This window comes from Pongo pygmaeus, chromosome 22 (assembly GCF_028885625.2).
Source record: "Pongo pygmaeus isolate AG05252 chromosome 22, NHGRI_mPonPyg2-v2.0_pri, whole genome shotgun sequence".
In the NCBI taxonomy this organism is placed as follows: Eukaryota; Metazoa; Chordata; class Mammalia; order Primates; family Hominidae; genus Pongo; species Pongo pygmaeus.
Window position 1 is genome coordinate 51,806,764 of NC_072395.2, and position 220,572 is coordinate 52,027,335.

At 46.4% G+C, this 220,572-nt stretch overlaps 2 protein-coding genes across 5 annotated transcripts; one reads left to right on the forward strand and one right to left on the reverse strand.

The window, feature by feature from the left end:
• Positions 1 to 98,142: 98,142 nt before the first annotated feature.
• On the reverse strand, positions 98,143 to 216,522 carry LOC129022577 (uncharacterized). 4 transcript variants are annotated; one of them, XM_063659883.1, is made up of 8 exons: positions 216,343 to 216,522; positions 208,069 to 208,258; positions 203,563 to 203,698; positions 116,604 to 116,800; positions 114,871 to 115,336; positions 103,795 to 104,156; positions 99,433 to 99,501; positions 98,143 to 99,008 (listed from the first exon to the last, which is right to left on the reverse strand). In XM_063659883.1, the coding sequence occupies exons 5-8, from the start codon at positions 115,291 to 115,293 to the stop codon at positions 98,990 to 98,992; spliced, it is 873 nt and encodes a 290-aa protein (XP_063515953.1). In that variant the 5' UTR covers positions 115,294 to 115,336; positions 116,604 to 116,800; positions 203,563 to 203,698; positions 208,069 to 208,258; positions 216,343 to 216,522; the 3' UTR covers positions 98,143 to 98,989. The 4 variants fall into 4 exon arrangements, with proteins under 4 accessions (XP_063515953.1, XP_063515950.1, XP_063515952.1 ...); XM_063659880.1 differs by lacking the exons at positions 203,563 to 203,698; positions 208,069 to 208,258; positions 216,343 to 216,522 and adding exons at positions 149,199 to 149,273; positions 150,215 to 150,382 and having other exon boundaries at positions 98,143 to 99,501; XM_063659882.1 differs by lacking the exons at positions 203,563 to 203,698; positions 208,069 to 208,258; positions 216,343 to 216,522 and adding an exon at positions 150,215 to 150,382 and having other exon boundaries at positions 98,143 to 99,501.
• A 2,086-nt stretch (positions 216,523 to 218,608) lies between these two features.
• LOC129022431 (large ribosomal subunit protein uL23-like) lies at positions 218,609 to 219,604 on the forward strand. Its single transcript, XM_063659672.1, has 2 exons — positions 218,609 to 218,712; positions 219,107 to 219,604. The coding sequence occupies exons 1-2, from the start codon at positions 218,609 to 218,611 to the stop codon at positions 219,594 to 219,596; spliced, it is 594 nt and encodes a 197-aa protein (XP_063515742.1). The 3' UTR covers positions 219,597 to 219,604.
• Positions 219,605 to 220,572: the final 968 nt, after the last annotated feature.

Below are 220,572 nucleotides of genomic sequence, written 5' to 3' on the forward strand. Positions count from 1 at the left end.
CAAAACTGGGATCTGGGAGTTGTTCTCCCAGGCGACCACATTCCCTTCAGGGGTTGTGCAGAAAAACTGAACTAGAATGTGGATAAAGATGCAGAAAATTGAGACTCTAAACTGAATTGCATGAATGGCGGCTGGAACCTTTACTTCGTGCCTCAGTAACACAGGTCTCCTGTCTACACTGGTCCCATTTAAGGTCTCCTTGCCAACTCATGACAAATAAGAACGGTTTGCTTGTAAAATCACAGTTCAGCAACAGTCCATAGGAGGACCAAATAATTCATTGAAAGAAAGAAGTGAAAACTCTTCATTAGAAATGTGAGGATGGGCGCTCAAATTGGCTTCTTTAAAATATCAGCGAGAACGAAAATGATGACACTTAAGCACCGAGGCTACTACAATGTTTTGATAAGGGGTGAAAGGAGCCTTCTCCCTTTTATCAAAAAGTTCCCTATCTGTCGGCCCTGCAGAGGATCATGCTGATGGGAAATGGGCCACTAAGAAGGACCTGAAAGTGAATGTCGTCCTAAGTTCCAAATCAAACCACCAACAATAAATAACAAGTAATCATAACAATTACTATTGATTTAGCCTTGTTGAGACTCAGAAACCAATACCCCAAAATAGAGGGTTTTAACATGTTGAGTTGAGGAAGGCTCAAGGTCTCTCTGACCTTCCCCTATACACACCATCTTTCCCAAAGAAGCTGAAGTTTCTTTATCTGCCTAAGATCCAGACCTTCCAAGGAGAGCAATTATTCTTTCTTCCCCTTCCCACTTATCTTCTTATCTATGGCAGAAAAGAAGACCAAGGTGTGACCGGACCCGAGAAGACTCCAAGGATCATCTGAATTCCAAAGAAAGCTACTTACAAGGTTATTTCTGTTCTCCCATCCATTCTCCCTAGCAATCATTTATTGCCCCTCAATCGAATTCCTCTTCTTCCCGTTCCCATAACCTGTTTTACCAGAATCCGAGTCCCCATACATTCTGTAACCCCAAAATGGTACATAAGTTTCTGTAACTCATTGGGAAGTCGGGGCTTCATTCTGAAGGCTCCTGTGCATACACGTTAAATAAGTTTTATGCCTTTTCTCCCATTAATCAATCTGCCTTATGCCTCTCAGCAAAACTTTAGGGGTCAAGAGCCTGTGGCCCCCACAGCCTTAACCCACTAAAATGTAAGCACTCAGAAGGCAGGGACTCTGTCTTGTTCCCAAAGGGATCTCTAGCCCAAGACAGGCCTTGGCGCGTGGCAGCTCAATGCATGTTTTGAACAGGCGAGTGCTTGCATGATGTTGTTCTGCCAGACACTGTATTTCACACTATGTGTCATCATTAAGTCTTTTACGCCCCATGAAACAGATGTGATTCCTATTTTATAGATGCAGAAAGGGAGGCTTGGGGAGGTTAGGAAACTTGTCCAAGGGTTCTCAGCTGTATAGTGGGAGCGCTTGGCTAGGCAGCATGGCCAGTCTGCTTCCAGAGCTTATGCAATTAACCATGGCATCAACCTCCCCTCCCTACATGCTACCATGTTCAGCCTAGGTCTCTGGACAGGTCCATGGGTCCCTAAGTCCTCTCTTTGATTGGGAACAGGATCCCAGCATCCCTGGAATTGCATGCACAATGGCATGTGTCTGGGCTTATGGAGGCTGTGCTGGAGAGAGGGCCCATGGCCTTCAGATTTTCAGAGAAACGTGGGATCAAAAAAAGTTTAAGAATCACTGTCCTGGTTTCAGCACTGAAAATCCCACATCCTGGGATGCCTGCTGTTGGTACCAGACAGCATAGAGTCCCCAGAGGAGGAGAAGATTGAGTTTACATTCCTGGCGGTTCTCCTGTCTCAGCAGGAGGGAAAAAGCTATGGGAGGTGGGAACAGGTTACAAAGCTCAGAAATGGACCGGGGGAAGGCTGAGGAGGAAGTCCTGGGACAGAATGCAGTGATTGTGACAGCAGCGCTTCAACGTTCTGGGCAGAGGTTCCAACGCCAGATTCCTGCAGAAGGCACCTGCCTTCCCGCTTTCTCTTTAGTTGACGCCACTGTTTCTGGGACAAGTTGAGGAAGGAGCACCAGGCAGTAGAGGTTTCTGAGGAGTGAAAGGGTGTTCAGGAAGACCCCCTCACCCAAAATTCTGTGCTGAAGTCTGTTTAGGCGAGTACCTAGGTCACGCGGGGTGATGACCTCTGACATTGTGCTGGCATCGTCCATAGTTCATGAGCAATTCTCCCTCTCTCAACCGCTGGGTGGTCCCTGGGGTGGGGATCCCCAGGAACCCCCAAGAACAGGCCCCCTTGCAGACCAGCAGTTCTGGACAGGTCAGACTCTGAGGCCTACAGTGAGTAGCTTGCAAGAACATCCTGGAAGTGTCCCAAAGCCAATAGAGTGTCCCAAAGCCAACAGAGTCAGGAACATGAACTGTGTGTTTCATGCCCATGGGAACTGCGTTCTGAGCGAGATATCTGGAGTGTGCTCCGGGGCCAAGTTCTCCAATGACAGATGAGGGGATGGGGCTCTGAGATCACCCAGGCCGCTGCTACAACTCCAGTGAGGCCCGTGTCTGGCAACTGGAATTGATCAGCATTTACAGCTAGCTCCGGCCTGCTAAATCAAGAAAGGGAGGAAGGGCTGGCCTGACACATTTCCTTCACGGGCTCAACAATGGCTAGAACCTCCCAGGAGAGCCTGGGCTTCCTTGAGCCATATACTGTGGCAGCCCTATGGCCGGCACAGACGTGTGTCAGTTTTTGAGATTACAAGGGGGTTGCTGGATGCTTCCTCCTCCACCTGTCTTTTGTTTCCTAAATTCAGGGTGCTTTTGTCCGTGAAGCCCTTTGGAATGTGCAGCTCCAGCTTCCCCAGTTGCTTTTCACCCTAAGGACCAGGCAGCCGCAGACTTCCAGAGACAACAGCAGGGAATTATAGGTGTGAGTCCTTCAAGAGGCAGTTCTCCCAAAGCCAGCCCCACTTCCTAAAAGCAGCCACACTTGTCGCTCAAGCAAGGCAGGGAGGAGCATGGACAATGGTGTCAGAGCCACTCCCTTTTGAACATTTGCCTCTACAGAACCTGGCCAGGGCCATGGGATGCCCTGTTTGGCTACCTGAGGCCTGAATCCATCGGGATCTGTAAGAAGTGACCACTGACATTGAGAATGACACCAGCCATCTCCAGAAGGGGCAGGTCATCTGACTCACTGGCCACACACTTCGCCTGCGGAAGAAAGCCCAAGGCTACCTGGATGAAGAAAGAGGCATTTGTGCTAAATTAGGCAGTTTACAGACCTAACACCAAAAAGCAGCCACAGGGCTCCCTTCTCTCCTCTCAAAATTCTTAAGGTGCCAAAGACACCCCCACCCACCAGCCTCTTCAATTCCAGGCAGAACCCAGCCCTGTGCCTGGCTGTCATCAAGGGCACCAGGCTGGTGTTTTGGCAACAAACCAGCTTTCAAAGTGACATCAAATTGCTGTGAATCACCCGATCTGATTCAAATGAGGGCTTAGGTGGATTTAGAGATAGCTGATTGCCTCAGATGAATGCACAATTGCCTCAGAAAGTAATTTACCTCTGGGAGTTTCAGGTACTAAACATTTAGAGTTTGCATTTAAACTCTAAACTGGGGCAGGGGCAGCCATTCTTTTGCTGGCAGGACCCCGTGAAGGCTGACCCCAGGTACCTACGACTCTTCTGTGATTGGTCCTTCCCTACCTCCCTGCCCCACCCCATCTAAGCACAATTCATTTTATTTCAAAGATGAAAAGGACCCTCGAAGTCGTGACTTGGTCTCCCCAGTCACGCCCCTAATGAGTGGAGCCCTGTGTCTGTCTGTGTTCTTCACCAGGAGTTTTTTTCCATTTCCTGTGACTTTTGTTGCTGTGAAGTTCTTCCTGGTCCTGGGTCACAATTGATCACCTTCCAGCCCCAGTCACCCTGCAGGTCCCCATGGTGGAAGTCAACTCCCCTTCTCATACCATGTTCCTTCACAGATGTGAACAGCATTCTCTGTCTTATCTTTTAAAGACCCAAACCCTGAGCCCCTCCTACTACCAAACCATGATTCTGGAGCTCTTCATGTCTTATCCATCCTCCCCTCTGGCTTTTCCTGTTGGGGGCCTCCTTCTCAGAGTGTAGCAGCTACATACACCAGGGTTGGACTCAACAATGTCACCTCCCTTGTTTCAGCCAGTAGACCTCTATTGATTTAATCTGAAGTCACATTGGCCTTTTGGCAGCCTGTCCCAATGGTGACTCATAAGGAGATTCATTTAGAGTCAACCAAAACCCTTATAAAGGACACTGCCTGGACACATCCAACAAAGCAGGTAGCTGTTTTGTTGAACTTTGGAGCAAAATGTCCGACTTTTACATTTGTCCCTGTTAAATTTCTCCATTTTAATCTGCCTCATCATTCCTTCCCTGTCATTCCTATAGTTTTCTGTCATCTGGGAACCTGTTGCAAGTGCCTTCTGTCGATTGATCCAGATGATTGTTTACAGAGCAATTTCGTTATGGAATCACCTAACCATGTCAACCTACGGCTTGCTTTCTTTCCTCTGCCTTGTTCAGAAAGGTCCCAGAAGGCTGCTTGTTCACTGCTTTGCTGAAACATCTTAAAGTGTTGGGCCAGGAGAAGTGTTAGAGACCATCCGCTTCAAGCCCTTCATTTTTCAGATGAAGAAACTGAGGCCAGGTGAGGTAAAGGGGCTGCTAAAAGATCACACAGTGACCTGGTCTGCAGCAGAGCCAAAGATCAGGACTCAGAGATTCCCGTACCCAGGGACCCTCTGGTTATTTGCCCAGCAAGGAAACCACTGGTATACTCCATCAAGTCTGCTGGAAGATTCCAAAACAGTGGACAACAGAACCCCTGCCCTTGGGAAGAAAGGCTAAGTGGGCCCTGAAAAGCAAGTAATCAACTGATGACTAGAGAAACAGAATGTGGTCCAGACATACAATGAAATACAGTCCAGCCATGGAAAGGAATGAAGCGCTGACGCATGCTACAACATGGGTGAATCTTGAAAAATTACAGTCAGTAAAAGAAGCCAGTGGCAGAAGACCACATATTGTATGATTCCATTTAGAGGATCTGCCACAATAGGAAGATCCCTCGAAACAGAGAAAGCACCTTCGTGGGTGCCAGGGGGCTAGGGGGTGGGGGGAAATGGGGAGTGACTGCTAATGGGTACAAGATTTCTTTTTGGAGTGACAGAAATGTTCTGGAATTAGACCATGCTGATGGTTGCCCAACAATGTACTGCACTCAAAACCACTGAACTGTGCACCTTAAAATGGTTAAAATGGTGAATTTTATGGCATGTGAATTATACCTTCATTTGCAACAAGAGCATCAGCCTGTCTTCCTGCTCACCCGTGGACAGTGCAGAAGGAAAGGAAAGGAAGGAGGTCAAGAACAAACCCTTTCCTCCTCTCCCAGCTGAAGAGCTTTGCAAACGGCGGAGAGGGCCTGGAGGGGCCGCTCTCTGGGCAGCTGAGGGTTGCTTTTCCACCTAAAGGGCCTGTCTGCCATGTCCTTCCCAGCACATCCTGAGTGTCCCCTGGGCTGCGGTCCTGGGACCTCCCCCACTCTTCTGCCCTTCACCTGGAGCCGCGATGGAAACTGGGCCTCCCTGGGCTGCTGCTCTGCCTTGGAAGGAAATGGGGGACACTTGCTTGGCTCTTCAGCACCCACCCCGTGTTTCCGCGTTTGTGTGAAGGGCAAAGGTTTTAGCAATCTCCTGCCAGGCTCAGATCCGCTCCTCTACACGGCACGCCTTGCTCTGGCCAAGGCTCCATTCGGAGGAATTCGGGTGCGGCACAGCGTCAGGGTCCAGTGACAGCAACAGCAGGAGTCACCTGGGGGGACCCCAGCTGGCCTCAGAGCACGGGCAGGAAGAGGAGCCAGAAACTGGACAGCGGTGGGGAGGGGGTTCGGATAAAGTATGCAGAAATCACCGTGGAGAAGAGAAGCAACTGGGGCTGTTTCAGAAAGAAAAAAAAAAATTAAATCCTCTGCCAGTTTGGAAGCGCATTGCTTTCATGTCGGCCTGGCTGACTCCCGCGTGGGCGTGCGGCTCTGGCTCTGGCGGCCTGCCGGGGAGCGTGGGTGGCGTTCCCAGAACAAAAGTTCAGGCTGCGCAGGAGTCACCTGCCGGAGAGCCCTGTCCCCTCCCACCAGGGACCGCTCCGCCCACCGCCCAGGGCAGTGAGCACCGCAGCCAGGTAGCCCTGCTGCCAGGGAGGGAGGGCGAACATGCACTGCGCACAACACACAACACATGCACACAACAGACAACAGACAACACACACAACACATACAACACAAACACAACAGACAACACAAACAACATACAACACATACACACAACACACACAACAGACCACACACAATATACAACACACACTACAAACAACACACAATATACTACACACAATACACAACACATATACAACACACAATACACACAACACACACTACAGACAACACAACATACACACCCCACATAACATACAATATACAACACAACACACACAAACCACGCACACCACAAAACACAACATACAACACACAAACCATACACTACACAACATACACCACATACAACACATGACATACACCACACACAACACACAACACACACAACACACACAACATACAACACACAAATACCACATACCACACACACAAACACATACCACACAAACCACACACCACATACACAACACACACAACAGACCACACACAATATACAACACACAAGCCATACACAACACACCTCACACACAACATACAACAAACACAATAGACCACATACAGTATACATCCACACAACACATACAACACACACAACAGACCACACACAACATACAACACACAAGCCACACACAACAGACAACACACACAACAGCTCACACACAACACACAACACAATATACACCACACAAGCCACACAACACAGACTACACACAATACACAACACACACTACAGACAACAGACAACACACACAACAGACCACACACAAGCCACACAACACACACACAGCATACACCATATACAACCCATAACACACACAACACACAACAAATACAACAGACAACACATTACACATACCACACAACACACACAGTATGCCACACAAACATACCACACACACCATGTATAACACATAACACAACACATACATACAACAACACACAGATAAACCACAACACATACAACAGACCACATAAAATATACACCACACAAGCCACACAACACACAAACACACATCATACCATAGACAACACACAACACACACCATATACAACACATAACACACAACACATACACACGACACACTATAGACAACACACAATATACAACACATAACACAACACGTACAACACACACTATACAACACACAATATACACACTACAGACAACACAACATACCACACAACACACAATATACAACATACACAACAAACCACACACAACACAAACCACATACAACATACAACAGACATCACAACTACACAATATACACCACATACAACACACAATATACACAACACACACCACATACCACACACAACATGCAACACATACCACACACAACACATACAAATGCATACCACATACCACACAAACCACACAGACAGCACACACCACATACACAACACACAACACAAACCACACACTGCACACACCGCACACACCACACAAACACATTACACAAACCACACACTACACAAAACACATCACACACATCACACACAACACATGCACCACATATACACCCACATACACACCACACACACCACACTTCACACACATCCCACAAACCCCTCTCTCTCTCCTTCCCTGTCTCCCTCTCTCTGTCTCTCTCTCTCTCTCCCTCTCTGTCTCTCCTCGTGCCTTCTCGCCCATGGAGAATGCAAGTGAGAGGAGCTATTTACGTCATCCATAAAGAAGAAGAGAGGAGGGACCACAGAAACCCACTCTCTACCAGAAGGGCTAGAGCTCAGGGAGCGCCATTGTCAGCAAGATGGGAACCAGCTTTTACGGAGCACTTTGTGTCTTTAAAGAACTTCACCAACATTGACTCATTAAGCCACCCACACCTCTGAGGCAGCTGGGGCAGCTTGGTTCTCCCTGTCAGAGAGGAGAGAGGTCAACGCTCACCCCAGGGCACAGGGCAAATTCAAGAGAGGGCGAGGGCCAGTGTGTCCCAGATGACCCAGCCAAGGAACCTGCTTCTGTGTCAGGAAGGGGTCAAGTGAGGTTGGAAGTCAAGGACCAGCTCTCTGGGTGCTGAAGGGTTAAGGAAGGAGGAAGAAAGGGTGGCCGGTGGCTGGTGGCATCATGTTACCTTCTGCCTGTCACCCAGAGAGCCAAGCTGAACAGGCAGCAGGGTGCCTGTGAGGAGGGGTGGGCCCAGCCTTCCTGGGGCAGCAGCCCCTCCACCCTCTTTTCCTCTGCTGACAGAGAAGGGAGAAGAGGTCTCAGAGAGGCTCTTGGACTGAGTTCCTTTGTTCCTCCCTTCTAGGAGTGGTGCATTTTTGCAATATCAACAGTCCTCACTCCCAGACAAGATCTCTGTAATGCATCACACGGATGAATCCTTCTATATCTCAAAGTTCACACACAGTATGAACTTACCAGCCAACAGGGAGCTGGTTTTTATGCTAATGGAATGGCAAAGGGAAAGTTCTTCCCAAATGAAAGAGCTTTGATGTCCTGTATTTCTATATGTGTATGTATGTGTGTACACATATATATACACACGAATATATATGTATATATAATACATATATACATATATATCCTCCAAAAAGGAAATGGCTGGTCCGGAGCTGAATCTCTTTCCCCCTCAAACCCCTATTTGGAAGCAGGCATTCCTCCCATCGTGAAAGGACTCACATACAGCACAACCTGGTTTCTGAAAGCTTGGCCTTTGGAGCTAGAAAGATTTGTTTCACTCATTGTCTGGATGTGGAGAAGAACCTGACTCTTAGAGGCAGCTTTCTCTGATCCCATCGCTGCCTGGGATCCCAACACCTAGGAAGAGGTTTAAAAGAGAAACTGTCCAACCCCAAACCAAGGGCAACACAAACCAGCCTGGCTTCTTCACTCATAGCTTGAGCAAGCTGCGTGTCTCGGTGATTATTTGGACACATGCTACAAAGCACAGAGACATACACTCACCTTTTGTTTTCAGGGATTAAAGAGATTTTAAAAATCTGAAGCCAAAAAGACACGGAGCAACAGAAACAGCTGTAAGAAACACACCCTCAGAAGGGAACAACTTCAGAAGAGAGAACGAGCAGGACCCTCAACTTTGTCCTGAGCCCTTCATTGGAAAGTTTATCCATCTTCATTTTTCCTAAAACTGGGATTTGTAACTAAAACCATTTCCTAAATGCTACTATGGACATTGTAGTACCAGGCACAAACTCAGGGTAGATGTGTCATTTTCAAGGACAGTTTAACTGGGTGCATTGTATTTAGGTCAAGTGACTTAAAATGCTAGGTTGGACGACTTAGATGAACTCTTTATTGGCACAGTGTAAATGCATATTTTGCACAGCCAAGTCAATCTTGCATTCTTGTTAGAAGGTGTGAATTGGTATTTTGAATCAGTGGCAGCTGACTGTAGTATCAAGAGCCCAGGAGTTCAAATCTGCTTCTGTCATCTACCCACCAAAGGACCTCAGGCTGATTAACCCCTTCTAGACTCATGTCCCCACCTCTAAACAAACAATAGTAATGGCACCTCCCTGGTAGGTTTGCTGTAAAGATTAAATGAGATGTTGCCACAAAACACTGAGCCACGGTAGGCATTCTCTTTGCCCTTGGATTTGTTTTTCCACAATACAATTCTATGTACCTTAGAAAAATCAAATGATGATCTGGTTACTTATTGAGCTAATTGAAGGGATGCCTATAAGGTTATTGAAATTTATGCATTTTTGTTTGTTTTATTGGTCTTTTAGTTAGAAATAAGGATTGATGAAAGAAAAAAAGGGGGAAGAGAGGGATGGAAGGAGAGAGGGAGAAGGAAGAGAAAAAGGAAGGAAGGGAGGGAGGGAAGGGAGGGGAGAGAAAGGAAGGAAGAAAAGGAAGGAGGGAAGGAAGGAAGAGAAGGAAGGAGGGAAGGAAGGGAGGGAGGGAGGGAAGGAAGGAAGGAAAGGAGGGAGGGAGGGAAGGAACTTAGCCTATTTTAACCAAACACAAACAACTTAGAATGGAGCTAACTTTATCTCTTCCACATCTGTATATGAAAATCTGAAAGAAACAAATGTCCTCCTGTGTTTTTTTGCTTCTTTATCAGAGGTGCTTGCAAGCCTCCGCCTGGGCAGGCTGTGGCCTGTTGCACCTACTTGTGAAGACCTTCCTTTTCTTGAAACAATACACTGAATAAATACCCCTGGAGTTAGAAATCTGGCAAAGCAACTGAAAAGGGGTGGGGGGGTGCAAAAACTATGAGAAAAAAAGGCATTACACACAGTAAGAGCTTGCTCAGTCAATATTTGTTGAATGAATGAATTCTAGCTTCTGATTATACCTTTGAGCTTTAATGTCTCTTGGCTGCAGAACTGATCCCCCGTTTCAGCTTTCTGTGTTCATGCTGCCATTGCATAGACTAGAACGGCCATTTCATGTCACCTGTTTTACAAGATTGAGAGCCCATTCTCAGACCACCTGCATCACAGTCATCTGCTAAAAAGGCATATTCCAGGCCTTTCCAAATGCCAAAGACCAGGGATTCTGAAGATCCGTAGTCCAGTATTTGACTGGCCCTAAACTGGCTTCTTTAGGTGAGGGGAGAGAGGGGAAGCGTCTGGCTTCTACAGAGGGGAGAAGGGAGAGTTGACCCGGAGCCCCAGCCAGCCTGCACCCTGGGGGTGGAGGAGAGTTGGGGGGCAGGGGCACTAACAGTATTCTCTTTTTTTTTTTTTGAGACGGAGTTTCGCTCTTGTTGCCCAGGCTGGAGTGCAGTGGTGAGATCTCAGCTCACCGCAACCTCTGCCTCCCAGGTTCAAGCGATTCTCCTGCCTCAGCCTCCTGAGTAGCTGGGATTATAGGCATGCGCCACCATGCCCAGCTAATTTTGTACTAATTTTTAGTAGAGACAGGGTTTCTCCATGTTGGTCAGGCTGGTCTCAAACTCCTGACCTCAGGTCATCCACCCATCTCGGCCTCCCAAAGTGCTGAGATTACAGGCGTGAGCCACTGCACCCAGCCTAACGTTATTCTCTTTCAATCTGAGGGTCTAAGAGACACTGTTTAAGAAGCTTCAAATAAAGGCTTGTTATTTAAACTTATAAAACAGCCCCCTAAGAGACCAAAATAGCAATAGCCTAAGCACTATATTAGCAGGAGGGAGGAGGGAACAAATCTTCGTTTCTCATGGGCGAAATCTACCGATAATGCCAAAAATGGGTATTTTTGAAGCAGTATACGTACATTACTTAGCAACCTGGGGTGGATTGCCATCAGAACTAAGAGCAGAAATAGTTACAAGATTTAATTTAAAATGGTGATTTCTGTGAAGCTAGCCTGGGGTGGGGTGGCCAGGGCAGGTAACTCTTGTTTTCCACAATAAAATATTTCTATACTGGTTGATTTTTTTTCCCAGCCATGTCTAAATCACAAAAGAAAGTTAGACTTTGTATTTGAAAAGCATTTGGGCTGGTTGAGTCAGTCTCTGGGGTTGGGGGTGGTGGCCCATGAAGGTGACTCCAAAAGCTCCCAAATGAGTCTCTGAGCTGCTGCTGAACCTGGCACCAGGTAACTTTGTGAAGTGAATGAACCAATGAATAAATAATGAAAGAAGAATCAGAGAAGTCAACGCTGGCTGTCTGATATGCACACGGATATGCCAGTCTTGCCCAGGGACCGAAATCCAACCTAAATTGAAAGGCAAAACTGAATGTGGCTTCATCTCAAGGCGCCTCTTCCTCTCCTGCACCCCTTTATTTTTTTAACCAATTCTAATTTCACAATTAGGAAATAATACAAGTATTGAAAGTTACATCATACATAAACCATTTCCCCAAATGTCCTTGGCTGGCGCCATCACCCAGGAGCTCCCCAGGGTGGCTGGTGATCACAGAAGACTCCATTTAGACCACTCAGCGGGGTACACCAAGGACAGTCCTCTCAACCTGCAGAACTTTCTGGTTTAAAAAAAACAACAAAACAAACAAACAAAAAAAACCACTGCTTTTAAGACTTAAATCAAGGTCTTCAACTGAAAAACCAGAGACAAACAAAAACAAACAAACTGATTCTGGTTTTCCACCAAGCTCAAAGAGCCTTTGTCAAAGTAAATCAAAGCACTCCAGCAGCCAGCTTATTAGGTTTAATCATCAACTGTGCTTATCAGATCCTTCATTTGTAAGTCCCTTGAAGAAAAAAAAGTGCAAAATGATTCCTTTTGTGCTTTGGAGATTGATATCAAAGCAGGCCTTGAGGTCAACTACAGAGGTGCTTTAAGTGGAAATTATAAGCAGGAAACAAAATGCACTCATTCCATTTCTTCAAGTTGAGCAGAGACCTCCTGGATGCCACGTGTCAGCTTTACCTGCTAGAAATACACGCTCACCTCGCTGTCCAAGACCCTGGAAAGGGGAACCCCTTGAATTGGTTGGGTTTTGCTCCCCTTGGCCAATTCTTCACTATGGTTTAGAGATTTGCGGTCTTCCAGTGGCATTCTACTCAACCAAGGTGAAGAGCCATCTGTTGAACTGTCTCTTCCAACCTGATATACCCAAGTGTTGTGGTTCCAATTTCAATATTCCCTCCTAGGGATAGCAAATGAGAAGATCTATGGGTGAATAATACAAGAATATGGTAAATGGTTGACAATATTACCCACAAACCTGCACTAAGTCAGGTTGGTTCTCTGGCACCCTGAAGCCAGCCATGGCATAGTATCTGATTCAAAATCCAAACACACAGCAGCCAAAGAGGAAAGCAAAGGGCAAATTAAGCCACCACTGAAGGTGCTCAGACAGGCCAGAGGAAGATTCCATCCCACATCCAGCTCAACTTCTTCCCACCTTTCTTCTTTGTCTTTCTCTCTGCATCTGACATTTCAGTTCTCACAATCTTCTCTCCAAACAAATTCTGCCACATTCTCCAGGGACACCCTCTTGCTTTCTCTCTCTCTCTTGATGCAACAGTAGTTCTCAAACCTTCCCATGGAAAATCCCACCAGTTTCTTCCTTCCTGGGACCCTCTCTCCTTTCCTTTCCCTATACCAAAAGATCAAGACCTAGCTGGGATTACAGAAAGGGGGCACCCTGAGAGTGGAGTAGGAAACAGAGGCTGGGGTTATTGGTGCACAAAATATGTGGTCCCTGGAACACTATTAATATTGTATTGATGGCCTACAGTGTGTTGGCCACCATATTAAATTGCCGAATTTAACAGGTGTCTAAATTGGGCTTTTCTAAGTGCGTTCTGAGGACACTGTTCCAGGGAGATGCTTCTTACTAAGAGCATTTGATGGTTAAATACATTTGGAAAATGTGTCATCTCTTATTCATCCCCTGGAGACTCCCAGTACACATTACATTTTTGGTAATTCCTGCAATAGATATACTTATTTGCCATTGGTTAGCCCAGTATTTCCCTGTTTTTTTTTCTTTGTTTCTTTCTTTTTTTTTTTTATTTTGTTTTTTGAGACAGGGTCTTACTCTAGCAGCCAGGCTGGAGTGCAGTGGCGCAATCTCAGCTCACTGCAACCTCTGCTTCTTGGGTTCAAGTGATCCTCCTGCCTCAGCCTCCCAAGTAACTGGGACTACAGGTACATGCCACCACACCTGGCTAATTTTTGTATTATTTGTAGTAACGGGGTCTCACTATGTTGCCCAGGCTCCTAACTTATTTGATCACCAAACCCACTTGATCGTGGAAAAAGAAGCAGCTAATGTTAGCATCACTCTTGGCCCATGTAGATCTTCAAGATGGAAGTCACCAAAGTACAAATGTTCCGTGTGTGTAGGCTTTGGAGCCCTGGGTGGGCGTTCACCTGATTTACTAGAGTGTTTGTGGTAGTGTAGCCATGGGCATGATGATTCTTGACGAGGAGGTTTTGTTCCCCAGGAACAGGGGCTGCAAAAAGATGAGCTAGGGAGACAATTCAGGCATGGATAGTTGAGTAAACACAGAACGTTTAAAAAGAAAAATCAGAATTACCTTGGTGCTCCTGTGTGGGATTCCTTTCCAAAATATAGTCGTGGCTTTTAAAAATCTCAAAGATTCTTTGGTTTTCTTTCTCATGCTCCCATTCCCCAGAACCCCCACCCCTTCCTTAGCATCATGGTTTCTTAAATGGAATGATCTTCTCATGGTCCACAGACCTAAGAGAGGAATGGAGACCCCTTCAGCTCAGAGCCAGCCACAGACGTCTGACACCAGGGCTGCTATTTTGAAGGGTGCTTCGAGATCTGCAGCTCCAGGCATTTTGTTATTTTGCTATTTGCTTTTGGAACTTCTTAAAACGAACCTCAAAGACGAGAAAACTCCTGTTTGAAATGAATTCCTTTTAGAATCCAAGAAATGACTCATAGAAGCTGTTTTGGCATTTATGTTCCCTGTTAAGATGATTAGGCTCATAAATTCTATTTTTGAAATGCAGTCTTTGTACCCCGAATATTTTTCCAGAACAGCAACAACAAAAAAAAAAACCTGAGGTGGAGGAGTAGGGGAGGAATGATATCCCTATTTACATGTTTGCTATGATTTAAATACATGCTGTTGCCTACTTATTTTTGTATATTATCATCTATTTTTCCCCACACTATTAAAGAGGTTGGGCAATTTTCTTCAGTGAAGTTGCTTAAAATGCTCTTATTCTAAAGAAGAAACTGACTTTTTAAAATATTACTAGCTTATGTGAACAAACTCATGTCTTGTTCATGTATGAGCTAGTAAGATAAAAAGTTCTGTTTTCACCCAAATGCCCAATGACTGATGAATGAATAACAAAAATGTGGAATAGTATTCAGCCTTAAAAAGGAATAAAATTCTGATACTTGTTCCAAGTAGGAATATATCTTGAGGACTCTGGGAGCACACTTTTAGAAACACCAGTGGCCTGGGGCTTCTTCCCCCGCCTGGTTTTGATCTTACCAACACTGCTGCTCCCGAAACAGCCTAGTTACTCATTCTTCAAAACTAATGCTTGGCTGGACCCAAGCCCTACTTTAATCACAAAACTGGTACTGTTCCAACTGAGTTAGGTGGTTTTCTTAGGGCCATGCAACGGACTGTCTTGGCAGGGGGCAGGTGCAGCCTTCCTTCTTGGGAAAAAAGTCTCAACTGTAGAAATGTGATGGCCCCTGAGATTTGTTTTAAGTTATTGTAGTTGTTACCTAAGTTTTACGCACCGACGCCTTTGTTCTTGTGTAATAAACTGTCAACTGCAGCATGTTCAAAGTAGCTCAACCCTCTGTTTGGTCATAAAATTAATCCTAATCTAAAAACCACTCTTTCATTTTTAATTGAGTGGCAAGCCCAAGTTTTTAAGGAGCGTTTTGTTGTTCGGTACTTTTGATAACACCTGTGAAGCCATGCTGGTCATGAGAAAAGACTTCGTGTGTGCCTCTTCAAGAACAATGAACTGCACTAAACTCTTTTTTTTTTTAACTTTAAGTTCAGTGGTACATGTGCTGGTTTGTTATATAGGTAAACTTGTGCTACGAATGTTTATTGTACAGATTGTTTCATCACCCAGGTATTAAGCCTAGTACCCATTAGTTATTTTTTCTGATCCTCTCCTTCCTCCCACCGTCTACCCTCAAGTAGGCCCCAGTGTGTGTTGTTCCTCTCTATGTGTCCAAGTGTTCTCATTATTTAACTCCCAGTATAAGTGAGAACATGCAGTTATTTGGTTTTTTGTTCCTGTATTAGTTTGCTAAGGATAATGGCTTCATCTACGTGCCTGCAAATAATATGATCTCATTCTTTTTTATGGCTGCATAGTATTCCATGGTGTATGTGTATCACATTTTTTATCCAGTCAATTACCGATGAGCATTTAGGTTGATTCCATATCTTTGATATTGTGAATAGTGCTGCAATGAACATACATGTGCATATGTCTTTATGACAGAACGATTTATATTTCTTTGGGTATATATCTGGTATTGGGATTGCTGGGTTAAATGGTAGTTCTGTTTTTAGCTCTTTGAGGAATCACCACACTGCTTTCCACAGTGGCTGGCCCAATTTACACTCCCACCAACAGTGTAGAAGCATTCCTTTCTCTCCATAAACTCACCAGCATCTGTTATTTTTTGACTTTTTAGTAATAGCCATTCTGACTGATGTGAGATGGTATCTCATTGTGGTTTTGATGGGCATTTCTCTAATAATTAGTGATGTGTAGCTTTTTTTTCATATGTTTGTTGGCCACGTATATGTATTCTTTTGAAAAGGAATTGCCTAAACTCAAACCTCAAAAGAAGTATTCTACTGTTTGAGTTTCAAATGAAAAATAAAGCATCAAGAATAAAGATCTTCAAGAATGTCATTTTTGAGAGTGTCTGGCATGACTAAAGAGGTCATGAATGCCCATCTCATGTGTCTCTTCATGTTCTCCCTAAGGCACAGGCCATGTTTCTGAATCACATATCAAGAGATATACACAGTCGAGGAAGTGACCAGCCATTACATTCCAAAAATAATCCCTGTGAAGTAATTATAATCTGTTTACCTTGATTTGTCCAGAACAACTTGGTCATCAAGCATCTCGCTTTATGATGCACCTGCATGGATTTTGGTAAAGTAGAGATTGTGGAGGACTGAATGTATCAAATATAGACAAAATTGTCAGATAAGTTTTACAAATAAGTTTGCCACATTTTTTCAGGTGTAGGCAATTCTCGCTGCCTTTACCAGGGCTGATCTGGAGTGATGTTAACTTACCCCAGTGAGCTTTGTCCTCTCAGCTTCGGGCTTCTGGGCCACTCCCAGTTGATGTCCTGGGGCACAAGAGGTGGGGGAGATGGATAAGAACACAGTTCCCATCAGTTTCCAGGATGCCTCATTAGGAAGCTCTCTTTTTGGCCAGACCTGGGGGAGACACCATATAACACAATGCACATCAGAGGAAAGGCAGTGAAGTTCAGCAGGGCTGAGCCACCCCCACTTGAGATACGAGGCTGGGCACCATATTACACCAGTGATGACACCTCTAATGGGGTGGAAAGGTCACTTAGGCATGGCTATCTTCAACTCCACTACTGACCTTCCCCACCTCCACTCCTTTTCTGCCCTCCCTCTATAGTCTGGGCAGAAAGAAAGAAGAGATTTCTTCCGGAGGTCCTAAGATAAGCCACAGAAGAGCTTCTCTCCACAAAGCCCCCATTTGTGGTCATGGAAGACAGGCAAAGGTTGGTGCCCTTGGATGAGTGTCTGTTGCTCTGGAATGGAGGGCGGGGGCTGGTGCTAGCATTTCCCTCACCTTTGGAAACTCCCTTGGCTGTAAAGAGCAAGATGAGGCCGGGCGCAGTGGCTCACACCTGTAATCCCAGCACTTTGGGAGGCCGAGGCGGGTGGATCACGAGGTCAGGAGATGGAGACCATCCTGGCTAACATGGTGAAACCCCATCTCTACTAAAAATACAAAAAAATTAGCCAGGCTTGGTGGCGGCGCCTGTAGTCCCAGCTACTCGGGAGGCTGAGGCAGGAGAATGGCGTGAACCCAGGAGGCAGAGCTTGCAGTGAGCCGAGATTGTGCCACTGCACTCCAGCCTGGGCAACAGAGCGAGACTCTGTCTCAAAAAAAAAAAAAAAAAAAAAAAGAGCAAGATGAGAGGACACAGGCAGGGGCGGCCCTAGTGAAGCTGCCAGCTGGAGCCTCCATATCCCCTCCCCAGCCTTCCTGCAGATCCACTGCTGATGGTGTCGCCCAGCCCCTTGCCTGCAGCCAAGGCCCGCTCCCCTCTCAGATGGCGCTCCACCAATCCCAAGAAACGGGCGATGAGTCCCAAGAATGTCTGCCTTTTAATGGGAGCCAGTCTGGGCCCAAAGGGTTGTGGGAGAAACAATGGGCTGAAAGGGGCCCTTCTGATCTTTGGACTCACATCCTTCAGGGGGACTACAGGCTGCATCATTCATTCCTTCACTCATTCAATAACTGTTCATTGAGTTTCTGCTCTGTGTCCTCAAGGTTGGGAATTGGCAGCAAACAAGACAAACAGACTCTGCTTTCATGGTTTTGAGGACTTTGAGACCTACAGCCCCAAGCCAAGAAACTCAGCTTTCCCATCACAGCACAGGGTGCTATAAAGAACATCAGGTGGGTCATGGGCTGCAGAGCAACTGAATCCCCCCCGTTCAGGGAATGCCAAGCTAAGGCCTCAGTGAGGAAAAGGAGCCAGGTAAGTGAAAATACAGGGGGAAAGCTTTGTGTGGGGAAAACGTGCAAAGGCCCTGGGGTAGGTGGTCTGGAGTATTCAAGGAGCAGCCGGTGTTTTGCAGCTGCGGGGGAAGGAAGGAGGGATGTGCAGAGATCTCAGTGGAGCCCTTCACACAGAGCATCATGGGGGAGGCATGAAGACGGTCCCAACTGTCTTCTGAGGACACTCTTTGGTCTCATCTGGAGCCCCAAGCATGGGCTTCTAAGCCACTCAAGGGACCGATGGAAAAACGTGTGATTCAAAACCCAGTGAAGAAGCCAGGAGTGTTGGCATGCACCTGTAGTGCCAGCTACTTAGGAGGCTAAGATGGGAGGATGGCTCAAGCCCAGGAGTTCAAAGCCAGCCTGGGCAAAGTAGAGTCCCTGTCTGTCACAAAAGAGTAAAATTAAATAAATAAAATCAACCATGCACCGCTGTCCTCCTTGCACACCACTGAAGAGTCTCCTGCCTTCTTTGGCAGTCCCTCCATTCACATCCAGCATCATAAGATGTCAGGCACACATCTCAGCCTGCTGTATTGCCAGCAGAGGAGGCAGAGCCAGGACACCAGCCCATTCTTCCTAACTAATCTGTTTCCTCTTCTGTTTAATTAGACCAGTTCTTCTCAACAGCGGGGTGCTGTTTCCCCCAAGGGACACTGGCAATTTCTGGAGGCATTTTTGGTTGGCATGAATGGGGCAGGGGTGCTGCTGGCATCTGGCTGGTAGGGGGGACAGGGGTGCTGGTAACATCTTGCAGCACTGGTGACAGTCCCCCACACCAGAAAACCATCCCATCCAAAATGCCAACCCATAGATCAGAAGGAAGATGAGCCTGGGGAGAAAACTAGAGAGGATTTTGCTCCAGAAAAAAATGACCCACAATAAAGCTGGCTCAGCTCCTTTCAAAATTAAATACCTTCCTTCTTTGTCACACACTGGAAAATGAGCGAGTTTCTATTTCAGGCTGTGGGGTGGGTTAGCGTCGGCTTGGCCGGCTGTCTGGCAGAGGCTCCGATTCATCAATGACAGCTAAGTGTGGTTTGCTGTGTGTCAGGAGAAGGTCCAGGATGGGCTGGGGCAGGGAGTGTGGGGGGCAGACCACCCTCATCTCTGGGGCTGCTGGAGCTTCCGGAGGCTGGAGCACACCCAGCCTGCTCCTCCTTGTGAGAAGTGATTAAATGTGAAGCTTAAAGCTGTAAGGACTTCCTGGCATCACGGGTTTTACTTCTGAACTTGTTCCCTCCTCTTTTTACCTGCCCTCTGAAGCTCCCAAATTTAGGGCCAGGCACAGTGGCTCATGCCTATAATCCCAGCACTTTGGGAGGCCAAGGCAGGTGGATTGCTTGAGGCCAGGAGTTGGAGACCAGCCTGGGCCATATAGCAAGACTCCATCTCTATAAAATAAATTAATTAAGCTCTCAAATCGAAAGCAGAGATGTGTGTAGAAATATCCTTAAATAGATATGACAGTGATGTCATTGTACAACATAGCTGTCAGGGTGGAAGTGTGTCTCCCAAAATTGATATGTTGAAGCCTCAACTCATGGTAGCTCAGAATGTGACTGTTTGGACCTGGGGTCTTCAGAGGGGTAACTAAGGTAAAGTAACGCTATTTGGGTGAAGCCCTAATCCAGTCTGACTGGTGTCCTCATAAGAAGAGGAGACAGAAACATACACAGAGGGATGACCCTGTGAGGACACAGGGAGAGGACGGCATCTATGAGTCGAGGAGAGAGACCTCAGGAGAAATCTACCAGTCAGGAGAAACCAACCCTGCCACACGTTGATCTTGGACTCCAGCCTCCAGAACTGGGAGACAATAAATTTCTGCTGTTTAAGACACCCAGTCTGTGGTTCTTTGTTATGGCAGCCTTGGCAAACTAATCCCACATCCTTAGAGCTACGAGGGGTTCAGATATTCTCCTGTGCAACCTGCCCCGCAGGGTGACCATCTCTTTTATGGACACACTCTGAGAAGCCATCAGTCACTGTTGGGGATGGAGACCTCACTACGTCTCAAAGAAATTGTTTAGCATGGTATATTAGCTTTCTCTTGCTGCTGTAACAAATTATTTTAATCTTGGGTGTTTAAGGAAATAGCAATTTATCCTCTCATGGTTCTGGAAGCCAGAAATCCAAAACCAGATTCCCTGGGCCAGCTCCCTCCAAGGGCTGTGGGGGAGAATCTGTATTCTAGAGCTACATTCCTTGCATTTCTGGGCTCTTGGTCCCTTCCTTCCTCCATCTTCAAAGCCTGTAGTGTAGCATCTTGCTTCCTCAACCAGATGGCCCTCTTCTGTCTATGTAAAATCTCCTTCTGCCCATCTCTTATAAGAACACTAGAGAGTGCATGTAGGGCCCTTCTGGATGATCCAGGACAAACTCCCATCCCAGATCCTTAATTTAATCACATTTGCAAAGTCTCTGCCCTATAAAGTGATGTATTCACGGGTTCCAGAGATTAGAATGTGGGTATCTTTGCCGGGAGGGGGGATTCTTCAGCCTCACACACATTGGCCTCCTCTCCGGGGCTGAAAGTCACCTCTCCATAGCTTCCAACCCATAACTCCTTGTGGTGAACTCTACAGCAGATAACCCACGTCTAACTCTTCCTACTTGAGATCTTCCTCCAGCTTTCTGAGAACAGCTCAGGTGCACCTTCAAGAGTGCCTATTTCCAGACTGGCTGCCCCATGATTTCCCTCCTTCCTCATGGGCTATGGCTTCCCAAGGCCTCCACAGCCTGTTTCCTCTCCAACAGACTTGAGTTGGTCAATATCTCTCAAAAAATGTGGCAACAAGAATGGGTGAGATGCTCCAAGGTGACTCCACAGCCCAGAGAATAGCAGGTGCCTGCCCTTTAGTGCTGTAGGCTATGGGCCACAGGCCATGGAGCTTGCTTCAGTTTCAGTATCTGCATTTCACCTGAAAGGCACTGAGGCCCCATCACTGAAAAACCACAAGAGCAGAAATCTTCCACCTTGTCTACCACAGAGTTCCAGTTCCTAGGACACTGGCCTACTCCTAACTGGGGCTCAAAAAGTACCTGTTGATGAAACAAATGTAGCATTAATTCTACTTGCCAAGTCTATGAGTAGATATTTATCTTTAATCTTCCAGGATTTCAACTTTGCCATGAATACAACATTTTTTGTCTCATATAAACAATGGTTTCCAGAAAAACAAAAAAGGCTTTTCGATAAACAGAGAGAGCCCAGCCAGAGAAGCTTCGATGCTTTAAGATTCTAAGTGACTAGTTCACGGTTAATTCAAGTAACTACTTTGCAGATTGGGAGCGTGAAAAGAAGTGACAAAGACCCCTCTTCCTCTCACTTCAGTTACAGGGTAGGAGAGAGAGAGAGAAAGAGAGAGAGGGGAACATTTATCAGACAATGGAAAGTCCAAAAGGAAATAAAAAAATTTCCCACGTCAAAACTGGCAGAGTCCAAAGAATAAAAGTCTGATGAGGCCCGAATATCATCAGCTGTTATAGAAGAATGAGTTTGATTTAATTGTAGCAGCTACACTTGTATACATTTGAGATGGAGAAAAAACTGGACCTCCCGACACAGTCATGTTTTCATGTGAACAGGAAAGATTCTACTGCAGCAGGCCAGGGGCCAGCCTAGACGGCTGTCTGCAGCCAGCACCTGCTGTGTGTACTTAGCTCTTCACTGGTGGCCTCACCTTCCCTGCACCCCACATCCTTAATGGGGGTGATGCTGTTTCCAAAGGGCAGAAAATTGGTTCTTACAGGGTCAACAAATCTTAGACATCATAATGGTTTGTGGCCCTTTAAATTTTCATCCTCTACAGCACATTCTTACTCTTTAGTATTGAATTTCCTTTGTTGTGAGGAAATTAAGTTTAAATTGATTAGTTTTTCTTTCTGGGGGGGTGATAAGGATGGAAAGCTTGTACAACACGGCCCCAACCCACCCTGGCACCAGCAGCCCTGTCCACCGAGGAGAGTCTGAAGCTCACTCACACTTGGGCCTAAGTGTTGGACTGGGATGTCTGATGGATGGAACCTTTCCCACCAGCTGCCAGCCATGCTGCACAGAGGTGTGAGCATGTATGGAGGAACCAATGCAGTGGGCCAGGGGTATCATCTTCACTGCTCCTCAAAGATGGTGGCTCTTTTCTCTGTTGCTGTGACATATGGCTTCTGCTAGTCACAGGCCTGTGGCCACATAGCTCCCACATCTGGCTTCCTCTTGCAGCATGCTGCTTTGCCCTTGCCAGTTCTTGGTTAGTCTTTTCCTCATGCTTCCCAAGAGGGTGACAGGGTGGGTTGATCAGTCATTATCTAGTTTCCAATATCCTTTGTGTTAGTTTCCTTGGAGCTGCTGTAATAAATTACCATAGACTTAGTGGCTTTAAAAACACAAAATTTGGGGGCCATAAAGAAGGAAAAAACATCTACTCTCACCCTCCTAGGTTCCCCAGCTATAGCCCTGTAAATGAGACTAATTGCTAATGGTTTGAATGTCTCTCTTCCAAAACTCATGTTGAAACTTAATTGCCAATGTGATGTAATACAATGTATCAGGAGGTGGGGCCTTGAAGAAGTGATTAATAGATTAATGTCATTATTATGGGATTAGGTTAGTTATTGCAGAAGTGGGATCCTGATGAAAAGAATGAGTTCAGCCTAATTTCCTCTGCCTGTCTCACATGTTCACTTCTGCCTTCTGCCATGGGCCCACCTTGGCCAGATGCAAGTGCCAAGCACTTGGACTTCCCAGCCTCCAGAACTGTGAGCTAAATCAATCTCTCTTTTTTGAAATAAATTATCTTGTCTGTGGCATTCTGTTATAGCAGCAGAAGATGGACTAAGGCATTGAGGAAGGACAGATTAACAAGAGAAAAGCAGACAGAAGTTTACTAATGTGTGCATCTTAACTATGCATGAGGAGCACTCAGGGATGAGTAACTCAGAGGGGTGGATAGAACTTGGGTTTACATAGAATTTTAACAAAAGAACAATCAATTTTGTAGAGAAGTGACAAGACAAGAGAAAAGGACTTTGAGTTTCAAGGGAGAGGACACATTGTGGGAAGACAAATATATGGAAAAACTAATGGTAGATAAGGGCTAGTTAATAAGGTTTGTTGATTCCTCTGGTGCCGTCACAGGCTGATAAGGGTCTAGAGCTGTCTCTGATGATTAACATTTGCCCTTCCTGGTAGAGAAAGGAGGGGGATACCTTTACAAATTTATGTTCCGCTTTTAGACAAACAGGGGGAAGGCAGGGAGCTTTTCTTACATCTACTTCTCAATTGCCTTCAGCTTAAAATAATCCTGTTACCAACGTGGCGTATATTGGGGAGGCATATTATTCTGCTATGTTTCAGGGCCCACTCAGATAATCCAGTATAATTTCCCATCACAAGATACCTTATTTATCACATCAGCTGTGTAGAGTAACATATTCACAAGGATTCGGACACAGGCTTTTTTGGGGGAAGAGAGGGGGCATTGTTCAGGCTACCTCATGCCTTAAGACAGAGTTCTTCTGCCAGGACACTTTGCTGACTGACAGCCTGCCTGGAGGGCAGGCCTTATCAGTGGTGGATAGAGCAGTTAAATCACAGAATGCAACTCAACTTGGCAACCTGTGGATCAGGGGGCACCCCAAGAAACTGGGTTGTTGTAGATGCTCTGTTGGGCCATGCCTGCAAGGCCTGCCCTGATATTTTCCTAAGACTATTTATATTTTTGAAGACAGCTTTGGATTAAACAGTTAAAAGTCAAATGGCAAGGGGAGGGGGGGCATTGGGGATAAAGCCTTTGCCTTGAGACAGCAGTCACCCACTCTATTAAAGGAAACAGACAAGCAATGTTCAAGCAGCCAGAAACTCAGAAAACTCCAGATGGAGCAATATCCCCCAGACTGACCCCACTCCTCCTTCTGAAGTTGTGCAAGATGTTGCCTGGGGGAAGTGAGGTCACCCGCTTCACCATCACTTTGGCCAAAGTGCAGCAGTGTGCAATATACAAAGTGTTTGTGGAGGTTTGGATTCGTTCATATTCTTTCTCCAACAGCAGATTTTTCCCCCTAAACGCATGCTCTTAAAGGAATGGCCCGCAGCTAGTCACAAGGAACTCGAATACTAACAAACACATCATTAAACATATATGACTTCCTTTCAGTACATTCCGTCCAGATGCAGGAGACAGTTACCACATTGATTTTCAGACCACCCTCATTATTGCTCCCACCCATCTCTCATTAAATTGCCTTCAAGCAAAAAAAAAAAAAAAAAAAGTCATTAAGATCTAACTTCTGCTTCTCCTTTTTCTTTATTCCATTCTGTGAAGTTAAATAGGCAATAGTTGGTTCAAACAACCTACGATATTTCCTCATTTTCTCTATTTTGCAGGTCCTGAAAAGCTGCCATTACCTCTCAAGGGTTTGAGAGTCCAGCCAGTTTCTCCAGAGTGAAGTCCCCCTCCTCGGAGGAACAAATGCTTTCTGAGAAACAAATGCTTTCTGAGAAACTCGCCACTGGGCAGATCCTGCCGCCCACCCGCCTGCCGCTGCAGAGCAGAGCCTGCTCAAAGAGCCATCATCATTCCTGGCACTGCTACATAAATGCTGAGTGTGGTGGCTTGAATTGTGTCCCCTGAAAAGATATGCTACCGTCTCAATCCCTGGTACTTGGGAATGTGACTTTATTTGGAAAGAGGGTCTTTGTAAATATAAGAAGATGGGGTCACGCTGGAGTAGGGTGTGCTTTAAATCCAAAGGCTGTGTCCTCCTAAGAGGGAAATGTGGACACAGGCACAGAGGTAAGATGATGTAAAGACACGCAGGGAGGAGGCCACGGGATAGGAGGCATTTGCTGCAAGCCCTGGAACCCCAGGGATCCTTGACAACCACCAGAAACCAGGAAGAGGCAAGAAGGATTCTTCCTCCGAGCCCCCAAGAAGGAACCAACTGATTACAGACTTCCGGCCTCCAAGACTGTGAGAGAATACATTTCTGTTTTCTTTTTGGTTTGTTTTTTTCTTTTCTTTTTGAGACAGGGTCTCATTCTGTCACCCAAGCTGAAATGCAGTGGTGTGATCACAGCTCACTGCAGCCTGGACCTACCTGCTAGACTCAAGCAGTCCTCCCACCACCTCTGTCTCCTGAGAAACTGGGATTACAGGCATGCACTGCCACCACGCCCAACTAATTTTTGTATTTTCTGTTGAGATGGGGTTTCTCTATGTTGGCCAGGCTGGTCTCAAACTCCTGAGCTCAAGCAATCCACCTGCCTTGGCCTCCCGAAGTGCTGGGATTACAGGCATGAGCCACTGTGCTCAGCCCCATTTCTGTTGTTTGAAGCCACCGAGTTTGTGGCTGTTTGTTACAGCAGCTCCAGGAAACTCACATACAGTTCCACCCTAAAATGCCCCTTTAGGTCACTCTAACTCAAAGTCGCTGCCTATCTCTATTTTTATTTTTTTTAATTTTTTTTTTATTATTATTATTTTTTTCTGAGACAGAGTCTCACTCTGTCACCCAGGCCGGAGTGCAGAGGCATGATCTCAGCTCACTGCAACCTCTGCCTCCTGGGTTCAAGCGATTCTCCTGCCTCATCCTCTCAAGTAGCTGGAATTACAGGCACACGCCACCATGCCAAGCTAATTTTTTTGTATTTTTTTAGTAGACATGGGTTTCACCATGTTGGCCAGGTTGGTCTCAAACTCCTGACCTCAAGTGATACGCCCACCTCACCCTCCCAAAGTGCTGGGATTTGAGCCACCATGCCCGGCTTTATCTCTATTCTTAATATATCCCTTCTGCTGCTTCTGTCTGCTTCTGAGGTTTCAACCTAAGCCCAATTTGGGCTGCAAATCCAAGTAGGAACCACCAAGGCCCTCTGGGAATTTGACTAGTTCCAAAAGGGGTCCGGGGAAATGAGTTGTGTCCTCCCCAACCTTCCCTCCTTCCAAGTTCTCTTAAAGTAGGATGGCCCATGCCGAAGGATGCAAAATAAAAGCAAAATAATGCCATACCCGTTGCCTACAAGGGGCAGGGCCCAGGAAGGAAGGAAAGAAGATGCTGTTAGGTCTCTAGTCACGCCTGGCTCTCTGCTGTGAGTGTCCCATAGAATGTCTCCTTCTCACCATCCTAAGGTCAGGGCCAAGGTCCCCATCCTATAGGTGCAGGGCATCTGGGCTGGGATCCAAGCCAAGTATCTTTGTTCCGAAGATCACATAAAGATTCACCCCAAGACCTGGTGTTACAGCAGCCTTCTATATCCACGGTCTGTGCAGGGCCACTCCGTTTAAGTTCAGTTCAACATAATTACAGTTTAAGTTCAGTTCAACATAATTACAGCTGCAGTTCTCAAACTTTCGGGGGCATCAGAATCACCTGAAGGGCTGGGTGCAACACCCGTTGTTCCTCGCCCCACAGTTTCTGATTCTGTGGGTCTGGGTAGGGCCTGGGATTCTGCATTGTTAACACATTTCCAGGCAATGGTGAGAGGTCAGTCCAGGCTCCACAGTTTGAGACCCATCACTTCGTGTAAACATGAGATGGTATCAGGTATGAGCCAACTCCTGGTGTCTACGCCCTCAACTGATGGATGGAAAAGACCAGGAGATGGAGGGGCCCTCCTTCCTCAGCCCCCCTCCACCCACACACACATGGCTTTCATGACCTCCCCTTTGCTAGCTGCCTCTGCCAGGTGGTGGCCTGAGTGCTGCTGTCACCACACCCTCCATCCTTCCTGTGCCCAGAGTCCATTTCTCCACTTCCCTCTGTTCACAGTTAATTCATGTGGAGGGAACGTCCCTGAGCTTGTGTTCACATGAGCAGACACACCCACAGGGGCCGCCATTTCTTTTCCCACCTTTCCCTGTTTACCTTGTCCTTCCCTTTTGGATTTGTTTTGCTACACATTGTGTTATGAGCTGGGCTGTGTTCCCCTCAAAACTCATCTCTTGGCCTAGCACAGTGGCTCACGCCTATAATCCCAGCACTTTGGGAGGCCGAGGCAGGTGAATCACCTGAGGTTAGAAGTTCAAGACCAGCCTGGCCGACATAGTGAAACCCCATCTCTACCAAAAATACAAAAATTAGCCGAGTGGTAGTGGCACATGCCTGTAATCCCGACTACTCGGGAGGCTAAGGCAGGAGAATCTCTTGAACCCGGGCGGCAGAGATTGCGGTGAACCGAGGTCGCGCCACTGCACTCCAGTCTGGGTGACAGAGTGAGACTCTGTCTTAAAAAAACAAAAGCAAAAACTCCTGTCTTGAAGCTCTATCCCCTAGTATCTCAGACTGTGACTATATTTGGAGATGGGGCCTTTAAAGAGCTGATTAAGGTTAAATATGACTGTCCCAGGGCCAGAAGTCTCTTATATGGCTAGAGGCTTTTCAGAAATGATGGGCTTAAGGAATTTTTTTTTTTTTTTTTTTTTTGAGACAGAGTCTTGTACTCTCACTCAGGCCAGAGTGCAGTGGTGTGATCTCAGCTCACTGCAGCCTCTGCCTCCTGGGCTCAAGCGATTCTCCCGCCTCAGCCTCCCGAGTAGCTGGGATTACAGGTGCCCACCATCATGCCCAGCTAACTTTTATATTTTTAGTAGAGATGGGGTTTCACCATGTTGGCCAGGCTGGTCTTGAACTCCTGACCTCAGGTGAACCACCCCTCGGCCTCCCAAAGTGCTGGGATTATAGGCGTAAGCCATCTCACCAGGCTAGGTTTAAGGATTTTTCAGATGAAGAGATTGTCCTGGTATGTCCCTAATGCAATGACAAGAGGCCTTAAAGAAGAACACAGAGGAAGATATGCTACAGGAGCCGAAGGGCTGTTACCAATGAGCAAGATGCTACGTGGTTGCTTTAAAGATGGAGGGAGGGGCCATGGGCCAGGGAATGCTGGCAGCCACCAGGGGCCAGAAAAGACAAGAACAGATTCTCCCCTAGACCCCCAGAGCGGCACAGCCCTGCCAATGCCTTGACTTTAACCCAGCAACACTAACTTCGGATTTCTGCCCTCCACCCCCATAACAGAATGAAGTTGTGTTGTTCCAAGCCATCAAGTTTGTGGTCATTTGCTATGACAGCCACAGCAAACTCCCACAGACAGAAGAGAAAAGACTTAAACCCAGGCCGTCTGTCTTCAGAACCTGTACTTATGATTTTACCATTTAAAACATTCTTAATGAGGCAAAGCTTCATTAACTGAAATTCACAATACGATTTGACAAATTTAAGCCCTGTGTAGCGCCACCTGAATCAAGATATAGAACAGATCATTTCCCCAAGAAAATTCCCCACTGCCCCTTTCTAGTGGATCCAGTCCCGGTCCCGAGACAGCCACAGTCCTGATTCCCATCACCACCCATCAGTCCTACCTGTTCTTGAATATCATATAAATAAAATAGTACATTGCTCCTTTTCTCCTGTTCTCCTACCCATGGTTTGAATATTCCACAGATTGCTATCATTTGCCTGTGGGCTAACTCTTGGGTTCCAGTTTTTGGCTATGATGCATCAACCTGCTGTAAACACTCTTGGGCAGGTCTTTCGGTGCACACATGTTTTCACTTCTCTTGGGCAAACCCTTCCTAGGAGTGGAATGGCTGGGTCACGGAGTAGTGTGTGTTTCATTTTACAGGAAACCGCCATGCTGGTCTTCCTAAGTGCCTACCATTTGACAGTGCCCCCACAGTGAGGGGTCTCCCCTAGTTTCATGTCCTCCATAGCACTCACTGTCGGGCCCCTGCACTCTTGACCACTGTACACAATGAGGTCTAAGCTTTCACGGAGTTTACTGCAAGGTTGAAGTGAGGCAACCTCCAAAAAGCAAAGCTCCAGGCACGCACCTGCTTCATGAGCTGGAATATTCCTTTCTGTTCCTTTTACTAAATAAATGGAGTTCATTCCTCTGAAAAATAAGCAGCTTTGGACCACAGAGCCACCAAATGACATTTTTGTAAATCATATTTCTTTTGAAACCTTGCTGAAATATTTGAGCCACTACTTACGTTCTCTTACTACCCAATTAAAATGCATGGTCTCCAGGTCCCGTCCTCCAAACTCTGCTTAGCACACACAGACCTTTGTTTACATGCATCTCAACAGCCGTGTATGGTGACAGTGCTCCTTTCCACGGAACCAAAGGTGAGACGCAGGCCGCTCCTGAAAGATTGTTTGGAAAAAAACGGCTCCAAACACTTTCTCTCTCTCTCTCCTCCCTCTGTCTCTCTTTGTCTCTGTCTCTGTTCCTGTGTTTGTCTCTGTCTCTCTCTCTCCAATGTCAGATTCACAGAAATAGATTACCACCCTCTTCCTACTGGAAGCACATCTAAGTATGTGCACATCCACAGGCATCTGCATACTCTCAGCCCAGTGGGGTCACCAACACCATGTGTCCCGAGCCTTAGCACCAATTCACACCCACTTACGGCTCCCTCTTCCTCTAGAGGCACCACTTGGGCTGAACCTGTGTTTGGCCTTTTTTTTTTTTTTTAACACTGTAGTTTTATCCTGGGTAGGTATTCCTAAAAACACACTCTTTAGTTTTAGTTTTTTCATATTTTTATAAAAGGTTATCATGGTGCATGCTATTTTCTGGGATTCATGTTTTCAACTCTATGTTAGGGCTCGCAGTGTCCAAGACCACTCCAGTCCTTGGCCCACAGAGGAAACCGAGCCTCAGAGAAGGGCAAGCTCCTCCCCACAGTACAGCCATAACCCATCACATAGGTTGACAGCAACCAACATATTAGCATGGGATGATCATTTCTTAGAAGCTGTGGGAGGAACTTCCACCCCCCACATCGTTTCTCTGTCTCGTCTCAACCTCAGGTATCAAGGTTGTTTTGTTCTGTATTTCACAGATAAGGAAGCAGGGACTCAAGGCAGGTGAATTTAACTCTGGTCATACGGCTGGCAGAGCAGGCCCTGAACTTGGGCTTGTCTGACCTGCTGGAGAAGTCCACGTCAGCCTGACTCTCCCACCTGGACACGAGTTCCCAAGGCACGTGTGGCACCAGAGGTCCTGCCAGTCAGAGCGTCGGATCTGTGCTTCCCCCATCAGGCTGGCGCCGCAGGAGGAAGGAAAGGGCAAACACCTCTTCCTGGGAGCAGGGGTCAGGTCAGCCTGAGGCAGCAGGAATTTTAGCAAATCCAGGTTTTCTCACGTCTGGAGAGCACCTTGTAGCACCCACTCTGATGGTGCCAAGGCTCAGGCCAAAGCCAGTCCCATGAGTGTGGCCAGGGCTCTGCACCCATGGCAATCTCAGGCACGAAATATGCACAGCTGTGTGTGGTCAAGGTGGCCTGCCCTGGGATGTCAGGGCTCTGCACACATGCACACACACACACACTCACTTAACATGTATCTCTTTGAATCCTCACAACAACCTTTGCTATGAATTGGTGATTCCAAACCACCCCATTGTACAGATGAGTGCACTGAGGCTCTGTGGGCTAAAGTCTCCTATTTGAACAATCAGCTCATGACGGCAGAGCTGACATTCCTCTCCCATGAAGAAACCACAGGCTTCTCACACCAACCGCAAGACAGGAACATCAAGGACACACCTCAAGTCTACGCAGGTCCCAAGACTCTCTTCCAATCACCATGCATTTCTGTCTGTTTGTCAGGGAGTTGGTCTTTCCTGTCTTCTTCAAAGGTAAGGAGGTAAGGGTAAGAGGTTACTGTTGCATGTAAATACATTTGGAAGAGCCTTCCACCCACCTTATTGCAAAATAGAGACTGTGGGAGGGAACAGGCCTCTGCAGTCCCCCCTGTTGCCTTTGCTCATGTGAGCCGAGGCTCCCCTCTCTCCAGGTAGACACAGGGGCTCATCAGGGCTCAGGGATACTTCAAGGAGCACAGGCAGGCTCTTGTATCCTCTTCTGGGTGCTTGGTGCAGGGCACAGCCCGTGCAACTGTACATAGCAGCCCTGCAATGAAAAAGGAGACCAGCCTTGGGTGCTGTGGGCTGGAAGCAGCTTTTGCTCTGTCTGGTTTTGCCAAATCTGGTGCCAGGCTCAGAGCAGGGAGAGAGACACAGTCATCCTACTTCCAGCACTGGCAGCACATCTGTCCAAAGAGAAACATGCCTTTTCTTAGCACAACCAGCAGCACCAGAAGCACCTCTCCTAATCTGTCAACTGTCTCTGTTTTTCTCCTCTCTCTCCCCCTCCTCCCTTCTTCCCCCTCCATCTATCTCTGTGACTTTGTCTCTCTCCATCCCTCTCCCCTCCTCTCTCTATCACTCTCTCTGTGTCAGTGTCTCCCTCTGGGTCTCTGGGTCTTTGTCCCTCCCCAGTAGGTTCTATTTAGATTTGTTGTGACAAATCGATGTCATATTCACATAGATGGCATTTTAAAACCACGGAGGTCTTCAGAGCCAGAGCTTCATTCACACTGCAGGCCAGGGACACTGTTGCCATGGTAACATGACTCTCCACTTCCTGCCTCACCCGGGCTCCTGCATTCAGCATCACCTTCATCTCCCTCAGCACCACCACAGATGATTAAATAAAGCACTTTAATTAACTCGGCTTTGGTGTGGGGGTCTTCATCATTGCTGCTGGGAACAAGCATTTGTAAACCCTTGGGGCTACATGTGCCCCTCTCCGAGGCAGTTTGTGAACCCACACTGGCCATTTCTCACAATTTGGGCCATAGGAAATTTATATCCAAGTAGCACTTGATGAGATTCTAAGGTAACAGCCACAAGCCACCTCCTTCGCAAGGCGTGAGCTTCCTTCATCTGCAGAGACACATTAACTTCATGTAAATTATAATGTCTTTGAGATGAAAATGGCTTAGTCTGTTCAGGCTGCTATCACAAAATACCATCAAGTAGGTGACTTATGAACAACAGAAATGTGTTTTCTGCAGTTCTAGAGGCTGGAAGTCTGAGATTAAGGCGCTGGCGGAGTCAGTTCTGGTGAGGGAGGCTTCCTCTCTGATGGCCTCTGCTCACCCTAACTTCACATGGGAAGGGGTGAGGGGTCTCTCTGGGGTCTCTTTCATGGGATCACTAATCCCGGTCGCGAGGGTTCTCCCCTCACCACCTAGTCATCTCCGAAAGGCTCCACCTCCTAATACCATCACCCTGGGGGTGTGGGTTTCAGCCTATGAATGCTATGGGGACATAGATATTCAGATCACTGCAAAAATCAACACCTTGTTAGGCATGGCCAGGGAGAATCGATGGTGGATCTTTTAGATAAAAGGGCTCTGGTGCTGGGGTGACAGGCCTGCCTTCCTGGGTTTCACCCTAGACACAGGGAAGAAGGAGAAGAAGGGAAGGAGGAAGGAATGACGCAGGCAGGGGCCTCTAAACCTGGATCCAGGAACTTAAAGGGTAAACATTACATTTTTATTTTCACTAGCCTTTAACTGAAATGTATCATTTCCTTTCAATAGGTACCTAGGCAACAACCACAGTGGCGTGTTAGCATCCTTGCGACTCTGACACCAGTAAAAATCACTGGATCATCTCATTCCATGTTATGCCTGTCCACCACTTATGCCCATCACTGCTTCAAAATTCCCAGGTTATTAGTACCACCTCCGAGGCTTGTTATAGATCTGGTTATGGTCTATTAATAGCACATGTGTTGCTACCTCACTCATTGTTTTATAATGGTATCTTCATGTAAGTGGTTTCCTTTATAACCTGTGTGTTTTATTTTGTGCATTCAAAAATCTGATTCTGAAAAGTGGCCCACAGGTTTCACAGACTGCCAAAGAGGTCCAGGGGCATAAATGGCTCCAGAAAAAAAAATCTAGTATTATTAATATGGTCCATTATTATTGGTGTTTTTTGCCATTCATAGGTGTTAGTCATTGGCCCCTCAATAAAAAGGATATGTATCTATATCGATCAATCAATCAGATAGATATAAACTTCTGAAGGTATTTATAGAAGATATAGATATACAGGTATCTATATCTACCTGTAGATATGGATAATTTGTTTGCCAAGAAAATTGAGGATTTCAACATTTATATATCTCTCTTTTTTTCCCATTGAAGTCCTCAAAAGTGATGTCAATATGACACACGGAAATGAGAAGTTGGGAAGCTGGCCTGGGATTTCTAGTGGGAAAAAGTATATTTTAAAAATTAAGGGCCGGGCGTGGTGGCTCATGCCTGTAATCCCAGCACTTTGGGAGGCCAGGAGACCGATCACCTGAGGTTGGGAGTTCGAGACCCGCCTGGCCAACATGGAGAAACCCTGTCTCTACTAAAAATACAAAATTAGCCAGGCACAGTGGTGCATGCTTGTAATCCCAGCTACTCAGGAGGCTGAGGCAGGAGAATCACTTGAACCCAGGAGGCAGAGGTTGCAGTCAGCCGAGATCGTGCCATTGTGCTCCAGCCTGAGCAACAAGAGTTAGACTCTGTCTCAAAAATAAAAATAAAAATAAAAATAAATAATAATAAGACCCAAGGCATGAGAGAGATGATACAAGGCTCACTACAGACTGCAGAAGCCATTATGCCTGTTACTTAAAATCTAGGCCTGTTTCAATTCATTCTACCAAAGTAGACACTGAAGCAGGAATACCACTCTTTCACATAAAGGGACACACACAAAGGGCCAGAACCAGTGGCAAGAGTTTTGCACCCATTAATTCATTCCATCATTTGTTTATTTTATTTGACAAATGTGCTGATAGTACTTACCATGTGCCAGGCACTATTCTAAGTGCTTCAAAAGCATTATCTTATATAACCCTTTGATATGGTTTGGGTCTGTGTCCCCACCCAAAGCTCATCTCGAACTGTCATCCCCCTAATCCCCACGTGTTGAGGGTGGGACCTGGTGGGAGGTGATTGGATCATGGGGGTGGCTTTCCCCAGTGCTGTTCTCATGATAGTGAGTTCTCACAAGATCTGATGGTATTATAAGTGTTTGACAGTTCCTCCTATGCGCACATTCTCTCTCTTTCCTGCCGCCATGTAAGACGTGCCTCTTTGCCTTCCGCCATGATTGTAGGTTTCCTGAGGCCTTCCAAGCCATGCAAAACTGTGAGTTAATTAAACCTTTTTCCTTTATAAATTATCCAGTCTCAGGTATTTCTTTATAGCAGTGTGAGAATGGACTAATACAACCTTATAACAAGAGGTAGATACTATTATTGTTGCAGATTTTCAGATGAAGAACTGAAGCAGAGGGTATAGAAACTTGAGAGAAGTTCCTACAGCAAGTAATTGGTGGGGCCAGCATTCAGCCCCTAAGCCCACCCACTGTGGGTATTTTGGGAGGCTTGTCACACTGGCCTTCCTGCTTCTGGTTCCCCCTAGTCTTCAACAGCTAATGGTAGGATTCAAACCTAGGTGGTCTGAATGAGGGCACTGATATGGTTTAGCTCTGTGTCCCCACCCAAATCTCATCTTGTAGCTCCCATAATTCCCACATGGTGGGAGATAATTGAATGATGGGAGCAGTTTCCCCCATACTGTTCTCATGGTAGTGAATAAGTCTCACAAAATCTGATGGTTCTATAAGGGGTTTCCACTTTTGCTTCTCTCTCTCTCTCTTTGCCTGCTGCCCTCCAGGTAAGACATGACTTTCTCCTCCTTGCCTTTCACCATGATTGTGAGGCCTCCCCAGCCTCGTGGAACTGTAAGTCCATTAAACCTCTTTCTTATGTAAATTGCCTAGTCTTAGGTAAGTCTTTATCAGTAGCATGAAAACAGACTAATACAGGCGTGAACCCTATCACCTCTAACTTGCCAGGGCATTGCCCAGGTGGGGAAGCAGGCATCTGAGAGCTCAAGGAGATCGGTGAGATCCTGCCCTGGGCTCCTCGGGAAACCCTCTGTGTGTCTCACCACCCATCCATTAATGCCAGGCAAAGAGGAAACTCGCACTTTCCTAACTTTGCTTATTTTTCATCCTTCAAAGGACAGCTCTTGTGCAGATCCCAAATCAACATCAGATGAAAGTACGGGAGCAGCATCTAATCAGCCATCTTGACTCTGGTGGCTACTTAACAGCCACCTGCCCCGACCAGTCCTTCATTTGCAAGCAAGGCTGCTGCTCAGCATTCTCACCCACTCGGTGGGTTAGTTCTGAGAGCCACATATTGACCAGTGAGCCCATCTGTACAGCCCCTTGAAATTGGGTCTAAGCCATCACTTCATTCTGATGATGGAAAAGCAGGAATGTGGAGTCCGAGTGACTTAGCCCTGGCTCAGCAAGATCTGAATTCAACTCAATCCTCAATGCTTCCTTCTCCCAAGAAAAGCCTATGGTACTCCTTTCTAAAAAATCATTCCTGCAATGAACTGACATACAATAAAATGCATCCATTTTTATTTGCACAACCCAACGAGCTTTGACAAAAGTAAACATACATGACCATAACAATATAGAATTATCCCGTTACCCCAAAAAGTTTTCTACATGCCTTTGCAATCATTCCCACTCCTGGCCCAAAGCAACATGGGAGATTTGACTTCCCTTTTCTAGAACTTTGTATAAATAGAATCAGATAAAACTTCGTAGACGTGGAAGCTAGAGACAATGCTGTCTGCACATTGACTGTCTGCTCTGCTCCAGGGAGGTTGGGAGGATATTTACGTCAATGCCATTTGAAGGCGCTTCTCCACCCTAACTAGGTGCACGTCTCATGAGCTACCTGTGAGAGTCTCGTTGACACAGGAATGACAAGATAGTGTTCTCTTAGTCCTCCATGCACTGAGAACCCAGCACAGCCTTCCACACACAGCTTCCCCCACCTACATACACCTGTCCCTTAGCAGTCTGGTTGCTAGGAAACATTCACTCTATTTCATCTTTACACATAACACGCCGTATTTCCCTAAGCCCCCAGAGTGGGCTCTTGTCACTTCCGTTTCATTTCTCCCTACTCAGCCCACATCTCTCCCAGGGCTCCCTGTAAAGCACATTCCCACTAGAGGAGCAAAAGCTGGTGGTTCCTCTTGTTTCCTTTTAGGTGAGCATGAATGAAACACGCGGGGGCTGCTGTGGGAGAGAAGATCTCACAGAACATCTTGGTTTAGAGCACAGGCAGGCATGCACTGAGCCCTGGGTCGCCCACTCTCGGATGAGAGAGGCTTCCCTCATTAAAAAACCCAGGCTAAAAGTGGTCCCCATCTCCAAGAACTGTGAGGGGACCGTCACTCCCATGCCTTGCAAGGAGCATCGGTGCCCAGTCAGGATTTACTGCTGTCAACACTCACCTCACCATGCCCACGTGTGGCATCAATGAAGGTCAATGCAAAGGATCTGCTCTTGTCAAGCTCAACTCAGGGTTCCCTTTATAAAAGCATCATGCTGGCCTCGTGTGGTGGCTCAGGCCTCTCATCCCAGTACTCTGGGAGGCCGAGGTGGGAGGATTACTAGAGCCCAAAAGTTTGAGACCAGCCTGGGCAATATAATGACACCCTTTCTCTACAGCAAAAAAAAAAACAGAAAAAAAAGCCAGGTGTGGTGGTGCACACCTGTGGTCCCAGCCACTTGAAAGGCTGAGGTGGGAGGATCACTTGAACCTGGTAGATGGAGGCTGCAGTGAGCTGTGATTACGTGCTTGCACTCCAGCCTGGGCAATAGAGCAAGACTCTGTCTCTAATAAAAATTAAAAATAAAAATAAATAAATTAAATTAAAGCATCACGCTCAGGAAAATAACACCATGTCTTTTGTTTCAGACTTTTGTAGGCAGAATAGTCCCCAAAGATGTCCACGTCCTAATCCCGGAACCCATGAATACGCTTTGTTACACAGCAAAAAAGACTCCGCCAAAGTGATGAAGGCAATTTCTTCATCTCTCTTTTGAAAGGGCGATCGTCTGGGATTCACCAGAGAGGCCCCAGGAGCTCGGGATGGCTCCCAGCTCTGACAGCAAGGAAGGAAACAGGGTCTCAGCCATATAGCCACAGGGAACCGGAGGCTGGCAATGGCCTGGAATGGTTTAGAAGTAGATTTCCCGGAGCCTCCTGATGAAAGCCCAGCTGGTCAACCCCAGGACGGTGGTCTGTGAGCGCCACAGCAGAGAAACCAGCTGAGCTGAGCGGGCCTTTGGGCCTACAGGCCTGTGTGACAGCACAGTGGTGGGAGGGAGCCATCCGCCTCTGCCCATTGCCCTCTGTGACTCCAGCGCACTCGGGGTCCCACTTCCACACCCTCTGCAAAGGCCCTCGCAGCCTGCCCGTGTCTCTGCCTCCTCCCCGAGGTCTCCCCTCCCGCCTGCTCCTCCAGCAGATGAGCCCCTGGCTTTGCACTACTCCTCTTTTCCCCTCCTCGTGACTTTATTTATTTTTATTTATTTTTATTCCAGTACCACCTCTCAGTGAGACCCACCGTCACCCCATCAGCACCCTCTCCACCCTCCCCTGCTTTACTTCTCCTTATCATCCAGCATGCATCTATTCACCAATATATTATTTATCGCCTGGCTTTTCTACTAGGCAAGTGATTCTCAATTGGCGGTGACCTCGCTCCTCACTTCTCCCGGGGGACAGTGGGCAGTGCCTGGGGTCATTTTTGATTGTCACAATTGGAGGAGGCCCCTGGCATCTGGTGAGCGGAGGCCAGGGATGCTGCTTAACATCCTTCAATGCACAGGAAGGCACGATCCAGCCCAAAACGCTGGCAGTGCCTCGGTGGAAACGTCACCTCGTATACCATCAACTCTGTGAGAGCGGGGATTTGTTTGTCACGACTGTGTCCTGGTGCCCGGACCAGAGCCTGCACATCACGGTGCTCCGTGGATGGGTTTGAAGGAGCAGACCTGGACCAGAGCGTCCTCTAGGCCACAGTCAGTGTCGGCCCACCCAGAACTGGCCACTCAGCGGTTACCCATCTCTATCGCTTTCTTCCCCAGACTCGGAAACTTGGAACCACTTTCAACTTTTCCTCTTCTGCTTCCCCTCTAGGTTCCACAGGGGGGCCTCACTGCTGGGCAGGGGCCTCTGGGCTCCTCCATCCTCCTCCGCCCAACTCTGTCCTCCCAGCGAGGAATCTTCTGTGGAACATGGTGGGATCTCATTGTCCCTGCTGCAGGAAGTGGAGCAAAGAAACCGAGGTAGGGGGCCACGTTCAGTGGCTCATGCCTGTAATCCCAGCACTTCGGGAGGCTGAGGTGGGTGGATCACCTGAGGTTAGAAGCTCAAGACCAACCTGGCCAACATGGTAAAACCCTATCTCTACTAAAAATACAAAAATTAGCTGGGGTGGTGGCACACGCCTGTAATCCCAGCTACCTGGGAGGCTGAGGCAGGAGAATCACTTGAACCTGGGAGGCGGAGGTTGCAGTGAACCAAAATTGCACCACTGCACTCCAGTCTGGGCGACAGAGTGAGACTCTGTCTCAAAAAAAAGAAAGAAAGAAAGAAAGAAAGAAACTGAGGCAGGGCCATTTCTCTCCCTTCCTGCAATTCGCTCCCTTTCCTTCTCTGGCTTACCTGATGTTCATCAACATTCCAGAATTCTGCACTGAAGGAATCCCACACAAGGCTGTCTCACAGTGGGAGAGCAAGGCCCCCATTTTATTCACGCGGGCTCTGGGATGACCAGGGTCAGCATAGCATGATTTACACACACTGCTTGAACCAAATCAGTGAATGGAACAGCCCTGGAGTCATTATAAACAAACCCAGATTCGCTGGATGCCCGCTGAGCTGAAAACCACAGGAAGAGGAGAGAAGACATGCAAACCTCTTTCTCAAATGAGACTTTCTCCCAGAAACTAATGTTCTGGAAAAATCTTCCTAATTACTCATTAATTGGTATATTATCAGCACTTTGTGCCAAGGATTAAGTGGGTAATTCCCATTATTTCTAGAGAGCAAGGTAATGCATCCACTTAGCCAGGCAGAGTGCACGCAGCTCTGGAACTGTTATCACTGAGGCCTGCGGGCAGCCCTGTCCACCAGCCCAGTCCTCAGCCCTGCAGAAACGCTGGCTCCAGTGTTGAAGCCAACTCCTGAGACTTGCATTTTTCCAACAATGTGAAAAAACATTTCATCCTTCAGCCTGATTTTCATTTCTCACTTCTTGGGTATACATTTTTTGAAAATGGATTTTCCTCTTAAAGAATAATTTATTGTGTAAGTCAATCTAATTCTCCTGCTCTGGAACTTTGTGTTTTGAACCTCTTGGTCATTCAAGTAAGAACACTGGGGTAATTTTAGCATTGCTAATTGGCTCGATAAAGAAATGTATTTTAAACAACTATGATTCAGCACTTAATCATAGCATTTGATGATATTGTCATTACAAAAACCTCTATTCTCCATTAAAAATAATTAAACCATCTTAAAGTTTGACCATCCTATGTTGGTCTAAACTTTCTATATTTCTATATTACTCAAATGTTTATGGACAAGAGAACTGTGGTGCATAAAGAGAGAGAGAGAGGGAAAGATGGAGGAGGAGGGAGAAGAAAGCATGCATCCTGGAACTTGGGTTTAAGTCCCAGCTCTTCCATCTGCCGACTATGTCTGCAGAACAGTCCTCACCCTCTGAGACCATTTCTTCTTCTCTGTGGGGAGGATGGGCTGGGACCACAAGGTATCAGGACAGCCCTGTCCCCAGGAGTAGGGAAGAATGATCTCAGAAGGAAATGAGAAGGAAGGGGTGCTGGGATAAGGCAGGGGTCTAGCAGGGTGTACCAAGCACTCCTGTAGGGCAGGAGCCCCAGGGACATATGTGGAAGCACATATATCTTGGGGAACATGTGGAAGTGCATATACGACAAATGATCCCTCTCCTTCCTGGGTGTCTGCACCATGGGACATGCTCTCGGAGGCAGCTTGCCAGAAGAGCCACCAGTCTCCAGTCACTATTCAGTCAGCCCTCTACTTTAGCCCCCAAAACTTTTAAAAGGTAAAAGTCTGAAAGTCCAAGAATGAATGTACCTATTTTACCAGTTAGGATTGGGTTAACTGCAAGTATCATAGACACCAAATCACAGTGGCTTCAACAATGCGGGACTGGGTTTGGTTCCCTTTTCCCTGCAAAGTGTGGCAGAAATGATCCAGCTCCTCTTCACTGAGCCTGCAAGACCTGGCTTCTTCATTCTTCCACTTGGCCCCCTCTAAGGTGAGGTCCTTGTCTCATGGTCCAAGATGGCACCCAGCCACCACATCTGCATCCGCATCTACAGTGGGGATTGTTGTTGTCACCTCATTGGCCAGAACCAGCCACATGTCTTCACCTAGTTTCAGGGGAAGCAGGGAAACATAGTGATTTCTTCTAGGCAGTCATGTGCCCAGCCAAAAATTCCAGTCTATGGAAGAAGAGTTGGGGGAAATATAGCAAATTCCGCCTCTCACATTAGGGTGCAGGGAAGTTGTAGTTCTGTTTCCAGAAAACAAAAATACCTGTAATGATGGTTTCATAAGTGCTGGCAACTCAGTAGGAAGGGGAGAGCAGCAGGAAAGCCTAGCCAAGGGAGGTTGGTGCTGGTGTCACCTCCCTCCATATCTCCTTTCTGGTAGCCAGGGCATCTCCCCACACCTCTGGAGAGGCCAAGACAGGCAGATGGGCAGCCATGTCCCCTCTACATGGACGCATTGGGTGCCTATAGCCAGGCTCGAGCAAAAGAGTCTGTCTTCTCCATTTTCCACAATGCAAGCCTTGTGGGGCTTCATCTCCAGTCCCTCCCCTTAACAAGCTCCATCTGCAAGCCCTTTAGCCTGAAGAGTGTCCACGGCATTTAGGGCTGCACAGGTCTTTGTTGAGGGAGCTGTCTTGGGCACCGTAGGAAGCTGAGCAGCATCACTGTCCTCTACCTACAAGATGCCAGGAACACCCCTCAGTGTGACAACCAAAACTGTCTCCAGAAGGTGCCAATGTCCCCTTGGGGGTAAAATTACACACACACCCTCCCCCAATGAGACTCACTGCCACAAACCCGGGACCAGCCATGTCTCCATCTCCAGGTGAAGCACCGATTTCCACAAGACACAAAGAAAGGAGGCAGGGCTGGAACCTCCTCTATCTGCAGTAGGGATGGTGTTTGTTGATGAAGGGGCACAAGATCTCAAAAGAAAAGGTGGGAAACCGGGGGGAGAGAGAGGCAGATAACAGAGGGAGTGCCACTAGAGACATGCTCATTTGGAGACCTCAGACTAGAGCCATGGCTGCCGTGAGATGCAGGTGGCACAGGCGACACACCCCTCACAGCACTTCCCACATTTCATTATAATCTCGTTTCTTCAGTACCTTCTGCCTCTACAATTATGAGCTCCTCGAGGGCAGGTCTGAGTCTAGGTCACTGCTGCATCCCCAGTGCTAGGCAAGTACTTGACCCTTCACTGGTGCTTAATAAATATTTGATGAATCAATGAATGAATCAATGGGTGAATACTTATTTCCCCACTAAAGGGACTGTTTCATATCAAAAATACGTGGTTTAAACAACACCAGGCAGAAGACACTCAACTAGTAACATTTCCATATGCCAGGCACTAATCCAAGGGCTTTGTATGAAGTAGCTTATTTCATTCTCAAAGCAATCCAATGAGGCAGAGTACTATTGTTACCTCCACCTCCAGGAAGGAGAGTGAGACACAAAAGTTAAGTAACTTGCTCAAGGTCATATCGCTAGTAAGTGATAGAGCCAGGATAGAAGCCCATATCAACCATTTTACTCCCAGGTTACTCTGATTTTTCAATATTTACTCTGCAATACTGCCTTTTCATCAAACAATAATACAATGCTGACGTGTGTTGCCTGTCCTGCCTCCTTTTCTTCCCAAACTGCTCTCCCTCCCTTCTACACAGGTCTCTCCAGTGGATGTCATGGCCAGGTGATCCACTTCACCCACCCTAGAAGTGGGCAGTCACTTAGGCCTATGAAATTGTCCCACCCCAGTCCCACCTGCACACAGTGTGATTGGCCCAGAGCTGGCCCAATCAGAGTTCTTTGGGGGAAATGAAATGGAGCTTAAGGTAAGAGGTCACACTTGGTCTGGAGGTCCTACTATGTAGTCACAGAAACTACTAGGGACCATCTTGAAGCCATATGAAGAAAATCTGTAAAACTGAAGGTAAGTAGAGGCAGCTACAACTGAGACAGTCGTCTCGATGATGTCATCTGAGACTCTGGATCCAGCTGGACCCAAAGCCCCTCCTTCCCTTCTGCCTTCCCTTCTTAAGCCAGTCTGAGCTCAGTTTTTGTCACCTGCACCTGAATAAGTCCTGACCCAAACAAATATCTAGATAGTATTAGTTGACTCTATGAAAGCCTAGTATCTATGGACCAAAATGGTCTTGATTTTATTTAATTTCTATTAATTGAGTGAGATCCTCTTTAATCCAGCATTTGCATCTCCTCAGCATGAACATGAAGAACAGAAACAAGGGCAGACCTTATTTCAAAATGTAATCTCAAGATATGTTTGGCTTCTGGGGAAAAAAATGCCTTATTGACTTTAGCATGAAGGATGGGCTTCATGGCATCTTCACCCCCAAGCATCAGTGCTCTGTGCTTGTTCTGAACGACAGAACAGGGCCTCATCCACACCACTGATTCAATACAGAATGTATGGCTCATTTCCTTTGCTTCAGAGAAAGCATTTAGATGGTAAGATTGGTGAAACTCTCAATGACCTTTGCGTTTTCAACACCTTTGTAAGATCTAACTCAAGGCTGATAGCATGCATGCTCAAGAAGTAGTATTGATTGATTGAAAGAGCATAGGTGACAGGTGTCAGATACATGAGATGGTTCTTTGATTTTGAACCATGTATTATTAACCATGAGTATCCACTGAAAAGCTTCTGATTATAAGCAATTCTTAGTTTCACGTTTTAAGCTGGAGAATAATCGTTTTGTATTTATTATGAAAATTTGCTGTATATGAAACAACTTAAGTTACAGCAAAGAAAACTCAAAAAGTGCAAATGATCAAAAGCTTAGAGATAATGGAAGGGAAAACTTCTCACTGTAATCTAAATAATACCAGCAATTTTTAATCAGCTCATTTGTGTTCCAGAAATGCAGGATGATTCAGAAAGGTGAAGTGCTTAGGATCTCAGAAACATTTCTTTTTACCTTTGGCTTTCTTTTTAAACACTTAATATGGTTTGCCTGTGTCCCCACCCAAATCTCATCTTGACTTGTATTTCCCATAATCCCCTCGTGGGAGGGGCCCAGTAGGAGGTAATTGAATCATGGGAGTGGTTACCCCCATGCTGCTGTTCTCATAAGATCTGATGGTTTTATAACGGCCTTTTTCTCCCTTTTCTCAGCACTTCTCCTTGCTGCTGCCATGTGAAGAAGAACATGTTTGCTTCCCCTTCCGCCATGATTGTAAGTTTCCTGAGGCCTCTCCAGCCCTGCAGAACTGTGAGTCAATTAAACCTCTTTCCTTTATAAATTACCCAGTCTTGGGTATGTCTTTATTAGCAGTGTGAGAACAGACTAATATAGCACTCAAACACAGTCTCAGAGATCTCATCCCAGTGTTTTAGCCTTTCTGTTTGCATTAAAGAGTGGATATTTTATCATAACATGCATATTATTTCTGATTCATAGAACAGGAATGAAGCAACCAAAACAAAAGCTTTGGTTAATGAAAAACTTCATTGGCAGGAGAAAAAACTTCCTAAGTACAGCAAGTTTCCATATGTTTACCATAAAAGTAACCTACACTCCACCTTGGAGCATGTAAATATACAGACTGTTCATTGTATATGTTGGCAATGGTTTAAAAAAAAAGAAGATTTGGAAACATATCCTATTAAAATGTAATTGCCACTTTTATCATTTACTCAAATAACGTATGAAAGGACTGGTACACATTCATCAAGGAAGTAGTCATTTTATTACGGTCAAGTGATGGGGTGATGTATTGTGCAACATGCCCTGCCTTCCTGGTTTATGGGACAGTTAGAGTACATTGCCCATGAGTGTTATCTACACACAGCTGTAAAGAGCCCTTTAAAGACCATCCAGAAACATCAACTAGTTAAATATCTCTATGGATAAGTTCGTGTGTGTACATTTTTCAATTTCCTAATTATGTTTGTTTAAGAGAAACCCAGTTGAGTATCTTTAGACCCAAAAGTTGGATTTCAACTCTGAATCTAAAGTGAAATGGGAACTTTCCCCAGGGTTGAAACTTACATCCAGGACAACTCCTAGAGATCCTATGAAGCCCTAAGAACCACAGATGTTAGAGTGAGATTCACCCGATTTTTGATGGAGTGATTGATTCCCCTGTGCTCAGGACTGGGCTGAAGGCAGCATCTATTCCTAAATTCTGCTAGATTCTACAAGATGTTTTGTTTTTGTTTTTGTTTTTCTTCTTTTTACCATGAGGAAGTGGAGTCAGGTGCTGACCTTCAGACCTTTGAACTTGCCTAGCTACCAGCATTTTTCAAACTTCAACACTGTGACCATCACCTGGGGAATCTCATGACAATGCAGACTCTGATTCAGCAGGCTGAGGGTGGGAGGAGGCAAAGGGGAATTCATCCCATCTGTCCACAGCCTTCCCATTGGAACCTAAGTCCCACATGCCTAGAAACGCCCTTGGCCAAAATTTCTCCGAAGATAAATAAAACGGCAAGAGCCAGGGGCGCTTGCCATTTTCATCTGCCAAGTGAGGTTACAGAAGGCTCTGTTTCAGAAGGGCCACAGCCCAAAGAGGTCTAGGTGATGCTGAAAAATGACACATGGCCGATTCGCAAAGAAATTATAGAATTTCCCATCTAGCAAAGACAACAGAAAGCTGAACTCACCTTTCACCATTTTTAAAAAAGGAAAATGTCCTTGGGAAGCTTTTCTTCCCATGAAATCTTACTGCCTTCCCAGGGTATCACATACTTAAAGTAGAGCTGTGCTCATCGAAGGAGAGAGAGGACAGGGGTAGGTAAAACCTTTCTCCTGCCCTGTAGGGGCCTCTCCCCAGAATTCCTCAGGACCCACAGAGGTAAGCTGAAATCCTTGGATTTAATACAATGCCCCATTTTTTTTTTAACTGAAGTGAACATAAAATTAAGCATTTTAAAAAGAAAGATTCAGTACATTCACAACGTTGTGTGACCACCACCTCTATCTAGTTGCAAAACATTTTCATCAACCCCAGTAAGCCCTAAACCCGTTAAGCAATCAATCTCCAGTCCCTCCTCCCTTTACCCCACGGTACCACCAATTTGCTTCCTGTGGGTACAGGTTTACCTATTCTAGTATTTCATATCAATGGAATCGGACAATATGTTCCTTTTTAGATCTGTCTTCTTTCACTTAGCATAATGTTTTCAAGGTTCATCCACACTGTAGCACGTATCAGGAGGTATTCCTTTTTATGGCTGAATAATAATCTATTGTAGGGAGATATTAATCTCCCCATTGATGGACATTGGGGTTGTTTCCACCACCTTTTGGCTACTGCGAATTACTGTGTCTCTGAGCATTAGTGTGTAAGCACTTGAGTTTCTGTCTACAGTTCTTTTAGGTATATACCTCCATGCTCCAATGCTATAGATGAAGAACCAGGCCACAAAAGATCTAGTGACTTGGTTAGGTTTACTCAGCAAACTCATGGCTATGCTGGACCCCAGGTCACCGAGTACCTGCTTCAGATTCTACTGAACCCCAACATTCCATGAGAGCTTGGACTTGGTCCCACCTCTCCACTTATGGCAATGCCAGTTCCCTGGCTGGGAAAGCCCTCTCTGGTTTTCTTTCCCTTCCAAATCTTCCCACCTCAGATCTCAGCACTCTATCCTCCTTCCCCACAAGGTGTTCCCTGAACACCCACAGCCCTTCCACTTCTTCCTCTAATTTCCAGTCTTATGAGAATCTAATTATAAGTCGACATGGCACACAGTGTGTTTCATGGGTATCTTGCTGACTTGTGTTGACAGTAAGATCTTTGAGGACAGGAGCTTAGCAAATCTTTATGACAGATTAAATACGTGGGCAGAGGCCTGCAGAGCCAGATGGGTAACTTCATCTGGTCTGCTGGCATCCACTCTGGCTGACATGACTGGCGATGTTACAGTCACTACACAGTTGACATGATGACATTCAACAACACCAAAAGGTCTAAACAGTGCATTAGATCCCCTGGCTGGTGAGGTTCACAGCAGTGAAGTCACCAGGAATATGCAAAGACACAACAAGCCTTACCACCTTGCCACAGCTGGAGCCACTAAATATGTGGACACAGTCCTGGCCAAAGAGTATAGCCCAGGAGAGGAATGGACATCCCTCTCCCCACCTTTGAGTAGAAAATGACCAGGATGGCTCAAGCTTGCAATCCCAGAACTTTCGGAGGCCATGGTGGATGGTTCACCTGAGGTCAGGAGTTTGAGAACAGCCTGGTGAAACCCCGTCTCTACTAAAAAATACAAAAATTAGCCAGGCATGATGGCAGGTGCCTGTAATCCCAGCTACTCAGGCGGCTGAGGCAGGAAAATCGCTTGAACCTGGGAGGTGGAGGTTGCACTCCAGCCACGGCAACAGAGCGAGACTCCGTCTCAAAAAAAAAAAAGAAAAAAAGAAAATGACCAGTGAAGGCAACACCAAAGAGATCAATGACCTCGTCAGTTACAGGATCATGCTCAATTATCTAAAACTCAGTTTACCCTGTTGTAGGATTTGATCTTTCATAGATTATTATTACAGAAGTAGAAATATGCCAGTAAAACACACACTTTTTTTAATGCATCCCAGAGATTTCCATTCCCCAATGAGGTCCTCATCAGAGTCATCAAAGGAGCAGCACATCCAAGAAAGTCTAAAAGAGTCAGATTTTTTTTTTAATGATGCATTAGAAACCCTGACCCCACCCCCTGCCTTTCTTTGTCTACTTTCTCACATTTGTAGGTTTAGAGAAAAGTTTGTCTTTCAGTCTCAAAACTTTTGGAAAAAATAATGTCCCACTGTCTTTCACATCAAATAAAAAAGACAAGTATGTTGATCATACAGAGTCGATCTCCTCTTCACATAATGAATAAAGAGAAGTTTCCGTTCTTTTGGCCACAAAACAGGTCATTTTTCTTCAAAATGTACACACTAAAACAATAAATTAAACACTTATGCTTCCAAGGGAGAACAGAAAGATAAGAGCAGGAGACATATGTGTGTCTTGATGGTGGGTGCTGGTGTATCCTGGGAGCTTAACCCTCATTGCAGATTTAATATTCACAAAAGCCCAGCGAGGCAGGTACTATAATCTGTCTAATGGTAAGAAGATCAAGAAACTAAGGCTTGGGGAGAATAAGTCATGAACACCAACTTCCCATGTTAGGAATGGTGGGATCAGGGTAGAAATCTCAAAGCTCAGTTTTTCCCACCACACTTGAAAGGAATTAGTAGAAATTAAAGGCGTTACAGACCTCACAGCCTCCATTTCTGCTGTGGGGCTGCATTTTGCTGTGGGACCTCCCCTGCATCTGTCCTCTCCACGTGTCTTGTGTTAGGCCCTGGAGAAGCACAAGGTGCCGTGACCTCTTCACCTGCTGAGCAAGCCCTGTCATTGAAGCAACCAGGTGCTCACAAATGTTGTGAACACAAGACTCCAATAAGGGGACACCTGTGTGTATCCAATTTTCTACCAGCAGCAGCTCATCCACTGGGCATGAAAGGAAGGAAAACTACTCAGCCAGTCATTAGGTAAATAGTCACTGCTTATCTCAATGCAAAAAAACAAGCACCCTTCTGCAGGAGTAAAAGGAAGTGTGGAAAGGTGAAGAGAGCGAGGGGCAGGAAGCAGACAGTTCAGAATCAGGAGGCTTCTCTGCTTGTATGGACAACCTACTCACACTCTTAGCCTCGACTTTCCTATCTGTGAATGGGACTGGCAATCAAACCACACTACTATAAAAAGGATACGTTTGCCCAAAATAGCCAAAAGGTGGAAGCAAACAGGCAAATAGATAAACAAAATGTGGTCTCTACATACAATGCAATATTATTCAGCCTTAAAAAGGAAGGAGCTTCTGACACAGGCTACACCATGGATAGTCCTTGACGGCATATTGCCGAGTGAAATGAGCTAGTCACAAAAAGACAAATACTGTATGATTTCAACTTATGTGAGGCACCTGGAGGAATGAAATCCATAGAGACAGAAAGTAGAATGGTGTTTGCCAGGGGCTGTAGGGAATGGGGAGTTAGGGTTTCATGCATAGAAAATTTCACTTTTGCAAGACAGGGAAACAGGCCTGGAGATGGATAGTGGGGATGGTTGCACAGCAGTGTGAATGTACCTAGTATCATAGCACTCTCCGTAAAAATGGTTAAGTTGGAACATTTTATGTTATGTGTACTTTACCACAATGGAAATTAATAATGCTGAAAAAATAACATGTTTGCCGTGATTCTGTCACTGTTGCTGAGGAAAGAAAAAAACGCCTTGTACTGTGGACCCAATCAACTCAAATTAGAATCTCTTGGGATGGTGCCCAAGCACAGGCATGTTCTAGAGCCTCTATCACACCCACGCCAGAGCTGAGCATCACCCAACGAGCCGAGTGCTCAGGTCACATCAGTGACTCATGTCCCTCAGCCTGACACTTACTCATGTTGCTGCAAAACAGGATACATTAGGAGCACCCAGGCATCTGTGTGCATTTAATTAACTTTTATTTAGTTCAACTGGAGAAACATTTCTTGCCTACCAACAGGGCTGGCATCACAGGCACCTGCAGGTAGTGCCACAGCGGGCACCCTCAGAAGGCCCTGCTCGTGGTTTAATGCTCAGTGGCTGCCATCTTGAAATTCTTCACAATTTTTGAACGAGGAGTCCTGCATTTTCCTTTTGTACCGTGGGCCCTGCAAATTGTGTATTTGATTCTGCCTACAAAACCAGATCCTGTTCTCGGCCTGGAGAAGCCAGAGATAAAAGGCAAAGTGGCTATGGGGAAGCCGTAGGCCGCAAAATGCCCAGGGCAAGCTGAGGCCAACCCCATCAGGACCTCCTGGTCCACCACTCACCCCACCCTCTTCGCCCGGAGAGCCAGACATGGATTTGCCTGCAGAGGAGGGAGGAGGAGAACCCCTGTGGGTGGATATAAACAAGCTCACGACTAGTGATAAGTAACATATACAACAGGAACAATGATGCAAAACATCGGTGCACGTTGGGCTTTAGGACAGGGCAAAACTATACACAAAGCAAGCATCTGAGAAGCTAAGTTCTGAGTTCTCAGCTCACCCCATGCTCACTCTTCTTGCCAGCATTCATGGAACATCTACCACTATGCACCGGAGTCCCTGCAGCTTCCAGTCTCCATAAGCCATGGCCGCAAATAAGCACCACCTACCACTTACTGAAAGCTTCCTTCGTGCCAGGCACTGTGCTGAGTGCTTTATATAAGCAGCCACAAGTGCTTCCCATCATGGCTTCCTAGCTGGCTATTAATTGAACTGTTTTACAGGTGAGGACCAAGAATGATCAGAGAAACCAAGGAACTTTCCCAAGGTTATGTAGCAGGTGATCAGATGTGAACTTGGGTCTTTTGCTTTGAAATCTGTAACTTTGCCCTTCAATGTAAAATACCCTTAGGCTGAACCACACGCAGTTAGTGTTTGGCCGAATATTGTCAATTTCATCAGGCAGCGTGTGATGCAGCTCAAACTGAGACCATCCATAAGCCCTGTGGGAGGCCAGTGAACCCACAGATAAATCTAGATCACTCCCCGTTCTGTAAATCAGCTTGCCGGGCAAACAGCTCTCTTAAGCAGGGAAATGAAGGGAATAAAGAACAAACAAGTGGGAAGCTCTGTAAGAACAATATCCTGTGAGCAAGCTGAATGAAAGCACCTGCCTTCCTCCCTCAGCCCAAGCCAGCTTGCTTAATAAATTAGATTGCTTGTTTGTTAGAAGCACCTTTTTAAAAGGTGAGTGTAGACAGCTGCTCTCCAGATAATGACACTAAGCAGAGTTGTTGCTACCAAACCACACTAGAGATAAGGCTGCTTTCCCAGAAATACATTTTGGGGCAGGGCAAATTGAAAGTGCATACTTCTCAGGTAATAGGTAATAAACATTCCGTTTTGGAGCTTTCTATATTGAGCTTCTGCACCTGGTCGCTGGAAGGCTATGGTGTCAGCACCAAGCTTGCAGATTGCTTTGTATATCAGCCGCCCCTGTTTTTCCCCAGTAAAATACCACTCCCGGCTTGGCCGCCAGCTCCTTCCTCTTTCTTGGTGGAAATCTACTGCCTTCTTAAACTGGTGCATGGAAAATTACATGGTCAGCGCCACACTCGGGGCTAGAAAAGCACACATCCCACAGTGATTTCAAACGATCCAGCCTTTCATCATTAAAAAATAAATTCTGTGGGCGAGGAGAAAAGAAGAATCGTGAGGCCCCTAAGCAGGTGACTCATTTCAGACAGAAATGACAAAGCCATTTCTGAACAGATGGGTTGACAGGACACTTAGCAAATGCTGCTTTTAATTCTTTCTTGCACTAATTCATTCATTCATTCAACAAATATTCCCCCAGGCTTACGGAGCACGGGGCACCACTGCAGGCACTGGGGAAGTAGCTGCCAAATACAAAATAAAACCCAAAAAATCCCTTCTTCCTTGGAGCTTCCACTCTACAGGTGGAGACAGAGAGGAAACCGATAAGGAAACTGTAAGAGTTATGGGGTAAAGACAGCTGGGGAGGGGCAGGTGGAGGGGTTGCCTTGGTGGAAAGGTGATCTTAGAGCAAACAGGGAGAGAAGGTGCAGAGGGAGCTCTGTGGTTACCTGGGGGGAAAATGGTCCTTCCAGGCAGAGGGAGTGGGAAGGGCCTAGGGGGAAGTAGGGCCAGCTTGAGCCTGGGAGCCGTGTGGCTGTGGGCATGGAGTAAATGGGAACGAGCAGGTGAGAGGTGAGGCAGGTACACTGAGGCCAGGTGGCCACCAGGAGCACCTTGACTTTGCCTCTGAGTGGGATGGCACTCACTGCTCTGTGCAGAGGAAAGTCATGACTGGACTTGCTTTTTGCCAGACACACTTTGAGACCAAGGGGGAGCAGGGAGAGGAATGTTGACATCATTGGGGTGTAGGATGATGGAGTAAGGGATGGACATGGTGGACTGGGAGCAGAGGCCAGGGTCTAGCTAGGTGTCAATGGGGATGTTACTGATAGGAAGACTCTACGATTCCTCCACGTGGGGCATACCCTCAACATCAGCCCATGGATGGATGTTCCCAGACCCCAGGAGTCTCACCATAAATTCTCCCTGGGACAGCCTGTGGGTGGCAGTGGTCGCCATCTGTCCTTGGCTGACAGGTGCCCAGAGCTGTGGCAGTGTCATTCCCAGCAGCCCCAGTATTAGGCTGTTATCTCTGTTTACCAACAGGAAGGGACCCTCGGTGGAGGATTCAAGCTGATACAGGAGCCGTGGATTGCCACCTGCCTCTTCTCCTATGCCCGTCATGAGAACACACACTAGTCCTGTCTGCTGGCCAAGCCCCCTTGCTCCCAGGTGGGAGAACAATGTGTAGAAGCACAAATTATAAACTGATTCTTGTGTTCTCTAGAGACAGTCTGTTTTTCAGATCATGATTAGGAATGAGTAAACAGTAAGTCTCAAAGTTTTCAGGGGCTTATTATACAGGGCTTATCAGAGTAAAAATAGAAATTACAACAGCCCAACATGGAAGAAAGGTTTCCTTCCTCACTCCCAAACTTCAAACAGAGTCCGAGGGTTAGGATGTGGAGGTATCTTTTTGGGGGGCCACAATTCAACCCATTCCAGCTAACTTGATTGAGTATTAATGCCTTTTAAACAAGCAATGGAGTGATCATCGGAGATGAAGAAGCAATTTAAGCTCACCCTCAAGTGCAAACCCTTCCAAAGCAAACATCCTAGGAGGTGCTACTTGAGTTAACCTCAGAGATGATTAACCTGGGTTTTGCACCACTGCCCAGAGCCATTTTCCACAGTACAGAACATAATTCTTTATTATGTTTCTCAAGATGCTACTTTTCTACACTGCAGTTATTTCAGGCATGACTCATGTTAAAATGAGTGTGATAAGATTTCTTGGTAAAACCCCTGGGAGGCTTTGAGTAGAGAGTTTTTAACAGTAGCTACCCCAAGCAAGGCAGCTGGAGTGGGTTGAATGGTTGCTCCCCAAAAGATCATCCCTGTCCTAACCCTTGGACTCTGACTGTGACCTTATTTGGAAAAAGAGAGTTTACAGATGTAACTAAGTTTGAGATCTCAAAATGAGGTCACCCTGGATTACACAATGGGCCCTAAAGTCAATGACAAGCATCCTTATAAGAGACAGCAGAGAAGACACAGACACAGAGGGGAAGGCCATGTGAAGGCAGAGAATGAAGTGACGCAGCCACAAACCAAGCAATGCCTGGAGCCACCAGAAGCTGGAAGTGGCAAGGAAGGGACTCTTCTTCAGAGGGAGCAGGGCCCTGCCCACACCTTAGCTTCAGACTTCTAGCCTCCAGAACTGGGAGAGAAGAAATGTCTGTTGTTTGAAGCCACCCAGCTGTGGCACTTTATTACGGCAGCAAGGGAAATGCATACAGCCTCCAAAAGAGAACAAAGCCCTCTGAGAGCTTGATTCCAGACATGCAAGACCCTGAGCCCACCGCGCCTGGGTTTCTGCCTACAGAACTGTGAGATAATCCATGGGTGTTGTTTTACGCCACTCCAATTGCAATAGGATAGGACAGTGAGGATGTCATGCGAGTGACCAGCAAGGCATGTGGCCCAACCAGACAGCCAGGGAAGGCCTTTAATGAGTGACTTGAGGCTGAGAGTGAGGTGGTGAGTTGTGGAGAAAGTCCCAGCTCAGGGTTCACTGTGGACCAACAGCTCTTTACTGTGGGGTACTACCTTCCTGGAGAATTTCCTGGAGAGTATAAGGCCTGACGTGGGCCTTCAAATATCTCAACAAGAACAATAAATCCCTCCAGAAAACCATATTACTCCACTTTCTTTCCAAAGGAAATTCAAGTCTGTTGAAATGCTTGCTCTAAAACAGTCTCCAGTGATACTAAACAAATTGGCGGCTCTCAAAATACCTTGGGTGATAACCAATAAGTGTTGTATGCGCTTTACATGCTGATAATCACACCTAACCCACAGCATTTGTCTGATGCCTAAGTGGGCTCAGATTTGCCCAAGGCCCTGGTCCAAGGACCTCTGAGGGACACAGCCTCGTCACTCAGACAGGAGAGCCCAACTCAGTGACAAACAAAGGCCAAGGGATTCTGCACATGAAGACAAAACAGAGTCTTCCTTCTCAATTAGAGAATGGCTTATCTAAGAAAAAAATCAACTGGAGGGAAAAAAAAAAGTGAGGATGTCAGCATTTAATGGAATCTTGAAACTTTGACAGGAAGGGCAACCCTTTTCGGTCAATCTGAAATATATGCAGACAGGTCACAGATATATTCCAAATACACTTTTTTAATTGCTAAATATGTTTAAAGAAGATTTTTAAAATAAAACTCAACGGACCAGTTTACACACTGCAAATTCATTACATTTTTCCAACCACACAGAGCTAGGCTTAAACTCAACTATACTGAAGGTTAAACTCAACTATTACCAGTGTTATTCTGTCCCAAAGAATGAGCCAGGTCTAAGCTGATGTTTCCTCCTGTTGTGATAATAAGAACTTTCCCCATTGTCTTGCACCTTTCCCCTTCTCGCTCCATTTCCAGCTTTCCATCGCGCAGGGAAGGCACATTAGAGTTCACTAGAAACACAGTACCTGAGACATAAAGGCCTCACACCTACCAGCCTAGGAGTACAGCTCAGATGATCTTTCTAATAAGGAGTGGCAACGGAACTTACAGGCCGAAGAAAATATAACTTGGGTGTGATTAACAAGAGCTTAGGCTAACACATGCCTGCTTCTATAATTATATTCTGTTTGTCTACAGAGAAAAAACAAAAAAACAATAAATCATCCAGTGGTGCATGACTGGCTTAGTTCTCTGTCTCTCTCTCACTGGGAAACTCACGAAGAAGTTCTTCCAGGAAGAGGTCACAACCCCACCTGCCCACCATTCTCCCCGACACCTGTCACTGACCAAGATGACTGGCACATGCAAGAAACACATGGGCCCCTGCAAAATCTCTTGATTCATTTTACTGTTTCTTGGTGAATTGACTTGTATTATCTCCCTTTTCTCTACCCTTATTAGTTTCCTACAAACCACTACAAGTTAGCAGCTTAAAACCACACATGGCGGGGCATGGTGGCTCACGCCTGTGATCCCAGCACTTTGGGAAGCCAAGGCAGACGGATCACGAGGTCAGGAGTTGGAGGCCAGCCTGGCCAACATGGTGAAACCCCATCTCTACTAAAAATACAAAAATTAGCCAGGTGTGGTGGCACACTCCTGTAGTCCCAGTTACTCAGGAGGCTGAGGCAAAAGAATCTCTTGAACCCGGGAGGCAGAGGTTGCAGTGAGCCGAGATCGCACCACTGCACTCCAGCCTGGGTGACAGAGCTAGACTCCATCTCAAAAACAAAACAAAACAAAAAAAAAACATGTACTATCCTACAGCTCTGGAGGCTGGAAGCTCAAAAATCAGCCTCACTGGGCTAAAATTAAGGTGTTGGCAGCGCTGGTTCCTTCCGGAGGCTTTAAGGGTGAATTGTTCCTTTGCCTTTCCAGCTTCCAGAGGCTGCCCACGTTCCTTGGCTCATGGCCCCTTCATCCATCTTTAAAGGCAGCAGCAAAACCCAAGTTTTCTCCACCTTCTCTCCCTCCTTCCATCATCACATCAGCTTTTCTGACTTGGATGCACCCAAGTCCCCCTCATAAAGTACCTGTGATTACACTGGGCTCACCCAGATCACCCAAGACCATCTTCCCCCAAGATCCTTCACACAATCATGTCTGCAAAGTCCCTTCTGCTGTGTCAGGTGACACATTTGCAGCTTTTGGGAACATTACTCTACTTCCTCTCCCACTGCATTTTGGCGAGCACAAAGCTGCAACATCTCACAAGAGTGAGCCCTGATCTGGGATTTGAGAAGTATGGTCGCTAGAAATCAGACAGAAATCTGCCCACCTGCACTGTGGGTGTCATCCCACTATTTAAACACCAGCTAACAAGCTCTAGGGTGTCTGCAGATGCCATCAGCCCAACTTCAATAATGACCATATCTATGTGGGCCTGTGTGCTTACCCACTGCAAGTCTAAACAGCTGTCACCAAAACATCCCAGATCCATCCCCTCTCTCTGCCCTACTGCTCCCCCTGGTCCAAGACACCATAGTCTCTCCTGGGGACACCTACAGCAGCTGCCTGAACAACCGTCCCACTTCCTGCTGGGCCTCCTGTAGCCCCTGGCCCAGGCAGCAGCCAGTGGCCTCCCCAGAAGGTACACCCAGTCCCATCAGTTCCAGCTCAGAAGCCCCCACTGGCTTCCCAGCACATATGGAGTTAAATTCAAGGCTCAAGTGGCCTCACAGCCCTCATCCTATGGCCTTAGCTCCCTCTCCAACCCATCTCACTCCTCACCTGCTTAGTTCATCCTCCCTATGCCCAGAGTTTTCTCTTCAGTTCTTCATATGACACTGGATCTTCTTCAGCCCTCTGGCCCCAGCAGTTCCAACTGCTGAATCCACCTCCAGGCCCCACCTTTCTGGCCTGGGATAGAGTGTGTTGACTTTGATCACCAGCCATTGTATCCTCCTCCAAGGCAACTTATGACTGCCTTGAGGAAGCTGGATGTCATGTCCCCCCAGGTTTCACATACTGAAGTCCTAACCTCAAGTACCTTAGAATGAAACTGTATTTGGACATGGGGTCACTGCAGATGTAATTAGTTGAGATGAGGTCATTAGGGTGGGCTTTAATTCAACATGCTGGTGTGCTTATAAAAAGGGGAAACCTAGACATGGACATGCACACAGGGAGAACACCCTGTGAAGACAAAGGCAGGAATCGGAGCAATGTGTCTACAAGCCAAGGAGCACCAAAGACGGCCAGCAACCCAGCAGAAGCTGGGAAAAGGCCTGGAGGAGATTCTCCTTCACAGCCTCAGGAAAACCAACCCAGCTGACACTTTGGTCTTGAACTTCCAGCCTCCAGAACGATGAGACAAAAAATGTCTGTTTTGTTGTTGTTGTTGTTGTTGTTGTTGTTGATGATGATGATGATGGAGTCTCACTCTGTCACCAGGCTGAAGTGTAGTGGCGGGATCTCGACTCACTGCAACCTCTTGCCTCCCAGGTTCAAGTGATTCTCCTGCCTCAGCCTCCGAGTAGCTGGGACTACAGGCATGTGCCACCACACGCAACTAATTTTTTTGTATTTTTAGTAGAGTGGGGGTTTCACCATATTGGCCAGGATGGTCTCAATCTCTTGACCTCGTGATCCACCCACCTCTGCCTCCCAAAGTGCTGGGATTACAGGTGTGAGCCACCGCGCCAGGCCAGATGTCTGTTGTTTAAGCTGCCCAGTCTGTTATGGCAGCTCTAGGGAGCTGATATGCTGGGAAAGCTACCATCATATTTTCTGATCCCTCGCAAGGACTCTAGAAGAGTAGGCCCCCCAACTCAACTCAATGCCCTTGCGTGGGGTTTGGACGGTGGAGGTGAGTGGAAGCAGGCGGCTGTGTTGCTGCTTCTTGGCTGGTGCTCTTGGGTGGCCCAGCTGTGGCAGCACTGGGGGTTCCTACAAAAGTGTCAAGAGGCTTTGTTTTGTGAGTGTCATAAGGCAGTTCCCATGGCTACAGGCAGGCTGATCCCACACCCCTGGATCCAGCCTGTAACACGTTTGTGTATGTGTGTGTGTGTGTATGTGTGTGTGTGTAGAGATGGGGTCTCACTATGTTGACCAGGCTGGTCTCAAACTCCTGGGCTCAAGTGATCCTCCTATCCTCCCACCTCGGCCTCCCAAAGTGCTGGGATTACAGACATGATCCACTGTGCCGGCCTGTCACACTGTTTTTTTTTTTTTTTTTTTTGAGACGGAGTCTCGCTCTGTCACCAGGTTGGAGTGCAATGACATGATTTTGGCTCACTGCAACCACTGCCTCCCGGGTTCGAGCGATTCTCCTACCTCAGCCTCCTGAGTAGCAGGGACTACAGGTGTGCACCACCACGCCCAGCTAATTTTTGTATTTTTAGTAGAGACAGGGTTTCACCATGTTGGCCAGGATGGTCTCGATCTCTTGACCTCGTGATCTGCCCGCCTTGGCCTCCCAAAGTGCTGGGATTACAGGTGTGAACCACTGCGCCCAGCCATGTCACACATTCTTGAGCCAGTGGCTACTAGCCCAGCTACTGGTTCCTGATTTTCCTGACAGCAGCAGTGAGTGCAGCTCCCGGCAGCCCACGGGGTGTGATTTGGGGAGCTGCTGTGGAGGCCCAGCCTTCTGAGGGATTCTGAAAACACCTAATACCCTGCATTAAATCCTGTTCTGCTCAACTTAGCCAGAAGGACGGCCTTTCCTGCAGGTGGACACTGGCAGCCTCACGTTTAGAAACAGATGCTGCTTTCCTCATGGACGTCATCCATTCTTAAACCACTCTCGCTCTTACTGAGCTGTTTTCTGTTGCACTCACTGGTATTTAAATGTGCTGCGTTTACTTGTTTGTTTGTGTACTTACTGCCTGAATTGTGACCTCCACAGAAACATCGACCTTGTCACTGGGCCTCTCTTCCGACATCCTCATGCCTAGAACAGCGTTTGGTGCAGTGGCCGCTTTGGGGTATTTATGGAAGAAGAGAGAGAGAAAAGGAATTTCTAAGTTTGGCTTCTCCTTGAAGAAGCTTCCAAAGGCGTTTCTAGAACACTTAAAATATGTGAAAATAAGGGCTACCTGGGTTATATGTTAAATGAATTATGCTAAAGAAGACTCAGCAGTTGCTAACTTTTCTCCTCTGCTCTTAAATATCCCGTTCTGCTGTTTCAAATTAGAAACTCAGAGTTCCAAAACAGTGAGATCGTTTACTTCTTTTTCTTAAAAAAAAAAAAAAAAAAAAAAAACTCATCGGAATAACGGAAGTACTTTAAGAATCTATGAGGCAAGAATAGAAGCTAGTCATCATTGTCTGTATAAACCAAAAATAAAATTCTAATGCCCCTCAGCTATCTGAATGGACCCCCCTCTCAGCCAAGGGCCTTCCAGAGTTAACCTGAAAATCTAGTTCAGGCCAGGATGGGAAGTGGGGGTCAGACATGCCTCATCACCCCAACATCAACACACACCTTAAGTCTGATAAGAAACATGTACAATATCTTGTTTCTGAAGCCTGCTACTACCTCGAGGTTTCCTCTGCATGATGAAACCTTGGTCTCCACAAACTTTCATGGTAACTCAGACATTCCTTTCTATTGAAAGTAACTCTTTCAACCAATTGCCAATTAGAAAATGTTTACACGTGCTTATGACCTGGAAGTCACCCTGCCCCCGCCACCAACTTCGAGTTGTCCCACCCTTTCAGACAGAACCAACGTACATCTCGCAAATATTGATTGATGTCTCACGTCTCCCTGCAATATGTGGAAGCAAGCTGTGCCCGACCACCTCGGGCACATGTCCTCAGGACCTCCTGAGGCTGTGTCATGTGTGCGTCCTTAACCTTGGCAAAATAAAACTTTCTAAATTGATTATGTCCCCAATACTTTTGGGTTCACATCTGTTACTGAGATGGTAACTGTGGTCATTTGAATACCCCTCACATTATCCTCATCTCACAGCAGCCCTATTCATCTGGCAAATTGAGGAGGATCACTTAGAATATTATGTTTTTATTAAAAATACGATTTTGGTTTTCTAAGAGATGCTCTGGGCTGCTCTAAACCAGGGTCTGCAGGGCCCACCTGTTTCTGCAAATGAGGTTTCATTGGCACTCAGCCGGGTCCATTTATTTACATATTGCCTAGGCTCCTTTCTAGAGCTGAGTTGTTGCGTCAGGGACCACATGGCCTTCAGAGCCTAAAATATTTACTCTCTGGCCCCTTAAGAAAATGTTTGTCAGCTCCTACTCTAAACAAAACCCCTGGCCACATGGCCTCTGGCACTGCCTAAGGTCTTTGCTGTGCCCTTTGCGGACACGGACACGCTAGGGATGAACTGAGCTCAGAGCCGGCCAGTTTCGGGTTCCTTCCCGGAGCGATAGGAACCTGTAATTCTCAGCCCATGTGACCAGTACTGGCCAATGAAATGCAAGCGGAACTGACCTGCGCCTCCAGGCTGAGGCAGTGAAACGCCCCTCAGCCTTTCCCCAGTCTCACTCTTCCCCCCCATGGCAACCAGCAAACTTCCAGAGAGCGGAGACAGGGCCCCTGCACAGGGTAGAGCGCAGACTCCGCCACTGCTGACCTATGATGGGCTTGCAGTGAGCAAGAAATCAGCTGTTGCGTATTATGGCACTGAGATTTTTAGGGTTGTTTGTTACAGCATGATAAGCCTAGCTTATTCTGACTAGGATGGTGGTCTTTGCTGTCATAATTAATTTGCATTTCTCAGAGTTTAAAAGGGTGCACTGCCCCCCAGATCTCAGGTGGGCATTTTTGAACTTAACTAGATAACAAAACACAGCTAAGATCAGTCCTTTTCTCCAGCAAAGATGGCAATGCTCTAATACCTCTGAGCATATTAAAGATTCTCCAAGACTCTAGCCTCTGCTGCAAAAACGCATACAAATACCTACTGCTGCTGCTGTGATGATGATGATGATGATGACAGCAATAGTGAGAATATTTTAAATATGCCAGGCACTGTGGCAACTGCTTTCCAAATATTATCTTATTTAATCTGATCATTACCCTATGAGGTAGGGAGTATTCTGATTCCCATTTTATAAATAAGGAACCTGAAGCTTAGAGAGTATCAGTGACTTGTTCAAGGTCACCCACAGCTGTCAAGTGATAGAACTTGGATAAAAATCCAGACTCCTTTAATGGAGTATGGAGGGAAGTCAGAAAACACACTAAGTAAGGGATTGTGATTGACAACGCGTCCTTGCAAAGGGACAGGTTGAGAGACACAAGGGCAGCTGTCTGAGGTGTGCCATTCACCAGCTTCAGAAGAGAAGTGGCAGGCTACCTCCAGCTATTCAGCCCTATCCAGCCAAGGAAGCTTGGGGGACATGTTAGTTCCCGCCTTCATTTCCATCAGCAACCTCAAAGCCACCCCTTGAGATGATGAAAATAACATTGTTTGATAAAGAATTGATATTCTCAGTCTTATGAAAATGTGGATTAAAGCATCTTACTGACTTAATCTGAAACAAAACAGCTGTTAAAGTGAACTAAATATGATCGGAGAAGGACTCTGTACTTCTTCTTCTTTTTTTTTTTTTTTTAGATAGAGACTTGCTCTGTTGCCCAGACTGGAATCCAGTGGCACAATCTCGGCTCACTGCAGCCTCCACCTCCCAGGTTCCAGTGATTCTACTGCCTCAGCCTCCCAGGTAGCTGGGATTACAGGCACACACCACCACGCCCAGCTAATTTTTGTATTTGTAGTAGAGACAGGGTTTCACAAGTTGGCCAAGCTGGTCTCAAACTCCTGATCTCAGGTGATCCACCCACCTTGGCCTCCCAAAGTGCTAGGATTACAGGCGTGAGCCACTGCGCCCAGCCAGGACTCCATACTTCTATATTTGAGTCCTTGTGGATGAACTGCAACCTAGCTTAATAGGTAGACAAGATTGAAAACCTAACTTAGGAGTATGCACCTGTAACAATAGCTGAGTCTTGGCCAAGCCCAGTGGCCGTACTTCAACCACTCATATGCTGCTGAGTCCTTAAGCTGTGTTCAAATAAGGCAAACGCCATACTGCAACCAATCCAGCCGTCCTGTACCTCACTTCCAATTTCTGTACATCATTTCCCTTTCTTTGTCTATAAATCTTCTTCCACCACGTGGCTGCATGGTAGTCTCTGCTGTGACTCTGGGGGCTGCCCGATTTGCGAATCGTTCATTGCTCAATTAAACTCCTTTAAACTTAATTCAGCTGAAAATTTTCTTTTATCAAAGCTAAGTAAGAATTTGCCAACATGATATGTAAACTTAATCATTTCTTCCAACCAGACTGCATCCCCGAGTCTCTCCTTTCGGGAAATTTCAGAACCTACACTGCCGCCCAGCTCTCTGCCTTCCTACAACTCAGTCCACCCATGACCGCACCTCATTCACGGCCCAGGTGTCAGGGACAGGGCAGGGGTAAGGGGGGTTCATCCCCCTGATAATAAGAAACCCAATGCTCTTCCTACCTTCTTGGTAGAAATCGCCTCTCTGGGACTTCATGACAGCCGCCTTTCCTATGGCATACAATCATTTCTCGTGTTTTAGTGGCTTTGGTTTGCTTTTGAATGTGTGGTGGGAAGTTCCATGAAACTTATTAAATAACCAGGATATCCTGTTACCTTATCAAGGCCTTTATAGAAAACCATTGCCCTGGGAGAAGGGATGAAGGCACCTGAGACATCTTCTCGGTATGAATCGTGATGGCAATGTCTCCCCCGCCCTGAGACAGCAAGACTCAGAATCAGGAGAGGTGGTTCTCATTATTCCTGAAAGCATTTTAGCTTGGATGTGGCCACTTTGAGGACTATAGCTTTAGGCACCCTAGTTCGTGTTTTGTGATTATCAAAATATCTTCCGAATCCTGGACAGATCATGACATCCTTAAGCCCACTATTGTGAAGCCAGATGGAGGTGGTGTCAGGTACAGAGCAGAGAACATTAGAGAGGCACTGGGTTGTCTGGGGGACCTCTGGGCTCCAGGAAGGTCCACATCTGCAGGGAGAAAGTCCCACGGTTGATTCTGGAAATCCAAACTCTTATGAGAGTCAACCGCCAGCTTCACTTCGCTATAATTACCCAGGCGAAGTGAGTGAACAATCTGAGCCTCCCCATAAAACTAGCCCTCTAATTGTTGTGGTTTAACAGCCTCAGACCTCAGGCTGGGTGGAGAGGAGGGCAGGCCTCGCAGAAGCCAGACACAGCCACCCCCGCAGGCAGCCAGGAGCGAACACAGTGCAAATACAACTGGCTCAGTCCTACAGCTCCTGTTTGGTTTACACAGAATACCACCTCCAAGGCCATTCGCAAGCATGACGTCACTCTAGTGAGAAAACAAGTAAAGCTGAGCTATTGACAAAAATATCCCCAACCATCTAACAAAATAGTAAGCCCAGCATTATTTTATTCCAGTAAAAACCCAATGACATAGGCCAGGGCCACAGTTACTATCCCTTTGGTTGATGATTGCACTGAGGTTTAGGAAAGTCCCATGGCCTATAGGAGGTCAGACAGCCACAGTGGCAACCCTGGGCAGCCCTGGGCCAGGCTCTGGACCAATACACAGGCCACACGCCTTTTTCGAAACCAAAAAGGAAGCACACTAGCAACTTCTCCTCCATTCTAAACTCCTGTCACTTCCTAGGAGACCAGGTAAGGCTGCCCTGGATGTCTTCACAGAGCGGGCTTCATACGGGATCAGCCTTGACCTCCATTCATGCAGACAGGGATGGCAAGACAAAGCCTGAACACAGCATTCAACAAACAGACCCTGTGTCCAGACTTGGAATTTCCCACTTAGGGCTGGTAATGGACGAGGACCCTGAGAAGTTCGTTCTATTTGAGCAAAAGAGGCCATGTCAATTTCAGAACCATGTATCTCTTAAATCATGCATAGTAATGTCCTCCATGCCTCTCTCTTGGAGGATCATCCAGAGGGTGATAGCATCAGAGCTTTGATCTTGATTTTTGTGTCATCTATTCTGCCAATTTCTGTTTCATTCGTCTCAACAATTTTGCCACCGTCTTTTCCTGGATCAGGTAAAGCAAAATCCAGATCAGCCCAGGCCTGTTTGCAAACAGAAATGAAGAAACTGTGCTAAATCTCAAAGATTCTGTCCTGCCCAAGGAGTGTCCTTACTTATAAATGGAGTGAAGCCTCCTGCACCTGCTACATGGGCTTGTGTGCGCATCGAACCCAAAGCTGCTTTCTGGGTTCACCATGCAGTCTCTCTACCTGAGGCCCCCACCCAGCCCCACCCTGTGATGCCCACACTGTGGGTCCACATTGCAATGTTGACATTCATCACCCTTTGAGGACATTCTGTGTGTCAGGGTCTGGGCTTACACCTTTGCAAGGGCATGTTTGTTGCGACTAACTTTCTTCTAATAGAAACTGAACTCTTATGTCTAATGGAGGTGATAGCGATGTCAAGCACCCCCTTCACTTTTTTGTGGATGACCAAAACCTCAGGCATGGGGACCCAGCCCACTGCCTTATGCAGGGTGGTGGGCATGCAGAAGTGTTTGTGGGCTGGATTTGAAAAGCTCCCACTTCAAAGATTAGGGGTCTATTGAATCCTGTGTTGTAATGTCGGAGCAGAAGGTTGAATCAGAGAGAATCTGAGAGGAGAAGTCGCAAGCGTCGCAGCTGATTGCTTTGCCTTGTGTCTGGTGGTATCACTGTGCCTGAATCCACATCACTAACAATGGCCAACTGGCTTATGCCACCTACCCCCGTGGTCAGGGGTGGCAAGGTCTGACATCAGAAAGGAGGGCAAGAGGTCTGGGAAGGCAAAACCAACATCCCCTCCAAGAAGAGAGAACCGGCCTTCCTGCAAGGCCTACCCTTGATGGCCCTACCCAAGGCCCACCTGCCCTCTCTTCCCACTGAGCCCTCTAATCTCCCCACAGCACCCATCTACACCCCCTTATGGGCCCAGCCACCATCTTCCTAATATTGCCTTTATTGATGGGCTGTTCTCATCACAGCTGCTAAGATACTGAGCAGCTTACATCAGCATAGCCTGTCGGTAAACGCTAAGTGATTGAAGGAAGGAAGGAAGAAGAAAGGAAGGATGATGTGTTCTCACATCTGTCTGCTAAAACAATAAAAAGTCATTGCTTTTGTCATGCTGTGATCACCAAGCCCCCTTTCCTGCCCTTAACTCCAGGAAGCTGGACTCCAGCAAAATCCTGCCCTTACACAAAGACAAGCCCAGTAGGCCCTTGCCATGTTGTTGGTGGTGTTGTCCTTGTTAACCTGAGTGTTGGGGCTGTTGGGAGAGGAACCCAGAGAGAGATCAGTGGCTTAGAAGGGCCCAGACTCAGCCAGTCTCCAACAGTGTGTGAGGACAGAGAAGAGGAGGTTGTCTTGCTGGGAATGGTGAGCACAGCCTCCCCAGAGAGGTGTGAGGCAGGAACAGGTGTGTTTCCACGCACCTGCACTCACGTCCCTCCGCAGGGCCCCAGCCTGCATTTTATGCCCCAGCCTTGTCTTCAGGGCTTCCCACCCCTTTTACTTTGTCCATCAGAACCCTTAGCCGGTAATGATGGTTATTTGAAACTCCCCATCTGATCACTCCAACCTCTCTGCCACATCTGAGTCAGATTCTGATGCTTGTTCTGTCTCTTTTAACTCCCTTTTTTTTTTGTCTCTTAGTAACCCTTGTAATTTTTCATTCAAAACCAGATATGTTGCACTGGGTAAACGGAACCCAACACTCCTTCCCACAGAGGCTTTTGCTCCTGTAAGTTGTGATATTCTGCATTTGCCTGATTGCCTCTCCAATTTTGGGGTCAGTGGTTTGCCCTGTGACCTCAACTCCCTGACAGATCTAAGAATTGCTGCTTTGGGGTTTGTCAGGCTCTTTTCTTACTGTGTGGATAGGAGTGATGACGTCCAAGCTCTTCAACATGCCAGACCAGAAACTGCAAATATCTCTATTCTTTCCATTCCCAGAATCCGCTACCTTCTGATATCTGTCTATGGCATTGCCTCCGAGGCTCTGATGACCATGAACTCCACCTGGGGGCCCTCTCCCTTCCCTACTCTCAGTTTCTATGTTTGCAACCTCTGTTAGGTCTAGCGAAAGGTTCTTTCCTCTAACAGAGCTTTCCCTGACACCCCGACTAAAACTTTGGATGCCCCCGCTCCATCCCCATCTTGGCACATTGGATACACATCAGTCCCGTCATTGAGTACTGTCTCTCTTATGAGATGGAAGGCACCTTGAGTACAGAGCATGGGCCTGGTCATCTTCCCACCCCTAAGAGTGGATGCTTCACAAGTATTAGCAAGATAAATATCTATGACTTTAAATTCCCATCATACCACCAACCCATCTTGTATGCATTTCTAAAAATGTATTATCTTGACATGAGAATACCTTTTAGGGAAGCACCTGTTGCTGTTTAGCAAAATATCTCAATACAGCTGCTTGGGGTGGAAATTAAGAATATGAGGACATGGATCAGTGTAAAAGAAATCACTGAATTGTGGCATTAGGAATTATCTTAAGAATTTGAGAAAGGGGCCCGGCACAGTGGCTCATGTCTGTAATCCCAGCATGTTGAAAGGCCTAGGTGGGAGGATCACTTGAGCCCAGAAGTTCAAGATCAGCCTGGGCAACATGACAAAACCCCATTTATACAAAAAATACAAAAATTAGCTGGGCTCGGTGGTATGCACCTGTGGTCCCAGCTACTTGGGAGGATGAGGTGGGAGGATCATGTGAGCCCCAGGAGTTCAGGGCTGCAGTGAGCCATGATCACACCACTGCACTCCAACCTGGGCAACAGAGTGAGACCCCATCTCAAAAAATGAAACCAAACAAACAAAAACAGAATTGGAAAAAAGGAAAAGAGCAAAGTAGAGAGGCAGGAGAGACAAGGGGGCAGAGAGCTGAAAACCATGAAGACAGACAGGAGGCTGGAACCTAGCAAATGGCCCATGAAGGATGCTTTTAAGCACAGAAATACGTTTCCCAAAGTTGTTGGTGTTGCTGCAGCATAAATGCTCCAGCTTCCCAAGCCATTGGCCAAATCTGCACACACACACAATGCTTTGTGTGAAAGTATTTATAATGGAGGGACCTGGAACTCCATGTCTCAGTAGATACAGAAAGAAATGGCGATTGTGCATATGTGCGGGTGATGACATGGTCCCTAAACAGAATCAACTCAGCCAAAGCAGGAATTCAGAGGAATTGGACTTCCCATGACCAGCAGAGTGGGTTTGATGCAGCCTAGAACTTAAGAGGCTGAGTTACCACAGTTGACATCTGCGAACAGATGTATGAAAGAACAAATGAATGAACTCATGTAACATTCAGAGAGGACCCGATGTCTGGGCTCCATTTGTGATAGAAGAGTCAACACTGGCCATGGGATAGAGCGTCAAAGAAATACCAATTGAGGCAGAAGCCGTATGGAGAAAGGAGGCCCTGGCAGGTCTGTCTATTCCGTTGTATTTTGCTAAAGAGACTCAACGACGACTGAATCTACCCCAAATGGGGAGAACTTGTAGGGATTTGCAGCCACAATCAGTCAGCCATGAGCTAGGCAGCCATGCAGATGGAAAACAAAGACAATCTGACCACTGGATTCCTGGCCAGCCTCCTGTGTGGGTCTTCCGGGAACCCAGGGTGACTGGTCCTCTCTGGAGGACAGAGACTGGGCTCAGGAATGGCCAGGAGTGGGACCACCTGCCTGGGTCATCAGCCCACTCTCACCTGGGTGCAAGCCTGGACTGGCCCTGCTGCCCAAAGTTGATTAACCTGGGATTAAAGAGCTAAAGAGTCAATCTTCCTCTCTCTCTCTCTCTCTCTCTGTCTCTCTCTCTCTCTTTTTCTCATTTCTATTATTTCTTTCCTAGAGCCAAAGTTCTGAGAAGCCTGCACCCTCATATCCCATCTGTAAATCTTCTAGCTAGACGTCCCTTCAATAATCGCATTATTCAATGCAAGGAAGAAACCCAAGATGTTCCCCCAAATATATAATACAACATTAATGTAGCTGCTGGGAGACATCACCAGAGATTGGATGGAAACTCTACAAAAGCAAAGCAAATCCAAACAAAAAACCCTCTGCACAAGGCCAAGGAGCTGAAGTAAGTTAAAATGAAACATCAGTAATATTGTTTGGGAAAACAAAGAATCATATAACCCATGGCTTCTAAAAGAAATTTATTGAATGCTTTCAAACAGCTTGAACAACAGAGCTTGGCAGATTAACAGCCGTAACTGTACCTGCAGGTGTATATCAAGTTCAGACATCTGATGCCAGGTCCCAGGCCCTGGCAAGGCCAGAAGGCCCAATATTAGACATAATCATTCTTGCTTAATGCCTTTTTCAAAGCCCATGTAATTCACTGCTGGGTTGTATTTCATGTTTAGGTTGTCTGGCTTTCTTTGTTCTTAAGAAAACAACCAACCAATACCAGCAGGCCAAACATTCTTTAGAATCATGAAACCATAGAATGTTACCACTGGGAGGCATCTTGGAAATTCAGACTCCAATTCTTCTGTTTTTCAGAAAAGCTAACTGGGGCTCAGGGAAAGAAAGCAAGTGGTCTCTTGGGCCAGAGGAAGGAGGAGTCCAAAAGAGGGAAGGGACAGCCCTTGGTAAAGAACTAGATTCCAGAGGGCACACAAAATACTGCTTCCTGGTTTCACACCACCTAGACTTAATGATAACAACGACACCCACTGTGTGATTTTTATTTCCAGTTTATAAAGAGCTCTCAGTTGGAATTTCTTTTGACATTCACAATCTGTCTCTAAATGCATGGATATGACTTGCATATTTCAGAGTAGGAAACCAAGATGTAGAGAGATTGGACCAAGATTCCAAGGATTGGGGCTTAGAAGTAAGTTAGCCACATCCTTTTCAGTTTTAAGAGTTGAGTGGTCACTAGTATGAATGATGACTGTCCCAGGGAATCCAGAGGGCCAGGTCACCCCACCTGTGCCCCAAGCCCATGCCAGTCCCATTCAGCCATGTGGCTCCCAATCCCATCCTCTATTGCATTAGGCCTCATATTTTTCAAAGCACTTTTATGGTTCTCTTGTGTCAAGTAACCCAGTGAGTTGGGCAGGGTGGGCATGCTGTGCCATTTACAGAAGAAGAAATGGAGTGTTCAAAATCTGCTTTTTTGAGGCCACGTAAACCACAAGAACCGTGCAAAGACAAGTTTCCTTAATTCAAATGCACATCCAGGGATCTTTAGTCCTGACATCGAGGGTACCTTGGGCCTGCTGTAGATCCAGATGTCTTAGCAAATCCAGGGTTCCTTACTCCTGCTCTAGAATTCTCTTTCCCACATACATTTACTCTACCCAGGGAAGAAGAGAGGAAGGAAGTATTTAATAGATTGTAACATATGAGATCCCCCAAAAAAGTGTTTTTAAGTTAAAGAAATAAATGGTGGGGGGAGGGAAGAGGGACCTACCTTCAGTTCAGCCTCCAGGCAAATTTCCAAAAGGCCGGCATGTTGGAGTCAGCTCTGGAACAGCAGCCCCATCCCACTGAGTCTTGGGGGAGATAAGAAGGGTCTCAAGTCCCAGCAGTCACGGAGCCCTCAGCTAGTGGTCTTCTAAAAAGAATAAAGCCTCAGTTTGGTTAGGTTGGCTCTCTGGGCCAAATGACAACCTGAACTGGGGGCCCCAAATCTGGCAGCCCATGGAAATCATTTGGAAGCAGGAGTTATTCCAGATCTGCGGAATCAGAGTCTGGTTTGAACCAGCTCTCCAGGCAATTCCAATGAGCAGGCAGATGGGAAGCAGGGATTTGGACAAGACTTCATTACTATTACAATTATGTAAAGTAATTTCTAAAATCTCCCTCTTCTTTCACATGAGATAATGAAAGAAACCCATTTGATACATTTTTTTACATAAACTGTATGATTGCTTTTTTTTACAATGTAGTTTTAGGGAGTTTAGGGTCAGGCGTGGGTTTGGGAAGCAGAACATGGGTTGAGACTCTGGCCTTGACCCTAATGAGCAGTGAGACCTCAGGCAAAACATGTGACCTTCCCAAACCTTGGTTTTCTTAACTGTGAAATGGTGGTGATGATTGAATGAGCAGTGCAGGGCTAATGTGAGAGTCAAATTAAATAGTTTTTATAAACTGCCTTGTGCACTGGGAGCATTTGGAAAATGGAAGCTTTTAGGAACGTTGTTGTGCTGTCTCTATCCTTGGTAATGTGGGCAATTCACAATGTGAAGGGTAATTTTTGCTTCTCTCACTGTATCACCATGTCAGCAGCCCAGACTCCCTACACTCTACTCCCAGCCCTGCAGTCTAAGACAGCATCTTGTGGAGCTGAGTCTAAGGCAACTGCAGGGGCACAGATAAGTCCTTTTATTGGGCATTTTTCCCAGCTCAGGGTCAGACATGGATGCTGTTGGGTAACAAAGGAGTCCAGTGAAATCCCCTCCCAAGAGTAAAGTAGGAGAATTGCCGTGGCAACCCCAACCCGAAAACAACGTAGGCATGCCAATGGTGCAGTGGGGGTTCAAGGGCGTGATTGGGTAAGTGTTATGGAAGTGTCTCAGCTAGACTTTGATGAACGCATGGGATTCGTGCAGGTAGAGATGGCTGGAAGGGATCTCCGGGTAAAGGAACCAGCGCAAAGAAGAGCTCAGAGATGGGTTGTGGTGGGTCTGAGTTAGGGTGTCCATGAGACTTCATCAGACCGGTTGGTGCTGCTCCCACACTTGGGGGAGGGGAAGCATATCATCAGCCCTACCCACTCCCACACTGCCTCCCCAGCAGATTGGGGCTGCCAGGGAGCTGGGATGGGCCTCTTTCTCATCCGTGCAGGGTGTTTTATTCCACAGGATGTGGCCGATCTGAACCAAGGCCACGGCTTTGGCTCTACAATTAAGAAACCACCACAGTTCTGACTCTGCGAACAACAGAGGTGTTTATCCTGAGAGTTATCCAAGTTAGACTGGAGGGTGCCTGTATGCTAGAAGGTTCTATGGAGGCACTGAAGAGGGGTGAAGCCACCATGATGTAAATTAAAGGTGACATCCTAGTCATGTGGTCTTTCTGATGGACAGCACCAGAGCCAGGTCTGGATTGGTTTTAAAAAGTGGAGTTGGTTTCAAGGGCCACAAAGACAGCCTTCATAACTTTAAGACTCATTCTATATGGGTTTAATACTTACAGTTCCTGAGAGCTAGGTGCTTTGCTTAGGCACTGAACGCATTGCCTTGCCATCCGAAGCCCTGCATTCAAGACCATGAACTGTGAGTCAAATTAAATGTTGAGTGTTCCTTTTTCCGCAAGAAAATGGATGCCTCAGTTGAAGAGACAGGTAAGAAGTACAGAAAAAGAAAGCAAAGCAATCAGCGTTTCAAGATAACGACCCATTCCATGGAGTGTGGGCTCCAGGAGGCAGGCATGGGGTCAGTCTCATTTACCTTTTTGTCACCTGTGTCTGGTAGTTGGAAGTGCTCCATAAACAGTGGTTCAAGGAACGAAGTAAGAGAAACTCCTCTCCAGCTAATGAAAGTGAATGTTCTGTGGGGATGTGGCAGTTATGAGTGGCAGGGGCACTTGCTTTGTATTTAGGCTTTTGCATTTCCTTTAGCCCTTAAAAGAACATTCTCTAGGTAGAACATTTATCAGGACAGGCCCTATTTTGAGAAAAAAATGAAATATTGGCACTTTGTGTCAAAAGCACAGGAGTGAGAACGTGTGGTGTTTGGTTTTCTGTACTGGCGATAGTTTGCTTTGATTGATGGTTTCCAGCTTCATCCATGTCCCTACAAAGGACACGAACTCATCCTTTTTTACGGCTGCATAGTAGTCCATGGTATGTATGTGCCACATTTTCTTAATCCAGTCTATCATTGATGGACATTTGGGTTGGTTCTATTTTTATATTTTATTTAGAATCATGTATATCTATATTAATAAATGAAATTAACTAAAAAAAAAAAAAAGCACAGGAGAGCTACCATGCCCTCTGGGACAGTTTCACATGGAGGAATTTTGCTTACCTGATCCTCAGCAGGGTTCCCCAACCTGGAGTTCACTTGGAGGTGCTCATTAGAATGCAGGCTCCTAGGCCTACCAAACCAGATTCCCTGGGACAGGGCCAAAAATCTGCATTTAAAAAAATAATTTCAACTTTTATTTTAGATTCGGGGGTACACATTCAGGTTTGTTACACAGATATATTACATGACACTGAGATTTAGGATAGGAATGATCCTGTCACCCAGATAGTGGGCATAGCATCCAACAGTTAGTTTTTCAACCCTTGTCCCGTTCCCTCCCTCTCTCCCTTTGGAGTCCCCAGTTTCTATTGCTGCCATTTTTAGGTCCATGAACACCCATTGTTTAGCTCCCACTTACAAGTGAGAACATGAGGTATTTTGTTTTCTATTCCTGCATTTTGTTCCCTTAGGATAATGGCCTCCAGCTACATCCATGTTGCTGCAAAGGACATTATTTTGTTCTTTTTTATTGCTGTGTCATATTCCATGATGTGCATGTACCACATTTTCTTTATCCAGTCCACCATGGATAGGCATCTAGGTTGAGTCCCTGCCTTTGCTATTGTGAATTGTGCTGCGATGAACATATGGGTGTGTGTCTTTTTGGCAGAATAATTTTATTTTGGGTATATACCCAGTCATGGGATTGCTAGGTCAAATGGTAACTCTGTTTTACATTTTTAAAAAAATTTTTTATTTTTAATTTTTGTGGGTACATAGTAGCTGTATATATTTATGGGGTACATGAGATATTTTGGTACCAGCACACAATGAACAATAATCACATCATGAAAAATGGGGTATCCATCTCCTCAATCATTTATCCTTTGTGTTACAATCCCATTATACTCTCTTCTCTTTTTAAAAAATTTGAAATATATTGGAAAACATGGTTTTTGTTTAGTTTTTTATTTAACTTTTAAGTTCAGGGGCACATGAGCAGGTTTGCTACACAGGTAAACTTGTGTCATGGGGGTTTGTTGTACAGATGATTTCATCACCCAGGTATTAAGCCTAGTATTCATATCAAGTTCTTTGAGTAATCTCCAAGCTGCTTTCCTCAGTGGCTGAACTAATTTACACTTCCACTGACAGTGTATAAACCTTCCCCTTCCTCCCCAGCCTCGCCAGCATCTGTCGTTTTAGCCATGCTGCCTGTGTGAGATAGTATCTCATTGTGATTTTGATTCACAGGGAATCTGCATGTCTGAAAGTTCCTCAGATGAATCGAGTGAATACTAACACTTGTGAGCTAGCACTGACTTCCTCAAGCAGCATGCCTATCACCTATGACAGCTCCTTCTGGGGGATGTGGTGCCCACAGGACACAGCCACCTCTCCCAGGACCACCCTTTGACCTTTCAGTGGTGAACCATCCCAGCTACCAACAAGTGCAGAGGCGGCAAAACCAAAGTAAACCAGGAAGAGAAGTAGGCAAGACCATATATGTGACTAATAACAAAGTTTCTTGCAAAATAAAAAAGACCTGTTATTTATGTCCGCAGAGACCCTGACCACACAGTGAGTGAGTGAGCAGGTTTACAAGTTCTTGAAATAAATGTAAGCAGCACTATGGTATAATTATCTTTCAAAACTGCATTTCATAACCAGAAGAATGACCTCCACTGGGGCCATTCCCGAGGCAACATCTACCCACACCTGGGAGCAGCCCTCAGTGGGCTTCAGATAATCCGCTCGCCAACCTTTGCAATTAGCTCTTTATTCTTTCCTGTGTTCCCTCACACCACATTCCTTCAGCTAATTGTGGTATGTCTCCTTACCCTTGGCAATGAGCCATTATAAAGAAAAACGTTTCACCTCCTGTAAGAAGCCTTCCTAGATTACAAGAGAGCCGGTTCCTCCCACCTCCTCACCCCAACATCCCCAGTGAATGTTTGCAGATCCCTAAGTTACTGAAGCCATGCAAGAAGAATAGAAAAACAAAGGAGAATCTAGAAGCAAATACCAATTTTTTTTCCTCTGTTTCCTGGTGGGCTTCAGCAGACGTAGGCTGAAAATGCATAGGCAAGGTGACCTGTGGGCTTTTCCTGCTGGATTAGACAAGCACGTCCCAGGGTCAGCCTATGGGACATGGACGAAACTTGGTGCAGAGAACCATACTGAGTGCAGGATGCGGATGGGAAAGGATACTCAGGCCTTGTCCAAGGGCGCGGAGGGGTGCCTCTGCCCATTGTCCATGTGTCTGGGCACCTGGGTGATGGAAGATGCCCCACTGGATTGGGGGACAGGGCTGCCTGCGCTGAGCCCCCAGGAGGCTGAAGAAAGCGTTTCCCCACCCCACCCCACCCCAGGCTCTGTTTGTGGATGTGACCAGGTGACCTCAGAAAGCCGGCTGATCTGGGTGGGTGCAAGGGGCAGTTGTATAAGTTCAGGGTTCTTGCCTCTTTCCCCTCCCCATGGCGCCACTCTGCGGGGGATTTATTGGCATTTTGACAGATCTCAGATTGGTTCACTGCTGCCTCTTCTTCCCTAAAGACTTTCCAGGACTTCTTGGAGTGTGGGGGTGTTTTCAGAAGGAATCTGAGAGCACCTCCCCACCTCCGGCACACATACACTCAGCCTGCAATGGTCTCTGTCATGCCAGGTTAGAGGATCCAGGCATGCTGAGTGACCCGGGCACGTCCCTGCATTTTCAGGAAAACCGTACAACTCGACAGAGAGGCATTGAAGCCACTCTTTCATGAACAAGTCAGGATGACAGGTGGAGAAGGATGTCCCCAGACCCCAGGGTCACCCAGCCCTTCACAGGAGAGGTGGGAGCATCCACCAGCCCTCCCTTAAGAAAAGGCCACCTGCCACTGCGGTTTGGCTTATACCACAATATAAAGTCTAAAGCAGCAACTTCTCTGTGAGAAAGCCAACCAGGGGACCCAAGGCACAAAGGGCAGGGGGAAGGTACCTAGAATGGCCCCGTAGGCCCCTGGCTGCCTTGTGGCTCCAGAGCCCCTGAGGACAGCAGCCCAGGGATGGACTTTTGCGCACTGTCATCCTGTGACTCCCACGCTTTCCCGTGGGTGCGTTCTGGACCTTGATCACAGGCTTCCTCTGTTTCCCCAGCTGTCAGCAAGAACATAGAGTGGGTGATTCTTGTCTGGACCAAGCTATGCACAAAGGTGATGACTATAGCCTCCGAGATTTGCCTATAGCTTGAACCTGCCTCGCCTAAAAGGGCACAGGTTATGGAAGTCACCCTGTGTACCTGCCAAGCCCCAGCCCCAGTCAAAAGTGTTAAGCAACCCTGGGACAAAGCCAACTCCATCTCTCCTTTCAATGCATGCCAGCTACAGTGAATCCCTTAGCCCACTGGTGTCTTCTGCAGCCCCTCTCCATGCCCTGTTCTTCCAGCAGCTCCCTGTTGAGGAACCAAGTGTGCCCAGCCAATTTCCCCCAGCACCCACTCCCTAACAAGCCCTGCTCAAGCTGTCATGGTTGGAACATGAAAGAGTCCCCTCCCTTTGGAACTTTTTTTCACTAGCATCATTATAAAACACAGATGAATGTTCAAGAAATACCCCAACCATGAGGAAATGAAGGAATTGAGGTTCAGTGGCCAGCAATTGCCCTTCCCCCAATCTCTGAACACAGTTAAAACTTAATCAAGTGAAATGCTCAAAAATGAGGAGTATAAGCTCATTTTCCCATCTGGTTCAAGGAAGCCATTGCAGTCTCTGCACATCACTGGAGAAAATCACAGTCTATCTTCTTGCCTTAGCAAGGGCAGTAGAGTCTATATAATTTTATCTTGCTTGTTTGAATGTGGGAGTCTCTACCTGGGGGTCACATTTCTTTTTTTTTTCTTTTCTTTTGAGACAGGGTCTCGCTCTGTCGCTAGGCTGGAGTACAGCGGCGCGATCTCAGCTCACTGCAAGCCCGCCTCCTGGGTTCAAGCAATTCTCCTGCCTCAGCCTCCTGAGTAGCTGGGATTACAGGTGTGTGCCTGGGGATCACGTTTCTATGGCAATTCCACAAGACCCCGAGATGGTGCTACAGTCGGCTGCTCCCTGGCGTTCATTGGAATGCAGCTGCATTTTCTAAATTCCTTTGTCCACTTGTCTGCCTCTCCTTTGCTTCTTTCTCCACAAAATTATTTGTCCAAAAAAAAAAAAAAAATGTTGAGTTAACTGGGGATTCTGGTTAGCTGTTCTGCAGTTAATGCAGGTATAATTATGCAATACACGTGAACATTGGTCTAGAGCAGCGCCTTCCAGGGGAGCTTCCTGTGCCGATGTTCATGATGTGCCCTATCTGTGCTATGCAAATGGTAGCCACTCACGACAATGGCAATGGAGGAATTGGATTTTAAATTTTATTTAACTTTATTTTATTTTATTGTATTTTCGAGACAGAGTCTTGCTCTGTCCCCCAGGCTGGAGTACAGTGGCACAATCTTGGCTTACTGAAACCTCCACCTCCCGGGTTTAAGCGATTCTCGTACCTCAGCCTCCCGAGTAGCTGGGACTATAGGCACGCATCACCGTGCAAGCCACCATGGCTGGCTAATTTTTTGTATTTTTAATAGAGATGAGGTTTCGCCATGTTGCCCAGGCTGGTCTCGAACTCCTGAGCTCAGGCAATCCACCTGCCTTGGCCTCCCAAAGTGCTAGGATTACAGGCGTGAGCCACCGCACCCGGTAACTTTAATAATTTTAAATCTAAATAGCCACATGTGCTTTGTGGCTAGCTTCCTGGATGGGGCAGGAAGGACATTGATAGGCAGCTCACGGGAGCATTGGGCAGGAGGCTGTCTGGATTCAAATACAACAGCCCTGTGCTGTCCACATGTGGTTGTGGGAATTCACTGAGACGACTTAGCAGGAGTCCCACGCTCAGTGTCAGGCACAGTGTAGATTCTCAGGAAAGCAAGGCCGTGTTGTTCTGATGGAACCCAAGGTTTGGGGTCTAGATTAGGCCAGCTTCAGCTTCTCCATCCCCCTGGTTTCCACACTCCTTCAGGCTCTTCCTAACTCAGGCATTGTAGCAGGCTGGCTTGTGTCCTCAAAAAGGATATGTTTAAGTCCTAACCCCTAGTACCTGTGAATGTGACCTTGTTTTGAAATAGGGTTTTTGCAGATGTGATTAGTTTAAAGGTCTTGAGATGAAATCATCCTGGATTGAGGGTGGGCCCTCCATCCAATGACTGGGTGCTTTTATTTTAAGTTCAAAAGTACAACTGCAGGTTTGTTATATAGGCAAACTTGTGTCATGGGGGTTTGTTGTACAGATGATTTCATCACCCAGGTATTAAGCCTAAAACCCATTAGCTGTTTTTCCTGATCCTCTTTTTCCTCCCATCCTCCAAAAGGCCCCAGTGTGTGTTGCTCCCTTCCGTGTGTCCATGCGTTCTCATTATTTAGCTCTCACTTATAAGTGAGAACATGTGGTATTTGGTTTTCTGTTTCTGTGCTAGCATGTGAAGGATAATGGCCTCCAGCTCCATCCATGTCCCTGCAAAAGACATGATCTCGTTCTTTTTTATGGCTGCATAGTATTCCATGGTGTGTGTGCACCACATCTTCTTTATCCAGTCTACCACTGATGGGCACTTAGGTTGATTCTGTCTTTGGTATTGTGAATGGTGCTGCAATGAACTTTCACTTACATATGTCTTTATAATAGAATGATTTATATTCCTTTGGGGATATACCCAGTAATGGGATTGCTCAGTTGAATGGTATTTCTGTCTTTAGGTCTTTGAGGAATCTCCACACTGTCTTCCACAATGGCTGAACTAATTTCTACTCCCACCCACAGTGTAAAAGTGTTTGAAAGGGGTTACATTCCTTAGCCTCATCATGAGGACCTGGTTCAGTGAGCAGAGTTGAGGGAAGGTAAAACAGGACCTAGAAATGGCCACAGCTAGAGCGCCACCCGAGCTGCCAGGACCAGGCTGGACTCTGCACACGAGGTTGTCTGGGGCAAGGCAGGGCCAGCGTATGCCTGGAGCTGCCACCACTGTAGCACAGAACACGGGGTCTTAACCTGGGTGAGGAGTCAGGAGGTGTGTGAACTTAGATAGGAAAGAAATTCCATTTTTATTTTCCCTGACTTCTAACTATACGTTGGCCTTTTCTTCCATTAGGAGCACAGGCAATGAAGCACACTGTGGGGGACACACCTGTGATTGTCGAAATCACGGATATTTTCATACTGCATTGCAGCTGTTGCCGGTATCGTCAATGACTTTCATCCTTCTCTCTGCTTTGTAATTATGGTAGTTATAAGGCGGACAACTCAATCTTGTCTTAAGCTATTAATAAAAAAGCATGTGCACTATCATATCACAGTTGGGGGGGGCGGGGTGGAGATTGTTACATTTTGTTACATTTTGTTAGCTGTATTTCAACATACTGGTTTCCTTGGGAAGCCCATGTACTCTATTTCATGCATTTGAAGTCTGAATTCTGAGAAAGGGTCCATAGGCTTCCCCAGGCTGCCACAGGGGTTCATGACACAGAACAGGGTAACAGCCACTGGCATGGACACTAGAAACCTACACCAATGCTGTTGTATCACTTTTCAGACAAGCTCTGTGCAATTGGAATTTTTTGAAGATGCACTGTCACTTGAGGAAGACAGGTGATCTTCCTGCAGCACAAATAGAAGCAAAGAGATTTCTCTTATTCTCTGTAGAGCAACACAAGTGATAAATGGCTGATAATCTCCACCAAATTGGCAGCAGTAGGCTGCCCGAAGGCAGCAGGCATATTCGTCTTTGTGAATTGTTTTACTATGATGCTGTCTCATTTCCAGGAATCAGACGGTTAAAATGATATATTTTTGTGGTTTGGCATTTGCAGCTTCGCTCTGGCTTTGCTGGTAACTGCCAACATCTGCAAATTATTATGTGCTTAAAAAAAAAATCAACCGCCACCACAGGCTGCCCCCATGGTCCCTGGCTGGGCCAGGCCTCCTGCCAGGCCCCAGGGCAGAGTTCTTGGACCAGGATGCAGCAGGGTCAAAACCCAGGTTGCCTAGGAAGCCCCCAAAGACAGTTATGGATAGAGCTGGGAGCCCAAAACACACGCAGCAGTCTCTCAGTTTCCAGGTACCAGTTCTCACATCGTCCATGCATGTGTTTGAGGAAAGACAAAAAAAATTGATGGTTGCCAAAAATAAAAATGCTTCCATATCAAAGTTTATCGTGTCAATGTCAAGAGACTTCTGGTTCGTAGACTCATTTTGGCTTGAGGCCACCAGAAGTGAACTCTGGTTTCTAAATGCAGAAGCAGAGGCACTGGCCGATCATGGAAGATGCATAGAACTGTTCGAGAGGCCCAAGCCTGGTGCTCAGAAACTTGGCAGGATCAAGCATCTTGCCCAGGAATTCATCCCCTGCTTGTCTAAGCCGGCTGGCTCTCGTGACTGACTCGGAACAACAGAGCAGATGTTTGCGTGGGAGGCAAGCCTCACCCAACATCTGTCCTGCGGCGGGAAGGCCTGGTTGTTCACAGATAGAGCTGGAGTTCCCCGGTGGGTGTCACAGACAATTAGCTGGAGCTGCGTCACATGTAATCTAATTACAGGGGGAAATAGGCTCAAACACCGGGTGATAAGTAGTGCAACTGTCTCGGGTGACTCTGTAATTTTTTCTCCGTTAATTTTCTCCATAACGCACATGATTGTCATAAGGGTTAATTAAAAAGAGCGTGAGTGGCCTCATGTCACATGTGGCTGGACCAGAAAGTGTTGAGTACCTGCTCATGCATGCAAGAGGAGGAGGGAGGAGCACATCACTGAACTTCACATGAAATTGAGTACCCAGGACTAGAGACAGTAGAGGGTTTTGGTGAAATCAGATACACATTGCAAAGCAGCACACCGCAATAATCCAATTCGGATATACTCAGATGGACTGTATAAACAAGGAGAATGGAAGACAAAAGGGTGATTCCAGGGAGGCTTCCTGGAGGAGGTGAGCTCTTCAAAGAGGTCATATGCATAGGTAGAGGAAAGAAATAGGAAAAAAAAAAAAAAAAAAAAGAGCACTAGAGCCAAGGACAGGGAGGATCAAAACCATAGGGACAAGGATCCAAAACCATGTGGTTAGAACCTGAAGACAAGGAACCAGAGTCAAGGAAAAAGTTTCCTTCAAAGATAACGGCTGATGGGTGCAAGGAGGTATCGAGGGATAGAGGATGTCCCACCCCAAGCTATAAGCAAAAGTCCAACAACTGATATCTCTTGTTTGCAACCCATCTCAAAGCCACCAAGCCTTGTGTAAATATCACCCAGAGTGGCCAAGATACCAAGTGAGCAGAGCCTGGTGACGTCTAGGATTTGCACGTAGCAGGTGATGAATAAACCCATGCTGTCTGACTTGGGAACTTTGGCCTCAAGCTTATCACCTTTATTATTTGTGAAGGCAATGATAGAGTTAGTTCTTGCTTGTTCATGAAGTGGATGGTGCATCATTCTAAGCAATGCATCACATATCTGTTTTAAAAATGTTTTCATATGCATCTTGGGTCACATTAAAATTACTTTGCATTTTGGACCATACAACAACTGATGGGGTTGGGAGTAGGGAGTGGACACTCCAGCCCTTCCTGCACTGAAAGAATGGATGTGCAAGCCACATGTTCTAAGAGGGTGGAGGCATCCTCTTACCTAAATACTAGACTGGCATCAGCAGCTGCAATCCCCGATCTAGTTGCCTTGCTGACACTATCTCAAGCAATTGTTTTAATTTGAGACTTCATAATGACAATCCAAAGCTCACTTGATTATGATCATCACTGAGGAAGGCATTATTCAGAGTGTAGCAAATAGATAATATAGCTTTATCTACACAGCATCACTCAGAGTGCGACAAGTAAATCATACGGCTTGATCTACACACACATAAACACACACATGTGAAGTTAGGAACATCTGACAGTGCAGTTCTAGTGTCCCCAAGCCTGTGACGGGTGTGCAAGATAGCGCCGTCCTGGGTCTGGCCCGATCCACGGGGGTTTGGATTCTGGGTTTGCTCATCCCCTGGGCTTTCTCTGCTTCTGTGGATCCCGCTCTAGAGAGTGCTGGCATCGCCTCTTTCTTCAGGCTCTGAAGCCTCTTTCAATTCAGAATTTGAAATTCATTGCAGAGAACCCTCAGTCGTTTTGTCTGCAATCAAGTGACGGTGACTGCATTAGTCCCTGGGGCTGCCATAACAAAGCACCACAAACGGGAGGCTTAAAACAACAGGAATTTATTCTCTCACCGTTCTGGAAACCAGAATTCTGAAATCAAGCTGTCAGCAGAGTTGGTTCTCTCGAAGGACTGGGAGGGAGAATCTGTTCCCTGCCTTGCCTTTAGATTCCGCTGCTTCCAGCAGTCCGTGGCTGTCACATGGCCTTCTCCCTCTGGAGTGTGTCTCTGTGTCTGTCCTCCTCTTCTTGTTGGGATATCACGAGAATTGGATTAAGGGCCCACCAGACACCAGTATGATTTCACGAGTCACATTGGAATAAGGGCCCTTCTTCTTGTGATATCACGAGTCACATTGGAATAAGGGCCCACCAGACACCAGTACGATTTCATCTCAGCTAACTGCACTGGCAGTTATTTATTTCCAAATACAGCCAAATAATAAATTTATTTCCAAATAAATCCAAATGCCGAAGCAGCAGGGGTTAGGACTTCAATGTATCTCTCGCAGGGACACAATTGACCCCACAGCAGTCAAATACATAGTCCTCATTACCCATACAGGTGGGCCTGCTTTCTGCTGTGTCTAACAGATGCACTTTTCTGTCCGAGGTTGAAAATTAAGGCAGCTCCCTCCCTTCCAGGGTACCCCATGCACAGGCCCCTGCCACAGCTGGTGGTTACTAGAAGTCTTTCATACTCTTCAGTCCTGCGACAATAATTTCATGTTTCCATGCACCCATATATAGACCCTAGCGCTTTTGGCAGGAAGAGAAGAATTTCTAAGTTGAGGCTGTTTAAAAGCGTCTCCCCAGTGAAGGGTCACCAGATTTAGCAAATAAAAATATAGGACACCTAGTTAAATTTGAATTTGAGATAAACAATGAATAATTCTTCAGGACAAGCATGTCCCATGCAATATTTGGAACACAGTTACACTACAAAAATTATGAAAGTTCATGTTGCTGGGTGTCCTGTATTTCATCTGGCAAGCCTACACTGCCGGCACCAGAAAGTCCTTGAAGTGAGTCTCCTGATCCTTCTCCACCCCCACCCTCAGTCCTGGCTCCATCTGCCCTAGAGGCTGAGGGCTTTCTATGTAACCCCCATGGAGACAGGGCATTATAAGATAGAAGGATGTGAATGGAAAAAAATCACAAGATCTATACACCTGGAAAGGGGATTTTTATTTCTTCTAAAGGATTACAGCCTGCAGGGTGGCCATTCTGACAGGCTGGGAGACGCAGCCTCTGGCAGAAACAGCTGGCAGGCACCTGGAAGGAGGGGGCGTTGTGGCAGGAGCCTCATGCTGAGCTGAGTTGGCCAAACATACATATTCAGGTTCCAGGAGGAGCTATGAATATTCACAAAGAGAGTCCTGAGCCGTGCCCACTGAACATGCATGTTACATGCATCCCATGTTCACTTTGGGGTGGAGGCTTCACATTTAAAGGCATTACAGTGAGTCCCTACACGTCAAAAGGTGAGGCAGGGACTCGAAGGCGTACAAGTGTGCAGCTTCTATAATCAGCCTGAACCAGGTCTATGGTTAGTGGTCTCTTACCAGGAGACTGAAATCAGCCTCTTGTCCAATCAAAGCTATAGTCACAGCTGTGGGACGGGGTCGGCCAGCGTCTGCAGGTGGATGAGCTGCAGTCGTTTGAATCTCGGGGCCGGTGCATGTTTAGCTGCTGGAGAAAAAGAAGACGCTGTGGTGTGAGAGCAGAGTCCGTTCTGTAAGTGTAGAGTGCACGGCTCGACCCTTGCCTCGCGTGGCCTGAGGTGCTGCTTATAATTTTGTGTCTTATTGCCACAAGGAGTCTGTGCTGTCGGTCTCGTGGTCTCTATTTTAGCATGACAGCCGATCTTCGTCGTCTAAACCACAAAAGGGAGAAACTGTGATGAAGCGTGTCCGATCGCCCGTCCCCTCATGGCTGGGAGCTCAGCTTTCAGGTTTCTCTGGGGTCCCCTTGGCCAAGAAGGGGTCTGTTCAGTCACTTGGGGGACTTCAGATTTTATTTTAGTTCTGAAAGAGTAGCAAATGGGGACCAACATGGAATTTAAAATGTGTAGCAGGTAATTCCCAAAGTAAACCGCTCCGTGGACGTGATTCAGATCTGACTCCATGACAGTGCTGTCCCTTTCCCTGCCACCGTACTCCTCAAGGAGCTGGACGCATCCTCGCAGGAGCGAGAGCTGCCTCGTCCACACCCACAAAGGAAGAACTCAGCTTACGTATTTCCCTGCAAATACAGGGGCTCTGTATGTAATTAACTGACAAAAACACGGTGGAATTGCAGGTTTGGAAATAAAGTCTAAGGCTCTATAACTCAGCCTGGCTCCGCACACACAAGCCGTCAACTGACACATGAGCTGGACTAAAGTGGGAAGGGGGCTGGCCCCTGGTCAACACAGACTGAACCCAGTGGCCAGTACACACCCTGCTCACCTGACATGGGCTCTGCAGAGAATTCCAGCTCCCTCTATTCCCCACCCCTCACACAGAAACCTCTTATCCAGTTTGAGAGAGGTGTGTGCGTGCACGTATGCACGTGCATGTGCAGGCTTGTGTGCGTGCCTAATGAAAAGCAGCTTGTTCAGAGTTAGTCAAAGGCTTTGGGAATGAAACACGGCTTTGAGCCCTTCCACAGCAGCTTTGAGGGGAGGCGTGTGTTGGTCAGAGCAAGAAACCAGACGCCTGGAACACCGCCCAGCCAAACCCACCCGCAGCTCTGATGCAGGAGCTCACACAGAGCATGACACGTTTCTCTGGGTTTGTTTTTTCTTTATCTACAAAGAAGTAGAAGGAGAAGGGAAAAGGATAGAAGTCCTAAAAGGCTTATTACTGCCCACGAGGGTCACTGGAATTGACTCAAGTCAGTGAAACGCTTTGAAGATTAACGGGCCCATATAAATGTTAATTTGTTATGAGGTTTCTGCTAGGACGTTAAACAGAGCAGGGAAGACTTGCCTATAAAACACAGCATGGAGTCCTTGGTTATAATTAGTGCCTATAAAGGTCTCTGTATTGGATTCAGTCGAGGGCCTGGCAGGAGGGCAGTAAGGAGCCATTCCAGCTCCTTTTAGAGGCGAAAGTGGGGCTGTGGACGAATAGGTTCCTCAGAACAGTCACTGCCTGGGAAGCAAAACCACGGAATGAAAAGCTAGGGACAGTCCCCTAACGTGGGGGTGGGACAATCAAAGGGAGCCGCCTTTGAAGAGCCCTGAGTCCCTTGAGGGGAAGGCAGCAACAAAGTGCCACTTGTCCACCATCACCTGCAGCATGCTTTCCTTAATGAGGACGAGACCCAGGTGGCTCGGTCACTGCAGCTCCCTGGAAGGGACCCTCAGGCCCCCAAACTGGAAAGTCCCCACCTTCCCACAGACTCAGGATGCTTCTTGTGGGAAAGCACATCCACACTTACAGTGACAGCAGTCACACTGACCTCAAAAATCCTCCAGGAAAATCAAAATTACACCAATTCACAGGATGTTCCCCAAAGTCCTAGTTTCACAAACTGGAAAACAGTGCAACCCAGCTGTGGTCCAGAGGTCCTGGTGACCTGGCAGCGACAGAATCTTCTCAGGCTGCCTCTGTGCTGCCCTTCTGTGCTGGGATGCACCTGTTGGGAGAAGCTGGGGTTAGGAAACCCAGTGGGTGACCAGGGAGAACTCAAGAACCAGCAAAGAAAAGCAACAACAGGCATATTCACAGTTTAAAATGCTTCAGGTGCAGTTTACATACTCTGTAGAGGTTGGTAAAAGTTACACAAATTATGCAAATATCGTGTGGCTCACCTACCGTCATGGGCAATATTGTGCGCCCCACAAAATTAATATATTGAAGCCTAACTCCCAGTTAGGGGTGACTGTATTTGGAAGCAGGGCCTTTAAAGAGGTGATTAAGTTAAGATGAGGCCGTTTGGTGGGCCTTAATCCAATCTGACTGGTGTCCTTATAGAAATACACAGAGACCCCAGGATGCGTACAGGAGCTGTGGTCAGAGCTGTGGTCATGAGGTGGTATCCAGGAGCCAGTGGTGGGTTTGGTGCGCCCAGGACTCCAGGGATGGGGCGTGTTGCCTAAGGCACCCAGGCCAGTGGGAGCCCCGTGGCCTCTGGCTCTCTGATTGTCTTTGTATTTGTTTGTTGGGACTGTCATGGCAAAGGACCACAGACTGGAGGTTTAAATAGCATGAGTTTATTTTTCACAGTTCTGGAAGCTCAACGTCACAAGTTCAAGGTCAAGGCACCTGTGGGTTTGCTTTCTCCTGAGTCCCCTCCTCAGCTTGCAGAGCCCCCTCCTGTATGCATCCTGGGGACCACAGCTCCATTCATCCAGAGGCCAAGTGGGCAGCCTGAGGCAGTAAGAAGAACACTCACTGGAATGAGCCATTCAGGGCTTTGGGATCCCCTCCTCCAGGCAGCCTTCTCTGGCTGCAGCCACCCTCCTCTGAGCCAGGTACCCTGCACTACTCCTCCAGGCTCTCAAAGAACCCTGGAGTCCCACGTATCGGAGCACTTTCCACACCATGTGCTGACTTCCTGGCTCCCAAAGCCCAGCCCCAGGAGATCCTTGTTCTGGGGCACATTTCTGTCTTTCCTTATCCCTATCTTTCTCCTCCTCACTCAGCACCTGGCCCTCGATGAGCAGGGTTCTCATATTTAACAGCTGCCCACTGGTCAGGACACCTGGGTGCTGGAGGGAGCAGGAGCACGGGCACTGAAGTCTGGTGGGGGGATCCGGATGCTACTGAGCAGAGGAGGAAAGGTGTCTTGGCAGAGTGAACAGTGTGCGTGCTGGCCCAGAGGTGAGCCGCAGCAGCTGCAGTGGCTGGAGAAGTTCAGGAGGGTTGTGGAAAAAAGCAGGAGGAGGTGGGGAGGGCTTCAGAAGGGGCTGGAGAGGTTGGTAAGGGCTAGGCCACCAAGGACCCTATGAGCGGTTCAGGGCTTTGGGATCTACTGAGAAGGGAACGACCCTAGGGGTTCTCTGCAGGTTGCAAGCCCTTTGGCCCCCAATGGCCAGGAGTTTTCAAATCCCATAACCCCCATCCATGGTATTCTGTCCCTAAGGATGTCCATGGATGAGAAGATTGGCCTTCCAAGATTCTCCATCAACCCCTCAGTGAGGCTTCAGCAGCACTGAGCCCAGCAGAGACTTCTGTAGCATCCAAAAGCCTCCTTCTGTCTTGGGAGCCTCATCTGATCTGCTGTATCATGCGTCCCTGTCCTCTCCTCTCTGGGGCCTCTTTCCTTCCATCATCAGGGGAACTTGCTCCCCTGAAAGGAGAGGGCCAAGATGGGAACATTGTGCTATGTCAGCAGCCAGACACACAGCCCCCTGAGCTCCAAACAAAAGAAGTGCCAGGACCCAGGCACCTTTGTCAAAAGACAGCCATCGTAGCCTCTGCTCCAGGAAGGCTCCAGCCTGTGGCCTGTGGGGGTGAAGACAAGCTCCTGCACAATCTGGCCCACTGGATATAAAACATCTATTTGACATTAGAGAGGGGAAAATATATCACATTGCTAAGATGTCCTTGGTTGCAGTGAATAGCCCAGGGAGAGGTGGAACAATTCATTCCAGAGAGCAGCATGAGTGAGGAAGTTGACAAGGACAATGTGGGGCTTTCCAAACAAAAGAAGGAAAAGAAGGAAGAGGCCAAGATAAGGATTTGGTACATTTGGCCAACAAATGGAGGAAATAATCATTTCCAAACCATTCTTGAATGTGCATTTCATCCGTATTTATAAGAATGCAAGCCTGCACACACTCTCCACCCTGTGTCACCCCGTCATGGGCATGGACTTGGTTTACAGACTTTTATATTTGCAGATGGCATCTCTCGTGCACATACATTTTGCGTATACTTTGACATAAATAAACCCGGTTTGGTTTTAAGAAATTTTAAACAAGCGATGTAAAAATATTGAAATAAGATGCTAAGGTTTATTTGGAGTTCTCCTAGGATGCCAAAGAGGTGGAAAGAATAATTTCCAGAATGAAATTATTCCTCAAACATGTTAGACATTATATCAACTCTAGCACCATGCTATGTATACAGCAAGAGGGTGATAAGATCTGTGATTGGCTGAATTAATTAATCAATCATAGGCATTCAACAAATATTTATTAAACAGTTAAATGGATAAATGAACGGAGGTAAGGGATAGGATTGGTGCATTTAAGTTCACATGTTAACGAACCCCCATAATAAGCTTCAGTAGTTGTGCAATTTGTTATTGGCATCCTAAGTTCTGAAATGCAATATATTCTACATTTTCTCCCCTTTATTTCCTTTCCCAAAGTTTCTAAAAAATGAAACAAAACATCCGTGTGCATGAGTGATCCCTGGCAACCTGCCATAGTCCACATTCCTTCTCTCTGAGACTCTCTCTGATATTCAGTTCTTGGCCTCCACTTGTCCCCAGATCATGTCCAGACGGCTGCAGGCTCCAAATGCCCAGAAGTCAGCTAATCCCAGGATCGGCAACAAGCCTTGGCTCTGGGCAGACCTCTTACCTTTTCAAGAGCTTTTTCATTGGGTCTTTGATTTTATTTCACCGACTCTGTGTGTCAGGACAGGCATGTTCTTGTATTCTCACTCTCTCATACAGACACACACATGCACAAACGTGAACACTTACCCCACATGCTCATGCTCACCTTGTCCAAGGAACCCAAGGCCCTGGTGTCAGGAGAATGAGAGCTCCCAGCACCAGTTGCTGAGGGTCAAGGCCGAAACCAGCTCAAGATTTCCTTCCCCCACCAGTGCCGTCCCTGTCCCCATGCAGGGCAATGGTCCACCAGTTCCCAAGAAAAGGCCTCCAACTCCCTTCATCCAGTTCCCTGCCCCTGGGCCTGTCCTCATTCTCGCTCTGCTGAAGTTGACACAGGCCTCGCTCCTGTGCAGGGGTGGGACACGGCGGGGGAGCTACATTTAGACAAGGAAAGGCCCCCAGGCTTCTGAGTGTGCATACACACAGACAGGCCTCTGGGACACATTCTGGATGGCTCTGGGCAGATGGCTGTGTTTCCTCTTTTTTCCAGAAAAAAATTCCAGACGACGCAATGATCACAAATGCCAGTATCCTAGTGATTGATAGGACTGGATCACACTATGTGAAAAGAAAAGACGCCCCACAGGTTTTATATACATGTGCGCCGTGTACGCTCTCTCTGTCTCTAGCTCTGTCTCTGCGGACCTGTCTCAATGCTCTGTTGGTCTCTGTCTCTCTTTGTGTGCCTCTGTCTCTCTCTGTAGCTCTGTCTCTCTCTGCCTGTGTTCCCCTATGTCTCTCTCTCTCTGTCTCTGTCTCTCTGTGTGTCTCTCTGTCTCCCCTCTCCCTCTCTCTCTCTGTCTCTCACACACACATCCCTCACTGTGCGTCCAACTCAGCTCAAGCCCATCTCCCTTGCACTTCCTAGAAGCCCCTCCTGGAATGGCCTACCCAGAAGGGGCACTCAAAAGTGGGGACGCATTAACTTTCAGAATATCTGACCTCGCCACATGACCTCAGCCAGACTCTGGGTCCAAGCAGGGAGTGGAAAATATCCCCACGTGTAGCTGAGATGAGGCCTTGGAGTTAAGAGGTGAGCAGAGGAAAAGAAACCAGAGAAGAACATTAGAAAAAAGAGATTTGGAAAACCTTCTTTCATTCAACAAATGCCTGCCATGGCCAAGCACCTTTTGTGTGTGAGGTGCTGTTCTAGTCACCGGGCCTGCGGCAGGAAGGATGAGACAGCCCACCCGCAGGAGGCTGACTAGAAGGGAACAGCCTCAGAAGACAGACGAAAGATAGGAATGAAGCGTTGGGCACAGCCAGCAGTAATACGTGCAGCAGAAGAATGAAGCAAGGTGAGGGAAGAAAGCGTAGGGGGTGCCTGCAAACTTAAGCAGTGAATTCATCCACTAGGGCTGCCATCACAAAGTCTGCAGACTGGGTGGCTTAAACAATACACATTTAATTTTTCACACTTCTGGAGGCTGCAAGTCTGAGATCAAGGTGCTGGCAAGGTTGCTTTCTCCTGAGGCCCCTCTCCTTGGCTTGCAGGTGGCCTCTTTTCCTCGCCAGGTCTTCAAACGGTTTTCCCTCTGTGTGTGTCCTAATCTCTTCTTATAAGGACACCAGTTGGATTGGATTAGGGCCCACACCATGACCTTCTTTTATCTTAATTACATCTGGAAAGACCCTATCTCCGAATTCAGTCACATTCGGAGGTGCTGAGGTTTGAGGCTTCAGCCTATGGATTTTGGGGGACAGGATTCAGCCCATAATAGATGTGGTGCAAGCCGGACACCCTCTGTGTGGACCCGCAGACCCACCCTTCCTGCTTTTCCTCTCTGCCCTTTGCCCCAGGACACCGACCTACAAAATGCATTTATGACTCCCTGCCTCCCAGCCCCATGAAGCGGGAGCACATGAAGACATGGCGAGGAGGGAGGAGGGTGTTTATTCCCAGCCCCTCCCTGCTTGCTTGCTTCAGGCAGGTGGCATCCCTCTACCCTGAGGCAACAGCACCTGTTATGAGATGCACCTGCTCCATCCAGCGCTCTCCCCAGGTTCTGCTGATGATAATTGCTGCCTCCCCTTGGCCCTTCAGACAGAGCACTGGTAAGGTCTCCCCACTGTTTCTAGACCTGGGGTGTTGCAACAACCTAAACCCTGCCCTCAGCTTTGTAATAGTACCTTTACTAAATTCTACTCTTAAATTGCCACATCTTAGTGGGCCATCCAACCAATACAGGGGGATCAGGCAGGAAGAATCAGAGAAAGAAAAAGGAAATCAAGAAAAAATGGTGTCCCAGAAACCAAGATCATTTCAAGAAGTGGGGCGTGATCTTATGATAAGAGTTGCAGAGGTTAAGAACTTGAAGAGAGGCCATGCATGTAGGAAGATGTGGGGCCCAAGCAACCCCAGTGGTTGGGGCAGTGGAAGGCAGGATGCTCATCAAAGCAAAATAAACTTAGTTAAGGAGAAGTAGGGGCAGATTTCATAGTCAGAAAACACACAACAACCTTATCCATGCCACAGTCCACATTCAACAAGCACTTGTTGCCTTGAAGCCCTCATGACTCCCCAGTCCTGCGTGCAGGAGGACACCCACAAATGTGTGTGCATGTGTTGTGTGTGTGTGCATGCGTATATGGACACATACACAGACAAATGAATGACGTGTGATGTGGGGTTTTATTCAATTACTGTATATAGTATACAGATATCTAACTCCCAGAATGCAAGGCTGAGCAATAAATATTAAATAACAATAAATATTAATCTAGCTTTGACAATAAAGCCTTATTTATGAAAGCCACACCTCTCCAAAGATGTTTTATATTACTCCTTAATTTATGATACAATCTTTATATTTTTGTTATTCTGGCATTAAAGCCCTTTCTTTTTTAATAGACTTTATTTTTAACGCAGTTTTAGGTTCACAGCAAAAACGAGCAAAAAGCACAGAAAGTTCCCATGTACTCCCTGTCCCCGCCACCCCACACAAGCCTCCCTCACGATCAGTATGCCACACCATAATGTCCAGTTTTAAAATATGCTTCAACCCATTTAAACAACCATAGAACGTTCCCAAAATCTTCCTGACAACAAACAGCATGAATACGTGCCTACTGTCCGGGAGCGAGAACCAAGAGGTTGAAGACTTTTTTCCATATTGTTCTCAAAGCCAAGACTTAGGCCTACAGCAAACATCCAGCCACCTCCCTCTGCCTTGGCCGTTCTGTCTTTATAACCACAGCTGTATACTTCAGCAGTTTCAACCACTTACTTTCCAAGCCTACAAAATCATCCTTTTGCTCCAGTTGCAAGGGGGAGGCATTGGCTACAGCAGATCATAGTCTCTGTGGGTACACCTGGGAGGCAATGAAACGCAATAGCTGAATGCCCCCATCCCCACAGAGACAGAACTATAGTGGCCTGCCATTCACTCACATTGCAGAAACATCTTTGTCTAAGCATAACATCGTCCAGCCAGTTACAGGAACAAGTGGCTTCATCTCAAAGTAAAAGTTAAAAAGAAAAAAAAAATAAAGGAAACTGGGATCTTTTGGCTCAACTAGCCAGTCTTGCATCTGGAACTAAAATCAGGCCAGCCTCAAAAATGCACAAAGGACTTGAATAGACGTCTCTCCAAAGAAGGCATACAGATGGCCCGTAAGGACCTGAAAAGACCCGCAACATCACTAACCATTAGGGAAATGCAAAGCAAAACCGCCATTTACTACCGCTTTTCAACCATCAGGATACCTAGTTGGTTTTTTTTCCATTCCTTTCTTTAAAAAAAAAACTTTTATTTTAGGTTCGGGGGTACCTGTGGAGGTCTGTTCCATAAATAAACTGGTGTGTCATGGGGGTTTGTTGTACAGATTATTTCATCACCCAGATATGAAGCCCAATACCCAATAGTTATCTCTTCTGCTCCTCCTTCCTCCCACCCTCCACCCTCAAGTAGACCCCAGTGCCTGTCGTTTCCTTCTGTGTTCATGAGTTCGTATCATTTACTTCCTACTTATAAGTGAGAACATGTGGTATTTGGTTTTCTGTTCCTGTGTTAGCTTGAGAAGAAGAATAGCCTCTAGCTCCATCCATGTTCCCACAAAAGACACGATCTCATTCTTTTATACAGCTGCATAGTATTGCATGGTGTATATGTACCACATTTTCTTTATCCAATCTGTCATTAATGGGCATTTAGGTTGATTCCATGTGTTTGCTATTGTGAACAGTGCTGCAGTGAACATTCGTGTGCATGTGTCTTTAAGGTAGAATGATTTATATTCCTCTGGGTATATACCCAATAATGGGATTGCTGGGTCGAATGGTAGTTCTGTTTTTAGCTCTTTGAGGAATTGCCATATTGCTTTTTACAATGGTTGAACTAATTTACACTCTCACCAACAGAGCATAGGAGTTCCCTTTTCTCTGCAACCGTGCCAGCATCTGTTATTAATTTTTTTTACTTTTTAATCATAGCCATTCTGACTGGTGTGAAATGGGATCTCATTGTGGTTTTGGTTTGCATTTCTCTAGTGATCAGTGATGTTGAGCTTTTTTTCATATGCTTGTTGGCCGCATGTATGTCTTCTTTTGAGAAGTGTCTGTTCATGTCCTTTGCCCAATTTTTAATGGGGTTGTTTTTCTTCTGTAAATTTGTTTAAATTTCTTATAGGTGCTGGATATTAGACCTTTGTCAGATGCATAGTTTGCAAATATTTTCTCTCATTCTGTAGGTTGTCTGTTTACTCTGATGATAGTTTCTTTTGCTGTGCAGAGGCTCTTAGGTTTAATTAGATTCCATCTGTCAACTTTTGTTTTTGTTGCGATTGCTTTTGGTGTCTTTGTCATAAAATCTTTGGCCATTCCTATGTACAGGATAGGATACCAAATATTTTTTAAAAAGAAAGAAAGAAAAGAAGAAGCGTTGTCAAGGATTTGGAAACATCAGAACACTCGTGCATTGCTGGTAGGAATATAAAGTGGTACAGTGTCTATGGCATAGTAATTCCTTGAAAAATTAAACTTGGAATTACTACATCATACAGCAATTCCACTTCTGGATATCTACATTAGAAAATCGAAAGCAAAGACTTGAACAGATATTTGCACAACAATGTTCACTATTCACAATAGCCAAAAAGTAGAAACAACCCAAATGTCCATCGATAGATGAATAAAATGTGATATATACATGTAATGAAATATTATTCAGCCTTAAAAATAAATGAATCTCTGACTCATGCTGCAACATAGATGAAACTTGAGGATATTATGCTAAATGAAATAAGCCAGACACAAAAGGACAAATACTGTATAATTCCATTTACATGAGTTACTGAGAATAATCAAATCACAGAGACGGAAAATGGAACCGTGGTTACCAGGAGATGAGACGAGGAGGAAGGGAGGGGGTTGGTGTGTCATGGGTACAGAGTTTCAGTTCTGCAAGATAAAAAAAAGTTCTGGAGATGGATAATGGTGGTAGTTATGCAATAGTATGAATGTCTTTAGTGCCACTGAATTGTACACTCAAAAAGGGCTAAAATGGTAAATTTTATGTTAGGTATTTTACCATGATTTTTTTAAAGTTCACTTTAAAAAAAAAATCAGGAGCCAGCACCCCTTTTTGCACCAAGTCTTCCCATCAGAGCAGGGACAGGCCAGGGAGGCTACCTGTGTCAGAGCCACAGGGGACAGTGGTTTCAGGTGGGGATGGCTCCTGGAGACGGGGACAGCCTCGTTCTCTCCTGTCCAATCTCTCGCCGGGAATGACATGCAGCTAAGTGGTGGAGCCAGCAGCCAACCCAGAGACCCTTGTCCTTATCCATCTTCTGCTGTCTGTGCCCACAACCCAGTCTCCCCCACTGTGCTGAGGTCTGTGCTCAGGCCCAGGCAGATCAGGCACCATACCTTCCTCTCTGTTCCTAGGTTCAATCTTTGCCTCAAATGCCCTTGGGTCTCTTGAGCTGGAAAACGAACATCTGAGAAAGATATTGACGGCTGACAGCAGGAAAATCAGAAGTATCTTTGCAAATTAGAAAATAAAGTGAAAGACCTCATAGGTGATACACTTTCTACAGAAACTCAGCTTTGTTTCCCTATTCTTGTCCCATCATTGTTACATTCCTGGCCCAGCTCACCCTCGGCACCGGGCGGCACAGCCCAGGAGTAAAACTGTTCCTCACTTGGACAAACAGTGGGGACATGCAATCCACAGAGCACCCAGTTTATTTGGCCTCCCGATAGGTTTCTGCTGCAGCCTGAGTGAAGTTTACATTTACAAGAAGACCCTCATTCTCTATCTTATAAGGTCCTCTTGGAATATTCCAGACAGGAATGGAGCTGACGAGATGCTTGGAAGGGTGCAGGGCTGCACGAAGCCACCTGTCCATTTCCCCACCCTGAGACCGGGTCGCAGTGGATGAGCACCCGTTTTAGGGACCTCAGAGGTGGGAAGTCCATTGTCACTCCTGTGTTGACATCACACGCTAGAAGGGAGTCCTGTTTCCTCTCCCTGAATCCCTGACACTGCAAGGAAGTTATTTCCCTGACACTGCAAGGAACTCTTGGGACGTACGGGAACTCCTGGCCACTAGCCTTTGTTCAACAGCCCTTCCCTGTCGTCAAGGAGTGATGCCCCCACCGCCCCCTGGCTCTGCCGCAAAGCAGGTGATTTAACTTTGAGTCATCTGGGTGACTTCTCAGAAGCCGTAGAGGCTCACCAGGGTCTGTTACAACGGGAAAACAGCTGAGTGTGAGACGCATGGAGACCCAGCCTTGACCACCACTGGGGAGGACAAGCTCAGAAGAAGGAAGAGGAGTGACTGGGAGGGAGGAAAACGCAATAGGACAGTGGCTCCGCAACTTGAGCGCCACAAAATCCCCTGGGGCCTGTGAGAACACAGATGTCGGGGCACCTCCCCAGCATTTCTGATTCAGGAGGGCTGGGCAGGGCCGGAGAATCTGCATTTCCAATGAGTCCAGGGTGGCGCTGAGCCTACTGATCTGGGATTGGATAAGGATGCCCCGTGCTGGACATTTCTGGAAGGGACCCTGGAAGGGTTCCTCTACTGCCTCAGGACCAGCCTTGGTGCCCACCCTCCTCCATCCCCACCTTTGTGCCCACAGCAGGGCTGAGTCCTCCCCACACCCACCAGCCACCCCATCTCTGCTGCTGCTGTGCTCTGCTCCTCGGACAGTCCTGGGTATTTCCCTGTCCTGCTCTGCTCTGCATCTCTGAAAGCTGCCCCGGGCCTACACCCTTGGCAGGGGCCCTGACCTCCGTGACTTGCCAGTTACCTGCTCCTTATAAAGCCCCCACCTGCAACCTGACTGACAGACTCAGGGATCCTCGTACCTGCCTGTGATGTCTTTTCCTACCCAGCCTGACCTCCCATCTGCAAAACCCTCCCATTCTTGGATGCCCAGCTTCACATCCTCCAAGGACTCTCCTCTTTAAGACTTTCCAACTCCCAAGCATTAAAAATACCTCTTTCTTCCCTAGTGCCCACAGAGCAGTTACTGTTTCTCAACTATGACTTCTTATGAGTAACATTGAAAACACAGATAGATTCCTGTTCTCTACCAAAAACCTTTAAAAATTAGGAATTAGCTGGGTGTGGTGGCATGTGCTTACAGTCCTGGCTACTCCGGACGCTGCAGCAGGGGGATCGCTTGAGCCCAGGAGTTCAAGGTTGCAGAGATGGTGCCACTGCAGATTGAAACCCTGTCACTAAAAAAAAAAAAAAATACATAAAGTAAAATAAAAATAGGTAGATAGATGATTGACAGATAGATATGAAGGTATGATATAGAGATATATGCCATACTTCATTGTTATTGAGTGTATGCTTTTGCAAACTCATCCCCTATGCACACTGCCCCACCTCTCCAACCCAGATCTGGAATATATCCCCAGGCAGGAGCTCCAATAAATCACTCATCTATGTTGTATTATAGTAATTGTTTATACATATATAAACATAAATTTACACTTATTGTTACTATCTGTGTGTACATGTTTATGGTAGGCAGAATAATATCCTCCCCGCCTCCAGCAAAATATGACAAAATAGGGCCATCTCCTAATCCCTGGAACCCATGAATATGTTACTTTCCACGGCAAAAGGGACTTTGCAGATGTGATCAAGGTTGAGATGGGGAAATTCTTCTGGACTATCCAGGTGAGCCCAATCTAATCACACGAGCCCTTAAAGTGGGGATCCTTTCCCCGATGTGGGCACGGAGAGGTGCAAGCATGGAAGGGTCAGAGACAGAGGAAGGGGCCACCAGCCCAGGGGCAGGAAGAAGCCGGGAAGCACAGGAGAACAGAATCTCCAGAAAGGAGAGCAGTACCGCCACCTTCACATTAGACCCAGGAGACCTGGGTCAGACGGCTGGCCACCAGGAGTGTAAGATATTAAGTTGGCATTGTTTTAAGCCACTGTGTTTGTGATAAGTTGTTAGAGCAGCAGCAGAACTAATATAGCGTGTGCGTGTGTGTGTGTGTGTCTGCATACACATGTGTGTGCACTTGTATCCCTGCTACGCCAGAGTTCTTGAAGACAAGATGCATGCTCAAATCACCTTTGTATCCCTTATGGAACCCAGAAGGAACCGTCACAGTGTGAACACACTAGTGTAATTCCACCCATATATTAGTAATTCTTAAATGACACAGAATGTACATTGACTGGGGCTGACATTCATTTCTAAGCCAGGAAAAATGGTAATGAGGTGCAAAGAGGAAACCTGTTGCCCTGGGGATTATCAAAATCTCTCACCTCAGAAGAGGCTTTCTGGGAGACGTCATGGCCCAAATCAGGCCACAAGGAACTGCATCTCTGGTCTGTAATTATTTCCTTTGATAATGATGAGCTAGACTCATGCTGCTGCCAGTAGAACCCTAGAGCTGCTGCACCTCCTTCCAGGGCCTCCACCTTCCACTGATCCGGCCCGGAGGCAGAGCAGCAGCTACAAGGGCCAAGTCACAGCACGGGGCATCAGAGGACCCCAGGCCGGGCCCTGCCCTCCAGCCCCTCACCCCTCTCCTTGCTGAATCTGGAAGCCACCTAAGTCCAGGCAGGTGGTTGGAGGGATAGAGAAGGCCCAGGGAGGTTCTGGGTGCCAGACGCAGGGGAGGAGACCAAAGGCGGGGAGAAGAGGGTGTTCCCAGGAAGGAGACGCCCTGCTGGGAAACCCTGACCCCAGCTGGTGGCCAGGATGCCAGCTCTCTGCTGAGCCTAACAAGCCTGGTCACAGATACAGCATCGAAGCCCCAGTCCCAACCAGCTGGGCCAGGTGTGTGATGACATCACGGCTCTAATGACCCTGCCAGGTGACCAAAATCAACCTCGGGTCTGGGATAAAGAGTCACTGACATGATAAATACTGAAAGCCAAGCAGATAAGATGAAATGGGTGGGTGGTTTCCCTTAAAGAGTTACTGAAGGGTTGTCCAAGCCTTTGACAACCTTCATCTGATGAACAATTATTGGTTGCACGGTTGGTGTGAGCCAGGTGTGGATGCAAAGGTAAGCAACACTTTCCCTGTCTAGGAGGAGGCAGAATAATTAAGATTTCTTGGGAGTAAAATCTGACCCAGCTCCGAGCACCTGCTCAACAATCTTAGCTCTTTTATTTACATTTATTCAGTCTCAGATTTGCTCCCCGCTTCCTGCCCCCATCTCTCAGCTTTTTCTTTTAGTGCAAGCATCTAGTCCTTCCCTTGATACCAATGCAAATAGCCAAGACCCTTCCATTCATGTAAGACCCCATCTTCTTCCACTGCTAAAGAACTCTTGACTTAGTACAACATAAAAGACTTAAATTGTTTTCGGTTTATCTACATGAAGCCTGGCACTTTAAAATTTCCAAAGGATATGGAGTCGCTTTGTGACCTTTTGCAACTTCCTTTCTTTGCAAACCAATACAGAAAAAGGTGTCCATCCTTCAAGCAGCCAGTTAGGTGGTTGATAAATACCCGAGTTCTAAGAAAGAGGATTCCCAAGGGAAGAGATAACTTCTGCACCTCCTCACAAGAGTGCAGCGTGCATGGGATCCTAATTTCTGAACCTGGGTCTTGCATTTCTAAGTCATTCTAACGGCAGATATTATGAAAATATTCTCACTCCCCCACATCGCTCAGAATCTTCTTGTCATCAGATAATGTCTCATAGAGGAAGGAGTCATTTTCTGGGAGCTCTAACCACAAAAAACATCTGGAGCCTTCTTAGAATCCAGGGTTAAAGGTCAGGGTGATTGGAACATTAGGGATGGTCACATCATTCCTCTCCTAGCTTTACGTCAGGGAAACATGTGGCACCACAGTGTGACTCAGGGCTGCGTGTGACATCAGCCTGCATGCTCTGGGGGCACGAGTGTGCCCTTATTAAAAACAAGCCCTCAAGAGATGAGAACCAATCTTTGGAGACACCAGCATTAAATGCCAGGAGCTTGGCCGTTGGCTGTAGGAATTTCCCAAACAGCAACATCTGTTACTAAGGAAACGACAATATCACTGCAATCCTCTAGCAGCTAGTTTTATGGCACTGACCAGAGAGACAATGGTCTTGCACCTGCTCACCTACTCTGTCCTCCCAGCAGCCTTGCCAGGGATATGTGTATGACATCCTCAGCACCCCCTCAGATGTGATATTGTGTGAATCAGCCCATTCCTCAGATGAGGAGACTGAGGCAGCTGGGAGGTGTATCCTGCTTGGGTCACATAGTGAGTGAGGGGCAAAGCTGTGATGACGAAGGTCTCCCACTCCAGCCCCCTCCGTAGAGCCCTGTCCAGGACATTGAGGCCAACCCTCACACCCGCTGGGTGGCTGTTTCTCAGAGTGTTTCCATCGGTTTCCTCAGCTCTGCAGACCCGGCCTCCTCCACTTCCTCCCTTGCCTTTCTCTCTCCAGCACACGCTCACAAAGAGGAAAAAGGCCACCGCAGCAAGCCAAGCTGTCCGTCCAGCATGCACCATGGGCCGACACCACGCCAGGCCTCCTCTTGAACCTCTTCCCTACAGAGGCCTTGCCGGCAGCCACAGAGCCTTGAGCAGGAAGCGGCAAGGAGGCGGGGTGGGGGGGCGGGGGGGAAGAGGGAGCGGCAGGAGGGTGGGGGGAGTGCCGAGGCTGGGCCATCACCCTGCCAGATGCTGGAAGGCACTTGCTTTTATGCTTTCAGAGGCAGGTCCCTGGAAGGTGGTCTCCCCAGCTGTATGCATTTCCTAGGGCTGCCATAAAAATGACCACACACTAGGTGTTCTTTTGTTCTTAACAGAAATTTATCCTCTCATAGTTCTGGAGGGCAGAAGTCTGGCAACAAGGCAGTAGCAGGGCCACGCTCCCCTGAAGGCTCAGGGAGGAACCTTCCCTGCCTGTCCCAGCCACCATCCTGGGCATTCCTTGGCCGTGGCTGCACCGCCCTCATCTCTGCCTCTAGCTTCACGTGGCATTCTCCCTGTCTCTCTCCCCTTCCTAGAAGGAGAGCAGGCATTGGATTTGGGGCCACTCTAATTCACTATGACCTTATCTTGACATCTGCAAAGACCCTGCTTCTAAATAAAGTCACATTCTGAGCTTCTGGTTAGACATGAATTTGGGGGGGACATTATTCAATCCACTTACCAATGTCCTGTACCCACCTCCTCTGCCAGGCCTCTCCTGCAAACAAGCAGGAGTCTACCTGTCACCTTCCAACTCAGGAAGGTGGGGCTTGGGTCCCAGCTTCCCGCGTCCTGCCCCCATCCCTCAGCTTTTTCTTTTAGTGCAAGCATCTAGTCCTTCCCTTGATACCGATGCAAATAGCCAAGACCCTTCCATTCGTGTAAGACCCCATCTTCTTCCACCACTAAAGAACTCTTGGCTTAGTAGAACATAAATGACTTAAATTGTTTTCGGTGTATTTACATGAGGCCTGGCACTCTAAAATTTCCAAAGGATATGGATTAGGGGATGGGATGGGGGGATGAAAGGACATCAAGTTTGACTCCGTCCATACTTGGGGAACAACTGCAAAGTTTCCTGGGGTCTACGTAGGCTGGAAAAGACATGTTCCCAAAGTTACACAGCCTTCGTGCCTCAGAGATTCAGTCTTGCACGGAATGTCAGGCAACCAGTTTTCCAACTTCGGGTTTCTAAGTCAATTTCTTCTCAAGTTCTATGCGTCTGTCTATTGGAAAGCCCTGCAACTGGGGTCGGATGTCTTGGCTGGGCTTCAGGACTTTATCACATTGGGTGAGCCCATGGGTCCTCAGTCAGAGATTCCACAGTAACCTACAGAGAGATGAGGGTAGAAATGTAGCTCACTGTGGCAACCCCGTGACCACCAATGGGAACCGCCACAGTGAGAGTGCTTCCCAAGCTCCACGAGCCACCCAACCCTTCCTGGTCAGATCAGATCACCCCAAATGACTGTTGAGATGCACTCAGTGGGTCAGAAAGGCAAGTGGGTGAGAGCAGATCACAGGCCTCCAAGAGCAAGGTTCTCTAGGAAGGAATGATCCAGAGAACAGAGTGGGTGTCAGATGACTTGGGAGAAACACTGTTCCGTGTAGTTGAGGAGATTCAAGATTTAAACTTGAAGAGCTGAGTCAAGTATGAAATGGGGCTTCTGTTTTTCCACTGGGTTTATTCAAACAGTGGGTCCCCTGCTTCTTCCAGCCCTTTCTGTGGTCAAAAGACATCATCGGTCATGTACTTTCTGTTTCCTCTGTCCTGCTGGCCCCCAGGTTCCAGGGAATCCTTCTGCCTTCCAGCAGGATGACACCTGATGAAAAAAAAAGAATATCGAGTCAGTTCAAACTGTGTGCATCTCCACGGCACAGCTAGCTGCCCCAGGGGACTGCTCAACTCACTTTGTACTTGAAACATTTCTTTTTTTAACCTAAACTAAATTTAGGAGCTAGCCAACAGAATAGAATAACAGGAAAACTCACGCCAAAGCCCTGGCACCTCCCACCCTGTCCCACCCAGCTTCCAGCTTCCTCTTTCCTTAGCCAAGAACCCTGACAGCCTGACCCTGCCGGCAGAAGGTCCTGTATTTCCCAGCAGCTGAGAGCAAAGATTCAGAGCTTCACACTGGAGCCCACCCTGCAGAGCTCCTTCCAGCTAAGGAACAGAGGCCAGAGAGCTGTGCACAGCCCACGGCCCCTCACAGAGGGTGATCCCAGGCAGAAAAGGACTCAAAATCCAAATCTGGCCACTCACAATCCCCTTCCTGCATTTACTTCCTCATTTCCCTTACAGGTACAGGGAGAACAGAAATGTTTCTGTTTTAGCATAATGTTTGTTAGACAGGTTGTACTCCACGGGTGTGAATTTTCTAGAAAAATGTGTCCATTTTATATTTCTATTCAGTTGACAAATTTTAAAAATTAGTCTACTTTCAAATTCACAGTTGAAAGAGTTTTGTAGAATAAGACTAACAGTGTTTTACAAATAAGAAGAGAACCCATTGTTTTTTCCCCCTTTAAATGGGATCTAAGCATTACTCAAATTTGGAAGAGAGAAAAAAAGCAGCGTTAGAATAGAATCGATAATCCAGTGGTCCTCAAGGTGTGCTCTTGGGGCCAGCAGCATCAGCATCACCTGGGAGCTTGTTAGAAATGCAAACTCCTGGGCCTCACCCAGATCTTCTGAATCAGAACTCTGAAATCTGTGTTTTAACACGCCCTCCAGGGAATTCCGACACAACCTAAACCTGAGAACCGCTGTGGCAATCTAATGAATATTCAAATTGTTATGCTAGAACCTGGAATTCTAGCATCTCTTACCACATATTTTTAATTGAACCTAGGGCGTTTCTGCACATATTTTCACCTGCCACCTATTTCCCTTTGGAATGGGTCCCTTTGACCTATTATATGATGCCTCAGATCCCAAGAGAGATTTCAACACAACTCCTGGAGTTGCTGTATGATGGAGTAACTACTATTCACAGGGTTTGCATCATTCGCTGAGCAGGTACCAGACACAAGGCACTGCACAAATTCATTTAATCCTCCCAACAACCGATGGGATTTAAAATAACAAACTAAAAAAAAAAAAGAACCAACAACAAAAAACACTCTATTAACTTCATTTCATGGATGAGAAAACTGAGGCCCAGAGAAGTTAAGCATCTTGCCCAAGGTCACACAGCTGACTGGGACAGAGTTAGAGCTGGAGCTCACGTTGCCTGGTCCCCATACTCACAAGATGTTGACCCTGCAGGAAAGAAAAATTATCTGGGATGCTTTCCAGAACAGGATAGACATCTAAACCTCTAGGGACTTCAGAGGCAATGAAGTCCACTCCTCCATTTCACAGATGAACATACTAAGGCCCAGGGGTCTTACAGGGCAATGGTACAGGGTCTCCCAGCTGGCTGCAGCAGAACCAGGACAACCCTGAGGTCTACCATACTGTACTTTTCACTTAGAAAAGCCACAGGCCCTGGGTGGCAGATGGAGAGGACAGGGCTTAGGTCACGCATCCACAAACACTTGGCTCCGCTTCAAAAGCTTTCACGGTTCCCAAAATGCAAGAACTAGAGGACTGACCTGATGTGAACAAAGAATTTTTGAATTCTAATTAATAATGAGCCACATAATTATCTTCTTTGGAGGAGCATATTTAACAGGAATAACTCCGCGCTAATAAATCAGTTTTTTCTAAGGAAGTCACGACTTTTTCCGCCTTGTCACCTCAGAGAGGATTTCTGCTCTAAGCTGTTTGAGCCTGTTTCTGGTTTCTATGAGGCAGAGAAGCCAAACTGTGCTGGTGGAAACCTGTCTCTTTTTTTTCTTCCTCCGCCACCCTGTTGCTTCTTTTTAGCTGCTCTTGGCCCCCCGACCCTGCTCCCGTCTGTGTGTCTTCTGCTTTTACAAAGGGTGAGTTTCCACTGTTTCTTCTGCGATGCTCAAACATGATTGGCGTCCACCCCCTCCCTGTGTCCGGAACTGGTGTTTGAGCCGTAACCATTTCCACAGCCTTGACTGGTTTTCCCTAACAAAATATACCTTTGAATAAATGGCCTTATTGTGCCACCACCTTGGTCTCTTGAATGACAGTTTCTTCTCATGTGATTACAGTGTAGCTTTCATTGGAGATTTGTTTTTCCCAAAACAGCCTCTGGGATAAAACCCCTCTGGCCCTGCTGTGGGGTCACTGGTAGCAACATGCCTGCCTCGTGCCCACTTCCACACAAGGCATGGGGCCACCAGCCATCGTCCCAGCCCTCCAAGAGGCCTTGTATATTCCCTGGGAAGACAAGGCATACGCTGAATTCAGGAATATAATGCATCATTCAGTAACTTCAGTAACCCCCATCCTGGGGGAGCCACAGACCAGGGGTCAGAAAGTACAGAATTACAACAAGGTGTCTAGGAACTCAGGTGTCCAACAAGCATTGTCTGAAATCTGAGCAAATCTGATTGTTTTGCAATAAATATGTAGGTGCTATTAAGGCTAGCAAAACCCCAATTGCCTTAAAAGGGTCAATAATTTATTTATAACACCTATTTGACAATAGTTATTTTCTCAACCAACAAATACCAACCTATCCCATGAGTCTTTGAGAAGTGTTGACATTACAAAGGACCCTCATTCCAAAACACCAGGAACCCCTGATCCAAGCAGTCTGTGTCCTGGGAGGTGAAGGTGTGGGGGTCACCCCAGCAGGGCCTGGGGAAAGGCTCTTTGTGGGGAGGGGCTTCTCACCTGCTTTTGTGCAGGCAGTGGGGTGGCAGTGGGACTTAGGTAAGTGGGCGGTGAGTGGGCAGGGCCCACATTCCCCAAAAGGGAAGAGACTGTGGAGGTGTGGGGGAAGAAACAGTCCGACCTCAGCTTTTGTTCTGTCCTCCCTGCACTTTCTTACTAGCAGCTGGAGGTCAGAAAAGGGTGTTTGTTCAGGGCTGCTTGAGTGGGCAACGAGCTGAACCTCTCTGAACATGGCTTCCTCTTCACAGCCTCCAGCACCCACGACCTGGCTCACTCCCCTCCTGGCCAGCCAAGACCGGTCAGTTGGAAATACAGCCCCCAGAGCCAAGGCTGACGCTGGCCCAAGGCACTCGCTGTGTGTTCCGCCCCAGCCCTGTCAGGCCAGCACCTCCAGTAAGGAAAAGAGACTTGCTCCGTGGAGCTTGCAATGTGTTTTGGGGTGGGAGGCAGGGATTTGGAGAGGAAGTTGGATCACCTAAAATGCCGACAAACAGACGTACCTTTGCACAAACAATGCCAACATGTTGGCAGGATTAAAGTCATTCTTGTTGCTGTGAAAACATTTTGATTACGTAAATAAAATAGTGCATCCCCATGGCTGACCTCCAAGATAAGGAAAGCGTGCCCCACGCCCATAAAATAAGAATATTCTTTTGAACTAGCCAGACCTAGAGGCTGGCTGTCAGGGCTCCTGAGGGGCCCTACCGGAATCAGAAGCCATCCTAGCCGGCTTCTGTGCCCTCATTCCCGATGCAGCCTCTTCCTGGGGGGACAATTGAGAAAACCCAACCCGGATCAGGCCCTGGTCTCCACTGGCTCCCTGACCTTACAGCCAGGGCCACTATCCTGAGTCTTCAGGCTCAGTGGCACCAGTAGCTTTACCTCCAACAGCCAGACCCCGCTCTCAGTTTCAATCCTTGTTCCCCGTGGCTTCCAGGATGGACCCAAGCTCCGGAGAGATGTGCAAAGCCCTCCCAGCTCTGGCCTGCTGGCCTCCCAGGCCATGACCACACACACCCTCTTCTCCTGCCATCCCCAGGCCTCCCTCCAGCTCCCCTAGCCAGGCTTCCCTAGCCGGTGTCCCAGGAGCCTGGCCACTTCATCTGTGCCGCTGCTGTTGCACAAGTTCCTGCCCCCCCGTGCTCCTGGTCAATACACCCTCAGCCTTTGCATTCCATGTTCATCTACCCCTTGGTCACTCCACAACTCTCTGTGGCCCTGCCCTGGGGTGGGTGCTGCGGTGTATTGAAGAAGACAGAGGCTCTGGGGTCTCATGAGGCTTATGATCTATTCTACTAGAGAGAAGCTGAACGTAAAGTTACCCATGTTGCTATTTAGTGACAACTGGTATCAGCGCTACCCTCGGAAAAGAAGGCTGAATGCAGGAAGAGGATGCCAGGCTGGGGCGCTGAGGAAGGGGTCGCGTGTGGCCCGCGGGAAGGCATGAGGGGCTGTCCTTCTGGAACAGGAAGTAGAACATTCTGAAGGGCATGTCACACGTTCTTCAAGCTCACTCTGGCAACCGCTGGAGAATGGACGGAAAGGAGCTAAGGATGGCACCAGGAAGTCACAGGGGCAGTGTTTGCTACTGTCCAGGCAGGAGATGGTGATGGATGCCCTGTCCCGGAGGGAAGTTGTGGAGGCTGATCCAAGTGCACAGAACAACTCTGTGCTATGGGAGAGGAACGGGTGTATCCTTCCGGATTCTCCAGGAAACTTAACCTAGGAGACATAGATAGATAGAGATGTATTACAACGAATTGGCTTGCATGATTATGGAGGCAGAGAAGTTCCAAGATCTGTGGTCAGCAAGCTGGACACCCAGGAGAGCTGAGGGTACAGTTCCCATCTGAGTCCAAAGGCCTGAGAACCAGGAGAGCCCAGAGTGTAGGTTCCAGTCCAAAAGCTGCAGGCTCAAGACCCAGAAAGAGCTGGTGTTTCAGTCCTAGTCCAAAGGCAGGAAAAAGCCCATGAGCTAGCTCGAAGGCCAGCAGGCAGGAGGAATTCTCTCTTACCTGGGGGAGGGCCAGCCATGTTCTACTCAGCTCAGGACCCTCAGCTGATCTCATGAGGCCCCCCCACACTAGGGAGGACAATCTACTTTGCACACTCATCACCTTAAATGATAAACTCATCCAAAAACAGCCTCACAGAAATGCCCAGAATCATGTTAGGCCAAATATCTGGGCACCCCATGGCCCAGTCAAGTTGGCACATAGAATTATTCATGGCAGGGAGTTATGGAGGTTCTGAGAAGCAGTGTGGGGAGGTGGGTGCAGGATGTGCAGACACACACACAGGTGTGGAGCTCAGATGAGAAGAACGAGCAGGGGTACAGCCACAGGCATATGGAGGTTACTGGGGCCCCAGGAGGCCATGGAGGCCCAAGAGGAAACAGGCTGGAGTTCAAGGCACATCCAGGACAGAGCCCTGAGGACCCCCAAAGACCCCACTGCTGGAAGTTTGAGCAGATCAGAAGGTGCTGGAGGTAAAAGCACCTGGGAAGGGGCTGAGGTGGGACTGGCCCAGGTGGGTCAGAGGGACCCTGTGCAGTGGGGCTCTGCACCCAGCGCACCTACCACTGACCCCTCATGCACCTGCCCATTCACCCAACAGTAAAATTCGAGGAGCGAGTGAGAAAATTCTCCTCTCCAGCTACCTGTCACCCTACCCCTAGCTTCCCTAGTCTCATTTAAGGAAAAGCAAACCAATTTCCTTTATAGAATGTGCCTGTAAGGCAACGTGACACACAGCTTACAGCAGCCACCAGCAGACTTCACTCATGCCATAAGTGGCGCCCTCTGCCACATTCTTGTCCTCAGAAGCCCTGAGCTCGCCGCACAGGGCACCTCAAGATGGGAGGGAAATGCCTGTTCCACCAACAAAGTTAGATGAGTAAGACACCTGCTGCAACCTCACCCCTCACACACACACACACACACTCACACTCACTCACTCTCATGCTTATACTCACGCCTGCACACTCACTCGTACACACTCTCACTCACTCTGGTGTCCACACTCTCAGGCTGACGCTCACTGACATACACATCTGCACTCACATGCACACACACACATACATGAACACCTGCACATATACTCTCACTCACATATGCTCACATACACTCCCACATACACAATCACACTCACTTTCCCAATACACACATACACATTCTCATTCATGTACCACATACACACTCAAATGCTCACATTCACACACATGCATTCTCACATTCACATACACCACATGCACACACACACATGCACACTCTCAGATTCTCACGCATTCACACGCACATCACATGCACAATCTCAAATGCTCATATACATTCACACACCCCACATGCACACTCTCAAACTCTCACATTCACACACACATCACATGCACACACACAAGCACAATCTCAAACACTCACGTTCACACACCCCACATGCATACTTTCAAACTCTCACATTCACACACACATGCATATACTCACACATGCACACTCTCACATGCTCACATTCACACACCCCACATGCACACACTCCTCACACATCCCCATGTTTCCGGCCACACCTGCCATTCCACACCCATTCCCTGTGGCCTGAGAGCCTGTCTGCAGGAGAAGGGGCCTCCCACAATGCACAGGGAGTGAGGGAGGCTCAGAAAGCCAAGCCATCAGCAGACCATTTAGGGGACCCTTCCAAAGCAGTGGCTCATCATAGAAGTGGCAGTGAAACACGGAATAAATGGAGTGAGGAGGTGAGGCAGACACTAAAGAGAGGCTCTAAAGGGAGACACATTTCACAGGAGGCTCTGCTGCCTCAGGGAAACACAGCAGAAGGCAGGACCAGGGCGCAGCCTGTATTAGTCCATTTTCATGCTGCTGATAAAGACATACCCAAGACTGGGTAATTTATAAAGAAAAGAGGTTTAATGGACTCACAGTTCCACGTGGCTGGGGAGACCTCACAATCATGGCAGAAGGCAAAAGTCACATCTTACACGGCAGCAGGCAAGAGAGAGAATGAGAACCACCCTTTTTTTGTTGTTGTTGTTTTTTTTTTTTTTTTTTGAGACGGAGTCTCGCTCTGTAGCCCAGGCTGGAGTGCATTGGCGCGATTTCGGCTCACTGCAAACTCCACCTCCTGGGTTCACGCCATTCTCCTGCTTCAGCCACCTGAGTAGCTGGGACTACAGGTGCTCGCCACCACGCCTGGCTTTTTTTTTTTTTTTTTTGTATTTTCTTTTTTCAGTAGAGACGGGGTTTCACCATGCTAGCCAGGATGGTCTCCATCTCCTGACCTTGTGACCCACCCACCTTGGCCTCCCAAAGTACTGGGATTACAGGCGTGAGCCACCACACCCGGCCTGGTTTCCCCTTATAAAACCATCAGATGGCATGAGACTTATTCACTGCCACTAGAACAGTAAGGGGGAAACTGCACCCATGATTCAATTATCTCCCACTGGGTCCCTCCCACAACACATGGGAATTATAGGAGTAAAATTCAAGATAAGATTTGGGTGGGGACACAGCCAAATCATATCACAGCCCTCCACTGTCAGGTGCCTGGCACTGTACAGACGTGGGAATCCAGGCAGGATTCTCTGCCTGAACCTCTCTCATGAAGACAAGGAGGGAACACACAGCAGGCAAATCCCAGGGACAAGCCAGGTCGTGACTTTGTGCCCCTAGTGAAAGAAGGAGCCGTTCATTTCATTCATTGTGAGGCGGTCTACGTGCAAAAATCACGTGAGAACCATGATGGGCAGTGCTTTAAGACTTCTATAAATTAATATTCAAAAATGAAAATAATAATCAGATTAGATTATTTTGGATTTGGACTTTTTGAATTCATTTCTCTAGCATTTTCATTTCACATATTTTTTAAACTTTTAGTATTGAGAGAAGCATGAGCCAATTATCTTTTTCAGGCAATCACAGTATTGGCGTTGTGTCTCAGCAGCTGGGGGTTGGGGCCCTGGATTCAAAGCATCCATCTGAACACATTGTCACCCATGCATCCTGAGAGAGACAGTTTCATGGAGTGGAAGTGTGTGGCCTGGAGGCCCCAAGTAGGCCACCAGGCATGTTTTCCACGAAAACCGAAACTTCTGACGGGATTACTAAGATTGGGAGATTTCCGTTTCTTGGACGCCAGTGGAGGGGCTGCGCCAGCCTTAAAAGAAATCACGTGAGCCTCCACTAATCAGCAAACAAAGGAGAAATTAAGGTTCTGCCCACTTTTGTGGTTTTTGCTTTTCTGGAAAGTTTACATTGTGCATCCTTAAGTCATTACATAACACTGTATTAATAAGCAGTTGACTCAGAACTCCAGAGGGCTTCTGAGCTGGTAAAGTCCATTGCATGTTACTAAGTCTATTCTTCCTCCCACAATAAAATCTTCCATCTTCTCTGAGTTAGGCCTTCCTCATCAGAACCATTTCTTTTCTCATTCAGCTCTCTGAGGTTTTCTACTTATCATCCAAGTGTAGTATCCACTGATAAATTACACAGATTCACAATCCAACCACTTATTTTATTTCCTCCTAACATTTGGAATAAGCTACTTCCTGCACCAGAGCCTCTGTCTGTCATGCCTTTACTGGATCTTATTTTGGGGGGCTGACCAGTTGCCTAAACCCACATGCACCCTCTCACCTGGGTTCTCAAGAACTTCTATTTTGGACACCATCAAAAAAAAAAAAAAATCTTGTTAAGTAAGATGAACACTTACCTGATGGCAGAAGCCTGTTGAGCTCATCAAAACTTTGAGATAACCAGGGTTCCTGGAATCTAAATCTTCCTACATAAAATAGCAGAATAGCTGATCAAATAAGAGTCAGACAAGTAAGGTTTAACTTTGGAATCAATAAATGGGGCTGGACCCAGTCATTCACCTACATTCAAACAGCAAATAGGCTGGGTGTGGTGGCTCATGCCTGTAATCCCAGCATTTTGTGAGGCGGAGGCAGGCAGATCACGAGGTCAGGAGTTCGAGACCAGCCTGACCAACATGGTGAAACCCCGTCTCTACTAAAAATACAAAAATTAGCCAGGTGTGGTGGCCTGCTCCTGTAATCCCAGCTACTCAGGAGGCTGAGGCAGGAGAATCACTAGAACCCGGGAGGCGGAGGTTGCAGTGAGCCAAGATTGCACCATTGCACTCCAGCCTGGGCAACAGAGCGAGACTCCGTCTCAAAAAAAAAAAAAAAAAAAAAAACCAACCAGCAAATACCTGTGAACAGCCACCTGGGCTTTGCTGAAAGGTTCTCCCACTTCTGATGAGGGTTTGTCTCTTTTTAAAATTTCATATACGCAAAAAGTGAATTGATCACAAGAGATTGTATCCAATGAAAGCCCCTCTCCCAGGAATGTTAAGGGGAGAAATAAATTTGAGTGTACAGCTGCGGGCTCCTGGGGAAGGAAGTGCTCAGTTAAGTATAGTACAAGGCAGCACGACACTAACATGAGGCTGAGGTGACTCTCTAACCACTGGCTGACTACAGTATCAACATCCATACAAAGACAGTAGCAGATTAGAGGAGGACACACATGGCCTGCCCTCAAGCTCATTCACAGCCCACCACATCAACTCTTTGTTCAGCTTCTTGACTTTTCACAGTCTGCTGGCTTCAAAATGTTTTCCCTGGCCTTCTTCTAATGCCTCTTCCCTAATCCCAGGTAAAATTATTGAGGGGGGTTACTCATTCAATATATATGTAAGTTATTTGAGAAAGTTTATTGAGGCACAGTGGCTCACGCCTGTAATCCCAGCACTTTGGGAGGCCAAGGTGGGTGGATCACAAGGTCAGGAATTCAAGACCAGCCTGGCCAAGATGGTGAAACACCATCTCTACTAAAAATACAAAAATTAGCAGGGCATGGTGGTGAGCGCCTGTAATTCCAGCTACTTGGGAGGCTGAGCAGAGAATTGCTTCAACCTGGGAGGCAGAGGTTGCAGTGAGCCAAGATCGTGCCACTGCACTCCAGCCTGGGCAACTGAGCAAGACTCCATCTCAAAAAAAAAAAAAAAATGCTATCCACAAAGTTGGATAAGTACAAAAACATTGTCCTAGGAAATGAAGCCAGTGATCAGGGCAGGGGTTGGCAAGTATTTTCTGTAAGAGCCACATAGTAAATATTTTCAGCTTTTACTGGCCCATTTGGTCTTTGTTGCAACTGCTCAACTCTGCCATCAAAATGCAGGCAACAGCCGTGGATAATATGCAGTGAATGGGCATGAGCATTGTCTTCGTTCATTTTCTGTTGCCTAAAACAGAATGCCTAAAACTGGGTCATTTATAAAGAAAAGGAATGTATTTCTTACAGTTATGGAGGCTGAGAAGTCTCAGGTCAAGGGGCCACATCTGGTGAAGATCCTCTTGCTAGCCAGGACTCTCTGCAGAGTCCTGTGGTGGTACAGGGCAACCTGTGGTGAGAGGACTCAAGTCTCCCTTCCTCTTCCTACAAAGCCGCCAGTTTCCCTGCCACAGTCTCCCTTCCTCTTCTTACAAAACTGCCGGTTTCCTTGCCATGATAACCCACCAATCTGTTAATGCATTAATCCATTAATCCATGAATAGATTAATCCATTCATGAGGGCAGAGTTCCCATGCCCCAATCACTTCTTAAAGGCCCTATCTCTCAATATAGTGACATTGGGGACTAAGTTTCAACATGAGTTTTGGGGAGGATATTCAAACCATACAAGTGTGTTCTAATGAAACCACGTATATGGATGCTAAAATGTAAACATATAATTTTCATGTTCCACAAAATATTGTTCTTCTTTTGATGTTTTCCCACACTATTAAAATATAATACTATGACTAGCTTGTGAGCCACATGAAGAGGCGGCAGGCTAGATTCGGGCCGTGGGCTGCAGTTTGCTGGCATCTGCTCTAGGGCCACTCTCCCAGTAACAAAAACTTCATGCATTCGCCTCTAATAATACGCATGTACATGTGACACTACTCAAACAGTGAGTAAGCTGAGACTGACAAACGTATCATTTGACACTCCAGAATTTTCTTGCTGAAATCCTTCAGTGGATCATCTTATAAAGTCCTGGGAATGCACGCTGAGGCATCTGACCTAGAAACTGAGACGAGAAACTGCTGTAAGATTTGAGTTTTCTGTTAGCCCACCATCTCCAGAGATAAAAAAAAAAACTATGGTGCATTCAACATCTCAATCTGAGATTTTTTAGTAAAATGAAGGCATGCCTGCATGTATTCACAAAGCCTAGAGGTGAGAAATAGAGAAGATCTCAGTATTTCAAATCTGAGTAGCGCTGTGCTTGTATCATTCAGCTCAAAATCTGCAGAAGCACTTGGACCAGTTAAAACTGTGCAATGGGGTCAAAAGTTCAAATATTTTATCTCGATTGAGAAGGAGGATGTGGGATGATGTGGGATGCCCTCCATCCTCCCCTCCCTTTTTTCCTGGAGGGTTTGAAACAATCCCAATTCATTTTTTTCCAAAGCCTGACAATAACTCAGTGGGTCATCCTAGCCTTGGAATGAGCCATTCCTGGATGCCATGGAAATTGTCTATGGGGGATGCCTCCTCAGCTATCTTCTGCAGCCTACCTCTGGACCAGTCAATAATCTGAACCCTCAGCTTCCTGGATGTAAATCTTTCCCCAGACTAGCTGAGAACTAGGGGTTGACTCAAGAATACACTAAACAATTCTTCCCCCACTACCCTGTACCTCCACAATCAAGAGTGTTAGGGGCCAGGCACGGTGACTCATGCCTGTAATCCCAGCACTTTGGAAGACAAAGACAAGTGGCTCGCTTGAGCCCAGGAGTTCGAGATCAGTCTGGGCAACATGGTGAAACCCTGTCTCTACTAAAAATACAAAAAAATTAGCTGGGCGTGGTGGTGGATGCCTGTAATCCCAGCTACTCAGGAAGTTGAGGCAGGAGAATCACTTGAATCTGGGAGGTGGAGGTTGCAGTGAGCCGAGATCGCACCACTGCACTCCAACTGAGGCAACAGAGTGAGACTCCATCTCAAATAAATGAAGAAATAAAATGAAAATAAAAAAGAGTGTTAGGAATAAAGCCTGTCAAATCATCATTACTGCTCCTAAGCATCTCTGGGTGCTTCTGAAATTGCTGTTAGGCTATTTGCAAGACACTGAACATTCCAGAAAGTGTGCTAGAGCATTGAGAATTTCCCTCAAGGACTGTAGCTGCAGACCTTGCTCTCACATGCAAGGTGACCACGTGGCCTGCACGTTCCAGGACAGTGCCTGCTGCAAACAGTCTACCCCTTTACCTTTTACATAACTGTACTCACCGATCAGGAAAACAGACCTTGGTCAGACAGAAGCGATGGTCATAATCTCTCTGCAGATGGACTTTTAACTACATTTCTTCAAATTGCAACAAATGTAAATACAATCAGTCATACACACTGTATGCTACCTCCTTCTCCCATTTTAGGGTGTTGAGAGCCCAAATTAATCACGGCTGGGTGGGGCAAATCACACCTGTAATCCCAGCACTTTGGGAGGCCCAGGTGGGGGTGGATCGCTTGAGTTTAGGAGTTTGAGACCAGCCTGGGCAACATGGCAAGGCCCTGTCTCTACAAAAAAATACAAAAATTAGCCAAACATGGCGGTGTGCTCCTGTGGTTCCAGCTACTCAGGAGGCTGAGACAGGAGGATTGCTTGAGCACAGGAGGTCGAGGCTGCAGTGAGCTGTGATCACACCACTGCACTCCAGCCTGGGTCACAGAGTGAAATCCCGTCTCAAAGGAAAAAAAAACAAAAAGTCACGTGAAAACTTCTGGAGAGTCCAAAGACAAACACCATAGCTCATGGGCCATTAAGACAATCTGTGCAAAAGCTCAATGAACCAATATGAAGATAGAAATCCTGGTGAATTGTATATGTATTCCAGAAGATTAAAATCAGAAAGGCAAAGGAAAATGGAGAGCTGGCACTTGGCACCCATGAAAGACCCACTTCTCCCTGCCCTGCCAGGTGGCATTTCTCCTTCCCACCCTCAGGATCAGCCTGGCATCAGCGATTATCTCGGCCCACTGAGGCCTGGATGCTGCTGGCTGATTTTTGTCTCTCCAGTCAGGAGCCAACCACAGGCCTCCTGAACCTCCAGCACCCTGGCTCACCCAGGACAACAACACAGATCAACTCCCAAATAAAGTCCTCTCTGTTGTCCTGCAACGTGCTAATTGCCCATAATGAGCACATCATAATAATTAAGGATGACTACGCAAAACCTTTGACTGAGGTAGCAATCCTTCACCCACAAATTGCAAGGCCTTTCTTAAATCTTAATTAAAGAGCACACCACCACCTGAGCTAAGGCAGAGTTCTCCCACTTTCGAGATGGGGAAAACTGAGGCTCAGGGTGGCAGGTTTCTTATTCTATTCCACAAGGCACACTTGTACATTTTAATTGGTTTAAATTAAGTGCTATACGTCACCTATAAGGAGTTTGTTAAATAAAATGCTTAGCCGTTCCAAAGAATGATAGGTAGTTGTAAAAATTCATGTTTTGAAGACATGGGAAAATGCTTGTTATGGAATTTTAAGAGAAATTAAGAAAGATAAGTGCTGTATTTGTAGGACGGTCTCGGTCGAGTGTGAAAATATGCGTGCTGGTGTGTGTTTGTGTGTGTGTATCAAGAGTAGATCATAATGTTAACACGGGTTCACAGTTTCTTGGGTGATTCAAGACGAATTTTCATGTTTTCTATACCTTTTTGTCATTTCCAGATTTTCTACAACAAACATTTAATCTTTTATAATAAGAAAAAAAAAGATAAATGTTTTAAAGATTTTTAAAAGGTATTTTACTTTTTTAAAAAAAGATATTTTAAAAGACTTTCCTATTCTATTTTAAATCAGGCTCCTTGGCCCTCCCTTATTAACTCTTTAAATGCATGCAGGACATTCGCTCGACAGCCCTCTTCTCCTGGGTCACCTGTACTTGGGTTTGTGGTGAATTGACAAGCATGTCGTCGGGGCGGGACTCCTACTTCAGGGGACGCCTCCCTGGAATTCACTCAGAGCGGTTGGGAATATCCAGCAAAGTCTGGGGATGCAATGTGGGACCAAATCCCAGGTCTCCATCCAGAAGGGCTCAGGAGCCCCCATGGCCCCTGCTCAGGGTCCATAGAGTGACCTTTGTGGCCACGCCTTTCCAGGAAAGGGACGTGTGTGCCGGGCGCCTCCTTCTCAGCCCACCCAGCTGTCTGGTGGTCAGGGAGAGGAGAAAAGGCAGCCCCAACATCAAAGACATAGCAACTGCCTGGTGACATCCTCCCCGGCCAGCTGGAGGTGTCAGCTCGAGGCCGGACTCCGTTTCCTGCTGCGAAGGCAGCTGCTTCCCTCTTCCCTTCAACTCAGAGGTGAAAGGTTCACACCACCCTGCAAACGCCACCCTCCAGCCTTTGACTCCCACACCCTAAACAAGACAGCAACCAGACATCATGAGCCCAAACTGAAACCCACCCCCCCAAAGGATGGGCAATGTGGAGGGACCTTTGCCCACCAACAACATTTTCCCACTACACCCCAAAAGGAAGGAGCCATCCTCCCTTAAACGCCTTCCCATCTTACCCTGGATGCTCAGGCCGGGTGCAGGGGCAGGGACCCTGGGAGGCTCCGCATTGCTCAATGCCTCTGAGCACAGGCAGACTCTCTTCACAGCAATCTGGGGAATTTGGGCTGTTCTGGGGTGGAGCTGGGGACAACGGTGTGTGTCGGGCAACAGCAGCGGCCTCGACTTGTTCTGGCTTTTGGCTCTGCAGGGAAATCCAGGCAGATTGGGACTGAGGAAGTCTGGGTGGGTGGGCAGGGCTGGTGGACATGGGGAGCAAGGTGGTGGGCCACCCCGTTGACAGACCTCTCCGGGAGAGAAGCGCTGTTGGAGCTGGGCCTGGGTGCAAAGTGGGAGAGAGGGTGAGGCGCTCTGGGAGGGAGCCCTGAACACAAGCTGTGCGGAGGAAGGGAGGAGGAAAGGGGACGGGCCTGGGTCCCCCTGTGGAAGGCTGAGCTGGGGACAGGCACAGAGCAGAAAGGAAGCCATCTACCCTTTAAAATGCCTCCAAAAAAATAATCCCAGGACTCCCTTGTACCTTCCAACTTGCCTGTCGGCATCTATTGAGTGTCTTTCATGTGGCATACAAAGAAGAGAAACATAGTCTGTGCCACGGCGGGCTGGCCAGCTGCGGGGAACCCTCCCATTTGGAGGGAAAATGAAGACTGCAGGACAGTGGAGAGAAACGTGGAGGCCTCCTGGCCAGCCCTCTTTTCCCCTGCTCCAGAAAGCACTATGAGAATTCCTCAAGCCCTTTCACGTTTATAGCTTCTGACCCACACCTGGCTGGTCTTCCAGGTGGGTCCAGTTCTTTCCTCTCTCCCAGCACCCACCCAGCCCCCAACACGCATCCCCAGGATCCACCAATACCACATCTCCAACTCCGCCTCTGGCGCCCTTAGTTTCCATGCGAGGGTTCCTCCAGCACGCTCTGTGGAAGCTGTGGCAGCTATGGCTCAGGAAAGCCTCATTCACATGCTCGGCAACCGCACCCTGGAAAGCAGCCAGCAGCCCCAGGAGCCACACTTCACCTGATCCATCCACAGAATGGGCCGAACGGACCCAAGGCGAGAGAGCCAGGTCCCGCCGCCCAGGTGTCCAGACCTGTGCACTTGCTAGGGCCACCATGTCAATCATAGCCTCGACTGTTGTGAATCCCGCAGACAGGAGGCTTTTGGTCCCAAATATGTGACAGGCACGAATCACGGAGCTGGGAATCCGGAAGACTTGGATTTCCACCCCGCTTCTGGCTCCCGATGCTGTGGAACTACAATTCAGCCTCCACTTCCTCATTTATCAGAAGTTGTTGATGAGATGCCTTGGAAATTCTTGCCAACTGTAAAATCAAAGAGATGGCAAGGACAAACCACGTGCCTTCAGAAACTGCTTCCCCGGGCACCTGCATGCTCACTGTCTTACCCATGTCTCCACCCCTCATCCCCCCAAAGCCGCAGGAGGGGGCTGGGTGAGTGTTGGGTGGCAGTGAGGCCCAGTCACCCAGCTGGTGAGCAGGTGAGCCAAGACCCCACCCAGGGCCGCCATCCTACTTCCCAGTCAGTCTTTCGTATGGGAGACAGATAAAGCCCTAAATGCTCATTTGGAACTGCTTGAGAAGAGAATATAATTCATGGGCCAAAGATACAGAAATGTCTTTCCTAATGAGAGGCAAGCCGGTGGCACCTGCTCTCCAGGGCCTAACGCCCTCATTTCCGCCTCTCCGGTACCTGATGCTATCAGAGGATTTACTCCCTCTAAAGGCCAACCTGAGACTTTCACTTCGCTCAAAATGTGGTTCAGGGAGAGAAACTAACAAAAAGGAATGTGAGTGGGAGGAAGAAAAATCATCTTTTTCTGACACCAAAGAACAGCTGCAAACACAGAGAACGTGAAGCAGCCGGGAAGCCGTCGTGGCTGGTGTGAATTCAGTCCCAGGGGAATCGGCCGCACTGAAGTGCTGAGCGAATGCTGCCCAGAGAAAGGCGAGCCCAGAGAAAAGGCAGGCCCCTCCCAAGGTCAAGGCTTCCTCCATTCAGAGGGGACCCTCCATCGCAAACTGCACGCCCGCCCGCAGTGTCAGGCTGCAGCGTCAGGAACAAAACCAGCAGCCCAGAGTTAATGAGGCGCAGGCGGTGCCCAGGCCCATGGGAGGGTTAATTAAGGCCGCCCTGAGCTGCATACCTGAGTCTCAACACTTGGGCTGAACTGCAAACCTGAGTGCCGAGGACACGGGGCCAAAAGCCGAGAAGGAATGTGAGGCTGCCCACGCGGTCACCTTGGCCGGTGGCCACGGCTGACCTGGAGGGGTGAAGGCCTGGGATGCCATTCCTCCATAGGAGACTGCATTAGCCCGGGCTGGAGGAACACCAAGGCCATGACCCACAGAAGCCCATGTGAGGCTAACGCCCAGCCCGGCCCATCTTCTCAAGCCTGGCTTGACCCCCACCTGCGACATCCTGCTTGGTCCCGGAATCAGTGTGATGTGATCAGGAAAGGCGAATTTCTGCTATGTACTTGACAGAATATCAGACTCAGAGTCCCTGGGGCTGCCACAACAAAGTAACACAAACCAGGAGGTTTAAAACAACGGAAATGTATTGTCTCACCTTACTGGAGGCAAGAAGTCCAAAATCAAGGCCGCTGTCCCTCTGAGACTCCAGATAGAGCCCCCTTGCCTCCTCTAGCTTCCGATGGTGACCATCAACCCTTGGCATTCCTCAGCTGGCAGCTGCATCGCTCCAATCTCTGCCTCCATGATCACACTCCAGGCATGTCTACGTCTCCAAATCACATTTTCCTCTACCTATAAGGACCAGCCATATTACACTGGGATCCCACCCTAATAACCTCCTCTTTACTTGTTCACATCTGCAAAGACCCCATCTCAGCATCACTCCAATCTCTGCCTTCGTCATCACAATCCATGTGTGTCTGCGTTTCCACGTCACATTTTCCTCTACTTATAAGAACAAGCCGTATTAGATTGGGATGCACCCTAATGACCACCTCAACTTGGTTACATCTGCAAAGACCCTATCTCCAAATAAGGGCCTGTTTCCAAACACCAGGGGTTGGAACTTAAACACATCTTTTTGAGGGACAAAATTTGACCCACAACAGAATCCTAACACTTGGGCTCGAAAGAAAAACGTTACAGCTCAAAAATGTTTATAAAGTAAACGTTATTGTTTAAAAATATAGAGAAATAGCCTGAAGATACATCATCTGGAGCTTTCATTTGTTGGACTATTATGCAGTCACTGAAAACTATTATTGAGAGACAATGGGATGAGGTGACAATATATTTCTAACAATCTTAAGTGATACCTATGGTGATGATGATGTGAAAACGTCATATGAATAATGGGGCCAGGGTGGGGAGATGATACCGCTGTGGGGGAGTTGGGAGATTATGGAAAATTTTTCTCATTATATTTTTTATCTTAAACTTCTTTGTATTTAATATTTATTTATATATTTATTTTTTAATTAATATTAATTATTTAAGTGTATATTTGTATTTAAATATTTTTAAATTAAAAAGAAAGGGCAAAAGGTGAGCTTCAGCTTACACTCAGCAACTATAGGATTTGGGAAGGTATTAACCTCTTCACTCAGTTGTTTTTTTTGTTTTGTTTTGTTTTGTTTTTTTGAGATGGAGTCTCACTCTGTCACCCAGGCTGGAGTGCAGTGGCGTGCTCTCGGCTCACTGCAACCTCCTCCACCTCCCAGATTCAAATGATTCTCCTGCCTCAGCCTCCCGAGTAGCTGGGGTTACAGGCATGCACCACCATGCCTGGCTAATTTTTTGTATTTTTAATAGAGACAGGGTTTCACCATGTTGGCCAGGCTGGTCTTGAACTCGATCCACCCACCTCGGCCTCCCAAAGTGCTGGGATTACAAGTGTGAGCCACCCACACCCGGCCTGCACTTAGTTTTCTAAGCACATTGGGCGAAACATATGTCCCTTCCACCTCTGAGGGCAGTTGGGGTACTGACACAGCTGAAATGAATGTGTTAGGCCATTTTTGCATTGCCATAAAGAAATATCTGAGGCTGGATAACTTTTTTAAAAAAAAAAAAAAAAAGGTTTATTTAGCTCACAGTTCCGCAGGCTGTACAGAAGTGTGATGCCAGCATCTGCTCAGCTTCTGGGGAGGCCTCTGGGAGCTTTCACTCATGGTGGAAAGCAAGGTGGGGGGTGGAGTATGCACATCACACTCGAGAGCAGGAACACGAGAGAAAACGGGAGGTTCCAGACTCTTTTAAACAACCAGATCTCATGTGAACTGAGTGAGAACTCGCTCATCACCAAGGGGATGGGGCTAAGTCATTCATGAGGATCCACCACCATGACCCAACACCTCCCACCAGGCCCCACCTCCAACATTGGGGATCGAATTTCAGCATGAGATTTGGAAGGGGCGAACATCCAAACAGTAGCAATGTCCTAAGGATACAACCCTCCCATCCCCCCGAGAACTCTATGGCATTCTAATGAAACCGTTCGCCCTTCATGTTATTACAGGGCAAGGCTGTATTTCCATCACTGTCCTTTCAAATGCTTGAGCGAGCCCAGTGACCAATCAATACTACTGACAACAGGAAGAGGAAGAGCATTGTCCTTTCAAATGCTTGAGCAAGCCCAGTGACCAATCAATACTACTGACAACAGGAAGTGGAAAAGAAGGAAGAATCAGCAATATGAAGAGCACAAAGTCAAAGTGAGTCCAACCACTGGACATGGGTGTCATTGGCAGAAACTTCCAGAAGCTTGGTTCAACATTACCTGCCACAGGCTCAACCTTAAGGCTTTGAGCTGCTACAAGAACTCCAAGAATTGTTTCCTGGCACTATTTCACTCATTTGCCGAGTTCTATAGCGTGGGAACCTGCAGAGCCTCCCCATCTCGTCACCACTATGTGACCCATTCATTCCACGCTGGCCTATGGGGCATCCATCCAGGGAGGCGTGTAGCGTGGCCAGGATGGAGCAGAGGACGTCTCGGAGTCCCTGCCCTCATGGGCTCCTGGGACTGTGAAGGGGACAGTCAACAAACAGAAGAGTGCTGGGAGTGTCGAGAGGCGATGATCGCCCAGAAGAAAAGACAAGGTGAGAGGGGAGCCCAGCCCAGGGTCGAGCTCACGGGGACAGGATGTTTGCACAAAGATGCCGTGAAGTGAGGGGGAGCAAGCATTCCTGTACTCAGGGGACAGACTGTCTCATCCAAAAAGGACCAGCAGGTGCTTCCAGGAACATCAAGTAGCAGGTGTGTCTGGAGCACAGCAAGTGAGCAAGAGAGGGGAGGCAAGAGGCCAGAGGGAGGCCGGGGCCAGAACAGTCAGGGCCTGAAAGCAAAGGTCCAGACTCTAGATTTTATTCTTTGTGAGAAGGGGGCCACTGCAGGGTTTTGAGAAGGCAGTGTCACTTTTCTTGTTTAATTTTTTTTTAATAGAGTCTTGCTCTGTCACCCGGGCTGGAGTGCAGTGGCATGATCTCAGCTCACTGCAACCTCTGACTCCTGGGTTCAAGTGATTCCCCTGCCTCAGCCTCCCAAGTAGCTAGGACCACAGCTACACGCCACCACGCCCAGCTAATTTTTGTATTTTTAGTAGAGACAGGGTTTCACTATGTTGGCCAGGCTGGTCTCAAACTCCTGACTTCAGGTGATCCTCCAGCCTCAGCTTCCCAAAGTGCTGGGATTACATGTGTGAGCCACCGCAACCAACCAGCAGTGTCACCTTTAAAGGGATATCTCTGGGTGCTGTGTAGAGAACAGCTGGAGGATGGTACCCAGAGTGAGGCAGGGACTAGGGCAATAGCTGTGGGGTTGCTGAGAGGGGGCAGACTCTGGACAATTGTTGAGGGATTTGCACAGAGCATGCCAGGATTCAACAAGCCCAGCATGTCCACCTTTGGATCCAGGACCCCAGGGGAGCCACAGCAGGGCCAGAGCAGAGGAGAGAGAAGACACACTGGGATCCATCAGCACCTCTGCCTCCGTCCATTGATTTTCTGAGACTCACACTAGTTCCTCTTGAGGGGTTGTCATGTAAAATACAGGATGTCCCACTAAATTTGAATTGCAGATCAACAGTGGATAATTTTTTAGGCATAAGTATGTCCCATGCAATATGTGGGATATGGTTACACTGAAAATTTGCTATGATTGATCTGCAATTCAACTTTAAATAGAAGTTCTGTTATTTTGTTTGTTAAATGGGCCAAGTTCTATCAGAACTCCCCAAAAAAGGAGATTCTGGAAAATGTATTCCCAGCTTGACCAAGACAGAGCTCCTGTCCCCAGGAACTGACAAAAACAACCACTACCAAGACTGAGTACTTACCATGCACCCAGCACTGTGCCCACATGTTCAGCACTTCATCTAATTCCACAGCCCAGAGGATTACATTTTATTACTACTGTTTTGCAGATGAGAAAACTGAGGTTCACAAAGATACACCAACGTACCAAAATTACACAGGTGGGCATAAGAATAGCTAACACTTACACGGCACATATAAGCTCAGGCATGGATCTAAATGGATCTCACTTAATCCTTTTTCACAGCTCTATGAGACAGGAACTGTTATTGAACCCATTTTACAGATAAGGAAACTAAATCGTATTGGTGTTAAGTGGCCCAGTCAGGATTTGAACCCAGGCAGTGTGGCTGCAGAATCTGTGTTCTTACCTAGCATCTTAAACTACCTCTGAACCACTTCTGAGGCTACCTCCCCACTCTTAATGAAACAACATTAATGCACAAAAAACACTCAGAGAGTCCTAGTGGCAGGAATGGGACAAACTGACAACAGAGGAGATGGAAATCATTGAGGATTGGGGGAACCTAGGGAGGGTTCATGGAGGAGGAGGCAGACAAGTAGGATATCTGAACAGTTGGAAGATGTGGCAAAAGGGAGCCTGACTAAACACCCATGTTAGGAACTATAAATACATGAAGTAAATATCACTGATTACTGAGTTCTTCATATAAGCCAGGTGCTCTACTAAGCTTAGAATTTATCTCTCTCTAGACTGGGTAATACCATGAGACTCCATCTCTACAAAAAATTGAAAAATTAGCCAGGCATGGTGCTCATGCCTGCAGTCCCAGCTACTCAGGAGGCTGAAGTGAGAGGATCCCTTGAGCCCAGGAGGTTGAGGCTGCAATGAGCTGTGATTGCACCACTGCCATCCAGTTTGGGTGACAGAGCAAGGCCTTTGTCTCAGAGAAAAAAAAAAAAAATACCTCTCTCAGTCCTTGAAGTCAGCCCCAAGGCAATATGGTCCCCATCTTGCACACTAGAAAACTGAGGTTCAGGGAGGCCAAGCAACTTGCCTGAGGTCACCCCATCAGGAACAGACAGATGCAGGATTGCAACCACCATGGCAACTTCAAAGCCAGTGCACCTGCCATGTTTCCTTCCCTCTTGGCATGCCTGGAAGGACTTCCATCCCTAAAGTCAAAACAGAGGCACTTGCAGAATGGCTGGATTCAACAAGGTCATCATGGCTTCTGAAAGAGACAGAGCAAGCGGATTTGCTCTGAGAAATACGGCCTCCATCTCAGAACCCTGCAAAGATGCCCTCCCTGGCCATCTTAGCAGCCTTTGCTGCCAGGCCCTGTTGGCAGAGGAAAGGTGAGCCGCCTGCCCTGGGTCAGGGAGAGCTGCAGCCCCCTCCTTGGGCAGAGAGTTCACCCGACAGAGAAAACCTGGGCGGAAAATTGCATCCAGGAAGAATAGAGGAAAGACAAAGGAAATGGCTGCCTCCTCCCCTGGGCACCTGCCCCCAGGGCCACCACCTCTGTTGCTCACAACTTCATCCATTCCTTTCTTTGGGAGTCCATGGGTGTTCCAAGAGCTCTTTAGTGCAGTGCTTCAGAGCTTTGACTTTAGGGCAAGATTTGGCCACTGTGAGCAATTTGATGACTCCGTTTCGGTTTCTAAAAACCTTCTGGAGGCAAATGCAGAAATAAGTACAAAAAAAGTGAACAAACCTGGAGAAAACCTGCCAGCCTGGAAGAGAGAATGGATGTGACTATGGGCAAGGCCATCCATACACATGATGACCAGGGTAACCGTGAGTCACAGATTAGAACTGGGGCAGCTCTGGGTGTTAGAATGCAACGTGGAAGCATTAATGAATCCCACCATTCAGCTGGGATTCCGGAAAAATGGAGTTTGGCAGAGGCAGACTCCTTGTCTAAGACTTCTTTTAGGAGCCCTCCTTGCGTTGCGGTATCTTCTGTTTGCTCCATCAGCCTTGGGCTCTCAGTGATTGGAGGGGTCTGTGTGAGTGGTTCCAGACCAGCTCAGTATGTTACTAGGTTGTATTATCAAGTAGAAGCCTGCAGCTTCTGTAGCAGTCTCTGCGCTTTTTCTCGATAGTGAGCTATGATTAGGGTGAGCTCAGAGCTGAAAGTCAAACAGAAATGCAGATGGAACCAATCAGCCTCAGATTCCAAAGCAGCTGATAAAAACATAATGTACCAAAAAGAATGTTGGTCACACAGGAAGGAAGCCATAGCCCCTTGCTGTCTGCATTAGGGAGGATTTTAACTTTTTGCTGGTTAATTGTGTAATTTTTTAAATCTTGTATAAGATTGTGCACCATTTGAAATAAGAAAAAAATCTTTTAAAAAAATTTTTTAAAGGAGATAAAGATAATGAAAGAAAGGAGCCTTGAGGACAGTAATTGCCAAACCATACTGCTGAGTTCAATGCCTTGGTGACAGACATTTTACCTGCAAAACACATAAGGTTTTCCTTCTTAGTAAACTCATGCAGGCTTTACTATTAAAACACAGAAGCACTATCGCAGGAAGGACATTGACATAAAGTGCTTTCAGGGCCCTCGAAGCACGGACTTCAATCAATTTTCCTGTGTCTACTGAAGGAGGCTTCAGCTCTTTGGTTTAAAATAACCCAGGGGATGGCCCTTAATTTCAGAAATTGTTCTATGCCGTTTTTTCTCAGCAGGATGCAGAAAGCAATCCCCGCTGTGGCCGAGAGGAGAGCTGGCCTGGTGGGCTCCACTCAGCAGCAGCCAGTGGTCACTTCTGGATCGGTTCCTGGCTGGGGCCCATTGTCCTGACCTGCTGGTCCCACACCCCACAGAGGAAAGTTGCTATTAATACCCTCTTCAGGTCCCTGCAGGAAGCTCGGCCTTCTCCAGATGCCACTTAGGAGTCAATCCTTGTTCCAAAGAAAGAGAGCATAGAATGCAAACTTGTGTCAGGTTGAAGAGGCTGGGGACAGGGGCATCCCAGGCTGCTCATCCACAGGTCATCGTCACTCGGCTCCTAAAGAGCACACCGTCGTGGAGGAAGGACAGATAGAAAACATGATCTGCTGGCTCCAGACCCACACCTCGCTGGCTGCCCCTCTGGCTTCTCCCATCACTCACCTGCAGGGCAACCACCTCCAGCCCTCACCTGCATCCCTGGGATTCCTGCAGCTACATCCTCCCTGGTCTCCCAGCTCTGCTCTTTTGAGCCTCCACATGGGGCCCAGAGAGATTCTTTCATGAAGTGAGTCAGGTGGGGACCACCCAAATGTCCGTCACCTGATGCACGGAGAAATAAATTGTTGTCTATTCTACGTGATGGACTATTCCTCAGCCATGTCAAGAGATGAAGTGCTGGCCCACACTCCGACGTGGATGACCTGAAAACATTCTGCTGAGGGAAAGAAACCATCACAAAAGGCTTGTAGGATTCCATAGATATGAAATACCCAGAATAGGCGAATCCACAGACACAGAAAGTGGTTGTCAGGGGCTGGGGGGAGGGAGGACGTGGCGTGACTGTGCATAGACTAAGAGTCTCTTTTTGGGGTGATGAAAGTGAGCCTGTTTTTGGGGTGATGAAGTTCTGGAATTAGAAAGTTGTGATGGCAGCACAACATTGTGAATCTACTGAATTAAACACTTTAAAACCACTAAAATGGTGAATTTTACTTTATGTGCCTTTTATACCAACTTTTATTACTTTTTTGAGACAGGGTCTTACTTTGCTGTCCAGGCTGGAGTGCAGTGGCCTGATCACAGCTCACGGCAGCATTGACCTCCTGTGCTCAAGCGATTCTCCCACCTCAGCCCCCTGAGTAGCTGGGACTACAGGCGTACACCATCATGCCTGGCTCATTATTTTATTCTTTGTAGAGACGGGGTCTCTCTATGTTGCCCAGGCTGCTCTCAAACTCCTGTCCTCAAACAATCCTCCCACCTCAGCCTCCCAAAGTGCTTGGATTGCAGGCATGAGCGCCAATTTTTTTTAAAGTAAGCCAGAACATGACATCACTTAGCCTAAAACCCACCAGACCAGAGGCTCCCCCATCTCACCCTAAAGCCTCACCATGACCTACGCAGTTCTCCCAGTGTGCTCTCACGCCTGGCCACTTCCCCGGCACCTTCTACCTCCACTGTTCTGTCCCTATGCTCTTCAGCCACGCTGGCTTCCTTGCTGAACCTTGAACTGCCCGAATACACTGCTGACTTGGGGCCTTGGCACAAGCCATTCCGTTTGCTAGAAACATCTTCCCTGCGTCTTCCCACAGCTTCCTCACTCCATCAGGCCTCATCTCAGAAGCCAACTTCTCTCACACGCTGAGCTAAAATGCCTCCCTCCCCTGGCACACTGCTCTCCTGTCTGGCCTCCTTCTTTTTCTCTTGGCAACACCGCTCCTGAACTCATACACTTGTTCACTAATGTATGTGGTTGTTTAGAGTCTGTCTCCCGCACGGCAGGTCAGCTCCGTGAGAGCAGGGACCAGGTCTGGTTTTGTCCACTGCAGTTTCTCAGTAACCAGGACAGTGCCTGGTACATAGTGCTGAATAGATCCAATGACATAGTACCGTTTATGTCTAAATTATTAGAAAACCAGGCCGGGCGTGGTGGCTCACACCTGTAATCCCAACACTTTCGGAGGCTGAGGAGGGTGGATCACCTGAGGTCAGGAGTTCAAGACCAGCCTGGCCAACATGGTGAAACCCCTCTACTAAAAATACAAAATTTATTTTTATTTATTTTTATTTTTTTGTATTATTTATTTTTTTATTTTTTTATTTTTATTATTTATATTTATATTTTTATATTTATTTATATTTTTATATTTATTTATTTATATTATTTATTTTATATTTATTATTTATTTGTATTTGTATTTTAAAATACAAAAATACAAAATAAAAATACAAAATTTCTCTACTAAAAATACAAAAATTAGCCGGGCATGGTGGTGGGTGCCTGTAGTTCCAGCTACTTGGGAGGCTGAGGCAGGAGAATCGCTTGAACCCAGGAGGCAGAGGTTGCAGTGAGCCGAGACAGTGCCATTGCACTCCAGCCTGGGCGACAGAGCGAGACTCTGTCTCGAAAATAAAATAAAATAAAATAATAAATAAATTATTAGAAAACTATATTTATTTTGAGTATTGATATTATCAAGTAAGATCGTTTGTACCACCTACTACAAGAGACTCATAGAGACAGTGTTATGGGGTTTAAATAAAGGAAAAGCTTTTCTACCTGGGCATGATGGGGGCTCAGGATAGAACGGAAGCCAAGGTGTGTGGCGAGGTAGTCCCTGGGCTGGGGCAGGACACAAGAAGGAATTCATTCGCTCAGGCAGCAAGGGAGCGTGATGCTTCCCTGTGCCCTCGCTGACCCTCATGATCGTCTTTAACGTTTACCAATTATATTAGGTGACAGTGGCATTTTTTATTAATTAACACTTCTTTGATTGCTAGTGAGGTTGACTGTTTTTCACATGTATATATTAATCATTTCTATTCATTCTTATAGTTATCTGTAATTATTTTCATTGCCCATTTTTCCACTGGATGTTTGCCGTTTGTTAATTTGTTGAAAGTGTTCTTTATCAAGACACTGATGCTTACACACACATTTATATACATGTGATACAAATATATAGCATATATAGCAAATTGAAATTTCTGGTTTATTATTTACCTTTTCATTTTAACATCATCTTTAGATATGCAGTCAAATTCTTTTTTTATGCTGTTCTTTTTGCTTCTATATCTAGAAATGTCTTAACTCTAAAAATAGATCAGTATTTATCCTTTTTGTAACTGTTTTTACAATACAAGAGTACAGAAGATGAAAACTTTTACTTATAAGTAATAACTCTTATACTTGTGGAATCAATTTTGTTATATAGAAAAGCCATAAGTACCAAGAATCTTTTAAAAAGTTCCCACCGTTAATCCAGCAATTCCATTTCTGTAACCCTTTGCGAAGACCTGTTTCTCACCCAGGCACCCCCGAGGCATAACATGAGAAGTGGCAGATGAGATCTGAGGCCTCAGGGTCCCCAGGGCTCATCTCCCTGGACACCCATTGTACTGAAAGCCTTTGCGGGTAGGGCTAAATTAACGACTCATTTAGCGGATTAGTAACTGAAGACATTATTTTAACATTAAAACAAATCAGATCACTTTCAAGAAGAAAGCAACATTCTCCTAAAATTCTAAGAAAAACGTGAAAACCTCAAAGCTTCTCTTTGGGGGATACACTTTGGCAAGATGTTGGAGAATCACTATCCACACCAACAGATCTGAGATATGCACTGAGATTTATTTATTTACAATGCTCACTGCAGCATAATTGTTGAAAAAAATGGACACAATCTAACTATCCAACAGTAGCAAGTTGGCTCAATCAATTATGATATGATCTCATATGATGAACAGGGTCCACTGAAACTGTTTCCATGAAAATAATTTTAGTTGCAATCACTTTTTTCAAAATCTAATGTGATCATGAGAACATATTAGAAAAAATATCGAGCAGGCAGTCAGCCAAAAGGTTACCAGCAGCAGAACAGCTGAAGGCGGTTATTTTCTCCTTGATACTTTTCTGAACTTCCATTTGCTCCACAGTGACTTTATGATTTTCTACTCAGAAGAAGAAAGTGTGGGGTTTGTGGCTGCTGTTTGGTTTGGCAGCTCGCTTTGTTTTTGGAAGAGAAGTGGAGCGGAGGGAGCTGCGCTGTTCGTGTAGAGGGCCTCGGGGAGATGCCTGGGAATGGGGCCCCTTCATGCCTTCTCTGCATGTTAGGAATAGAGACATGTGAATATTTTTACATCAGTTTTAACACCTTCGCAGGCCTGTAGGTTGGAAATAGCTGGTCAATGTCTGGTGCGTCCCAGCATGGGAAGCGCGTCCCTCTCCAGCCCCATGCCACATTCTCGGGGTTGACTTGGGGTCACAGTTGTCTGCTCCCAGTGTTTGATCAGCTTCATTTCCAAAATGGGTCACTCACAGGGCGGTGTGTGATCATGTGTGTGACGTGCTCTTCAAAGCCGTTTCCTGGTTGGGAAATCTTCACACACACACACAAAGGTCGAGTCTGCTGTCTGTCCAGCGTTGACGGTACCTGCCATACCTCACGTCTGCACCCTCTCCTGTCCCCGCCTCCGGGCCTTCTGCCCATAGCCAGGTGTGACAGCCAGGGCTGCCGCCTCCCAATCAGGCAGTGCACAGCCCTGGGACCCCCAGGGATGCAGACCCAAGGGAAAGTGAGCCCCCAAACCTGCCTTCCAGCCAGCCTGCTTGGAGGAAATGCCCTAGCTTTGTTGAAGACTTAATTACTTAATAAATATTAGATGATACCATTCTCCACAAAAAAAAAAAAAAAAAAAAAAAAAAAAAAGATTAAAACCCAAAGAGAGATGGGCAAGTCAGGAAAACAAGAATAAAGGGGATTACTCTTCAAGGTAACAGGATATGAAGAGAAGTCCCCCGAGGCTGGTCCGCTGGAGCATTTAGGACAGCAGAAGAGAGGCCTCTTTATAATCTCCCGGCCTGAAATTCACCCTCATCGCTCCCAGCTTCACATATAACCTGGAACTCCGGGGGAGATGGGGAGAGCCGGGGGGCGGCCCCTGTGGCCTGGCTGACCCAGGTCTCATGACAGAATGTGAAAGACTCCTTTATTTATAATTCTCAGTACTCCCAAGTTGTAAGCCCCGATTTTACCTATGGGTACCTTTTGAGTATTTAAAGATGTGCCAAGCACACAGTGGAGAAGCATCATAGGTGGAGCCCAGGGCAAAGAGCTCAGGCCTGAGTGAATCAGCACCATCTCCCACCAGCTGTGTGACCTCAGGTAGGAGATTCAACCTCTCTGTGCTTCAGACTACACAGCTCCCAAACAGAAAGAATTGCCAACCTGCCTCACAGCTATTCTCAGGGTTAAATGAGGGCACATCCATGAAGTGCTCAGAGTGGGGCGCATCCTGAGTGTCACAAAGGTTGGCAGCTGTTATTGTCTTGTTTTGATGGTTGGGTCATCGTCATCATCATCATGATGATTATTATCCCCATTACGCAGCAGTGAAAACAGAGGCTCAGGTCAGTCTGATTCCAGGGCTCCGTCTTTCTCATCTCCACTTTGCCTCCACCAATAACACCCAGTGGGGGCCCCAGTATGAAATTGTCTAACTCCTTACCTTCTTCACTATCTTTTTTCTTTCTTTTTCTGTCTCCTTTCCCCACTCTGTTTCCCATCTGTAAGCCAAAAACCCCAACATCTAGGAAAAGCCAATCATGAAAAAAGTCATCCTCCCACCAATTTGTGCCTCCAGCCCAGACCTCTCTCCCAAATTCCCAACTTACATGTCCAACAGCCAACTCCACACCTCAGCCTCAGCATCTCACACTCCCTTCGCCCAAGACTAAACTCCTGCTCTTCATACCCAACTTGCTGCCTGCAAAGACCTCCCCAACCCCAGTGACACCATCCTTTTGGCTGCTCCAGCCAAGAGCCCTGGAGTCCCTGTCCATTCTCCTCTTGCTCTCACTCCCTCCTTCCCCTCTTCCAATTGGTCAGGAAGTCCTGCTGGCCCTTCCTTCAAAGTAAACCCAGGAGCCAACCACTTATCCTCCCGCTCTGCTCGCTCCTGGATTCCTGAACCAGCTTCCTGGCAGTCTCCTAAGGTCGAGTGGCATCTGTCTTCTACTCAGGCTCCTGTGTGGCCCCCATATCACTCAGCGCTAACTGCAGGGGCCTCATCATGGTCTCCGAGACCCTGTGTGATGCCTCGCCCACATCTTCCCTCTGCCATCCATGCCTCCTGCCCCCCACCATAGTGGCCTTATTGCCCCAGCTCAGGGGCTTTGTCCCAGCTGCTCCTTTGCCCTGGAACCCACCTACTGCAGAGAGCTGTTTGGCTTCCCAGCACCTCTTCTAAGCTCATATCCCACCTTCTTTTCCCTCCAGGGCCTACCCTGACCACCTGCAGTGGGTTGAATCATGTCCTCCCCAACATTCATGTCCATGGGGAGCCTGTCATTGTGACTTTATTTGGAAATAGGGTCTTTGCAGATGTAATGAAGTTAAAGATTTTGCGATGAGATATCCTAGTTTTAGGGTGAGCCTTAAATCCAACGATCGGTGTTCTTATAAAAAGAGAATACACACAGAGATAGAGACAAGGCCATGTGAAGATGGGGACAGAGCCTGGGGTAATGGGGCCACAAGCCAGGGAAGCCTGGAGCCTCTAAAAGGTGGAGGAGGTAGGGAAGGATCTTCCCTAGAGCCTGCAGAGGGAATGCAGCCCTGCCAGCAACTCAATTTTGGATTTCTGGCCTCCAGAAGTGTGACAGGATAAATTTCTGTTGTTTTAAGTCACACAGTTTATGGTGCTTTATCAGGGCAGCCCTAGGACCCAAGTCCACTGTCCTATTGAACATCGAAGCCTGTCCCACCCCTCCCATCCCCATAGCCCCACGTCTTCCTGCCAGACTCTGCCACTTCTTTGTCCTCGTGCAGGTACCACTGCTGGCACGTGCTGTCATTTCTGCCCAACTGTGCTTATTTTTATCAGCTGTCTCCCCGCACTGGGACCAAAGGGCTATGAGAGAAACTTCTTTGTCTTGATGAGCCTGGCAGGTCACAGGGCTGAATCAATATCTGTTCAATCAATAATGGAATAATAAACAAACTCCTAAGGAATTGGAAAGGACCAGAAAACCCTTTCAGAATCTACATGAACTCTCCATCTTCTTCCTCAGCCACCCTTCATTTAACTTCATCAAACTGACAGCCAGCTTTGAAAGCTAATGCTTTCTAGTTTTTGTTCTATTGAGTTTAGTGACAAGCATTGCAATAGTGATCGTATCTACTAAACTTCCCTGCACATTCCCTGTGTGGCTGGTAGAATCAATCAGCTCTTCTACAGCAAGATGGAAGAGTACTTGTCACTAAACCCAGGAAGCAGAGGTTGCAGTGAGCTGAGATCATGCCACTGCACTCCAGCCTGGGTGACAGAGCAATACTCCATCTCAAAAAAAGAAAAGAAAAGAAACACTGCAGAGAGCTGTTGGTGGAAAGTGTCCCCCCATCACACCCCCTCCCAGGCTCCCCATTGTGTGGGATCTAGTGTGGTGCGCTGTGCCCCACCCAGCACAGGCAAAGAAGAGAAACTGATCTTACCGGCTACTCAGGGTCCTTTCACAACCACACACCTCAAAGAAGGATAAAGCCATCCACCAGTAACCCCAAGTCACCATAAGAGATGCCCTTACTTCAGAGCTGACCTAGCCTCTGGGAGCCAACAAGAGCAAAGAAAGCCCCAAGACATGGATCTCAGCCCTTTGTCACTGGATGGTGTCCTCCCAGCCTGCTCACTCCTATGGGGCAGGGGGCTGGGAGCAGGGGACGGCTTCCCTCTAAGATCTGCACAAAGAACACTAGGAGGGCATTTGGGGAGTGAGTTGTCACCTACAGATCAGAGGTTGAATGAGCTCACTGGGGTCTCTCTTGGCTCCAGTTCACTAAGGAACATGAAATGCTTTAGGGAGCATGGAGTACATATGCTGGGAAGAAAAGATCCCCAGCAAAGCAAGGACAGCCAATGCCAACATCGAATGGTGACCGGAAAGGCTAACATCCATTTACCCAGCAAGTCAGGCTGCCTCGGAGCCCTCTGCCTGCCCCAGGCCACTATTCCCAGGCCAACCCAGGGCCTCTTCTTCTGGTGCAGGAGTTCTCAAGATGGCGCCCCCTCCTGGTTCCAGGTGGGCAAGGGTCAGGCCCTCCTACCTGGGTCCCTCAGTCCTGTCCACGTTCCAGGGTCTCAACCTCAGCCAGGGGCCTGGAGGGGCCTCTTGAGGACACTCATCTATATCCTCGTCTCCTCTGTAGCTGCCCCACTTTCAGCCTACAGGTTGACTCATTGGGAAATGATTCCTACGTCATTTCCTGCATCCTCTCTGCTTTATGGAGAATCTGTGATGTCTGAACCGGAGGCCTGGCCCTGGGGCCTGTCTCTGACAACATCTCGACTCCTCTGAAAGGTGCAAATGACACGTCCTGCTCTGCAGAACTTCTGTCTTGGCTGGGCTGTGGTAGCCAAAGCCCCTGGGCTTCACGTTCTTCTAGAGAAGCGCCTGCCATGCCCAGCCTAGAAGGCTGGTTCCCAGGGCCAAAAGGAAGCTTTTCTCTCTTAAGAACCCAGTTTTGTAAATAAAAGCCTCCTGTGTCATTATTATTGTTCTTTTAGGTAATCTTTTTCAAGTTGGCATTTTGAAATAATTTCAAATTTACTAAAGAGTTGCAAAAATAATACAGAAATGTCCTATATAAACTTTGCCTACCTCCACCAGTATCTTAAAATTATTAACACCATTGTTAACACAATCATCCCCTCTTATCCTCAGTTTCACTTTCTGAGGTTTCAGTTACCCGCCATCAACTGTAGTCCAAAAATATTAAGATATTTTGAGAGAGACAGAGGGAGAGAGAGAGATCATATTTACATAACCTTTAGTACAGTATATAGAGATCATATTTACATAACCTTCAGTACAGTATATTGTTATAATTTTTCTATTTCATTATTTATTATTGTTGTCGATCTCTTACTGTGCCTAATTTACAAATGAAACTTTATCATAGGTATGTGCATATAGGAAAAAAACATACAATGTATAGGGTCCAGTACTCTCCGAGGTCTCAGGCATCCCCCAGGGGTCTTGGAACAGATCTCTATGGATAAAGAGGGCTGCCATGTTTGAGGAAAGGAAAATGCATGAAGTAATGTTTCCAACTTTTGTCTCATCAACTAAACTGAAACTTTGACACATGTCTACGTAATAGAATGAGAAACATGTGCTTCTGAAACATTTTGAAAGTGATGCTTTTCTATCAGTACCCAACCCTTTTCTTTCAAGACTCTCATGCTTGAGATATCTACAAAGCCCATATACATTTCTCACCTGCATTTGAAAAGCCACTACTCTCCATTCCTCACCCTTTGTTGCTTGAGAGCTTCCCCAGAGATGTAAGCCAACTATGCCACCCCTCAGAAGCTAAACAGCACCTCCTTCTTGTAGGAGCTCCTTTAGGGGTGACGCAGGCTCCAACCTGATGGATTTGCACACTCAGGCACTCTCTCAGGGCATGTTCACAGCACATGAAACCCGTCCAAAGACAACTATTAAAATTCTAAAATTCCACCCTCTGTCCAACAAGTTTCTGAACACTTGGTCTCTATGCCTCCCTGCTAAACACCAAGCTAAAGAGATGAACCGTGGATCAATAGAGGTCTGCTTTGCTGAGCCAACTAGTGAGGACTTGGGTTGGTGCCTTTCTGCATTTATCATGGTTACATGGTCATTAAGGGTGACATTTGTTAAAACTGAAAAGTCATTAACCCCAGGGGCAGGTTCACAGTGGGGCTATTCCCTGTCTAGAAAAATGAAGGGGCTTTAGTTAAAAGGATTTGAGCTGCTTGCCATCTGGATTTTATTTTGCTTTTCTATTATTTTTAAGCAGATTTAATGTTTGAATGGGTAATGCATCTACATGGTATCAAAAAGTATAAGAAGGTGTACATATGAGCAGTTCCTTCCCTTTCCTGTCTCTCAGTCACGTTATTCCCACCGTGGCCTATGAGTTTCCATTCTTAATAGATGGTTTTATAGTCTTCAAAGGTTACTACACAAATACAAGCAAAGGTATACACCCGCCCCCACCACAAAGACTGGCACTCTACAAAACTTGCTCTGTGTCTTCATTTTTGATTTAACACTACTTCTTGGAAATTTTTCCCCACTGGTACAAGAAAACACATTCTTGTTTGTTTCAGCCCTATTGTATTCCATTTATATAGACATCCCACAACATACTTAACTACTCTTCTCTTAGGGGGCAATTACATGGTTGCCAACACTGCAATTATAAAACGACGCAAATCTATGTGTCAAATGGTATCCATTCACTAGCGACTAGGACGGTGCCAGAGGAGGGCACGGAAATGGTAAACAAATCACATGTGGGGGGACCCTCAAAGGCTGTGTCTCAGTTGTGAAAAGCAGATTTTCATCCGGCAGCACACATCTGTACTCCATTTTACACTTTAGATGGAGCTAAAGATGTTTCCCTCTCCACCTGAGTTCTGCCAGAAATATGTCTGAGAATTTGCCCCCAGTCTAAGGACACGAAACCCCTTGTTCCCAATATACAAGCGTGGAGGGGCACCACAGATTAAAGTAAGATCAATGTTACCAGAACAATAAAAGGGCCAGCACCTTTAAATTTCCACTAATACTTTATTATTTTTACTCCAAACCCTTTGTTACATTAAGAGACAGCAAATTCCAAAGAACAAACTAATTTTAGCCAGAGAGAGCATAAGCAACATGCCTATCCGGGAGGAAGTGCTCAGGAAATGATGGCTTCAGATAATACACCACCCATATCCTACTTCCTATAGTCAGTAAAAAGAGCACTAAAAAGTCCCTCAAAACACACAAAGAAACACTGAAAGGAAAGTCCAATGCCTGCAGCCCACCTCAGTTTCCCTCAATCCCCAATTTCTAGGTTAATGCTCCAAGATCACAGCCAGACTTCAGCCCCAGGCCTCACCATAGCACTAGATGTTGCTTCTAGAATCAAGCACTGACTGGCTTCTAGAACTAAGGCAGTACATCAAACCTTCAGAAAGGCCAACGCCCATGGTTCTCGAAGTGTGGTCAGGCCAGGGACCCCTGGGAGTCCCCAGACCCTTTCAGGGCCCCTATAAGGTCAAATGATTTTTATAATCATACTAAGATGTCATCTACCCTTTCCACCCTTACTCTGTCAGTGTGCAGTGGAGTTTTCCAGAAGCTTTGTGATGTGTGGTAGTGCAATAGATTGAGTACAGAGGCAAATAGGAGAATCCAGCCATCTTCCAGCTGTTAAAGAGACTTGAAAAAATGTAAAATAATACTGCTCTTCTTATTAGACCATTTTGTCCTTAAAAATTTAGGGTTTTTTAAATAAAAATGTTATTTATATCAACATGTAATAAGTTTATTATGTTAAATGAATTAATAAATGTGTTTAAATGTCTTAATTCCACTTTCTAATACAGTAAAAAAAAAAATGCTCAGCTTACCATAATACACACACACACAAAAAAGCTCTTTGGTATCTTCAATAATTTTTGAAAATGTAAAGGGGTCCCAAAAATAAAAAGTTGAGAACCACTGCCTCTACATGAAATGAAGGTATGCTGATGATCAGCTCATTACCGTGAAGTGCTAGGGGGTCAGTGGGCCTGCTTTCTCAGGTCACTCTTCCCTGCTTCATTTTTCTAGCACACAGCACAGTGCCTGCCCAGGGTGGGTGTCCCACGCATGACAGAGGAAGGGAGGGATGGGGTAAGGAAAGCAAGAAGACCTTTCCATTGATTATTATTGAATAGCACAACTAAGTCAAATCTAGGAAAACTCTCTGAAAGTAAATGGCAAGTTATTCTGGGTGCCCTGCTTACCAGTGAGGAAAACAGACAAATGGAAAGAGGTGTGGGGATAGATGGGGAAGAGGAGGGACCGGTGCATGTGAATGGAATGTTCACCACCAGCAGGGATTGCCCAGCACATCTGGCCCACCCTCTTCCCATTCACTGCTCTACAAAGAGCCTCCCCACATCACCCACCACTACCCCCAGCACTGGGCACCCAAGTGTGTGCAGCTTCCCAGGACCACCCTTCACACCACACATGCACATCCTCACTCATGTCCCAAGCATTGAATCCCTGCCCAGCAGCACCACAGCTGCAGAACGGAGCATCTGTGCCAACTTGGATTAAGTGTCCCCATGTGCTCTCAGCCTTCTGCCCCATCTGCACCTCCAAAGCAAGGCCGGAGGGCTGCTCTATCCACTCACCCACCAATGCTGAGTATAGATGGCTTTCTTGTGTGGCCTAATGGATTTGAAGTGATATCTTCTTCTTGTCTTTGTCCCTCTCTCATTCCTAATGAGAGTCTCCTCATATGCTTGGGTATTTGGGGAAGGTTACCTGTCTTGTAAATTACCGTTTATATCGTTCACCCATTTTCCCATTAGAATTCCTGCTTTCTTTTATCAATGTGTAGGTATTTCTCAGATATTCTTGATCGATTTTAGTTATGGACATAACCTTCTGCAAGCTGACACCCTTTCCAAATCCGTCATCTTTCCCTAACTTTGTCTTATGGACAACAACATTTTAACTTTTTTTTATAATATCTTTTGCATTTTTGTTCACTAATCCTTTCCCATTCCTAGGACCAAAGATATCATTCTACATTTTTTCCTACTGAATTTATGATTTTACCTTTCACTTTTAGGTCTTTAGTCCAGCTGGAGTCAAAGTTTCTAATGAAGCATTTTTTTAATTACAAGACAAACAGGGCAGTAGCCAATTATAAAATCTAGGCATTTCCTCAGCAGTCATGACAGGCAGAGGGTCATGGTTTTGAGCCTGTACCTCTGGCGATTGCTCTGCAGGTGTGATGGCTAGCTTCATATGTCAACTTGCCTGGGCCATGGAGAGCCCAGGTATTTGGTTAAACGTGATTCTGGCTGTGTCTGTGAGGACGTTTTGAATGAGATGAACGTTGGATTCAGTAGGCTGAGTAAAGCAAACGGCTTCCTCATGCCAGTAGGCCTCATCCAATCAGCCAAAGGCCTGCATAGAACGGAAAGGCTGACTTTCCAAGAATAAGAAGGAACTCTTCTCTGCCTGGCTGTCTTCGAGCTAGAGCACCAGTTTTTTCCAGCCTTCAGACTCAGGCTGGAACCACATCCTTTGTTCTCCTGGGTCTCCAGCTTGCCTGCTGCAAACCTCCATGACCACATGAGCCAACTCCTTATAATAAATATAAATCTCTTCATTTAAGGAGCATATGAGACATATTTATACACACACACAAGCTTGTACACACACACACACACACACACACACACACACAGAATCTGTCCTGTTTCCCTGGAGATCCCTAATACAGTGGATATATTCAAAATTCAAGTGGCTGATGGCACTAGTGATGATGATATTTGCAATTCTGGCTGGTGGCACCAGAGAGGATACTTTAACAGAGCTGTTCCATTCAGACCACCTGGAAGAACACTGTTGTCTTACCACGAACAGCCCCACTGAACACCAACATCTTTGGGCTCATTTTGGTCCATAGTTTCCAATAAAAACAAATGCAGGTTCATATGTGTTAGGAATGGGTGTCACCTGGGAAGTATGTGAAACACATCCATGTTTCAATAACCGGTGCCTGCAGTCACTAGGACCTGGGTGAGCATTCTGCACACTTCATCCTGAGGTCTCATTGGTGGCCTAAGTTCCCATTCAAGCCTCAATGGAGACACTCCAGGAAATGCTGAGACACGACCATGAACACAGAGGGACACATCACACCTCGAGAAGCCTCCCGAAGGTCACTGGCCGAATTTCCTCCCAGCACCAGCTTTGAAAAGCCATTATTGTGTGACTTTGAGCCCAGGCTTTGCTGGGGAAAATGGTGGCACCTTGACTTCTTTAAATCCAATTGAGGCAAAGTCAGACCCACTGTCAGAGACTCTCACTATTAAAGCTATAGCCAGATGTCAGGTGGAGCTCCCCCTTCCCCTCAGGCCTAGATGAAGTGGGTCTAAACCCCCAACTCCATGTGGTCTGTGGCAATACCAGGCCCTTTCCATCATCTCTGATGGCTCCTGAGGTTACAGCCTCAGAGTCCCAGTGCCTGGACATGTGCTCCTGTATGCACTGTCTCTGTCTCCATCTGTGTTGACCTGGCTGGAACACACAACCTATATATAACTATATATATAACAATATATGCATAACTATATATATATATAATACATATAATGGAATATTATTCAGCCCTAAAAAAGAACGAGATCTTACAATTTGCCACAACATGGATGAGCCTGATAAGCCAGACACAGAGAGAATATTGCATGATCTTACTTATACGTGGAACTCAAAAAAATCAAATATATATATATAATGTTTCTTTATCCCTTCATCCATTGACAAACACTTGGGTTGTTTCTGTATCTCAGCTACTGTGAATATTATTCCCAATGGCATCTCTTCTCCTAAGGATACTAATCCTATAAGATTAGGGTCTCACACTTAAGACCTTGTTTAACTGTAAGTACCTCCTTAGAGGCTCCAAATATAGCCACAGTTGTTGTTGGGGGTTTAACAAATGCATTTGTGACGCACAAATATTCAACCCACAACATGGTCTTTTACCACTTCATGCTACCTCTCTGCACCAATATATCAATGTGCAAAAGTGACATTAATATTTTAGGTATTTTCAGTCACAACATCCTAAACTGAGACTCAGGTCTTCACTGACCTAAATAGTTTTTCATTTAAACTTTTTTTGTTTAACTTTTTCTTATTTATGAGAGATATTAGAAACACTCAGATGCAGGAATCCGAGTTGGGAAGATAGAGCCAATTGTTTGCTTGATGATTTCCAAGAATTCTTTGTGCCTTTGAACCTCTCTTTCAATTCTCTAACAGTTTTAGATATTACAAATATTTTCTCCCAGTCTGACACTTGCCTCCTCACTTTATCTAAGGTTCCCTATCTTGGACAGAAATTCTTCATTTTAATGTGATCGATAGGATACTGATGTGATCAGGACAGATACATTTGGAAGGACAAAGAAAAACTTGCAATTTTCCTTTGCTAGGCTAACCCCCACAGTGCCAGCCATGCCCAGTAAATCTATTCCACATTCAGAACACTGTAGACTTAAAATATTCCCAAAAGAATATTGAGACTTCAAATCAATGAAAGATAGGAACAAGAGGAAAATAAGACTTGCTCCCAGCTGTGAAAGACATAATCTTCTAATATACTGGTTCTCTTGCAAAGCAGAAATCATTTTTCTCAGTTCATCAGAGTCATAGGGGTTCTCACCACAGGAGAAAATTTGAAATGCAAGGGGTGACATTTCACATGGCCACATGATTTCGTGCAAAAGCTCCTGGGATTCACAGATAGGCAGGGCCTGATTTTTTTTTTTTTTTTTTTTTTTTTTAAATTTTAGATGGAGTCTCACCCTGTCACCTAGGCTGGAGTGCAATGGCGTGATCTCGGCTCACTGCAACCTCTGCCTCCCAGGTTCAAACGATTCTCCTGCCTCAGCCTCCCAAGCAGCTGGGATTACAGGTGCCCACCACCACGCCCAGCTATTCTTTGTAGTTTTAGCAGAGACGGGGTTTTACCATGTTGGCCAGGCTGCTCTTGAACTCCTGACCTCGTGATTCACCCGCCTCAGCCTCCCAAAGGGCCTGATTTTTACATACGGTTGGAGAGGAACCCAAGAAGCAGCACCCACATGACTGGTGCACTCAGTTCTATGCAGAGCATGGAGCCACACACAAAGGTGAACAAGACCCAACCTGCCTCAGAGGGTCCCTGGGTCTCATGGGGAAGGCAGGTAGGCAGACGAGTAAATGAAACATAGTAGACTTCACCCTGGAGAAACAAGGGGCCATGAGAACGTGCCAAAGGCAGCAGCTCCCAGTCAAGAGACCCAAAGATGCTTTCAGAGGGAAGGAAAATCTGAGCTAGGTTTTGAAAAATGAAAGACAACAAAGAAGAGTAGTCCCACCTGTGGGCCTTGGAACAGACGGACACAGTGCAATCCAGCTTCCAGAACTTTCCATGTGTGGGGTGAGGAGGTGAGGACGTTGTGCTTCACAGTGTCTTTTTTTAAATATTTTCAAGTTTTTTTTTCTACTTTTTATTTTACCTTTTTTATTGTGGTAAATTATACTTAACATAAAATTTATATCTTAAGCATTTTAAGTGCACAGTTCAGTAGCATTAAACACATTCAGGTTGTTGGGCAGCCATCACCACCATCCATCCACAGAACGTTTTCATCACCCCAAACTGAAACTTGTATCCATTAACCACTCCCCTTTCCCCCCGCAGCCCCTGGCACCCACCATTCTACTTTCTATCTCTATGGATTTGACTGTTCCAGGAACCTCATATAAGTGGAATCATATATTTGGTTTTCTGTGATTGGTTTATTTCACTTATCATAATGTCCTCAAGGTTCATGCATGTTGTAGCATGTGTCAGCATTTCCTTCTTTTTCAAGGCTGAATAATATTATTATGTGGATAGACCACATCTTGCTTCTCCATTCATCTGTCAAAGGACACTTGGGTTGCTTCCATCTCTTGGCTTCTGTGAATGACGTGTCTGTACACAGCAGTGAACCCATGCCTGCCCATGTCCCCGCCACTCCTCATAGCGCCTATCCCTGACCTCGGCGCCGGGGTTCTCCCCTGCATTTGTGTGGTGTCTCTGATCATGCTGGTTCCTAGACATTCACCCTTCAGTCTCAGTGGTAGCAATGCTGACTTTGTGCCTCTTCTGCAGCCCCTCTGTACTCATCTGAGGAGGTGACTATTCCAGGAAATGCTCCAGAATAATTCTCTGCAGAATGCCTCAGGCCCTGGCAGCTGGAAGGGACATCTGAGTCTTCTCTTCCTGAGCAAGCATGCATTTCAAGGAGGGAAGGTCAGATGACACAGTACCAACCTACCTTCTGAATGTCCCAGAGAAGCCATTGCCAGGCAATATTTTTGGGACCTCCATGAGCAGGGAACAGCATTTTTCCCTGGAGGTTATTAGCAGGCTCAGTGCAATGCAAACATCAGACAACAGCATTGCACTCTATAAAGTAAGTGTGTGTGTGTGTATGTGTGTGTGTGTGTGTACATGTGATACAGACTGGCACCCAACAGCAAAAGATCTCCATGCAGCCTGGGCCACCAGGCCACAAGAATGATTCTCTAGGGATCATACGTCCCAAGAGCAAGCTCAATGCTCCCCTAACTGGACAATTCCCACCCACCCCTGGGATGAGCTAGGATGACTGTGCCATTGATACCTGGAGCAGGAATTCAACCTGAAGATCTAGGGGTAGGGGTGGTATTCCAATGGAGGGAAGAAGAGTGAAGTGTTTAATTGGTGATCAATATATGCATATTAACAACAAACAACTACAGTATGAGGTGGAATACAAAAATTCTCATGAATTTGTGCAGAACATGAGAAAGCATCTATCTGTTTAAACAGCCTCCAAGGACAGTGCCATATTGGTACCAGAAAGAAGGAACGGTCCTGCTCCTCTATTCCTTCCTCTCCTGGCCCCTCCCCTCCCTGAGACAGGTAGCGGGAGGGGAGAAGAGGAAGGAGCTTATATTAGTCTGTTTTCATGCTGCTAATTTAAGACATACCTGAGACTGGGTAATTTATAAAAGGAAGAAGTTTAATGGACTCACAGTTCCACATGGCTTGGAAGGTCTCAAAATCATGGCGGAAGGCAAAGGAGAAGCAAAGGCATGTCTTACATATGTCGCATGAGACGTATTCACTATCACAACAACAGCACAGGAAAGACCTGCCCCCATGATTCAATTACCTCCCATCAGGTCCCTCTCACAACACGCAGTAATTATGGGAGCTACAATTCAAGATGAGATTTGGGTGGGGACACAGCCAAACCTTATTAGAGTTATCCTAAGTAAAAAGACAAGAACCAACCCTCCATTCCCAAGGCATATTTTCTGTCTGCAGCTGGCCCTGGAAGAAAAGAATCTTCTATTTTGAGTGAGGTGAGGAGTTTTCATGAGTAGATGGGGCTGGACATACTAATTACTGAGCAGAGAGAGACTTTATGGAGAATGAAATGCCCAGAGAATTTTTGATGATGAGAAAGTCACCAGAGGAAATAAGGAACCTGCCTTGATTTCAATCAAGGTGTCATGGAAGAAGAGCTCATCTCATGGGGACAACATGCAGAAAAGAATCCAGTTGTTTGCCTGTAGCCGTAAGTCCTGTCATTCACTGTTCTGGGAAAACCCTCCCTGGCCTGCAGGCTGGTTGACGAGTTGTTTGGAGGTTACTAGGGAAACTCCTCAAGGTGGGGTTTTCAGAGAACAGGAGCCACAATAGGGCCTCTGAGCTCAGGAGCCACAGCTGTGATTCAGCCTCTGATAGTAAATTCCCTAGAGGGATAAAAAGATAGGAGCCCTGGAGGGGATGATTCTTAAAGTCATTCTCACAGGCAGTCGACATGCATGAGGTTGCCTGATAAAATACAGGACACCCAGTTAAAGTTGAATTACAGATAAACAATGACTAATTTTTTAGTATAAGTACGTCCCAAATATTGCAAGAAATATATCTGAAATATATTGCAAAAAATAAAAAATTAGCATTGGTTATCTGAAATTTAATTTAACAAGTCATCCTATATTTTTACAGTTTTACTGAGTTATAATTTACATATTATTCAACCCTACCATTTAAAGCATACAATTCAATGCTTTTTAACATATTCACAAGGTTGTGCAACCATCGCCACAATCAATTTTAGAACATTTTCATCAGCCCCAAAGGAATCCACACCCATTAGTACGCCCTCCTCACTCCCTATGCCAGCCCCAGCCCCAGGCCCTGACATCCACTAATCTACTTTCTGTCTCTAGAGATCGGCCTATTCTGGACATTTTGTATAAATGAAAGCACACAACACATGGTCTTCAGCAGTGGCTTCTTTGATTTAGCATGTTTTTTCAAGGTTCATCCATGTTGTAATATGTATCAGTACTTCATTCCTTTCTATTGCCAAATAATATTCCACTGTATGGATACAACAGATTTTATTTATCCAATCATCAGTTGACGCACATTTGGGTTGTCTCCACTTTTTTGGCTATTATCATAAAACTGCTGTAAACATTTGTGTTTAAGTTTTTTGTAAACATATGTTTTCATTTCTCTTGCATATATATATATTTTATATATATATATTTTATATATATATATATTTTATATATATATATATGAATACAATTGCCGGGTCATATGGAAACTCTATGTTTAACATTTTGAGAAATTTCCAAACTGTTTCCCATAGCAGCTGCACTTTTCAAAAATATATATATATGCAGCCAGGCGCAGTGGCTCACGCCTATAATCCCAGCACTTTGGGAGGCCAAGGCAGGCGGATCATGAGATCAGGAGATTGAGTCCATCCTGGCTAACACTGTGAAACCCCGTCTCTACTAAAATACAAAAAAAATTAGCCGAGCATGGTGGTGGGTGCCTGTAGTCCCAGCTACTTGGGAGGCTGAGGCAGGAGAATGGCGTGAACCCGGGAGGCAGAGCTTGCACTCCAGCCTGGGTGACAGAGTGAGACTCCATCTCAAATATAGATATATATACACACACACACACACACACACACACAGGCACACACACACATACATATTCTCACTAGCAACGTCCAAGGGTTCCAATTTCTTCACATCCTCACTACATTTATTAGTTTCTGGTTTTTTCATGATAGACATCCTGGTGGTGTGAAGTGGTGTATCTCATTGTGATTTAGATTTACATTTTTCTAATGGCTAACGAACATCTTTTCATGTGCTTATTGGTCATTTATGTATCTTCTTTTTCTTTTTTTTTTTTTTAATTTGAGACATAGTCTTGCTCTGTCACCCGGGCTGGAGTGCAGTGGCACGATCTCAGCTCACTGCAACAACCTCCACCTCCCAGGTTCAAGCGATTCTCCTGCCTCAGCCTCCTGAGTAACTGGGATTACAGGCACGCACCACCACACCCAGCTAATTTTTTTGTATTTTTAGTAGAGATGGGGTTTTGCCATGTTGGCCAGCCTAGTCTCGAACTCCTAACCTCAGGTGATCCACCTGCCTTGGCCTCCCAAAGTGCTCAGATTACTGGCATGAGCCACCACACCTGGCCAGTGTGTCCTTTTTGGAAAAAAAAAATCTACTCAGATCCCTTGCTTGTTTCTTAATTGAGTTGTTTATCTTTCTGTTATTGATTTTTAAGGGTTCTTTATATGTTTTGGATACTAGACCTCATCAGATATATGACTTGCAAATATTTCCTCCCATTCTGTGGGCTGTCTTCTCATTTTCTTGACGGTCTCCTTTGAAACACAAAACTCTTTCATTTTGATAAAGTCCAATTTATCTATTTCTTGTTGTTGTTGTTTTGAGAGACAGTCTCACTCTGTTGCCCAGGCTGGAGTGCAATAGTGCACTCCAGCAACCTCAGCCTCCCAGGTTCAAGAGATTCTCCTGCCTCAGCCTCCCAAGTAGCTGGGATTACAGGCACGCCATCACGCCCAGCTAATTTTTGTATTTTTAGTAGAGACAGGGTTTTGCCATGTTGGCCAGGCTGGTCTCGAACTCCTAGGCTCAAGTGATCCGCCCACCTCGGCCATCGAAAGTGCTGGGATTACAGGCATGAGCCACCACACCTGGCCTCTTATTGTTGTTGTTTGTGCTTTTGGTGTCATAGCTAAGAAGGCTTTTCATGACCCAAGGTTACAAAGATTTACTCCTATGTCTTCTTCTAAGAGTTTTATAGTTTTAGCTCTTATACTTAGGCCTATGATCGATTTTGGTATACGGTGTAAGGAAGAGGTCCAACTTCATGCTTTTGCATGTGGGTGTCGGGTCGTGCCAGCACCACTTTTTTCAGGCATCTGCTAAATCTGGCAACCCTAGGCAGAGGTTTAGCAACTGGAACAAGTGTAGGGCCTGTATGAGCATCAGTGGGTTAGGGTTGATCTCTTCCAGGAAAATGTTCATTCTCTTCTTTCCTCTCCACATGAATCCACACCCTCCTTCAGCCCTTGGCCTTAAACACTACGTGGAGGCTGGAAAGGAGAGACCACTGGGCCCAGCCTCTGGTGGCATGTGATGACAGTGGTGCAATTGTTAATTTTATGATATTGACGTGGCCTTCATTGGAACCAGCTCTTGGCTAGGGCTCAACTATCTGGACTAATCTTCCAGTCCACTTCAAGTTTGGAGCCTAAATCCTGCAACAGCAACTAACATTTATGAATGTTTCTTCTTCCTGGAACCAAGGCCCCTGGTCCAGGTCTCCTATATCTCCTCCATTCCCTTTTAAGTTGTGTCCTTATCCACGATGACAGGCATCAGAAGACTTTCCCTCTGTTCAGGGCCTCTGAACCAAGCCAGTGGCTGCTCCTCCTGTCCTCTGCCACCTTGGTTCACAGAAATCCTCTTCCAGTCCCCTAGGCCGTTGGCCAAATTGCACAGTGAATTCTGCCTGTGAGAACTTAGAGAAACACTTGTTGGACTGTGTTCCTACAAGCAGGTATTGAGGCTGCTCAACAGAATGTCTGTGAAAAGACCCAGCCCCCATTGCCTATGCTGTCCCCTGCCTGGCATTGAGCCTGAAAGCCAACCGGGCAATTTACTTTAAGGCTCAGACTTGACATGGCTCATAACTTTCTTCTGAGCCCATGAAGTTACTTCCCCAGACCAGCTCTGTCATCTGCACGAGATGACTTATCCGTTAGCAAGAGTGAATAATGCCTAAACACATCACTGGATCTTCCCCAAGCCCTGCTAGGGTATGGAGAACATGGAATAATCCTGCCTGCAGAGCTGGAATCAGGCAATCACCCACAATGCCTTGAGTCCTTGATTCATCCCTGGGAATCATGGCTGAACATGCAGCCCAGGCCCATCCAAAACTCGAAGGCTGGGGAGGGACAGCTACACATTCCAAAGAATTTGTGTCAACAGAAGCCTTGGTGTCTCTTAATGACCCTCAGGATGAAGGCAGAAGAAGCAAAAATAGATCAACCTCCTCCATTAAAGAATGATTATTTTCTTCCTACCTTCATAGTGGGAAACATACTATTGAATTTGCACTTTATTAATGAAATGTATCATCAAGTTTACCTTTACTATGTGTATCAGTCAGGTTCTACTAGAAAAACAGATCAGTTTCATATATATGTGTGTGTGTATGTATACACACATTCTGATCATGTATATATACATCATATATATACACACATATACACATAACACATATGTACATACACACATAAACACACATACATACACACAAATATATTACTATTATGTATATAAATATATATAAAATATGTTATATATATATTACATGTGTATATATACACACACATTCTGATCATGTATATACACATCACACACACATACACATATATACATACACACACATAAACATACATACATACAAATACATCTATTACTATTATGTATATAAAATATAATGTATACTTTATAAATATATATTAAATGTGTGTGTACATATACACATTCTGATCATATATATACACATGATACACACACATATAAACACACATACATACACACACATATACACGAATATATATTACTATTGTTTATAAATATATATTATATATTTATAAATATATATTACTATTATGTATATATATAATGTATATTTTATAAATATATATTAAATGTGCGTGTGTGTGTGTATAAAATGTATGTAGAGACAGAGGAGAGAGAGACTGATTTCAAGGACCTGGCTTACACGATTGTGGGCCCAGGCCAGGCAAGTCTGAACTCTGCAGGGCAGGCCGGCAGGCTGGATACTCTCAGGCAAAAGCTGACACTGCAGTCAGCAGATGGAATTTCTTCTTCCACAAGGAAACCTCAGTTTGTCTCTTAAGGCCTTTCCACTGATTGGATGAGGCCCACCCAAATCATCAAGGATAACCTCCTTTACTTAAAGTCAACTGACTGCAGCTGTTAGCCACATCGACACAATGCCTCCACAGCAATGCCTAGACCAGGGTTTGATTAAACAACTGGGTATTGCAGCCTGGCCACCTTGACACACAGAACCAACCACGGCTCCACAAATGCAACTCTGTTGTTGGATAAGGTGCAGGGGTGCACGGTTTAGATGAAGCAGCTGAGACACACACAGGATGCGGAACCCGCTAAGTGACCCAAGGTAACACAGACATGAAAGGCTGAACTTGGAAGACTTGAAGGAATTATGAGCCAGAGCCCTGGACCAAACTTGCAGAGAACTCAGAGCTCACCCAAAGGTCCTCAGGCCAGGGCCAAGCATCGGCTCCCACACGCCAAATGCCACCCACTTCGGGTCTCCTCACTACCCTCCCAGTTCTGACCATGTGTGCCACCCACTGAAAACTTCTCAACCCAAATTCCTTTGCCTGAGATGTGAGACCACTCAGACCCGGTCTTGGCCGGCTTTCCCAGTCCCCTCTGCTGCTAAGGTTAGCCCACTTGACTGAGGCAGTTACACTGCAGAGTACATGTGGGGTCCCCCACACCCCAGCTCTGCTGCGTCCCAGCGCCTTTGCACATGCTGTGTGAATTTCCCCTGAACACTCTTCTGATTTTGATATGGAACTCTTATATTATCCTCAAAACCCACCTTAATCACCACTATACCTGAGAAGCCCCCACACCCTCTCCACCTAGAAGTCCCCCACTTGGGCAGGTGAGGGGCCCCTCCTTTGTGCTCCACTAGCTACATCCCTCCATCTGTTCGACATTCCTCTGTTCTTACCACAGTGTGATAGAACTATGCCTTTATAGTCAATAAGCTAAGATCGTAAGAAAACTAATTCATGCCCTTTCCTTTTTTATGGAATGAGAGCTACTATAGCCAGGGAGTCAGCAAATTAGAGCCCACAAGCCAAATCTGGCCCACTGCCTGTTTTGTTAAATAAAGTTTTATTGGCACACAGTCACACCCATTCACTTATATATAGTCCATAGCTGTTCTCAGGCTAGAATGGCAGAAGTGAGTACTTGCCCAGATGGCCAGCAAAGCCTAAAATACCCACTGTCTGGCTCTTTATAGAGAAAGTTTACCAATCCCTGCTATGGACTCATCAGGGAGGTGATAGCTGGAAGATGAGGGCAGTGCCACTTCCCAGGGAAGTAGATACTTGATAATGAATGGAATTTCCACCATGGTACACAGCTATTTCATGACAGTTGCTCACCTAGAGAGGGCAGACCCACATGCACATGTTCAAGCTGGGAATGTTGCCCTGTCAGGAACAGCAGGAATGGCAGCATGCTCTTTGGGTCTGGAGTTCCTCGCACTGAGGGAGTTATAATAGTTGTGGGGTTTCCAGGACTGCTCGTGAAGATTTCACTAACCCTGGCTTTGCCCAAAAAGGAGTAAGTGCTTCATGGAAAAGGCCCTGGAGGCAGAGTCTTAGATCCGGGAGCTTCCAATGTTTCTACGAATCTATGCAAACATGGCTTAACTGCTGGCTCAGTTCTTATTGACTTGAGGGCCTCAAGAAAACTCCAGGGAAGAGGCCAGTGAATTAGAGGACCTTTCTCAAAGACTTTGAGATTCTTGAAAATCCAGTGATGAACTGGAACATGTGACCATTTCGTGGTGCTAGAGGTTATGGAAAAGGGGAGACCATGATTTCACTCCTCAACGAAAAATCAGCCCATGGAGGGTCAAGGAAGAAAGGGACAAACTCCTTCCTCTCCCATCTTCAGATACCCAGGTCTCTGGGGTGGAGATAGCAAGACCTGGGGTTGGCTATGTCTTTGTAACCAGGGGCCCCATGAGTGGGGTTGTCCTCCCCAAAGAGCCTGCAAGTGTGCAGTGACAGTAGCCAGAATCCACACAAAGACCCATTCCAATGTCATTTTCCCCACTGGAAGGGGCTCTACTTTCCAGGTTAGTGAATTACTCTCGTAATTGCAAGTTGGAACAAGAGCCCCAGGGGAGATCTTCGTTTGGATGCCATCCCAGCATAATTGTTGCTGAATGCTGACTTGAAGTTCCAATTGTGGGACAGAGCCACGCTGGCTGCGGGCAGGTCTCAGAGAGCTCAGCCACCCCAAAAGCTGAGATTGGTCAGCATTCCCAGCTTAGACATGCACAGGTTGGTCTGCCCTCTCTAGGTGGGCAACTGGCATGAAAAAGCTGTGTACCATGGTGGAAACTCCATTCATTATCAAGTATCTACTTCCCTGGCACAGTCCTCATCTTCCAGTCTATTCAGAAAAATTTCCCAGGATTCCAAATTATTTGCAGAAACTGTGGCCATTTATCGCATCAATGCCATCTGCTCCCAAGGTTCACACAATGGAATCTGGCAAAATCACACACTGCTCAAGAGTGGTAAAAAATATTCCATCTTCCTCTTCCCCAAGAGAAATGAGAAATGACACTTGTTTTTTCCAAGACACTCACTCCAAAGGAGTTACAAAGGATCCAGAGAGATTTCTCATCAAAGGGATTCAAGACAATGACAATTTCCAACATGACTGAAATGACTGATCTGCTACTCAGAAACTTCTTAATTGCCTTGACCGCTCTCTACCCTTGCTTCCAGTAATTTCGTTATTATTATTGTGTTGGTTGTTTCGGAAAACATCTCAAAGTGTTTTCAACAGTTGTCATGGAGAGCTGGCATCATAAGGACTTCCTGGAGAAAAATCACCTCAAAGGCTCATGTCCTCCACACACACCCCCAGCACACACGCAAGGATTTTGCAGGAGAAACAGGAAGGAACTTTGAAGACTAAAATATTGTGATGTGATCTATAAATTCATTTCTTTCTTTTGGCACTCATGTGGGTCCTCACCATCTGCCATCACCTACAAATTATTGGCTTTTATTACAATGTTATGATTACACATGACAGCAAACACAAAACTTTAACAAATTAACAAAGCATAATTAACACAACTGAAATGTGATTGAGAAACAGCTGCAAACCAAAGCTCTAACCAGTAAGGAAAGGCACCAGAGAATGTGTCTACATGCAAGTGTTTAGCAATATCTTTGTATTGAGACTATTTGTCAGCTCAGAGGCACAGCTACCTGCCAATATCAAGAGACATTTTCTAACATCTAAGCAGTTGTAGAGAGAATGATTACTGAAAAATCCACAAAGTCACCCAACAAGGACGTACAAATTCCATAATGTTGGGTGAAACAAAGCATTGTGCATTTTTCACAAATAGATACCTGCATAAATCATTCGATGCTGTTCCTTTCAATCATCAGGATCATCTTTGTATTTGGAGTCCGGTGAAAAGTGTACTGTAAACAAAAGCACATGGAACAAAAGAGTACCAAGATGTCACAGATGGAAGAAAATGAAATCTGTGCTCCAAGACTCTGCAATCTCTATTAACAACTTTACTATTCAAAAAGTTTGTGAAAGAAAGTGCATTAATTCCGAAAGCCATTTGTTCCCTCTGACGTGATGGAGCTTTAAGGAAAGACATCTAATAGAAGAGAAAAATCAAACAATCATGTTTGTGAAGCATGCCTCCCTTCTTAGATCTTTCTAATGTTTAGGGCAATACCCAGCCTTTCTTTCCTTGTTGTACTTCCACCCATGTCCCCCTCTTTGGGAGACAGGATCACCGGCGAGTGCTATGCTTTTCTTTGGGACCCCTTCACTTTCTTCTCTTTACTTTCCATCTCACCCCTGACCATTCAGGCCTATTGCCTAATCCCATTTTTAATTTGCTTTCACTTTTTTTCTGTTCCTTCCCTTTGAGATGCTGCTTGGAACATTTTTCCTTTTCAGTATTCTCCTTTTAGAAATTTAGAACATTCGCCTTTGAAGTCTTATCTGCAATTTTTTTCCTCCTCATTAAGTTCCAAGTTCCACTGGAAAACTAGGAGAGAGGAACAAGTGGCAGATGACAAGAATATTAAAAAGGACGTAGAAACAGAAAATGCCACTCTCACAACAACCAGAATATAGAAAATCGAGCTCATGTAAGCTTCCTAGATCTTAATCGCACTGATGTGAGGCAAATTGCAACATCACAGAATTCCTGCAAAGGAAAGAAAAATTCTCTTCTCACAACATAGAGAGGGGTTTGGTGTTATTGAGCCACGGTGCACCTGTGTGCTAATTTTAACCGCTCCTTTCCCTCCTGCCCCCATGCCCTTAGGAACATGTTGAAGACTCAATAAGATGAAGGAGGAGCCCAGACACTCCCTCCTGGCTCCTTTTCCAGCCTCACCTGGAAACCTCCTCAGAGACTCTGCAATCTCTGCCCATGCTCACCAGCCGGATGCTCCTCTTCCCTCTGTGCTCATCCTGCAAACAAAATGCTTCAGGAGCATGGCCAGCAGTGCTGGCTAGTTGCCATCAGGAGGGAGGGCTCCTGGTGAGCCCCCTCTCTCCTTGCCAGGTGTATTGCTTTCCTGCTGCTGCCATAACAAGTTCCCACAAACACAGTGGCTTACAACAACACAAATAGATTATCTTGCAGTTCTGGAGGCCAGATATCTGCAATGGGAAACACGGGGCTAAAACTGAGGTGTCAGCAGTCAGCAGGGCTGGTTCCTTCTGGAAGTTCCAGGGGAGAATCTGTTTCTTTATCTTGACTGGTTTTCTAGACAAGGCTGCCTGCATTCCAAGGCTCCTTCCTCCTCCTTCAAAGCCAGCAACAGCAGAATCATATCAACATGAGTTGGCACACGCAGGAGTCATTTTGGGGTGGCAGGTGTTTTCATACATGTGATGGCTTCCACGTGGTACAGAGAGTTGACAGTAGCCCTTAATTTCTGATTTGGGCAACTGAGATGTGAGACAGGGGATACAGGGAGAGAAAGGGACTTGATGAGAGTAGGTCATAATAATAGCTAGCATTGGCCAGGCATGGTGGCTCACGCCTGTAATCCCAGCACTTTGGGAGGCCGAGATGGGTAGATCACTTGAGGTCAGGAGTTTTGAGACCATCCTGGCCAACACAGTGAAACCCCATCTCTACTAAAAATACAAAAAATTAGCCGGGTGTGGTGGCAGGCACCTGTAATCCCAGCTACTCAGGAGGCTAAGGCAGGAGAATCGCTTGAACCCGGGAGGCAGAGGTTACAGTGAGCCAAGATCATGCCACTGCTCTCCAGCCTGGCAACAGAGCGAGACTATATCTTAAAAAAAAAAAAGAAATAATAGTAATAATAATAATAGCTAACATTTACCTGTTCACTCATTCATAAATACTGATTGAGGGTTCTGTGTGCCAGGCTGTGTTTTTCCAGGCACTATGTAGACAACAGCGAACAAGACAGATGAAATCTCTGACCTGGGAGTCTTCTGCCAGAATCCATGAAACTATGGCAGGCTCACTTGTCAGTTTGCAAGTAAGGTAAAATCTCAGACAGCTCACAATTCTTCACAATGCTTTTTAAAAGTGTGTATCTTAAGGCCTTTATACAAACACGTTAAATCTGGTCTATGGAGTCTGCCTAAACACTGGGAAAGACTTTAATCACAAAATATTAATTTTACACACCTTCTCACTGAGTTGAAAAGCAATGGAATCCCAAGGAAACATAGTAGATGCTAACTTACTATCCTCTGATTCCGTGGAAAGCTTATTTGCCATTTCTGGGATAGTTTGCTATACCCATTCACAGGTTGGCCAGGATGACAGAGAACACCTTGTTCACATCTATTCTTGTCACCTGCTGCTCTGCTTCCTAGACACATGGCCAGACCAAATTTCCCAGCGTCTTTTGCAGATGGGTGAGGGTGTGACCATTCTGGCCAATGGAATAGGTGCAGAAGGAACTTATGCCCCTTCCTGGTCTGGCTAATAAAAAGCTTCTGTGTGGGCCAGGCGCAGTGGCTCATGCCTATAATCCCAGCACTTTGGGAGGCCAAGGCGGGCAGATCAGCTGAGGTCAGGAGTTTGAGACCAGCCTCAACATGGAGAAACCCTGTCTCTACTAACAATACAAAAAAATTAGCTGGCGTGCATGCCTGTAATCCCAGCTACTCGGGAGGCTGAGGCAGGAGAATTGCTTGAACCTGGGAGGCGGAGGTTGCGGTGAGCCAAGATCGCGCCATTGCACTCCAGCCTGGGCAACAAGAGCGAAACTCTGTCTCAAAAAAAAAAGCTTCTGTGTGGTCTTTCATGCACGCACTCTCCTCCCACATCCACCAGCTGAATGGAGGAGATAGGAAGGGCCTGGAAAATGGAACCACCGTAAGGCAGGAGCCTGGGTCCCTGAATGATGCTGTGGAGTAGACTTTCTCCCCCGCAAGTTTCTGCCATCACCTGGACTTTACACGAGTAAGAAAGAAACTCCATTGTACTGAGCCACTGAAAAATTGGGGTTGTGTGTTACAGAGGTTAGCCTATGCTGACTAACTCAAACAGTTTCAGTATGTGGACCTCAAGTTTGTCTCACACACACATACAAATATATACACATAGATCAATGACACAGAAGCCACGCAGACAGAAACGCCAGGACACAGCCACCACCTATGATCGTGCTTCATCTTCTCTCAATTCTTGCAAGCTCCTCTCACGCACTGAGAAATGTCCTAGATTCAAGCATTATAATTGCTGTTATTTTTAGCAAGTTATTAAAGTTATATAAGTTATAAAGTTTTATAAATTATATAAGTGACCACTCTTGCTCGTGGAAAAATACCATAAAATGATGCATGGTTGAGGACGCTCAGATTCTCAGCAAGACGAGACCCTGGAAATATCAACCTTCCTCATGGATACTGAGAATTCAGTGTCTGTGAACTCCGTTTTGGGGACTTATGCCAAAGAGAGTTCCTTGTCACTTTCCTTATGGATCAAATGATCTCCTTTTGGGAAGCTTCAGGAAACACCCAGCTAAGGTGAGAATGAAGCCAGCCTCTCCTTCCCAAAGGAAGACTTTGGGCTGTTTTGGGGTTTGTTTAAACCAGGCCCCTTTGTCAAAATTCTGCGAAGCAAGACCCACCTTTGTGGGTAGGGAAGAGTCCAACCCAATGCATGGATTTTAGTCCTGCCTCTGCTTTCTCCCTTTCTAACCTGTTGCTATTCAGGGAATCTTTCTAAAACTGGATAAAAATGTAATGCAGCAAATGCTTATCCAGCATATGCAACGTGCAAAGCTCCAAGTTCGGCACTTAGAAAGACACTAAGATGGGGAGCGACACGGCCCCTGCCCATCTATCTCTGTCCCAACTCCCAAGGGTCTCTCCTTCTCCACTCCCAACAGTGCTGGGAGGTAGACAAGGGTTGCTGCCCCATTTAATGGATGAAGAAGCTGAGGCTTACAGAGCACAAGTTGTCTGCTGAAGATCACAAGGATCGATGGTGGCAGAGCTGAAACCAAACTACAGATCTGTTGGGCATCCAGTCCAGTTCCACGCTAATCCCACCTCACTGCACACACATGGAAATTTTATTGCAAACACTCCAAATTATGTTCAATTACTGGAAATATCAAAATTTGAGACCCAAACAAATTATATCTCAGCCAACAACATTCAACCCAGGGGAAAGGCAGTTAAAGGGTATTTTATACACACACACATACACACGCACACACATGCATGTACACACATACACACACACACTCAAATATCAAAATTTGAGACCCACACAAATTATATCTCAAACAACAACATTCAATCCAAGGGAAAGGCAGTTAAAGGGTATTTTACACACACACACATGCGTGCACACACATGCATGCACACACATACACACACACTCAATCCCTCACTCCACCTCTGAATTTCCTAGAGAATCATTCCACTCTGCCCTTTGCGAGGCCCATGTTCGTAGCCTCTCTTGGTGTGGAACCACAGGGATAAGTCACAACGTGTTCCCTCCCTGAATAAATCACCTGTCAGCTGACCTGCAGCTAGAATTTCTCGGTGACCTGTCCCCAGCTGGTCCTGCTGTGACAGTCGCATCTTGGGATTCCTATTTTCTCTGGGAGCAGGTGACAGCTTGCAGGCTTGCTGAAAGACACTCGTCACAGCCTCGATGGGGCATCTGCAGGGCCCTCACCTTCTACTGCAGGGTCCCCGAGCCTCCTGCTCATCCATTTCCCCTCCAGCACCCCCAGAGCAGCCTGGAGCCAGCCTGCAATGTCAGACACAGGCAGCAGGTCACTCAGGCCCATGCACAGAACCTGCTGTCCCATCTGCCTGGGCCATCCCCAAGGCACAGGGGCTGGGGACACCCACCAACAGGGGGGAACCCAGAGGAGGGGCTCATAGAAGCAGGAGGACCGAGCAGGGCTGACCAACAGGCACAGGGACACAGCCCGTCAGCAGTACCTCTGCTGTCTCTCTCGGTGTTTTTGAAGGACCACTTACTGCTCAGCCCATCTTCAGCCCCTCTCCAGATGCCACCAACAGGGTTTAAGAACCTTTGCTATTTCTGCACCAACAGTTTGGTTTTCCAAACTGGGAGGCTTGTGATCAATGTGTCCTGATTGGAACCACCACCGCCACCCCCACCAGCTGGACTGAAAGGCACCTCACTCAGAAGGAGCTCAACTCCACAGCTTGCAGTGTGACAGAGCTGGAGGAAGATGCAACAGAGGAATCAACGCATTTTCCAAGCCATTTGGGGACAATGGTATGGTTCAGGCCATACAGTCTCAGCCACCCCATGGAGGAGCTCATCAGTGAGGCTTCAGAACGAGGCCTTAGCTCACTGGCTGGGTTCACATGGCCCCACCATCGTCCTCAGAACAGAAGCAGATGACGAGGGATGGATGAGAGCAGCTGGGCGTCGGTGTGACCCGCTCTGAGACTCCCCAGACCTGGCGTCTCATTTGACCTGAGGGACAAGCCCTCTGCCCGCCTCTCACGTGGCCAGGCCACCCCAGCTCTGCATGTTCACACTGCTGTCTACACTTGCAGAGCTGCTGTCATCTGAAGGCATCACCCACTCCTGCTAGATGGGACCGGATGAGCCACCACCAGGGGACGAACTTCCTGCAACCCCACGTGCCCCCGGGCAGTTTCCACACCGCTGGCCTCCCCAGGTATGTAACTCCACGCATGGGCCGACCTCACCTTCCTAATGAGACCTGGTCCCTTGGGGCCAGGACAGTGGGGCCACTTCCTATAGCACAGCGCTGGTCAGACAGGACAGAGGTGATGAATTCCCAGGCAGTGAGCCCCATTCTCCTTCCCCTCCTCACCCTTCCTAGAGCCTGGGGAAGCCTGCAGGCCACAGCCCCCCTCTGAGGGGTCCCCACACATGAGTTGCCATGCCTGATCCCAGACGTTCCACCCACAGCTGCCCAAGGCAGGCATGAAGGTAAGCAGCACCCAGGAGATGCCTGGCCTGAGGCCTCCAACACACAGGCTCACCAGCACGGGGGAGGGCTGCAGGCCAGCCCAGCCTGTCGTTGCAGGCAGAACATGAGACCCACAGGAAGGCACTACCTTTAGGGCGAGTCAGGCTGAGAGTCACCCACAGTGTGGGCAGCTGAGGCCACGAGGCCTCAGGCCATGTGCAGGGATCCTGGATGAGCCTCCAGTCCTTCCTGCCCATACCTGAGATGAAAGATGCTCAGGGTAGCAGCTGTCTCGAGGCGGTAAGGCGAAGGCCAGCGGGGATGCTTGTAGGCAGCTAACACAGTGAGAGCAGAAACAAGCACTCGGCCCTCCGGGAGCTGCCAGCTTCACGGGAACGAGATCCTCTATAGGGGATCTGGAGAGGCTGTGTGTTGCACACATTAATCCCCTCCATGAGACCTGGTCACCTTTCTCCCCCTGAGTTCCTGAGCATTGCAGCTGGGGAATCTGGGCGGGGCCCCGTCATCGCCTAAGAAAATCACTGGACCATGACAACCTGCAGCTCACTAACCCCATTCTGCATTCGTCTCAGCCTTCCCTTACTGCCTGTGTCTTATGTAATTTGCAAACATCTTGCACCCTTGCTTTCACCAGATCCTGGACTTACAGGCAGTGTTCTTGTCCATAGAACTGTGCTCCGAGGCTGCACGCCCACCTCTCCAATGCTATTCCACCTTGCAACATTCCCTCGCCTCTCCAGCCCCATGTTTGTGGTGCCAGCAGCAGTGGGGAAGGTAGGAGGGAAGCTGGTGCATGGGAACAGGCAGCAGGGCTGCTGGATGGAGTGTCCCCGTGTGTCACACAGTGACATCCAGCTTCCACCCTCTGAGCCAGTCAAGGTCAACCAAGAGCCACCAGGTGTGATGTCCAGAGATGGAGAAGAACGGCGGGAGAGGCAAGAGATGTAGAGGGACGCGGAGTCTTCTCAGAGCAGACACATCTTTCTCACTTCTACCTCATGACAGGTGCCCGAAAATATTGTACAAGTGTATTCAGAAAGAGTAGAGAGCCACGGATGTAAGTAGTGGCGGTGAGCATTAAATGCCACACTTACCTGCAGAACTAAGGATGAGTGATGGTTTGATGGAGAGAGTGTGGCTGGCAATGGCGTTATGCTCTGAGAGTGAGATACAGAACAACCCTATCAAATGGTGGAATAATGGGAAGTGCATATAAAGAGTAGAATAAACTTCCTGATTGCCTTACAGGTATTAACCAGGAGTAAAAGGATGTTTTTCGAATCAGATGCTGGAGAAGAGGTAGGAGAAAGAGAAGAAGAGGTTAATAGCTACTTTCAGTATTGCTCACAATAGGGAACTGAGAGACCATAGGCAAAAAGAGAGGATGGGTATTATATACAAGTATTAATAGAGAGGTAACCAAAAATATATACCTTTTGTGGTAGATTTAAGACAGCCATATAGGCTGGGTGCAGTGTCTCACACCTGTCATCACAGCACTTTGAGAGGCTGAGGTGAGAGGATCACCTGAAGTCAGAAGTTTGAGACCAGCCTGGGCAACATAGTCAGACCCCTTCTATACAAAAAAATGTTAAATTAGGCAGCCATGACAGTAGACACTAGTAGTCCCAGCTACTCAGGAAGCTGAGGTGGGAGGATCACATAAGCCCAGGAGTTAAGAGGCTACAGTGAGCTATGATTACACCACTGCACTCCAGCCTGGGTGATTTTTTTTTTAAAGACCCTGTCTCTAAAATATATATATGTTCTTTGCTACTTCTTTGCTGGGTGCTGTGGCTCACTCCTGTAATCCCAGCACTTTGGGAAGCCAAGGCAGGAGGATCACCCAAGGCTAGGAGTTTGAGACCAGCCTGCACAATGTACCAAGATCCCATCTTTGCTAAAATAAAAAAATTAGGTAGGCATGATAGGCAGCTCTATAGTCCCAACTACTCAGGAGGCTGAGGTATGAGAATTGTTTGAGCCAAGGAGTTCCAGGCAGTGAGCTCTGCCACTGCACTTCAGCCTGACCCTGTCTCTTAAAAAGAGAAAAGAAGAAAGAACATGGTGGAAGTGAAGTGACATTCTGAGACTTGTGAGGTTAGGCCATTAGAACTCTTGCAGTTTCTGCCTGGCCCCGCTGAACATGCTCTCTAGGAGCCCTGAGGCCAGGTAAGGAGTCCAAGCACTCTGCAGGTTCTCGGCCTAAGCCTCACCCAAGCCTCACCCTCTGGCATCCACTTCAAGTCACCAGACATGGAAGTCACCAGCCACTCAAATACTCTAAACCAACCCATTCGCAGCTGAATAAAATTAAAAGACTTCTGTCCAGGACTCCTGAAACAGAAGAATCACCCCACCAGTCCCTGCTCAATTGCCTGGCTCACAAAATCATCTGTCAGTATGAGTTCATGATGCATTTGATCTCAAAGGAAATATAAACGATCTTTAAGAAGATACTGTCCCCTGAAAAGGCCTAGAAATGTATCATCAACCCAGCAGCACTGAGCACTGTCGTGCTGCACTGTGGTCTCTAAATACCATTTCCTACCAAAAAGAAAGGGGCTGCCTGCAGGAATGGCTGATTCCAGATCTGAAAATGAAAATACACACAATGAATCTAAAATTGTGTCATCCAGAAATCAAAGAAGCTACCAAACATTACTAGGGGCATGCCAAAAGAAATCAGGAGTTCATCTGAATAAAATCTTACTCATCAAAAATAAAGGCCAGGCATGGTGACTCATGCCTATAATCCCAGCACTTTGATAGGCTGAGGCGGGTGGATCACTTGAGGCCAGGAGTTCGAGACAAGCCTGGCCAAAATGGTGAAACCCCGTTTCTACTAAAATTACAAAAATTAGCTGGGCATAATGGTGCACACCTGTAATTCCAGCTACTTAGGAGGCTGAGGCACAAGAATCGCTTGAACCTGGGAGGCAGAGGTTGAAATGAGCCCAGATCGTGCCACTGCACTACAGCCTGGATGACAGAGGGAGACTCTGTCTCAAAAAAAAAAAAAAAAAAAAAAAGATATAATTTAAGCATCAATAAAAATAATAACTACAATAGGCTGAATCCATAGGTTCATAATAATATTAAAAAGCTCACTGCTCACAACTGCAAGATGGTCATGAACCACATCGCTACTCTGAAGTTGATAAAGAGAAAAGATAAGGCATTTACTAATCTTTGCCTTCACAATACAAACTGCAGGATAAACAAAAGAACTGATGGGCGAAAGGATTCCAATTAGTAAACAAAGAAGGGATGATCTAATGTCACATTTTGAAACTCCTAATGAATTCATGGATCAAGGCAATGGAAACCACAAGAAAACCTGAGAGAAGCTGGCTTTAAATACTTCCTGATAGAAGAGTCCAGCAACATCTATGAAGTCATCTTAACACTCAAGAATTTAAACTCGAATCTGATCAAACCTCTAGCTCCAACTACTAAAGTTTAGGAAAAGCAAGGCATAGAGAAACATGTTAGACAAAAGCATGGCACTATAGGAAGTTACAAGGCAAATGCGTTGATTTTTTCAATTAATAAATTACCATACAACCAGAGAGGGACTTATGAACCAATTTAAACAAACCTTGTTTGGATCCCAATTCAAACAAATCATCCAAAAAAATTCTTAAGACAATTTAGGAACTGTAAACACTGACTAAGTATTTGCTGATATTTTAAAAGATTGTTTTTATATGAGATAACAGTATAGTGGTTATTTGTTTTTAAGTTCTTTGTCTTTTCCTTATCTTTCAGATACACACTGAAATATTTAGAGATAAAATTATCTGATTCTTGGAAACTGCTTCAAAACAATTGGGGAAGGGCAAAGATTAAAGAGGTTAGAAAAAACAAGATTGACTAAATTGATAATTTTTGAGGGAGGTGGTCAGTACATTCGCTTCATGATAAATGGCTCTCTAACTTGGTATATGTTTTTAAATTTTTCATTAAGTGTTTGAAAAACCATGCTGACAAATAATTTTCAGTAACATAGAAAATGCTTATGACACAATATTACGTGGGGAAAGGCAGGAAAAAATATCAATATAGTAAGATCCAAGCTATGTAAATCAATATGTTCAATGCCCAAATGTTTGCAGTGGCTATTTTGGGTGGTGGGATTACTATGGATAAATGTCATTCTTTACACTAATTTTCCAACTTTCTTTTAATACAATGGGCACATATGACCTGGCGAATTAGGAAAAACAGATAGTTATTTTAGTTTTTAAGAGTAGGTGAACTATGAGCCATTTGAAATAATACTCTTGAGTCTTGAGTCTTGAGTGATGTGTTTAGGTAACATCCTCTCAGAGAGAGCTGGCACCACCCCAGGGTGCCTCTTAGCACCTAAAAGTCACATCTGGTGTAAGATGGCAAATGTGCCACTCTGTTTCTGAGGCGCCGTAAACAAAGGATTGATACATTTATGCTTCCACTCGGTATGACCAAAGGAATGAAAAAAGTGCAATAATCTCACATATTTGACTCCTCAGATGTCCCCAAAGGAGTGCAGCTTGGTAAATGACTATCACTAGGTAATCACTGTTCTAGAAACTTCTGTGCCAGAAACAACTTGGGCATTTTACAGTTTTTGTTCTGTTGCAAGACGTGATCCAGAGGATTATGCACACTCCTTTCCTGCCTTTCTCCACAGGAAAGCAGACCGTTAGTCCCTCAGCAGGGCAGAGCATGCCAGGTCAAGGGCTCTCTCAGCAGACATTTCCTCAGAGGCCCGAAGCCCTAGCACCTCCCATAAGCAGGGCCTTGCTTTCCAGGGGAGTGTTTGTGTAAAAGGAATTTTTATGCCAGTGCCCTCTTAGGAACCTTTCTTTAAAATCATATGAAAGAAATGCAGAGAGAGATCTGAGTAAATCCTATATAATCCACAAGCCTAGAAAGTTCCAGAAGCATTCAGAATATTAATACAGCCATCATCAGGCCTTTTCCTCTCCCATGGAGTCATTGGCACCCTGGGAGATCTGGCTGGATAGTTCTGTCCATAATCTCTTAGATTTCTTGGTGGTTTTGTTTTATTTTATTTTTCCTCTTCTTGATATCCCCCCTGAGGATGATCTGACCTTTCTGGTAAAAATCTTAACTTGGGAATTTCTTGGATTTCCTGCCTGGAGATTATCACTCCAACATCTCCATATCGCATCTGCACATCTGTGTGGTTTCCAGCATTTGTACTTCATTCCGTCACTCCCCGGTGGCTCTCAAATGTCTTCTCTAATCTCAACAAACCGCCCTCTGGGGCTGTAAGCTCCATTTTTATCGATGGGAAAATAGAGACACCAAGAGGACTTGGCGAGGAGTAAGTTCACCCTTGCCTGGACCCTGCTCCAGCCACGCTGGCCGGCCTCAGCGAGGGGCACCCACTTACACAGGCCCAGTGCTCCACTCAGACACCTAAGGAGGTAGAGGCTTCATTAACACACCCTCATCCTCACCAGGCTTCCTTCTTTAGCCACAGGTGTGTCTGCCGTGACTGCATCTACCCCAGCATCAGTATGCAAATGAGCCAAAGGTACAATGCATGGACTGACCTCCACATAGATTTCACAGGATGGAGCTGCCATTTACAGGAGTCCTGTATATGGAATCTAAACTTACCCATGAAAGGCAGAAAAGCTTCGGGAAATCACTCTCCGGGAAAGTAGAAGAAGAACTTAGATAACCCACCACCTCCCAGAGTGCACCCAGATGGAATGGATGCATCCTTCCTCAGGCTGAAAGGTCTGAAGAGAAGCTCCCTAGATCAGAGCCTCTCACAGGATTAAAATCCAGATGCAGATTCAGCAGGTCTGGCATGGCCTGACATTCTGCATGTTAACAGCCCCCAGTTGATGCAGATGCTGCTGGTCCTTGCAGCCCACACTTTAAGTAGCAAAGATTTAGAGCTGAGCTGCCCAATACAATGGCCACTACCTACTGTGGCTGTTGAGCCCTTGAAATGCAGCAAGTTATAATTAAAATGTGCTGCAAGTATAAAATACACACAAGATTCTGAAACTATTCCAAACAACAGATAAAGAGGGACTCCTCCCTAACTCATTTTATGAGGTCATCATCATCCTGATACCAAAACCTGGCAGAGACACAACAAAAAAAACATTTGAGGCCAATATCCCTGATGAACATTGATACAAAAATCCTCAATAAAATACTGGCAAACCAAACCCAGCAGCACATCAAAAAGCTTATCCACCAAGACCAAGTCAGCTTCATCCCTGGGATGCAAGGCTGGTTCAACATATGCAAGTCAGCAAAGGTAATCCATGACATAAACAGAACCAATGACAAAAACCACATGATTACCTCAATAGATGCAGAAAAGGTCTTTGATAAAATTCAACACCCTTCATGCTAAAAACTCTCAATAAGCTAGGTATTGATGGAACATATCTCAGAATAATAAGAGCTATTTATGACAAACCCACAGCCAATATCATACTGAATGGGCAAAAGCTGAAAGCATTCCCTTTGAAAACCGGCACAAGACAAGGATGCCCTCTCTCACCACTGCTATTCAATAAAATATTGGAAGTTCTGTCCAGGGCAATCAGGCAAGAGAAAGAAATAAAGAGTAATCAGTTAGGAAGAGAGGAATTCAAATTGTCTCTGTTTGCAGATGACATTACTGTATATTTAGAACACCCCATTGTCTCAGCCCAAAATCTCCTTAAGCTGATAAGCAACTTCAGCAAAGTCTTAGGATACAACAGCAATGTACAAAAATCATAAGCATTCCTATACACCAATAATAGACAAACAGAGAGCCAAATCATGAGTGAACTTCCATTCACAATTGCTACAAAAAGGATTAAATACCTAGGAATACAACTTACAAGGGATGTGAAGGATCTCTTCAAGGAAAACTACAAACCACTTCTCAAGGAAATAAGAGAGGACACAAACAAATGGAAAAACATTCCATGCTCATGGAGAGGAAGAATCGATATTGTGAAAATGGCCATACTACCCAAAGTAATTTATAGATTTAATGCTATCCCCATCAAGCTACCAATGACTTTCTTCACAGAATTAGAAAAAACTACTTTAAATTTCATATGGAACCAAAAAAGAGCCTGTATAGCCAAGACAATCCTCAGCAAAAAGAACAAAGCTGGAGGCATCATGCTACCTGACTTCAAACTATACTACAAGGCTACAGTAACCAAAACAGCATGGTACTGATACAAAAACAGATATATAGACCAATAGAACAGAATGGAGGCCTCAGAAATAATGCCACACATCTACAACCATCTGACCTTTGACAAACCTGACAAAAACAAGCAATGGGGAGAGGGTTCCCTATTTAATAAATGGTGTTGGGAAAACTGGCTAGCCGTATGCAGAAAACTGAAAGTGGACCCCTTCCTTACACCTTATACAAAAATTAACCCAAGATGGATTAAAGACTTAAATGTAAGACCTAAAACCATAAAAACCCTAGAAGAAAGCCTAGGCAATACCATTCAGGACATAGGCATGGGCAAAGACTTCATGGCTAAAACACCAAAAGCAATGGCAACAAAAGCCAAAATTGACAAATGGGATCTAATTAAACTAATGAACTTCCACACAGCAAAAGAAACTATCATCAGAGTGAACAGGCAACCTACAGAATAAGAGAAAATTTTAGCCATCTACCATCTGACAAAGGGCTAATATCCAGAATCTACAAAGAACTTAAACAAATTTACATGAAACAAACAACCCCATTGAACAGTGGGCAAAGGATATGAACAGATACTTCTCAAAAGAAGACATTTATGCAGCCAACAAACATGAAAAAAAACTCATCATCACTGGTCATTAGAGAAATGCAAATCAAAACCACAATGAGATACCATCTCACACCAGTTAGAATGGCCATCATTAAAAAGTCAGGAAACAACAGATGCTGGAGAGGATGTGGAGAAATAGGAATGCTTTTACACTATTGGTGGGAGTGTAAATTAGTTCAGCCACTGTGGAAGACAGTGTGGTGATTCCTCAAGGATCTACAACCAGAAATACCATTTGACCCAGCAATTCCATTACTGGGTATATAACCAAAGGATTATAAATCAGTATACTATAAAGACACATGCACATGTATGTTTATTACAGCACTGTTCACAATAGCAAATACTGGGAACCAACACAAATGCCCATCAATGATAGACTGGATGGAGAAAACGTAGCACATATACACCATGGAATACTATGCAGCCATAAAAAACAATAAGTTCATGTCCTTTGCAGGGACATGGGTGAAGCTGGAAACCATCATTCTCAGCAAACTAACACAGGAACAGAAAACCAAACACTGCATGTTCTCACTCATAAGTGGGAGTTGAACAATGAGAACACAAGGACACAGGGAGGGGAACATCACATACCAGGGCCTGTCCGGAGGTGGGGGACTAGGGGAGGGATAGCATTAGGAGAAATACCTAACGTAGATGACGGGCTGGTGGGTGCAGCAAACCACCATGGCACGTGTATACCTATATAACAAACCTGCACATTCTGCACAGGTATCCCAGAACTTAAAGTATAATTTTTTAAAAAACCTACACACAAGATTTCAAAGATAGAATCAAACAAAGAAGATAAAATTGTTCACTATTCATTTTTATATCAAATATATGATGAGATGATACGAATATATTGGTTTAAATTAGCTATGGTATCAAAATTAACTTCACTATTTTTTTTTTTACTTTAAATACTGGGATACATGTGTAGAACATGCAGGTTTGTTACATAGGTATACACGTGCCATGGTGGTTTGCTGCATCTATCAGCCCATCATCTAGGTTTTAAGCCCCGCGTGCATTAGGTATTTGTCCTAATGCTCTCCCTCCCCTTGCCGCCCATCCCCCAACAGGTGTGTGATGTTCCCTTTCCTGTGTCCATGTGTTCTCATTGTTCAATTCCTGCTTAAGAGTGAGAAAATGCAGTGTTTGGTTTTCTGTTCCTGTGTTAGTCAAAGGACATGAATGAAGCTGGAAGTTCACTATTTCTTTTTTACTTTTTAACATGTGACTACAAGAAAACTTTCCATTATAAAAACACCCCATGTTTCTATTGGTCAGCATTGATCTGCAAGACTCTACAAGCTTTAAAGCTAAAATTCTTGAAAGTGCTCTTAGAAATGGTTTTATATGCTTGCCTTCTCCTTGGAAATATACACAATTTATCAGCCTGCCAAAAAGGTCTTATCCATCCACCTCTTCGCACTAGGAAGTAGCAAGAGAAAGGGCTGATCAAAACCAGATAACCTGTCCCACACAATGGCCAAGGCTTCCTTTGAATAATATCATGGTGGCTTTTGATTTTACACAGCCAATTCCAGATAAGAGAGGCCCGTCATTGTTGAAATGACTATCAAGTCCATTCAACATAATATTATCTGAAGACTGACTATCACTCCAATTTCTGATAAAAGCAACAAATGTGGTTAGAGTCCCAGGCTGATCTTTTGCTTGATCAACACAATCCAGTTCATTTTTTTCCTAATGATCACTTCTTTTCTTTCAGCTGAAATGTCTTTCTCATTAGCAGACATTTTTTAAGTAGAGGGGTTGTTTGTTTAAGGCTTCAAGACCGAGGCAAACATTTGTTATAAGGCTTCAAAGGAATTTGCAAATAATTTCCATCCATGATTTCCAAAGCCACAGGCTGCTTGTATAACATTTGTGCAAAATGCGTGGGCTGCTCCCATGAAGCAAGCATTGCCAGAAATGTTTACTCTGCAGGAGTAAAGCTGTGTGTTTGTCACTCTGTTTGAAAACTTCCACATGGCAGCTCAATGGGTGGAGTGTGGAATAGACACTCCATGGATGGCCACGGAACTCTCCACGCCTGTGTCCTCTGATGAGCTGCCCTTGCAGGATTTGACACCTCTTGATTCACTGTGGCTGTCACCTCTTTGAATCGTCTTCAGTCAAGACTGATTACACAAAGGCCAGGTACAGAAGGGTTCTCCAGCTCTCTAAATGCAGGCCCTCCCATGAAGTTTAAGAATAGAAAAGCCCTGGACAGTCATGGGACAATGTTATGGCATAAATTGTGTCCCCAAAAAAGATGTATTGAATTCCTAACCCCTGATATCTCAGAATGTGACCTAATTTTGGAAGTAGGGTCTTTACAGAGGTAATCAAGTTAAAATGAGGGTATTAGAGTGGGCTCTAACCTAGTATGACTGATGTCCTTGTAAAAGGGGGGGATGTGGACACAGACACAAAGGAAGAACTACATGAGGAGACACCGAGAACCATGAGAAGATTGGACTTAGGCTGTCACAGCCAAGAAATGACTGGGGCTACCAGAAGCTGGGAGAGAGGCCTGGAACAGATCTCTCCCTACAGCTCTGCAGACCTTGGATTTGGTCTTCTCTCCTCCAGAACAGAAAGAGAATAAGTCTCTCATGTTTTCAGCCACCCAGTTGGTGGCATTTTATTACAGCAGCCCCAGGACTAATACAGACTTGAATTCTAACAGTTCCCATGACTTTTGGGGTTTTTTTTGCCATCATTCTCACATGCCATCCCACCTTGGTCCCTTAGTATGCGTCAGTGATCTGGGGGTGACCACATATAGTCGCAGCATCTTAAAAATGCATTCTATAGGTTGCCAGATTTAACGAATACAAATAGAGGATGCCTAGTTCAAGTTGAATTTCAGATAAACAACAGATAATTTTTAGTATAAGTATTTAGTATACTATTTGTAAGTGTTTAGTATAAGTATTTACTATAAGTAATATCCTTCGGACATACTTATACTAAAAAATTTTCTGTTGTTTATCTGAAATTCATGTTGAAACTGGATGTCCCGTATTTTATCTGGCAACCTAAATAATAAGCATCTTTGAAATACTCTAAACTCCCTGGAAAAGACATGTGTTTGGTGCCACGAGGCGGGCTGGGAGAATTTCCATGAGGCTGGGCCAAAACACAAGGTTCATTGCTTGGCATCAGCTCACTTCTGCTTCCACAATGAGAAGCAGAAACTTAATTGCTCCAAGGAACAATTAATTGGAGTAGAAAGCTTGATTCTTGCACTTCCTATGTAGGTCACAAATTTCTGTTGTTGCAATGTACCTAATACCTATGTTGTGGTTCAAAATGTAGCATAATCTTAATGCATGCCTGTAACTGAATTGTTCCGCCTAAAATGAGTGTAATCACCCTAACCCTAAACTATTCATAACAGACAGGCAAGCTTCAGGGGTGCATGACCCACACAGCCACACAGGGCCTTGCACTCAGGACCCCACACTTGATTCAAAACTCTGCAGTCACCGTATTAAAATTCTCAATAATTTTTGAGCAAGGGGTTCTGCATTTTTATTTTGCACTGGGCCTCACAAACGATGTCACCGGTCCGAGGACAGGTGTACCTAATGACACGTAAGCTGCTGCACAAAATGCTTCCATCACTGAAAAGTGACAGATGCCTCAGCCTATTCTTTGCTGAACTCGCTTCTAAGCGACTAGAGCCCTTTGGCCTGGCACCTCTCCTCTGCCACGTGCTGCTGTCTCCAGCATTGCTTTAATTTAATTAGTGTCTGGCTGGTTGAAAAGATTGTTTTTGATTCTGTGTGTGCTGTATGAGCTGTTGTCTGGATTCTCTTCCAACTTGGCCTTGGGAACACCCAGTGTCGAATCTGCTGTCTTTGGCTCTGTAAGACTGTGGTTTTTAAAGGACAATTGTTGCTCATAGCAACTTGAAGGCTGGATGGAGACTTGCCTGAAGCCCCATGAACCAGCAGATTTGGGGCTATTTAATTTCCCACCAGTAGCTGATTCCAAAGGTGTGCTTGTGTGGAAACAAATCTCTCTGCTATCAGCCACATTTATTTTCTAATCTCCATTTTTTTCCTCCCTTCTCATGTACAGGGTTCAGCTTTCTTTCTCCTCCTCTAAGGTTTTCCTTCCAAATTCCCCTTATCCCTTTCCTTGTCCTCTCCCTGTTTGTAACCCATCCACTATTCCACATGCCCCTAGCTGACCCACTTTTTGCCCAGGTCTTTCTCCAGGGGAGAAGAACCAAAAGATGAGATTTAAATTGATTTTGCTGCTCATTAATGTCCCTTTTAAAGGTCTTGACAAGGGCGATGAAGCCAATGCCTAGGGGAAGAAATTTCAAAAATTGGCTTTCCAGTTCCATTCCAGTTCCCCACCAATGTCTTCAGTGATGCCACCATGCAAAGAGCATCAGGAAAGGAGCATTGAATTCTGGCTCAAAGTCACTTCTCTGTGACTTTGGCTAAGACACTGAAACTCTCAAGATCGTGATTTCCTAATCTACAAAGTAAGAGTGCTCAATTACATAGTGATCTCATAGAAACCTATAATTTGCACACCAAAGTTATAACCATTAATTATCCCACAAAGCACAGCAGGAATTTTCTAAATCTGAGGCTCGTGACCCACTGTATTAGTCAGCAATTGCTGTGATAATGCTACGTAACAATCCCAACTCTTGTGGCTTAGAACAACAAACATGTATTTCTTGTCTGATGGGCCAGAGATCCGATTTGGTCCAAACCCATCCAAGGATGTCTCTATAGCTCCAGCATGCTCCAAAACACACATGACCCTTGAAGACAGGGAGCCCTGACCTTGTTCTTGGTTCTCTCATTGCTGAGTCCAGTTGGATCTGTTTGTCTCCTATCAGGGAATCTGCCCCGATATTCATGTAGGTTCTTTTCTATTTTCCCTAAGTGTCAGCCGGCTTGAGAAATAAAGGGACAGAGTACAAAAGAGAGAAATTTTAAAGCTGGGCGTCTGGGGGAGACATCACACATTGGTAGAATCCATGATGCCCCACAAGCCACAAAAACCAGCAAGTTTTTATTAGAGATTTTCAAAAGGGGAGGGAGTGTGCGAATAGGTGTGGGTGACAGACATCAAGTACTTTACAAGGTAATAGAATATCACAAAGCAAGTGGAGGCAGGGCAAGATCACAGGACCACAGGACTGAGGTGAAATTAAAATTGCTAATGAAGTTTCGGGCACCATTGTCATTGATAACATCTTATCAGGAGACAGGGTTTTGAAATCAACCAGTCTGACCAAAATTTATTAGGCAGGAATTTCCTCTTCCTAATAAGCCTGGGAGTGCTATGGGAGACTGGAGTCTATTTCATCTCTGCAGCCTCAACCATAAGAGACGGCTATGCCCAGGGGGCCAGTTTAGAGACCTACCCGCAGGTGCACATTCTCTTTCTCAGGGATGTTCCATGCTGAGAAAAAGAATTCAGCGATATTTCTCCCATTTGCTTTTGAAGGAAGAGAAATATGGCTCTGTTCCGCCCAGTTCACCAGCGGTCAGAGTTTAAGGTTATCTCTCATTTCCTAAACATTGCTGTTATCTTGTTCTTTCAAGTGCCCCATTTCACAGCAGAGGCACCTCCTCCAACCCAGCTTTCTATTGCCAATGAGGATGAGCAAGGGAAACGGACTTAGCCTGTGGCAGAAGAGAGTTGAGGAACTGCCTTTAAAACTGATTATGAAATATGTGAAATCTTGGGACGTGCTTCTGCTATGAACAGCAGCATTGTGCTCTCTGTTGATGTTTAAGAGTTAGGCTACCATCTTTCAGGTGGTTTTTGAGAATAAAAGTTTGATGAGTACCTTGACCAATCTCTCAGTGTCCTTTCAAACATTCAGCCTTTCTGAGATTTATCAGGGGAGAAAGGGTCACTCATGCTCAAAAGCTCATTCACCCAACAAGCATTTACTGAGCCTTTACTGTGTGCAGGCACTATGCTAAATCCTCGGTATTTAAAATGATGCATTCCTGGAGGTTTTCTTTGGCAAGTTGGCTTGGATACCTCTAGTAATGGGGAGCTCACTACCTACACAGGGCATCCTACCCCATGGCTGCGCAGTTCTTTGCTCCTCAGAAGTACCTAAACCTCACCAGTATGCTTACACACCTCCCTCCCACCAGTCAAATATCAACAGGCACCCCCACCATAAACAGGTACACAGAGAACAGGTGAGGAAATGAGGAAATAGCAAGCAAACAAACAAACAAAGAAACACTGACTGCAGCTCTTCTTACTCCTGGTATTTCTAAAAAGCAGAACAAAATCAATTTCACACCCAAGACATCTTGAAATGTTCCCAAACTTGGGCAAAGTTGACAACTGAATTCTAAGGAGCTGCTTCCCATTAAGAAGAGGATATTAGGAAAGAAAATTATCAGAACTCTGTTTAAACCATGGTCTCAGACAGGCACGGTGACTCAGACCTATAATCCCAGAACTTTGTGGGGCCGAAACGGGCAGATTGCTTGAGCCCAGGAGTTAAAGACCAGCCTGGGCAATGTACCAAGATCCCGTCTCTACAAAAACTTAAAGACTTAGCTGGGCATGATGGGGTGAACCTGTGGTACCAGCAGCTGCTCAGGAGGCTAAGGAGGGAGGATCGCTTGAGCCCAGGAGGTCAAGTGGTGAGCCCAGTGGTGAGCCATGACTGCACCACTGCAATCCAGCCTGGGCAACAGAACACAGTGAGACCCTCTCTCAAAAAACAAAAACAAACAACCTTGTCTCCAGAAGAGGCAAATGAGAGGCAGGACAGCACAGAGATGAAAAACACAGGTCTTGGGACCTGGCAGGTCTGGGTTTGAAGGCTGCTCTTTCCCCCTTTAGCTGAGGGACCTGGGGCATGTCATTTCTTAGAGGAGGCTGAGTTTCCTCAACTGTAAAACCAGGTTAGAATAGTACTGATTTCATAGGATGGCTGTGGGATGGAATGAGACACCCCATCTGTAGTGGCCACACAGAGCCACGAGCTATTAGTAAGTCAGCGGGCCTTCCCACCTGGCCACTCTCTTGCGGCTAAACAGAAGAAGGTGCAGAAACACTGCAGAGATGGCTCATAAGTGCCACATGGGCCTATGGATTCAATTAAAAGAAAAAAATAAAGTCTGGAGGAAATGGAGGCAGGCAGAGGTCAGGGACAGGAGAAAAGGGGAAAAAGCACAACTGAGACACCCAAATGCAGAAGCCACTAGAAGCGGCGCCCCAACCCCACCCCTGCAAGGGCCTCCAAGAAATACTTGGCTGCATCAGAGGCTTCACCTCTTCCTGCCCACACGCCTGCAAGATCCTGTTCTCAAGCTGCAGTCTGTGCAGAGTCACAACCCACGAATAAGTTACGAAATCCATTCCAATGGCTGCAGCCAGCAATGGATAAACATGAAACTAGAACAGGTCAGAGTGCATAGCACATCTAGGGGAAATACTGTATTGTGTTAAACCTTTTCAGTAATACGCACATGTATATACCTGCTTATGTCATCTACATAAGGATACAGGCACACTTACAAAGACTAGAATCAACAATGTCAGCATGCAGTGTGCATAGTGTATAGTAAGAGTAAGTACTGGTCGGGTGCGGTGGCTCATGCCTGTAATCCCAGCATTCTGAGAGGCCAAGGCGGGAGGATTCGATGAGAACAGGGGTTCAAGACCAGCCTGGCCAATATAGTGAGACTCTGTCTCAAAAAAAGCAAAAAAGAAGGTGGAAAAAAAAGCGTATTATTCAGATATACCTTTCCTATTATATATACGTATACACAATGTATATATCCATACATTCACATGTATATACATATGTACATATGTATATATATACATTCACACATATATACATATGTACGTATGTATACACATTCACACATATATATGTACGTACGTACACACATTCACACACATATATATGTACGTACGTATATATACACATTCACACATATATACATATGTACATATGTATATATATACATTCACACATATATACATATGTACGTACGTATACACATTCACACATATATGTACGTATGTATATATACACATTCACACATATATACATATGTACATACGTATATATATACATTCACACATATATACATATGTACGTACGTATATATACACATTCACACATATATACATATGTATGAATGTATATATATACATTCACACATATATACATATGTACGTACGTATACACATTCACACATATATATGTACGTACGTATATATGCACATTCACACATATATACATATGTACGTACGTATATATACATTCACACATATATACATATGTACGTACGTATATATACACATTCACACATATATACATATGTACATACGTATATATACATTCACACATATATACATATGTACGTACGTATATATACACATTCACACATATATACATATGTACGTATGTATATATACATTCACACATATATACATATGTATGTACGTATATATACACATTCACACATATATACATATGTACATACGTATATATACATTCACACATATATACATATGTACGTATGTATATATACACATTCACACATATATACATATGTACGTATGTATATATACACATTCACACATATATACATATGTACATACGTATATATACACATTCACACATATATACATATGTACGTACGTATATATACACATTCACACATATATACATATGTACGTACGTATATATACACATCCACACATATATACATATGTATGTATGTATATACATATTTTGTTAAATTGTTTTTGGTTGTACACATATGTATATGCACACATGCAATAGAACATGGGCTTCTTGCTGTGAGTTACAGTCAGGGAGATTGAAGCCGCTGGCTAAAGCACCCTTCAGGAGCAGCTCTCAGGGCTCTGGGAGCCCCTGAAAGGGAAAACTGCCTGGAGCCCCTGGCAGTTCTATCCTGTGGCTCCACCGTGCTGCCAGGGAGAGCGAGCAGGGCAGGAGAAGCGAGCCAGCAAGGGCTTTCCCTATGGGGAGCAATGGGATGTTCATTTATTTCCTGAAGAGGCCAGGGCATAACGTTAATTCTAAACGGAACAATTAAATTCCAATTAAAAATCAATTTTAAAATGTGAAAAAGTAATAGGTACCAACCGATGTCTCTTTGCATCCGTGAGACTCTCCTGGTCCCCTATGCCAAAGTTATAAACAAAGCTTGCACCAGAGAAAGTTCCAATTTTTCATGAACTTGAGTCAGATTCTCAGGAACCAAAGATTACAGTATTGATTCTTCCACAATTCAGCACATCTGATAGCACCCAAGGGGTTATAAATGGCAACAAATCCTGTGAAATATCAGCCCAGAGAATACAATCTTTATTTTACAACACTTACAAAGAGATCCCCTAAGGTTTATTTTAAAAATAAATAACGTTATAAAAAGCAATTTTAGTCACCAGCCTGTTACAGCAAAATATCTGAGCCCCAGAATCCTAGGCAGACACCATCAGCAGCCCGTGTATGATTAGGAAAATGGGGTCTGGTAAGGGTAGCGCCCCACTCAGTTGAGAGGCTCCCCTCTCAATCCCTGTCCATTTATCCTGCTGGGAGCTCTGTGGTTTGGGTCTCTATGTCTTCCTTTTTTTGAGGTGTTTGATTTTTCTCCAAGTCAAAAAGGGTGGCATCCTTCTAAGTTACCAGCTAAGAACATCAAAACCCCCAGGGCTCCATGTCCCGCTGAAGGTCAGGGTGAGGCCTCCGCCCCTCAGCACCAGCCCTCCCTCTCCTTCCCCCTCCATAAGAAGGAGGGCCGGGTGCGGTGGCTCACGTCTATAATCCCAGCACTTTGGGAGGCCAAGGCGGGCAGATCACGATGTCAAGAGATCGAGACCATCCTGGCCAACATGGTGAAACCCCATCTGTACTAAAAATACAAAAATTAGCCAGACATGGTGGCACATGCCTGTAGTCCCAGCTACTCGGGAGGCCAAGGCAGGAGAATCACTTGAATCTGGGAGGCGGAGGTTGCAGTGAGCCGAGATTGCGCCACTGCACTCCAGCCTGGTGACAGAGTGAGACCCCATCTCAGAAAAAAAAAAAAAAAGGAGGAAGAGGAGAAGGAGGAGGAGAAGGAGAAGAAGGAGGAGGAGAAGGAGAAGAAGGAGGAGGAGAAGGAGGAGGAGGAGGAGAAGGAGGAAGAGAAGGAGAAGAAGGAGGAGGAGAAGGAGAAGGAGGAGGAGAAGGAGAAGGAGGAGGAGAAGGAGAAGGAGGAGGAGAAGGAGAAGGAGGAGGAGAAGGAGGAAGAGAAGAAGAAGGAGGAGGAGAAGGAGAAAGAGGAGGAGAAGGAGGAGAAGAAGAAGAGCACAGGTGCCAGGCAGACATTCCTGGTAGGAAAGCTCTCATTCGAAGGGTCTAATCACAGACTCCCAAAGTGTCCTGTCTGTGGACAGAATTCCAGCAGTCTGGAACTTGCATAGAGAAACTATGACTTTTTTTCCACTAATCTCTAGCTGAACATTAGCATTTCCTTCCATCGTGAATGTACACAACAAGCCACAGAAGCAAAAACAGTACCTGGCACTTGGTCACCAGTTAGAAATCACAGCTACTTTCATATGACACTACATCTGTTCCAGGAATCTTAGAATAGCGTTCGTGCCCATCACTACATGGAAATGACAGTAGTTATCAGGACTGTTGATAGATCTACGAAAAAATTAATTTTTTTAAAAAGCACAAATTAAAAAAAATATTTGGGTAACTATATATCAGTGTAATTGATTTCCTTTGTAACCCAGAGTGTTTTCTTTTATACATTTAAAAGCATTCTCCTAATAAGGGGTTCATAGAGGTCACGGCACCCAAAGAGGAAGGAACCCCTACCCTCATCAAAAACTCAGCTCATGGGGCTGACACACACAGGAGACCCCTAACCAAGGCTGTGGGCCAGGTGGGTGCAGACTCCGAGAGAGGCTGCGGGGAGATGGCTGCTCCTCAATCATCCATCAGCATCTTCACCACATTCACACTTTATAATAACTAAACTGACTCAAAGCGTTTTGTGGAGCAGAAATGGATGATGATAAATGTTTCATTCTCACATAACAGTTTACGGACTGTATGCAAGTCATTGCACTAGAACCCCACAACAGCTAGGCTGGCAAGCTGGGTATGTTGTCATTTCTTAAAGAACCTGAGACGCAAAGGAATGTAATGCTTTGTTCAGTCATTGAACCCATCTGCCGGTGGCAGAGCGAAGCCTCGCAGCTGTCTTCTGACGCCAAGTCCCAGCACCTGGCTGGGCTGCCTCTCCAGGTGAGGGCATACCTTGCACCTGCGGGCATATACTGCGCATGCGCCCTGTGCTGGCCCCGCCCCCTCCGGCCCCGCCTTCCACACCCCTGTCCAGCCCCCTGGTATGAACTTAGGTGCATGGGACACCCTGTGACGACGATCATTAGGACAAGTATGCACTTGCTTATTGGCCTGGGAGTCCCTTGGCTTCTCACAAGCTTGAAGCGCTGCGCCCCCATTGTCCCAGTGCTATGACAAGCCATGCAAACGTAAACAATAACTAATGGTCACAAGGCGGGACGGTCCACTTTCCCCAGAATATCTGCAAAAATGCATGCCAAAGGTAGTAAGCCATTTCCATTTCCCGACCCGCTGCTGCACTTAGAGTCCTCCTGCTTCTTCAGCTGCGTCTCCCAATAAAATCCAGTGCCTGGAGAGGGAGGGTTCTGGCTCCTGGCCCCTGTCACTGGGCTGGCCTGGATGGTGGCCTGGTGATGCCGGGGAGCCAGCTTCATGCACGCCAGTCCTCTCATCTCCCCGTGCAGGGAGTAGGAAGGACACTTTCCTCCCATTTTACGGATTCAAAAACAGAGCCCACCAGTGTGTGTGCAAGCCGGGTTGGCACCTGAGTCCCCACCCCACCCCTTGGTTCAATGTAGGACAAAGAGGGCTCACGGGCTCCATGCCTGCTGCATGAGACTGAATTATCCTTCCTCTCTGTTTTACAGTCATGATTGCCCTGCAAAAAGACTTTCCGGCAAAAACAGTCCTTCATCCTCTTCCCCTGTCTTCTGACCTCTCGAATTTACCTCCAGTTTCTGGAACTTCTTTGAAGGGAATCTCCCTAAACTACTCGTCACAAAATTACATGGGGTGGAGCTGGAACATTTTTGCTTAGGATGCAAGATCCTGTTTAAACTGCACTCTGTTTTGCAAGCTCTGGTGTTTAGCCTCTCTATATCTCTTGGGCTTGTAGGGGTGGAGCAGGGGTGGGAGTGGCGTGACTCACTGCAGCAGGTTGCATAAACCTTACTGGTGCAAGATGAGTGAGAATTCAGGTGCACATATTTGAATGACCACCTGCATATCATCAGCCCTTGGATAGCCTCTCTACTTTCTTAGGAGATTGGAGGTAAGGATACAAAACACCGCAGAGACTCACCGAGTCTCCAAGCAAGAAAAGAGTCAACAGCAGCTGAAAGTTGGGGGGCAGGGACACCCTGTGACGTTCAGGTGAAGTTCAGGACCTAGCCCTGTTGAGCTTGAGCAAGGTCAAAATTTTCCTGACATCTTCTGGGTATTTCCACAGTTGAGAATACCAAATGATGTGGGCAGCTTGCTGGGTGCCAAGTACAACACGACGGACAGCCGGGCACTTACTGGACCCACGCTTGTGGCTGTACTGCTGTGTGGTCAGACCTGGCAGTGGCAGGTGGGAGGTAACCAGGGCTTCACAAAGAGAGAACAGACATTTCCTCCACAGTGAAGGAGGAGCTGCCACTCCCACCTTCCCTCCACCTTCTGGCCAGTGTTTCTAACATGCTCAGCACAAGTGTCACCTGGGGTGCTTGCTAAAGATACAGGTTCTAATGCCTGTAATCCCAGCACTTTGGGAAGCCGAGGCGGGCAGATCACAAGGTCAGGAGATCGAGACCATCCTGGCTAACACAGTGAAACCCCATCTCTACTAAAAATACAAAAAATTAGCCGGGCGTGGTGGCGGGCACCTGTAGTCCCAGCTACTCGGGAGGCTGAGGCAGAAGAATGGCGTGAACCCGGGAGGCGGAGCTTGCAGTGAGCCGAGATAGTGCCACTGCACTCCAGCCTGGGCAACAGAGTGAGACTCTGTCTCAAAAAAAAAAAAAAAAAATACAGGTTCTACACCCTGTCCCACAGCTACAGAATCCAGCTTCCCACTCTGGGGAGCTGCCGTTCAACAAGCACCCCCATATGCCCATGGTTCTCGAATACTGATGGGCATCAGAATCTCCAGACACTTGTCAAAATCCACACCTTTACATTTACCCCAGTCTATGAATCAGCATCTCCAGAAACCAGGCCAGGTGATTCTCAGGCATCTAAAGTTTGAGATCCTACTTTGGATGAGTGATTTTCAAAGTGGAGTCCCCAGACAAGCAGCTCCTGTGTCACCTGGGAGCTTGTTAGACAGGCACATTCTTGGGTCCCACCCCAGACCTCCTGAGTCAGAAACTCGGGATGAGGCCCCGCCCTCCAGGTGAGAGCCAGTGGAGTAGACTGTGAGCTTCCCAAGGCCATGGACTTGTCCTGGTCACAGCTTAGAGTGCGGTACTTGGTGCTGAGTCAGCACTGGGGCTTTCCCTGGCTTCTAAGAGAAGTGAATGAGTTTTCCTCACCACTGATTGCCCAGGAGACCCCACCTGGGCCAGAAGGAGCTGCCTGCTGTCTCCCTCTCCCAGGGGCCAGAATACAGCTTCTTGGGCACCTGTATTTGCAAGGGAAGGCTGCTGTATGGGGAGAGAGCAGGCCTTGCCCTCAGTTTGGCTAACTTCTCACAGCTCCAGTTTAATCTATCTTGCTCTGCAGCTGCAAAAGAATTGCCCCATGCCTTATGCATTTTGCCTCAGAGTCCCAGGAGTGCAATGTCCAATGTGGGGTGTGCTTTCTCTACTAGCTTAAAGCACAGAACAAATACCCCTCTGCTCCTATATGAACATAAACTGCTCATTCTAGTGACGGCTCTGAACAAAGCCGGGGATCCCCTTTAAGTTGGCTTGAATATTTGCACTTCTGTTCCAGTCCTACTCATTTACAGATAACACACGGAGCCCTCCAAGCCCTTGCCACCCCTTTCCAGTCCTATTCCACTCTTCCCTCACCCTTCCCAGACCAGCATCAAGCACCCCTCATCCGGGAAACTTCCCTAGCCCTTTCCAGCCCTGACTGATTTACCTGCTCTGCAAAGGTGAAGAAGCTGTTGCCTTCAGTGATTATTTGGCACTTTGGGGCTCTCTTGAACCTTTGTCTTATTTCCCCACTAAAAATGATAGTCTGATCAGGGCAGGGTCAATATTTATTGTCTTATTTTCATTCCATCAAATTACTCAGCTCCCCAGAGAGTTTTGTTCATGAAGGTGCTCAGTAAGTGTTGGACGGCAGCATAGAGGTCAATCACAAAAGCAAGAAACCACACAGCCACTGCTGTAGATGAATGTCTCTGGATCTGCCCACACCCTTAGAATGGTTCCAGATCAACTGGGCGTCTGTCCAGCAGCCTAGGAGTGAGCTTTGGATCCTTTACAAAAACAAGAAGGCAGTAGCAGCCCCTGAAAACCATGCCTTACAGTTAACCTGCCTCTAAGGTACAGGCCCTTCCAACCTGCTGTTTAGCAGGGAGAAGGGGGCCAGGCGTGGTGGCTCATGCCTGTAATCCCGACACTTTGGGAGGCCAAGGCGGGTGGATCACTTGAGGTCAGGAATTCGAGACCAGCCTGGCCAACATGGTGAAACCCTGTCTGTACTAAAAATACAAAAATTAGCCGGGCGTGGCGGTGCACACACGTAATTCCCAGCTACTCAGGAGGCTGAGGCAGGAGAATCACTTGAACCAGGGAAACAGAGGTTGCAGTGAGCCAAGATCAGGCCATTGCACTCCAGCCTGGACAACAGAGCAAGACTCCGTCTCAGAAAAAAAAAAAAAAAAAAGCAGGGAGAAGGACCTTGGAATTGGCTTCAACAGACCTGTGTTCAAATTAATCACTATGTATTATTAATATCAAAATAACTGTTAACCTACAGCTGACCTCAGCCTCTGCCCTCTGCCTGCCCACTCTGGAGGGATCTGGCTCTGCACCCCAGATCTCTGCCCTTCCTGCACCCTCCCAGGAGGACGCTGCTCCTGCCCTATGTTGGGGGCCATTTGAGTTTGGAGATCAAGGAGAACTGCGAAGAGAAGAGAAGAAGAGCTTCAGTCATGGCTGGAGGGAGGCATTAGAAAGGAGGTCAGAAGAACACAGTTAGAGAGTGTGGGAAAATTGGAATGCCGGAAGAAGGAGAAATGAAATGAGAAGGGGTGCTGGGGATAAGTTGGATCCCCTTTAATGTACTTGCAGAAGTGCAAATAAATGATGGGATTTCCTTTACATTGATCTTCGATGATCAAACTGTGCTTCTTAAACTAAGCATGATTCTCAGAGACAGTCACGGCTGCAATGCGGTTACAATGATGAGGAGCCTTTCCTGGCCCTGGAGCTAACTACATCCCACGCAATTGGCCCCGACATAGGTACTGCTGTCATAATGACCTTGCAGGTGGGGACAGCCAGGCAGACAAGAGGTTGCCCTAGGCCCCACAGCTGGCCAAGGCAAAGCCCAAATTGGAGTTCATGCTGGTGCCAGGTCGGACACTCATGTCCTGTCTTTAGGCAGGGCCAGCCCCTCCCCGTGCAGGGCTCCAGCCAGGCTCTCACCCCTTTCCTTAAAAGTGAACCAGATCCAAGACCAACAGCTCGAGACAGCACTCTGGGAAGCTGATCCCCAAGTTGACGTCTGAGGCTCAAATTCTCTCTGATTCAACCCCACGAGGAGCCAGCTGGGGTCTGAGCCGGGGCAGCAGGGACAGAGCTGCCGCCGGGGGTCTGCTGCCAGCGGGCATCGCCGCGGAGGGCGCAGCCTGCGGGATGAATGGAAACCAGACAGGGGGCACTTCAGGCCCACCGGGCTGGCCATCCGGAGGGTCTGCAGCTAATTAAGACTGAAGGGAGCACTGAATAACCCTTTTGTGGATCAAAAGCACTCTGTTGGAAACCCAGCTGACAACTCCAACAAAACTGACTTCATGGTTTCTTATGAGAAAACTGTGAATACATCGAGGACTGAAGAAGCGCTTTGTTCCAGACCTTCGTGGGAGCACCAGAGATTCAGATTACAAAGCGGCCCTGCCCAGCTGCAACAAACAGCGCCTCGCTGAAGCCAAGGCTGTCTCGGTGTAGGAAAGCCAGAAATAACACATTACACTGAAGCCGGGGCATGGTGTGGCCACGACTGCTCGCTCATGTGCTTCATTTACAGAAAAGGACACACACACCCCACCCCAATCCGATTAGAACCAGACAAGACTGGAAGGCCGGGCACAAATCACACTGAGCCCCTCCCCCAAGAGGATCTCCACTGAGCCTGTATCAGGATGGATTCTTCGGACATTTAAAAGGCAACTGAAAATACAAAGGCTCCTTTCACCTCTGCACTCCAGGCTGCAGTCGGGAATCACCCAGAGCTTCAAACACGCCCCATGCCAGGATCCCAGCCCCAGGGACTGTAATGTAATTTACCTGGGTGCAGCCTGACGTCAGCATTTGTAGGAGCTGCCTGGGTGTCGTGAGTTGGATGGTGCCCCCTCCCAGAAGATATGTCCACCCAGAACCTCCAAATGTGACTTGACTGGAATAAGGGTCTTTGTAGATGTCATTAACCCTTTTCCCACTTGCCCAAGAATACTCCCCAGCAACATTTACCCCAAGATAACTTTGCTGCAAAATACCTTGCTTTTATTATTATTTTCAAATCGCTCTAGTGTATTGACTTTGAAAACAAAATACATCATTCCATTTATAGCATTCTGGTTCTAGTAGTGGTATTTCCATTTACAAAACTATAGTAATTCTCGAATGCTGAAAATGTCAAATCCTAGAAAACATAGCATTCCTACACGTGATGTTAACATTGTTCTTGAACAGTCATTGGCCAGAGATTCATATGATGAATCTGATTCTTCCGAAACAGATGATTCTGATGATTTAGATGATTCTGATGTTAGTTCTGTGTAGAAACAACTCCAAGAACAGTTTTTGTATTTTATTTTCACATTGAAAATCCAACAGATTTGCTTCAGCCTCAAAGAGCATGTTTATGTGAAAAATGAGTACTGGCAGCGAGCTGCACTTTATTTTCTAAACGGGAAAAGGGTGAAGGTAAAGGTCTCTAGATGAGATCATCCTGGATGTGGGCGGGCCCTAAATCCAATGACTTGTGTCCTCATAGGAGACAGAAAAGGAGATCCTGCAAACAAGGCCGTGTGAAGACAGAGGCAGACACTGGAGTGATGCTGGTTCCGTACAAGGAAGGCCAAGGATGGGGGTCACGAGGAACAGGAGGGAGGCCTGGAATACATGCTCCCGTGCAGCTGCCAGCAGGGGCCACCCTGCCCACACCTTGACTTTGGCCTTCAGAACTGTGAGGGAGCAAACTTCTGTGTTCTAAGCCAGCGGTCCTCAACCTTTTTGGAACCAGGGACCAGTTTTGCGGGAGACAATTTTTCCACAGACGAGGGGTATGGTTTCAGGATGACTCAAGGGCATGACACGTATTGTGCACTTTATTTCTATTATTATTGCACTGTAATATGTAATGAAATCATTACACAACTCACAAGAATGAAGAATCAGTGGGAGATCTGAGCCTGTTCTCCTGCAACTAGACAGTCCCATCTGAGGGTGATGGGAGACAGTGACAGATCATCAGGCATTAGGTTCTCATAAGAAGCATACCGCCTAGATCCCTCACAATTCACAATAAGGTTCAACCTCCTGTAAGAATCTAACGCCGCCACTGATCTGACAGGAGGTGGAGCTCAGGTGGTAATGGTCACTCGCCCATACTCACCTCTTGTCCAGTACTGGTCTATGGCCCGGTGTTGGGGACCCCTGTTCTAAGTCACCCAGGTTGTAGTGGTTTGTTAAAGCAGTCCCAGGAAACTCATTCAGCAGGTGGATTTGGGTGGCCCTAATCTAATAAGACTGATGTCCTTATAAGAAGAGAGGATTAGGACACAGATACACACAGAGGGATAACCCTGTGAGGATTCAGGGTGAAAAGGCCTTCTACCAGCCAAGGAGAGAGACCTCAGGAGGAATTAACCCTGCCCACCCCTTGATCCTGGACTCCAGCCTCCAGAACTGGGAGGAAACAAATGTCTATTGCTTAAGCCACCAGTCCATGGTACTTTGTCAGGTGGCCCTCACAGACTCATACACTAGGTACTTGCTGTATGTTATTTTATCTGATCCTCATGGCAATTTTCTAAGTTGTGTTTAGGCCCTGCATGGTGGCTCACACCTGTAGTCCCAGTTTGAGACTACAGGAGTTTGAGACCAGCCTGGACTACATAGTGAGACCCAATCTCTGAAAAAATTAAAAATTAGCCAGATGTGATGACACATGCCTGTAGTCCCAGCTACTCAAGAGGCTGAGGCTGAGCCCATGAGTTCGAGGCTGCAGCGAGCTGTGATTGTGCCACTGCACTCCAGTAGCCTGGGCAACAAAACAGGACCCCATCTCTAAAAAAAAAAAGGAAGTTGTTGTTTTATTATTATTCCCTTTTTGCAAATGAGGAAAATAAAACTATAAAAGGTTAAGTGGCCCATCCAAACTCACATATACGGTAAATGTCAGAGCCAGGATCCAACCTGGCCAATCTCAGGTCACAGCTGGCACTAGGGCCCCTGGTTCTAGGTGGCAGCCCCTGGACGCAGGGGCCTTCGAGACGGGGAAGTGCTCCCTCCGAGCGGGCAGTCCAGAGCCGGTGATGCTCACTGTTTTGCCACCCTTGGGCCTAGAACAGACGGCTTTGCACGTCTCTTGCATTGTCTCAGGGCTGTTTAGTCCCAGGTTGAGAGTAAGAGGAAGGAGGAGCCCCCAAGGCCACAGTTGGGGTCCTCAGTGAACATCCAGGGGCAAGAAAACCTCCAGAAGGTGCACCTCCCATCAGCAACCTGGGAGGGGAACGATACGTTTCTATGAAGAAAAGATGCATTCACTTACAACAGGAACTAGATTTAGTTCCCTTTAATAAGAACAATACTGCCCATATTCCATATTGAAATAGGCTGTTTTTCAGTATTTTTACCCAGAGTAACTAATTTGATCCTCAAAACACACCAGCAAAATAAGTAAAGGAAGAATCTCTCCATTTTATGAGAAAATCTCAGGCTCAAAAACATCTGCGTTTGGCAGGGCGCAGTGGCTCATGCCTGTAATCCCAGCACTTTGGGAGGCCGAAGTGAGCGGATCACCTGAGGTCAGGAGTTCGAGACCAGCCTAGCCAACATGGTGAAACCCCATCTCCACTAAAAATACAAAAATTAGGCAGGCGTGGTGGCGGGCACCTGTAGTCCCAGCTACTCGGGAGGCTGAGGCAGGAGAACTGCTTGAACCCAGGAGGGTGGAGGCTGCAGTGAGCTGAGATTATGTCACTGCAGAAATGTCTGTACTCTCTGCCTCAGCTTAGTCCCTGCAAAACAGCGGTAACACATCTGGCCTCCCGGGCTGTGGGGAAGACAAAATGAGGCAATGGACCCAATGCACAGGCATGGCTGTCACCAAGTAAGTGCTCAGTTAAAGGCCATGCATGACAATATTGTACCCAAGGTCTTAGCACTAATTAGAGACAAAGCCAGGACCAAGCCCCATGGATTCTAGAACTTTCTGTACTCAGCACAACACTCTCTGCACCCCCCCCCTTTTTTATGAAGTTGATTCATGAATTCAAGAACAGCCCAACTCAGATGGTCACACTCCCCTGTCCCCTCTCCTCTCTCAGGCCCAGCCCCTGGACACTGACCTGTCCCCACTCTGCTCCTCTTCCTCCTCCTCCCAGCCCTGTCGTGGGGAAGGCAGGGCAGTTCCCTGGCATTTGGCTGGCTCCTAAGTGTCAGTTGAGTGATTTCATGAATGAGCAACTACCCTGATTACTCTGATTACTCTGAAGGTTCAACTTTGATTTTTTAATTTCTATGTCTCATAGTTAGCATTGCCAGTAAGAAACACAAGCCTGATTTATAGATTAAAAGACAAATATTCTCCATGGCTCAATAAATATTGACTCATGAACACAAGATAAATACCACTTAGTAAGATCACTGTATGAACAACAAGAGGTTGAACATGTACATTAGAGATGCAAGCTAACTCCCTGCATTGAAAAAGTAGGTCATTTTGGCAGGGCACGGTGGCTCAGGCCTGTAATCCAGCACTTTGGGAGGCCGAGACGGGTGGATCACAAGGTCAGGAGATTGAGACCATCCTGGCTAACACGGTGAAACCCCGTCTCTACTAAAAATACAAAAAATTAGCCGGGCGTGGTGGCACGCGCCTGTAGTCCCAGCTACTCGGGAGGCTGAGGTAGGAGAATCATTTGAACCCAGGAGGCAGAGCTTGCAGTGAGCCGAGATTGCACCACTGCACTCTGGCCTGGGTGACAGAGTGAGACTCCATCTCAACAAAAGAAAAAAAAAGAAAGAAAGAGAAAGGAAAAGGAAAAGTAGGTCATTTTGAAGTAATAGTAGAGCAGAAACTCTTTAACATGGGAAGATGTTCATAATAAATTGGTGACAAACACTATGTATACTAGGCCCCTTCAAGTTAGGAAAGATCTACCCCAAATCCTTAGCAGTATATTTGAGTGCAGAGAGTAATGTGGATGTTTTACCTTTTAATTGATCTGTATCTCCTATGATGAGCAAACAATAGTACTTTCAAAACAAAATAACTTTATTTAAATAAAGTTAAGCAAGGTGTAGTGGCTCATGGCTATAATCCCAGTTATTTGAGAGGCTAAGGCAGGAGGATCTCTTGAGGCCAGGAGTTTGAGATGCATCTGGGCAACATAGCAAGATCCCATTTCTACAAAACGACAGCAAAAAATTAGCTGGACATGGTGGCAAGCACCTGTAGTCCCCACTACTCAGGAGGCTGAGGCAGGAGGATCATTTGAGCCCAGCAGGTCAAAGCTGCAGTGAGCTATGATCGTGCTACTGCACTCCAGCCTGGGTAACAGTGAGATCCCATCTCTAAAAAAAAAAAAAAAAAAAAATGTTAAAAAAAAAAAAGCAAAAAAGACCAGCATGGTGGCTCACGCCTGTAATCCCAGCACTTTGGGAGGCCAAGGCGGGTGGATCATGAGGTCGGGAGTTCAAGACCAGCCTGACCAACATGATGAAACCCCGTCTCCACTAAAATACAAAAATTAGCCAGGCGTGGTGATGGGTGCCTGTAATCCCAGCTAGTCAGGGGGCTGAGGCAGGAGAATCGCTTAAACCTGGGAGGCTGAGTCAGGAGAACCACTTGAACCCAGGAGGTGGAGGTTGCAGTGAGCTGAGGTTGTGCCACTGCACTCCAGCCTGGGTGACAGCGCAAGACTCCCTCTCAAAAAAAAAAAAAAAAAAAAAAAAATCTCCTAATCTTCTGTGTCTGTGTGGCAAGCTATGAACTCCTTCTCGGAAGAATGTTTTTAAGTGCATTAAATAAAGCATGAGGTGGGGAGAGTTCCAAAGGAAACCAATGATACTAAAACATACAGAATTATCAAACAGTGCTTATGCTTCTATTATAAGAATAGATGGGCTACTTTCACATACTAAATAGCAAGAGCTAGCAGCAAGTCTAGTGAACTGGGCACTTGGAAGCAGCAATGAGCATAGCAGTATCTCTGGATAGCTGTAACTCTGTGTGCAGGTATCTGGGGTTTCTGTCGTGACCACGTGGCAGGAGCTGCTGCCACTGCTGTCTGATGCTCGCCCCACAGTGGAAGGAGATGCTAAATTCTGTTACGCATTAGAGGTCAGTGAAAAGGAAGATGCAGTTTGTTCCCGTCCAGGCACAAGGACCCTTGAATTTGTCCATGGTTAAGAACAGCTCATCCAGGAGCAGAGCAAGAGGCCGGGCTGCGCGTCCTCATCTCCTCTCCCAGCCTTCGCATCCTCCTGGCTGCCTCGTGTTTCCTCCGTGGGCCTGGCTGAACGCACACACAGGCCTGGGGGAGACCACAGTCAGCTAGGGGCTGTCTGGCTGCAGAGACACATCTTCAGCCACATCTTCTGTAAAACAATCACTATGGGATGACGGTGACTGGACAGTAGCTCTGTGCAGTCTGTGTCTTTTGCAAAGATTTCCACCGTGTGCATCCTCTGCAGCCAACTCCAGCTGAGGGAGGACAGACCCTCGGCGAGTTGGGGCAGCACAGCAGGTATGGCCTGCTGCCTTCACCCCACACCTGCTACCAAATGAATCAGCCCCCTTTCCCTGTAACCCCAAGGAAAGCCTCAGGACCCATCAGTGGAAGAAGAAGCTGCCCATATAGAGAGAGGGAAGGGATACTGCTCCTCATTCCCCACATGGCATAGCCCAGGTGTAGAAAGTGGCCAACATCCATTTAGGAAGCCCCGTTTCCCTAGCTGGGAAGGGCGCTGTCCTGGGGAGGAGGCCGGTGGAAAGGACAAAACCATTTTGGAAGGAGCCAAGAGTAATAAAAATGGCAGGTTGCCTGCCTTAGTTTAAACTGAATAAGCAAAGCCACGATCTCATCTGAGTCCCATACAAGGCACACCACTCATAAGCTAACTTTTCTCAGCTTTTCTTTAAAGCCCGTTGGCAAGTGGGCCATCCAACTGCGGGCCACAGCTCATGTATGGAGAATCTGTTTGTTGGGGAGTCATCTTCAAACCCAAAGAACAAGGCAAACCCTACCCCCAAGGAACTCAGGATAACTCCTTATTTCCCCTTTTCATTCTTAAAAAGTACTTCTCCCAGGTTCCAGAGGAGTGCTGTTCTCATTTTAGAAGGCTGGCTAACTGTGGGCGCAAGTCATTTCTCGAAGCAGTGTCTGTTCTTTTCTTTAATGGAATTGTTTTGTTCATTTGTTTCACTTCCTCTTTGGGGTTCCCAAGGAACATGAGTTCCTTTTTTCCTGGTATTAGAAGTGCGTCAGTTCAAGTATGAGTACATGAAAAGTGAAGAATAAGAGGCTGGCTCCATTAGGTGATGACATGTACCTGCTGTGAGATTTGGGAAGCCATAGCCTGTCATTGTTGCTCCTGCATTAGTGTCCAGCGTGTCCCCAGAATGAGAGCCAGTCTCTAAAGACATGCCCGTGAGCCAGGCAGCACATAACAGAGACAGGGAAGGGTCCCTTGGGGGCTTTGTCACCTGGAAGAAATCCCAAGGCTTATCCTAAGGACATGGAAAGCTGAAGAACAGAAAGTCACTAGTCAACGGCAGGAGGAGGGCATCCAAGTCCCCATCAGCCTGGAACGCAGCCGACTGACAAGAGGTCAGTGCCACCATCATAGCCCTATGCTTTCTCTGCCCCCAGTAGGACTCCGAACTTTCCGAAGGCTTTGGGTGTGAATGATGGATCCTCCCTATGAAGAGGACCACATCTGATGTATTAGTTTACAACATCTTAACATGATTCAAAAATAGATCAGCAAGAACATATTTAGGAAAAAAAAAAAAATGCAAGTCATCAGATGCAAATGATGACATAGATTTCTTCCCAGGCCTAGATATGCAAACAGAAGCAGTGCAAGGGCCATGTACACAATCACAGTGTGGGTGCAGATAAGACAGTAATTTCCCGGAGAGCTTTGCTTGATGGAATCCCACACTCCATGACCACACAGCCTATGAGGGAGTAGATCACAATCTCACCCAGAACCACAAATGAGCCTTCTGGTGTCAGTTACCTTCTTTTTCAAGAATGACGCCAGGCTCTAATCCCTCCTCACTGAGTCTTTATGAGCTTAAAGTAACTGCATTTTAAAATCTGTCCCATTTGGACATTTTCCCAAACCCCTTGCTGTCTGTTGGACGAGGCACGTTTCGTGTTGACTATTCCCATGTCCCCTGATTCTTCTTTGCAATCCAAAAGCTGGGAACTTTCTACTTTGACCACCAGAGCTTCTCTGGCAGGCGATTTTCCACTGCTATTTTCCTTGCTATCCTTCTCTTTAAAAACCAATAGCATATGAATTCAGGATGCGGGGATATCTTGTGCGATGCAGTAACAGGCAGAGTGAGGGGCAGCAGTGGGCTAGCAAAGAGGTGAAGGGTGAAGGAAGGCCTGGGAGCCAGGCAGACCCACCCCTTCCTGAGTGTTTCCTCTGTTTTCTCATCTGGGCTGCTGAGATTAAGGAGATAAATGCATATAAAGCACTGACCGTGCTTTCTGGCCCAGGTCAGGACTCTACCCATTGGTTGCGCCCATGCTGAGGACTAACCTTGGCCCAGGAAAAGGCTGGAGGAGGCCCACCCGAAAGCAGATGCTTCCCAAGGCCCGGTCACTGCACAAGAGCCAAAAGCACACATCAGATGGGACAGTTTGCAATCGGAGGGGACCTGCTCTCCTGGAAAAGCCACCCTGAAAGCTTTCATTGGCCAGATCTGAGGGTGTTGAGGTTTGAGCCAACTGCAAAGAGGTAACCGCAGACCTTGGTTGCCAGAGAAGTCACTGTCTTTTCCAAGCAGCAGAACCACATTCGAATCCCTTGGAGCTTGTCAAGAGCCCACAAAATCTTACTCTATGCAGAGACCGCCAACAAAAATGTGTCCCCTCAAATTATGGCACAAACTTCAGAGGGGAGGTAATTTAATGCACAGAACCACCCACCAGGGAAGGACAGTGGATAAAATGAGAGGTTCAAGAGACACACAGTGAAAAGTGCCCACAGAGAAATTGTGACATTGAATAATATTAAATTGCAAAGGATTTGAAGCCCAGATAAACACCATGAGCTAATATCAGCCAAGGAAAGTATGATTCAGTCAATGGAAATAGGCAAACAGTTCAATTAATGTTTATAAACAGGCCTTTTCATCCTTTCCCCCAGAGGAAGAAACTTGAGGGGTGTGTGGCCCACAAGGTGAGGAGACAGCGGCTGACTTGAAGTCTTTGGGCTCCTCTCCAGGCTTCTGGCAAGCAGAGACCATGCCAGGGGGTCCAGAGAGGTCCAACCAGCAGCAAAGCCCACCCAGGTCTCACCAGCCAGGGTACAGGTCACCTACTGCTTCCGATGTGACAGCTGAAGCTCCCAGATACTTCTTTTTTGGCACAGCCTTCACCTACTGTTCTCTGAAAGTGAACTTTTGTTTTCAGATTCTTGAAAATCTGGAAGAGAATCCCACCACAAAAGCCACTCATCCCTCCAGGTAACAGGCGTTCCACCTGGAGGGGGCAGCAGAGACACAGGTGTGTCCAGAAAGCCCCAGGGCCCATAACTGGAGCACAGGAACCGTGGAGGAGGGAGTGGGAGAGGGTGCACAGGAGCCCGTGGGCAGACCTCAGGCTGCATGTGCAAGGCCAAGGGGGTGAGTCCCACCCAGGGTAAGTCCCAGGTGGTGCTGGGAGCCCGTGCCCTCCGAGCCTGTTTACAAGCCATGGGCTGTACCCACCTTCCCCGTGGAGGCCCTGGGCTGTGAAAAAGAATTACTTAAAAGTCAGGATAAGTATTGGCCTGAGGATGTCATGCTCCAAGCAGAACGGGGACCCACTGTCACGGATCAGTTCATCCCCTCCCTGCAGCAGTTAGAAAAGGGGGCACCGATGCCATCGTGTCAAACACCAAGATAACTGAAGTCTGCCAAGGTGGGTCCTTTCTCCCACTTCCTAACTTCAGCCTCTTCCTCCCCACGGCCTCCCTGCCCTGGGCCTGTGTGGGGCCCTCCTGCTGACCGCCTCCCTCCTGTCGCCTCTGTGCTGCCTCCCTGATGCCCAGGCCTGTCCCACTTCCCAAGGCCTCTCTAGAATCTGTTTCCTCTGCCTGTATCTTTCAACTCAAAGTTCATCAGATCAGTTTATTCCTCCACTGAGGCCAGAACTCCTGCTGCCTTTGAAAGCCACATGTGCTTTTTCAGAAGATGACCTTTGGCAAAAAAACAATTTGTTCCTTTTCCTTTGGCCTTAACAAGATATTAGGGAAGTGAGAAACACAGTCGGGCAATGAAGTGGAAGTAAACGTTGAGGGGAACTAGGCAAGACTTAGAAGGCTCACATCATAAGCAGTGAATGCGACAGGGCGCTTTCCTCCCTGGCAACAGTGGCCTGGTCCTGCCTATGGGCTGCATGCCTTTGAGGGCAGGAAGCTATGTCCCCTGGTGGCGGTGGCAGTCCCCAGTCCACACACGACCCACGTCGCAACGACCACCATTAGACACTTGTTCCAAAGCAAAGTCAGCCCCTCCACAAAGACAGCCACCTCCGATGATGCTCTTCTGCAGAGTAAGGAAGCCTCACACACGCAGAGATGGCTGTGTGATTTCTCCAACCACGGCCTGCAGGTCATTGTCAGCATTTCAAAGTGTCCATGAAGGAATCACCTTCATTGAAAAACAAAAGCAATAAAACCTGCTTTTTGCCCTTGATGCCCTCCCTTGCAGAGCCCTTCCCGTTAACGAGCGCTCCTGCAATCACGGCGTCTCATTTGCATCTGTTTTTCATCAGAGGCAGAAGTGTCAGCCCTTTTCCACTGGGGCCAGCAGGTCACTTTGCCTAGGAACAGAGCCGTCAGGGACACCCAGCAATCTTTCCTCCTAATTACAGCGTCTGCACTAACCACTCCAGGATGGCCCCCGCATAACTGGGGTGAAAATCTAATATAACACTGTCTGGAGATCTTCCTCATTCACCTAAGCCAGGGTGCAGGAATTAAAGTGTCTCTGACATTATGCTCTCATCCCATCTCCTGCACACTGATTTGCAAAGTGAAAGTGATCCTCAGTACAAAACCTGTCTCCATCTGCAACCTGCGAGAAACATCAAAAGAGGCAGGGCGACAGCCTGAAGGTTCCCCAAAGTCCTGCAGAGGAAAAGGAGAGCTTCTTAGGGAGGGGCAGCCAGGCGGCCAGCACAGGCAGAGCAATGGCGTAGAATTTTTAAGTCCCAATTTGGCGTGTCTTCTCTACAAAGCCTAACTCTCGATCCATGTTATAACATCCTCACATTACTGTTCCCACCTTGGGTTCTCAGAAATCTGTCAATGCTGGTACATGATGGAGACTAGAGTCTCTGATTAGAGGCCAACACAGCACACATTCACTCCAAATTATCCTTGGGGTTTCCAGCAGCAGCCCCTGCATAATGATGCTTGGTGTAAACTGACCCAGCCCCACACAGGAAGGCTTTGTGTGTCAGTTACCCCTAGGAAAAGGATAGGGTCAAAAGTCATCCCAAGAGGAAATCTGGACCCAGCACCCAAGGCCTCCTCTCTCTGTCTCCAGGAAACTCTCATCTAACAAATCAGATATTAGCACCATGAACCCTGAGTGCCACTTAACCTCTGAACTTATCAAGCAACACCAGCAAACAGCCATTTACTCCTAGGTTACCCAAGGGTATCTAAAAGAGAAAACAGGAATGAAGGAACAGCCTTTCAGGATCTTGGTGGACATTTTATGGGCATATTTACTTGTTGTTGGCGTCTTTATGGCTTTTCCCTAAAGACTATCATTATGGTAACAGATGGCTTCATCTTTAACTGCTCAGTAAATAAAAGGGCTTTAAATTTTTTTTATTAATCTTTTTTAGGTTTCATCTCAATTATCTTAGGGGAAAAAAGTCTCTATTGCATTGACTAGGTCTTTTTAAACAGATTAATTGACTATGATAAATTTTTCAAAGTTAGACTCAAAATTCACAGAACATGTAATCCTAGCCAGAGCAAATGGTGGCTTTCTGGAAAGGGGCTTGACTTTCTCAGAGGCTCTCAGAATTTGCCATTACACTTTTTTGCTTTTATCGGGAGGGGAAGTAACAAGTCTTCTACCATCTGCAAAGAACTGCTTTCCTTGGTAACCTGGGGATGTGTCCGCCCCTCAGTGGATCCATCGGAAGGAAGTGCCCTGTCTCAGTGTGCAGGATGATGCAGAATTCTTTTGCCTCCCTAGAGCACCTAGCAAGGGCCAGGCTTTCCCTCTTTCATTTTTTTGTTCATTAATGCATCCAGCAAGATTTATTGAGGGCTTATCTTTGCCTAGCACTGTGCTAGGTGCTCTGAATACAGTAGTGGCCTTCACAAAGTCCCTGCCCTCGTGGAGCTCACGTGCTACTGACACAGACCAAATAATACATAAATACAGGGGTCTCCTCCCACTGGGCCACAGCCTGGTACTGGTCTGTGGCCTGTTAGGAACAGGGCCTCACAGGAGGAGGTGAGCAGCAGGTAAGCAAGCATTACTGCATAAGCTCCACCTCCTGTCAGATCAGCAGCACTTGATTCTCACAGGAGCGCAAACCCCACTGTGAACTGTACATGCGAGGGATCTAGTTGCACGCTCCTTATGAGAATCTAATGCCTGATGATCTGAGATGGAGCTGAGGTAGTGATGCTAGTGCTGGGGAGCAGCTGCACATACAGACTTTTGTTAGCCAAGAGGTTGGACTGCACAGAGACCATAATAAGTCAACTGCTTTCAGACTCGTAACAAAACCCTCTCAGTGAGTGGCAAGAGACAATTAAGCTGCAGGCTTCATGGTGGCAAGTGAGCTTCAGTTGTACAGCTGCATCCAGTGGCAATAAAAGTAGGTCTGAGACAACTTCCTATCTCCATACACTCTGGATTAAAGTCAAGGCAGAATATCCTGTGGTTGCCAGAAAAGCACTGGAAAGCCTGCTTCCATTTCCAACATCCTATCTTTGTGAAGCAGGGTTTTCTGCAGTGACAGCAACCAAAACGAGATCACAAAGTAGACTGGACATAAGCACCACACTTCAGGTGTTACTGTCTCCATCACCCCCAGTTGGAACTGGCTAGTTGCAGGAAAACAAGCTCAGGGATCCCACTAATTCTACATTATGGTGAGTTGTATAATTGTTTTATTATATATTACAATGTAATAATAATAGAAATAAAGGGCACAAGAAATGGAATGCACTTGAATCATCCCAAAACCATCCCCCACGCCATGGAAAAACTGTCTTCCATGAAACCGCTCTCTGGTGCCAACAAGGTTGGGGACCACTGCATAAATACACATGGAATATCACATCAGGTAGGGAAGAAAAATAATGCCATGGAAGGACACAGATGGAGTCCTGGGCAGGCTAAGGGTCAGCAAAGAAACCTTCTGAGGACCCTGAATTTGAGCAGAGACCTGAATGAAGCGAGGGAGGAAGCCAAATAAATATCTGGGAAGATTTTCCTAGACCAAGGAAACAGCAGTCCTGACCACGAAACAAGGTTGTTGTGTTAAAGGAGCATCCAATAAAGGTTAAAGAAACAAGGTAGCAGGTGGTAAGAAATGAAGCTGAGAAAATAAGGCCAGGTCACGTAGTTTTTGCCAGGCATTCTCAGGAAATTGGATTTGATCTTTTTTTAATGAAGTTTTCCCTCTATCTCTGGTGGGTAGCAGCTTTACTATAATGCACTTAAGTGTGGTTTTCCTCATATCTATCTTGCTTGGGGTTCAGAGTCCTTTTGGAATAAGTGGTTTAAAGCCTGTCATCTGTTTTGGAAAATTTTTCATTATTATCTCTTCAGATATTACCTCTGTCTCATTTTCTCCCTTCTTCTCCTTGTTAGACCTTTTACTTTGCTTCCTTATGTCTCTCGCTCTTTTCTGATTTCTTCATTCTGTGCTTCTTCTAGATATTTTTCTTATTCCAGTTCACTAATTTTCTCCTCAGCTATGTCTAATCTGTATTACACCTTATGGCCTGAATTCTATATTTTTTTCATCTCTAAAATTTTCTTTTGATTCTGTTTTATACTTTCTAATTCTCTGCCAAAATCCCCGATTTGTATTTATTTCCTTGACCATATTAAGCATGGTTGTTTTAAATCCACAAATTTAGATATATGTCTCTCTCTCAACATTGTCTTGTCTCCTCATGCACCAGGTTATTTTGGTTGAGTGCCAGACATTGTATATGAAATACATGGAGATATGGAAGAATGTTACCTTTTTCCAGAGAGAAATTACCTTTACTTATGTCTGGAATCTATGGGCCCTAACAATCCCTAACCTCCTTAATCCAATCTGGGGTTGAACGAATTCAAACCTAGCTTAATTTATTGCAAACGCCAGACTATTTCAGGTCAATCTTTACTCCTAGGCTGTACCCTTATGTGGTTTTCCCAACCCAAATACTGAGATAGTTGTGGGGAAGGGGACTCTGGGTCTCAAGTTCCTTGCAGACCCTGAATGCCCATGTCTGTTCTCCTATCCCTGTTGTCTATCAACAGCTCTGTTAGCTTCTCACTCTCTCAGCCACCTCTTCTGAAAAAAGGATACCTAGGGGAAAGTGGTCACAATGCTGGCTCACTTTTCTGTATTTTATTTCTCTCCCAGATCTCATCTCTAAAATTCTTCACTGCCTTGTGAACTGTCCAGTGCCTTCAGATATTTTTAATATTTTCTTCTTTTCTAGCTATTCTCAGGAGAAGGATTGGCTTTTATTTTACGTGTGCAGAACAAATTGCTTGCAAAAATAACCCAAATTCTCCACCCCTCCTTCTACACATACACACACACACACACACACACACACAAACACATTAAACACATTATTTATTGCTGGGGCTCAGAGGACAATACCCCAAAATATGGTGCTTTGATATGCTGAGCACGTCTTAATTAAATGAAATTGGAAAGCCTCAAAAGCTACCACAGAACCATGGACTTTCTAACCTTCTCTTGTTTCTCTCCACAATTGTCCCCTCCCCACAACAACCAAATGCAGGGAGGGGCTCTCTCTGGAATTTTCTTATTTGATTGAGGAAACTTCTTGCTAAAAGGAATTCAATTGTCAGCAGGGCACGGTAGATCACACCTGTAACCCCAGCACTTTGGGAGGCCGAGGCAGGTGGATCACTTGAGGTCAGGAGTTCGAGACCAGCCTGGCCAACATGGCAAAACACTGTCTCTACTAAAAGCACAAAAATTAGCCAGGCATAGTGGTGCATTCCTGTAATCCCAGCTACTTGGGAGGCTGAGGCAGGAGAACTGTTTGAACCTGGGAGGTGAAGGTTGCAGTGAGCCAAGATCATGCCCCCGCAGCTTGGGCAACAGAGTGAGACTCCGTCTCAAAAAGAAAAAAAAAAAAAGGAATTCAATTGTCTTAAACTCCCTCCCTAGGAATCTTATCAAACAACCAAGAAAGATTAACCCCTAGAGAAGAGACTCAAAGTCTCCACATCCAGACAGACTTTCCATTTATTCTTCTAAGGGCAACTCTGAGAGATTACCTACATAACAAGGCGGCCTTTGCTCACACTTCAGTTCCACCCCTTAATTTCCTATAACTTGTCCCCAAGCTGCTGTTTGTACTTTGGTCCCATTCAGCATCCAAAGAAAATAATTTACAAACCATTGTCTGGTCTTCAGGCCCATTCATGCACCCTAAAATCACTGACTACCCTCTAAAATTGCCTGCAGCTCCTCACTTCCCTCCCTGCTATGATGAGGGTATCAAAGCTTCAACCATCAAGCCTTTCATTGGTCCTCATATTTTGTATGGCTCCCATGCTTATGCATGTTAATAAATATGCCTGCCTTTCCTCCTGTTAATCTATCTGTTATTAGTTCATATCAGCGAATCGTCAAAGGGCAGAGGAAAAGCTTCCCTCTTCAACACTATATTATAAATTGTAAACATGTTCTGTTTTAATAATATAATATGTACCCTGGAAAATGTACAATGTGCACATTATTAAATGACAGAAGGATGGGGAATGAGTAAATATAAATAAAATGTTTAATGGTTTCTGTACCTCCACACTCTGAAGACCTCTGGTCTGGGAACACTTGTGGGGCTGGAGCGCTAACTATTGTGGGGCAGGTGGACTGGGCTAGAGGTGATAAGAAGTGTTTAATTCAGAATGTATTTTGAGGGTAGAATTGAAAAGGTTTGCTGATGAATTGGTTGTGGGTATAAAAGCAAGAGAGGAGTCAAGGATGAATCCTATGTTTCTGGCCATTGCCTGAGATGGGAAGGATCAGGCTGCGCTGGGGATCAAGAGCCTATGGTCCGCACTGGCATGTTACAGACCCTGAAATCCAAGTCAGTAGCAGGTTTTCCCCCTAAAGATCCCTTCCATTCCAAGGATGGAGCTTCCCAGGGACACAGCAGAGGACATGTGTCCCTCAAGAGGACAGGATTGTTTGTCAAGGAAAAAAATCACTTCTCTCCAACTGAAACTGAACTCATAAGAAAGTTGTGTAATTTTAAATTCCAGCTCTTCCATAAACATTCCCCAAACTCTTCCCACCACTTCCAAACTGTGCTAGCAACAGCTTTAGTGCATCTGGACGTTTCCCAATCTGGGCTCTTCAGAGTATCCAATGTATGAGTTAATACCCATCGTGTGGCAGAGGAGGAGGAGAAGAGAGAAAAAGAAGGAGAAGCTGGAAAGTGAGGAAGAAGGAAGAAAAGAAGAAAGGAAAGAAAGATGGAAGGAAGGAAAGAAAGAAGGAAGGAAGGAAGGAAAGAAAGAAAGAAAGAAAGAAAGAAAAAGAGAGAGAGAAAGGGAGAAAGGGAGAAAGGGAGGAAGGGAGGCAGGGAGGGAGGGAGGGAGGAAGGAAGGAAGGAGAAGAAGTGAGAGGAAAGGAAGAGGAGGAAGACAGAAAAGGAGGAAGAGAGAAACAAGGAGGAAAAGGAGGAGGAGAGAAAGAAGGAGGAGAAGAGAGCAAGATAGGAGGAAAAAGAAGAAGGGGAAGAAGAGAATGAAAGAGAAGAAGTCTAAGAGGAAGGGGAGGAAGGGAGGGCAGAAGAAGGGAAGATGGAGGAGCAGGAGGATTCTCATGACCAAGTTTGGAAAATGCTGCAATAAACAACATGCACATGATGAACATGTTTCCTTACTGTGGGACTCCTCAGAGCCTTTAATATGCTATTGCACGATATGACTCTCTAACCAGGATGCAGAGTACGTAGCCATTCCCTGACTTATTGTCTCTGAATGCTTATTAATAGCTCATGAGTAATTTTGTTCTGCTGAACAATTCAGGAGACATTGCTGTAGACCCCAGGTCAACAACTATACCCCAAAGGCTAATGTCAGCCTGCTACTTGTTTTTCTATTGCCAGAAAGCTAAGGATACTTGCAACATTTTTAAATGGCTGGAAAAATTTAAAAGGAAAAACAAAACTTCATGACAGATGAAAATTATATAAAGTTCAGATTTGAGTGTCCCTTTATTTTTATTGGAATACCGTCTTTGTCAGCTCAGGCTAATATAACAGAATACCATCAGCTGGGTGACTTAAACAACAAATATTTATTTCTTACAGTTCTAGAGGTTGGAAATTTGAGTCTAGGGTGCCAGCATGGTTGGGGTTCTGGTGAGGGCTCACTTCCTGGTTTGCAGGCGGCTGCCTTCTTGCTGTGATGAAAAAGAGAGCTCTGGTCTCTTCATCTTCTTACAAAGTCACTAATCCCACCATGCCGGGCTCCACCCGCATGATCTCATCTAAACCTAATTACCTCTCAAATGGCTTCAATACATGGATTTCAGGGGGACACATTGAGTCCACAGCAACAGCCATGCTCATTCACTTACCTATCATCTGTGGTTGCTTTTGAGCTACAACAGCAGAGTTGAGTAGCTTGCAGCAGAGACCATTTGTCCCTCAAAGCCTAAAATATTTACAATCTGGCTCTTTACAGAAAAAGTCTGCCGACCCCTGCTCTAGACTTCCCACACAACGTAGCATTAAAATATGCATTGTCATTCTGTATTTCTTCACTGTTAACTCTTATTTCCTCAGCTCTATTCACTACTCTGCAAGCAGGAACCATGCCCTATAATTTTCTGTTTCTGGCAGAATCTGGCACAGTGCTGAGCACAAGGACAGTGCTCAAATACCTCTGTAGTGGCCTTCTTGCCAAGCATCAGGTATTTACTGGGAGGTGATACTTTTCAAACAAGGTCATTGGGAGGCACGTGGAGAATGGTAGCTTTGAGAAAATATCTCCTGAGGAGACAAAGCCACTCTGTGTTACTTAGGACAAGCAAGGACGGGTCTGCTGCATGGAAAAAAAAAAACAAAAAAAAACCAGCATTGAGTGAACACTGGCTTTTATGTATACAGTGTCTTGATCATTTTTCTTTTAGGAAAGAAATTTAAACTACACAATTGAATTACATGGTATATTAGCTTCATAGCATTCAACACTGTCAGCTGGGAATAATAGTAATACCCCAGTCTGTGGCTGTTTTGAAAGTTAAGTGGAGGAATGGAACAAGATAATATAAATAAAAACTGCTTTGTCAGTGGTTAAGGTGCTATATCAGCAAGTTACACACACCCTTCTGGTCAGGCCCATCCTAGCATCGGTGAGGCCCACGGCACGTATAAAAATGGAGGCCACAAACCACATGGCTAAACACTGAAAAGTAATAAATCAAGTTAACAAGCTGTTCAGTTGTGTTCTAGCCGCCTGCCTTGATAAATATGCCTTATAACAACCTGGAAAACCTGGTTTGAATTTAGAGGTCTTGGGCTCCCAAGACAATGCTGGAATATGGTGGTCTGGGAGGAAGTGGCTCTGTCTACTAGCTGGCATCCCACCTCCTCCTTTCTCCGTTTCTTTTCCGCCTGCCCAATTCTGTCTCACCTCCTAAGAAACAGGCACTTGTGGTTGTCCAGCTCACGTGGCCAAACTCCAAACAGTCTCCACACACACAGCCATCTCCACTTCACTGCCACCCTTTGGCCACTCCTTGGCTACCCCTTGGGCCTAACAGTACACAACCAGCTGCAGGTTTGCTCTTGGGAGGGATCCTGGGAAGAAGCTGTCTTTGGACCATTTGAGTGGGAATTCCAGAGTCCCAGGTACCAGAAGCATGGTCTAGAAGGGAAGTGAGGGTGGGGTATGTCCTCTGAGCCCCACAGGCTCCTGGCCCCACGGGAGGACAAGGTGAGGCCCTTCTTGTCCAGGCCTCAGGACCGGACTGATTCTGACCTGAAGCTCAGTTATCTCACTAATAATCATCACAGTGACAGCAGCAACCGTGTGTCCAGTGCTCCTGCGTTCCAGCCACTCTTCTACGTGCCTCCCACTTACTTTACTTAATAACAAAGTCTTTCCTCAACTGGGGCTGTCAAGTGGGAATCTGTTTGCATCTTGGCACGACTATCACATGAAAGCCAGCTCTCACTAAGGAGGAGGATTTTCTAAGTTCCTTAGCACATGGGGAGCAAGCAGAGAAGTGCCAGCTCAGCGAGGTTCTTCCCTGGGGTAGGAGGACTTCCTCCCACGGGAACGGCCCAGCTGCAGGTAGGACGCCAGAAGGTCAAAGGATGTTAGAAACCCAGTCTCTGCCTTGGCTGATCCAGGGGATCTGAGACAGGAGAATGGAGAGCAGGAGCAAGTGAAAACCTGACCCCTGTAGCCCACACCTCGATGGTTGGAGTGCAGAGCTTTTAACAACATCCGGAAAGATACCTGGGAGCCCTGGAGCATCAGGGCCTGTAGCCTGCTCTCCCGGGCATAGAGCAGAGGAAATTTCAAGCCCCAAAGATAGCCCCAGCCTTCAGCTCAGAAAAGGCAAAAGAGGAAGAGGAAGGCACCTAGGAGATGTGAACCTGGGCGAACCTGAGGAAGAATCCGCCTTGGCCTGTGTACAGCACGCAGGGAGTCGAGTCGAGGGGGTATGGATTGGGTGAGCGTGGTGGGCGGGCTGGAAGAAACCTGGGTAGTGGCAGTGATATCTAGAAAAGTTTTCTTCCCTGACAAAGAGAGGCATGTGAGGAGAAATAGGTCTGACTCTAAACCGGCTGAGTGTGGAGGTGATGGATAGAGCAGCAGCAGCCTTCTTTCAACCAGCAGAAGATATGCCTAGGAAGCACCCATCCCACAGAGGTGGCCAAGCAGAAAGAGGGAAGGCAGCCTGATGCTGGAAGATGCCTCTGAACCCCTGAACCCCAGAAAGGTTGCCTCTATGCTTTAAAATGTGGTTTCTTGCTACTTAAGTCTTTTTTCCTGGGACTCTCCCTGGCTCTCAGTCCAAAGCTTCCAAACGAAAATGAACCTTTTCCTGCTCCTATGTGGAGAGTTTCTTTTCTGCGAAGGGACTCCATGTCCTTGCCTTTCCTGGAGAAGGCAGTGGGAAGGCAAGCAGGTCGCCAACACCCACCACTGTGCCCTGGGAGAAGAAGTCATTTCCGCAGGGACAGTTCTCCTAAATGAGAACAAACACTTGAGAGTATTTAAGGAAATAAAGGACATCTGGTTACACAGCAGCTTTGACGGAGGCAGCAAGGGATGGGCGGTAAAGAAAGGAAGAGGATGAACGTGGGGCTGCCCACGGGGACCCAGCCCCAGGGGCGAGTGCTGTTGATGGTGTGGTTTTCCTTCGGAATCCTGGCACCAAGGTGCTGCGGAGGCCGAAGCAAGTCCAGCAAGCTCCCAGCTTCGGGGTTCCATCTGCGTTGAACTGGTGCTGTCTACAGCACGTGAGTAAATACAACATGACAAAAAGAAAAGGTTTTTCTCAGAGCCTATGGATATGGAACTACTAATTTAGAGTCCACGCCATCAATCCCAAACTAGTGACCCAACAGCCGTGGGGTGTGGATGCACAAAACCACCTGGATGAGAAGCAGGATGGAGGAGGGAAGCCACTAATAAATGCCTCCTCGGGCGCCCGCTCCAGCCGCGCACTGTCTCCTAGCCGACCCTGCCCACTGAGGCGCAACCCCACTTGTGGCCTTCCCCCACCTGAGGCTTCAGGGGGCTCTCGGGGGCTGTCTCGGCTCATATCGGGCCCAGTCTGGTCAAAAGTCCAATCTCTACCTCTCGGTATGAGCTGGTTCCTTCCTCAGCTCCTCCTGCCCCTGCCCACCAGGCGCCGCCTTCCATAGATTCTTCTGTTCCCACAGGTGTGCAAGGTAGCGGGGAGACCTGTGTCTGCCCAACAAGGCCCGGGCTCCCGGGGCCCCAACCAGGTGTGGGCTGAGAACAGGAGCTCCCCAAGGGCGGGCCGCGCTCCTCATCCTCTCGCTAAGCCCTTGCTAAATGAGTGAAGGAGGGGCTTTGGAAGCTCCAGGTCTGCAGAGTCGAGAGAGAACCTCTCCGCTCCCTTGTGTCCTCAAACTCTGCCCTCTGCTTCCTGGGTACAGGCCGGACTTCATCTCCCAGCCTCCCTGGCATTTGAGGGCAGGCTCTTCTTGATGGAATGGGGTGAAAGCAAGGAAGCCATATCCACGCTGGCCCATAAGAAGCTGCTACAGAACCCTCCCTCCTCCCTTCCTCTACCACCCAGCAGGAAGCAAGGGAGCCCGGGGCACCACGGTGGACCACAGGATAAATGACACGGGCCCCCTGGGTCCCTGAGCCGCTCTCTCAGTTCTGCCTCTCAGCATGAGAGATCCCAAATGTGGGAACTACATGTTCTAGCAGCTGGCATCGCCTTCACCAACTCAGGTTTTAGGACAATATTGTTTGTGCCCCAATGTCTAACAACACTTTTCGTTAAATAATCATCATCACAGCTGATATTTACTGAGACCTTATGAGTTCCAGCCACTAGCCAAATGCTTTGGCAGGATCTGATTTTTTAGAGCTCACAACCACCCCCGGGATGCAGGTGTTTGGTGTGGGGATCGTTGCAGCCTCCCCACATCCATTCCATTCCTTCCCAAGCGTTGCATTCTGATTAGGATGAGGTTGGCCCTATCCTTAGCACCAAAGATGGATCCCGACTGCATCCAGGGTGGAGAGTGTGTGTCCTAAGTCAGTCTCAAGAGCTCAAGAGCTCTGTTTTGGATGGAGGAGGAAACACCACCTCTCTCCCCAAATATTAATAGGAAGATGTGAAGCCTGGATGCCCTTCGACATCTTCTTGCAACCAGAAGGGAAGCCAGCCTGAGCCAATTCATCCAACAAAGCCAATTCATGATGTAGGGCAGGGCAGAGGCAAAAGAAGCACAGAGAAACAGAACCAGAGCCTGGTGCAATTATACCTCAAGCTCAGCTTGGCAGAAGCAGTTAGTACTCATGAAATATTCCATGTGCTTGCCACGTGCCTTGAGCCACTAAGGCTGCCATACTGAAGTACCCCAGATGGGGTGGGTTATTGTCTCAGCTCTGGAGGCTGGATGTCCTTGCAGTTAAATTGGGCCATATGTCTAGGTCTGGCCACTAAATTGTAAATGACAGTGGTATGTGTCACTTCTTGGCTAAGGCAGGTAAGAGCCAGTGTGCTTTCCTCTCTCCCCCTCCCACGATGCTCTTAGTAGCCAGGTGCCGAGATGGGGAAAACAAGAGGGCAGAAACCTGGATCTCTGCATCAGGAATGGAGGGCGGCCCCAGCTAGCGGCACTGAATTGTCGGTGAGCAAGAGGTGTACATCGTGGCGTTATGCCTCCATGCTTCTGGTGTTCACAATGCTGATTAATACATCTACTGTTCTTCTAAAATCAGGACTCCTAAATTGCCAAGACCAGTAAAATCCCGTTATTGCTGAAGCCAGATGAAATCAGGTTTTTTGTTAGTTGCAGCTGAAAGCAACCTAACTCATACAGTATTGTCACTTCTTTAAAATGTAGAAACTAGAGCTTAGTGAAATAGAGTGACTTGCTCAAGGTCACACAGCTAATATGTGACAAAACTGAGCTTCCATAATAATGCCAGGAGTTCACAGTGTGCAGTCCCCATACTATCTCCCTCACAATCATTTGGGATACATGTTTAAAAAGTAGATTAACTGGCCCCACGAATACTGATCAGTCCGTCTCTGGATAAGGGGCCCAGGACTATGGAGTCTCATGAGCTCTTCAGTGGCTGCTGTCCGTTCGAAGTTGAGAAGCTCTGGTCTAAACTGAGAACTCTTCAGGAGGTACGGTGTCACATGTCCCATGTGTGGGGAACTGGTGAAAATAAATCCATTTGAAGTACAAACATGTTTCAGTTGGCCACTCTCCATGCTACAGTGTGTTTGCCAGTGTTTATAAACACAGTTGAGAAAAAGTCATCAAACTTCATAGCCCATGGTCGTTGACATAAACAAAGATACTCTCCACTGAGTTTTACTTTTAACTTTGCCATTAAGATGGCAGCGATCTTAGTTGCAAGAACTAATTGCAAATTTCATGCTGAATTTTTTTGTCACATCCCCAAAATTACAAATTCTGTGTTGAACCAGAAATCATTCATTCAGAAAATATCCTACATATTATACAAGGATACAGAAGAAAAAATGCATTGCCCAAGAAAACGTGCCTGTGGGTGCCTGGCCCATGGATCATGATCAAGGAAGATGTAGACTGCAATTGTGATACACAGCCAGTGCACTACTGTGATACACAGCCAGTGCACTACGGCAATACACCACCAGTGCACTACTGTGATACACCACCAGTGCACTACTGTGATACACAGCCAGTGCACTATGGCAATACACCACCAGTGCACTACTGTGATACACAGCCAGTGCACTACTGTGATACATAGCCAGTGCACTATGGCAATACACCACCAGTGCACTACTGTGATACACAGCCAGTGCACTACTGTGATACATAGCCAGTGCACTACTGTGATACACAGCCAGTGCACTACTGTGATACATAGCCAGTGCACTATGGCAATACATAGCCAGTGCACTACTGTGATACACAGCCAGTGCACTATGGCAATACACCGCCAGTGCGCTATTGTAATGCACAACTAATGCATTATCGTAATACACAACTGATGCCGCCCCAAGGATTGACAATGTACATTAACCTAGAGGCACAAACCATCTGTGAAATTTAAGAATAAGTAAACTATAACATGTCTAGGAATAAATCTAATAAAAGATGTGTAAAACCTCCTAAATAAACTCGTAAACATTTTTGAGAAAAATCAAAGAAGACTTAAATAGAAAGAGATGACATATACATAAAAAAAACTATTAAGAGAAACAAAAGGCAAGCCACAAACTGGAAGATTTTGAAATTCATATATCCAAGAAAAGACATATTCAGAAAATGTAAAGCTATCTTGCAAACAAATAAGAAAAGGATGTAAAACCCAATTGCAAAAATAGACAACATCAAGTGGTAAAAGTTTCAGTTACACAAGATGAATATGTTCTGGAGACCTGCTATACAGCATAGCACCTAGAGTTAACAATACTGTATTGCACACATTACAATATATTAAAAGGACAGACCTCAGGTTAAGTGTTAACACACACACACACACACACATGCACACATGCACACACAACACCACAAAGAGATTTCTGGAGGTGATGGATATGCTTAGTATCTTGATTGTGGTGATGATATCCTGGGTACATGCATTTGTCCAAACTCATCCAAATGTACACATTATATGCAATTTTTGTAAATCAATCATATATCAATAAAGCTTTTCAAAATGAGCTAAAAATAGGCAAAAAAAATAAACATAATACATTAATACAGTCAACTGTTCTTACCATCCACATCTCAGGCTTTCCGGGAAGGCAGATGGGGTAGGGGAAGAAACAGTAACGCTGATTCATTTCATCTTGGGCCTCTCTTGATTTGCTGTCCAAACAATACATGCTGGACTTGCAAGCTGTACCAGAAAGCCTGGAAAGGGAAGGGAAAAAAAGAAACACCCTTGGACAAAACCTCAGCAGCCAAGTTGAGACTCTGAGCCATATGCATGTCTTTGTGTGGGTTGAAATCTATTTTCTCTGGGTTCGATGGATTATTATAACACCCAAAGTTTTCCAAAAAACGTCAGACAAGGTTACCACAGCAATTAAGCTGTCTGCCATCTGCAAGAGGCTTGGCTTAAGGTTTACTGAAGTTAAACATGTTTTGAAAAGAAAAAATTAAGGCTGTCGATGTTTTGCCTATCAGTCAAGCTCAGCAACATTAGGCCTTGGAGACTCTTCAGGGAGAGTCGTTCTCCCTCAAGGAATAGTTTAGCATTGGCATGCTGAAATTTCAGAACCCAAGGAACACTTCAAAAATAAATTATGCCTTGAGAAACACTGCACCTAATCTTGGAACTGGCAGAGTAAAAACTTTGCTAAGACATTCAGCCAAGCAATTGAGATTAACACTCTTTATCGCCTTCCCAAATGGCAAGTTATTTCAAAAAAAAAAAAAAAAAAAAAACAGACCTGAATGTTAACTGAATTTCACATTCTTACTCCACAGTTTCTTTAAAGCAAATAAGTGTCTAAAAATGATGACAGTAAAACTGATGGTTTAAAATTCTGAGGAGTGTCTGCAAAGTCTTATATTTTTCTCAGCCAGATTTTCTGGCTGAACCAAAGCTTTCCTGAAAAAAGGAGGAGAAGGAGGATGGGTTCCCTGTGCCTGGAAACATTATCATTCTTTCCAGTTGCCCATCTTTAGCCCAGGGTTACTTTTTATTCTTTCTTGAGAAAAAAAATATTCCAGGAAGCAAAAAACAAAACAAAACAAAAAAACCACAGTTAAATTTTATCCTCTGCAAGGGCAGGGGAGAGTCAATGTCATTTTTCTCCGGGAATGAATGACAGGAGGTTTTCTCATCTTAAAGCAGTGCTGTGCTGGCGAACCAGCTCTCTGGGAGGAAAAACAAAATCCTCATTTGTAGCATTTGCCAATTTCCAAAGTGTAAATAATCCCACCATGGCTAATTTGAAGTTCTCAGTCATTTAACAACCAGATCTCAAAATTTCCAAATATTCAACAATCCTTTCTCAGAAACTAGCTTCCACTTACCACTCTCTTGAAGCCAGTCGTTATTATTGCCCATGACATGTTTTATTTATCCAATATATAAAAATAACTTTACCTGGCATCGGAATGCAAGAGAAAAGACAGATGACAGAAAGGGGCTCTGCCATCCAGAATCCTACAATTGAACAGGCAGGGAAAATACACAGTAAAGGCCTCTGAGAACACAGCTGCATATACTGCATCTGTTTGGAGAATTCTCCTCTCTTCTGGGCACAGCCTTTTAAGACAGCCCAGATAATGCCAGGCATTGAAATGGCAGTGTGATAGTGGAGGGGGTCAAGCATTCGTATGGACAGAGGTGATGTGGATGGACAGGAAAGATCTTATAGATCCATAAGAATGTCACTTGGAATAAGAGTTAGGAGTTACTTTTTTTGCTCCAAAGCTAACAACTAGGTCTACGGGATATAAGACATAAGGAAGCTGATTTCTGCTCAACATAAGAAAAATGTTTTTGTTTTTTTTGTTTTGAGACAGAGCCTCGCTCTGTTGCCCAGGCTGGAGTGCAATGGCGCCATCTCAGCACATTGCAACCTTCACCTCCCAGGTTTAAGCGATTCTCCTGCCTCAGCCTCCCAAGTAGCTGGGATTACAGCCGCCCACCACCATGCGCGGCTAATTTTTATATTTTTAGTAGAGGTGGGGTTTCACCATGTTGGCCAGGCTGGTCTCAAACTCCTGACCTCAAATTATCCACCCACCTCAGCCTCCCAAAGTGCTGGGATTACCATCATGAGCCACCACACCCGGCCAAGAAAAAGTTTTCCAGAAAAAAAAGTTGTGCTGTCAGAGGAGATAAGACCATGAGAAGAAAAATCACCTCTTACAACATTTCTACCAGTTGATACTATTTCTTACATATCCTTTTGTCCAATTCTCACAATGACCTCATGGTACAGGTACTGGCCACTCCTTTATAGTGAAGAAACTGAGGCACAGGGAAGGCAAAAAACTAACTTCTCCTTCTACAGCAGGAGCAGGACTCAAACCAGTTCTCCTCATTCAAGTAGGATTTTTTCCCTCTCTCAAAATGATTCAGAATGTGCCCTGAATTTCAGTGTGTTCCTTGAAAGAGGAACGCCTGGTTACGGAAACTGAAGTGCACTCTGCCAGTAGCACCCGGGCCAGGCACTGCACTGGGGGATTGAACTGGACACAGGAAACCACTCTGTGCTATTTTAGATTTCTAGATAAGGGCCCGGTGTAAATAAAAGAGTGTTCTCCTGAAGATGGTCATATTGACGTGGCTAATTTCTGAGAGGGACATTAAGAGTCAGTAAAGGGACTTGCATAACCACCTTGGACACACTATGATAGGCACAAGAAGGAACAGATGAGTCTACCAGAGATGGCTTGGAACAAGTTTATCCCACTCCTAGGAAAATGTCATGGCAAATACTCTGTATATTCAGCTACAATTCATCAAAAATGAAAGTCATTGACAAAGATCTTAGAACACAGCTCTCAGGGGAACACTGATTTCTTCTGTAGGGGATCATTAAGGGTCATTGCAGATTCAAGAAGTTTCCAGAATAAGGCAAACATTCCTCCATCACAGACGGGGTCCATCACAGACCACTCAGCCACCTGCATCCCAAGCTTTGCACTTAACCCAGGACACAGTGAGACCAGACGCTGGGCTTGGACATTGAATGCGTTCAATGACATTGAACGCATTCTCATGAGTCACTATTGCTTCATAGATATAAATTGCCCTCTGCAGACCATAAGACCTGAACACGAGAAGACTGTTCAGGTAGTGTTTTTTAGCTGCCAAAGGCACCCCCAGGAGGGATAACAGAGCAGATGTCAGATGCCCCCACGAGTGAACACTGAACCCAAGACACACCAGGCCAGCTCAGCCATGTGGTCATTTCCACAGGTCTCTCCTCCCCTCCCCACACTGCCAACCCTCCTGTGTGTGCTGGGAGGCACAGCCTCCCTTGGGAGGTTGACATTCCAAGTCAGTGAGTACCACAGCCAAGCTTGCCAACCTCAGCACAGCCCCCTGCCAGGGAACTGTCATTCTAAATACCATGCTTGGGATGGGACCTCCTGCTGGGGCCTGCCCCTGTGCTCCACCCGCAGCCTGTGAGGTACTGTTTCTACCCAAGGGTTGAGTGTTCAATGAGTGTCTTGTCCTTTCAACAATAGCAGACGTGTTACCCTGCAGCTTGGGGAGCTCTGGGCCCTTCGTGAGTGGAAAATGAAACCCCACTGTGAAGGTATTGAATGGCCTCCAAATAATACGGCAGGACCAGCCCAGAAAGCCAGAGTGTTTTCTGTGCACATGTCGTGTGACCTACAACCAGCTCCCAGGGGAAGTGAGAAACCCATACCACACTTTGCCCCAGGATGATGTTTTCCATCTCTCTGGTTTTGGGCATATGGAGATGATCCCTCTGGTGCCTTGCTCGCTGAGGACAGTGCAGCAGGAATGAGCCACCCACGCAGTCCAATATGCCATCAATCAACGTCAATATTATTCCTAAGTCTCCACCCCCACCGGGAGTGGTGCGTTCCAGCCCCTGGGGAGGCAGCAGAGCTGTCAGAACATTGTCAGGCTTTGTGGGGAGTTGTGGCAGCTTTCTACAAGCCTTACCACAACCCTGGACTCCAGCAGGGCTGCACTGCGTGTTTCCTGAGGATGTCTCAGAAGAGTTCAGTGCTTCTCCTGCAAGGAGCTTGACCCGAGCTCAAGATGCTGCGACCTCAACCCTCCAGGTCCAGGCTCAAGAGCCCAGCACTGGAGCCGACTGTGGATTTTTCATGCATAGCACAGCTTCACGAGGACCTCTGGGCCCCTCACGCACAACAGCCCACCCAGGGTCTTTCCTGTCCCCACCTCTCTTGGAGGCCCATGCCAAAGACAAGGGCTGGGGACAAAGGACAGAGGCCAGGAGTGCCTCCCCACCACACACCCCATTAGGCCTAATGGAATCTCCTCTTCCTCCTCCAAGTTATCTTCTCTTCCATGCAGCTTTTCCCAGTCCCCAGAGTCACTGGTCCTTGGGCCACTGCATACTTCCAGTGCAATTATGCATTTATTGCATTTGACTTTTTTTAGTAGTTACTGGTTGCAGTGGTTGATTTTATATGTCAACTTGGCTAGGCCGTGGTGACCAGTTGTTAGGTCAAACACCAGTCTAGACGTTACTGTGAAGGTATGTTTTAGATGGGATTAACATTTAAGTCAACAGGCTTTGAGTAAAGCAAATTACCCTCCATAATGAGAGTGGGCCTCATTCAATCCATTGAAGGTCATAAGAGAAAAGATGGAGGTCCCTGGAGGAAGACGGAATTCTGCCAGGCAATCGTCTTCAGACATCAACTCTTCCCTGGCTCTCCAGCCAATGGGCCTGCCCTGAAGATTTCAGACTTGCCAGCTCTCATAATTGCATGATCCAATTCCTTAAAAGAGAGAGAGAGAGAAAGGAGAGAGATATCCTATTTGTTCTGTTTCTGTGGAACACCCTAATATACTGGTAGACATATGGGCTCCCCAAATGGATTGTAAGTCATGCAGAGGCCGAAACTGAGTTTCCTCAACCTCCGTGACCCCAGCAGTGCCCAGCCCATAGCCAGCCACAGAATGGACCCTCAGTAAATGCATGCTGAGTGGACAGCACATGGTCTAGGCTGGGAAGGGGTGAGGTGTAGGAAGCAGGGAAGTGCAGAGGTGCACACCCTGAATGTGAGGGCCTTCTTGAGTTTACAGCCCAGGTCCTGGGCCCTGCCCGTGTGGTCTGCAGGGAGAAGTCATTGGTCTACATGCAGTGACCCTGCCGGCCTCTGGGACTCACACTCCGCAAGCTCAAGGGCCTGGTTGGCACCATGGAAAAATCTTGAAGCGCTCACTTGGCGTGAACAAGGTCTGGGGTTCATGAGAATCAGAACCTTCCAGAACCCTGGGCTGTGCACTGTTATGCTGAAAGGCCAGTGCTCATTTTGGACCGTGAAGCGCAGCCATGAGCAGAAGGAATCCCTCCGAGCATCGTGCCCAGATGGCAGCTCGGCCTTTCCCTTGTAATGCGTGGCCCCGAGGAGGGGGCCAGCGTCGTTCTGCCGCAGGGCTGCTCCCCGCAGCGGCCCTAAATGGGCAGACTGTGTGGGAGGAAACAGCCCTCTTGGATTACTGGGCTATAAAACTTCAAATGCATGAAGACTTTGGGTGGCGATCAAAACCCCAGCGCACCCCAGGACCTCACTATGCAAAGCTCTCCCCACCAGATAGTCCCCGAAGGTCCTTGTTTCTCAATACACAGCCCCTGGCTGGGCCTCACATAGGCCCAGATCCTTCCTGGAGCTTTGAACGCAGGTTTTTCTTGAATCCTCAGCAGTCCCCACCCTGCTGCTGTTAGGACAGAACCACCAAGTCAGGAGCAACAGATAAAAGGGCCTCCCCTGCTCTGGTCCCTGCGCTACAGTGTGGGATGAGCTAGCCTCATGGCCTGTGCAGCATGTCAAAGACAGCATCCCCCTTTCGCCCTGCCCTCCCCTCAGCACCACAAAATAAACAAGGCCCAGAAGAGGAGTCTAAATGCCTTCTTGCTGTCCCATGTTCACACAGATGCTGCTTAAGGATCTAAGTACATCTCAGAACACAAGAATCCATGAGTGAGACTCTTGCTTTGTTCAAAGAGCTATGTGATGTCCACACAAAATGGAAAACAAGTAGGGGCTGCCAGCTCCCTGACAGGACCCTCCTCCCCATCCATGGAGATAAAACAAGCAACAACAGAAGTGGCTGGACCTACGAGCCTCTTCATCAGCTGATAAAATAGCTCTGAGGAACCCAGGAGCCTCACGGGGTGTATTGGGCCATTCTTGCATTGCTATAAAGAAATACCTAAGGTTGCATAATTTATAAAGAAGAGGTTTAACTAGTTCCCGGTTCTGCAGGCTGTACAAGCATGGCGCAGGGCATCTGCTCAGCTTCTGGGGAGGCCTCAGGGAGCTTTTACTGATGGCAGAAGGTGAAGCAAGAGCAAGCATGTCACATGGCCAGAACAGGAGCGAGAGAAAGAATGGAGGGGAGGTGTCGCACACTTTTAAACAACCAGATCTCCCAAGCACTCACTATCACGAGGACAGGACCAAGGGGGTGGCGCTAAACCACTCATGAGAAATCCGCCCGCATGATCCAACCACCTCCTACCAGGCCCCACCTCCAACAGTGGGGATTGCAATTCAACACGAGATTTGCAGGAGACGACATCCAAACTATTCTGCTGGGGTTGGTGTGCATAGCAGGGAAGGAAGGCAGTGTGGATGCAGAGGTCCCAGCAGGGTCTCCGATGGGGTTGGAAAGGCCTGTTCTCTCCCCTAGGAGTAGCCAGGACAGACCAGGCCTGGATGGGACCTGGAAGACACCTCCTGGTTCCCATTACATTTGCATTGTTCAGCCAAAGACCACAGGCTGAGCAGGGACCTCAGGGTCCTCAGGACCCCATAAAAGAGAGGGCGGAGGAGGAAACAACCTCTGTGCACACCCACAGATGGGGCCTTGGCCAGCATCCACGCCAGCCCCACCATGGGGAGGGGGCTTCAGTGCCAGTCAGGGTGACTCCCAGCAGCTCTGGAGCCAGGCCCTGGTAGACCCCTGAGCAAAGACTGCCCTCCCCGGCCCTACCCAGGGAAATGGGTGGAGGGTGGCTTCCCCACAGAGAGAAGTACCTGGAACGAAAAGGGATTGGGGGACAGGGGCTGGTGGGCCCTGTACACACTAGAACCTGCTGTCTTCCTGAAACTCACCAGAGGGACCCCACACTAGGCCTAGTCTTTTACCCAATACCCAGGGAGACAATTCCAGCTACACCCCTCAATCATCCCAGCAGAATCACGGTCAAGCCCGCAGGGAGGTGACCAGGAGCACAGTCCCTAGTGAGAGGAAACAGCCACAGAATCACCTTTTCCTGAGGAAACAGAACCAAGCTAGGGCAGCAAAAATCCACAGTGAACACGAGCAACGCCCCCAGTGCGATAACAGAGGATTTTGGAAACACAAAGCGGAAGCAAACAGAAAGAAGAAACACTTGCTGATACTAGATATGAAACAGAATCGATGAAATAAAGGACAGGAGGGATGGGCTAAGAAGCAGGACAGACCCATTGAAGAGCGCACTGTGGGGTGGGGCGTGGTGGCTCACGCCTGTAATCCCAGCACTTTGGGAAGTCGAGGCGGGTGGATCATCTGAGGTCAGGAGTTTGAGACCAGCCTGATCAACATGGTGAAACTCCATCTCTACTAAAAATACAAAAATTAGCTGGGCGTGCTGGTGGGCGCCTATAATCCCAGCTACTTGGGAGGCTAAGGCAGGAGAATCGCTTGAACCAGGGAGGTGGAGGTTGCAGTGAGCCGAGATTGCACCATTGCACTCCAGTCTGGGTGACAGACCAAGACTCCATCTCAAAAAAAAAAAAAAAAAAAAAAAGAGTGCACTGAGGGTCTGGGGTCAGGCAGGGAGGAGAAGCCGAAAGGGCAGAACAGTCAGGTGAGGTGGAGAACAGGAGAGGTGGCGACAGCTCCCTAAAGGGAGAGAGAAGCGGAAAAGGGGCACGGGGGAGACACCGCTCAAGAAACAATAACTGAAAGTCTCCCAAAACTAAAATGAAAAAGTCACATGCATTTATAAATCCTCAGACTGACAGGATTCATGGGGCAGTGAACAGGACAGGCAGAACCCACACCAGCCAGGCAGCAGGAAGGAAGAGCAAAGAAAAACATGAGAGGTTATATCTTCCAGGAGAAAAAGTCGGTGACCTGCTGGATTCGTCTCCTAGGTCTTCCAGAACAAAGTGTGGCACTACAAATGGGTGACTTAAAACAGCATAAATGTATTCTGTCATGGTTCTGGAGGCTGTGAGTCCAAAATCAAGATGCCAGCAGTGCCACACTCCCTCGGAAAGCTCTAGGAGAGATTCCATTCTATGTACCTCGTAGCTTCTGGTTTTGCCACTGTCCTCAACTTGTAGACACAACACTCCCAGCTTCTGCCTCCCTGCTCATGCAGCCTTCCCCCTGAGTGTCTGCGTCTCTGTGTCTCTTCCCCTCTTCTTAGAGGGACATCAATATGTTGGATTAGGGACCCAGCCTACTCCAGTAGGACCTCATCTCTTAACTAATTACATCTGCAATTACCCTAGTTCCAAAGGCATTAGGATTTCAACATCCTTTTAGAGGACCCAGTTCAGCCCACAACACCTACAAAAGAACAAAAATAAGATTTTTATCAGGCCTTTCAATAACAACAGGATACAAGAAAACTAGGGAGTCATACCTTAAATATTTTAAAGAAAAGCATTTTAACTTAGAACAGTGCATCTAGTTAGATTATTATTTAACACAAAAAAGTAATAGCTCCGGGCTCATATATAGATGGTTTCAAAGAACTCGTTCCATAAAGCGCTATTTGAGAAAATTCTTAAAGGGTTGCCTCTGGCAGAAGAAAAAAAACGAATCCAAGAAAAAGATGTAAGTAACGATCAGTATAAAGTTAGCAAAAGAAAGTTTTGTTGTCAAAATTAGCAAGGAGTCAAAAATATTAGGTTCTCAGTGGGGCTTCAGCATGGCCAACTGCAGGCTTCTGGTACTCACCCCCCTCCACAACGAAGACCCAAAATAGCGAGTAGATGGTCACACTTTGAACAGATCATCTAAGAGAACACTAGAATTCAAAAGAGAGTGACAAGAAACACCTAAAGCCAGGAAGGAGAGAAAAGCAAGGCAGCCTGCTTGGCAGGGGTCAGCTGGGAACCTGGAGAGGCTCCCAGTGCAGGGAAAGGGTGAGTGAGTGATCCCCGGAGATCCACACTTCCACTGCAGACTCCTGCATCCTAGCCACGGGAAAGCCCCTAGACTCTGACAGCCCCAGACTTATCTAGGATGCTGCCTACAGACCATGTGATGTGCTTTGCTCCAGAGGGGAACTCATGCCAGGTCCCACCTCACCCCCACCCTAGGCAGCTACAGCAGGGTGTCACAATAAGAGCCTAGCCCTCACCAGCCTGCATCCTGGACCCAATAGCCCCTGCATCTCCACATCCCTGGAACCCCACTGACATCCCCTGCCCAGAGATGCTACCATGACTGACGGCTGCCCCCAGGGCTGAAGTGCGAGTCAGTAACAAAGACCCCACTGCCCCTGGCAGTGATGCTGCCACACATTTTCATGTACCTTAAAAACAAACCCCCTTGCCCACAGCAGTCACAGGTGTCCATGCACACGCAAAGTGTGCACTCCTCAGCCACCTGCGTGTGGCTGCTGCCACTGAAAGCTACTTAGCCCTCCCCAGAAGCAGGGCTGCAGCACATCTTGGGCCTGGGGATCACCCCACCCCTGCCCACCACAACGAGGACTTGCAAGCACCACTGGGGGCCTGAGGACAGGTCCACCCAGCCTGGCTCTGCACCCCCAGTGTCCAGGCATGCCATCCAGAGGACTGAGGACTGCCTAGCCTAGTCCCCACCGCTGATACCTGAGCCCTCCTCCCAGGGGCTTCAAGTTAGGCCCATCCAATCTGCCATCCCTGCCACAGTGGGCACCCACCTGCACATGCCACCTGCAGGCCTGGCGACTGGCCCACCTAGCATGTTGTAGCCACCACCAACACCAGCACAAACTGCTTGGGAGCCAGAGATTTGTCCTGCCACTGCTACTGCCATCACCCACACTATGCTTGTTGCCTAGGGGCCAAAGAACCTGCCCACCTGCCTGGCCCACCACTACTGGTATCTGAGTAAGCTGCCTGGAGTCCCAAAAATCAGCTCTCTTTTACCTGCTAACACTGGTGCCAGTGTACACATACCTGAAGCCGAAGGACAGGCACACTTGGCACACTGCTGCTACCACTGGGACCTGAGGACAGGCCAACCTGGCATCTTTGCCCCCAGCAAAACTTGACCACAGCCTCCACTAATAACCACACCCTAAGCCACTGAGGAAATCAAACACCACTGACACTGTTTAAGGCCAAAGAAATCACACAGAGACTATGCTACTGTACCCATAATCGAAACCAAAGTGCCCTACTCAACACTACAGATACATCTTCAGAAAAAAGTCCCCACCCATGAAAGCAAATTCAAGAAACTGGAAGAAGTGACTGTTACACTAGATGTGCAGGTATCAATGTGAGGAGAAAAAAAACATGAAAAAGCAAGGAAATATAACACCACCAAAGGAACACAATAATTCTCCAGCAACAGATCCAAATCAAAAAGAACTTATGAAATCTCAGGGAAAGAAATTCAAAATAATGATATTAAAGAAGTAGAGTGGGATACAAGTGAATACAGAAAAATAGTACAAAGAAATCAGAAACATAATTCAGGATATGAATGAGAAATTACTAAAGAAATGAGTATCATAAAAAAAGGACCAAATAAAAATTCTAGTACCAAAGAATGCATTAAATAAAATACAAAATACATTTGAAAGCTTCAACAATAAACTAGATCAAGCAGAAAAAGGATTTCAGAACTTGAAGAGAGGTCTTTTGAAATAAACCAGTCAGATAAAAATAAGAAAAAAAGAATAAAAATGAACAAGGCTAGGCCAGGCGCAGTGGCTCATGTCTGTAATCCCAGCACTTTGGGAGGATGGGGCAGGGTAGATCACGAGGTCAAGAGTTCAAGATCAGCCTGGTCAAGATGGTGAAACACTGTCTCTACTAAAAATACGAAAAAAATTAGCTGGGCGTGGTGGTGGGCTCTTTAATCCCAGCTACTCGGGAGGCTGAGGCAGAGAATTGTTTGAACCTGGGAGGCAGAGATTGCAGTGAGCTGAGATCGTGCCACTGCACTCCAGCCTGGGCGACAGAGCAAAACTCCATCTTAAAAAAAAAAAATGAACAAAGCTTACATGACATATGGGACACTATAAAGTGATAAAATGTTCTAATTTTTGGTGTCCCAGAAGGTAAAGAGAAAACTAAAAGAATAGAAAACTTATTTAACAAAATAAGAGCTGAAAAACTTCCCAAGTTTAGCAAGAGATGTATACATCTGGACACAGGAATCTCAGTGACCCCCAAACAAATAAAATGCAAAAAAAGGTATTTTCTATGTCACATTATAGTCAAACTGTCAAAAATCAAAGACAAAGAGAATTCTCAACACAAGAGGAAAGCATCTAGTACTTATGAGGGAACCTCAGTCAGACTAACAGTGGATTTCTCAGCAGAAACTTCATAGGCCAGGACAGAATGGAATAATATATTCACAGAGAGGAAAGAAAAGAAAAATGCTGTCCAAGGATATGATACTATACCCAGTAAAGTTTTTCTTTATAAATGAAAGAGAAATAAAGTCTTTCCCAGACAAGAAAAAGCTAAAGGAATTCATCACCACTAAACCATTCCTACAAGAAATGCTTAAGGCAGTCCCACATTTGGAAGCAAAAGGACAGTATCTACCATAATTAAAATACACAAAAATATAAAAACCCATTGGAAAAGCAAACACACAAATAAGGAAGAACGAAGACTCAAATGTTATTACTACAGAAAATTACCAAACCACGATCATAAATAAGAGAGAAAGGAACAATGGATATACAAAACAATCAGATATCAATTAATAAAATGACAGGAAAATATACTAACCACTCCACTTAAAAGACATAGACTGACTGAATGAATTTTTCAAATGATCCAACTATATGCTGCTTACATGAAACTCATTTCACCTCTAAAGACACATATCGACCTAAAGTAAGGGGATGAAAAAAGACATCCCACACAAACAGAAACCCAAAACCAAGCAGGATTAGCTATACTCATCTCCGATAAAACAGACTTTGAGTCATAAACAGTAAAAAGAGACAAAGAAGGTCATTATATAATGATAAAGGGATCAATTCAGCAAGAAGATATAACAATTCTAAACATATATGCATCCAACACTGGACCACCAGATATATAAGGCAAATATTACTAGATTTAAAGGGAGAGATAGACTTTAATAAAATGATAGTCAGGGATAGGACTGAGTGGCTTAAGGTGGGTCAGTGAGCGTCCCAGAGCTTCAAGCTTTTAAGTGGAGGAGCTCAGTCAAGCCCCTCTCCCAGCTCTGCAGGCCTCAAATACAACCACCATCCCACCAGAAACAGGTCCCCCTTGGCTTTGATGTACCACTGAGTTCCAGGGGCTCCTGAGACCCCCAGACATCTCTTCAAGCAACACTACATCTGAAAGTCACACATCTGAGAGGTCCTTAGGGGTATCAGTCTCATTGGAGACAGTGACAGAAGCTGGAGAAAGGCTGGGAGTGCAGCCCTCCAGCAGGAGGTCTCACCGTGGATGGGAAGAGACCTGAACCATCTTCAAATACTCTTACATGTCCCATTTTAAGAAAATGGAACCAACGTGTTTCCAGCAAATTGAACACACATAGACATTTCTTAATGAACTCCAGTCAGCCCGTCTGTCAAAACTGAAGATGCTGGAGAAACCTAAGACTCCTCTAAAGTTACAGCCAAAAAGATGTGATATACCTCCAAGAACTGCACAAGGGATGCTGCTAGCAACACTTCAGTGTTGTGGTCAACAAAGAAGTGGAGGAGAGGAGGAATTTCTCTCTTGCCCTTCCCCTGCAAAGATCACTTTCCCCAGCATCATTCCCAAAAATAGCAGCCAAGCTTTTAAAACACACACACTCCAGATCTGTGCTCCTGGGAGAGCTTGTTCCACTCACATCCTGCATGTACACAGAGCTCTAAATAGAGACTCCTAACTCTATAAAGGAATTCCTTTTAAGGAATCCACCCAAATCTGTTAATAATCAATCGTAGAATAAACACCAAAGATCGAGTGTGTGTGTGTGTGTTTGCACATGTGCACGCATGCACATCAGTGCATCTAAGTGTGTATGGGGGTGAGGGACCTTCTCCTGCCAGAACCTCCCTCCTCCCACTTGTCCTGCCACTGCTACTGCCTACTGTGTAGCATAAGGGCCTGCAGACCAACAGGAGCCAAGGCAGCAAACGTCACTCCTGAGGGCCCAGATAAGACCCTGTCACTCACCACATACCAAAGAAAATGATATATATATAATATACATAATATATTCAAATATATACAAATTTGTCTTTGATATGTATACATTAATTTTATATAGTGATTATAGAGAGAGGTGATATGTTATATATATTCCGTTTCACTGTGCTTACACTATTTTCACTGCAGAAAAGGGACAAATAGAGGCTGCAGCAGGATGGAAGGGTCACTTGCTTTTACACTGTGTAACTTTTTGTGTCTTTGAATTTTGTACTTGAAAAAATTAGTTTATGTGTGTGTCCTGCAGGTAAACTGTTGTCTTCTAAAAAATTTCTGCTTGACTTCCTAATCTCCAGCAGGGACCAAAACTTTTGCAGGAGCTCAGCATGCCCTCCCCTCCCCACCCATCCCCAACACACATGTACTCATACACATGCATGTCACACACCTATACAACACACATGTACTCACACACATGCATGCCATATACCCACACAGCACACATGTACTCACACACGTATGCCACACACCCACACAGCACACATGTACTCACACACATGCATGACACACACCCACACAGCACATATGTATGAACACACATAGACCATACACACCACACACACACCACACTGACACATACACACATGCACACACACGCATTTGTCAGGAAAGAGCCTTTCACCACCCGCTGAGACGCCTCCTGCAGCATTTCTGAGCCCAGGTGCAGGGCAGGGCTCAGCTGGCCAACCAGGCCAGCATCAGATCACAATGAACTCGCTGCATGGATAGGAAAGGCCCAAGTCCTCTAAGCCTCAGAATTCAGTGCCACCTAGAGGCTCCTCTGTTGCATGATTTCTCAATTCTGAGTGAAAAGGCAGGCCCAGCCATTGGCCTCATGAAACAGGAGGGGGTCCCATGAGCCTATAATGTCCAAAGAAGGCACTCATATTTCTTACGAGGACTTGAGAGATTGGGGCTGCCTGTCCGAGCTGGTGGCCAGGTCCCCAAGACCTGGAAGTGCTCAGTATCCCCTCACAATTTTGCTACTCTACTCAGAGTGCAAACTGGTCAATCACTTCTGGAAACTATCTGGCAATATCTATTTAAGTTGAGCACACGCAGCCCCTCGGCACAGCAGTCGCACTCCTGATCTATACCCAACATATATGTGTACATAGAACTCCTGCCCACCCCAGCTCACTGAAATAAGGCCCCTGAAAATCCCAGCCCCTCAGCTGGTCCATTCCCCCTTGCAGGGAAGGGGCTGGAGGAAGCTGGGAGCTCATGTTGCTCCCAGGCCCAGCAGTATCGCAAGTGTGGATGGCCCCCTCCATCCTGCCCTCTCTCGGTCCCCACCCTCTGAAGCAGCGGTTCTTAGCCAGCGATGATTTTGCCCCCTAGGGGACATTTGGCAATATCTGGAGACATTTTTGTTTGGCATACCTGGGTAAGGGGATGTACTGGCAGCTGGCGGGTAGAGGCCAGGGGTTCTGTGCAGCATCCTACGGTGCACTGGGCAGCCCCACGTGAAGGAGCATCCGGCTCCAAACGGCAATAGCGATGAAGCCAAGATATTGTGCCTTAAGTTCTCAATGGCAGAAGAGTGGGTGTAAATTATTACTTATTTTAAATAATTGGACATTTCAGCTAAAGATTTAGAATAAAAAAATTCTATTACAGGAGAACTCTGTTCTAAGGCAGATGCATTTATCTTGTATTTTAAAAGAACAAAGTTGCCTAATGAAAACGGCAAAGAGTGAGACCATGCACTTCACGGGCTTTAGATGCATCTTTTTCCCAGCCCGGGAAGCTGTTCCGTTCTCCAGCGAACACCACTTACTACCTAACGACTGTTCCCCCATGGACCTGTGAGTGCACTCAAATCCAAAGTTCTTATGCTGGATCACTCAAAGGGATAAAAATACATTTCTACTCATTCTTTTCTTCCCTAAAGGCAATGTCTTGTTTATCCTTCCTTGTCTCTAAATAGATAATTTAATTATTTTAACTACCACATTGATGACTAAAGGCATAGTCAAAATGAACTAGCCAGATGATCTACAATAATCGACATTAGCTGTGAAAATTGTTTATGGAACTACTCGCTACCCAGCACAGATGTATTCGCATTTCCTTCATAGTGCCTGGATTCTACTAGACATCACAGAAGCACAGTCCCTACAAATTAGTGATTATATATATTCTTTTTTTTTTTTTTTTTTGCCAAATGCTTTCTAGATTGTTGCCCTTTTGTTGTTTAAGAAATGCTGACCCTTTTCACAAGACGGTGCTGAAAGCGAAGAAGGAAGTTCCTGACCCTCCTAAAGCCGAAGCCAAAGCGAAGGTTTTAAAGGCCAAGAAGGCAGTGTTGAAAGGTGTCCACAGCCACAAAAAAAAGATCCACACATCCCCCACCTTCCGGCGGCCCAAGACACTGCGACTCCGGAGGCAGCCCAAACATCCTCGGAAGAGCGCCCCCAGGAGAAACAAGCTTGACCACTATGCCATCATCAAGTTTCCGCTGACCACTGAGTCGGCCGTGAAGACGACAGGAGACAACAACACACTTGTGTTCACGGTGGATGTTAAAGCCAACAAGCACCAGATCAAACAGGCTGTGAAGAAGCTCTATGACATTGACATGGCCAAGGTCAACACCCTGATTCGGCCTGATGGAGAGAAGAAGGCATATGTTCCACTGGCTCCTGATTACGATGCTTTGGATGTTGCCAACAAAATTAGGATCATCTAAACTGAGTCCAGCTGGCTAATTCTAAATATATGTATATCTTTTCACCATAAAAAAAAGAAATGCTGAAGGCTCTTTTACTGTTTTATATATTAATTCAAGCTGTTCAAATGCAATCCAACTAAATTTTTAATTTGTCTCACTGTTCTCCTCTTAAATAATTAAGTATTATCCTTTGGAAAACTGAGTTTGATAAAAGAAACCAAAATCCAACAACTCAAAATATCTCAGCAGAAACCAACATAAGGAATCAGTATAATCCTCATTGGTTGCCCCCAGAGTCATTTAGGAAATCAATCTCAAGGTAAATGTAATCAATAATTTGTTTTAAATTCAAAAAGATGTGTACATCACAAACTAAAATTCCAAACATTATCAGAAGGTATACAATAAAAAAAGTCTCCCTGTCATCTGATTTCCCAATCTCCCTACTGTCAACAGTTTTTTTGTGTGTTCTTTCAGAAATTCTTTACACATACAACAAACAATATATATTTTGATAAATTATAGTTGTGCTATATACACATTGTTCTTGCTGGTTGCTTTTTCTTCCTTTTTTCCTGTGGTAAAATGCACATAAAATAAAATGTACCCTCTTAACTATTTTTAAGTGTATAGTTAAGCAGTATTCAGTACATTCACATCTTTGTACAGCCATCACCATTATCCATCTCTGGAACATTTTTCATCTTGCAAAATTGAAACTCTGCACCCATTAAACAACAACTTTCCATATCTCTCTCCCTCCAGCCCCTTGCAACCATCATTCTTTCAGTCTCTATGAATTTGACTACTCTAGATACCTCATATAAGTGGAATCATAGGGTTTGTCTTTTGGGGACTGGCTTATTTCATTCAGCCTAACGTCCTCAAGGTTCATTCATGTTGGAGCGTGTGTCAGCATCTTCCCTTTTGAGGTTGGATAATATTCCATTGTTATACGTAGCACACTTCGCTTATCCATTCATCACTGACGGAC

Bases quoted from the DNA above. Each gene is read 5' to 3' on its own strand.
- LOC129022577 (XM_063659882.1), bottom strand. From the start codon at position 115,293: ATGAGGAAGTGGAGGCTGAATTGTAGTTCCACAGCATCGGGAGCCAGA. The intron at 104,157-114,870 runs GTATTGGTGGAT...TATGTCTCCTAG, and splicing joins GAGGCGGAGTTGGAGATGTG to GTTAAGTTTCCTGGAGAATC. The intron at 99,502-103,794 runs GTAGCGCTGATA...TTTTTTCATCAG, and splicing joins TTCAGCCTTCTTTTCCGAGG to GTGTCATCCTGCTGGAAGGC.
- LOC129022431 (XM_063659672.1), top strand. From the start codon at position 218,609: ATGCACTTCACGGGCTTTAGATGCATCTTTTTCCCAGCCCGGGAAGCT. The intron at 218,713-219,106 runs GTGAGTGCACTC...TTGTTGTTTAAG, and splicing joins GACTGTTCCCCCATGGACCT to AAATGCTGACCCTTTTCACA.